The sequence below is a fragment of the Lepidochelys kempii genome, chromosome 18 (genome assembly GCF_965140285.1).
Source record: "Lepidochelys kempii isolate rLepKem1 chromosome 18, rLepKem1.hap1, whole genome shotgun sequence".
NCBI lineage: Eukaryota > Metazoa > Chordata > Testudines > Cheloniidae > Lepidochelys > Lepidochelys kempii.
The window spans coordinates 2,541,747-2,824,711 of NC_136397.1; the positions used below are offsets into that span (position 1 = coordinate 2,541,747).

Sequence of the window (282,965 nt, forward strand, 5' to 3'; positions counted from 1 at the left end):
GAAGGTGTATCCTCCAAACTCATATGGCACAATGCCCCACTGAGATCATGTGCATCCCCTACTCCACATTCTCTGGACTGTTCAGTCAGGATGTTTATAAGGCAGATCCCTGACCTCCTATTTTCAACCCTTTTCTAAGTATTTGAATGCTCACCTTGATTTCCAAACCATGTGTTTTAGTCGATTATTTAAAAATTGCATTTTCTATGTACCGAGAGTATTAACATGCATATTATTTTTGAATCAAGTTGCTGAGTTTTTCCTACTATTAAAACAAAATGAACCTTCATAAGAACATAAGAATGGCCAGACTGGGTCAGAACAAAGGTCCATCTAGCCCAGTATCCTGTCTTTTGATAGTGGCCAGTGCCTGGTGCCCCAGAGGGAATGAACAGAACAGGTAATCATCAAGTAATCGATCCCCTGTCGCCCATTCCCAGCTTCTGGCTAACAGAGGCTAGGGACACCATCCCTGCCCATCCTGGCTCATAGCCATTGATGGACCTATCTTCCATGAAACTATCTAGTTCTTTTTTGAACTCTGTGTGATGTTTCACTCCATATTCTTCATGAAAATATGCTTATGACATGAACATGATATAACTGAGATATACTTTATGCAAGATGGCTCATGTATCACTGGAAAGGTTATGATTTACTGAATGTGATTATCCTGTATCATTTGTATGCCTGCATCATTTCTGTATCTGAAGTTAGGAATAGGGTGACCAGATGTCCCGATTTTATAGGGACAGTCCCAAATTTTGGGATCTTTTTCTTATATAGGCTCCTATTACCACCCACCCCCTGTCCCGATTTTTCACATTTACAGTCTGGTCACCCTAGTTAGGAATATTGACTATGTATCTGTATTTCAACTATGCTACTTTGGGTGATGCCCACTGCTAACACTTCAGGTACAACAATGGAAAAGCCAGACAGGGCGGATGGCCCATCAGTGAGGACAATGGATTGTGAAATCTTGGCCTTCCTGCGGAATCTCCGTACTGCCACTGACTCATGGACGCTGTGATATTACAGAGTCAGAAGGTCTTCTCACCTGATACTAAACATTACCTGGGATTTCTTGTAACTTTCCACTGGAAGGGAAGGGGGATCAAGTTTGGGAAACAAAAGATTCCTGTCTTATGTAAATCCTATTTAAGGGTGGGGAGGAAGGCAAACGGGATTTCTCCTCTTTCTCTTTCTATAACACTTTCTCAGCTCTCGTCCCCTAGTGCCCCTCCTCTAGATGCGCTGCATTGATGACATCTTCATCATATGGACCCACAGGAAGGAGGTCCTTGAAAAATTCCACCTGGATTTCAACAATTTCCACCCCAACATCAACAGCAGCCTGGACCAGTCCACACAAGAGATCCACTTCCTGGACACTATAATGCAAATAAGCGATGGCCACATAAACACCACCCTGTACCGGAAACCTACTGACCGCTATGCCTACCTACATGTCTCCAGCTTTCATCCAGACCACACCACACAATCCATTGTCTACAGCCAAGCTCTGCGATACAACCGCATTTGCTCCAACCCCTCAGACAGAGACAAACACCTACAAGATCTCTATCAAGCATTCGTACAACTACAATATTCACCTGCTGAAGTGAAGAAACAGATTGACAGAGCCAGAAGAGGACCCAGAAGTCACCTACTACAGGACAGGCCCAACAAAGAAAATAACAGAATGCCACTAGCCATCACCTTCAGCCCGCAACTAAAACCTCTCCAACGCATCATCAAGGATCTACAACCTATCCTGAAGGACGACCCATCAGTCTCACAGATCTTGGGAGACAGGCCAGTCCTTGCCTACAGACAGCCCCCCAACCTGAAGCAAACACTCACCAGCAACCACACACCAGAACCACTAACCCAGGAAAATATCCTTGCAACAAAGTCCGTTGCCAACTATGTCCACATATCTATTCAGGGGACACCATCATAGGGCCTAATCACATCAGCCACACTATCAGAGGCTCGTTCACCTGCACATCTACCAATGTGATATATGCCATCGTGTGCCAGCAATGCCCCTCTGCCATGTACATTGGCCAAACTGGACAGTCTCTACGTAAAAGAATAAATGGACACAAATCAGACATCAAGAATTATAACATTCATAAACCAGTGGGAGAACACTTCAATCTCTTTGGTCACTTGATTACAGACCTAAAAGTGGCAATTCTTCAACAAAAAAACTTCAGAAAGAGACTCCAACGAGAGACCTGCTGAACTGGAATTAATTTGCAGACTGGATGCAATTAACTTAGGCTTGAATAAAGACTGGGAGTGGATGGGTCATTACACAAAGTAAAACTATTTCCCCATGTTTATTCTCCCCCACATTCCTCAGACGTTCTTGTCAACTGCTGGAAATGGCCCACCTTGATTATCACTACAAAAGGTTCCCCCTCCCCCCCTGCTGCTAATAGCTCACCCTAAGTGATTACTCTCCTAACAGTGTGTATGGTAACACCCATTGTTTCATGTTCTCTATGTATATAAATCTCCCCACTGTATTTTCCACTGAATGCATCCGATGAAGTGAGCTGTAGCTCACGAAAGCGTATGCTCAAATAAATTGGTTAGTCTCTAAGGAGCCACAAGTCCTCCTTTTCTTTTTGTGGATACAGACTAACACGGCTGCTACTCTGAAACTAATCATTTTTGTTGCCCTTTTCTGAAATATTCCAATTCCAATATATCCTTTTTTGAGATGGGGCGACCACATCTGCCTGCAGTATTCAAGGTGTGGGCGTACCATGGATTTATACAGAGGCAATATGATATATTCTATCTTCTTATCTATCCCTATCTTAATGAGTCCCAACATTCTGTTCACTTTCTTGGCTGCCGCTGCACATTGAGCAGATGTTTCCAGAGAACTATCCACAAAGACTCCAAGATCTCTTTCTTGAGTGGTAACAGCTAATTTAGACCCCATCATTTTATATGTATAGTTGGGATTATGTTTTCCAATGTGCATTACTTTGTATTTATCAACATTGAATTTCATCTGCCATTTTGTTGCCCAGTCACCCAGCTCTGTGAGATCCTTTTGTAGCTCTTCGCAGTCTGCCTGGGACTTAACTATCTTGAGTAGTTTTGTATCATCTGCAAATTTTTCCACCTCACTGTTTACCCCTTTTTCCAGATCATTTATGAATATGTTTAATAGTCTGTCCCAGTACAGACCCCAACTGGACACCACTATTTACCTCTCTCCATTCTGAAAACTGACCATTAATTCCTACCCTTTGTTTCCTGTCTTTGAACCAGTTACCAATCCATGAGAGGACCGTCCCTCTTATCCCATGACAGCTTACTTTTCTTAAGAGCCTTTGGTGAGGGACCTTGTCAAAAGCTTTCTGAAAATCTAGGTACTATATCCCCTTGTCCACATGCTTGTTGACCCCCTCAAGGAATTCTAGTAGATTGGTGAGGCATGATTTCCCTTTATAAAACCATGTTGACTCTTCCCCAACAAATTATGTTCATCTATGTATCTGACACATAGAGGATTATGTTCTCACCAACGTAGAAACATTCACATACTTGGGCAACACCATCAGCTAGGATGGTAGAACTAGCCAGGATATCCGGAACAAAATCAATAAAGCCAGGAACACCTTCAGGAGCTTAAATACAGTCTGGAAATCATCAAAATACAACACCAAAACCAAACTCAAGATATATACTTGAGGTACTTTCAATACTACTTTTTAGTGCAGAATGCTGGGGAATGAGAAAGTATGACATGTCCAAACTGTCTTCATTCCATACAACCTGCCTCAGAAAAATCCTCCATATCTTTTGACCCAGAAAAAATCTCAAACCAAGATCTGTTGATACAGTGCAGCCAAGAGAATATGAGCACCATCATTGCCAGGAGGCGTTAGAGATGGATTGGTCATGTGCTTTGGATGCATCACCAGAGTAGCAATAAGATGGACACCTGAAGGCAAGCGAAAATGACATGGCAAAGAGCTGTGGAAGCCAAGCTGAAAAATCTGAGGCACAGCTGGGGAACCATTGAAAGATTTGCCAGAAACAGACAGGAGTAGAGGAGCTTCGTCACTGCCCTAAAAGTCAGAGGTGTAATAGGAACATAATGATGATGATGTGTCTGACAATTTTGTTCTTACTATAGTTTCAACAAGTTTGCCCCGTACTGAAGTCAGGGTTACCGGCCTGTAATTGCCGGGATCACCTCTGGAGCCCTTTTAAAAAATTGGTGTCACATTAGCTCTCCTCCAGTCATCGGGTACAGAAGCTGATTTAAATGATAGGTTACAGACTACAGTTTGCAGTTCTGCAATTTCACATTTGAGTCCCTTCAGAACTCTTGGGTGAATACCATCTGGTCCTGGTGATTTACTATTGTTTAATTTATCATTTTGTTTCAAATCCTCCTCTAATGATACCTCAATCTGGGACAGTTCCTCCCAGATTAGATTTAGATTTGTCACCTAAAAAGAATGGCTCAGGTTTAAAATCTCCCTCACATCCTCAGCCGGGAAGACCAATGCAAAGAATTAATTTAGTTTCTCCGCAATGGCCTTATCATCCTCGAGTGCTCCGTTAGCATCTCGATCGTCCAATGACCCCACTGGTTGTTTAGCAGCTTCTTGCTTCTGATGTACTTAAAAAAAAAAATTTGCTATTACTTTTTGAGTCTTTGGCTAGTTGTTCTTCAAATTATTTTTTGGCCGTCCTAATGATATTTTTACACTTCATTTGTCAGAGTTTATGCTCCTTTCTATTTTCCTCACTAGGATTTAACTTCCATTTTTTAAAGGATGCTTTTTTGGTCCTCACTGCTTCTTTTACTTTGTTGTTTACCCACGATGGAACTGTTTTGGTTCTCTTACTATGCTTTTAATTTGGGGTGTACATTTAAGCTGAGCCTCTATTATGGTGTCTTTAAAAAGTTTCCATGCAGCTTGCAGGGATTTTACTTTTGGCACTGTACCTTTTAATTTCTCTATCACTAACTTCCTCATTTTTGTGTAGTCCCCCTTTCTGAAATTAATTGCTACAGTGTTGGGCTGCTGTGGTGTTTTCCCTGCCACAGAGATGTTAAATTTAGTTATGTTATGGTCACTGTTACCAAGGGGTCCAGCTGTATTCATCTCTTGGACCAGATCCTGTGATCCACTTAGAACTAAATCAAGAATTGCCTCTCCTCTTGTGGGTTCTAGCTGCTCCAAGAAGCAATCATTTAAGGTGTCAAGAAACTTTATCTCTATCCCATCCTGAGGTGACATGTACCCAGTCAGTATGGGGATAGTTGAAATTCCCCTTTATTATTGAGGTTTTTGTTTTTATAGCCTCTCTAATCTCCCTGAGCATTTCACAGTCATTCTTTTTCTGGACTGTTTGTGTTTGAAAAGTATTCTCACTTACACTAGCTGGTCACACATCTTAGGTGCACCATGGAAATCAAGTTGTGACAGTCTTGATTGGTTATCAAGTACAGGAATAAATGCAGTAAAGGGGGATAAACCTGAGAGTCTCTTCATTAAGTTTAGAAGTGGGAGCAACAAGGGTGATGTCATGGTGGGAGTCTGCTATAGACCACCAGACCAGGGGGATGAGGTGGACGAGGCTTTCTTCCAGCAACTCACAAAAGTTACTAGATCGCAGGCCCTGGTTCTCATGGGAGACTTCAATCACCCCAATATCTGCTGGGAGAGCAATACAGCGGTGCACAGACAATCCAGGAAGTTTTTGGAAAGTGTAGGGGACAATTTCCTGGTGCAAGTGCTGGAGGAACCAACTAGGGGCAGAGCTCTTCTTGACCTGCTGCTCACAAACCGGGAAGAATCAGTAGAGGAAGCAAAAGTGGATGGGAGGCAGTGACCATGATATGGTTGAGTTCAGGATCCTGACACAGGGAAGAAAGGAGAGCAGCAGAATACGGACCCTGGACTTCAGAAAAGCAGACTTTGACTCCCTCAGGGAACTGATGGGCAGGATCCCCTGGGAGAATAACATGAGGGGGAAAGGAGTCCAGGAGAGCAGGCTGTATTTTAAAGAATCCTTATTGAGGTTACAGGGACAAATCATCCCGATGTGTAGAAAGAATAGTAAATATGGCAGGCGACCAGCTTGGCTTAACAGTGAAATCCTTGCTGATCTTAAACACAAAAAAGAAGCTTACAAGAAGTGGAAGATTGGACAAATGACCAGGGAAGAGTACAAAAATATTGCTCAGACATGCAGGAGTGGAATCAGGAAGGCCAAATCACACCTGGAGTTGCAGCTAGCAAGAGATGTTAAGAGTAACAAGAAGGGTTTCTTCAGGTATGTTAGCAACAAGAAGAAAGTCAAGGAAAGTGTGGGCCCCTGACTGAATGAGGGAGGCAATCTAGTGACAGAGGATGTGGAAGAAGCTAATGTACTCAATGCTTTTTTTGCCTCTGTCTTCACGAACAAGGTCAGCTCCCAGATTGCTGCACTGGGCAGCACAGCGTGGGGAGGAGGTGACCAGCCCTCTGTGGAGAAAGAAGTGGTTCAGAACTATTTAGAAAAGCTGGACGTGCACAAGTCCATGGGGCCGGATGTGCTGCATCTGAGGGTGCTAAAGGAGTTGGCGGATGTGATTGCAGAGCCATTGGCCATTATCTTTGAAAACTCATGGTGATCGGGGGAAGTCCTGGATGACTGGAAAAAGGCTAATATAGTGCCCATCTTTAAAAAAGAAAAGGGATCCTGGGAACTACAGGCCAGTCAGCCTCACCTCAGTCCCTGGAAAAATCATGGAGCAGGTCCTCAAGGAATCAATTCTGAAGCACTTAGAGGAGAGGAAAGTGATCAGGAACAGTCAGCATGGATTCACCAAGGGCAAGTCATGCCTGACTAATCTAATTGCCTTCTATGACGAGATAACTGGCTTTGTGGAAGAGGGGAAAGCAGTGGACGTGTTGTTCCTTGACTTTAGCAAAGCTTTTGACACGGTCTCCCACAGTATTCTTGCCAGCAAGTTAAAGAAGTATGGGCTGGATGAATGGACTATAAGGTGGATAGAAAGTTGGCTAGATTGTCGGGCTCAACGGGTGGTGATCAATGGCTCCATGTCTAGTTGGCAGCCGGTATCAAGTGGAGTGCCCCAAGGGTCGGTCCTCGGGCTGGTTTTGTTCAATATCTTCATAAATGATCTGGAGGATGGTGTGGATTGCATCCTCAGCAAGTTTGCAGATGACCCTAAACTGGGAGGAGAGGTAGATACGCTGGAGGGTAGGGATAGGATACAGAGGGACCTAGACAAATTAGAGGATTGGGCCAAAAGGAATCTGATGAGGTTCAACAAGGACAAGTGCAGAGTCCTGCACTTTGGACGGAAGAATCCCATGCACCGCTACAGACTAGGGACCGAATGGCTCGGCAGCAGTTCTGCAAAAAAGGGCCTAGGGGTTACAGTGGACTAGAAGTTGGATATGAGTCAACAGTGTGCCCTTGTTGCCAAGAAGGCCAATGGCATTTTGGGATATATATGTAGGGGCATTGCCAGCAGATCGAGGGACGTGATCGTTCCCCTTTATTTGACATTGGTGAGGCCTCATCTGGAGTACTGTGTCCAGTTTTGGGCCCCACACTACAAGAAGGATGTAGAAAAATTGGAAAGCGTCCAGCAGAGGGCCACAAAAATGATTAGGGAACTGGAAACACATGACTTATGAGGAGAGGCTGAGGGAACTGGGATTGTTTAGTCTGCGGAAGAGAAGAATGAGGGGGGATTTGATAGCTGCTTTCAACTACCTGAAAGGGGGTTCCAAAGAGGATGGCTCTAGACTGTTCTCAGTGGTAGCTGACGACAGAACAAGGAGTAATGGTCTCAAGTTGCAGTGGGGGAGGTTTAGGTTGGATATTAGGAAAAACTTTTTCACTAGGAGGGTGGTGAAACACTGGAATGCGTTACCTAGGGAGGTGGTGGAATCTCCTTCCTTAGATATTTTTAAGGTCAGGCTTGACAAAGCCATGGCTGGGATGATTTAGTTGGGGCTTGGTCCTGCTTTGAGCAGGGGGTTGGACTAGATGACCTCCTGAGGTCCCTTCCAACCCTGAGATTCTATGATTCTATGATAAAGCGTTAAGTGATTATGACATTGGGAGTAGTTGTTGTTAGTTCTTCTTGGGCTAACCATGTTCTCTAATTTCTAGCAAATCACCATTTGGAGGAACTTGTGGCTTATAAATTCAGCCTTTACCAGATTGGGAAGCCCCCAGATTTTCCAGAATAATCCTAGTGGGTGTAGCGGGAGTGGGTGGAGTTCCTGCCCTAACGCTAGCACTGCAGAACCCGTGGCCTCTCATGGGAGAGCTAAAGCTTTATGCCGATGGTGCCACAATAAATCAAGAAAGGATTTTTACAAACACACCCACATACTCCACAGATGGGAATTTCAAAGCCATCAAGGGGATTTGGACACCCAGTTTCCATTAGCATTAAACCTCCTGCACCGCTCTGCAGATCTCAGCCTCCAGCAGTAGTTCTGTGAGTGCCATAAGCAAGTCCTATGGGCTGAGCAACCTGCACGGGGAGGGAGATGAAAGGCAAGGGGGAAGTGGGCCCAAGTAGTAGAATCGGGGAAATGGGACCAGGACAATAAAGTTTTGAAGGAAGAAAAAGAAGATGATTTTGTTTTGTCCAGTTGGGTCTTCTGAAAAACATTGGCGACCTGATACCCTTCCTTAATGGTTACCTTCTCCCACCTCCCTTGCAAGGTTAAAGCTGCCTGGGTCTGTACTATGATTTTCCTCTTTATGGCCTGGATTCAGCCAGGTGCTTCAGCATGTGCTTCCCTTGAACGGTCTGTGTAGCTCCATTGATTCGATGGGAGTGCTCAAACACCTCATGGAATCAGGGCCTCAGCAGTTTCCATCAGTTCTAAATCAGTCCCGAGCCCATCGTTTTCAGCCTGGATCTCCCAATACCTGTCTTGTTAATGCTCTGGCACATCCATGCCTCATCCTCACTGGCTAGATATTGTCCATGTCGGTTTGCTGTCACCACATAGATGCCTTTTAGTCTCGTAATGGATTGGAGGTTCCTGGAGCAGCATGTTTTATTGTTCCCCCTGGCTCTTCTACTGCTCCATCAAATTCCCATAGTTGCCATGGCTACCCAACCAACACAAATCCTGACCGTAAAAAGCGGAGTGAAGCAAGGACAAAAGTAAAGCTCTAGGAGTCATTGTGCCCAGAGAAGAAAGAGAAAAGTCCTCTGCCTTTTAATCAACAACCAGGGCTGCTGCCTTTCACTATGAGCAGATCAGCTGCTTCCCTTTGTTCCCATGTCACAGCAACCTCCAGCTTGATTTGCTCACTGAAAGCTAGAAGGTCACCACACTCCTCAGTCTACCAGCTGCTGCTGGCCTAGCCAGTACTTCCTCATGTCTCGCTGTAGCTTGGGATTTGGGGCTCCTGAAAAAGAAAACACAAAGATGAGGGGACACTTGCATATGCTATCAAAGTGGCTGATTCTGCTGAACTTCATGGCATTGGAGGTCTCATCCATAGAAACAGGTATGGTGGTTTTTCCGGACTGCTTCTTTTGCTCCCCAGCTGGGCTGATCCAGAACTCGAGCTCTCTGTTTGGTTTACTAGTAGAAACCCGACTTTACACTTGAATCTAAAGTGCATATCTGACGTGCACTGTAGCCACACTCCTTCCTATCTTTGCATAGGTGAGAGCTAAATGGTTTCACTAGGATGGGGAGAGATATGTTCATGGCCTATACAGAAGCTGCTATTTTTCCTGGTTTAAAAGGCAGCTGCATAATGCTGAATGATTCATATGGTCTAAGGGGAGACAGGCACCTGTGGCTAGCAGGTGACCATCAGTAGTTTCCCAAATCATGATTGGCTGTGCCCCTGTGTGTATTTGCCTGTGTGAACTCACTGCTAGTTGCGACCTTTCTAAGCATGGAAGACATTCAGCACACTTCCAGGGCCCTGATGTTGTGCTGAGTTGTGCAATGACACGTTGGCATTCACACACAGCAACTTGACAGACTGTTTGCAGTTAATATTTTTCCTAGGGTGTTGAGGCCAAACTCTCATTCACAGTGCAAGAAGAATCACTGTTATCATCATTCCTGTTTCACTTCTGCAGGTGCAAATCAGGAGTAACTGCTCTAATTAATGACAGGTTTCAGAGTAACAGCCGTGTTAGTCTGTATTCGCAAAAAGAAAAGGAGTACTTGTGGCACCTTAGAGACTAACCAATTTATTAGAGCATAAGCTTTCGTGAGCTACAGCTCTAATTAATGGAGTTCCACCAGTGTGAAAGTGGTGGAAATTACAGGAAAATCAGGCCCAATGAGTCCAGCCAGGCAGTATGAGTCCTACATGGCATCTTCTGTCCAGGGAAACATGACTGAGTAGGTAGAACCTCTTAACTTGCCTTGGAACAAAATTCTCCCCTCTGTTCTGTGGCATGGGTAAGAGATCCACAGTGTGGACCGGAGAGCAGCATTTTGACCTTCGTCCTGTGGCTGAATGCAGCCCTCTCTCACCCTTGTGCAGCCCCAGTAAGCTGTACAAGGAGCTTGTACGGGTGTGACCAAGTGCTGCATTTGGCTCTCTGTCACATCCAGGTCTGGTTAGCCAAGACAGTGCAGGTGCCTTAGCTGCACCCTACACAGAAAGCTATCTATTGTCCATTGTGTAGCTGCATTGCTAGAATTATCAATACCTGTCTTACCATAGAGAATGAGCACATTCATTGCATGTAATTCACCAGCCCAGTAATCTTACTGGCCTAAGCAAATGTTAGTTTGGAAGGGGTGGCTCCCCATCAGGAGGTGGAAACATTAAGAGGGAGTTTCTACCGTGGAGTCCAGGAGTCCAACCCTTTGGCATAGGAGCGGTAGGTGCTTTCTTGTGTTGGATTTAGTACTTTAATACCCATGAGGAAAAGTGGGGAAGTGTTTCGAGGTGATGGAGGAAATTCACTGAAACCCAGAGGAACTGGGTTGTGATGGAAGTTCACTTTGCAGGGTTGTCTCATGCCTTCCCTTCCTGTGGGAACTGGAATGAACCGGGGCCAACAGACAGAACGAGACATTTTCCTCGAGGAAGCGAGGAAGCGTCTGAGAGGGGCACAGGCTACACGGGGAGGAGAGGACGTAGAGGATGCATATATGCTGGAACAGCCACGCCCCCTGGCTTGAAGTAGTTTCCATGACATACAGGTTTTACCGTTTGGTTCAATGGCTCTCAGCACTCCCACTATACACGTTGTTCCCGCACGCCTGGGTGGGCGGACAAGGGCACATGGACCCCAGGAGAGTTTGGAGTGCCCTCGTCACCATGTCCTATCCTCTGGGTAACTCTGTGAGTGCTGGCTGCCCCACACCGGGCACCAGAGCACAGCACAGAATGTTTCACCCATTCCAGATTTTCTCTGCTGTAATGGACTTGCTGTAAAAAACAGAGGGGGAATCCTGGCCCCATAGGAATTTTTGCCATTGATGTCAGTGGAGCCAGGATTCACCCAGACATGGACCCGAACTGGCACCTCCAATCGAGTCCCCTCTGTGTTTCAGATGGGGTTGGATTCTTCTAGTTCAAATTCCCACCCAGCTGAAATTTTATGAGAACAGCTGGTCTTGTGTGAGCTGCCCCACTCAAGATGGCTCAAGTCTCATCAGGTCAGACAGTTTTACATGTTTTGGGCCAAAATATTATGAGATCAGTTTTTGAGATTTCACTGAGTCAAATCCAGACACAAGTCCTAATCCTGATTTGGCTTTGACCCTAAACCCTAGCCTAAAACAATGCCAGAGCTAAAAATCTAATCTGCTTCTCTGTACCCAATATAATCTGGACAATCTAAACAACACCCCCCTTCAGTGCTGGGGGATCACTGCTGAAGGTTTTGGAGGAGCCAAGCCCTCATCGCTCTGCAAACTAAGCTCCACTGTACAACTTCAAAGGGTATTTCAACAGCAAGCTGCAGGCTTGTTTCTCCAAAGGAGCTGTCTCAGCCAATGATTTGAGATGTAATTGGATTAAAATCACCTGCATAGGACACAAGACGTTTTGGCATCAAGGAGACACGGCCCTTTGGCATTGACAAGCAGGAGAGCTGGAATATGCTGGCACTATAAAGTGCTTCCCCGGCGCTTCCCAGACGTGTGGGCTCCCAGAGGCACAGAGCAGCATTGTTCAGGTCTGTGTGTGTGTAACTGCAATGCCATGGCAGGGAACGTGAGCAGATTCTGTGTGTGTTTAGCCACAGTGGGCTGCTCCCTTGCGATTTGAGGGCAACAGTCAGAAGGCCCATTAAACGAGCCCCTGGTAATTTGATAGGTTTCAGGGTAGCAGCCATGTTAGTCGAGTTTTGGAGTACACTACAGGAGCAAACCTTTTTCTTTCTGCTCATCAGGACCAGTGGTGCGGGTTCACGGCTGACCATCCCACGGTACAGCAGGGGGCTGTTAGGAGCTGGGAACTTTTCTGACTTTCTCCAGGGCCCAGTCTACCTCCCTGAGGTGGGAGAGACTTTGAAAACTGCAATTCTGCTCCCCACAATTTGCCTTGAGCTTCTCCTCCCCCAGGAGGGAGAGCTGCCCTCTGTGCCCCACAGGTGGAGCTGGGAAAACACCGGGACCAGCAACTGCATTGAGGAGTGGACGCCATCCATTGCACTTCTTTCTCTCCTTGTGAAGAACCCGAGACAGACAGAGCTGGACACGCCCACTCGGAAATTGATGTCCAGTTCATGGAGCCAGCTAAGTTTTTAAACTAAGGGCTGGGGGAAAGTCAACAGGTGTGGAGGAGCACATGGTTCAGACAGAGACATCCCTTAGGGGAAGATCTATTAATGTAGATTCTTTATGTCCTTGTAAGGAGGAGAGGATGGACGATGATAAAATAAAGGCAGGATCTGATAAGAAACAGTCAAATGAGAAAAGGTCCCATTCAATTACATCACATAATGGCAGACAGCTAAAAAGTGACAAATTTTTAAGTGCTTATATACCAATGCTAGGAGTATTTTCCACAGTATGCATCCGATGAAGTGAGCTGTAGCTCACGAAAGCTCATGCTCAAATAAATTGGTTAGTCTCTAAGGTGCCACAAGTCCTCCTTTTCTTTTTGTGCATACAGACTAAGACGGCTGTTACTCTGAAACCTGTCAAAATGCTAGGAGTCTAAATAATAAGATGGGTGAACTAGAGTGCCTTGTATTGAATTAAGATATAGATATAATAGGCATCACAGAAACTTGGTGGAATGAGGATAATCAATGGGACACAGGTTTCAGAGTGGTAGCCGTGTTAGTCTGTATCAGCAAAAAGAACGAGGAGTACATGTGGCACCTTAGAGACTAACCAATTTATTTGGGCATAAGCTTTCATGGGCTAAAACCCACTTCATTAGATGCATGCAGTGGAAATTACAGTAGGAAGATATATATATATATACAGAGAACATGAAAAAATGCCATACCAACTCTAACAAGACTAATCAATTAAGGTGGGCTATTATCAGCAGGAGAAAAAAAACTTTTGTAGTGCTAATCAGGATGGCCCATTTCAAATAGTTGACAAGAAGGTGTGAGTAAGGTTAGGGGGAAAATTAGCATGGGGAAATAGTTTTTAGTTTGTGTAATGGCTCATCCACTCCCAGTCTTTATTCAAGCCTAATTTAATGGTGTCCAGTTTGCAAATTAATTCCAGTTCTGCAGTTTCTCTTTGGAGTCTGTTTTTTTGTTGAAGAATTGTGACTTTTAGGTCTGTAGTTGAATGTCCAGAGAGGTTGAAGTGTTCTCCGACTGGTTTTTGAATGTTATAATTCTTGACATCTGATTTGTGTCCATTTATTCTTTTGCGTGTTGTGACAAAGTTCCTCCTCTACCTTGGTGGGTCTTGCGCTTATTGGCGGATTTGCTCACCTCAGAGATTCACAGCAGCCCTCAGTTTGGCAGTTTTTGTGAACCCACAGTCCAGGTCAACTCCTCCTGTGTTGGATCAGGAGTTGGGAGGTTTGGGGGAAACCCAGGCCCACCCTCTACTCTGGGTTCCAGCCCAGGGCCCTATGGAATGCAGCTGTCTAGAATGCCTCCTGGAACAGCTGTGCGACAGCTACAACTCCCTGGGCTACTTCCCCATGGCCTCCTCCCAAAACCTTCTTTATCCTCACCATAGGACCTTCCTCCTGGTGTCTGATAATGCTTGTACTCCTCAGTCCTCCAACAGTATGTTTTCTCACTCTCAGCTCCTAGTCCCTCTTGCTCCCAACTCCTCACACGCATACCACAAACTGAAGTGAGCTCCTTTTTAAACCCAGGTACCCTGATTAGCCTGCCTTAATTGATTCTAGCAGCTTTCTTGATTGGCTACAGGTGTTCTAATCAGCCTGTCTGCCTTAATTGTTTCCAGAAAGTTCCTGATTGTTCTGGAACCTTCCCTGTTACCTTACCCAGGGAAAAGGGACCTACTTAACCTGGGGCTAATATATCTGCCTTCTATCACTCTCCTATAGCCATCTCGCCTGACCCTGTCACAGTAGAGACTGTCCAGTTTGGCCAATGTACATGGCAGAGGGGCATTGCTGGCATGTTACTCACACCTTCTTGTCAACTGTTTGAAATGGGCCATCCTGATTATCACTACAAAAGTTTTTTTTCTCCTGCTGATAATAGCCCACCTTAATTGATTAGTCTCATTAGAGTTGGTATGGCAACACCCATTTTTTCATGTTCTCTGTATATATATATCTTTCTACTGTATTTTCCACTGCATGTATCTGATGAAGTGGAAAATACAGTCTCTAAGGTGCCACAAGTACTCCTCATTCTTTTCAATGGGACACAGTAATACCAGGGTACAAAATATATCAGAAGGACAGAACAGGTTGTGCTGGTGGGGGAGTGGCACTATATGTGAAAGAAAACGTAGAATTAAATGAAGTAAAAATCTTAAATGAACCAAACTGTACCATAGAATCTCTATTCCATGCTTGAATAATAAGAATATAGCAGTAGGGATATATCACTGACCACCTGACCAAGATGATGATAGTGACTGTGAAATGCTCAGAGAGATTAAAGAGGCTATTAAAAAAAACCCTCAATAATAATGGGGGATTTCAACTATCCCTGTATTGACTGGGTACCTGTCCCCTCAGGATGGGATACAGAGATAAAGTTTCTTGACATCTTAAATGACTGCTTCTTGGAGCAGCTAGTTCTGGAATCCACAAGGGGAGAGACAATTCTTGATTTAGTCCTAAGTGGAGCACAGGATCTGGTCCAAGAGGTGAATATAACTGAATCGCTTGCTAATAGTGACCAAAATTTAATAACATTTAACATTCCTGTGGTGGGAAGAACACCTCAGCAGCCAAACACTGTGGTATTTAATTTCAGAAAGGGGAACTATGCAAAAATGAGGCAGTTAGTTAAACAGAAATTTAAAGGTACAGTGACTGGAGTGAAATCCCTACAAGCTGCATGGACACTTTTCAAAGACACCATAATAGAGGCCCAACTTAAATGTATACCCCAAATTAAAAGCATAGTAAGAGAACCAAAACAGTTCCATCGTGGCTTAACAGCCATGTAAAAGAAGCAGTGAGGACCAAAAAAGCATCCTTTAAAAAATGGAAGTTAAATCCTAGTGAGGAAAATAGAAAGGAGCATAAACTCTGCCAAATGAAGTGTAAAAATATCATTAGGACAGCCAAAAAATAATTTGAAGAACAACTAGCCAAAGACTCAAAAAGTAATAGCAAATTTTTTTTTTAAGTACATCAGAAGCAAGAAGCTGCTAAACAACCAGTGAGGCCATTGGACAATCGAGATGCTAACGGAGCACTATGAGGATAAGGCCATTGCGGAGAAACTAAATTAATTCTTTGCATTGGTCTTCCCGGCTGAGGATGTGAGGGAGATTTTAAACCTGAGCCATTCTTTTTAGGTGACAAATCTGAGGAACTGTCCCAGATTGAGGTATCATTAGAGGAGGATTTGGAACAAAATGATAAATTAAACAATAGTAAGTCACCAGGACCAGATGGTCTCACCCAAGAGTTCTGAAGGGACTCAAATGTGAAATTGCAGAACTACTAACTGTAGTTTGTAACCTATCATTTAAATCAGCTTCTGTACCCGATGACTGGAGGAGAGCTAATGTGACACCAATTTTTTAAAAGGGCTCCAGAGGTGATCCCGGCAATTACAGGCCTGACTTCAGTACCGGGCAAACTGGTTGAAACTATAATAGAGAACAGAATTGTCAGACACAGATGAACATAATTTGTTAGGGAAGAGTCAACATAGCTTTTGTAAAGAGAAATTATGCCTCACCAATCTATTAGAATTCTTTGAAGGGGTCAACAAGCATGTGGACAAGGGGGATCCAGTGGATATAGTGTACTTAGATTTTCAGAAAGTCTTTGACAAGGTTCCTCACTAAAGGCTCTTAAGCAAGCTCTTAAGTAAGTAGTCATGGGATAAGAGGGCAGGTCTTCTCATGGATCAGTAACTGGTTAAAAGATAGGAAACAACGGATAGGAATAAATGTCTGTTTTCAGAATGGAGAGAGGTAAATAGTGGTGTCCTCCAGGGGTCTGTACTAGGATTCATAAATGATCTGGAAAAAGGGTAAACAGTGGGGTGGCAAAATTTGCAGATGATACGAAAGGCTTTGAGCCGGGGCAACTGCTTCAAGCTAGCAGCCCTATAAAAAAGCAGCCAGTTGCGAACCAAGTGAGCTGCGAACAGAGGAGAAGCAAACAGAGGGAGTTTACCTGGGAACCATCCATGAGGAGCTACAGTGAGTGCTGCATTAGGGGGCTGTGTTGTGAGCTGGTGGGGTGAATATCTGAGTGTCTATCTGCTGTGACTATTTGTTTGACTGGTGCTCGTTGCAGGGACTGTTTGACCGTGTGTTTGTTTGTTTGAAAAGTGTGAATTGGGAGTGCTTTGTTACAGGTGGGCCTTGAGTGGTTGATTGGAGGGAAGGCTTTGAGCCAGCAGCCTTGTAAAAAAGCAGCCGGTTGCGAACAGAGCGAACAGAGCGAGCTGCGAATAGAGGAGAAGGAAACAGAGGGATTTTGCCTGGGAGTTCGCCTGCGGGGGGCGCCCCCACAGATTTTTTGCCTTTCAGGCTTCTGTGAGCAGTAAATACAACATCTGAAGAGGCTCTTAGAAGGAAGACAATATGGATAGTGAGAGATCAGCTGTTGTGACATGCACAGGATGTGCCATTTTGTCTTTCTCCCAGAGGACAGAAGCGATTTCATCTGTACGAAGTGCAAGCTGGTCTCCATACTGGAAGAGAAGGTTAAAGGATTAGAGACCCAAGTATCAACCCTGCGTTGCATCAGAGAAAACAAAAACTTTCTGGATAGAAGTCAGCGTTTGGTACTGCAGGAACAGCATGCTGAAGAATCTGAGAGGGCAGTGCAGAACGGGGAAGAAAATTGGCAGCATGTGACCTCCAGAAGAAGAAAGAGGCGAACCCATGTACCCCCAATGCAGATAGAGGTAAGGAACCGTTTTCAGGCTCTCTGCACAGGTACTATGGTGGAGAATGGTTTGGAAGAGCCCTCTGAGGGAAGAGATCAGGAGACCCCATCGACCAGAAGGCATAGGATGCATTCTCCTAGGAATGGGGGTTCCACGATCACCACTCCCAAGAGGAGGAGACGGGTGGTGGTGGTCTGGGAATCCATCCTAAGGGAGATTGAGTCATCCATCTGCTATCCAGACCGGGAAACTCGAGACATGTGCTGCTTGCCTGGTGCTAGAATTCAGGATGTGATGGAGTGTCTGCCGAGTCTGATCAAGCCCTCGGACCGGTACCTCTTCCTGCTTCTCCATTTTGGCACCAATGATACTGCCAAGAATGAACTTCAGCGGGTCACTGCAGACTACGTGGCTCTGGGAAGAAGGATAAAGGAGTTTGAGGTGCAAGTAGTGTACTCATCTATCCTCCCTCTTGAAGGAAAAGGCCCAGATAGGGATCATCGAATTGTGGAAGTAAATGCGTGATTATGCAGATGGTGTCGGAGACAGGGCTTTGGATTCTTCAACCATGGGATGTGGTTCCAGGAAGAAGGATTACTTGGAAGAGATGGGATCCACCTAACGAAGACTGGGAAGAGTATCTTTGCAGGCAGGCTTGCTAACCTAGTGAGGAGGGCTTTAAATTAGGTTTGCCAGAGGATGGAGACCTAAGCCCTGAGGTAAGTGGGGTAGTGGGATACCAGGAGGAAACATAAGGACGAGGGTGCAACAGGGGAGGCCTCCTGATTCCTATTGAGAAAGTACCGCAATCGGCTAGTTATCTTAGGTGCCTGTACACAAATGCAAGAAGCCTGGGAAACAAGCAGGAAGAATTGGAAGTCCTGGCACAGTCAAGGAACTATGATGTGACTGGAATAACAGAGACTTGATGGGGTAACTCACATGACTGGAGCACTGTCATGGATGGGTATAAACTGTTCAGGAAGGACAGGCGGAGGAGAAAAGGTGGGGGAGTTGCCCTGTATGTAAGAGCAGTATGATTGCTCAGAGCTGAAACTGGAGAAAAACTGGAAACTGGAGAAAAGCCTGTTGAGAGTCTTTGGGTTAAGTTTAGAGGTGAGAACAACAAGGGTATTGTCGTGGTGGGCGTCTGCTATAGACCGCCAGACCAGAGGACGAGGTAGACGAGGCTTTCTTTGGACAACTAACAGAAGTTTCCAGATCACAGGCCCTGGTTCTCATGGGAGACTTCAATCACCCTGACATCTGCTGGAAGAGCAAAACAGTGGTGCACAGACAATCCAGGAAGTTTTTGTAGATAATAATACCTCTCAGATACCGTTTTTCATCCACAGATCTCTACGCACAATGTTGGGGACAACTTCCTGGTGCAAGTGCTGGAACAACCAACTAGGGGCCGTGATCCTCTTAACCTGCTGCTCACAAACCGGGAAGAATTGGTAGGGGAAGTAGAAGTGGGTGGGAACCTGGGCAGCAGTGACCACGAGATGGTCGAGTTCAGGATCCTGGCAAAAGGAAGAAAGGAGAGCAGCAGAATATGGACCATGGACTTCAGGAAAGCAGACTTTGACTCCCTCAGGGAACTGATGGGCAGGATCCCCTGGGAGGCTAATCTGAGGGGAAAGGAGTCCAGGAGAGCTGGCTGTATTTTAAAGAAGGCTTATTGAGAGAGCAGGAACAAACCATCCTGATGTGCAGAAAGAATAGCAAATATGGCAGGTGACCAACTTGACTTAACAGAAATCTTTGGTGAGCTTAAACACAAAAAGGAAGCTTACAAGAAGTGGAAACTTGGACAGATGACTAGGGAGGAGTATAAAAATATTGTTCAAGCATGCCAGGGAGTAATCAGGAAGGCCAAAGCACAATTGGAGTTGCAGCTGGCAAGGGATGTGAAGGGGAACAAGAAGGGTTTCTACACGTATGTTAGCAACAAGAAGTTCAGGGAAAGTGTGGAACCCTTACTCGATGGGGGAGGCTACCTAGTGACAGATGATGTGGAAAAAGCTGAAGTACTCAATGCTTTTTTTGCCTTGGTCTTCACAGACAAGGTCAGCTCCCAGACTGCTGCACTGGGCATCACAGTATGGGGAGGAGGCGAGCATCCCTCAGTGGTGAAAGAACAGGTTAAGGACTATTTAGAAAAGCTGGACATGCACAAGTCCATGGAGTCAGATGCGCTGCATCCGAGGGTGCTGAGGAGTTGGCTGATGTGATTGCAGAGCCCTTGGCCATTATATCTGAAAACTCATGGTGATTGAGGGAGTTCCAGCACAATTGGAAAAAGTCTAATATAGTGTACATCTTTTAACAAGGGAAGAAGGAGAACCCAGGGAACTACAGACTGGTCAGCCTCACCTCAGTCCCTGGAAAAATCATGGAGCAGGTCTTCAAGAAATCCATTTTGAAGCACTGGGAGGAGAGAAAGGTGATCAGGAACAGTCAACATGGATTCACGAAGGGCAAGTCATGCCTGACTAACCTGATTGCCTTCTATGATGAGATAACTGGCTCTGTGGGTATGGGGAAAGCGGTGGACGTGATATATCTTGACTTTAGCAAAGCTTTTGATACGGTCTCTCACAGTATTCTTGCCAGCAAGTTAAAGAAGTATGAACTGGATGAATGGACTATAAGGTGGATAGCAAGCTGGCTACATTGTCAGGCTCAATGGGTAGTGATCAACAGCTCAATTGTCTAATTGGCAATCGGTATCAAGCGGAGTGCCCCAACGGTCGGTTTTGTACAATATCTTCATTAACGATCTGGATGATGGGATGGACTGCAGCCTCAGCAACTTTGCAGAAGACACTAAACTGAGGGGAGAGATAGATATGCTGCAACTGGTTATAGTGGACAACATTGGTTCGAGTGATCATGAATTAATTCAGATTAAACTAAATAGGAGGGTAAATGAAAACATGTCTGCAACTAGGGTCCTTGATTTCAAAAGGGCAAAATTTTAAAAATGAAGGGAATTAGTTTGGAAATGGACTTGACTGAAAAAAAAATGGTTTCTGACCTTCCCTAACTGGTGTTTCATAGATTCATAGATATTAAGGTCAGAAGGGACCATTATAATCATCTAGTCTGACCTCCTGCACAATGCAGGCCACCGAATCTCACCCACCCACTCCTGCAATAAACCTCTCACCTATGTCTGAGCTATTGAAGTCCTCAAATCATGGTTTAAATACTTCAAGGTGCAGAGAATCCTCCAGCAAGTGACCCGTGCCCCATGCTGCAGAGGAAGGTGAAAAACCCCCAGGACCTCTTCCAATCTGCCCTGGAGGAAAATTCCTTCCCAACCCCAAATATGGCAATCAGCTGAACCCTGAGCATGTGGGCAAGATTCACCAGCCGGATACCCAAGAAAGAATTCTCTGTAGTAACTCAGATCCCACCCCATCTAACATCTCATCACAGGCCATTGGGCCTATTTACCATGAATAGTTAAAGATCAATTAATTGCCAAAATCATGTTATCCCATCATACCGTCTCCTCCATAAACTTATTGAGTTTAATCTTGAAGCCAGATAGGTCTTTTGCCCCCACTGCATCGCTTGGAAGGCTATTCCAGAACTTTACTCCTCTGATGGTTAGAAACCTTCATCTAATTTCAAGTCTAAACTTCCTGATGGCCAGTTTATATCCATTTGTTCTTGTGTCCACATTGGTACTGAGGTTAAATAATTCCTCTACTTCTCTGGTATTTATCCCTCTGATATATTTATAGAGAGCAATCATGTCTACCCTCAGCCTTCTTTGGGTTAGGCTAAACAAGCCAAGCTCCTTGAGTCTCCTTTCATAAGACAGGTTTTCCATTCCTCGGATCATCCGAGTAGCCCTTCTCTGTACCTGTTCCAGTTTGAATTCATCCTTCTTAAACATGGGAGACCAGAACTGCACACAGTATTCCAAGTGAGGTCTCACCAGTGCCTTGTATAACAGCACTAACACCTCCTTATCTCTACTGCAAATACCTTGCCTGACGCATCCCAAGACTGCATTAGCCTTTTTCACGGCCATATCACATTGACGGCTCATAGTCATCCTGTGGGCAACCAATACTCCAAGGTCCTTCTCCTCCTCCGTTACTTCTAATTGATGCGTCCCCAGCTTGTAACTAAAATTCTTGTTATTAATCCCTAAATGCATGACCTTACACTTCTCACTATTAAATTTCATCCTATTACTATTACTCCAGTTTACAAGGTCATCCAGATCCTCCTGTATGATATCCCGGTCCTTCTCTAAATTGGCAATACCTCCCAGCTTTGAATCATCCTCAAACTTTATTAGCGCACACCCACTTTTTGTGCCGAGGTCAGTAATAAAAAGATTAAATAAGATTGGTCCCAAAACCGATCCCTGAGGAACTCCACTGGTAACCTCCCTCCAGCCTGACAGTTCACCTTTCAGTAGGACCCGTTGTTGTCTCCCCTTTAACCCAATTCCTTATCCACCTTTCAATTTTCCTATTGATCCCAATCTTATCCAATTTAACTAATAATTCCCCATGTGGCACCGTATCAAACGCTTTACTGAAATCGAGGTAAATTAGATCCACTGCGTTTCCTTTGTCTAAAAAATCTGTTACTTTCTCAAAGAAGGAGATCAGGTTGGTTTGGCACAATCTACCTTTTGCAAAACCATGTTGTATTTTGTCCCATTTACCATTGACCTCAATGTCCTTAACTACTTTCTCCTTCAAAATTTTTTCCAAGACCTTGCATACTACAGATGTTAAACTAACAGGCCTGTAGTTAAACGGATCACCTTTTTTCCCTTTCTTAAAAATAGGAACTATGTTAGCAATTCTCCAGTCATATGGTACAACCCCTGAGTTTACAGATTCATTAAAAATTCTTGCGAATGGGCTTGCAATTTCATGTGCCAGTTCCTTTAATATTCTTGGATGAAGATTATCTGGGCCCCCCGATTTAGTCCCATTAAGCTGTTCGAGTTTCGCTTCTACCTCAGATAAGGTAATATCGACCTCCACTTCCTCATTCCCATTTGTCATGCTACCATTATCCCTAAGATTCTCATTAGCCTCATTAAAGACTGAGGCAAAGTATTTGTTTAGATATTGGGCCATGCCTAGATTATCCTTGACCTCTACTCCATCCTCAGTGTTTTGCGGTCCCACTTCTTCTTTCTTTGTTTTTTTCTTATTTATATGGCTATAGAACCTTTTACTATTGGTTTTAATTCCCTTTGCAAGGTCCAACTCTACTTGACTTTTAGCCTCTCTCACTTTATCCCTACATGTTCTGACCTCAATAAGGTAGCTTTTCTTACTGATCTCTCCCACCTTCCACTCCCTGTATGCTTTCTGCTTTTTCTTAATCACCTCTCTGAGATGCTTGCTCATCCAGCTTGGTCTACAACTCCTGACTATGAATTTTTTTCCCCTTTCTTGGGATGCAGGCTTCTGATCATTTGGATAGCTTCTGCAGCTTTGACTTGAAGTAATCTCAGGCCTCCTCTGCCTTTAGATCCATAAATTCTTCAGTCCAATCCGCTTCCCTAACTAATTTCCTTAATTTTTGAAAGTCAGCCTTTTTGAAATCAAAAACCCTAGTCGCAGATTTATTTTTGTTAATCCTTCCTTTCAGTTTGAACTGAATTAGCTCATGATCGCTCGAACCAGGGTTGTCCCCTACAGCCATTTCTTCTATGAGGTCCTCACTACTCACCAAAACCAAATCTAAAATGGCATCCCCTCTAGTCGGTTCAGTAACTACTTGGTGAAGGAATCCATCAGCTATCGCATCTAGGAACATCTGAGCCCTATTATTATTACTAGCACTCGTCCTCCAGTCTATATCTAGGAAGTTAAAGTCTCCCATGATCACGCAGTTTCCATTAGTATTTACTTTATTAAAAACACTAAAGAGGGCTCTATCCATATCCAGATCGGATCCCGGCGGTCTCTAGCACACCCCAAGCAGTATCACAGGGGAGGCTCTAGTAGTTTTCTTCCCCAATGTGATTTTTGCCCAGATGGACTCTGTCTTATCCAGTCCATCGCTTCTTATTTCTTTACATTCTACCTCATCATTGATATACAGTGCTACTCCACCACCTTTGCCTTTATTTCTGTCTTTCCTAAACAGCACAGACCCTTCAATACCCGTACTCCAGTCATGACGACTATTCCACCATGTTTCTGTTATCCCTACAGGTTTCACTTCCTGTACCAGTAACTGTAGTTCCTCCATTTTGTTACCTGGGCTACTCGCATTGGTGTACAAACATCTTAATTTTTGCTGTTTGGCCTCGCTCACATTCTGTACCCGATTAGGCACAGACATTCTACCGCCAGTATCACCTATTAGACAGGTACCCACACTGCCCTTCCTCCTCATGTCCATTCTCCTACCCACGGCTGTATCCTTTCTTACTTTGTTTTCTTCCCTCTCAATGTTAAAATTCGGCGTGGAGATTACCTGGACATCTCCCAACCATCTCCCCCAAATTCCTAGTTTAAAGCTCTCTTAATCAGTTGTGTCAGCCTCCATCCTAGACGTCTATATCCTTCCCTACTCAGATGAAGTCCATCCCGAGAGAACTGTCCTCTGTCCAGGAATGCCTCCCAGTGGCCATATATCCCAAAGCCCTCCTTCTAGCACCACTGCCTAAGCAGTGTTGTTCATCATAACCTTGTCACACTTTTGTTGCCCTTCTCTAGGAACAGGCAGAATCCCACTGAAGATCACCTGAGCCTCGATTTCCTAAAGCGTCTTTCCCAACCTGGCATAGTCTCCCTTGATATGTTCCAGCGAGAATCTACCGGTATCATTTGTTCCCACATGAAGGACGATCAGTGGATTCTTTCCTGCTCCCTTTAGGATCCTCTTCAACCTCAGGTCCACATCCCGTACCTTAGCACCTTGAAGACAGCACACCCTTCTATTCTCTGGATCAGCTCTGGTTACAGGCCTTTCCATTCTTCTCAGTAAGGAGTCCCCGATCACATAGACCTGCCTTTTCCTGGTGACGATGCGATTCTCCAGTCTATCCCCTGTTCCTTCTGGCTGCAAGTTCTTTCCATTCCTATTCTCCCTTGTAATGCTCTTCAAGCCATCCTGTATCCTCCTGGGACTCATATTTGGTATAGTCTCCATTGACTCTTCCCCTTTTTATATAGGACTAGCAGCTCTTCTCTTCTTCCTTGCCCTTCCACCTTCAGTGACCACCTGCTAAGCCCCTTCTTCATTTTCCAACTCTGCAAACCTGTTCTTGAGCTCTATTTCTTCTTCACTAGCCCGTCTTTTCCTCTGCCTGGTTCTCTTAGTCACATTCTTCCACTGTCCATTTTCTTCACCCAGCAGTCTCCCCTCAGAGTTCTTCGGTCCTGCTTCCATCTGCAAGTCTGAGCTTTTCCCTTCAACCGCCTCATGTCTTTGCTCCATAATCCGCTTGAACCCCGTTCTAAACTCAACCAGACTTTCCACCTGCACCTCCAATCCTTGGATCTTTTCTTCCATCAGCTCAATCAGACGGCATTTCATGCAGAAAAAACTCTTTCCAGGTCCCCCCTCCAGGATCATGGACATACCGCAGCTTCCACATCCAGTCATCTTCATAGTGTCTTCCACTACTTGGGTTACTTCCACTGCTGCCTCTGTGTCTGTCATCGCCTTCCCACCTAAATCCTGTTAATCTGGGAAACACAAACCACACACAAACCCCACCACCCGCAGCAAACAAACCCCCAACAAGCACCGCAACATGAACTCCCCTTTCAAACTCCCAGTCAAACTCCCCTGTTTACAGCTCTGTTTGCTGGCTCCTGGGCTGCTGGAGCTGTCTGCTTGCTCATGTCCATTCCAATGTGTTCTTCAAGATGTGTTGCTTTATGTCCATTCCAATGCAGCTGCGTGCTCGCCCCAAGCACCATCACCGGAAAGATTTCCCCTCAATGGTATCGGTCGGGTCGGTTCTGGTGGCCCCTGGAGTCGTGCCCTCATGCCGTGGTATATAGGGCCCTGCTGACCCACCGCCCCCTCAGTTCCTTCTTGCCAGCTAACTCCGACAGAGGAGCAGCAGAGGGGAGGGGGTTGGTATGGACATGAGCAACACATCTCGAAGAACAACAGTTACAGAAGGTCAGGAACTGTTTTTTCTTCGAGCGCTTGCTCAGGTCCATTCCAATGTAGCTGATGCCCAAGCAGTTCCACAGCGGGAGGGTTCGGAGTTCGCTGATTGTAGCACCACTCAGCCAAAGCCTGCATCATCTCTAGCTTGCTGGGTGATGGCATGTGACTTGAACGTGTGGATGGACAACCATGTCGCCACTCTACAGATGTCGTGAATTGGAACCCGCGCCATGAATGCCACCGCTGATGCTTGAGCCCTTGTAGAGGAGCTGGGACCTTCACCAGGTCATGTCAAGTACGGATACAGGATGTGATCCACGATTCTTGAAATTCTCTGGACTGAGACTGGGCAGCCTTTAAATCTGTCTGCAATGGCTACTAAAAGCTGAGCGGATTTCTGAAAGGGTTGAATTCTTTTTATGTAAATCTCCCCCACTGCAACTTGAGACCATTACTCCTTGTTCTGTCATCTGCTACCACTGAGAACAGCCTAGATCCATCCTCTTTGGAACCCCCTTGCAGGTAGTTGAAAGCAGCTATCAAATCCCCCCTCATTCTTCTCTTCTGCAGGCTAAACAATCCCAGCTCCCTCAGCCTCTCCTCATAAGTCATGTGTTCCAGTCCCCTAATCATTTTTGTTGCCCTCCGCTGGACTCTTTCCAATTTATCCACATCCTTCTTGTATTGTGGGGCCCAAAACTGGACACAGTACTCCAGATGAGGCCTCACCAATGTCGAATAGAGGGGAACGATCACGCTATGATGCAGTTGGATTCCCCACTGATCCAGTGGCAGACCACTCTGGCACTATTAGGGCCCTGGGTCAGGACCCGGTGGAGTTGGGTGGGCCTGGTCCCTCTACCCCGACACTACCTCCCCTTTGGTGGCAGCCCCTGGATTTGGCCACTAGGCCATGCTGCCCTGCACTCAAGGGCTGCTATATTGACTCTGGCCACTAGGACATGCAGCGCTACACTTGGGGGTCAATATATTGACTCTGGCCAGTAGGCCACACTGCCCTGTGCTTGTGGGCGGCCATATTGTCTTGGGCCATTAGGCCACATAGCCAAAACCCAAGAGCCGCCGCTTTGACTCTGGCCACTGGGCAACACTGTTGTGGGGCCCAGAACAGTCCAGTAGACTGTAACCATGGTGTCAGCACAACCATGACCCACCTCGAAGGGGAATGGGGTGTGCATACACCACCCCACTGGAGAATTGCAAATTTAGTATCTACATTTAAGAGAAGGAAAAAAAGTGAGCTGGGAAACTACAGGCCTGTTAGATTTGACCTCAGCTGTATGCAAAGTCTTGGAACAAATTTTGAAAGAAAGTTAAGGACATAGAGGTAAATGGTAACTGGGATAAACTACAACATGGTTTTACAATAGATAGATCATGTCAGACCAGCCTGGCCTCTTTCTTTAAGAAGATAACTGATTTTGTAGACAAAGGAAAACATTTGATGCAGTTCCACATGGGAAATCACTAGTGAAATTGAAGAAGATGGGGTGGTTTGTTATTGTAGGGTTGCTGAGGATGTGCACTGTGCTGTGTGCACTGGTTTGTTATTGTAGGGCTGCTGCTGCTGAGGCCCAGGCTGCGTATGCGCCTTTGTTATCACTGAGTTGGTCATGAGCACTGGAAGGTGCATGCTGATTTGTTATTGTAGGGTTGATCATATATGAACAAGTTAAAAATATTTTTAAATGGTGAAAAATAATCCCTCACCAGCATGTGGTGCAGAGCCTGCCTGCTCCTGGCGAGCAGCGTTTGGCTAACGCAGGGATGGAATTAGCTTGTTTTAATTGGCAAAGCTCGAGTGCGTTTACTCGGAAAGGAAAGTGATGCCACTGTTGTTTTTTTAATTTGCTTGCTGGGAAAACACGTCTGGAGGAGTGAGGCCCTCTGCAGAGTCTGGGAACGATGTAAATACACAAGTTGTGTGCGCACCCAGATTCCAGCCTTGTGGGCCTCCTAGGAACTCCTGTGTTAAACGTCTGTGAGCTTTCTAGGTCTCCATGGGAGGGGCAGTGCGGGAGGAGGGTCAAAGGCTTGCAGAGATGCACTGTAGGAGAGAGGTTGCTCAGAACCAGACACAGACTTAACCAGGGGTGAAAGTGAGCTGGTAGGGGCTGGTACCGCGTACCGGCAAGAACCCACCCGGCCCGGCCCCAGCCCCCAGTAAAGCGTTGCCGTGGCAGCACTTGGATGTGACTGTGCTCTCTGCACATCGGCGGGGCCACTGACGTGGGGGGTGGGGGGCAGCAACGTTAAAGAGCTGCTACAGCAAAGGACCCTGCAGCACTTTAACGTCCCTGCCCCTTTTGCCCCCCCGGCCGCCGAAGGGCTGGGTGGGGGGCAAAGGAGCTGCTGCCCTGGGGCCAGTGATTTAAAAGGGCCCGGGGCTCCAGACGCCACGGCTGCAGTAGCGGAAGCGGTGTCCGGAGCCCCGGGCCCTTTAAATCAACACGGGAGCCCCGGGTGGCGCGGGCCAGGCGGCCTGGAAGCGGGGCCGGAGCCGCCCCGGCCCTGTACCGGTAAGTGGCCTCAGTTACTTTCACCCCGGACTTAACTCATTGTGGGCAAGTGAAGCCAGATCTCCAGCAAAGGTAATGAGCGAGATGCAGAAGTCACTGGGTGAGGTTCTTTGAAAAATCCATGGCTCTGTGAAGTAGCAGGGGAGGGATCACTAAAGCTACTCTAATTCAAGCCATTGAGATATCCCTTGTCATGTTCTTCTGAACCAGACGTGAGCGGGGCACAGAGCATGCTTACACTCAGCTGTGTTCATCCTTAGATCCCTTAACGCTCCGCCAGGGAGGGCCAAGGTTAGCTCACCTAAAGTATGGCGCACACAGTGCCGCCTAGTGGCTGAAGAATGTGATACAGTTTAGCATCCCATCACATCTCCCCCTTTAAGTTCTACATTCCTACCAGTTACAGTATTTACACTGTCGCGCTGTCTTTGATGTTCAGTACGGATCAGTCTGTTCAGTGTCTCTGAATCGTACTGGTTTCTAATTACACAACCCGAATGCATAACGACTTGGTCATCTGGCTGTCCATTAGCTGCAGTGACTGGCTATGTTGGAATCCTTGAGTCCTCGTCTACTTGTTCTGCATCTGCCAGCTGCAGAGTTTGCTCTGTTGATTGTTCTTTGAGGAACAAACTGTAGATGTTGATGGTTTCTGTTGAACTCTACACTGTTAGCTCGATCACGTACGATCTGGGTGCTGAATTCTTTTTCTTCACAACAGCTATTCCGTGGTGGGCAGGAGGGGCTGGGAGTGAGGGGGAGGTGCTGATTGGTGTGGCCACTGGTCGGCAGGAGGCGCTGGAGGGAAGGGGGAGATGGCTGTCAGTGGGTGCTAAGCACCTACCATTTTCCCCCATAGGTACTCCAGCCCACACAGCTATCTATAAAATTAATCCAGTCCACACAGCTATCTCTAAAAATTCTCACATGCCCATATGCTTGCCAGGCACTCCTTGTTCATACAATTTTTCTGCTTCCGTAAGTGTGCAAGAGCAAAATGCACTAATTTCCACTCAGAGCCCTGTTGTTAAAACAACATACCACCGAGGCCACAGGTGCTTGCATCTGCACTGACCAGGGTGGGTTTGTTCACATCATAGTTCTTGAGAACTGGCGCTGTTGAAATAATTTCTTTTCCCTTTTTGAAGGCAATTTCTTGGTTTGGCCCCATAGCCAAGATGTCTTGAACTTGAACAGTTCGTTCAGTGATTTTGTCACTGAAGAAAGGTCTTATAGATATTGACCAAGGTAATGTACCATCCCCAATATACGTCTCAGTTTTGGTACATTGATTGGTACATTCAATTCTAGAATTGCTTGTACTTTCTCAGGACTAGGACTGATTCCATCTTTCTTTATTGTTTGTTCCAAAAACTCCTTTGGGTTCGGTGGAAGATGGATTTTTCCTTCTTAGCTTCAGTCCAGAGTGCCTGATAAGGCATAGGACTTTATTGAGGGTTTTGGTGTGTCTTCCATGGAAGTTCCACTTATCAGAGTGTTATGGATTCTCTCATTGCTTCAACAGGTGAGTGTTCAGTTAGTAGTGACCTAAGTTCTGGGTTTATTTGTTTTTATGGCATTTCACAAGAGAAGTGAGTCCAATCCTGGGTTTGCAAATGCAGTCTCATGTCTTGGAAGTGTAGTTGTTGTTGATGGGAAGTTTTGAGGTGTTAGCCTTATGAGGTGCTCTCTTCCCCTGCAAACACCTCACAAACCAAATGTGGACACAGCCTCATGGCACAGACCTCTACCTCTGGGTCTGTCCATTGCAACAAGTTTCCAGGTTTTAATGTCTATCTTGCATGCTTTGAGGTTGGCCTTCAAGGCGTCTTTGTATATGAGGATGGATTGATCCTTAGAGCAGTTCCTGTCTCAGCTGGCTGGAGAGCGCTGGTTTCGGTGTATGGGAAACCTCCATGCGCACCTTGTGTCCAACCCAGCGAAGCTGAGCCCTGATGAGCATTCTCTTGTGGGCAGGGATTTGGCACCTCTCGGTGACCTCTGTGCCGGGATCCTGTCCTGCCACTTGATGTTGCAGATGGATCTTAGGCAGCATAGGTGGAAGCTCTTCAGCTGTTTAATGTGGTGTTCGTAGAACGTCCATGTGTTGCCCCATGGAGGAGTGAGGTGAGTACAAGAGAGTGGTAGGTTTTTTATCTTGGTTCTGAGGCAGACTCCACGTTCCCTTTGGAGTTCATGGGTGAGCCTGGCAAATGTCAAGCTGGCCTTTGCCAGGTGCTGAGTGATCTCATCATCCAACATGGTACCCGGGCAGCAGAATTTCCTGATTGAGTTGAGGGGTGTGTTGTCGGTTGTGACAATGGGATCATGGTGCGGGTGGTCTGATGCTGGCTGGTGCATGACCTCTGTCTTTGTCAGGCTGAGTGTGAAACTGAAGCATTTTGAGGCATAGGAAGAATGGTCCACAATAAGCTGAATGTCCTCGAGTGTGTGTGTAGGGAGAGCACAGGTGTCAGCAAACAGGAGATCTCTTAGTAGCTGTTCAGTTACCTTGGTGCAGGCCCTGAGTTGCTGTAGATTGACTAGACCCCTCATCCAATATAAACCAGAAGTCTACGTCTCTGTCAAAGTCCTGGAATGTGACCAAGAGCATGGCTGAAAAGACAGTGGCAAAGAGGGCTGGAGCCATTACACATCCTTGTTTGGTGCCATTGGTCAGTGGTTCTCAATCAAGGGTACGCAGAGATCTTCCAGGGGGTACATCAAAATCTAGATATTTGCCTAGTTATACAACAGGCTACATAGAAAGCACTAGTGAAGTCATAGAATATCAGGGTTGGAAGGGACCTCAGGAGGTCATCTAGTCCAACCCCCTGCTCAAAGCAGGACCAATCCCCAATTTTTGGCCCAGATCCCTAAATGGCCCCCTCAAGGATTGAATTCACAACCCTGGGTTTAGCAGGCCAATGCTCAAACCACTAAGCTATCTCCCCCCACAGTACAAACTAAAATTTCATGCAGACAATGACTTGTTTATATTGCTCTATATACACTGAAATGTAAGTACAATATTTATATTCTAATTGATTTATTTTATAATTACTAGCAAGTAGTTTAAGTGAGGTGAAACTTGGGGGTACACAAGACACATCAGACCTCTGAAAGGGGTACAGTAGTCTGGGAAGGTTGAGAGCCATTGCCGTTGGTGACAGGGAAGGCTTCTGATGAGTCTCCATAACCCTGCCCATTATGCCATCATGAAGTGAGCAGATGACAGCAATCCTCTTCTCTGGGCAGCCAAAATTATGGAGGAGTTTCCACAGGCCCTTGTGATTCACTGTGCCGAAGGCCTTGGTCAGGCCAGCAAACACCATGTACAGGTCCTTGTTCTGTTCACCAGCCTTCTCTGCAAAACTCATGTCCATGGTGCCATGGCCAGGACAAAAGCCACACTGTGACTCTGGATACACCGAGTCCACTAAGTGAGAGATGAGCTTGCTGAGGACTACAAGGATCTTCCCCACTATAGACAGTTGTGCAATTCCACGATGGTTCTCACTGCAAGGTATGCTTCCCTTCCTCTTGTATAGATGGACTATGAAGGCATCTTTATACTCCTGGGGCACAGTGTCCTGTTCCTATATAGACTTGAAAAAGTTGGTGAGTTTTCTGACCAGGTGAACACCTCCACATTTGTACACATTAAGTGGAATGCAACCAGGAGTGGAGACTTGCCCCTGAACAGCTGCTTGATGGCCTTAGTAACTTTGTCTAAAGAAAGGTCCACAGCTAGCCCCTCCAGGACAGGACACTGCGGGCTTGAGTCAATGGCTCCATTGGACATAGTGGATTGACAGTTCAGGAGACTATCAGAGTGCTCTGCCCAGCTTTTGACTGTGAGGAGCCAGTTACCATCTGCTGTGAGGACAGGATATCAGAATATCATCCATGGAAACGACAACTCCATTTGCATTAGTTAGCAATTCTGCCATTGTTTTTTGGAAAATTTCAGGTGCACTGGCAATTCCAAAAGCAAAATCAAAGCAAAATCTCCCAAAGGGTCTGATAAATGTAGTCAGTTTAGCACTTTCTGTGGCTAACGGAATTTGCCAGAATCCACTCAAGGCATCCAGCTTGGAGAATACTGTAGCTCCTTTCATTTTGGGGAGGAAGTCAGCCAGTGGTGGAAGGGTAGATTTTTGTCTCACAGCTAATTCATTAAGACTGTTAAGATCCATACAGATTTGTATTTTTCTATTTTTCTTTATTTCTGGTACTATTGGGGCACACCATGCAGTTGGCTTGATTATGCCAAGCCGCTCCATTCTCTTTAACTCAGTTTCCACTTTATGAAGTAATGGGCTAGGAATCCTGCACGGTGTAGGTACACTGTATGGTTCAGCATTGGCTCTTAAGGTCATTGCACTGGATCTTCTTTCAGAAGTCCAATATCACCAAATATTCCATGGGGCCAGGCTCGTGGTCTCAGCCGCTGCCACAGCCAGGGGTGCTGGAACCGTTTTTATAGTGGGGGTGCTGAGAGACTTGAAACCAAACTGTTAATGATGGAAACCATTTCAAGCAAGGGGGTGCGGCAGCAAAGCATGAAAACCAAACTAACAGCAGTAGAGCCCAGCACCATGCCTCCTGTCCCACCAGCGGCCTGGCCATCGTCCTGCACCCGCTGGGCTTCCCTCTGGGAGCTGAGGGGTAGAGGCCTGATGCCCTCCCAGGGCTGGGGTCCTCTGAGCTGGGCTTCTCCCTGGTAAGCATCTCCTCCAAACCTGGCATCAGTCACAGGTGTGCAGGGCGGGGCTGCCCGATCCCATGGCTGCTCTTTAACCCCTTCCTACCTGCTGTGGGGTTTGTGCATCCTGGCCCTTGGGGTCAGAGGAGGAAGGCGGTATCTGTGTGTCCCCAGAGCAGGCCGCAGCCGTGCGAGCTGGTGCATGTTGTTAGCGCAGCTGGGCGCTAGGCGGGGACGAGCCGGCTCCCCCCCAGGGCCGTTTCCATGCTTTGCCGTCTCCCGAGGCAGGGACAGAGGCACTGGGATTCAGGGGCTGCACATCCTGCTGGGGCTCGGGTGGCAACTCTCTCTCTCTCCCCCGCCTCAGTGAACCTGGTGGATTTTTGTGGCCTGACCATCAGAGACGACGGGCTGATTATCAATTCGCACAGGGACTCCCGGCGCTACTACTTCGTGGCCACGGGGACAGACTGCTCCCTCACCATGCAGGCCGCGTCGCCCAAAGACAAAGTCCAGTTTCAGTTCCGATTCTTCTTGGTGTACAGCTTGCTGCGCCTGGCCCCCAGCGGCAGGCCCCCACCCACTGCCACCGGAGCGCCTCTGCCCCCAGAGACCAGCCGGCCCAGCCAAAGGGGGCCTGGACAGACCTCGTCTGGTGGAGACTGGGAGCTTCAGGATCCCTGCAATGCTGGATCGTATGTGCAGTTCTATGATGGCAGAGGTCGTGCTGCCGAGCCCCTGGGGGTCCCGCTGTGTGGGAAGAGCATCCCCAGGCCCATCCTGTCCACCGGGAACTACCTGACCCTCCGCTTGGTGACACGGGGGCAGCAGCCCCGGGTGGATTTCGTCGGCGATTTTACATCCTTCCGACTGGGTGAGGTGCAACACGTGCAGGGGCACGAGCCAAAGGACCTTGCCAGACAAGCACAGTGTCCAGCCCAAAGATCAGCTGCCCAGCCCCCGCCGCCTGCCTGGAGACCAATGCCAGCTGTGCCCTGGGGCCCGGTCACCAGCCGTCACGGGGCCAGGGCACATGTGGCAAAGGGCTTCAGTGGAGGAAATAAACTGAGTATTTGTGCCGCCTGCTGAATCCCCGCCAGGCTGTACAGGAGTCTTGTCCTGGGGTGGCTGGATCAGGTGCAGGCCGGGGAGCAGAGGCAGGGCTGGCCCATGAACGCCCAGGGGGTGCAGATTCCAAAGGCCACCTGGTTGGCGGGGTGGGGGGTGAATCAGGAGTGACATGGGCTTGGCCGCAAGCGCGTGTGATGGCGATGAACACCCATCAGGGCACGGGGAAAACGCACCTGTTTGCCAGGGACTCCACAGTTGCCTGGAACACAGAATGACGTGTGCCTAGGCCCCCCACGCACAGCTGCACATATATTCCTGGACACACGCTGTCTGCACACACCCCTATACACACACACACACACGGCTGCACACAGACACACGCATACCGCGTCTCACACAAGGCTGCACAAATGCTTCCACACACACAGGCCTGCGTGCACGCACCCAGAGTCTCACACAAGGCTGCACATGAACAGCTGCACACACGCTCCTGTACACACACCCTTGCGCACGTGGGCGTGTGCACACCCACCCCCATCTCACACAAGGTTGCACATGTCCTCTCACATGCAACCTCACGCTCTCTCGCTCTCTCTGTCACACCCACCCCCACCCCCACTGAGGCCAGTGTAGTTCAGGTCTTCAGGTTGTGCCGACTGTCTCGGGCTCTGAGACCCAGGGTTTCTAGCCCTGCAAAGAGCCCTTTAGTCAGGGTGAACTCATGGCCCTGCTGAGATGAGTGACGCCCCGCCCCTGATGCCAGTGAGCAGGGCGTTGGTGGCGCGATAGCCTGGCTCCGCTCTCAGTGGTCACTGCCAGGCCCCAGAGCCAGTGGTTCCAAGAGAAACCAAAGGCCATTCTCCCTGGTCAGACACCCCCGCTGCTCTGATGCCGCCCCCCTGACAGGAGAGGCCATCTCCCCTCCAGAGCAGTAGGTGCTGCCATGTCCTTTAGCCTCTTGGCATGTTCGCCCTGCTGTCTCACCTGTGGCTAGTGGGGTGTTAAGGTCCTGCTTGCAGTGCCCCAGGCAGGGCCCCAGCTTGCAGAGAGCCTGGGTCTGAAACTCTGCGGCATGGCTAAGGTTGCCAGTTTTTGACTGGAACACCCTGTTGGAAAGGGACCCTGGCAGCTCCGGTCAGCACCACTGACCAGGCTGCTAAAAGTCCAGTTGGTGGCGCAGTGGGGCTAAGGCAGGCTCCAGGCCTGACCTGGCTCTGCGCAGCTCTTGGAAGCAGTCCTCATGTCCAGCTCCTAGGCACAGGGGCAGCCAGGGGGCTCCACGCACTGCCCCTGCCCCGAGTGCCAACTCTGCAACTCCCATTGGCCAGTGGGAGCTGTGGGGGAGGTGCCGGCAGGCACAGACAGCGCACGGAGCGCCCTGGCCCCTCTGCCTAGGAGCCAGACATGCCGACTGCTTCCGAGAGCTGCCTGAGGTAAGTGTTGCCCAGCCAGATCCCCACTCCCAAACTTCCTCCCATGCCCCACCCCCCTCCCCCACCTCAGAATCCCCTCCTGCACTCAAACGCCTTCCCAGAGCCCACACCCCAAGCTCTTGCCCCAGCCCTGAGCCACCTCCTGCACCCTAAACACCTCATCCCCGGGAGCCTGGCAGCTTGGTCACGTTTCCCTCTCTGCCATTGAGTCACGTACCCATGCCAGTGCATGCTCCCAGCTGCTCCCAGCCACGCTGTCAGTGCTGGCCATCTCCATTTCAGGCTTCATGGAGTGCAGCGAGGAGCCGTACTTCCAGTGCCGGAACAGCAAGTGCATCCCCAGGAGCCTGGTGTGTGACCGGATGGGCATCGATAACTGCGGGGACGGCTCGGACCAGGCGGCCCACCCCCCTGCCAAGTGCAGAGGTCAGTGCGGGTGGGGAGAACCCAGGGCAAGGGCGGGGGAGAGGGAGTGCCCCCGAGAGCAGTAATGGACAAGAGGGCTGGAAAATATGGGCCCGATCCTGCCTGGTGCAGTTGGGAGCGCGGGGGAGCATTCTGGATGGGAGGACGGGGGAGCAAACGGACGGGGAGGTGGGGGGCTCTGAGGCCTTTAGTGAGGCAGCTGCCAGGGAAGGGCTGCTGGGGTGGGAGGGGGCAGCAGGAGCTCAGGGCTGCTCCCCTCCAAGGGTTTTCCTGGCCTGGGGGCTCTTTGCTGGGCTGACGCCTGCACTGGCAGATGGTGCAATTACACCCTCTTCCTCTCCCCCATGCAGGCCACCTCCCCACATCAGCATCTCTCCAGCTGGTGAGCAGCCCTGCAGCCAGCGTCACCCCCTGCATGGCGGCTTGTGCCGGGGCAGAGAAGAGCCACCCCTTGGCCCCAGACACTGCGCCCCTGGACAAGCCTGCAGCAGGTACCTAAGTCCAAGTGCAAAGTCCCGGGCCTGGCCCAGAAATGTGCTCAGCATCTGGCATTGTTAATGGATTTCTCCACGTGCCCTGGGGGCAGGGCTGGGCTGTTCCCCATGGTACAGACGGGGACTGGGGCAGGGCCAGGGTCTGGGACCCGCCCACTCGCAGGCGGTGGGTGCTCTGCTCTGTCCCCTCCTCCCTCCACCCCATGCGAGCAGGGGAAGAGGCTGAGCAGGGGCGGGACCTCGGGGTGGGGAGAGGCCAAGTGGGGGCAGGGCAGAGCACCCCCTATTTATTTTCAGTGGGTGCTTGAGCCCCTGCGACATGCCCCGGGGGGAGCCTGAACCGGCGGGCAGCCAGGGCCCTTTCTGCCCAATCTGAGCTTGCTCCTGGGAGGTCAAAGCCCAGGATGCCCCCAGCACTTTGCAGAAGGGTTGACTGATGTGTGCGCATGTGTGTGTGTGCAACGAGAGCTCTGTGTGTGTCATGCCAGACACGTGATGATGTGTGTGTAATGGCAGGTGTGTGTCCATATGCAATGACGTGTGTATATAATGACAGATATGGGCTCGTGTGCAACGACAGCTGGATGTATAATGACAAACTTATGATGGCACGTGTGGAATGAAAGGCCTGTGTGCAGGTTTGTGTAATGACGTGTATGTGCTATGTGCCATGACACGTGCATATGCGTGTAATGGCAGGTAGTTGCATGTTTACATGTGTGCATATGCCCTAGCAGCTGTGTATGTCCCTGTGCAATGACAGACGTGTGTGCATGGTGACAGGTGTATGCAATGACGGGTGTGTGTGCGTGTGTAATGACCGGTATGTCCATGTGTGCAATGGGTGTACTGACAGGTGTGTGCCATGACGTGCAAAGTGTGTAACGACAGGTGGGTGTATGATGTGTGCATGCATGGACACGTGCAATGGCAGGTGGCTGCGTGTGCGATGACAGGCATGTTTACGTGTGTGTTCCTCCTCCCCCCGCTCTGAGCTCAGGCTCGAGGAGTAGCGGCTCGGCAGGCGAGTGGGAGATCAGCTGCTGTCTCACACTGACCCTCGCCGAGGCTCTGGGCCCTGCAACAGGCACCTGTGTTGTTCCTCTCCCAACGTGCCCCCTACAGCGACCCTCCAAGGGCCAACGCCTGGCCGTGTGATGCAGCATTGCCAGCTGTCCCCTGCGGCCCGCATCCACCCTGTCCCTGGTGTCTCGTGCCCCCATGCACAGTGCAGCTGGCTTAGCACCACATGGCAGAAGGAGCAGGCTGGCAGCAACTCAGGCCCTGTGGCCCCATGGCTGGGGCACTGAGGGCACGGGAGCCCCCTGGGCTCTGCCCACCCTGTGGCAGGACAGGCTCGCCAGAGTTGTCTGCTTTTGGCTCCAGCACGTCGAGGGCGTTTGGGGGCAGAGACGGCCACAGAGCAGTGCTGGGGAGGAGAAGGGAGGCACCTGGCACTCACTGCCCCCAGCCCTTTTCCTTCCTCTCCAGGTGAGAGGAGCTCAGGCTCCCTGCTGCCCCTCTACATCCTCCTGGGGCTGGGCGTGGGCTCAGCCCTCCTGCTCTGGTGCTGCTGGTCCCCTGGCTGGTTTGTCTGGAGACTTGGGGCCTGCCGGTTCCTGCCTGGCTGCAACTCCGTGTGGGCCTCATGCCAGCTCTGCCCCCGCAGCTGTGCCCACAGGAACCAGGGCTGTTCCGGCAAAGTGACGCCGCAGCACAGCGACGACCTGCCCCTCTGATGCCAGCCGTGCCATCTTTGCCCGGGGGCGGGCACTGGGCCTCCCCCCGGCCGGAGGAGCAGGGATCTGACCTCTCCTGCCCGTGCCCTCTGCTGGCTTGGTGGGGTGGGTGGGGGGAGATGAGAGGGGATGGGGCAGCTCCCCCTACCCCCCCTGCCCACTCCCATAGGCACGAGCCAGGCCCCATGTGCCTTCCCCCAGAGGCGGCAGCCTCCAAAACACAAGGGCCCAGAAGCTGCCCCAGTGAGCGCTGCGGGTGGTGGAAGGAGCGACGGAGTCACTGGCCTGGGTGGGGCTTGGCCCCCGGCCTCTGAGCACGGCGCGGCTGGGGGCAGGCCGCGTGCCCCCCAGATCGGCCTGTGAGTGTTGTTGTGAAGCCTGCCGCACCAAACGCACTGTCCCACCCTGTGGGGTGCAGCTGGCGGAGGATGTGAGCCCAGCGCTAATAAAACAAGCCCACCCTTTGCTTGGGAGCTGTGTGCGCCCAGCCCTGAGCTGGCCCTGCAGGCGGGGAGGGCTGGGCGGCATCACTAGGACGGCCCGTGTTGCTGGGGTCATGCTATTGCAAGAGCTTTGGGGGTGACCAGGCCTGGCCATTTCCTGGGGTGCTGCACCCACCTTGTCACAACCAGGCGCTTTGGGGCACCTTGTTTTCCAGGTGCCCGGTCTGTGCTGGGGGCCAGATTTGGCAGCAGCTCCAAGCCTGCGAACTCCTCTGCAGCCCCAGGAGCTGCCGGCATTCGGCCCCACTGGAAACCAGGCCCAGGAGAGCCGACACCAATGGCCACTGCTGCCCCCTGCATGACCCGGCTGAGGCTGGGAAGCCAGGCACCGGGCTGGTTCAGCACGGCTTATTTAGGAACAGTGACCAACCCCCATCTTCTGCTAAAGGGGCCCTGGGGCTTTCCCCCAGCTCCTGCACAAACAGCACCGGCTCCATCCGGCTGCAGCTGGGCTCCCCAAAGGAGGCTCTGGGACGGGGGCAAGCAGGGCTGGCAGGTCCAGCAGGGGCCAGGGCCCTAGCCCAAACACCCCAAGGGAAACGCTGCTCCCCAGCCAGTGGAAGAGGAGCGTGGCCTTCGCCTGGCTCCCATCACACTCCCCCATGAAGCCCCACCAGGTGCTGGCTCGGCTTAATGGGCCCATAGGACTGGTGGGGCCCTGCCAGACTCTGCATCCAGCCCCCTGCCTGCCCCCTCACTGGCAGCTGTTTGGTGACTCGTTAACAAAGAGGGACCCATGGGACAACTGCTAACACCCCCTGTATTGAGTCCTGGCCCGGCTGGCAGGCGCCCGAAGCAGACACACGGGGCGAGGTGCAGCTCACCCTCCGACAGACAGCTCAGGCGTTACTTGTCGTTTAATAAGAATCCAGTGAAACAGCACGAGCCGGACGTGGTCTGGGGTTGGGTGCGTTAGGACGCCATCTGAATGGCAGGAACACAAGCAGCCCGGCTCCCTGCCGGTCTCTGGGGTGGCAGCCGCCCCGGAGAGAAGGGCAACGCAGGGCAGTGGCAGCGGGACCTGTGCCGTGTGCTGGCACCTTGCTCCAGGGCGGGACGTCACTCAAGGCAGAGAGGTGACATTGGCTGGGCTCTGTTAGAACCGGTGCCCTTGGAGCTCCCGGTTCTGCTCAGGGAGCTGGTGGTGGGCTGGGGCAAAGGGCTGTTTGCAGTGGGCTGATCTGCCCAGCCTGCCGCTGCCTAGGCCGAGTTGTCTCTGTCCCACTATGTGGTGCTGGGCAAGCTCCAGCCAGTGCAGTCGGGGGCGCGATTTGCAGGGCTCGGCGCTGGGTGAGTGCTCAGTTCTGGACCTGGCAGAGCCGGCAAGAGCAGTGAGCGAAGATTGTCCTGTGAGCAGACGGCTCCAGAGCAGGGAACGCCCCCTGCCAGGCACGGCAGGGCAGGGAATGGGTGGGCAGCTTTCAAGGGTCTGCCCAATGGTTGTTGGGTGAATAGGGGCAGCCCAGACCCCAGAGGGTCCTGCTGCTAGTAAGGCACTTGCGTCTGTCCGCCCGTCTGACTGGGGAGGAATGATCTTTGGGGGGGGTCCCAATCCAGCCCTGAGGGCTGGTCTGCGTTGCTGCCCATAGGGACACGTAACAGCCTCTGCTCCTGGGATGCTCCTGCTGCCACCACTGGTCTCTCTGTGGGGCCCTGGAGTGAGCCATGGGGCTGCCGTCATGCCTGGGCCCCCAGCTGTGCATGCGGGATGCTGGCCAGGGTACCCTGCAGCATGAGCTGTTGTCGCTCCCGGGGCCTGCCCCTCCAGGAGCCTGCCCCTGCCCTCCTGCTCTGCGGGCATGACCCTCCGGGTGAGGGTCTAGGGAGACAGCTCAGCTAGTGGCTTGGGGCAGCCGTGGTGCGGGTGCTGGAGTGTGGCTGAGGCAATGGGGACGGCCAGTGTAAACAGACCAGATCCTGGTGGGAACCCCTGCCCTGGCCTGCTGGCTCCTGTAGTGCTGGCCCATGGAATGGAGGGGGTGGGGGTGACCAGGCTGGGAGCCCCCTGCCTGCCCCCTCACTGCTCCCGGAGAGAGGGGGCAGGCTCTCCTGTCGATTCCCCCCGAGCGGGGTGAGGCATGCCACCTGCAAAGTGGGCTGTGACTTCGATCCCACTCTCCTAACTCTGGAAGGATGAATGTGGATCCCATCTCTCCCCAGAGGAGAAAAGATGCCCCGTCTCCCCAGACCCCCATCCCTCAGCGGGCATGGGGCACAGCAGAGCCAGCTGGCACCCTCCGTCCCGCCCAGCTCAGGGGCACATGCTCCGAGTGCTGAAGCTGGAAGGCAGAGGGGTGGGCTCCCCATCCCGTGGGGCCCTTGCTGGGCAGGACGTGGAGGGGCTGGCGCTGGGTTGGGCTCCCGGCTGTCTATGGCCACGGGCCCATGGCGGTTGGGTCAAATCCACCGTCTCCTCAGGTGCGAAGGGTCCGCGTTCCCGTGGGGCTGGCGGGAGGCGGGGCTGCCCCCTGCTGCCACACGCCAATCACACAAACAAACCCTTCCCCCACTCGCTTGGGGTAGCAGCGAAGCTCCATTTTCCTCTGGGTTTCTTTACAAAAATGAATCATCGTAATAATAAGCAGCCGAGGTCCCCCAATCGGCCTGCGGACGGGGCCGGCGGCGGACGGGGCCGGTGGCAGCCAGCCTATGAGGGGCACTCCTGCATGTTAACTCCCGCCTCCGAGTGATGCTGCAAGTCAATGGGCTGCCGCGGCGGCTGGCCCGGCTGCTCGTGGCTCAGCACCAGGTTTTTAATGCACCCTGTGATTCCGGAGCGGAACTTGCCGGCGGTCAGGGCTCGGATGGCAGGAGCGCCTCCTGGGGGCGAGAGGAGAAACAGTCAGCTCCCAAAGACACTGCCGGGGGCAGCCCCAGGCTGTCCCGAGCGCTCCAATGGCCACAGCCGGGACTGGATCACTCCACATGGCCCACTGCTCTTCATGGCCTGTCAGAGAGCAGGCTGGACGGACTGAGTCAGACCCAGCACGGCAGCTCTTACGTCCTGTTCACATGGAGCGGTGGGGAAACCGAGGCATGGAGCGAGCTAAGGACACACACAGGGCGAGGGGCAGAGCTGGGGATGGAACCCCCTCCCCTCCCCTGCTCTAATCACTAGACCCTTCCCTCCCTTCTTGGGAGGGGGGTTTATGGGAATTCCCCAAGTGACCACGATCCTCTCAGCGCATCCCAAACCCGTGAGTGTGCAGAATCGCACCATGTGACACACCTGGGCTCCGCTGGCCCCATCCCGCCATGGGAAGTGCCCGGCCTGGCAGCCCTCTCACTCCCTCTTCTGTTCCAGAAGCGGTGGTGCTGGCTCAGACAGGGCTCCTGGGCACTAGGTCCCTGGGCAGGAGGGCCCAGCTAGCGGGCAGGGGCAGGGGAGAGCCCCAGTTCCTCCCCTCCCCCTCCCCAAGTACACCCAGGTCTCCCAAGTCCCACACAGCCCGTCTGCTCGTGCCCTGCAGGTCCCCAGGGCGCCAGCCCAGCCTCACCTATGTACACACTGCCTTGGGTGTTCACCATGACGTTGCTGCCTGGTGACTCCCCGCTCACCAGCTCCTCGCCATCCACCTGAATGGAGCCCCGCCTGCCTTCCCTGCAGGACACAGAGACAGCTGTGAGCCAGGCTCGTCCAGGGCCAGCCCCCATCCCAGCCGGGAGTGAGGGGGCAGGATGATCGACCATGGGGGAGCTGCGCCCACTGACACCAGTGACTCCCCTGCCACCCCACTGGGCTCCCCGGCTCCAGGCTGCAGCCTGGCTCAGCCCCTCTGCAGGGGGAGCCCGGGACTAAGGACCCTTTCAGAATAGCTAGAGGGCTGCCTTGCAGTGGGATGGCTCCCTCCCCTTCCCTTCCCAGGGGGATGTCTGGCTGTAGGACGGTGCTGAGCGAAGCCCTGGGGCCCCTCACCGAACGGCCGTCACTCTGTGCCACTCTCCATCATTGACTGGGTCCTCAGAGACGATGTTGGCTTCGCCGCTGCCCAGCTGGTAACTGCAGGGAGAACAGCTGGTATTAGCACCCACTGCCAGGGGGCAGCGTCCGCATAAACCAGTGCTCGGGGGGACGAGGGGGGGGAGGCGGGGAAACAACAGCATCCACCCATTACCCAGCACTAGCCGGGGGGGGGGCAAGCAGTGTCTGCATCGCCCAGTGCTCTGGGGCAGTGGGGTCTGGGGGAGACCGGGGAAGGGTGGTTCTGGGACCCTGGGGGTGAGGCTCGGGAGGGGGGGTCTAGGGTCTCAGAGACGGGAGAGTGGATCTGACATGAAAGAAGTGGGGAGAGAAGGTGGGTCTGGGATCCTGGGCAGGGGGAATGTGGATCCAGGCTGCAGGTAGGTCCAGGGTCCCAGGTGTAGGGGGAAGGTGGGTCTGGGGTTCCAGGGAGAGGTGGATCTGGGGTCCTGGGTCAGGGGGAAGGTGGGTCGGGGTCCTGGGGGCAGGTGGGTCCGGGGTCCTAGGAACAGTGGGAAGGTGGATCTGGGATGCCGGGGGGAGGTGGACCTGGGGGCAGGGAGAAGGTGGGCCCAGGGCAGGTGGATCTGGGGTCCCAAGGCAGGAGCTCTGGGGTTTCTAGCTTGTGCTCTGGACATGCTCCCTGGCTGGCAGAAGGGGTGCGTCAAGGGACACATGGCCATTTGCTCCTCGGCTGGCACCAGGCCATGCTCACCTGAACACCAGGTGTCCATCTCTCAGGCCGAGGCTGATGAAGTCTTTGGCTTTGCCGTTCTGCCCTTGTTCCTGCCAGAGAGAGGCATTATGAGACTGCTGTCTCCTGTCTGACTGGGACCCTGCTCAGGAGCCAGCCCGGGAGCCATGGGCCCTGCCTGCCATCCAGGAACGGGTCCGGCTGGGCCCAGGGCATGAGCCAGCCAGCGCTGTGGGGCCCATGAAGCAGGCAACAAGCAGCGCACGCTCACCTGCAGAGCTTCTTGGCAACACTGGGCTGGATGCTCCGACTGACCCCGTATAATGGGGAACGCCTGCATGGGCAGCCAGCTGCACTGCCCGCGGGGCGTGGGAAATCCCACCCCTGCGCGGCTGCGGACAAGTGGGGGACATGGCTGTCGGGGGCCGAGTTGCAGGGAGTGATAGCTAATCGGGGCTCCCCGGGTGTCCCTGGCCGGGGTGCATGCTGGTGCTCGTGCAAACTTGCGCCCCTGCAGCAAGCACAGCCTGGTGATCCCGGAGGCCGTAAGCCACACTGCTGCTCCCCATCTGGTGTCAGGCCCAGCGCCTGAGGGCACTGCAGTAAATACCTCGTTAGTAGCATGTGGCTTGAGGGCAGGCTGCCCCGTCACCTGGAGGAGAAACGTGCCACAGGGCAGTGAAATGTCCATTGCCAGCAAAGCAGCATGCACCAGGGAGGTGATGGGGAGCCTGGCAGCCATGGCATGGCTCAGGGAGTAGTACCCTTGGGCGACGCCAGCCCGGCGTGGCATGGAATGAGCAGTTGAGCATGGCAGATTAGTACGGGCCTGGCTCTCTGGCCTGAGACAGGAGGCACAGGCCGGCTTCATGCATGTGCAGGCAGATCAGACAGTGTGGGTGGATAGGATGTGAGTCCAGAGTGGAGCCGGGTTCCAGCCCATGCCATAGCTGGGGAGGGAGCAGCCCAGCATGCTGGCTGGCGCACTATGCCCACGTCCTGATCACACTCAGCAGCCAATCCCCCAACTGACAGCAGGGGGCACTGCTGGTCAGACCCGCCTGGCACCCAACAGATTCCCTGTGCCCTGCTCCTCCTCTGCCCCAGGCCGAGCTGCGGAAACAAGGCCCCTCTCCCTCCTCTCCAGAGGGCAGCCAGGAAGCTGGCTACTCTGCATACTCTGCCCTTCCTGAGGGCCCATGCACCTGGCCCTGCCCTTCATCCTGGCTCCCCACAGCCCATAAGCCCCTGAGGGGCTCACTGTGCTCCCAAGTGCTGAGGGAGAAGCTGGTACCCTCCAGTGCCCTCTCAGCCATCTGGGATGCCCTGGCCCTCTCCCCAGTGGGGTGTGCCCAGCTCCGTCCTGCCTCACGCACTGGCCCCTCTTCCCCCCTTGCTGGCTGCTCTCAACCCACCGCTGCAGAACTCCAGGCCGGCAAGTGCTGTAGATGGAGTCGCCCCGGCCGGGGACATGGCTGCAGCCCGTCCCTGGTGCCGCCCTCAGCCCTGGAACCCAGTCCCGCAAGGCATGCTGGAACCATGCTCACCCCTGGGCTTTCATTGCCCGGGCTGCCCTTGTCTCCGACCTGCCCCTCCCACCTCTCCCTCTGGATCTGGCCTGTGTCACCCTCACCTGGCCCAGCCTCCGTTCCGGAGTGCCAGGGAGCCCAGACAGCCCTTCTCCGTCACCCACCCATCTCCTACCTGCCCCAGCCACCCATGCTGGCCTGGTTCCCACCTGCCCCAGCCCAGCTCCTCTCCGCCTTGTGCTCACTCCGAGCATCCCCCCACATAGCAAGGGCCGTGGAGCCCAGCCCCCAGCGCGACTCACCACACCCTGCCAAAGGAGGAGGCCGTTCGGGGAGCGGGTGCGCACTTCCAGCTCAATGGTCTCTGGAGACTTGGGGTGACTGCAAGGAGAAGGCAGCAGCTGTCAGCCCTGGGCCCCAGGGTATACGGGCAGGGAGCAGAGACCAGATCATGGCATGCCCCGGGAGCCCTGCCCCCCCAGCCTCCAGTCCCCCGACCAGGGCCCAGCTCTGTCATTCCTCTGCCCCCAGAGCCAGGCCACATGGCCTCTGGTGGGGCTTGGTGAGATGGCTGCTCCCGGATCAGCCTGCCCAGCTCACGCTCCAGGCTCCCTCCCCGGCTACGCGGAACACCGTGTGGCTGGCACTGGGAGCTGGAGCCAGTGCTTGCCCCAATGGCACATGCTGGGAGCTCCGGGCCTTCCTGAACACAGACGGCACGTGGGCAATGGGGCCATGCCCCTCCTCCCCCGCCCAGCATAGGGGCCCACTCACCTGTGGGGCAGCACGTGCCGGGGGAGCGCGAGGTAGCCACTGTCCTGGAAGTAGGCTCCGTACTGGCCTGGGGCATCTGCAGGGCAAAAGCTGGGATCAGACAGCAGCGGGCGCTGGGAGCCGCCCCGTCCCACACCTGGGCTTACCATTAACCCAGCTGCGCCCAGAACCCTCTGTAAGGAGCTGGACCTGCCCCTGCCGCAGATGCCCTGGGGCGAGGGGGTGAGCACAGGTCAGCCAGCGCTGCTTCCTGACGCTTCCCCCCCTGCAGCTCATTGAAGCCCACCACCTGGGGTGAGCTGCCCTCCCGCCCTTGGCCACCCCCCACAAGGAACCTGGGAGCCGCTGGGCCAGGATGCCCATGGGTGTTGCTAGTACAACGAGGGGGAAGGAGAGAGGCGGTGGGGGAGATGCCAAGTAAAGTAGGTACCGTACCGTTTCCCCCGCTGCCCTCCAGGGCCCACTCACGGTCCAGCGCCGCCAGGGCCAGGCCTGCATGCAGCAGAGACAGGCGTGGGTTACAGGGAACACAGCGCAGCGGAGCAGCCCAGGGCACGAGCGCTGCGCCATGCCAGGGAGCGGGCAGAGGGCTTGGCCCAGCCAGGGAGCCCCCGCAGCCCTGCCAGCTTGGGCCCTGGAGCTGGCTCCCCACTGGTCCCTTCACTGCACAGGGCTGGGGGTACCAAGTGCCACGCTCCAAACCAGACCAGCTGCCCCCAGCCCCAGTCCCGAGCACACGCTGCCCCCAGCCTCAGCCCCGAGCACACGCTGCCCCCAGCCCCAGCCCTGAGCACACGCTGCCCCCCAGATTCCCAAGCCATGGCACACTGCTTCCTTCAAGACCCCGAGGCCCCGATGTGCTGCCACCTGACCCCCCCAGCTCCAGATATGCTGATTCACCATCCTCCCAGCCCCGGCCATGCTGCTGCCCACCCCTGTCCCCTGTACACTCAGCTTTGGTTCCCTCCCTTGGTCTCTACAGGCCCCCGAGCCCCCCACTGACTCCTCCCCTCCCCCTGCACCCACGGCGCCCAGAGGCCTTCTGCTGCCCTGCTGTGGCACCTGCCTCTCTCTAAGGGCCTGGCTAGATCCCTGGCAGGCCCCCATGGGCTGTGCGGGGGGCAGGAGAGGCAGCCCCCTGCCCGCCAGCCCCAGTCTGCGTACCCTGCTCACAGTAGGTCCCCGAGAAGCCGGCCGGGCATAGGCACTGATCTGCCTTGCACATCCCGCCGTTCAGGCAGGGGTTCCTGACCAGGCACTGATCCTCGGAGAACTCGCAGCGATTGCCTGTGGGGAGACAGCCGGGGGGTTGTGGGCAGCCACAAGGGGGCACGCACACACGTGTGAGCACACACGCACGCACACACGCACATGCACTCCGGCCCCATGTCACGGATCCCCAGGGAGAGGGGACCCCAGCTGTGGGGGACCCGCCCTGGGCACATCCCCGAGCCGCATGCTATGAGTGGGGATGCCCAGTTCAGGGCCCCTCCTCACTCCGGTGGAGGGGCTGCAATCTGCTGCCAGCCGTCCCTGGGCCCTTGGCAGGGCAGGTGGCAGTGCCCCGGTGCGCAGAGGTGTTCCCAGCCCTGCCCATGCTGCGACTGCGGGGACAAGGCGTGCCCACCTCGGAAGCCATCTTGGCACAGGCAGTGGAACTCATACTCGCCGGTGGGCATGCAGGCGGCACCGTGCAGGCAGGGCCTGCGGTCGCAGGGCGAGCTGTCATAGCACTGGGTGATGCCCCGGCTCTGCAGGAAGCTGTAGGAGATGTCCACCTTCTTCCCATTGATCGACACCTGGGGGAAGGGAAAGGAGACGCCATGTCACCGGCACACAGGCTCCCTCAGACTCAGTGCCCGGGGCCTCTCTGGGTTTAGCCAGATGTGTAGAAGAATAGTAACTATGGCAGGCGACCAGCTTGGCTTCACAGTGAAATCCTTGCTGATCTTAAACACAAAAAAGAAGCTTTCAAGAAGTGGAATACTGGACAAATGACCAGGGAGGAGTATAACAATACTGCTCAGGCATGCAGCAGTGAAATCAGGAGGGCCAAATCGCACCTGGAGTTGCAGCGAGCAAGAGATGTTAAGAGTAACAAGAAGGGTTTCTTCAGGTATGTTAGCAACAAGAAGAAAGTCAAGGAAAGTGTGGACCCCTTACTGAATGAGGGAGGCAACCTAGTGACAGAGGATGTGGAAAAAGCTAATGTACTCAATGCTTTTTTTGCCTCTGTCTTCACGAACAAGGTCTGCTCCCAGACTACTGCACTGGGCAGCACAGCATGGGGAGGAGGTGACTAGCCCTCTGTGGAGAAAGAAGTGGTTCAGGACTATTTAGAAAAGCTGGATCTGAGAGTGCTAAAGGAGTTGGCGGATGTGATTGCAGAGTCATTGGCCATTATCTTTGAAAACTCCTGGCGATCGGGGGAGGTCCCAGACGACCGGAAAAAGACTAATGTAGTGCCCATCTTTAAAAAAGGGAAGAAGGAGGATCCTGGGAACTACAGGCCAGTCAGCCTCACCTCAGTCCCTGGAAAAATCATGGAGCAGGTCCTCAAGGAATCACTTCTGAAGCACTCAGAGGAGAGGAAAGTGATCAGGAATAGTCAGCATGGATTCACCAAGGGAAAGTCCTGCCTGACTAATCTAATTGCCTTCTGTGACGAGATAACTGGCTCTGTGGATGCGGGGAAAGCAGTGGACGTGTTTTTCCTTGACTTTAGCAAAACTTTTGACACGGTCTCCCACAGTATTCTTGCCAGCAAGTGAAAGAAGTATGGCTGGATGAATGAACTATAAGGTGGATAGAAAGTTGGCTAGATTATCGGACTCAACGGGTAGTGATCAATGGCTCCATGTCTAGTTGGCAGGCGGTATCAAGTGGAGTGCCCCAAGGGTCTGTCCTGGGGCCGGTTTTGTTCAATATCTTCCTAAATGATCTGGAGGATGGTGTGGATTGCACCCTCAGCAAGTTTGCAGATGACCCTAAACTGGGAGGAGAGGTAGATACGCTGGAGGGTAGGGATAGGATACAGAGGGACCTAGACAAATTGGAGGATTGGGCCAAAAGAAATCTGATGAGGTTCAACAAGGACAAGTGCAGAGTTCTGCACTTAGGATGGAAGAATCTCATGCACCGCTACAGACTAAGGACTGAATGGCTCGGCAGCAGTTCTGCAGAAAAGGACCTAGGGGTGACAGTGGACGAGAGGCTGGATATGAGTCAACAGTGTGCCCTTGTTGCCAAGAAGGCCAATGGCATTTTGGGCTGTATAAGTAGGAGCATTGCCAGCAGATCGAGGGACATGATCGTTCCCCTCTATTCGACATTGGTGAGGCCTCATCTGGAGTCCTGTGTCCAGTTTTGGGCCCCACATTACAAGAAGGATGTGGAAAAATTGGAAAGCGTCCAGCGGAGGGCAACAAAAATGATTAGGGGACTAGAACACATGACTTATGAGGAGAGGCTGAGGGAACTGGGATTGTTTAGTCTGTGGAAGAGAAGAATGAGGGGGGATTTGATAGCTGCTTTCAACTACCTGAGGGGGGTTCCAAAGAGGATGGAGCTCGGCTGTTCTCAGTGGTAGCAGATGACAGAACGAGGAGTAATGGTCTCAAGTTGCAGTGGGGGAGGTTTAGGTTGGATATTAGGAAAAACTTTTTCACTAGGAGGGTGGTGAAGCACTGGAATGCGTTACCTAGGGAGGTGGTGGAATCTCCTTCCTTTGAGGTTTTTAAGGTCAGGCTTGACAAAGCCCTGGCTGGGATGATTTAGTCGGGGATTGGTCCTGCTCTGGGCAGGGGGTGGGACTAGACGACCTCCCGAGGTCCCTTCCAGTCCTGATGTTCTACGGTTCTAGGGGCTCTGGGGCCTACACTGAGGAGTTTGGCATTGCCCCAAACTGGGCAGTCTGCACTGGCACAGAAGGGCCCTTTCAGAGCTGGGTAGAGAACACAGTATATGTGATCCAGGCTGCCCGGGAGCCACTCAGTGCGTGACCTGGTCCCAGGCTGCCCCAAGCTGAGCCGCCGGCCCCCCGCTGCTAAATAGGAAGGGGTTCACCTGCCCCCTATGGGGCGGTTGGGGTTGGTGTTTGTAAACCACTTCCAGAGTCAATGGCACCACTCGGAATAGAACCCAGGAGTCCTGACTCCCAGCCTGCCCCTGTTCACCCCACTAGGGCCCACTCCTTTTCCAGTGCCGGGGATCGAACCCAGGAGTCCTGGCTCCCAGCCCGCCACCTCCTCTGACTCCACTCCTAGTACGGCTCAGGAGTGACTCCAGAAGGGTGTGACTCACCTCCCCAATGCAGCCATGGAAGCTGGAGCTGATGCTGGCAGCTGCAGGCAGCGTGACAGATTTGTCCACCCCGCCCAGGTACATAGGCGTGCGGAGGTTGAGCCCTTGGCTCTTCCCCGGGGAGGACCTCTTCACCGGCTTGCTGCTGTCTACCTGCAGGGTGCCATCCTTGTTGATCCGTTCTGCCGAGACTTTGTGCCACTGGCCCAGGGCGAGTGGCTCTGTGCTCTGGAGCACAGCCATGCCTGCGAGAGAGAACGGTGAGACGGGCATGCCGCCTGGCGCCGAGCTCAGGGCACGCCCCGGACTCTCTCCTTCACCTGTAGTGGCAGGGTAGCTGCAATCTCCCCTGCCAGGGCATGTCAGGACCTCGCAGGATGGCGGGTGCTTTCAGAGCCCTATGCCCTGCCAAGGAGCATCACAGGGGCCAAGCACAGGAGCCAGTGACAAGGCAGATGGCTGCAAGGTCCTGGATCCCGGGCTACAAAGGTCTGTGTGCTGGGAGGGCACCGCAGAGCCCGTGTGCCCGTGACGAAAGGGAGCCAGTGCGGTGTGGGGCTTGGGGGGCTGAGGGAATTGGCCATGGCCCAAATGCAGCCCCGGGCAGCAGCAACGGACCGGCCTTCCTGGGGGTGAAATGAGCGTGGTGGGGCAGCGTCCCTTGCCCAGCAGGCACCTCCCAGAACAGCTCCCCGCGCAGCTGGCACCAGCCGCCTGCATGCAGACAGTCACAGCAGACAGGCCACAGAAACTGAACCCTCCCCGTCAAGAGCTGGCCCGGCCCCGCAGCCGGGGAGGTGGGGCGAGCGCCAGTGGGGGGGCTGAGGGACAGATGCCAACACCCAGCCCTGCTGGGGCCCCAGCAGGCATCTTCGCTTGGGGTGGGACTAGCGCCAGCCGTGCCCAAACGCCCGGCGCCCTTACCTGAGCCCAGCTCGTAGCGGAACTCCACGTGCCCGCTGGCCATGGCGAGTGACACGAAGTCCTCCACGGGGGCGCCCGATCCCCCGCTGAACAGGACGAGGCCGCTGGGGGACAGCGGCTTGAACTCCACCTCGAGGCGCAGCTCGTAGTGGATGTTGGTGAGGGGTGGGTAGGAGATGAACGAGTCGCTCCCACTGAAGGAAGGGGTGGTTGCCATGACGCCTGTGGAGTGGGGGTGTTACTGAGGACCGCCCCCGGCCCCAGCCGCCCTTTGACCCGCAGGTCCTTCCGACTGGGGCAGGACTGTCCCTGCCAGGCCCGCCCGCCCCACTCACCTTCCATGCACGTCTCCCCAGACTTGCCCAGGTGGCAGCGGCAATGGTAGCCCTGCCCGTCTGCGCGGTTAATGCAGGTGGCATCCGGTCCGCAGGCCTCTGGGGAGACGGGACAACGGGGCTCAGCGCTCGGGCAGCACAAGGCTGGGCAGGGAGGGCTGGGGCGAAAGGAGCGGGGGCATTCTGGCTGCAGCGGGGTGCCCTTGCTCCGCTCAGGGTGGGGGGCGCGGAGCAGCTCCTGCGGCGCAGTCAGGCCATGGCCAGCACCTGCTCCCAGCACGGCCCTGTGGCTCCTAGTGCAGGAACTCTGGGGAGCCCATTGGACGGGCCATGCCCTGCTCACATGGATGGGGCAGCTGGGAGGTCCTGGCAGCTGAGAGATACCTTGGCCCCTGGCAAAGCTCCTGCTGGGCCAAGGGTGGTGACAGCACCCCCCTACTGAGCTGCCGAGGGGCAGTGCTGTAACTATGGGGTGACCCCTTACTGAGCTGCCGAGGGGCAGTGCTGTAACTATGGGGTGACCCCTTACTGAGCTGCCGAGGGGCAGTGCTGTAACTATGGGGTGACCCCTTACTGAGCTGCCGTGGGGCAGTGCTGTAACTATGGGGTGACCCCCTATTGAGCTGCCGAGGGGCAGTGCTGCAACTATGGGGGGCCCCTTTGCTGAGCTGCCGTGGGGCAGTGCTGTAACTATGGGGTGACCCCCTACTGAGCTGCCGAGGGGCAGTGCTGCAACTATGGGGGGCCCCTTTGCTGAGCTGCCGAGGGGCAGTGCTGTAACTATGGGGTGACCCCCTACTGAGCTGCCGTGGGGCAGTGCTGTAACTATGGGGTGACCCCTTACTGAGCTGCCGTGGGGCAGTGCTATAGCTATGGGGGGCCCCTTTGCTGAGCTGCCGTGGGGCAGTGCTGTAACTATGGGGTGACCCCCTACTGAGCTGCCGTGGGGCAGTGCTGTAACTATGGGGTGACCCCTTACTGAGCTGCCGAGGGGCAGTGCTGTAACTATGGGGTGACCCCCTACTGAGCTGCCGAGGGGCAGTGCTGTAACTATGGGGTGACCCCTTACTGAGCTGCCGAGGGGCAGTGCTGTAACTATGGGGTGACCCCTTACTGAGCTGCCGTGGGGCAGTGCTGTAACTATGGGGTGACCCCCTATTGAGCTGCCGAGGGGCAGTGCTGCAACTATGGGGGGCCCCTTTGCTGAGCTGCCGTGGGGCAGTGCTGTAACTATGGGGTGACCCCTTACTGAGCTGCCGTGGGGCAGTGCTATAGCTATGGGGGGCCCCTTTGCTGAGCTGCCGTGGGGCAGTGCTGTAACTATGGGGTGACCCCTTACTGAGCTGCCGTGGGGCAGTGCTATAGCTATGGGGGGCCCCTTTGCTGAGCTGCCGTGGGGCAGTGCTGTAACTATGGGGTGACCCCCTACTGAGCTGCCGTGGGGCAGTGCTGTAACTATGGGGTGACCCCTTACTGAGCTGCCGAGGGGCAGTGCTGTAACTATGGGGTGACCCCCTACTGAGCTGCCGTGGGGCAGTGCTGTAACTATGGGGTGACCCCCTACTGAGCTGCCGTGGGGCAGTGCTGTAACTATGGGGTGACCCCTTACTGAGCTGCCGAGGGGCAGTGCTGTAACTATGGGGTGACCCCTTACTGAGCTGCCGTGGGGCAGTGCTGTAACTATGGGGTGACCCCTTACTGAGCTGCCGAGGGGCAGTGCTGTAACTATGGGGCAGCGGTGCCGTGGGGCAGTGCTGCAGCTATGGGGCAGTGGGGATGGGGCGGGCAGTGCTGTAGTTGTGGGGCAGCGGTGCTGGGGGGCAGTACCTGGGTGGCAATGCAGCGCCTGCGAGTGTTCACAGTTGCTCCCCGTGAATTCCTGTGGACAGTGGCACACGTAGCTGCTGCTCTCCGAGTCTCTGCAAGTGCCTCCATTCTGGGGAGGAGCAATCAGAGGGTTAGAACGGCAGAGGGGACAGAGCCCTGCCCCCAGCTGCTGCTGACATCCCACAACACAAGGAGCCCTGGGGCCAGCACATGCCATGGGGGAAAGCAGAGCCCCCTCGGGCCAAAGCCCCTCAATTACACTGGTGCAACCCCAGGGAAGGAGGGTCCCAGCATATGTCTGAACTGTGCATCAGCTCTGCCCCGAGGGGCCAGGGGTCAGGGAGCGAGTTACCTGACATGGCCGGTCCCGGCACGTGGGACAGTTTGAAACACCATGAGCTCTCAAGTCCAAATCCTTAAAGATCACCTCCTCGCCCTGGACCAGCAGTTGGCGCACACAGCCTGGGGGACAAAGGGAGCAGGGGCAGTCAGAGCACGCTGGGCAAAGGGCAACAGCAAACATCCGGCCGAGGTGGGGGTCTGGGCGGAGTGCCCGGGGAACAATGAAGGAAGGAACCCTGCTGGGCAAGGGGCTCAGAATCCCTCCATCACCATCTCACGGCGGTGTTCTCCACACACATGCAGGGCTCCCACACTGGGCGCCCCGGGGCGGGAGTCTCAGAGGGCTGCGCGAGGAGCGGGAGCCACTCACCCACAAAGCCGCTGCTGAGGCCGGATTTGGCGACGGCGGTGTAGTCGGGATAGCCGCCGAGGTACAGCTCCTCGTTCAGATCCAGCCCTTGGAATTTACCCTGGGGGGCACAGAATGATGGGCACAGCGGGTCAGGGCTATCCTTGGTGCCCTCCTCAGGTCCCAGGAGAACCCTGTGCATTGTGCAGGCACAGCCCTAGCCATCCAGCCTCCCCACGTCCTCCCCCGCTGGGCTGTCCCAGGCCTAGCGCCACTCCGGGGGGCTAGAGCCAGCAGGGCACGGCCGGGCCCACAGCCCTGCTGGCAGCATGGCCAGGCTGCAGCAGTCCAACTTGTTGGCCTCACCCCATGTGGCCCCATGAGCGTTCTCTTACCTGGGACGTGCCGTTGACAGGAGGGTGGCTGTCCAGCACCAGGGAGCCCTGGGTGAGGTTCCGGTATAACCGGACCGTGTGGAACTCCCCAAGTCGGATCGGTGCTGGGTGCCGGATCGTGGCCATGCCTGAGCCAGCGTCAAACCTGCAACATCAAGCATGTGGGAGACAGGGAAGGGAGCAGAGCCGCCTCCCCCCCGGTCCCTGGCACTTCTCAGTGCTCTGCTGCAACCTGGAGCCTGGCTTCTGCACTCAGCACCGGTTCAGGATGAGGTTGGTGTGAAGCAGCGCCTGGGCCGCCCATTTCCTGAGCCACAAGATGCGCTTTATGTGGCTCTCCCCACATTGTCAGTGTCTGCCATACTGCACATCCTGGGGTGGGAGATGGCATCGGGGCAGCCAGGATTTCAGAACCACCAAGTGGATCTGGGCAGCCAGTTCGCAACCATCTGAATCAGAATTAGGTACCGGCTCTATTCAACAACTCTGCCAATCGGAGCCGTAGGCAGGACCTGGGCCCTGTTTTATTTGCGACCTGGATTCAGGAAGGGCTCAGAGCTGGTCAGGTTGGTGCAGGCTGTGGCTGCTCCTGGCAGAAGGGCCTGGCATCGCCAGGTCTCACCTGAATTCCGGGCGGCCTCCCACTAGACCAAAGGACACGAAGTCTGCGCCGGTGCTCTTCTTCTGCCCATTGTATAGCAGCATCCCTGCCAAAAACAGAGGAGCTGAGCTGGGGGATGTAAGTGCCAAACCCAAGCCAACAAATGCCAGGAGTGGGGAGGGTCCAAATCACAGCCAGAAGCACTCACTACTCAGCCCCCATCCCCTGCTCCCCACGAGCTACAAGAGACACTTAGGCCGTGACCACAGCACTGCAGCAGGCTGGAGAAGGGGCAACACCAGAGCACAGCTGAGCAGAGGGGACCTGGCCGGAACAGCCCTGGCCTCACGCCCTTGAGTGGGAATGGAGACTGCTGGGCATTGTGTCTGCCCCTTGGCAGCCCCACCCTGACAGAGGTTCCCCTATCACAGAGCCCCAACACAGGGCATCCCCTATACATCAGCACAGCCGGGGCCCTACTGAGCCCCTGTGATCCGCAAAGGGCTCAGAGCAGCTATGCTGGGCGGGAACAGGGCGCTGGTGAGGGAGAGGTCCCTGCCCTCTGCTCATGGCTTAGCTGATGGCGAGCGTGCCTGGCGAGAAGTGCTGAGCCGCACTAGGCCTCGGGGTACCCCCAGAGCACTGGTGGGGCATATCTTGCTAACAGAGGGGCCAAAGTCTTGAGCCTCCAAGCCAGGAGAGGGGATGATGCCATGGGAGCCCTGATGCTTCATGGGCCCATGGGGTCAGTCGAGTGTGGGCAGCACTGGAAGGCCAGGGGCGGGTGTTGAACTCTAGTTCCTCCTAGTGGCAGGGCCTTTATTTCACAATGTTGGAGGAGGTGGCTCCCTGAGCCAGCAGAGGCAGGTGAAGGAGAGGGGGGTGCAGGGAAAGGGGGGAAGTCTCTGGGTTTTCACGCCCAGCCATAGTGGGGCTGCAAAGGGCAGGAAGGCCCAGCCCATGAACAAGGGAAAGTCCAGCCTCAGGACAGCCTGGGGCCCCATCAACATCAGTTAAACCCATCCTCTGCTGCTGTCAGCTCCTTTATCAGGGGCCCTTTGGAGGCCCTTTGCCATCCGCCGTGCATCATTGGTGGGGATGGAGCCAGCAACACAGGGCTCTACCCCTTATGCCAATGGGTTTCATTCACTGGCAGCAACAGTAGGCTTTTATCTGGTATCTGTGCAGGCCCCTGAGGGGAGACATGGCAATCCGTGGAAAGTGTTCCCATAAACAGACTCAGCCCATCAGTTCTGTCCACTCCCCAAAGGGCCCCCGCACCCGGTGCAGGCATGGAGCTGGCAGCATGGATTAGCACAGTAACACAATGCCAGCAGGAGTTACTTCAGTCAAGGTGACCTGGGCACCTAGTGTTTTGGGATGATGTCACTTCCTGGAGAGTGACATCTCTGGGATAGGCAGGAAGATGCGCTGGAGGTTAAGCAGCAGCTGTGGCTAGTAGGAGTTAGACACACGGGGGAGCACCAGGCCTGGCTGACCCCCAGCCTGCCCCAGTCACTCGGTTAGTCTGTGCAGAGTTTGCAGGTTTAAGGCACCCTGGGGGTGCATGGGTCCTGCACCCAGAGGGCCAGCGCTCCTGGCCCCAGGCTGCGGAGGGTTAAGAGCTAATCCCACGTGAGGCTGTGAAAGGTCATCAGGCAGCAGAAGACTTACCTGAGTAGAGAATGAGCGCTAGAGGGGGAGAGGAGAGATGGAAAAGGAAACACATGAGGCAAGAGAGGGACAAGGCAGAGAGAGAAGGGAGGAGAAAGAGAACAGGTAAGTGAAATGAGCCTGGCTCACTCAGACTGCCGGGGAGAGAAGAGGCAGGAGCAGGCGAAAGGAGAAAGTGCCCATGTGCTACAGGGGCCATTGGGCTACAATCAAAGGCAGGGGCTTGCCGATGCAGTTAGCAGTGGAGAAGCCCTCACCTCCCCCGCACCCCCCAGCCCTGTCCTGGCTCAGGGCCCCACCCCTTGCGCCTACGGGAAGGCGTTGTCCCCGGGTGGACAGGCGTGCCTGTTTCTCAGACGGACTTGGCTCACCATCAGCAGTGTCTGGCCGGAAGGTGATCTGGATTTCAAACTTCTTGTAGGCATCCTTGATGGTGGGCAAGGCAAGGAAGGTCTGAGGATTCTGGGTAAAATATGGCACCACCCGCTCTGGAATCGTGGAATGAGGGAGAGTGGGTCAGTGCGTGACGGAACAGATCCATGTGCAGGGCTGCCCCCGCGCCCCCCATGAAGAGGCGCCAAGGCCTGGAGCCTTCCCATCCCCAGCAGGGCCTTGGGCCTTGGCTGCTATAGACACAAGAGTTAGATCTACACACGAGGAGCTGGGCCAGCACTCGGGTCTGGGATCCTGTCCTGCCAGACCAGATGGAGCTGTGGCTAACGCCGGTCCCTGGGCAGGGCTGCTGTGTGTGTGCACGGGCGGTGGGATGAGCAGACACACTGCTGCCACCCCCACTCTGACGGAACATGGGGGCAGAGACGGAGAGATGCCAGAGAGCCTGTTCCCCCTGCCATCGAGAGCTGAGCCCCAGCTGGAGAAACCGAGACCTCCAAGGAGCAGCTGGACCGGACAGTGCAGCCTGGCTGGAGGCCTGGTGCTAAGCAGTGCTCGGCAGAGGCTCGGGTTCAGTAACCACGGCCTGGCGGGGCTTGGATCGCCATGGAGGCAGTATGGGTTCCTCCTCGGCCTGCTCAGCAGTGCCCCCGCTGGCTTTATGCACGGGGCCCAAGGGTAGATCTTCTCAGGGCTGCACGTCTAGGGTTCAGCCTGGTGTCTCCCTCCGATAGGAAATTCAGTCCCCCGTTGCTCTTGGGTCAGGGTGGGGACTGCGCTGTGCATGCCACAGCAGGACAGAGAGGTTACTAAGGTGCCAGCCAGTCCTGAAGGGGATCCCGTCCCCTTGCCCTCAGCTGGAAGGACACCCTCTGTCACATGCCGCCTCCAGGGGGGTAGAAAGGACAATGGCGGTAATGTGAAGACGCCAATGGGGGACACGAGGGACATGTCCCTCCCAGCTGCACGGGTCACATCCTGCGGGCACCAGCGCAGCATGAGCGCCCAGCCCAGAACGCTCACCTTGGACTTTGAGCATGGAGAAGGCCGTCACCTTCCCTTGCCTATTGGATGCCGTGCAGACATAGATCCCAGCATCTTCTGGCTTCACAGATGGAATGGTCAAGATGTTGTTCTCCAGACAAATGTCTTTGGGGAGGTCTCCTTCCAGCTGCAACCAGATGTCAGACCAGGGCATCACTCTCCGTCACCCAGCCCACCATCACCTATCCACCCATTCGTCCCTCATCCTCTGACCAACGCATCCCCCATACACCCATCTTCCACCCCCACATCTATCCACCCATTCGTCCCCCATCCACCAACCAACCCATCCCCCATATGCCCATCATCCACCCCCCGCATCCACCCATCCATCCAGCGGAGGGCAACAAAAATGATTAGGGGGCTGGTGCACATGACTTATGAGGAGAGGCTGAGGGAACTAGGATTATTTAGTCTGCAGAACATAAGAATGGGGCCACACTGGGTCAGACCAAAGGTCCATCCAGCTCAGTATCCTGTCTACTGACAGTGGCCAATGCCAGGTGCCCCAGAAGGAATGAACCTAAAAGGTAACGACCTAGTGATCTCTCTCCTGCCATCCATCTCCACCCTCTGACAAACAGAGGCTAGGGACACCATTCCTTACCTATCCTGGCTAATAGCCATTAATGGACTTAACCTCCATGAATTTATACAGTTCTCTTTTAAACCCTGTTATAGTCCTAGCCTTCACAACCTCCTCAGGCAAGGAGTTCCACAGGTTGAATGTGCGCTGAGTGAAGAACTTCCTTTTATTTGTTTTAAACCTGCTACCCATTAATTTCATTTGGTGGCCCCTAGTTCTTACATTATGGGAACAAGTAAATAACTTTTCCTTATTCACTTTCTCCACACCACTCATGATTTTATAGACCTCTTATCATATCCCCCCTTAGTCTCCTCTTTTCCAAGCTGAAAAGTCCTAGCCTCTTTAATCTCGCCTCATATGGGACCCGTTCCAAACCCCTACTCGTTTGAATTACCCTTTTCTGAACCTTTTCTAATGCCAGTATATCTTTTTTGAGATGAGGGAACCACATCTGTTCACAGTATTCAAGATGTGGGCATACCATGGATTTATATAAGGGCAATACGATATTCTCTGTCTTATTCTCTATCCCTTTTTTAATGATTCCTAACATCCTGTTTGCTTTTTTGACGACTGCTGCACACTGCGTGGATGTCTTCAGAGAACTATCCACGATGACTCCAAGACCTTTCTCCTGATTAGCTGTAGCTAAATTAGCCCCCATCATATTGTACGTATAGTTGGGGTTATTTTTTCCAATGTGCATTACTTTACATTTATCCACATTAAATTTCATTTGCCATTTTCTTGCCCAATCACTTAGTTTTGTGAGAACTTTCTGAAGTTCTTCACAGTCTGCTTTGGTCTTAACTATCTTGAGCAGTTTAGTATCATCTGCAAACTTTGCAACCTTACTGTTTACCCCTTTCTCCGGATCATTTATGAATAAGTTGAATTGGATTGGTCCTAGGAATGACCCTAGGAGAACACCACTAGTTACCCCTCTCCATTCTGAAAATATACCATTTATCCCTACTCTTTGTTCCCTGTCTTTTAACCAGTTCTCAATCCATGAAAGGATCTTCCCTCTTATCCCATGACAACTTAATTTATGTAAGAGCCTTTGGTGAGGGACCTTGTCTAAGGCTTTCTGGAAATCTAAGTACACTGTGTCCACTGGATCCCCCTTGTTCACATGTTTGTTGACCTCTTCAAAGAACTCTAATAGATCAGTAAGACATGATCTCCCTTTACAGAAACTACGTTGACTTTTTCCCAACAATTTATGTTCTTCTATGTGTCTGACACTTTTATTCTTTACTGTTGTTTCAACTGATTTGCCCGGAACTGACATTAGACTTACTGGTCTGTAATTGCCAGTATCACCTCTAGAGCCCTTCTTAAATATTGGCGCTACATTAGCTATCTTCCAGTCATTGCGTACAGTAGCTGGTTTAAAGGACAGATTACAAGCCATAGTTAATAGTTCCGCAATTTCACATCTGAGTTCTTTCAGAACTCTTGGGTGAATGCCATCTGGTCCCGGTGACTTCCTACTGTTAAGTTTCTCAGTTAATTCCAAAACCTCCTCTAGTGACACTTCAATCTGTGACAATTCCTCAGATTTGTCACCTACAAAAGACGGCTCAGGTTTGGGAATCTCCCTAACACCCTTGGCCGTGAAGACTGAAGCAAAGAATTCATTTAGTTTCTCCGCAATGACTTTATCGTCTTTAAGTGCTCCTTTTGTACCTTGATTGTCCTGGGGCCCACTGGTTGCAGGCTTCCTGCTTCTGATGTACTTAAAAAACATTTTGTTATTACCTTTTGAGTTTTTGGCTCGTTGTTCTTCAGACTCCTTTTTGACTTTTCTTATTACATTTTTACACTTAATTTGGCAGTGTTTATGCTCTTTTCTATTTACCTCACTAGGATGTGACTTCCACTTTTTACAAGATGCCTTTTTATCTCTCACTGCTTCTTTTACATGGTTGTTAAGCCACGGTGGCTCTTTTTTAGTTCTTTTACTGTGTTTTTTAATTTGATAGAGAAGAATGAGTGGGGATTTGACAGCTGCTTTCAACTATCTGAAAGGGGGTTCCAAAGAGGATCAGTCTAGGCTGTTCTCAGTGGTGGCAGATGACAGAAAGAGGAGTAATGGTCTCAAGTTGAAGTGGGGGAGGTTTAGGTTGGATATTAGGAAAAACTTTTTCACTAGGAGGGTGGTGAAGCACTGGAATAGGTTCCCTAGGGAGGTGGTGAAATCTCCTTCCTTAGAGGTTTTTAAGGTCAGGTTTGACAAAGCCCTGGCTGGGATGATTTAGTTGGGGATTGGTTCTGCTTTGAGCAGGGGGTTGGACTAGATGAGGTCCTAGGGTCCCTTCCAACCCTGATATTCTATGATTCTATGATCCCTTCCCCACCCATCATCCACCACCCCCACCTATCCAACTCATCCATCCCCCATCCGCCCATCATCCACCCCCCCACCTATCTATCCATCCATCCACCCATCCATCCCCTATCCGCCCATCATCCACCCCAAAAACTATCCATCCGTCCCCCATCCATCCATCATCCACCCCTTACCTATCCACCCATCCATCCCCCATTTGCCCATCACCCACCCCCGCACCTATCCATCCATCCATCAATCCCCCATACGCCCATCATCCACCCTCCCACCTATCCACCCATCTGTACCCCATCCATTCGTCCCTCATCCACTGACACACCCATCCCCCATCCGTTGAACATCCACCCCCACACCTATCCACCCATCCATCCCTCATCCATCTGTCCCTCATCCATGCCCCCACCTATCCATCCCTCATCCACCCATTATTACCCCCCCACCTATCTACCCATCTATCCTCCATCCATCTCTCATCCACCCCCCACTCATCCGTCTGTCCATCTGTCATCCACCCTTCCACTCATTACCTACTGTGCACCTACCTATCCATCCATGCATCCACACATCTACCCACGCCTCCATTCCGCCTCTGTTCATCATGCCCATTCCTCTGGGGTGAGCAGGGGCATCACTACCTCCAGTGGCCCCTGACACTCACACCCCACTGACACCAGAGAATTCCCACAATAGGGGCGCACTCTGCAGCCACCCCCACTGCAGATTCCCCCATCTTGCTGGTGAAGCCCAGAGTGGTTGTTGCTGGCAAGCCCCGGCTGCCCTCCTCTCTCCTTACTCATTGGGAGAGTGCCAGGGGAGTAAGTGCCCAGGGCTGGAGGGTGGGGGGCATTCCCTAGAGATCAGGGATTTACCTTGGTCCACTTGATCTCTGGGACAGGGAAGCCAGATGCCAGGCATGGGAGTACTGCCCTCGACCCCGTGGTGACCTCCTTGACCTCCGGCTGAGCTGCGATCTGGGGGACGGCTGCAGTGAAGGAACACATTCTTCAGGCCTCCGTCAGCGTGGGGCGCTGGCATTCCTGCCCAGGGCCCAGCTGCTGCCCCACCCACTCCCCATCCAATGTGTGGGGATGCATCGCCCTTTGCTCTGCAGGCCACTCACTTCGCCCAGCACGGGGCCCCGTGACCCCCAGTGAGGGGCACGGAGTCGTGCGTGTGCCGGTGTAACAGGGCAAGGGCCGCCGTGAGAGCCCCCCGCCCCTAGGTGCAAGGGGAGGTGCAGCGGGAGGGGGCACCCCCCGCAGGGCAGCAGACACTTACACTGCACGTGCAGGATGACGTTGGACTGCACGGTACCCATGTCGTTGGTGGCGGTGCAGCGGTACTGCCCGGCGTCCGATTGCTCTGCCCGCTCAATCTTCACCATCCCACCGCGGACGACCACCTCGGGGCGAAGGCGGCTGCCCACCTTGCTCCAGGTGATGCGTGCCTTGGGGTCCCCGACGACCAGGCACTCGAACTCCACCGCCGCGCCCACCAGCACCGACTGCACTGAGGTGCGCACGTTGATCATCACCTTGGGCAGAGCTGGGTGGGGCAGATGGCAGAGGTGAGTGAGGGGGCACCCTCCCAAGCGGCCACAGTGTGGGAGCAGCTTTACCCTCTAGGGCCAGCCCCACACACAGCAGCTGTGCCGAAGGGAGGACAAGGAGGAACACCCAGCCCGTCTTACAGAGCAGCGGTGGCTAGTGTGGAGACTGCATGGCCAGCTCAGTGCTGCTCAGCTGGCAGGGTCTGTGTTCTCCCCTGCCCTGTGCCAGGGCCCCTGCTTACCCTGGATCACCAGCCTTGCGCTGTCCTGGGCCTGCCCGGAGGGGCTGCTTACCCGGCAGGTGTAAACCCCCTGGCACCCACGATCCAAGTTCTGGATTCTGCAGTGAAACAGCAAAGAGATGGACTGGCTCCTGCATACCCTGAGGCCCCTTTGCCCCCCAGCAGTGCCACCCTGCCAGGCCTCCTAGCCACAGAGGGTTAGACCTCCCGTGCTGCCCTCCCCGGGTCTGGTACCCAGCCGTAAACACCGGCTTATCCCTGAGGCTCTGGGGGTGGATCTGCCCCGCATGGCAATTAGCTCATGCCCTGAAGGAGGCCTGGGAGAAGAGTCCTGAACTCTGCAGTTAGGGAGAGTGGGCAGGGGGTCAAGCCCCATGAACCCCATCCCCAAGAGCACTAGCTGCCCCCGTCTCAGCAGAGAGGCCCTGAGCTGAAGGGGGCAGCCCCTCTGGAGGGCATGGGGGTGAATCCCACTGGTTACATTCCCGGGCATGCCCCAGAGAGGGCGCAGGCCTGCTCCTCCTTACCGCAGCACCCCGTTCTGCACGCTGTGGCTGGCGGGCAGCTCCCCACCCTCCCTGAACCACTCGATCCGTGCCTGGGCGTCTCCGGTGACAGAGCAGGTGAACTCAGCCGTGCCACCCACGCCCTTCACAGCCGTCTGGGGTGTGACTCGCACGGTCGGGGAGGCGCTGGGGGCCAATCCTGTGGGGGCAGAGACACTGAGGTACCAGCTACAGCACTCAACCCCCGTCCCCGGGGAAGCTGCACGCGCTGGAGCCAACAGGGTGAGCTCGAGGGCACCCGCCGAACCGCTGCCTGACAGCCCACCCCCTCCAGCTTGCGCCCCTGGCACCTCAGGCAGCCCCCAAAACTCTTGGCTGCTGGGATCCACCGTGACTCCCCGACGCCTATGGAGATGGCAGCACCCCTCCCCCTGCCAGCAGGATCAGCATCACCCCTCCCCCGAACAGGGCCTGCGTCACCTCTCCCCAGCCTGACCCCCAGTGGGGCTGGCAGCATCCCTCGCGCACAACCCCCAATGGGGCTGGCGTCACCCCGACCCTCAATGGGGCCAGAGCAGCATTACCACAGCCTTCTTCCGCCTGCCCAGGGAAAACCCTCTCTGATTGCTCCCCGGGGACCCCGCCTGGGCATGGGCACGGGGAGGAAAGCCCCCAGCTGCAGGAGGGGCTGAGCTGACATGGGGCTGGGGAGAGTTCAGGAGACACTGGGCATGGGCAGAAGCTGGAGGCTCCATGGGTCCGGCAGCTGCAGAGCCTATGCAGTGGGGTCGGCTGGCCCTGATGCTGTCCCCGGGGACTGGCAACACTGTGCCTTCCCCGCACTGTGCCAACTGGAGCAAAGCCACAAAGTGCCCTTGTTCACCCACTCCTGAGTCTGTGGCCAACTTTGGGACTTGCCCCACCCCCACCCCCTCCCTGCTAGGGCTGCCCCGCCGCCCCCCCGCCCCCGCAGGACCACCCCTCCCACACCCTGCCACCCCCTCCCTGGGGCTGGCTCCCCCAGTGCTGGGCCCTGCCTGTGCCCTCTGCCCCAATACTCACCCTGGACGCTGACCTGGGCGAAGGTCTCCGCCGAGCCCACCCTGTTGCTGACAAGGCAGCGGTAGGTACCCGAGTCCTCGGGCGCGGTCGGGCTGATGTGCAGGGCACTCTCCCGCAGGACGGCGTGGCTGGACAGGCTGCCATTGGCCTTGGTCCACTGGTAGCGCAGGGGTGGCGTACCATGAGCCAGGCACTGCAGCTGCACCGCCTCGCCCGCTTGCACCGAGACCGCCTCGGGCAGGCTGGTGGCGTAGGGGGGCACTGGGGGGCAGAGAGGCGGCGGGCATTAGGGGATCAGCCCACTGCTGCCGGCAACAGGCCCTCCTGGCGGTGTTGGCTCTGCGCTTTGTGTCTGGGCCCTACTTGCTCCCACTGAGGCCCCCTGGTACCCCCCTTCCCCAGGGCCACTGCAGCCTTGAATCCTTCGTGCCCCACCCCGCAGAGGGACAGAAAGGCCTGAGCTGGAGCCCATGGGCCTGGCTGGCTGCGGCACCATCTCCCCCGGGGATGGGGACCCCAGGGCTTGGGCCATTGGACGCGGCCATGGAGCAGGCAAAGCCAGCAGGAAGGATGGGGGGCTGAGCAGTCTCTATCCCCAGCACCCCTGGTTCAGAGTCTCCCACTTCTGGGAACCGCTTTGCCCAACCAGGGCGGCTGCCCACAGCTCACACATGGGGCCCACAGCTATCAGCGCGCTGCCCCCTGCTGGCAGCCCTGTGTCACTCCATGAGGCCCTGCAGGGAAATGGGGAAAGAATGGCAGGGTGCATGGAGCCTGTCCCCCTGTCCCTGCATTTAGCAGGCCTGACTGAGTGATCAGTGCCAGCTCTGAGCGAGATCCTGGTTCCCACACACACACCCCGGTGCCCGGAGCAGAGAGTCCTAGGGCACAAGGGGCTGCAGTTTGCAGGCAGGGGCTTCACACATCTCAGCCACTAGAGCCCCATGACACCAGCTCCTCATCTTTCACCCTGCCCCTTCCCCCGTGGCATGCGCTGGCGAGCCAGCCCCCCCAGTCTCTCCCGCCAGCTGACATGGCACAGAAATATGGGGCCTGAGGTCAGAGGTGAAGTGCCAGCTGCCCAGGCACTGGGCTGACCCCGTGAGGTGGGAGCTCCTTACTTTCCACATCCAGTGTGACGAAGGCCTCGGTGAAGCTGGCGGCGTTGCTGGCATTGCAGATGTACTGGCCTGAGTCCTGCTGGGCCACGCGGGGGATGAGCAGAGTGTTATTCACCACCCGATGCTGCCAGGGCAGCGGGGCCCTCAGCTTGGACCACTGGATGGTGGGAGGGGGGTCACCTGCGGGGACAAAGAGACAATGAAGTGCTGGCTAGACAGGCCCAGGGCCAGGCCAGGTGAGCCGTCCACACTGCTCCTGAGGGATGCCGGTCTTCTCCAGATTGGAGGGTGGCTAGAGGGGTGTGAGGGGATCGCTAGCTAGCTAGGGCCTGAGCACTGGGCAGATGCCCCTAACTTAACTCCTACATACAGTGCTACTGGATGGCTCCCTTCTTCTGCCTCAGACTGCTACTGTGGGAGAGACCTCCTTTGCCCTCCACACATCACAGGGCTGCCAGAGGACTCTCCTCCCCTCGCTTATCTGGGGCCCACCCCATGGGTCTGGATGGCATTGCACAGCCATAGAGCTGCAGGAACTGTTACCAGCTAGGTTTAATGTTCCCAGCTTCCCTCCTGGCCAGTGCGAAACGTCTGGGAGTGAGAGGAGCGTAGGGCTGGGCAGAATGCAACGTTTTACAATTTCGATGGCTATCATCGACGGTTCATGTTAAGCATTGTTTTCAGTTTGTATCCATATACATTTTCACAGTTGTGGAAAAATATGGAGGGCGGGGTCAGACAATGGTGGGGAGGGGGGTCAGACAATGGGGGTTGGGGGGGGGGGGTCAGACAATGCGGCAGTTACCTGTTCCATAACTGGCGTTCTTCGAGATGTGTTGCTCATGTCTATTCCACAGGAGGTGATTGCAGGCTATGCTGTTGGAGGTGGGTAGGAGTTCACAGGCACTCGGGACGGAGCACTGCCCTGTTGAACCCAGCGTCCTCCCTGCCCTGGGAGACGATTGCATAGTGCGAGGTGAACATGTGGACCGACGGCCATGTAGCAGCCCTACAGATGTCCTGAATAGCGACGCAAGCCAGAAAGGTGGCCGACGAGGCTTGTGCCCTTGTTGGAGTGTGCCTTCACAATTGGCGGTGGGGGGACTCCCGCCAGGCCGTGACAGGTACGAATACACGCGGTGATCCAGTTGGAGAGCCGCTCAGTGAGATCGGCTGGCCTCTCATGTGTTCGGTCGTGGCAATGAACAGCTGTGAAGACTTCCTGAACGGTTTTGTGCGTTCCAGGTAAAAAGCCAGGGCCCATCTCACATCCAGTGTGTGGAGGCGGCGCTCCTCCCTAGACACGTGGGGCTTGGGACAGAGCACCGGCAGGAAAATGTCCTGGCTCATATGATAGGCGGAGCCCACCTTAGGGAGGAACGAAGGGTGTGGGTGGAGCTGGACCTTATCCTTATGGAACACCGTGTACGGGGGTTCGGAGGTCAGGGCCCGGAGCTCCGAGACCCGCCTAGCAGACGTGATCGCCAAAGAAAGGCTACATTCCATGGTCCATGTGGGACCAGGAGTATGTAGCAAGCAAGTCAAATGGAGGCCCTGTCAGCCTGGCCAGAATCAAGTTCAGGTCCCACTGAGGGACTGGGGGCCTAACATAAGCAAAGAGGCGCTCCAAGCCCTTAAGGAATCGACCAGTCATGGCATGAGAAAATACTGTGTGGCCCTGGACAGGCGGGTGGAAGGCCGATATGGCTGCCAGATGCCCTTTGACGTACGAGGGCGCTAGGCCTTGGGCTCTTAGATGAAGGAGGTAATCCAGTACAACCTGGAGCGGGGCAGCCACTGGTGAGACGCCGCGATCCGTGGCCCACTGAGAGAACCGAGACCATTTTGCCAGGTAGGCCTGTCACGTCCTCTCCTCTCCGAGCAGGTCCTCTCCTCGTGGCCTAGCCATTGAGCAACCACACTGTGAGGTGGAGGGCTGAAAGGTTGGGGTGGAGGAGGCGACCTTGGTCCTGAGAGAGAAGGTCTGGGCAGGTTGGCAGCAGCCACAGGGGGGTAATGGACAGGCTCATAAGAGTCCCACACCAGTGCTGCCTGGGCCATGCTGGGGCGATCATGAGGACGCGAGCCCTGTCTGTCTTGACTTTTTCTAGGACCTTGCCTATCAGTGGAAAAGCATATAGCAGCTGACCCGACCATGACAGAAGGAAGGCATCGGAAATCGTGCCCTTGCCCAGGCCCCTCCTGGAGCAGAACCGGGGGCAGCGGCGGTTCTGCCTGGTCGCTAACAGGTCCATCTGGGGAATACCCCACTTTTGGAAGATCATGTGCGCCACCTCCGTGTGCAGTGAGCATTCATGTTGGGAGGAGAAGTCCCGGCTCAGGCGATCCGCCAGAGAGTTCCGGATGCCTGGTAAGTGGTGGGCTTCCAGCCTGATATTATGGGCTATACAGAAGTCCCACAGCCGGAGGGCTTCCTGGCAGAGGGCTGAGGATCGAGCTCCGCCTTGCCAGTTGATGTAGAACATCGAGGCGGTGTTGACCGCCCTGAGTTCTTTGACGTTTATGTGCATGGCTAGATCCTGTGCAGACCACAGGCCTTGGGTCTGGAGGTTTCCCATGTGGGCTCCCCACCCCAAGTCCAATGCATCAGACACCAATTCTATAGTTGGGGGGCAGCTCCTGAACGGGACCCCTTGGAGCATGTTCTCCGGGGTGGACCACCAACAGAGGGAGGCTAGAACGTGCTCAGGCACGGTGAGGACCTTGTCCAACCTGTCTCTGGACTGGGAGAACGTTGAGGCTAGCTAGAGCTGAAGGGGCCGCGTCCTGAGTCTGGCATGACGTACCATGTATGTGCATGCTGACATGTGACCCAGGAGTTGGAGGCACGCCCTGGCCACTGTCACGGGAAACCTCGTGATCACCTGGATGAGCTCCCTCAAAGTTTCGAACCTGTCCGGCGGGAGGAAAGCTCTGGCCAATGTCGCATCGAGAATCGTGCCAATTAACTCTATATGTTGTATCCATACTAACGTGGATTTGGTGTTGTCTACCAGCAGCCCCAGTGTGGTGCATGTGGACAGGAGGAGTGTTTCGTGTTCCTGTACCTGTGATCTGGAGCTGCCTTTGACCAGCTAGTTGTTGAGGTAGGGGAGATTTCTGGACCCCCTGACGCCTGAGGTAGGCCGCCACCACAGACATACACTTTGTGAAGACTCTGGGTGCCATGGAGAGGCCAAATGGGAGGACGGTGAACTGGTAGTGTTCCTGTCCTACTGTGAAGCGGAGGAAACGCCTGTGGCCCTCGAATATGTGAACGTGAAAGTATGTGTCTTGGAGATCGAGGGCAGCGAACCAGTCTCCGGGATCCAGGGAGGGAATGATGGAGGCCAGGGAAACCATGCGGAACTTGAGTTTTACCATGTATTGGTTTAGGCCTCGCAGGTCCAGGATGGGCCTGAGGCCCTCTTTGGCCTTCGAGATAAGGAAATGGCGGGAGTAGAACCCTCTGTACCTGAACTTTGCAGACACCACCTCCACTGCTCCAAGGTGAAGGAGCCGCCTCACCTCCTGCTTGAGTATGCTTTCCTGAGAGGGGTCCCTGAAGAGGGATGGGAGGGCGGGTGGGTAGGTGGGGTAGAGAGAAACTAGAGGGTATAGCCCCTGGAGATGGTGTTGAGGACCCAATGGTCCGAGGTCAGTCGCGACCACTCCGGGAGGAAAAAAGACAGACTGTTGGAGAAGGTTAGGTTGGGTGGATCCCTGGTGCAGACTGGTAAGTCGTCCCCGAGCATCCCATCAAAATTGGTGCTTGCCCGTAGAGGGACCAAGCTGGGGTGCAGGCCGAGACTGCTGCTGTGGGCGTTTCTCATAGTCCCTAGATTTTTTTATAGGGAGGCTCGTGTCTTGAGTGGGTGGCCTGTCTGGGTGCCTGCTGAGGCTTGAACTTGGTCCTGGCTGGGACCGGGACATATAGACCAAGAGTCTTCAAGGTCGTGCAAGAGTCCTTGAGGCCGTGTAATTTCATGTCTGTTTGCTCCGAGAACAGGGCCTTGTCATCGAAGGGGAGGTCCTGCAGGGAGCTCTGTCCCCCGCTGGACAACCCGTACAAGAGGAGCCTCCTCATGGACACCACAGAGGCCATAGTTCTTGCAGCCATGTCCACTGCATCCGAGGCTGCCTGAAGGGCTGCTCTCATGGCAGCTGTGCCGTCCTCTACCAGGGCCTTATACTCCTTCCTATTATGCTCCTGGAGGGAGTCCGTAAACTTTGGCATTGAGTTAAAGTTATATCTGCCCAGCAGGGCTTGGTGGTTTGCCACCCTCAGCTGGAAGCTCGAGGAAGAATAAAGCTTTTGGCCGAACAAGTCCGGCCTCCTCGATTCTTATTCTTACGGGTGGGAGCAGGTTGGCCCTGATGCTCCTTGTGGTTGACCACCTTGACCACTAGGGAGTTGGGGTGGGAGTATAGATATTCGTGCCCCTTTGTGGGCACAAAATACTTCTGCTCTGCCCTTTTAGATATGGGAGGCAGGGAAGACAGGATCTGTCACAGGGCATTGGAGATCTTCGCCACCCTGTCGTGGAGAGGGAGCGCTGTGGCCGAGAGGACATCGAAGAGGGAGTCCGAAGGTCTGTAGACTGAAGCTCGAAGCCTCCCTTTTCAAGAGCTCTTGGTGGGCGTTTGTGTCCTCCTGGGACACAGGAGGAGGAGTTTCCCTTATCAGGGGAGGGTGAGGATGGAGCACGGTCCTCTGCGTCCCCACCGGTGCCACAGAACCCAACACTTGGTCCCCTTCTGAGCACGGGGCTGGGGAAGAGCGCTCCCCCCACCCCTTCCTGGGGGACTGAGAGAGGGAGGCCGACGGTCTTTCCGAGGCCCCGGCCACTGAGTGAACCACCACTGGGGGCTGCGTTGGGGCTCCTGGGGTCCATTGGTGCCAGGGCGCTGGCCAGGGAGCCTGGTGCCACCGTACTTGCTGTGGGCTGCCCCGCTGGACTCGCCCGGTCTGCCGACGGTCGGCTTCAAGGGGAGGCCATGCTGGCATACGAACGGCTGCTATCCTGGGATGGGGATGAGTAAAGGCATCGTGAACGGTGCCAGGCTCGAGACCTTGAGTTTGTTGTAGAGTACCGTCTGTAACAGCTGCTCTACGAGCGGCTCCATGATGGCCACTTGCCAGCGATCTATGCCTAGGGCTGTGGGAGCGGTGCCGGGTTGGGGACCTCAGCCAGATGGAGAGTAACATCGGTACTGCGAGGGACTATGGTGGCTTCTTGGAGTTGGTGACCTCTGGGACCGTCTGTCCCAGACCCGGTGGGGCACGCTCCTGATCTTGAGGCCTGCGCTCCCTCTATGCAGAGCAGTGCCTGGATTCCCTGCTGCTCATCACCCAGACAGACAGTCTGGTGGGGGTCAACATGGACCGGCAAGGGCTGCGAGCGGAGAAGTCACTCTGCGGAGAACGGTGTCGGGAACCTTCCCTTGACCGTGAGCGGTACCGCCCGCGTGGCGACTGTGGTGGGCCGAGCACTGGCTTGCCTCTGGACTGAGGAGCCACTGGGGTCGGTGCAGCCGCTACCGGGAGAGACATTACGTCTCAAGCCACCTGTAGGACCTCTGGCGTGGAGGGCACCCATATGTGGCCACTGACGTCCGGGGAAGCTGGCTCGGAGTGGGCTGGGCTACTCCACTTAACTTGAGTTGGAGGCTGCGAGGTCGAGGGGGATCGAGAGCTGCCCAACGTAGGTCTAGTCTCGCCCCCAGTCTTAGAATCATAGAATATCAGTGTTGGAAGGGACCCTAGGACCTCATCTAGTCCAACCCCCTGCTCAAAGCAGAACCAAGCCCCAACTAAATCATCCCAGCCAGGGCTTTGTCAAGCCTGACCTTAAAAACTTCTAAGGAAGGAGATTCCACCACCTCCCTAAGTAACCCGTTCCAGTACTTCATCACCCTCCTAGTGAAAAAGTTTTTCCTAATATCCAACCTAAACCTCCCCCACTGCAACTTGAGACCATTACTCCTCGTTCTGTCATCTGCCACCACTGAGAACAGCCTAGACTGATCCTCTTTGGAACCCCCTTTCAGGTAGTTGAAAGCAGCTATCAAATCTCCCCTCATTCTTCTCTTCCGCAGACTAAACATCCCCAGTTCCCCCAGCCTCTCCTCATAAATCATGTGTTCTAGTCCCCTAATCATTTTTGTTGCCCTCCGCTGGACGCTTTCCAATTTCTCCACATCCTTCTTGTAGTGTGGGGCCCAAAACTGGACACAGTACTCCAGATGAGGCCTCACCAATGTCGAATAGAGGGGAACGATCACGTCCCACGATCTGCTGGCAATGCCCCTACTTATACACGCCAAAATGCCATTGGCCTTCTTGGCAACAAGGGCACACTGTTGACTCATATCCAGCTTCTTGTCCACTGTAATCCCCAGGTCCTTTTCTGCAGAACTGCTGCCGAGCCACTTGGTCCCTAGTCTGTAGCGGTGCATGGGATTCTTCCGTCCTAAGTGCAGGACTCTGCACTTGTCCTTGTTGAACCTCATCAGATTTCTTTTGGCCCAATCCTCCAATTTGTCTAGGTCCCTCTGTATCCTATCCCTACCCTCCAGCGTATCTACCTCTCCTCCCAGTTTAGGGTCATCTGCAAACTTGCTGAGGGTGCAATCCACACCATCCTCCAGATCATTTAGGAAGATATTGAACAAAACCGGCCCCAGGACAGACCCTTGGGGCACTCCACTTGATACCGCCTGCCAACTAGACATGGAGCCATTGATCACTACCCGTTGAGTCCGATGATCTAGCCAACTTTCTATCCACCTTATAGTCCATTCATCCAGCCCATGCTTCTTTCACTTGCTGGCAAGAATACTGTGGGAGACCGTGTCAAAAGCTTTGATAAAGTCAAGGAACAACACGTCCACTGCTTTCCCCGCATCCACAGAGCCAGTTATCTCATCATAGAAGGCAATTAGATTAGTCAGGCAGGACTTTCCCTTGGTGAATCCATGCTGACTATTCCTAATCACTTTCCTCTCCTCTGAGTGCTTCAGAAGTGATTTCTTGAGGACCTGCTCCATGATTTTTCCAGGGACTGAGGTGAGGCTGACTGGCCTGTAGTTCCCAGGATCCTCCTTCTTCCCTTTTTTAAAGATGGGCACTACATTAGCCTTTTTCCCGTCATCTGGGACCTTCCCCGATCTCCATGAGTTTTCAAAGTTAATGGTCAATGGTTCTGCAATCACATCCGCCAACTCCTTTAGCACTCTCGGATGCAACGCGTCTGGCCCCATGGACTTGTGCTCGTCCAGCTTTTCTAAATAGTCCCGAACCACTTCTTTCTCCACAGAGGGCTGGTCACCTCCTCCCCATGCTGTGCTGCCCAGTGCAGCAGTCTGGGAGCTGACCTTGTTCGTGAAGACAGAGGCAAAAAAAACATTGAGTACATTAGCTTTTTCCACATCCTCTGTCACTAGGTTGCCTCCCTCATTCAGTCTGGGGCCCACACTTTCCTTGACTTTCTTCTTGTTGCTAACATACCTGAAGAAACCCTTCTTGTTACTCTTAACATCTCTCGCTAGCTGCAACTCCAGGTGTGATTTGGCCTTCCTGATTTCACTCCTGCATGCCCGAGCAATATTTTTGTACCCCTCCCTGGTCATTTGTCCAAACTTCCACTTCTTGAAAGCTTCTTTTTTGTGTTTAAGATCAGCAAGGATTTCACTGTTAAGCCAAGCTGGTCGCCTGCCATATTTACTATTCTTTTTACACATCGGGATGGCTTGTCCCTGTAACCTCAATAAGGATTCTTTAAAATACAGTCTTGCCCCGGTGCCTTGATCGAGATCGCTTCTTCATCTTCTTAGCGTGTCCTGTGGATGGGGAGCAGTGCCGGCTGGTGGAGGGCACCACTGGGTCGCCACACACGAATGCTGTGGTGCTCGGTGCCAACTCGGAGCGGCGTAGCAGTGTTGGGGTCAGAGCTGACTCCATCAATATGGCTTGGAGCCGAATGTCCTGCTCCTTCTTGGTCTGAGGCTTAAATGATCTGCAAATCTTGCAGCGGTCGCTGAGGTGGGTTTCCCCAAGACAGCGTAAACAGCTAGTGTGCAGATCACTTATGGGCATAGGCCGTTTACAAGTGTCGAACGACTTAAAGCCCGGGGCGCAGGGCATGCCCCAACCCCGGAGCACTTCTCTACTCTATCTATATGACTTCCTGTTCTTTTTTTTTTTTTACTACAGGTACTAACTATCTATGAACTAAACAACAGTCCAAACCGGGAAGCTACAGCAGAAAGCTGGAGCAGAGCAGTTCCGAAGCACCTTCACTGGCGGCAAGAAGGCACTGAGGGTGGGGGGAGCGCGCAACCCCCTTATACCGCACCATGGGCTCGCTGGGGTGCTCCCCTACAGGTACTGCTGGGAAAAACTTCCAGCACCGGTGCACGTGGTGAGCACACACACCTACCGTGGAATGCATATGAGCAACTCATCTCGAAGAAGAATAACTATTTAATGACAGGTTTCACAGTAGCAGCCGTGTTAGTCTGTATTCGCAAAAAGAAAAAGAGGACTTGTGGCACCTTAGAGACTAACCAATTTATTTGAGCATGAGTTTTCGTGAGCTACAGCTCACTTCATCGGATGCATCTGATGAAGTGAGCTGTAGCTCACGAAAGCTTATGCTCAAATAAATTAGTTAGTCTCTAAGGTGCCACAAGTCCTCTTTTTCTTGCTATTTAATGACAGTCAATGCTGAGACTCAAAGAGTTAATGCTTTATAACTGTTAAAACACAAATTGTCAACATCGTGTGTCAGACAAAGCGCAGAGCCTGAAACCAAACTCTAGTTCTTAAGCAGCATTTTTCTCACTTTGCCTAGCTGTGAATTTCAATTATTATTGATGGAAATATTTGTGTGTGTGTTTGTGTCTCTATGTCTGTGTTTGTGTGTACGTCTATGCCTCCATATGTGTGTATATGGTGAAACTGACATTTACGGATAAAAATCTACTCCTTCCAAGACTAAATATAACAAAATTACTAGCAGATAAAGTAACTGCTCATGAAGTGAATGTACGTAATCCTTCTGTAACCTGCAGCCGGCTTCTACTAAAATCACAAGTTATACTGTAGTAATAAAACCATAAAAAGGGATAAAGTAAAAAAAAATTGTTACAGAAAAAATACTGTTAATTTAATAGCAAAGAAATGTATCAGTGGAGACATACACCATCTTGTGGAAAGCGTGACGTTTAAAATGCACTCAGACGCACAGAACAAATGGAATGAACTGGTTAAGACTCTTGGTTAAACCCCAGATAAGTTCTTTTAAGTAGGTCAAAGGTGTTGTGATTCTTTGTAGAGGGGAACGTAAAGGAGGATAGAAATGTAACAGTCTAAACGATTGAACGTTCCATGGGAAGTGGACTAATCACAAATTGTCCTGTGAGATAAATAGGTAACATAAAAACCCTGCAGACTGTAAAGAAATTGGCCCTGTGCATGCAGACAGGCCCGGGATCTGACTTGGGCAGCTTTGCCTTTCCTTACCCACCCTGTCAGATCTGTAGTTCAGGGAACTTGATTGAACAGCCTGAGTGGAGCTGACTATTTCATCCTTCTCATTCAGTGGCATAACCCACCTTCCACAATGCAAGGAGAATTCAGCGCTCTCACCTGTCTGCTGGATGCCAGGGTCTGGCTTTCCCCCGGAAGCCCACCCATCTCAGCCAGCAGTGGTTCCAGCAGGTGTTCACTGGCTCTGGGCTCACATGGGTTTTGTGGTGGCTCCCAAGTGCCCTGGGACGTGTGATGGATGTGGAGGTGCCAACAGCAGGGTGCTGCCCACGGAGCATTGCCTCAAGGAGATAAGTGCCCCCCAACCCTGCCCTCTGGCTGCCCTTTGTGGTCTCCTACCTCCAGACGGAGTAGGCCTGGCCCCATTTAGCTGCCAGGTCTGAGACTCATACTAGGGAGGAGGAATGGGAAGGCCAAACAGGGGCTGGCAGAACAGGAGGCATGGATCTCTGCCCCAAGTCAAGTGGGAGCCTCCCCAGGGAGCCGCTCCCAAACTCCCATCCCTTCTCGGAGCTCTGGCTGCAGGCTACTCCCCAGCTCTGCCCTACAAGTGGACAGCGCCAGGGAAGCCAGTGGCCCTGCCTGGCACACAAGTACCTGTAGCAGAGCACTGGAGGGTCGCGGTTTCTCCAGCTACCACTGTCAGTGTCGGCTTCACTGTGATCTCAGGGGCGCCGGGCTTTCCGTGGGCAGCTTCCACGTTCACCTCCACTTGGACCTGTGCGGAGCCGATGGAGTTCTGGGCCACGCAGATGTAGGTGCCAGCGTCTTCAGACTTGGCTGCCGAGATCTGGGGGCAGAGACACAGCATTGGGAGGCCTGTGGGGTGTGATGAAGCCACATCCCCCTTCCAGTCCCCCCAAGGCTGAGCGACAGGAGTGATGTTAGGCGGCACTAGGTCCTGTTGTAGGGGGTGCAGCCTTGTCTGTTGCGGCTCTGCCCAGCGAGCTGGCTGGGGGTCCAGCGCTGTGCCCTGCAGACAGCAAGACAGGGAGCCCGGAGCGCAGAGGGCAGCAGCCCCTTTCATGTCCGCCAGGCCCAGGGCAGTATTTAGGGGCACTTGTGTGGGGATCCAGGCTGTGGGAGCCAGAGAGAAACCCAGGGTCTGTCTGTGCCCAGCAGCCTCGGGGAAGGACGGGCCAGGTCCCTGTCCCAGTGCGATCCAGGCAGACAGCTCAGTCACAATGGGGAGGCCACGTTGCCTGCCCCCCTACCTCAGAGTGGGCCCTGAACTGCCCCATGCCCCATCAGAGGCCGGCATGGGTGGTTTCTTTGCTCAGCTCCTGCTATGGTTGGCTGAGGAAGGGAGTTCTGCTCCCTGGCCGGGCAGGACTGGACTGTGGTGCAGCCATGGGCAGATCCCCTGGCGACCCCGATAGCCCCATGGTCCACATGGACAGGATAAAGGCCAAGTTGCCTGTGCCATGGTGCGGGGCCCCCTCCCCCTCCCCCTCCCCCCAGCCCCAGCTTACTTGTAGCACTGCTTGGCTCTCCAGGGGCAACAAGGTCTGGTGCTCGATTTTCTGCCTCATGCCCAAGCGGCTCCAGCGAACCAGCGGGCGAGGGTCGCCCATGCCAAGGCAATCCAGGCTGATGGACTTGCCTGTCTTCACCGTCACGGAGCCCTGGGGCATCACAGACACTGTAGGAGAGCCTGGAAGGGTGCAGAGGGGAGGGGTGGAGTCAGGGCACAACCTGCCAGCCAGAGCTGCTAGAAATCCTCATGGAGCAGCTGGGAGCTGGCCCCGGCAGACTGCAGGGGCAGCACCAAGATGGCCCCAAGAGCCTTCAAGGAGCTGCTGGGCAGGAGTGTGGAGCCAAAGTGGGGTGGCCAGCAGCCCAGCCCCCAGTGTGCTCAGCTAGTCAGTGGGCTTTCAGGCCAGCCCTACACAAGCGGATTCAAGCCCTGAGCACTGAGGGGCGTGTCTGGGGGTGGGCCCGACTGGGACATGCAATCCAGGCTGGGAGGCTGTTGGGGGTTAAACCTACCCCTCCCCAAAGGCCCCCCCATCCCTGCCCATGGGCTCCCTGGCTTGAGGAACATCCCCAGGCTCCACTGGCTCCCGGGCAAGAGACCAGGAACAGCCCGAGTGCACCTCCGCCAGCCCCATTGCCAGAGCACGGCAGCCGACACAGGGTTCCAGTCCTGGAGCAGCAGCTCAGGTTGGCCCCCACCACCGAGACCCTCAGCGCCCACCCGGGACAGGGGGAAGCTGAGGCGGACTGGTGTGATAGAACGACAATGCTGGGGTGCCAGCTAGAGGCTCTCAGGGGCCAGTCAGTGAGCTAGGGACCAGGCCAGGTATCCCAACTGCCTGTCCCCAGCGCTGCCCCCTCTCCTGTACTCACGGCCTCTCACCTTGCACCATTAAGTTAACCACGCTGTTGGCTACGCCGTAGCGGTTGGAGGCCACACAGCGATAGGCCCCCTGGTTGCTGGGGCGAGCCCTGTAGATGGTGATCACTGAGCCATTGGGGCTGATCTTCACATTGTCTGCAGGGGGAAAGACACAGGTGAACAAACAGCTGATCTCACCCCTGGGGCTGGGAGCTCTTGCAGAAAACCCAGATTCCTAACGCCTGAAACACTGACAGCGCCCCCTGCTGGGAGAGGCCAGGACTGGAGTAGCTGGGAACTTCCCCCGAGCACCCAGGCTCTTACTCTATCTTATCACGCCTCTTGCTGGCATATGCTGGGACTGGAGGAGCTGAGCTTCCCTGAAACCAACACTGCTGCCCTGCAGCCCCTCTGTGCCCCAGGTTGTTTGCTCTCACTCTAGTGCGAGCCCAGGGAGCCGGGGCCATGGCTAGAGCAGGGGCCCATGTGTCCCTGGCCCAGGGGAAGGGTGGGCTGTTTTTGCTCACACCCCAGATATGCAGAGCCCAACGGGCGTCCAGGCCCCATGGCCCCACATGGGAAGGGAGGACGACACAGGGTCTGCAGACGGCTGCTGCAGTGGAGAGGGACAATGCCCATGGCTGCCCAGCATCCTGGCCAGGGAATGGGAGTGCCCCCACAGGAGACTAGGCGCTGTGGGTCTGGGGGAGCAGGGCTAGCACTCATGGGGGGATCTTGGAGAGAAGTGGGGGCAGGGAGAGGACAACAAGGTGTGGGGGAAGGGACGCTGATGAAGAGGGGATGTCGGGTCCTGTATGGTGGGGGCCGTGGGTACTGGACCCAGGGCACTGGGGGGGACATCAGCAGCAGTGGGCTGGACCTGGCGTGAGAACTACCTTGCAGCTGCTGCTTTGGGGCCATCTTCCAAGTGATATTGATGGGCCGGGCACCATCATGGATGCGGCACTTGAAGGTGGCATCCTCGCCCTGGCGCACAGCAGTGCTGTGTGGCTCGATGGAGATGATGGGGCTCTGCAGACCTGCCAGGCGGGGAAGGGAAACGGGGTTAGAGCTGTGACACCCAGACCTCAGGCGTTCGGGAGCTAAATTAGCCAGCAGCACTACCCCAAAAGCCCCAGTCGCGTGAAGCCATTGGTTCACTTCCTGTAGTGCGAGAGATTCCGATTGAAACAGTCTGATGGGAATTATCTCGATATCGTTCTCGCAGCAAAATGACTGACCGAATAGCATTATTTTATCAGCTGCAGTCGGTCAATAACAGAGTAACAGCACCCTGCTTGGTTACTTATGAAATCACAGTGTTTTAGTATGTGCTGCGAAGAGCCGCAGGAGCCACCTGGAGCCACTTGCGGCTCATGAGCTGTCTGAGTGTCACTGGATAGACTATCCCCGGGGAGCCCCTGAGCCACGGCCTTAGGACCGCCCACCTATCAGCAGGCTAGACAGACTTACGGTAGGAGGAGCTGGTGCCAGAGGAGACGCTCACAGTGATGGAGGCCTCGCGGGGGCCGGCGCTGGTGCTGACGCGGCAGATGTACTCGCCTGAGTCGGCTGCAGAGACCCGGACCAGCCGCAGGTGGGAGCCGGAGACCTGGCGGGAGAGGAGTCCAGGAGTCGGAGAGAAAGGGCTGAAGCATCTGTCTACAGCCAATCCCTGGGAAAGTCTGATCCCACTTCCGACAGCTGCCATGGGACCAGAGCCACGGCAGCCCCCAGCCCACACGCTCCCCATGCTGCCGGGCTCCGCCATGGGGTGGCTCAGTCAGTGACTGCTCCCCCCTTCACTGGCGACTGTCTATCTGTCTATTGTACCTGGATTCCCCAACCCCAGCTGACTGCTAGGCCATCGACGGAGCCCTGCTGGGGAGTGAGCCAGTCCCATCCCCAGCCACAGCTCTGTGGAGACAGAAGCAGCAGATCCCTCTGTCCCCCAGGACAAATCAATCCTGGGAAGATCCCCCCCACACCCCAGGAAAAAGAAAGAAAGTGCCCCCAGGTGCTGGGCTACTTCCTACCTGGTGACTGGCCGGCAGGGCACCCCCCCTCTTGTACCACGTGACTGTGGATGGCGCCTGGCCCGCGACGAGGCAGTTCAGGTCCAGGGTCTGTCCCTCGGCAATGGAGGACGAGGAAGACTCGATCCGGACGTGGGGCACCACACCTGAGGCTGGAGGAGCCGGGGGAGATGGAAGTTAGAGCTGCAGGGGAGGTCCCCTCACACAGCGGAGGAATTGGAGATAGAAACTGCCTGACAAAGCAGCCAGTCCACCCCCAGCCCCCATGGCCAGAGCAGGAGCCCCTCATCCCAGACAGCCTGATGCAGGCAGCTTTGAAAAGACTCAAGCAAGGGGCTCCCAGCCCTTCCTCGGGAACTGTGCCACAGCCTTGATCCTGCTGGCAGGATCATCACCCCCTTCAGCAGATGGGGAAACTGAAGCAGAGAGAGGGGAAGGCTTGCACAAGGCCATGCAGCTAATCTATGGCAGAGGCAGGATTCGAACCCAGGACAGCCTCGCTCCTAGTGCTCCAAGAGTCAGACACTGCTGCTTGTGGGCAGGGGACTGTGCGGGAGTCGGCCTGGGAGCAGATCACTTATCTCCCACCTCAGGCACCAGCCCCGAGCTAGGGCATGTCCAGTCCTGGCTGCCGAAGCCCACCTGCCTGTAGAGCGGCTGGCAGGATTTGGTCCCAGAGAACTGACTACCTGCCAGAGAGGCCACGTCAGCGCAGGCCAGGCAGACTTACAGTGGGATGGGCCGGTGCTGTCCTCGATGGTGACAACAAGAGCTGCCTCCTGGGTGACGGCACCGGTGCTGACGCGGCAGACGTACTCGCCCGAGTCGGCTGCTGAGACCTGCGGGATGCGCAGGCGGGAGCCGGAGACCTGGTGGGGAGAGGGTCCGTGACAGACCAGGACAAACATAGATTCATAGATTCCAAGGCCATTGTGATCACTTAGCCCGTCCCCCTGGATAGCCCAGGCCACAGACCTGCCCACAATAAATCCTAGAGCAGAGCTTCTAGAAAAACATCCCATCTTGCTTTACAAATTGCCATGGCTGGAGAATCCATAAGACCCTGGTCGATTGTTTCAGTGGTTAATTGCTCTCGCTGTCCCCCTTATTTCCAGTCTGAATGGGCCTAGCTTCAAGTCCCATCCTGTCAGACCTTTCACTGCTAGAGCCCGTTATTAAACGTTTGTTTGTGTAAATGCCTACAGACTAGGATCAAGTCACCCCTCAACCTTCTCTTTGTTAAGCAAAATCAATTGAGCTTCTTGAATCTATCACTATAAATTGTGTTTTCTAACCCTTTAATCCTTCTTGTGGCTCTTTTCTGAACCCGCTCCAATGTATCAACATCCTTCTTGAATTGTGGGCACCAGAACTGGACCCAGGATGCCAACTGCGTCGCACCAGTGCCAAGTACAGAGGTAAAATCACCTCTCTGCTCCTACTCGAGATTCCCCTGTTTATGCATCCCGGGATTGCATTAGCTCTTTTGGCCACAGCATCGTATTGGGAGCTCATGTTCGGCTGATTATCCACCATGGTCCCCAAATCTTTTTCAAAGTCCCTGTTCCCCGGGGTAGAGTCCCCCATCCTGTAAGTGTGGCCAGCATTCATTGTTCCTAGATGGATATATTTACATTTAACCATATTAAAATGCATATTGTTTACTTGCGCCCAGTTTACCAAGTGATCCGACTGCTCTGTCAGTGACCTAACCTCTTTTTATTTACCACTCCGATATTTGTGTCAGCTGCAAACAAGAAGCAGCCTGCCCTGATTCCCAGAGTCCACAGCCCCAGTCAGTCCTGAGGCCCCCTGCTTCCGGGGTGGGGCACAGTGGTAAGAAGAGCTGCCATCTGCTGCCATTGCTCCTTCCCTAAGCATCCCACTGCTGCTTTCATTCCCTCGGCTGGAGCGACTCAATCACCTCTCTCCTCACTCTTGGCAAAGCCCAGAAGCCTGTCTCCCTGCCCAGGGAAGCTCCTCTGTCTGGGAGCCTCCAGACACAGCCGTTCCAGGAGCAGGGCCTGAGAAAACCAATCTGGAGCTCAGCCCAGCCCCCTGCTTGCTGACGTACCTGGTGACTGGCTGGCAGGGAGCCCCCCCGCTTGTACCATCTGACTCTGGGCTGTTCCTGGCCCGCAACGAGGCAGTTCAGGTCCAAGGTCTGTCCCTCTGCGATGGAGGATGAGGAAGACTCAATCCGGACAGGGGGGGCCACGCCCAAGGCTGGAAGAGCTGAGGGGGAGGGTGCAACATCGCATCACGGTGCCAAGGAGCAAAGGCAGTGTCGTCCATCTCCCCAGGCAGGGCCCAGCCATGGCAGGAAGGTTCCCAGTGCATTGCCCAGCTCCAAAGGACTCCACCCTAGGCCCCCTAGGTGATGGGATCCCCGCAATGCAGCCAGCGCATCCTATCACCCCCGGCTCCCCTCCTTGTGCAGTCCCAAGCGAGCCCTCCCCAGCACTCAGAGCCCTGGGAGCCTCCCTCATGGACCCTGCCCCACAGGGCTAACCCAGCACTGGGGCAGGGTCTGTGCCCTCCCACAATGCACTGGAGTTAGCCAAGGTGGATCCCAATACCTGCCCTAGGATTATAGCACCCACCTGGCCCCACCCCTTAGCCCACAGTGCCCACCTCACCACACCAGGGGTCTCCGATCCCCATGGACTCCTGGCTTGTGCACCCCGATGTGAAGCCCCTGCTATTCCTGAGCCAGGCCAGGGCCCTGAGCCAATCTCAACAGATGTCTCCATGGAGATGGGTACGAACCAATCTAGGAGAGGGTACTGGGCCCCCAGGGGTCTCTAGCACTGGGTCCATGCCCCTTGTCTGTGTGGGCCCCTGGCACTGAGTGCCATGCCCACTGGCCTCTCCACATGTGGGCCCCACCCTGCCCAGACGTACGGTACGAGGAGCCGGCACTGCGGGGGATGGTGACGATGACGGAGGCTTCCAGGGGGCCGGTGCTGTTGCTGACACGGCAGATGTACTCGCCCGAGTCGGCAGCTGAGACCTGGGGGATGCGCAGGCGGGAGCCGGAGACCTGGCGGGGAGAGAGGGCAGAGGCCATGGGGCATTGAGGAGAGCTGTGCTCGGTAGGCAGGGGCACACGAGGAGCTGGGCTCCTTGGGAAAGCCAGCCCTGCCTGTGTGACAAGCCCTTACAAGGCTGGCACGGACTGTGTCCGACTCCCACCATCTCCCAGCCCCCATGCAGCCCCTGTGGCTCCTCCTGAGGCAGGACTGGGACACCACGGACTTTTCCAGGCATTTGGTTTCCAAAGCATTTGCTGCCTCTTGTGGGTTTCATTGTCCAAGGACACCAACCTTCTCCCCGTCGCTGCCCCACCCAGGAAATCCCATGGGTCTGCTGCTCCCAGGAGCATGGGGGAATTTACGGGCTACGGCCATCAATTCCCAGCCGCCATGAGCCCCCATACCTGGCTACTGGCTGGCAGGGAGTTCCCCCGCCTGTACCACGTGACTCTGGGCTGCGCCTGGCCTGCGACCAGGCAGTTCAGGTCCAAGGTTTGTCCCTCAGCAATGGACGCGGAAGAGGTCTCGATCCTCACTGGGGGGGTGACGCCCAGAGCTGGAAGGGGAACAGAGGCTCAGCACAGAGAGCTCAGAGATGGTGAAGGACCCACTGTGCCCTGCCAAGCTACGATCAACCCACAGGGCGCACGAGACTACAGCCCAGGCTGGGACATCAGCCAGCTCCCTCCTGCTTCCCGGCCATTCCCCGTGCCCGCTGCCCAGCCCAGGCCATGACATCAGCCAGCTCCCTCCTGCTTCCCGGCCCATCCCACTGCCCGCAGCCCAGCCCAGGCCAGGACATCAGCCAGCTCCCTCCTGCTTCCCGGCCCATCCCACTGCCTGCTGCCCAGCCCAGGCCAGGACATCAACCAGCTCCCTCCTGCTTCCCGGCCATTCCCAGTGCCCGCTGCCCAGCCCAGGCCAGGACATCAGCCAGCTCCCTCCTGCTTCCCGGACATTCCCCGTGCCCGCAGCCCAGCCCAGGCCAGCACATCAGCCAGCTCCCTCCTGCTTCCCGGCCCATCCCACTGCCCGCAGCCCAGCCCAGGCCAGCTCCCTCCTGCTTCCCGGCCATTCCCCATGCCCGCAGCCCAGCCCAGGCCAGGACATCAGCCAGCTCCCTCCTGCTTCCCGGCCATTCCCCATGCTCGCAGCCCAGCCCAGGCCAGGACATCAGCCAGCTCCCTCCTGCTTCCCGGCCATTCCCCGTGCCCGCTGCCCAGCCCAGGCCAGGACATCAGCCAGCTCCCTCCTGCTTCCCGGCCATTCCCCGTGCCCGCAGCCCAGCCCAGGCCAGGACATCAGCCAGCTCCCTCCTGCTTCCCGGCCATTCCCCGTGCCCGCTGCCCAGCCCAGGCCAGGACATCAGCCAGCTCCCTCCTGCTTCCCGGCCATTCCCCGTGCCCGCAGCCCAGCCCAGGCCAGCACATCAGCCAGCTCCCTCCTGCTTCCCGGCCCATCCCACTGCCCGCAGCCCAGCCCAGGCCAGCTCCCTCCTGCTTCCCGGCCATTCCCCGTGCCCGCAGCCCAGCCCAGGCCAAACTCACAGTAAGAGGAGCCGGCGCCACCCTGGATGGTGACGATGAGCGAGGTCTCCTGGGTGATGGCACCAGTGCGGACGCGGCAGATGTACTCGCCTGAGTCAGCTGCTGAGACCTGGGGGATGCGCAAGCGCGAGCCGGAGACCTGGTGGGCAGCGAATCATGTGGAGAACGGGTCCATGAGAAGAGGGAGCGCACGGGAAGCTGGCGAGGTCAGTGATCCCTCCACTCCCTTACCCCGCCTTTGGCCCCAAGCGACCCCTCCCCAGGCTCTGCGCTGTGGGGTGGGGCTGGCTGTTCCCACTGGGTCTCCTGGCAGGACTGCTCAGCTCTGCTCCCTTGAGCTCTCCTGGCCCAGGGGGCCCCTCCTCCTCCTCTAACTATATCTCTGCTCCCGAGCCACTGGAGCCAAGCCCCGCTGCCTGGTCAGGAGGAGAAGGTATTCCAGGAAACCCCGGGACAAGACCCCCTCCTGGGAGGGCAAAGGGAATCCAAGGCCCAGGAAACACCCTCTGGAAATGCCCGCTAGGCCCCCCATGTCTCCTACCTGGTGGCCGGCCGGCAGGGAGCCCCCCCGCTTGTGCCATGTGACTCTGGGCTGCACCTGGCCCGCAACGATGCACTTCAGGTCCAAGGTCTGTCCCTCGGCGACGGAGGATGAGGAAGACTCGATCCTCACTGGTGGGGTGACGCCTGAGGCTGGAGGGGCCAAGGGCAGAGAGTTGGAGCTGCGGGCTCCAGCTCCCTCCCATGGAGAAGAGATGGAGCAGAGCTGTGGGGGCAGGTCTCCCAGGGCTGGGGCCAGATCAGCACCAGCAGGGAGCTCCTGAATGCCCTGCCTGGTCTAGTTCAGGGCTCCAGCCGCTTCCCCAGGGGCCTGTCCCGCAACCCACAGACCTCGCCCTTTGGGAGCTCAGAGCCACCCCATCAATTCTAGTCACCCTGTTGGGGGGCTCAGATCTCCCCTTGGATGGCAGCACCTGCGGGTGCTCAGGCTTGCCCACTAGAGGCACATCCCCAGAGGGCACCGAGCTTCCTCCGCCCTGCGGAAGAGGAGAGCACAGTGGCCACGCACAACTCACGGTAGGAGATGCTGCTGCTCTGCTGGATGGTGATGATGACAGAGGCCTCCTTGTTGCCGGCGCGGCAGACATACTCGCCCGAGTCAGCCGCTGAGACCTGGACCAGCCGCAGGCGCGAGCCAGAGAGCTGCGGGGCGGGTCACGGAGAGCCCAGAGTCAGAGAAGGAAGGCCAGGCTGCTGTCCTCTGACCCAGCTCTGCGGGGATGGAGCTGGAGCGTCTAACCTGCACCACACAGCGTGGGGCTGCCTGCCTGGCCTCCACCAGGCTCAGGCTTGCGCCTGCTGCTCCCAGGTCCCCTGCTGATCAGTTGGCAGAGCAGGACTCACCCCCCTATCCATGTACGCTCCCAGCCCCCGACTCCTCTGCCGCCAGGGATGAGAACGCCACTCCTGGCTCTGCCCTTTCGACTAGGGGTCCTGCCACTGCACCGGGACCCCCATAGAGCCAGCTCGCAGCAGGACAGAGCCCAGCTCATTCCCAGAGCTGCCATTTTCACCCAGTAGCCACATTCTTTGGACCCAGAGGAACCTGGACAGAACCTCCCCACTAGACCAGCCTCGCTTTCCTACCTGGTGATCCGCCGGCAGGGAGCCCCCCCGCTTGTACCATGTGACCGTGGCTGCCGCCTGGCCTGCAACAAGGCAGTTCAGGTCCAGGGTCTGTCCCTCGGTGACGGAGGACGATGATTGCTCTATCCGAATTGGGGGGCGGATGCCCAAGGCTGGAAGAGCCAAGAAGAGGTAGGCATGGCTGACAGCATGTTCTCAGAGCATTTCATACCCCCATGCAAAGTGGAGATGTAAATGACTCTGGGGTCCTATGGTCCCAGCCCACCCCAGCTGTCAACAGCCCGGTGATGGGGCTTCCCCCGGCAGGAAATTATCCCAGAGCTGAACCCCTCCTCTCTCCCTCTGAAATCTAAAGGGGACGGCCCCCAACCTGATCCCTGCAGGATGCTCCTGCACTGAAGGCAAGCAGGATGCTGCCCTCCCCTCACCCTAGATCCCAAGGCAGGGCAGGTGATTGGATTCCCCACATGTAGGGCTTCAGGCATGCGTCCTGGGGTACAAAGCTCAGCTGTGCATATACAGGGGAGGCTGCCTCTAAAGCCCACTTTCCCAAGGCCAGTGCCCATGGGACAGGCTAGGCTGGGGAAACCGAAGCAGAATCTGCAACGTACCCCCATCCCCACTTTAAATAGGGTCTCTGGTGGCACCCGATCCTGCCTCTGCCCTGAGCCAAGCACCTGCTCAACACTCCAGTATGCTCCCCACGAAGGAGTCTCAGCAGCCATCACCCCACAGCCCTTGAGCAGTGAGGGATGTGCTAATCATCGTTACCGTTTATAGCAGGAGCCACCCGAGGCCCCACTGAGATCAGGGCCCATTGTGCCGGGCACTGCCCAGACACAGAGTGAGAGCCAGGCCCTGCCCAATTTGAGATCAGGGCCACATTGTGTCAGGCGCTGCACAGACACAGAGACCCTGCCCTGAAGAGCTAAACAGAAAAAGGGAGGGGAAACTGAGGCACAGAGGAGTTTAGCAGGTCAGTGGCAGAGGGATCATAGAACCCAGATCCCCAGTCCAGTGCTCTGTCCACTAGGCCAGGCTGCCTGCCATGGATGTACAGAGCCACCCCTCGTGGGACACTGGAAGTCCAGCCGTCATGTCTGTTGCCTGAACTCACAGTAGGAGGACCCGGCGCTGCTGACGGTGACAATGATGGAGGCTTCTTGGACCACAGCACCGGTGCTGACGCGGCAGACGTACTCGCCCGAGTCAGCCGCTGAGACCTGGGGGATACGCAGGTGGGAGCCGGAGACCTGGTGGGGAAGGAACCGGGAGAGCAAGAGTCGAGGAGAGAAAGGGACAAACCCCACATCTGACATCCAGGCTCCGATAACGTCTCCTCAGGGCAGGAGGGGTGACCCTCCACCCTCAAGGTGACCCTCCACCGTCGGGGGCTGCCATGATCCCAGCCTGTTAGCCAGGCTCTGACGGTCGCCATTCCTAGGAGAGCAACCCGAGCCCCACTGCCCTGGGAGCAGCAGTGCATTGTGGATAGCGCAGGCAGGATGACAGGAGCCATGTATGTGAGAGCATGGGAGTTTTTCATAGTATTTTGTATAAGAACATAAGATCAGCCACACTGGGTCAGACCAAAGGTCCATCCAGCCCAGTATCCTGTCTACCGACAGTGGCCAATGCCAGGGGCCCCAGAGGGAATGAACAGGTAATTATCAAGTAATCCATTCCGTCTAGTGTGTGGGCCTCAGTGACCCTACAGGGGCTGATATGTTGAAGGGGGCCCTCCAGGGACTGTTCCTGAGTCGTGCGAGAGCCCCCGCCTGGGGACCCTGACAGGTTGTTCCCACACCACTACAGCACTGGGCTATGGCAGAGTTGGGCAGTTTCCCCATGGAGCTGCCAAGTACTAACCAGGGTACCAAGGTGAGAAACCAGATAACTCTGGAGGGAGATGGACATCCTCCAGAGATGGGCTCATCTGCAGCAAACAACCCTGCCAGACCCACTCTCCCTGGGCCCAAGGAACCCGCAATCATGTCTCGCGTGTGTATCTCCTACCTGGTGACTGGCCGGCAGGGAGCCCCTCCGCTTGTACCATGTGACCATGGCTGGTGCCTGGCCCGCGACAAGGCACTTAAGGTCCATGGTCTGTCCCTCAGCAATGGAGGACGAGGAAGACTCGATGCGGACAGGGGACTCGACGCCCGAGGCTGGAGGAGCCAGGGGGATGGGGTGTTAGAGCTGGGGGAGAGGTCCCCTCACATAGCAGAGGAATTGGAGATAGAAACAGCCTGCCAAAGTGGTTAGTCCACACCCAGCCCCTGCAGCAGGAGCTCTGTCAGCAGAGCCTGGAGAGCTGAGGGTCTGGCTTTCAGGAGAGGCCAAGGTGGCTGACAGGCTGCGCCTCCTGCTTGGCGTGTGGGAGCTCTGTGCTTGGAGGTTCTGGCCTCATGGCCAGCAGCCTCTGCTCCCAGGCACCGGGCCGTGATGTGGAGGGACAGGGAACAGTGCTGGTCAAGCAGGGGGAACCCAAGGCAAGTTCCACAGGGAGGGGAAGTAACTTGCCCCAGTTACGCAGCAAGCTAGGGCAGAGGTGGGGCTAGAACCCAGGTCTCCTGAGCCCCCTCCATGCCCAGGCCATGCAGCCTCTCCTGGAGCATTGCCTTCCCTCCAGCAGCACAAACAGGTCTCCCTTTCCCTCTGGGGCCCGAAGCCAGATCAGCACCACAGCTCACTTCCTTCTCAGCCTCTGCTGAGCCGGCCGCCCCAAGGGCAGGGGTGCCAATCAGGATGGCAGTTTCCATGATGTGGGCACCTCCCTACTAGATGCTGGCCCAGTGGTGGTTAGCCTGTTTTATGGCCATGGCCAGCCTGGAAGGAGATTCCTTCTGCTCCTCACTGCTTTGCTCGTCCCCTGGGAGACAAGAGATGCCTTGGCCTTCCCCTGCAGGGCTGCCCTAAAGGGCTCCCTGCAGGACCTCCTTGGACCCGCTCCCTCCCGCCCCGTGCATCCCAGCTGGCACTGCCGGGCCCAGCTGCCAGCAAGGCGGAGGAGCAGATGCCCTGAACCCTAAGGCCAGAGGTCACGCCCGAGTCAGGGTTTCCAGGCCAGCCCAGGGCTGCACCGTACCAGGCACTGCCTTCACTTACAGTACGGTGAATCGGTGGCCCGGTAGATGTTGACGATGATGGAGGCCTCTTGGATGCCAGCGCCGGAGCTGGTGCGGCAGACATACTCGCCCGAGTTGGCCGCTGAGACCCGGACCAGCCGCAGGTGGGAGCCGGAGACCTGGCGGGGAATGGGGCAGGAAAGCAATGGGGCTTTGTGAGAAGAGAGAATGGAACTAGCAAGCTGAATGGAGCCGCTGGGGGAGCTAACCCCAAGCCCGCGTCCCTCAGCCAAGGCAGCCTCCCCCAGCGTGTGGGGCAAAGGACTAGCTGGGGTGGGGGAGTGGACCCGCCTCTCAGTGGTTCTCCAACGTTCAGCTAAAAGAGTCAGTCCCTTGCTGTGAAGGTTGCACAGAAAATCGTGAAAGCATGACCTGAGTGCAACCAAGGCAGGGTCGGCCCGAGTCTGCAGGGAGCCTGAGATGCTCCATCATGCTGGGGGTGCCCCCACTCAGCGGCCAGGCTTAGCTCCATGACAGCAGGGCAATCTGGGCCAGCCTTTCCCAGGGCTTGTGGGTTGGGGGCTGGCGAAGGACCAGCGTGGAAGAGGCCTACACGAGAACGTGTCACCCTCCACCCACACATGGCCAGGGAGCAGGATTGGAGGTGCCGCTGGTTTGATTTTCCTGAGGGGACGCTAGGGAAGGGCTGCCCGGGGACATGGGTGTGACACTGCACCTCATATTCTTCATAGAGAAATTATGATATGATTATGGCATAATTATGATGTATTTTATGCAAGATAAGTCATGTGAGATATAATTGGAAAGGTTATGATTTACTGAATATGATTATCCTATTTGTATGCATGTATCATTTTTGTATCTGAAGTTAGGAATATTGACCATGTATCTGTATTACAAATGGGTTTACACCTGGGGAACGCCCACTAGACAAGATGTTTTCATTTTGAAAAGCTGGGTGGAAAAGGGCCATTAGAGAAAACAACAGGCCTTAGAAGAAGCTTATTTCTCCCCTGGGGAGCCTTCCTGAGGAGGCCGCAGACAGCCTCCGAGTAATGGTTGCTGTGATACTACAAGGGACATGTAACCAGGTCACCTAGTGCTGGACTCCATCTTCGGACATCAGTATCTTCCACTGACTGGCATGGGAACCCAGCTTTGAAACAAAAGGTTCCCGCCATATGGAAAAGCTATTTAAGGCAGGGCAGTGACATTATCCTGGTTCTTCACAGACTCCCCACCCAAAGAGACTCCTGGAAACACCTGAGGAAGAAAGACTGACCTGGGGGAAGTGCTGGACCCAGGCTAAAGGGATTTTTAGCCTGTGAATGGAACACCTGGGGATTCCAAGCTGTAAGTTAGTGCAGCTTGCCCTTAGGAATCTGCAGCCTGCTTGTATCATCACTTAAGGTGAGAATCTGCTATTCATATCCAATCTCGTTAGTATACTAAGCTTAGTTTTTGTTTATTTGCTAGGTAATCTGCTTTGATCTGTTTGCTATCCCTTATAATCACTTAAATCTATCTTATTGTAGTTAATAAACTTATTTTGCTTTATCTAAACCAGTGTGTGGGAATCATAACTCAGGGTCAAAAGGCAGTTGCATATTCCTCTTCACATTGTGGAAGGGGGTGAATTTTATGAGCTAACGCTGCACATCTCCCTGTGCAGCTCAAGACGGTATAATTTTGGGTTTATACTCCAAAGTGGGTGCATGCCTAAGGAGCTGGTAGTTGCCCTAGTTGTAGCCTTCCCATGCAGGGGCTGGTCAGAGAGTCTGCCTGCATGTAACCGCAGCTGGGTGTGTCCCTACCTGTGTGTATGCTGGTGAAAATGCAGGTTGGAGAGGGCTCTGCAGCTTGTCACAGCAGTACAGTGTAAAGGGAGTCTAGGCTGCTGTGTCAGGGGCTGGTCAGTTCCAGGTGGCACCCTGGGGGGGAACCCGGCACAGTGGCGCAGCGAGCAGGGTCATATGCACAGCTTGTTGCTCTGAGTGAGACTTCACACACTGGTGGTGTTTTTAAGAGAGTTTTAAGTGTGGTGGCTAGAAATCAGTCAAAGTGGTTACCAATTTGTTATTTTCTGTTTGCTGATTTGGGGCAAGGGAAGCAGGGACAGAAAAGTAGGGAAATGAGTGAAAGTGAAACTATTAAGAAGCTGGAGCTGTGTAGATTGCAGGCAGATGAGAAGGAGGAGAAGACATATGGAATTGCAGCCACTGCAGATTGAAGGAGAGAATGCCAGACAAGAAGCTGAACACTGAAGAGCCATGGAAGCAGAGGAGGCCAGGCAAAAAGCTACACACCAGAGAGCCATGGAATGGCAAGAAAAAGAAATTTAGGCCCGGAAGCTAGTCATGGAGGAGAGGGAGAGAGAGAGAAAGCATGAACTGGACTTGATAGAGAAGTGGAGCCCACAAAAAAAGGGGAGTCCCACCTCTTCAAAAATCCGCAAATAGGAATGGTTGTATCCTGCATACAGTGAGACAGGGGGCATTGCTGAATATTGCATCATCTTTGAGAGGCTGCGTGTACTACATGAGATTCCAGAAGACCAAAAGATGCCCATTTTGGTTGCCAAGTTGTCTGGTAGAACTCTGGATATATTCAATAAGATGCCAATTAGAGATGCTTCAGATTATGGTAAATTCAAGGAAATGGCTTTAAAACAGTTTCAGATTACACCTGAAACACACAGAGTAAAATTTAGAAGCCTTAAGAGGGGTGCTGGAATGAGTGCTGTGGCATATGTACACCAGATAAAAGATTTGATGGATAAGTGGGTGAGGGGAAAAGGTATTAGAAGCTTTGAAGAAATGTGTGATCGTGTTGCTCAGGTACATTTCCTGAATACATGTAGTGATGATGTAAAATAGTGTTTATGGGATAAAGAGGTGAAGACTGTTGATGAACTTGCTACTCTAGCGGATGAATTTGAACAAATCCAAGCATCTATTAGAAATAAATCACTGGCAGAGGGGTTTAAGTCTGGAAGAAAGCTGGGTTTCCATTTTATCCCTGGGAAAAAGGAGGGTGGAGGGGAGGCTGGGCGCTCACCTGTCTAAATCCATTCCTCTAGTCCTCGCCCCAAATCTCCTGTAAAAACAGAAGAGCCCAGAAGGCGCTATCACTGTAATTCCACTGAGCACCTGAGGAATAAATGCCCTGTGCTGAGTGGGAACAGGCAGCAAGCAACTCATGGGAATGCTGCTACCCAGAGCACAGAGGCACCTCAGGCAATTACCACTTATCATAAAGGGTTTGTAAAAATAGCCTCTGTCCAGCCAGGCAGAAAGCACATAAAGGCTGTCAAAATTAATGGCAAGGACCACCTTGGGTGGAGGGACACAAGTGCAGAAATTTCTGTGGTTAGGAGAAACCTTGTTCAGGAAAAAGACAGACTGTCAGGACGGATGGCAGAGCTTTTGTTAGTAGGAGGACACAAATTCTGTGTGCCTTTGGCTAAAGTGCACATAGAAACTCAAGATTTGGAAGCTGAACTGACTGTGGTGGCAGTTCCTAATAACCCATCACAATTGTTGCTGGGAAATGTTTTTTCAATGTGGCTTGGGCTGTCAAGGGTTCTGCCAGTAGCAAGGAGGAATATCATGCTGAAACCCCAGAGGAGAAAGATAAAGTCCCAGAAACTGCTGAAGGAATGGGAAAGCGTCTCTTTAATTCCTCTGCAGCAGTGGAAAACAGTCTGCTACCAGGGGTGGGTGTGGTTGAGACCAGCTCCTACTGCCAGTGGGCTAAAGGCAGTGTTTCCTCCAGGTGGAAGGGGAGCATATTGCCTGTCAGTGAGAAAACTGTCCAGGTTGCTGACTGTCAACAGGTTGTAGTTGAGCAAGAGTCAGACCTCACTCTAGGGTGCATAGGAAGATGTGTCCTAGCGGGAAGCCCAGAGGAAGGTGATGGAACACTAGAGATACTGAGGTGGGTAAGGGTTCCACGGGCTGTGTAGCTGCAGACAAACCCAATTCAAAGAGGGAGGAGGACGTGGTGCCTGCCAGTGAAAGAACCATTCTGGCTGTTAGCTGAGAGCCCTTCACAGCTGCACAGGGGATAGATCCCACTCTAGAAAGCACAGAGATGTGTGTCTTAGAGGGGAGCCCCAGAGGAGGAAGTTGAGAAGGAATTTGGGAGAGTACAGGAATGTCTCCTCACTGATTACAGGGGAGGGTTTGCCCAGGACAGATTTGCTTGGTCAGCATCTTTGCTCCCAGGCATCCAACCTGTGGCTCAGGTTTTAAGAGGAAACTGTGTAACTGACCTCCCGGAAGGGAGCAGGTACACAACTGACCCCTTGGGGACAGAGAGAGCTATGACAGAGGGTACCCCAATCCAGCTCCCAGTTTTGAAAAATGATGTTCCTGATGTACTTGTGGAAACTAACTCTGTCTCTTTAAGACAGGATGAGAATCCTACTAAAGACTTGAGTGTCAATGAAAATGCTAATGACCCACCTGAGAAAGGGGAGGAGGAATCAATTTCCCCAGATGGGTAGGATCCACCAAGCAGCTAAGGAAAAACTGCTAAACAACAAATTAAAAGAAGCAGTGAGAGGCAAAAAGGCATCCTTTAAAAAGTGGAAGTTAAATCCTAGTGAGAAAAATAGAAAGGAGCAAAATCTCTGGCAAATGAAGTGTAAAAATACAATGAGGAAGAGGCCAAAAAAGAATTTGAGGAACAGTTAGGAAAAACTCAAAAAGTAATAGCAATTTTTTTTTTAAGTACATTGGAAGCAGGAAGCTGCTAAACAACCAGTGAGGCCACTGGACGATCAAGGTGCTAAAGGAGCACTCACGGATGATAAGATCATTGTGGAGAAAATAAATGAATTCTTTGCATTGGTCTTTGTGGCTGAGGATGTGAGGGAAATTCCCAAATCTGAGCCATTCTTTTTAGGTGACAAATCAGAGGAACCCTCCCGGATTGGGGTATCATTAGAGGTGGTTTTGGAACAAATTGATAAATTAAACAGCAATAAGGTGGATAGAAAGCTGGTTAGATAGTCGGGCTCAATGGCTCAATGTCTAGTTGGCAGCTGATATTAAGCGGAGTGCCCCAGGGGTCAGTACTGGGGCCGGTTTTGTTCAACATCTTTATTAATGATCTGGATGATGGGATGAATTGCACCCTCAGCAAATTCGCAGATGACACTAAACTGGGGTGGGGGGAGGGGGGAGAAGTAGATATGCTGGAGGGTAGGGATAGGGTCCAGAGTGACCTCGACAAATTGGAGGATTGGGCCTAAAGTAATCTGATGAGGTTCAACAAGGACAAGTGCAGAGTCCTGCACCTAAGAAGGAAGAATCCCATGCACCGCTACAGACTAGGGACCGAATGGCTAAGCGGCAGTTCTGCAGAAAAAGACCTGGGGATTACAGTGGACAAGAAGCTGGATGTGAGTCCGCAGTGTGCCCTTGTTGCCAAGAAGGCCAACAACATATTGGGCTGTATAAGTAGGTGCATTGCCAGCAGATCAAGGGAAGTGATTATTCCCCTCTATTCAGCACTGGTGAGGCCACATCTGGAGTATTGTGTCCAGTTTTGGGCCCTCCACAACAGAAAGGATGTGAACAAATTGGAGAGAGTCTAGTGGAGGGCAATGAAAATGATCAGGGGTCTGGGGCACATGACTTATGAAGAGAGGCTGAGGGAACTGGGCTTGTTTAGTCTGCAGAAGAGAAGAGTGAGGGGGGATTTGATAGCAGGGTTCAACTACCTGAAGGGGGGCTTCAAAGAGGATGGAGCTAGGCTGTTCTCAGTGGTGGCAGACGACAGAACGAGGAGTAACGGTCTCAAGTTGCAGTGGGGGAGGTTTAGATTGGATATTAGGAAAAACTTTTTCACTAAGAGGGTGGTGAAACACTGGAATGGGTTATCTAGGGAGGTGGTGGAATCTCCATCCTTAGAGGTTTTAAAGGCCTGGCTTGACAAAGCCCTGGCTGGGATGTTTTAGTTGGCGTTGGTCCGGCTTTGAGCAGGGGATTGGACTAGATGACCTCCTGAGGTCTCTTCCAACCCTAATCTTCTATGATTCTCTGATTCTAAGTCACCAGGACCAGATGGTATTCACCCAAGAATTCTGAAGGAACTCGAATGTGAAATTGCAGAACTACTAATTGTAGTCTGTAATCATTTAATCAGATTCTGTACCAGATGACTGGAGGATAGCTAATGTGATGCCAATTTTTAAAAAGGGCTCCAGGGGTGATCCCAGCAATTACAGGCCTGTAAGCCTGACTTCAGGACCAGGCAAACTGGTTGAAACCATAATAAAGAAAAATATTGTCAGACATATAGATGAACATAATTTGTTGGAGAAGAGTCAACATGGTTTTTGTAAAGGGAAATAATGCCTCCCCAATCTACTAGAATTCTTTGAGGGGGTCAACAAGCATGTGGACCAGGAGATGCAGTGAATATAGTGTACTTAGATTTTCAGAAAGCCTTTGACAAGGTCCCTCACCAAAGGCTCTTACGCAAAGTAAGCTGCCATGGGATAAGAGGGAAGATCCTCTCGTGGATTGGTAACTGGTTAAAAGATAGGAAACAAAGGGTAGGTATAAATGGTCTGTTTTCAGAATGAAGAGTTAAAGAGTTAAATACAGGGATCTGTACTGGGCCCAGTCCTATTCAACATATTCATAAATGATATGGAAAAAGGGGTAAACAGTGAGGTGGCAAAATTTGGAAATGATACAAAATTACTCAAGATAGTTAAGACCCAAGCAGACTGTGACGAGCTACAAAAGGATCTCTCAGAACTGGGTGACTAGGCAACAAAATGACAGGTGAAATTTAATGTTGATAAATACAAAGTAATGCACACTGGAAGACATAATCCCAACTATACATATAAAATGATGGGGTCTAAATTAGCTGTTACCACTCAAGAAAGAGATCTTGGAGTCATTGGAGATAGTTCTCTGAAAACATCCACTCAGTGTGCAGCGGCAGTCAAAAAAGCGAACAGAATGTGAGGAATAATTAAGAAAGGGATAGATAATAGGACAGAAAATATCATGTTGCCTCCATATAAATCCATGGTATGCCCACACCTTGAATACTACGTGCAGATATGGTTGCCCCATCTCAAAAAAGATATATTGGAATTGGGAAACGTTCAGAAAATGGCAACAAAAATCATTAGGGGTCTGGAACGGCTTCCATATGAGGAGAGATTAATAAGACTGGGACTTTTCAGCTTGGAAAAGAGATAGCTAAGGGGAGATATGCTAGAGGTCTATAAAATCATGACTGGTGTAGAGAAAATAGATAAGGAAGTGTTGGTTACTACTTCTCATAACACAAGAACTAGGGGTCATCAAATGAAATTAATAGGCGGCAGGTTTAAAACAAATAAAACGACGTATTTCTTCACATAACGCACAGTCAACCTGTGGAACTCCTTGCCAGAGGATGTTGTGAAGGCCAAGACCATACCAGGGTTCAAAAAAGAACTAGATAAATTCATGGAGGATAGGTCCACTAATGGTTATTAGCCAGGATGGGCAGGGATGGTGTCCCTAGCCTCTCTTTGCCAGAAGCTGGGAATGAGCAACATGGAGTGGATCACTTGATGATTACCGATGGTTCTGTTCGTTTCCTCTGGGGCACCTGGCACTGGCCACTGTCAGAAGACAGGATACTGGACTAGATGGACCTTTTGGTCTGACCCAGTAGGGGCATTCTTATGTTCTTATGCTAAGAGACCACAGCCCTGTAGAAGAAGGGGGTGGGAAAAGTCCCAATTCTTGGAGTGAGAATTACAAGGAAACCCTAGAAGGGCAGGGTGGAGGATTTTTTGCATGGGTTTAGCCCTGGAGATGGAATGCATCTCCGTAAGGACCAGCCAGTAACATGCTAGGTCCTCTTACATCCTTACCTCTCCAAAACTCCAAAGACAGACATGAACAGAGAACCTTTACTGAAGGGACACTGGACAAAACACTAAAGGGGAAGAAAGAGCAGCTCCTGAATACATAGTATGGTTCAGGAAGAAATTGAAAAACACAATAAATATTCAACAAACCAGACCATCTAAACAGAAGGCATGGTATGATAAACATACTTGGCAACGTCTCCCTGTCATTAATTTTCTGGTACTGTTAAGTCTCATAATACAGTTTGTTGGTTATGACAAAGAATTTGGTACTGATGGTAAATCCTTTAAAAATGTGTAACATACATAATTTTTGCAGAAAATTTTTAAACATGGTAGGAGTGGCATCAAGGAAGTCTTATAAGAATACTGCTTCTCATCTGTGGAGGAAAAATCTAGTAGGCCTAAACTAATAGGCCTAGAACTTTGGTTAAGCTAACTGTATGTATAAAGCATAAGAAGCGGGTGAGGAAATTGCCATTGAGAGGCAAATAGCAACAGCTCAGCTTAAAAATGTAACCATAACCGCTAGAAGCTAGAAAAGACCATTAACCACAAAGGAAGCACCAGTCAGTAACAGGTAACGCTTGTTTTGCTATATTCCAAATAAGGAAAAGCTACCATTAAAGCTTGCACTATATGCCAAATAAGGAAAAATGCTGTTGAAGGAAGTGTGTTTAACAGATTATGGTTTTCAGCAATATAAGCTCCCGTATTTTCTGTTTATAGCAGAGCAGCTCTGGCTGACTCTCCCTGTATGCGCATGCTTGAATAAAGCTGGCTTTCAGGCTTGTTCTGAACCAAACAGAACCCGTGGTGATTTTTCCACGGCAATTCTTGGTGCCATGACTTGGATAGACAATGACCCCCGAGAGCTGGAGGACAGTGAGCTGTTTCCCACCAGACCCTGGGCCCATCAGAAAGGTAAGAGACCTTTTGAAATCTGTATATTGGTTTTCTGGTGGAGGACCGCCCGTAGGCTCTGGGCTTAGGTGAGTTGCACGCTCTATCCGGACTTTTGCTGCCAGACACACCTGATGCCCTTGGGTGGGTTAGAGTCCCATCCAGGTTTGGTTTTCGGGAAGAGCCACTGGGTGTGGCTGGGCAGGTCGTGGATAGACCTGGGTCCGTGTGCCAGTGTGAAAGTGAAGGTCGGTAGACCGGTGTGAGTGTGAGTCACAGGAAGACACCCAGAGCACCCTGCGAAGTCAGAGGTGCCTCTAAAGCAAGCCCTGTGATTCCATCTAGTGGGCATCACGATAAATGCCCTGACCTCGGCAGTTTCCCTCTGCATGGCATGACCGTTGAGGGGCCTGTCTGGGTCTAGGATTGTGTGATCCCATCCTTTCCATCCTCGGACGGTTTGTTGCCGTACCCTCTTTCCTCCCCTACCTCTAGTTATGAGCCACTGACTGGTCTGATCACCTCTCCTGAAGCGACAGAGTATGTGGCACCAGCCGACGCTCTTTGCTGAAGGGAGGCTGTAAGACAGTCGTGGAGACCCTAAACAAAACCTTCCCTGTGTGAGTGTGACGAGTGAAAGATCCGTAGGGATTCTGGGAGCCAGGGGATCCAAAAAGGGATTCCCGCACTTGCCAGCAAAAGATGGGGGCTGGTGAGTCAAAAAGGATCACCATCCCGCCAAAAGGCACACCGGCATACTACATGTACACAAATTATAGTCCTTTCACTTGCAAGTTTTTAGAGAAAGGGAATCGGTATACCAGGGATGATCCAAAATTACAGTTTCCCTTAGAGGGAAGCTTCGACCTTGACAAGATTGTGCACCTCAGAGGCGCACTTCAGGCCAAAGCAGTAGGGAAAGGTCAGTTTGATGCATATTTCGATTGGTATGGGGAAACAGAAAAACGGCGCTGTGAATCTCAAATGAGGAGTCTCAAGGACTCCCAGGAGAAACTTAAAACGCAATTAAAAGAGGCAAAGGAGAAATTAACTCTTCTCCAAACCCCGGCTGGCCAGCAAATACCCCTTTACCCTTCAAGGCCTCTTCAAAAAAACCCCTCGGCCCCATCCACAGATCTTATAGATCTATACTTAGAATGTAGACAGCTGGCTGCCCCTACTTTACCTCGACAGGTGAGTGCAGGTCCGTCCACTCAGGGAGGAACAAATAGAGAGGGCAGTGGACCCTGCCCGCCTCCACCAGACTACACACCTCCACCATTCTACAATCAGGAGGCTGACTCCACTATCCAGGGACCCTTGCCCCAAGCAGTAACACCAATGTCAGCATCTACTTCACCGCCTTCCCCTGAGTCGCCCTCAGATCCCACAGGAAGACCAATCACTACCCTAGCAGACTCGGTCTGATATCTATGTGACCAATTAGATGGACTGCCGGAAAATTCATCTGGACCATTGGCAAAGAATACTAGACAATAGAAGTTACGATCCCAGGGGCCCCTCATGCTCAGCCCTCAGCCCCTGTCTCCCCATCATGAAACAGCATTCCCTTTGCACCAACTCCCAGGCCCAGGTGCTGATCATTCGGGCCAGGCAACCCTGGTGACTGTACATACCCCTTGGTCTCCCACGGATTTGTATAATTTGATTGAAAAATTTCCTAAAATAAGGGAAGACCCAGTCAAATTTCAAGAAGATTTAAGAACAGTCATAAGCTGTTACAACCCTAACTGGGCAGATTTAAACCAACTCCTGAGAGGAGTCCTGCTCAGGGAAACATTAAATCGCCTCCTACAAGAGGCCCACTGGCCCAGCGACGACCAAGGCCATAATAGGAACTTAAACACAGACAGAAACAACCTGCTGGATGCAGTTCTTAAAAACTGCCCAAAAAAGGCAGATTGGACTAAAATTAGTGCTTGTAGACAAAATAAAGGAGAAAAGCGCCTTAAGCAGGTTTTTGAGGGATATTCTGGCATAGATAATGCAGAGCAAGATGCTAAACAAGCCATAGTGGCCGCCTTTGTCCGGGGACTCAATCCACGATTGGGGGACCAATTAGAAATTGGTACCATGGATTGGGAAGGAAAAAACCCAGATGAAATTCTGGCAGTCGCCCAGCATTACTACCGTCAGTTAGAAAAAAAAAAAGAACGACATCGAAACTAAATGAATGACCCTCCAGATCCAGAATATACAAAAACCCCACAACAACCGCCCATTAAGGGGAATAGGAGGGAGACCCAACAGAGGTCCCCACTGTCTCCCTGCTCAGAGGCAAAGTAATGACGCCTGTTACAATTGTGGACGGGTCGGCTATTGGAAAAACAATTGTCCCAATCGCCCTAACAGGTCAATCGACCCTGCCCTTTCATCGCAATATTCTTCCCCTGTTCCCTTATGCCCTCAAAGCCATTAGGATAGCCAGGAGACGGGTGACATCATCGCTTTGCTTGTTCCTTTGAACCAGACAGGACCATATGTAAACTGTATAATGGCACCCCTACCTCTTGCCTCCATGCGGGCGACCTCCCTTCCCTTCCAGTAACCTCAGAAATAGTAAATGCAGTAGGAGTGAGGAACACTCCTATTCCCCATCCCATTTCCTCACCTCTGACTATCTCTATCGGTCCTCTGTCTGAGCACCACGCTTTCCTCCTCAGCCCCTGCTCACCTGTTAACCTTCTGGGAAGAGACTTGCTGTGCAAATTAAATTGTACAATTTATTGCACCCCAGACGGGGTGTATTTGGATGTCCCTGATCCCAGTCAAAATGAGATCCTGGCAGTCTTGCAATTGGGCGCTCCAGAGGAGGAGACCGACCCCAGCCCTTCCTTGTTGCAACAGGAATTGCTGGCCAAGGTTCCTCCCTGTTTGTGGGCCGAGCACTCCAACCAGTGCATCAGGACTGCTAGACCGGTTCAAATTCGCCTAGATCCGGCAAAACCCCTTCCTAGAGTTCAGCAATACCCTCTCTCAACGAAGGCCGAAGAGGGAATCCACCCAGTGATTACCTCCCTAATTTGACAAGGAGTTATTATTCCTATAGTCAGTAAATGTAACACCCCCATTTTACCTGTAAGGAAACCTGGCAAGCAGATGTGGCGCTTTGTCCAGGATCTCCGCAGTCAATGCTGCTGTTCTCCCTATCTACCCCGTTGTCCCAAACCTTGCTATTATTCTCTCCTGTATTCCTCCCTCTGCTGTTCATTTCACGGTTGTTGACCTCTGCTCGGCTTTCTTCTCTATCCCTGTCCACAGAAATAGTCAATATCTGTTTGCTTTCACCTACCAAGGATGTCAATACACTTGGACCAGGTTACCCCAAGGTTACACCAAATCGCCCACCTTGTTCTCACATATCCTCAAAAGGGATCTGGATGACGTCGAGTTCAAAATGGGGTCCACTCTAGTCCAGTACGTAGACGACTTGCTATTGGCATCGTCATCTTTAGAGGCCTCTAAAACTGATTCCCTTACGCTATTGCAAGCTTTAGCCAAGAAGGGTCAAAAAGCCTCCAAGTCTAAACTGCAGCTCTGTCTGCCCAAGGTCCATTATTTGGGACATGATATTTCAGCTGGAGAGAGACACTTGTCCTCTGCGTGAATACAAGCCATCCTCCAGGTCCCTAAACCAACCACTAAGAAACAAATGCGCAGCTTCCTAGGTATGGCCAGGTATTGCTGACAGTGGATCTTTGGGTATACAGCTATTGTTAGGCCCCTGCAAGAATTAACCCTTGACAAGGTTCCTGAACCCCTTCCATGGACCTCAAAAGCCGAGGAAGCATTTACTAAGATTAAGGAGGCTCTTACCAGGTCTCCTGCCTTGGGCTTACCTGACTACCAGAAGCTCTTTACCCTCTACTGCCACTAGAAGGAGGAAATAGCCTTGGGGGTCTTTACTCAAACTCATGGCGACAAACGATGCCCCGTGGCATATTATAGCTCACCTCTGGACCCTATGGCAGCTGGACTCCCTCCTTGTCTTTGGGCGGTAGCGGCAGCTGCTTCCCTTGTGGAGACTTCTGCTACTCTTGTTTTGGGTTCCCCCTTATGTGTTGCCGTCCCACATGCCGTGACCACCCTGCTTCTACAAAGCAAAACCCAGCATCTCTCTAACTACAGATGAACCAAGTGTGAAATGCTGCTTTTAAATGCCTCAAATGTAACTGTTACTCGCTGCCCTGTCCTTAACCCCGCTTCCCTACTTCCCACGGCAGCTGAGGGGGAACCTCATGACTGTTTAGCTGAGACAGCAGAGCTCTTCACTCCTAGAATTGATTTGAAGGATATCCTGCTTCATAATCCTGATCTACTATTCTATGTAGCTGGGTCCTGCCTCAGAAATCCTGCGGGCCTACTCGTGGCCAGCTATGCTGTTTGTTCCCAATACGAGCCTGTGGAGGCTCGCTCCCTTCCGGGAGCACATTCAGCCCAAGTCGCAGAACTTGTCGCCCTTACCCTTGCTTGTACTTTAGCCAAGAACAAGTCTGTTACCATCTACACAGACTCTCGATATGCCTTCAGGGTGGTTCATGATTATGGGCAACTATGGAAACACCGAGGATTTCTCACTTTGGGGGGGAGGGGCAAAGATCAGTAATGGGCCCTTTGTTGGTGCTCTTCTCTCTGCCCTTCAACTCTCTTCTGCTATTGCCATTGTAAAATGTACTGCTCACCAGAAACCTTAGGATGATGTTACCAGAGGAAAAGCACTGGCAGATGCTACTGTCAGATAGGCGGCCATTTCCGGGTTTCTGGCTCCATTTGATTTTATTTTCTTCAGTTCACAGTTCCCCTCCATGCCTGCCTCTCTCCACGATTTAGCTTTTATGCAAGATTCGTCCCCAGAACCAGAGGAGGACAGATGGAAGTGGGATGGAGGTACTTTGCATCCAGATGCCTTGTGGCGCTCCCCAGATGGCTGCTTGGTGGCGCCCAAGGCTGTGCTCCCCTATCTCGCTTGTGCATCCCATGGATTGGCGAATGTGAGCAAAGGGGGGATGATTGCTTTAGTACTGCATCATTGGTATGCCCCAAATTTCTCCATTATGGCACAGCAGTACTGCAATTCTTGTCCGATCTGCCTAGCCCACAATAGCGGCAGACCAGTTCGGACAAAACCCGCTGCGCACCCCACTCCGTGGGGACCTTTTGTAAATATCCAAATCAATTTTATCAATATGCCAAAATGTTGTTCTTATGAATATGTTCTTGTTTGTGTCTGCATGTATTCTGGATGGATAGAGGCCTACCCTTGCGCCAAGGCCAATTCCCTCACCATAGCAAAAAAATTGTTAAGGGATTTTATTCCTCGGTTTGGTTTACCTCTCTCTATTAACAGTGAGTGAGGTACCCATTTTACAGGACAAATCATGCAACAGATTTGCAAGGCTCTTAACATCACCCAACACTTGCATTGTGCTCATCACCCCCAGAGTGAAGGGGTGGTTGAGCGCAAAAATGGGGAACTAAAGTACAAAGTCTCTAAGATCTGTGCTGAAACCAACCTTAAATGGCCTGATGCCTTACCCCTTGCTCTCATATATATGAGGAACACACCTACACGCAAACATGGCCTATCCCCATATAAAATCCTTATGGCTAGACCTATGCATATGCTGACTTCCCCTCCCCCACTCTCTTGCCAATTGGACCTGCAACTAAATGATGATACTGTTATGACATACTGTCAGACGCTAATTCATTGCATTAGGTCTATCCATTCACAGTTCCAAAGTGCCCTGGTGGAACCAGCTGACACACCATGCCATCCCCTTCAGCCTGGAGATTGGGTTTATATTAAGGTATATCAAAGAAAGACTTCTTTGGAACCTCGCTGGAAGGGCCCCTACGAGATCCTACTGACCACCCATACAGCAGTCAAGTGCAAGGGACTCGTTAGCTGGATCCACGCCTCCCACGGCAAGAAAATAACATCACCCTTGGACCCAGACGCTGGGGATTTTCAACCATGAGATCCAGTTCCAAAAAACAACCAGAGTGGTTGTGATGGCAACCCAGCTTCAGGCCCCAAAAGGGAACCTAGGTACAATCTCAGGAAGAGACAGAGACACTTCCCGTGATTCACCCTTATAGCTAGCTAAGGCTTCAGGCCTGCTGGTAAAGGGGACACCAGAGATCAAAGGCCAGAATAAAGCCTTTAGAAGCCCAGTGGAGAGCCTAGCGCCCGCTGGCACCCAACTGTCATGACCGACCCCGCGGTCAGAATAAAAGAATTAGCCATGGTGTGAAAATGACTGATGCCTTCTATTTGGTTTGTATGCGTAACTATGTTCTTGCTACTATTGCTGAACTTTGATGATACTGTTATGTTCTTTTAGATGCACAAAGCCACCAGCAATTTGTCAATAAATAACCCCTCTGAAGGACCAAGTAAAGTGCCAGTCACCTCTCCCTTATATGATGCTAAACCACGGATGTTCCAAAAGAAGAGGAACATCTGTTCTGCTAAAGCCAAGGCACAAGAATTCCTGACTACCAAAGACATTAAGAATTTACCATAGTACAGAAGACAGAACATTGTACATTGGCAGGGAGGAACTTGTGGGTCCCATTCTTGGGAATGTGGCATTGATTGGGTATTGGGGTTTATTTCACAGGCTGTGCCCTGTGTTTTTGGACAAGTGGCTTCACCATGCACTGCCCTCCCTAATTGGCTTCCAGACAGTGACTATCAAAAACGCCTTGCTACCACAACCATCACCCCCACCATCCCTTCCTCCATTAACCTCACCACTGCACCCGCAACCTACCCAAATGTAGATGATATCGTACATTCAAATGAAGCCCAGTGGCCAAAACCTTCACATTTAAGTGATTTATGGAAATTTTGCTCAGAAAAACTATTTAAGGTTCAGGACTGTTCATATGTAAAGAGGCTGTCGTGTGAGGTGTCTATAAAAAGGTTATGATTTGCTGGTTATGATTATGCTGTCTGTATGTGTGTACCATTTTTGTAGTTGAAGTTATGAATAGTGGCTACGTACTTGTATCTCAATGTGTTTTGATTCTAAGTAGCCTCAGTGAAGCATTTGGTCAGCGTCTTGAGAAAGGACTATTCTTAGTAAGTGCCCAATCAAGAATCCCTTAACTGACAATGGACTTTGGGAGACCTCAATCTACAGCTGAGCTTTCCTGGGAACTAACATGTAAACAATGACGTAGGCCTGTAAAGAACTGAGTCATGCATGGACATGTGGCTTGGCTATGTAACTCCATTTTGCAGCTGTGAATTCCACAGTAAGAACAAAGAGGTGTCCTTCCACGGGGCAGAGAATATAAAAGGCCCTGGAGACCCCTCCATTTTGTCTTCAATCCTGCTTCTTACTTTTGGAGGAACCTTGCTACAAACTGAAGCTCTGAACAAAGGACTGGATGACCCATCCCAGCTGTGGATGTACTCCAGAGACTTGATTTGAACCTGCAGTTTATTTCATCACTGCTACAAGCTTGAATCAAGAACTATGCCATTACTGTATGCAATTGATTCCATTTAATCAATTCTAGCTTTCATCTATATTTCTTTCCTTTTATTAATAAACCTTTAGAATTTAGATTCTAAAGGATTGGCAACAGTGTGATTTGTGAGTAAGATCTGATTTGTATATTGACCAGGGTCTGGAGCTTGGTCCTTTAGGATCAGGAGAACCCTTTTTCTTTTACTGGGTATTGGTTTTCATAACCATTCGTCCCCAGAATAAGAGAGGCACTGGTGATGATACTGCGAAACTGGAAGAACGAGGAGCACTTGTGGCACCTTAGAGACTAACATATTTATTTGAGCATAAGCTTTCGTGGGCTACAGCTCACTTCATCAGATGCATGCAGTGGAAAATACAGGAGAAACATATATATATATATATATATTACAAAGAACAAGAAAAAATGAGGGTTGCCATACCAACTCTTAACGAGACCAATCGATTAAGGTGGACTATTATCAGCAGGAGAAAAAAAACTTTTGTAGCGATAAGCAGGATGGCCCATTTCAAACAGTTGACAAGAAAGTGTGAGTAACAGTAGGGGGAAAATTAGCACAGGGAAATAGTTGTTAGTTAGTGTAATGACTCGTCCACTCCCAATCTTTACTCAAGCCTAACGCCACTAGCTGCCACCTTCAGCCCACAACTAAAACCTCTCCAGTGCATTATCAAGGATCTACAACCTATCCTGAAGAACGATCCTTCACTCTCACAGATCTTGGGAGACAGGCCAGTCCTCGCTTACAGACAGCCCCCCAACCTGAAGCAAATACTCACCAGCAACCACACACTAAAAACACTAACCGAGGAACCTATCCTTGCAACAAAGCCCGTTGCCAACTCTGTCCACGTATCTATTCAAGGGACACCATTACAGGGCCTAATCACATCAGCTACACTGTCAGAGGCTCATTCACCTGCACATCTACCAATGTGACATATGCCATCATGTGCCAGCAATGCCCCTCTGCCATGTACATTGGCCATACTGGACAGTCTCTACGCAAAAGAATAAATGGACACAAATTAGACGTCAAGAATTACAACATTCAAAAACCAGTTGGAGAACACTTCAACCTCCCTGGACACTCAATTACAGACCTAAAAGTCGCAATTATTCAACAAAAAAACTTCAAAACCAGACTTCAACGAGAAACAGCAGAACTGGAATTAATTTGCAAACTGGACAACATTAAATTAGGCTTGAATAAAGACTGGGAGTGGATGAGTCATTACACTAACTAAAAACTATTTCCTCATGCTAATTTTCCCCCTACTGTTACTCACACCTTCTTGTCAACTGTTTGAAATGGGCCATCCTGATTATCACTACAAAAGTTTTTTTTCTCCTGCTGATAATAGCCCACCTTAATCGATTGGTCTCGTTAAGAGTTGGTATGGCAACCCCCATTTTTTCATGTTCTTTATCTAATCTATCTTCCTACTGTATTTTCCACTGCATGCATCTGATGAAGTGGGCTTTAGCCCATGAAAGCTTATCCTCAAATAAATTTGTTAGTCTCTAAGGTGCCACAAGTGCTCCTCGTTCTTTCTGTTGATACAGACTAACATGGCCGCTACTCTGAAGCCTGGGAAACTGGAGTGTCTAAGGGAATTGCTTGTGTGACTGATGGTTAGCCAGTGGGGTGAGACCGAAGTCCTCTCTGTTTGGCTGGTTTGGTGTGCCTTAGAGGTGGACAACCACCAGCCTGGGGCTGTGACTGCCCTGCTCTAAGCAATTTGTCCTGAATTGCTACTCCCAGTTGTGTCCCACCAAAGCCAGCATCGTTACAATAGGCCATGTGAGATATCTTTGGAAAGGTTATGATTTACTGAATATGATTATCCTATTTGTATGCATGTATCATTTTTGTATCTGAAGTTAGGAATATTGACTATGTATCTGTATTACAAATGTGTTTACTCCTGGGGAACGCCCACTAGACAAGATGTTTTCATTTTGAAAAGCTGGGTGGAGAAGGGCCATTAGAGAAAACAACAGGCCTTAGAAGAAGCTTATTTCCCACCTGGGGAGCCTTCCTGAGGAGGCCGCAGACAGCCTCCGAGTAATGGCTGCTGTGACACGACAGGGACATGTAACCAGGTCACCTGGTGCTGGACTCTATCTTGGGACATCAGTATTTTTTCACTGACTGGCATGGGAATCAAGCTTTGAAACAAAGGGTTCCCGCCACATGCAAAAGCTATATAAGGCAGGGGAGTGACATCATCGTGGGTCTTCACAGACTCCCCACCCAAAGAGACTCCTGGAAACACCTGAGGAAGAAAGACTGACCTGGGGGAAGTGCTGGACCTAGGCTAAAGGGATTTTTAGCCTGTGAATGGAACACCTGGGGATTCCAAGCTGTAAGTTAGTGCAGCTTGCCCCTTAGGAATCTGCAGACTGCTTGTATCATCATTTAGGATAAGAATCCTCTATTCATATCCAAACTTGTTACTATATTAAGCTTAGTTTGCGGTTTTTGTTTATTTGCTAGGTAAACTGCTTTGATCTGTTTGCTGTCCCTTATAATCACTTAAAATCTAACTTTTTGTAGTTAATAAACTTGTTTTTGCTTTGTTTAAAACCAGTGTGTGGGATTCATAACTCGGCGCAGAAAACTATTGTATATTCCTCTCCACTTTGCGGGAGGGGGTAAATTTCATGAGCTTACGCTGTACAGTTCCCTGTGCAGCACAAGATAGTATAATTTGGGGTTTACACTCCAGAGGGTTTACACTCCAGAGGGGGCGTGCCTGAGTAGCTGGGAAGTTCCCTAGTTGGACCCTTCCCATGCAGGGCTGGTCACAGCTTCTGCATGTAACTGCAGCTAGGTGTATCCCTACCTGTATTGGGCTGGGCAGCTTGTCACAGCAGTGCAGTATGAAGGGAGCCCAGGCTGGTGGGTCAGGGGGCTCAATGGTACCCCAGTTTGAGGTGGCACCCCAGGGTGAACCCATCACAACGGTAACCTCCCCCTCCATGGTGCCACACCTCTTGAGGCAGGGCTCTGGAGAGACTCTCCCAGAAGCATGAGGAGGAGTAAGGTATTGTGGGTAAGCTGGACAGTGGTGCTACATTACTGGGAGGCAGCGCTGTGGAGTTACTGGTTCCCCAAGGAATTCCCAAGCAGCTATTGCTGAGGCCTGGGCATTTCAGCCCAGCTCCACACCAGAACTGGCACAGGCCAAAGCACCAGAGCCAGCCCACTGTGTTCCCACATGGTCCACTACCTGGTGGCTGTCCGGCAGGGAGCCCCCCCGCTTGTACCACATGACTGTGGCTGGCGACTGGCCTGTGACGAGGCAGTTCAAGTCCAAGGACTGTCCCTCAGTGACGGCAGAGGAGGAGGACTCGATCCGGATAGGGGGGGCTGGAAGAGCAGAGAGGGAGGGGTAGAGCCAAGAGCAGAGCATCACCAAAAGGCAGACTGGAGCAGCGCTGGCTCGGGGAGGGGTAAGAACCCTCAAGTGATTTGTAAAGCAATGGAAATGACCTGCCCGGCCCGCAGCCCCACAGGGTCAGAGCGCAGCTCTCCTAGGACTGGCAAGGCAGCTGCACGGACCTCAGGGCAACACCAAGGGGAAAGAGGGCAGCCCATGGCCCGCCCTTCACCCTCCAGTGCAGATCCACTGGGGGGGGTCTCTTGCCCCCAGAGATCAGCAGAAACTTCCAGATCTCCCCGCCCCCCCACAACAGCAACCGCTGTGCTGCCTGGTCATGCCACTGCGAGGCTGGTTCCCCTGGGGAAAGCACCAAGGGCAACTGTCTGTGAGAGCAGATCCCTGTGGCACACTCCCTGCAGCCTGCACCCGTCTGCACAGGCTCCTCCACTCACCTGTGGAAGGGGAATGGTGGCCCCGAAACCTGCCATGTGCAGCGGGCAGGGTGCGGAGGGCAGCATCTGAAGGGGCAAGGCAGGGTCTGGAAAGCACATCACCTGGGGCCACAGCGGGTCAGAGCCATCCCTCACCCAGTGGATGCCAGAGCATCGCTCACAGGGACCCCTGGTACCAGGGCAACAAGAGCAGGGAACTCCTGCCCCCAAGCCAGCCAGCACACACAGCTCAGCCTTACCATGTGGGAAGCCGGCGCTGTGCTGGACAGTAACTGGGATGGAGGCCTCATGGGGGCTGGCACCAATGCTCACGCGGCAGACGTACTCACCCGAGTCGGCCGCCGAGACCTGAGAGATGCGCAGGTGGGAGCCAGAGACCTGGCAGGGAGATGGGTGGGAGAGAGGGAATTCAAGGGGGAAGAGAAGAAAACAGACCTGAGCTTAACCCTCAGCCCCACTGTGTCCCCTGCCCAGCCCCCTTGAAAATCCCAGGGACTCGCTGGGCCTCAGCCTGAGAATGACTGGCCTCTCATTTCTGCATCCTCCCATCTCCGTGTTCTCAGAGAATGACACAGCTGCCCGCCTGCCCTGGGATAAGGAAAAGCCTCCTTGGGATCCATGAACATCTGTGCCAGGACCTGAGGGAGTCCACACAGGGGCTCTGCAGTGCCACAGGCCACATCCCCAGCGGGGATGAACTGGTGCAGGTCCGCAGCTGTCCGTGGAGTCACACTGATTTCCTACAGCTGTACCTGGTGTCTGGCTGGCAGGGAGCCCCCCCGCTTGTACCACGTGACCGTGGCTGGTGCCTGGCCCGCGACGAGGCAGTTCAGATCCAGGGTCTGTCCCTCGGTGATGGAAGATGACGAGGCCTCGATCCGGATGGGGGGCGCCACGCCCGAGGCTGGAAGAGCCAGGACAGGGTGGAGAATCCCTGGGTTAATCAGCTTAGCATGGATCAATAGCTAAGAGTTCATTTAAAGCCCAGCAGCTCGTCTACCAGGGCCCACAATGCAGCCCACACGTCCTCATGCCTAGCTACTGCAGCCTAGCATGGAATTATTCATCGTTCGCGTTATCTGCAGGTGCCCTGTCAAGGACAGGCCTCTGCGTGCCAGGTGTTGCACAGCCACAGAGCAGAAAGGTGGGGGCCCGGCAGTCAAAATGCATTAGCAATGGCTCATTTTCTTGCAGCCCCCCGGAGGGGGCTGGCTGTGCTGGGCTCTCGCAGGCCAAAAGCTGGAGATGCTTGGCCTTTTCCGGCTGATCTCCCAGTTGGTCACTTATTTCAAGTGACAGTGCCTGGTGGCAGCACCAAGAACCTCCCCGCAGAAGAGGCAGGATCATGGCAGCCTGAGCTGGGAGCCACTCTCTGTGATCAGTGCTCGGTCAGGTGCCAGTGACCCTTCCCCTGGCATGCTGCCAGCTCCTTGTGGGCCTCAGGGCTGTTTGTACCCAGGCCCCTTTTGCACAAGCATCTGTGCCATGGGGTTTTACTAGCATGAGCTCAAACGCCCCCCCAGCCACTCACAGGGGGAGACTGAGCTATGTTCCTTCAAGCATTCGCCCCCAGAGACGAGTCACGCAGCCTCAGTTCCACCAATCGGGAGCAGAGGGGTGACACCACGTGACCGATCAGGCCCAGCACAACTACGCAAGGCAGCTCCGAGTTCTTGCCAGTGTCACTTCTTACCCTACCAGGGGCATTCTGTACTTAGCAGCCCCAGAGTGACTCCGGGCTCCGCCAGTGCCAACAGTTAATACCCCAGCAGCCACCGCACAGCAGGGGTCCACAGCCAAGCTGGGCTACTGTGACAACGCCCCTGAATGGGTCCCCGCAGGGACTGAACCGGAGTCTTGGGATATCACAACAGGACAGTCAACGGCTTGAGCTAACAACCCAGCTCCAGCAGCTTGGGGCAGGGAACAGTGCACTTGGGAAGCTCTTCACGGGCCTGGTCACTAGAGGGAGGCAGGGCTGCGAGCCTGGGGTCCGCTCTCCATACACTGAACACAGGCTGGTTTGCAGGATCAGTGCAGAGCCCTTTCATGGGGGCAGACCCCCCAAGATGCTTCCCCCTCCTCTTAGCCCAGGCTAAGGGAGCAGATTTTCTGTGGGAGCCTCTTGTTAAAGTCCTGGAAGCACCAACAGCTGGAGAGAAGCTGCTGGAGCTGAAAGGCAAGGGCCTTGCCCCCTCCTGGGCCCTGCCCTGGGGAGCTACACACCCTCCAGCTGGATGGCATGTGGTTGATGCCCAATGCTGCGCTGCCCAGCATGTGCCAGGGCAGCCCTGCAAGTGGCCCAGTCGGCCGGCACATCCCTAGTGGTTAGCAGTGAAAGCCCATCCCTGGGCCCCTACCTCGTAGCACCACCACCTCGATCCTGGCGCTGCCGACACCGGCTGGGCTGGTCCCGATGCACAGGTAGACCCCGCTGTCAGCAGCCGTGATGGAGGGGATCACCAGAGTGGCGATGTCGGTGCGCTCCGAGCGGGACTGCAAACACAGCAAGGGAGCAGTCAGGGCTGGGGTCCCGGGGGCACACACCAGGCACATGCTCCAGGTGTGCAGGGAGAGGGGAGGGCACCTGGGACCCCATCCCCATTGTGCGGGGTCACAGCAGGGCCCACTGACGAGACCATTAATCAGTGCCCAGAAGACAGCACAGCAATTTAGCAGGAAAGGGGCTACTGGGTGGCCATCTTGGTTACTGGCGGTTTGTCTGGGTGGTACAGGGCCTGTGGGAGGTGGCTCTCTGTCCCTCAAAGTAGCACCCTGGAACCCCCATATTCACATGTCAAATAATTATGATCTATTTCCCACAAGCATGCTGTGACGTTTGACTCCATATTCTTTAGGAAAATATGCTTATGATATGAATATTATATAACTGAGACATACTTTAAGCAAGATGGATCATGTGAGATATCATTGGAAAGGGTATGATTTATTGGATGTGATTATCCAATTTGTATGCCTGTATCAGTTCTGTATCTGAAGTTAGGAATATTGACTATGTATCTGTACTTCAACTCTGCTACTTTGGGTGATGCCCACTGCTAACACTTCAGGTACAACAATGGAAAAGCCAGACAGGGCGGATGGCCCATCAGTGAGGACAATGGATTGTGAAATCTTGGCCTTCCTGCAGAATCTCCGTACTGCCACTGACTCATGGACGCTGTGATATTACAGAGTCAGAAGGTCTTCTCACCTGATACTAAACATTACCTGGGACTTCTGGTAACTTTCCCCTGGAAGGGAAGGGGGATCAAGTTTGGGAAACGAAGGATTCCCGCCTTATGTAAATCCTATTTAAGGATGGGGAGGAAGGCAAACGGGACCCCTCCTCTCCATGGCCTGTCTGCCCAAGAAGAAAGACTGCTTTAAAGCCACCTGAAGGGAAGGCGGGTGGGAGTCCAGACTGAGACAGGGATCCAGTCTGAAAAGAAATATAACTGGAACTCTGAACTACAGAAACTTTGCAATCTGCCTAAAATAACATTTAGGGTAAGAAATTACATTGTGTAACCTGTTTCTTAAGTATACTGAGCTTAGCTTGTGTACTTTGGTTTATTTGCTCAGTAATCTGCTTTGTTTTGTCAGTTACCTCTTATATTCATTTAAAATTCACCTTTTGTAGTTAATAAACTTATTTCTTGTTTATAATATAACCCAGTTTATGTAATTTCTAACTGCGGGGGGGGGGGGGCAAGAAGTTGTGCATATCTCCTTCCATGGTGAGGGAGGGGGCGAATTTCATAAAACCTTTGGGTTTGTACCCCTTAAACGGAATGGGCACTAGAGTGCTGAGGCGAGCCCCGAAGGCTGAATCTTCCCAGAGCAGATCTCTGTCTCTATGTGCAGTTGGGCGTGGCCCTGCCTCTGTGCTTGGCTGGAACAGGCTTGTGGGCCTACCCCAGCCAGGCCAGGTAAAGGGGACCCAGACTGGCAGAATAGGCTGATTCAGTGGCATCCCAGCACATAAGGTGACACCCCAAAAGGCCCAAACCTGTCACACATGCCATGTAAAATATCATATGAAAGCTCATGATCTGCTGAAATCCACTGTTCTGTCCAAACCTGTATATCGTTAATGTGTATGAAGTTATGAGATTTTGCTGTATGGTTGTTACTGAAATATGGTGTAAGTCTGAGACTCTCTACTGCTAGGTGGTGACCCACTCCCTGGGGAGTGTTATGCGACCATTAATCAGCAGGGGAATTATAAACAAGGAATTTACAATACTTGTAAGAGGGCTGCACAAGCATCACACAGTGGGGGATTGCTCAACTCTGTGACACAGCAAAGCCCGCCAGGACATGTCTGGGCTAGTGTTTTCCAGGCACATGAACTGAGGATATAAAATAGGGGACAGTGGCATCATTCTTTCACCTTTCTCCTCCCACACCTACACTGGAAGCAACAAGAATGCTGGGAAGACAAAGACTTCAACTGAGGAGATTGGTCCCAGGCTCAAGGGAGAAGCCTGTGTATTAAGAATTGTATCATCCAGTGTGGTGACAAAACTGCTTGATCCAAATATTGCCGAGTGTAATAAGGTTTCAGATATAGACTGAGTGCTTACCTTTTATTTTCTTTTGTAACTAGCTCTGACCTTTTGTGCCTACCACTTGTAATCACTTAAAATCTATCTTTCTGTAGTTAATAAATCTGTTTTATATTTTACCTAGAACAGTGTGTTTTGCTTCAAGTGCTTGGGAAATCTCAGCTCAGTTTACAAAGGCTAGTGTGTGTCCTCTCCACATTGAAGGAGGGGTGGACTGGGTATTAAACATACACTGGTCAGGTACAGTTCTGGGGTGCAAGGCTGGAGAGCTGGAGGGAATTGGCTGGTGGCTTTCTCTGTGTGATCCATGAGTGGCTCAGGGAGCATTCATGCGATCTAGCTGGGTGTGGGACTCCACATGCTGATGGCTGAGTGATAACAGTGCCCAGAAGGGTTTGTTGCTTGTCACTAGCAAAGCATTGTGAGCGACAACCCAGGCTGGAGAGTTAAGGGGGCACAGCGGTATCCAAGTTCCAGGTTGTACCCTAGTGATCCCGTAGGGTTGCCAGGCATCCAGTTTTCGACCAGAATGCACAGTCGAAAAGGGACCCAGGAGGCTCCAGTCAGCACCAGTGACTGGGCCTCTAAAAGTCCAGTCCGTGGTGCAGTGGGGCTAAGGCAGGCTCCCTGCCTGCCCTGGCTCCACGCAGCTCCCCTAAGCAGCCAGCATATCCGGCTCCTAGGCACAGGAGCAGCCAGGGGGCTCTGCGTGCTGCCCCCGCCCTGAGCGCCAGCTCCACAGTTCCCATTGACCAGGAACCACTGCCAATGGGAGCTGTCGGGGTGCCACCTGCAGCTGTGGGCAGCACATGAAGCCCCCTTGCCGCCTCTCCACCTAGAACTGGACATGCCGGCGGCTCCAGGAGCCGCCTGAGGTAAGCGCCGCACCCCAAACCCCCTCCTGCACCCCAACCCCCTTCCTCAGGTCTGAACCCCCCCCCCCCCACACACTCTAACTCCCTCCCAGAGCCCACATCCCACACCCCTTCCTGCACCACAAACCCTTCATCCCCGGCCCCACCTCAGAGCCTGCACCTCCAGTCGGAGCCCGCACCCCCTCCTGTACCCCAACCCCCTGCCCCAGACCTGAGCCCCCTCCTGAACCCCAAACCCCTCATCCCCGGCCCCACCTCAGATCCCACACCCCCAGCCGGAGCCCTCTCCCCTCCCACACCCCAACCCCCTGCCCGAGCCCAGTGAAAGTGAGGGAAAACGAGCCACCGAGGGAGGGGGAATGTAGTGAGCAGGGGGTGGGGCCTCAGAAAAGGGGAGGGGCATTAGGGCAGGGGGCGGGGCAAGGGTGTTCAGTTTTGTGCAATTAGAAAGCAGGCAACCCTACGATCCTATCACAGGGGGACCCGGTGTGGCTCCCTTCAGAGGGGCCGGGGGGTGGGGGAACCTGGGCATGGTGAGCTGCATCCTGTTTGTGCTGGGGCCCGGGCCTCTGGTGGGGATGTCAGCGGGCTCTCCTGGGCTAGCCCACTGCACAGCAAGGATCTCCTGCCAGCCTGGGCTGGATGGTACCAAATCACCCCCCTCCTCAGGAAGCAGTGGCGCCCGTGAACGCGTGGCCAGGGCACTCTGCTGGAGCTAACGGAGCGGCTCCCGGGGCCTGGGCTGCTGACGTGCTGTGATCCCTAGCGCCCTGAGCCAGTGAGGGAGGAACAGCCATCAGGCAGAGCTGGCAGAGGAAAGCAGGAAGCCAGTGCCCAGCCCAGCCAGCCATGCCAAGCACAAGAGCAAGCGAGCTACCTGCCAGAGCTCCTGGACCCGCTGCTGTATCTCCTCCAGGCTGGTGCCTTGGAAGTGAAGGAAACCGTAGGCAGAGAGAGTCTGGCAGAGAGAGGGTGGCAGAGTGACAGAGCGACAGCAGCCGGTGGGGGGGGGTGCCCGCGTGCGTGACCGTGGCCATGCGTGAGAGTCTGCAAGGCCCGTCCTGCGACCGGCCTGTCCGGTGGGAAGTGGCTCCCTCATGGGAACAGGGCTGGGAGCTGGCACCAGCAACAAAGCCCTGAGACCCCTGGGGCCCTAGGTCCCGGCCAAGGAGCCAGACTGGCCTGGCTCAGCCCAAAGATGCTGAGACACAGCCTGAGCCCCTGCCCATGGGGCCAGTCCCTGCTGCCTGCGCTCCTGCCCCTATGACATGGGGTGCACACCTCAGGGGCTGCACTGGGCTCTGGCCCTGACCAAGTGGGGGAGGCCCCTGCCCATGGAGGTCCCTACTCAGGGACTGGGAGAACCAATGGACTGCCTGCATCTGGCCTTGCTGGGGCGTAGAGCTTCCGCACCAACGTCACAGGCTGGATCCACCGCAGCCCCCAACCTGCCGGGCCCCACGCCCCAACCCCCAGCACCACCCCCAACCTGCCAGGCCCCACGCCCCAATCAATGGTATCCACTCCCAATCTGCTGGGCCCCACGCCCCAACCCACAGCACCCATCGCCAACCTTCCGGGCCCCACGCCCCAATCCACGGCACCACCCCCAGCCTGCGGGGCCCCACGCCTCAACCCACGGCACCACCCCCAACCTGCCGGGCCCCATGCCCCAATCAATGGTATCCACTCCCAATCTGCTGGGCCCCACGCCCCAACCCACGGCACCCATTGCCAACCTGCCAGCCCCATGCCCCGACCAATTTCACCCATCCCCAACCTGCTGGACCCAACACCCCAATCCACGGCACCACCTCCAATCTGCGGGGCCCCGATCCCCAACCAATGGCACTCATCCCCAGCCTGCTGGGCCCCACATCCCAACCCACGGCACCACCTGAAACCTGCTGGGCCCCGCACATCGACCAACGGCACCCATCCCCAACCTACAGCAACCATCCCCAACCTGCCGGCCCAACGGCCCAACCCACAGCACCCACCCCCAACATGCTGGGCCCCACGCCCCAACCAATTTCACCCCCCCCCAACATGCTGGGCCCAACACCCCAATGCATGGCACCACCCCCTATCTGTGGGGCCCCACGCCCCAACCAGTGGCACTCATCCCCTGCCTGCTGGGCCCCAGGTCCAAACCCCCGGCACCACCCAAAACCTGCCAGGCCCCACACCTCGACCAACGGCACCCACCCCCAATCTGCTACACGAAACACCCCCAACCCACAGCACCCCTAACCTGTGGTACCCCCAAACCACAGCACTCCCAATCTGCTCGGTCCCCATGGCCCACCTCTGAGCATTTCGAACCCTGGCACTCCCATATCGCAGGGCCCCACAGTACAATCACTGGCTCCCTGTACCCCTTCCCCCCCAGAATGGCTATGCCCCCAGCATACACCCCCAACACAGCCCGTCCCACACCCCTGCCCCGTCCCCAGAAGGTCTGTAGGCCTGGGCATGTTACCTGGGGCGGGAGGCTGCCCCCTTGCTTCTCCCAGGTGATGGTGGCAGTGGGGGAGCCAGCAGCCCTGCAGTACAGTCTCACTGTGCTGCCCTCCTGCACCTCTGTCCTCTCCGGGCTCACCTGTACCTGCAGCACGCTGGAACCTGCAAACAGCCAGCGGGTTAGAGCTGCAGGGGGTTCGGGGAGAGCCCTGGCTGGGTCACAGCAGGGCCAGCCTGGCAAGTGTGACGTCACCCATCTCCCACCCCACTCTTCCCCACGGCACCTCTCCACCCTTCGCAGCACAAGCGAATGGGGGACACTGCGTCCCACCCTGCAATCCTTCCACCACTCAGCCCGCCCCTGAGCCTCACCGTACTCTGTCCACGGCACACGCTGACCGCCCGTCCCTGCCCCCACCGTACTCTGTCCACGGCACACGCTGACCACCCGTCCCTGCCCCCACCGGACTCTGTCCAGGGCACATGCTGACCGCCCATCCCTGCCCCCACCGGACTCTGTCCACGGCACACGCTGACCGCCCGTCCCTGCCCCCACCGGACTCTGTCCATGGCACACGCTGACCGCCCGTCCCTGCCCCCACCAGACTCTGTCCATGGCACACGCTGACTACCCCCTACCAGAAAGGTCCAACGTCCCTGCTTGAACCACTAGCCCATCCTGCATCCCTGCTCCCACTGCTGCTGCTCTAGTCCATGACAAGAGGCCAAAGTGTGTAGAACTTGGTGTGTAGAGTCAGCACCTGGTGCAGTCCCCGGACAGCGAGAGCAAGGGTTGCTTCTGGGGTCCTGCTGCTGCTCCTTTGGTCTGGAGACGCAGAGCTCCATGGAAGGGCTGGTCTCCCTGTACGACCCCTGGCTGGGGCAGGCTGGGTGAGATCTCTGGGTCAGGGCAGGCAGCACCCGCCACAGTGTACGTACCGTGCACTTGCAGGAAGGCCCGGGCCACGTGCTGCCCAGCACTGCTGCGCACACGGCAGAGATACTCCGCCTCGTCCGAGGGCTCCACAGCGGGGAAGCGCAGGGTCCCTCCCTGGATCACGGCTTTGCGGGACATGATGCCAGCTCGTCCTCCTGCAGTGAGCCAGACCAGGAGAGAGACAGCAGTTAATGCCCCCTCTCTCAGCACCCCAGCCTTGCACAACCTGCCTCACCCCCACCCAGGGCCAGGGGCCCGGAGAGCAGCCGGGCTCACAGTCCGTGGCCGGCCTGGCACAGCACGGCCTGGTCACGCATGCCCCGGGGTTAGGGGCCTGGAGAACAGCCCCTGGCAGCCCATGCTGGGTAGCTGGAGCCTGGCATTGCAACGCAATGGGGTACATGTGAGCATGTCGCCCTCTCGTGGCCAGCCCCAGGCACTACAGCAGCCTGCTGTCTACCCAAAGCTGATGAAGGGACTCCTCCGGCTCAGGTGCGAGGGGCTAGGACTCCCCGTCCCCTGTTCAAACCCCTGTCTCCTGCTGACGCAGCCTCAGGCCTGGGCAGCAGGTGAACCCCTGCTCAGGGCGGCTAGCCCACAGCCCTACCCCTTCCGCTTAAGGTCCCGCCTCAGCCCTGAGCCCCCCTCCCAGGCTCCCTGTGGCCGGAGGATCCCCGACTGGCTTCTGGGAGAGGGGGACTGAGGGTGGGGCCTCGGGGCGGAGCCACGGCCTGGCTTAGCATCCCCTGATACCTGCTGCCCATGGCCACAGGCCACAGTCAATGGGATCTAGTCTAGTGGTTTGCAGAGCATCTCAGCTGCCTTGTCCCAGTCCTGGGCCTCCGAGTGGCCAGGCGAACATGGAAGCCTGGCAGGCAGGAGGTATGGCCGGCACGGGGAAGTGCTGACAGCCCCATCGCCACAGCTCCCACGGTGTTCCACGCCTGGCCAGAAGCGGGTCTGCTGCACCTACCGATCCACTCTACGGTGGGCGGGGGGCTCCCGGTGGCAATGCAGCGGAACTCAGCCGGCTGGCCTGGCTGGACCGTCAGCTGTGCTGGCTCGATGGTGGCCATGGGCAGGACAGCGGTGGCAGCTGCGGCAAGAAGTACAGCGGGTTAATCACTTTGTACTAGCAGGAAACTTGGAGAGCCCTGTGGCAGGGGCTGCAGGGTGCTCCAGTCTCCTAGACCTGCTGCCTACTCAGGGCACCCCAGGGCTGTATGGACCCCAGGCCTGGCCTACCTGGGACATCCCAGCTCTCATCTACAGTAACACTGGCCCCAGAAGACTGAGCAGAGGCCATGTCCCGGCCGGGCGGCCCCTGTTCTGCCCTGGAGAACAGTATATGGTCCATAATGGACCACAGCCAAGTGGGCAGTTTCGAGCAGGCCCCAGGTTTCTCTAACCAGCACCCAGGGCCAGGACTGAGAATTAGGGACCCAGAGCTGACTCCCTGAGAGTCTCCCTCAAGTGCTGAGTACAGCCGAGAGCCTGGGTCTTGGCACCTGCAGTGACTTGGCTGGGATCCCCCAGTTTGTGACCAAATTGCTGCCCCTGGGGCCAGTGTGGGGAGCAGCTCGTAGGATGTTAAGGAAACAATCCTGAAGCCCCCCATGCATAGAATCATAGAATATCAGGGTTGGAAGGGACCTCAGGAGGTCATCTAGTCCAATCCCCTGCTCAAAGAAGGACCAATCCCCAATTTTTTCCCCAGATCCCTAAATGGCCCCCTCAAGGATTGAACTCACAACCCTGGGTTTAGCAGGCCAATGCTCAAACCACTGAGCTATCCCTCCCCCTCAAAGGACAAAGCAGGAGGGGGTCTCTTCCTGGAGCCCAATGCAGGTGGGCCCAGGACAACTAACCCTGTCTGGCGTATCACCCACCTGTGCCTTGCGGTGCTGTACCACGGGCCAGTTTTCAGAGAAATGGGTCAGGATGCCACAGAAAGAAGGTGTTACTCTGAACACCAGGCAGGTCCCAGAGCCCCAAACACCCAACCTGCTCCGACACCTGCCCCTGCTGGCATTTGTTCCATCTCCAGCCCAGCGTCAGTCACAGGAGAAGAGGCCACTCAGGGACCTGCCCACCGTGACACATAGGAACCCAGTACACATCACTGACCTCTGGTGTCTAACCCCCTCTCCAGCCCTGATTACTGTGGCCAGAGGAACTGGGCTGTCCCAGGCATGGTGTCCTCAGGGCTGGATTAACCTTTTGAGGGCCCCGGCCCCATGCTCCACCCCGAGACCCCAACCCCTGCTCTGATCCGAGGTCCTGCTCCCACTCAGCCTCTTCCCTGAGTCCCCGCCCACCACTCGCACGGTGGGGGGGCAGGGGTGCAGAGAGGCGCAAACAGCAGCTGCGCCGCCCTTCCGTGCTGCGGGGGACAGCGAGCCGCATAGGCACCACCCTGAGCGGGAAGCCTTGGCACAGTGCTGGGCGTGCACAGCCAGGCCAACTTACAGGGTCGGTGGCCTTCCATGACTTCGATGGGTCCATAAAACATCTGAGTCTTAGAAGGGGCTGCAAAGAAATCAGGTTTCAGTTTCAACCCACAGGAACACTGAGCGCTGCGTGCGCGGCTCCATGCGGGGACCTGCCGGAGGGAGCATGGCAGCACCCAGCTCTGGGCCTGTTCCCCGACAACGCAGCGGTTGCTGTCTCAGCTCACAAACCACTACAGGGCAGCCTGAGGGCACCAGCCAGCAAGTCAGGTTTCTGTGTCCCGGTGTCTTGAATGGCTGCGCCAGGGAAGAGCCCTGGGACAGCTGACAGAAGAGGCTGCTCTGTGGTGGGTGGAGGCAGCTGGACCCTGAGCCCATGTGCCGCTGAGAGAGAAGCTGGAGGACTTGACACCAGCCACGTGGCCACAAGAAAGGAAAATGGCCCAGCACCATCTTCCCTTTCTTGGGAAGTGGCTTGGAAAGCAAAGAGCCATGTCCCCGTGCCTGTGAGGGCAGCGGGAATGAGGTCACTTCCTCCAGAGATTCCGCAGAAGGAAAGCCCCAGGGACAGCAAGAAAGAGAGGTGCAAAAAAAAATTCATTCCACCTCTGCCCCCAACACACTCTACGAAACAGGCTGCTTCTTCTTCCACAGGGCCCTGGATAGAGAAAAAACGAGGCGGTGTTTCTCTACCCCCACCCTTGCCGTGCTCAAGCACCTCCTGAATGTGAATGAATTTACCTCCTCTCGGATGTAGGGAAGGATCATTTTCCTGATTTTCCCAAAAAGGGAAACCAAGGCACAAAGCTTCCATGACTTCCACAGGGTCACACACACCCTGTGGCGGAGTCAGAAAAAGAATGCAGATCTGCTGAGTCCCAGCCAGGTGCCCTAGCTACAAATCATCTTTCCTCGCTGTTCAGCCCTCCTGCAGTGACACTAAAGGAGCAGGGTCCAAAATCAGATTGACCCCATAGAGAAGCCCACGCTTCCGACCCTGTGTTGCTTGGCCTGGACAGGACACGGCAGGAATTTTACACCTAGCTTCTCTTGCCCCCTATTTCTCTCATCTTGACAAAGAAACTGGCTTTCTTGATTTCTGTTTTCCATGCCGCAGCGGCAAGGGCGCTTAAACCCAAACTGGAGCAGCTTCCCTTTGAGCCCCCGACCTCGTTTGATTAGGGTTCCACTTTGCTTTCACAACACCTAAGCTGGCCATAAACCCTGACCCTGCTCCTGTCAGAGATTCTGCGGGGTCGGCGGTTCCTGCTGAATGGCACCGCTCTGAATTAATCCACTAGCACGAGAGTTTGAGGAGGAAATCAGGGGGGAGGGGCATTAGCCCAAGTCAGGTGCAACTTTTCAATGGTCATGTCCCCCCATGCAGCTCTCCCCTCCGCCCAGAAGGAAGCTGCCTTTGTAAAGGCCAATGGTGGGCACCGGCCGGTGGGGAACGTCCCCATTAAAAACCCACCCAGTGAGGTCAGCGCCAGCAGATCCCACCGACCCCGGAACCAGAGAAGGACGGAATGGGGACTGACCGTGGGCACCACTCCTGCCAGGGAAAGTGCCACAGGGTGGGGGGGGGGCACAGAGCAATGCTAGCACCCCCAGGGCAGAGTGGGGAGCCTGGCTAGCAGAAGGTTACATTTGGTGGCACTGTCCTGGGCAGAAGGTGGCCTCAGGACTCCGGATTGCAGGGGTGGCTCCTGGTAACTGGTGAGCACTGGGCGCCAGCAGCCAGGCTCTCCCTAACTGCCTCCATCTGACTAACCCAGGCCAGGCTCTCCCTGAGGGCGCAATGGGGCGTGCACACCTTGCACGTGCAGCGTGGCTGTGCCCTCGGCCATGTCCAACATGTTGGAGCCGGTACAGACGTAGATGCCGGCGTCCTCGGGCTGCACGTTGCGGATGGTGAGGATGCCGTTGAAGTCCATGGCGCGGCGCGGCAGTTTGCCATGGTTCTGGCGCGTCCAGACCAGCGTGTAGGCTGGAGACTGCGGGAGCAGAGGGTACATGGCCATGAGGAGGGCATGAGCCCACCCTCCCCCACCCCAGGGAGCTGGCGCTAGGTGGGCTCCTCGGGAGGCAACGTGGGGCCAATCCTCACCTAGGCAATAAACCTGCTCCCCTCCCTACACCCCTGCCAGGGCTAGGGCCACTGCAGGGGATGGCAGAGCACAGGAGTGGCACCCAGATACCATGGTGATGGACACGTCACTGAAGAAGGCAGAGGCAGGGAAGGCTGCGTCCCCTAGGCTGCGCTCGGCAGCTTCGGGAGGGTGGCTCCCTGCCTGGCTACTCAGGGACTGTCAGACCCCAGGCCCTGGTTAGCAAGTCACTCTGCTCCCTACTCTGCTCACCAAAGCGTGGGGAGAGCAGGTGTCAGTCCTCCCGCTGCGGGGAGCCCGGGCTCTGCCCTGCTGGCACCACCTGAGAGTTGCGCCCGGTCAGACTCTCAGCTGGGGTGACTGGACCTTGTTTCACAGACTTCCCTGGCAACGTCCATTTACGCCGGCTGGGTGTAAGGGCTCCAGCGGGTGTGCCATGCCGGCTGCCCGTTATCCCAAATGTGGGCACAGGGCTTTGGCTGCGTTACCACCTGGCAGCTGGCAGCCGGCTGGGCACTCTGCTCTAAACTGCATGACTGTCTGCACTGCCCTCAGAGCCCACGTATGCACCGTGCTCACCCTCAGCTTCACCCCGCGTTAAACAATGACAAGCGCCGTGAGGACCCCGCAGTCACAGGACCGCTAGCCGCTCGCCCGGCTCCCATTGACTTTCCAGCACAAGCTCTCTGGGGCGCCGGCTCTTTGCTAGATGGGCGTGCAGTGCCTGGCACAACCGGCCTGATCCCTGGCCAGGGCCTCGCGGCGCCACTCCAGAAAAAACAGGTGTGTGGCCATTGTGGCCTTGTGTCTGTGCAGGGTCTGGGTGTCCAGGCGGCTGCAGGAGGCGCATGGGTTCCTTGCCCGGGCCTGTGCTGTTTCTGGAGTAGCAGCCGTGCGAGTGAACAGCGCAGAGTTCGGTTTTCATTTCCCCACCCACGCTCAGCCCATCTCGCTGCCTCCCCCAGCCCCAGGCAGCTGCCCTGCCCTCACCTTGCTCTTGGCCGTACAGATGAAGGTGACGTCAGCTCCCGGCTTCACACTCTGGACCCTCTTCTCCTCCACGGTCACTGTGATGGGTTTGCTGGGGGCCTCTGCACCGACGGGGAGACATAAGACTCGTGCCCAGCACACCCTGCAGGCCATGGACAGCAGGACGGCAGCTCCAGGGCCCAGCCACCAGGGCCTAATGGTGCCCCAGGGCCAGGGCCAGGCAGGGCAAGGAGGCCAACAGGGAGCAGCGCTTGGGGTGGGAGGGTTGAGTTCAGCTTTTCTTGTCAGCTCTTCCTCTCTGAGGCTGCCTCATCCCAACCTAGGCCCTTCCCTCCTCCTGGGTCCCAGGCAAATCCTGCCCCCTCTCCGGGCCCCATGCCCTGCCCTCCTCTTTGGCCCTGCCTGCCCCCGGGCCCCGTCGGCCATGCCTGCCCCCAGGCCCTGCCCATCCCCTGGTCCCTGCCCTCCTCCTGGGCCCTGCCCATCCCCTGGGCCCTGCCCGCCCCCTGATCCTCATGCAGATCCTGCCCAGCCTCGGGGCCTGAAGCCCTGCCTGCCTCCTGGGTCCTGTCTGCTCCCAGACCCCAGGCCCTGCCCATCCCATGGGCCCTGCCCCCCCGGCCCCCACACAGATCCTGCCCAGCCTCGGGAAGGCCCTATCCATTCCCCTGAGCCCAGGCAGACCCTGCTCCCCGCTGGACCCCAGGCCCTGGACCCCAGGCCCTGCCCACCCCTGGGCCTTGCCCATAGGAGCTCATCTTGTTGCCCAGGCGTGAGGGGCTGGTGGTGGATGGGGTCAGAGGCTCGGACCTCGACCCTGCCCTGGCTGCCTGCGTGGAGCAGTGCCATTTGCTCTGCCTCTATCCCACCGCCACTGAGGGCAGGGCCACCATGACAACGGCTCTGCCAGGGAAGGAGGGTGTCAGCTCCCAACCGTGGCCCCGCAGAGTGCACAGCCCGGGTGCCAGGCCCACCTGGTCTCAGCAGCGCCCTCCCGCTCCCCCACCCGCAGGCCAAGCCCGCAGCCGCTCACCCGTGACAATGATCTCCGCCCGACTGGCATTGCTGTGCTCCAGGCTGCGGCAGGTGCAGACGTACACACCGGCCTCCGAGGGACGGATGCTGGGGAAGTGGAGCTCTTCACCTAGGGCCAGGCAAAGGACGCGTGAGACCCACACATGGCCCACCACGGGCAGAGCGTGTGCACAGAGGGGCCCTCTGGCAGGCAGGGAGAACATCCCCAGGCCTGGGGAGCTTGCAGGGAGACCCTGTCTCTGCCACCCCGCTGCTTATAGCCACTGGTCACAGCTCCCCAGCCATGGCCCAGCACCCCAGCTAGGGAGGGCTGGCCTGGGCCACATCTGGACGGAGAGCTCTGAGGAACACCTGAGATGCTCAGACTGGTGATTCGGGAGGTGGCACATGCGCCCGAGCCAGCGTGGGCCCCCGTGTGGTGCTAGGACATTCCGTGGGGGGTGCTCTCCCCTGCAGATTGCAGTTGGAGGAGCATCGATCCAAGCTCCTGACCTGCTCTGGCCTCGGGGGGCTGCATTTGCACCAGATTGGGGTGTCCTGATCCAGCCCCTCCTGAACTCCCTGTTGTCTCCTCGCCTTTGAGCAGGCTGAATGACAGAATGGCTGGCCCCAGCCAGGTGTGTCCCTGAGTCTGTGGGACCCAGGGCTGGACCCCCATCCTGCCCTCGGTTCCCTACTGATTCAAACCTTCCACCATTGGCCTGGGCGTCTGCCAGCACCAGTACTAATCACAATAAACCTGCCATCAAACCCACTCCCCACAGCCACCAGGATGACCCTGCAGTGGCATGTGGATACCAGATTCTCCTTCCCCTCCTGTCCTACAGTTTTATAGCATTGCGGTGTGACTGTATAAAGAGCTACCCTGTCGCACCCCAGAGACAGCTGGATCCCAGTGCTAGGTGAGGGATCTCTGTATAAATGGATATATTGCCACACCCCAGAAGCAGCTGCATTTCAGGGCTGGTCTACACTTATAACTTAGGTCGACATAGCTGCAGTGCTCGGGGGTGTGAAAATCCACACCTCTGAGCACTGTAGCTATGCTACCAACCCTGGTAGATGCAGCTAGGTTGACAGATGAACGCCTCCATCAGCCGTCGCTCAGGGAGCTCCCAAAGCAATGGTCAGACCCTTCCAGCTACATGACGGAGCTACGCTGTGCCACCATAGCTCCCACAGTGCAGACACAGCCTCAGCGGAGGGGATGTGCCTGGTTCCTAACGTTCATTGTTCTCTCCACACCTGGCCACACCGTTACCTTGCCGTCGGCTCTGAGCAGTGCTGGGCACAGGGCGTCCATCCTCCCGCGACCAGGAGTAGTAGTAGGGCGGGCTGCCACTGGCCTGGCAGCGCAGAGTCACCTCACCACCCTGCGACACCGTGGTCTTTGACGGGTGGACTCGTACCACGAAAGGGGCTCGGTCTGTGGGGAGAGGAGAGCGGGAGCCGGTCATTCTGGGGATGCTGGGGCGATGCATCAGACCCACAGGGGTGGGTCAGCAATGGTGCTGTGGCCAGCTGCCCCCCCACATGGGAACTGCCTTGATGTGAGAGCAAAGGGCCCACCCAGGGCTGTGGGGCGAGGGGCCATATCCATCCAAGCCCAGCTCTGCACCCACCAACAGGACCCCCCCAGGACTATGGGGCAAGGGGCCGTATCCACCCATGCCCTGCTGTACACCCACCAAGGGGGACCCCCCGGGGCTCTGGTGCAAGGGGCCGTATCCACCCGTTCCCTGCTCTGCACCCACCAACGGGGGCCCTCCAGGGCTCTGGGGTGAGGGGCCGTATCCACCTGTGCCCTGAGGGGCTCATCCCTCTACCAGCTCCTGGCCAGATCCCATCTCTCTGCTGACCGTTGCTGGCGGGGCAGAGGCAGGGATGAGGGGCTGGATGCTAGGAAGTCTGGCCCGTGGTCTGGGAGCTGTACCAGCATCAAGCAGTCACCTGCTCCCCTTGCAGCCACCTGAGCCCGGAGTCACAGCCCTCCAGGAGGGGGTGCTCCAAGCACCCTGTATTCACACTCCCCACATCACTGCGATGCGCCTTGGGAGGAATCATTAAAGTCCCCCTCCAGGCTAATGTCCTTGGGGAGCGTATGCACGAAGCGCACAGGAAGAGTTCACCCAACAACCGGGTGGGGTAACCCTGCTTCTCAGACACAGGACAGGCTGGCACCTCTGGCCTGTCCCGGGGCTGCTCCTTGGCAGCAATGGGGGTAGGAACAAATCAATCTGCAAACAGCAGCTTGGAGCCTCTTTCCGTATGGGACTCCCCATCCCGACCTCACCGCTGGAGTAAACTTTCTCCGTGGTGACCCTCAGCAGAGAGCATTTCAAAAGGGGCTGGACTGTGACAGTGAGCAGCAAAACCACCCCAGCCACCTCTCTCTCACCTGCAGGGCACTGTGACTGCAGGGGAGAGCTGGACCTGAGGTCTGCATCAGCCATACTGACGGGAGAGTGGTGCAGGTTTGACCTCCAGCCAAGCCTAGCTTGTTCAGTGGTAGCTGCTAGAAAGGGGTTTATATTTGTGTTTCTTGGACCCATTTCTAACTTTGATGCCTTACACTAGTACTCACCTGAAATCCGCCAGGCTGTAGTTAAATAAACTGGCTTGATTTTTAATCTAACCCAGTGCAGCACTGTGTTTAAACTGAGCTGTTGGTAACTCCAGTGAACATAGAAAATTGCTGGCTACTGACCCTGGACAGTGTCAAGGGACCTTCAACATCTCAGCTTGCAGGCTGCTAGCCTTTGTCCTTCTGCTGGCCCAAAAGCCAGGGCAGTGGGGACCCACTGGGACCCAGCCCTGCCGCCAGCGCCTGGACCAGCACTTACCCACAGGCACACACTTCTGCCCCCGCACGCTGGGGTTCCCCACATAGCCTGGTGCACATCTGTGGGGAGCAGGAGAGACAGGTGAAGGGGGCACTGGCTCCCAGGGGAAAACAATTATGGGGGGGAGGGGGAGTTGCACACAAAGCCTAGGGCTGCCAACTTTCTATTGGCACAAAACCGAACACCCTAGCCTCGCCCCTTCCTGAGGCCCACCCCCTGCTCACTACATTCCCCCTCCCTCAGTGTCTCGCTCTCCCCCACCCTCACTCACTTTCACTGGGGCTGGGGCAGCAAGTTGGGGTACGGGAGGGGGTTGGGGCTCGGGGTTGGGGCGTGGGCTTACCTTGGGTGGCTCCCGGTCAGCGGCGCAGCAGGGCTAAGGCAGGCTGCCCGCCCCTCCTGGCTCCGTGTTGCGCCCCAGAAGTGGCCAGCGGGTCTGGCTCCTACGTGGGGGCGCGGGCAGGAGGCTCTGCGGCATGTGCTGCTCTCAGCTGCAGGCACTGACAACCCCCCAGCCCCACTGTGGAGCCAGTGCTCGGGGCGGGGGCAGCGCGGAGCACTGTGGCCCACCCCGCCTAGGAGCTGGACCTGCTGGTCGCTTCTGGAAGCAGTGCAGTGCCCCACGACAGATAGGGCTAGCCAGCCTTAGAGCCGCACCGCCGACCAGACTTTTATCGGTCCGGTTGGCGGTGCTGACTGGAGCCGCCAGGGTCCCTTCTCGACTGGGCGTTCCGGTCGAAAAACGGACACCTTTGGGAACTCCCTAACAAAGCCTTCTGTCCGCTGTGCCTTGGAGCTGCAGGCTGGGCCTGAGGAGCGTGGGGAAGCAGTTATTGCCCCAGTGTACACAGCCCCCGGGGTCCAGGTGCAATGAGGCCAGACTCCATGGGGCAAGCCCCGACCCATGGAAGCTGCAAGTCCAGGGGACAATAGAGTTGTCACCTTTCTAAGGGCTGGAAAGAAGACCCGGAGGCCCTGTCCTGCCTCTTCCTTTGAGGTCCTGCCCGCCTACTCTGCTTCCTCCCCAAAGCCCCACCCCTTCTCCATGTCCTCCCCCAAGTACCCTTCTGCTCCACCTCTTCCCCCAAGGCCCCGCCCCTGCTCTGCCTCTTCCCCACTCATCCCAGACTTTAAAACATGGACAATGTAGGGGGGCTTGTCAAATGACACCAGGACACACAAGCCAAAACCCAGACTGTCTGGGGGAAAGCTGGCCGGGTGGCAGCCCTAGGGGAAAGACTTACTGCTCGCAGTACTGGCCGGTGTAGCCGGGATCGCAGGCAGAGCAGCGATAGCCGCCCGCCCCCAGGCTCTCACATGTCCGCGAGAACCTGCAGGGAGAGAGCGAACTGAGCAAACCGGTCAGGAACAGCGCCCCCACCCACCCAGTGAACAGCGCCCCCCTGCCTCCGCCACCCCGGAACCACGGCAGGAACAACACCTCACCCCGGCTCAGCCATCCCGGGAACAGCGCCCCCCTGCCTCCGCCACCCCGGAACCACTCCAGGAACAGAACCCCACCCCGGCTCAGCCATCCCGGGAACAGCGCCCCCTGCCTCCGCCACCCCGGAACCATGGCAGGAACAGAACCCCACCCCGGCTCAGCCATCCCGGGAACAGCGCCCCCCTGCCTCCGCCACCCCGGAACCATGGCAGGAACAGAACCCCACCCCGGCTCAGCCATCCTGGGAACAGCGCCCCCCTGCCTCCGCCACCCTGGAACCACTCCAGGAACAGAACCCCACCCCGGCTCAGCCATCCCGGGAACAGCGCCCCCTGCCTCCGCCACCCCGGAACCATGGCAGGAACAGAACCCCACCCCGGCTCAGCCATCCCGGGAACAGCGCCCCCTGCCTCCGCCACCCCGGAACCACTCCAGGAATAGAACCCCACCCCGGCTCAGCCATCCCGGGAACAGCGCCCCCCTGCCTCCGCCACCCCGGAACCACTCCAGGAACAGAACCCCACCCCAGCTCAGCCATCCCGGGAACAGCGCCCCCTGCCTCCGCCACCCCGGAACCACTCCAGGAACAGAACCCCACCCCGGCTCAGCCATCCCGGGAACAGCGCCCCCCTGCTTCCGCCACCCCGGAACCACTCCAGGAACAGAACCCCACCCCGGCTCAGCCATCCCGGGAACAGCGCCCCCCTGCCTCCGCCACCCCGGAACCACTCCAGGAACAGAACCCCACCCCGGCTCAGCCATCCCAGGAACAGCGCCCCCCTGCCTCCGCCACCCCAGGAACAGAACCCCACCCCGGCTCAGCCATCCCGGGAACAGCGCCCCCTGCCTCCGCCACCCCGGAACCATGGCAGGAACAGAACCCCACCCCGGCTCAGCCATCCTGGGAACAGCGCCCCCCTGCCTCCGCCACCCCGGAACCACTCCAGGAACAGAACCCCACCCCGGCTCAGCCATCCCGGGAACAGCGCCCCGCTGCCTCCGCCACCCCGGAACCACTCCAGGAACAGAACCCCACCCCGGCTCAGCCATCCCGGGAACAGCGCCCCCTGCCTCCGCCACCCCGGAACCACTCCAGGAACAGAACCCCACCCCGGCTCAGCCATCCCGGGAACAGCGCCCCCCTGCTTCCGCCACCCCGGAACCACTCCAGGAACAGAACCCCACCCCGGCTCAGCCATCCCGGGAACAGCGCCCCCCTGCCTCCGCCACCCCGGAACCACGGCAGGAACAGAACCCCAACCCAGCTCAGCCATCCCGGGAACAGCGCCCCCCTGCCTCCGCCACCCCGGAACCACTCCAGGAACAGAACCCCACCCCGGCTCAGCCATCCCGGGAACAGCGCCCCCTGCCTCCGCCACCCCGGAACCACTCCAGGAACAGAACCCCACCCCGGCTCAGCCATCCCGGGAACAGCGCCCCCCTGCCTCCGCCACCCCGGAACCACTCCAGGAACAGAACCCCACCCCGGCTCAGCCATCCCGGGAACAGCGCCCCCCTGCCTCCGCCACCCCGGAACCACTCCAGGAACAGAACCCCACCCCGGCTCAGCCATCCCGGGAACAGCGCCCCCCTGCCTCCGCCACCCCGGAACCACTCCAGGAACAGAACCCCACCCCGGCTCAGCCATCCCGGGAACAGCGCCCCCCTGCCTCCGCCACCCCGGAACCACTCCAGGAACAGAACCCCACCCCGGCTCAGCCATCCCGGGAACAGCGCCCCCCTGCCTCCGCCACCCCGGAACCACTCCAGGAACAGAACCCCACCCCGGCTCAGCCATCCCAGGAACAGCGCCCCCCTGCCTCCGCCACCCCAGGAACAGAACCCCACCCCGGCTCAGCCATCCCGGGAACAGCGCCCCCTGCCTCCGCCACCCCGGAACCATGGCAGGAACAGAACCCCACCCCGGCTCAGCCATCCCGGGAACAGCGCCCCCCTGCCTCCGCCACCCCGGAACCACGGCAGGAACAGAACCCCACCCCGGCTCAGCCATCCCGGGAACAGCGCCCCCCTGCCTCCGCCACCCCGGAACCACGACAGGAACAGAACCCCACCCCAGCTCAGCCATCCCGGGAACAGCGCCCCCCTGCCTCCGCCACCCCGGAACCACTCCAGGAACAGAACCCCACCCCGGCTCAGCCATCCCGGGAACAGCGCCCCCCTGCCTCCGCCACCCCGGAACCACTCCAGGAACAGAACCCCACCCCGGCTCAGCCATCCCAGGAACAGCGCCCCCTGCCTCCGCCACCCCGGAACCACTCCAGGAACAGAACCCCACCCCGGCTCAGCCATCCCGGGAACAGCGCCCCCCTGCCTCCGCCACCCCGGAACCACTCCAGGAACAGAACCCCACCCCGGCTCAGCCATCCCGGGAACAGCGCCCCCCTGCCTCCGCCACCCCGGAACCACTCCAGGAACAGAACCCCACCCCGGCTCAGCCATCCCGGGAACAGCGCCCCCTGCCTCCGCCACCCTGGAACCATGGCAGGAACAGAACCCCACCCCGGCTCAGCTATCCCGGGAACAGCGCCCCCCTGCCTCCACCACCCCGGAACCGCTCCAGGAACAGAACCCCACCCCGGCTCAGCCATCCCGGGAACAGCGCCCCCCTGCCTCCGCCACCCCGGAACCATGGCAGGAACAGAACCCCACCCCGGCTCAGCCATCCCGGGAACAACGCCCCCCTGCCTCCGCCACCCCGGAACCACTCCAGGAACAGAACCCCACCCCGGCTCAGCCATCCCAGGAACAGCGCCCCCCTGCCTCCGCCACCCCGGAACCACGGCAGGAACAGAACCCCACCCCGGCTCAGCCATCCTGGGAACAACGCCCCCCTGCCTCCGCCACCCCGGAACCACTCCAGGAACAGAACCCCACCCCGGCTCAGCCATCCCAGGAACAGCGCCCCCCTGCCTCCGCCACCCCGGAACCACGGCAGGAACAGAACCCCACCCCGGCTCAGCCATCCTGGGAACAACGCCCCCTGCCTCCGCCACCCCGGAACCACTCCAGGAACAGAACCCCACCCCGGCTCAGCCATCCCGGGAACAGCGCCCCCTGCCTCCGCCACCCCGGAACCACGGCAGGAACAGAACCCCACCCCGGCTCAGCCATCCCGGGAACAACGCCCCCCTGCCTCCGCCACCCCGGAACCACTCCAGGAACAGAACCCCACCCCGGCTCAGCCATCCCAGGAACAGCGCCCCCCTGCCTCCGCCACCCCGGAACCACGACAGGAACAGAACCCCACCCCGGCTCAGCCATCCCGGGAACAGCGCCCCCCTGCCTCCGCCACCCCGGAACCACGGCAGGAACAGAACCCCACCCCGGCTCAGCCATCCTGGGAACAACGCCCCCCTGCCTCCGCCACCCCGGAACCACTCCAGGAACAGAACCCCACCCCGGCTCAGCCATCCCAGGAACAGCGCCCCCCTGCCTCCGCCACCCCGGAACCACGGCAGGAACAGAACCCCACCCCGGCTCAGCCATCCTGGGAACAACGCCCCCTGCCTCCGCCACCCCGGAACCACGACAGGAACAGAACCCCACCCCGGCTCAGCCATCCCGGGAACAGCGCCCCCCTGCCTCCGCCACCCCGGAACCACTCCAGGAACAGAACCCCACCCCGGCTCAGCCATCCCGGGAACAGCGCCCCCCTGCCTCCGCCACCCCGGAACCACGGCAGGAACAACACCTCACCCCCACTCAGCTGCCCCGGAAACAGCATCTGCTGCCCCCACTCAGCTGCCCCAGGAACGGAGCCCTCTGCCCCCACTCAGCCGCTCCGGGAACAGTGCCTCCTGCCCCCTGCCCTGCCGCCCCAGGAAGAGCGGTCCTGTCCCCGATGTATACCCCCCGAGTTATTAGACACACAAGGTTGAGCAAACCACAGAGCCCTCAGGATCACCCCCAAGGCAGGTTCTCGGGGGACCTGCCAGGAAACTCTGGCTGGCAGCAGCGGTGGGGCTGGTGCTGAGATGCCGACAGACCTTGGCTGGCAATAGGGTGGCCAGAACTTGGGGCCTCCTCCATAAATCCTCACTCCACCTCCACCCCGAGGTTAACACTCAGAGATGGAGATGCCACGTGGGAGGTGATGAGCTCAGTCATGTTAACCCCATGTGTGCCATGGGTTGCTACACTCTAACCCCCAACCCCACCCGCTGGTGTCAGCTACTCACTGGTTCTCAGGTTCGGAAAGTGGGCAGGCGCAAGGCTGGCAGTCCTCGGGGGTCCCGGCGGTGGCGTCACCGTAGTAGCCAGGGGCACACTGCTCGCAGAACTCCCCGGCCGCGTTGTGTAAGCAGTTCTGGGGAGAGGAACAGAGCTCACACACCCAGCCGATGGGAGAGGAGCGACTGCAGCGAGGGGCTTGCCCTGGGGCAGAGTTCTCCTCCAGGGTGGGGCAGGAGGCAGGGTATAGATGGGGTCCCTTGCCGAGTCACAGAGTGTGGGCCCAGGAAGCCAGGGGCTCTGGCCCAGCGCAAGCAGGTTCAGGGGGACCAGAGGGAGTCTCAGCCCTTCTCTCAGCCCACGTTGGGGCATCCACCTGGCCTGGGGCATCGGCGAGGGGGACTCCAGAAGACATAGGAGTGTCTGGTTCAGCGAGGCAGGGTGGAAAGGCTGCTCCAGCCGGTGGGGAGGTACAGTGTACAGCACACTGGTCACTCACCGAGCAGGCCCCCGTCTCCGGGTGACAGGAGTCCGAGTGGCCATTGCACTCACACAGCTCGCAGTGCCCCAGATACAGGCCACCCCCGGTGCGAGTGTAGCCAGCAGCACAGTCCTGCAGGGAAGAGACACAGCGTCACCCTGCAGTACAACCGGCCGGGGCCTCGCCCCCAGAGCGGGCACAGCTGCCAGGCCCCAAGCCAAGGGATGTGGGTCAGCAAGGGGCCACCTCACCTGGCAGGAGAGGCCCCGGTACCCAGGCGGGCAGCGGCACTCCTCCACCTCCAGCGCCCGCGGCAGGCTGCTGTAGGTGGGCACAGCGGTCTCCATGCTGACGCCAGCAATGCTGGCCGACACCATGTCGGTGGAATAGGTGGCACGGATGAGGATCTCGTCCAGGTCGGCCAGCGCCATCATCAAGTGCTCCCGGGTGGCATGCTGCCCGTCGGGACGCTTCCAGTATTGCTGTGGGGGAGAGGGGCAGAGTCACGCCTGGCTGGAAGCCCACCGAGCTCTGAGGCAAGGACAGCGGGGCTGCCCTGCAGGGAAGCCCATGTGCTCGCACCCTGGACCTTGGCTCAGCCAGGCTGCCCTGGATTCATGCAGCAGGGGCTGGAGGGGGCTCTGGGGCGGCGACTCCGCCATGGCACGAATGGGGACTAAACCCAGCTCAGACGAGAGCTCAACCCCGTGGAGCCAGAGGGCAGCCCAGCCCCTTGGGACATGCCCCCTCCTGGCACAGGTGGGTGAGTTGGCTTGACATGGGGGCTCCAGTGGCTTCAGTTCAGGGGAGGCCAGGAGCCCCACTGCACCTTCCCCACGCCCTTGCGGGGAGCTCAGACTGGAGAGGAGGGGGCAGGGGGACCATGTCGGGAGGCGGGGGTGTAAGATGGTGGGCGAGGCAGGGCCGGGGAGGGGGCCGGGGCGGTACCGCGTGGGTGAGGCGGGGCCGGGGAGGGGGCCGGGGCGGTACCGCGTGGGCGAGGCGGGGCCGGGGAGGGGGCCGGGGCGGTACCGCGTGGGCGAGGTGGGGCCGGGGAGGGGGCCGGGGCGGTACCGTGGGTGAGGCGGGGCCGGGGAGGGGGCCGGGGCGGTACCGTGGGTGAGGCGGGGCCGGGGAGGGGGCCGGGGCGGTACCGTGGGTGAGGCGGGGCCGGGGAGGGGGCCGGGGCGGTACCGCGTGGGCGAGGCGGGGCCGGGGAGGGGGCCAGAGCGGTACTGCGTGGGCGAGGTGGGGCCGGGGAGGGGGCCGGGGCGGTACCGTGCCGGCGAGGCGGGGCCGGGGAGGGGGCCGGGGCGGTACCGTGCTGGCGAGGCGGGGCCGGGGAGGGGGCTGGGGCGGTACCGCGTGGGCGAAGCGGGGCCGGGGAGGGGGCCGGGGCGGTACCGTGGGTGAGGCGGGGCCGGGGAGGGGGCCGGGGCGGTACCGCGTGGGCGAGGCGGGGCCGGGGAGGGGGCCGGGGCGGTACCGCGTGGGTGAGGCGGGGCCGGGGAGGGGGCCGGGGCGGTACCACGTGGGCGAGGCGGGGCCGGGGAGGGGGCCGGGGCGGTACCGCGTGGGCGAGGCGGGGCCGGGGAGGGGGCCGGGGCGGTACCGCGTGGGTGAGGCGGGGCCGGGGAGGGGGCCGGGGCGGTACCGCGTGGGTGAGGTGGGGCCGGGGAGGGGGCCGGGGCGGTACCGCGTGGGCGAGGCGGGGCCGGGGAGGGGGCCGGGGCGGTACCGCGTGGGCGAGGCGGGGCCGGGGAGGGGGCCGGGGCGGTACCGCGTGGGTGAGGCGGGGCCGGGGAGGGGGCCGGGGCGGTACCGCGTGGGTGAGGTGGGGCCGGGGAGGGGGCCGGGGCGGTACCCTGTGAGCCGCGCACTCACCTCCCGGAGGACGATCTCGAAGCTCTGTCGGTCACGTGGCAGCAGCTCAGGCTGGTAGGCCACCAGCGTGATGTCGTTGCCCTGCACAGACAGCAAGGGGAAGCGGCTGGTCAGACCCCGGGCTCGGCTCCGCACACCCTCATCCAGGTTGGCAGGGCCCCCCCTGCACACGCCATGCCAGCCCGTCCTGGACCTGTTCTGACCCTCTCCCTCCACCAGACGCCACCTGCCTTCCACTCACCTACAGGGCCCTTGTGCTGTGAGCACGCCCCCCAGTCCGCTGGCAGGTGCTGGCCTCTTCTCGCCCAGCCTGCTTGGACACCCCCTCATGTAGCGCCCTCCCTGCGGGGGGAGATTTCAAGGGCCCGTCTCTGTGGCTGCCCCTCTCTAAAGCACCCCCCTAAGAGTAGTTTCATCTAGCCCACCTTTCCCTTGTTTGCTTATGAGCCTGTCATGTGGGACTGTGCCAGATCCCTTTGTGAAACAGAGACATGCCACACCTACAGCTTCTCCCATCCCCTAGGCCAGTGCCCATCAGAGAAGGAAATTAGACGCTTTGCCATGATTTGTTCTTGACAGGTCCATGCTGGCTGCTCCTTATCGCCTTGCTGTCCTCGAGGTGCTTACAGATTGACTTTGAATCGTTTGTTTCAGTATCTCTCCGGGTATTGAAGTTAGGCTTTCTGGGCTGCAATTGCCCAGGTCCTTTCTGTTCCCCTTTTCAAAGGTGGGTACGAGGCTACGCATCTCCAGTCCTCTGAGACCTCACCCGTCCTTGGGGAGTTCTCCAAGATGGTCACTAACGGGTTCCCAGCTGGCTTCAGCTAGTTCCCTATGTGCCCGAGAGTGCACTTCACCAGGCCCTGCTCACTTCAATACACCGAACCCATCAAACTCCTTACCCTGACCTTTCCCTGTTCTGGCATGTATTCCCTGCCCTCCCTCCCAGCCTCCCTTCTCCCAGCTCTCTGCATGCCCCTCAATCCCAGCCCCCTGCTATTCCAGCCCTGGCCCCAGACACCCTGTCACCCAGACAACCCCCTTCCCATCCCGGAGAGCCCTGGTGCCCCACAGGCCCCCCACTGTCCTGTCCCAGCCAGGCCCCCATCCCATCCTGGACAGCTCCCTTACCCCCAACCCCATCCCAGGCAGCCCCCTTCCCATTCCAGAGAGCCCTGGTGCCCCACAGGCCCCCCACTGTCCTGTTCCAGGCACCCCTCCATCCCAGGCAGCCCCCTTACCGTGATCTGCACGTCGGCGTCAGGCAGCGGGGCACTCCTCCCCCCCGAGTTGTAGGAGAGGGTGTAGCGCAGCCGCCCACCATAGGAGCCGACCTGAGAAAGCAAGGAACAGCGTAGGCTGAGCACCTCAGCTCTGGCTCTGTGGCGCCCTGGCCTGGCCAAGGGTCCCTCAAGTGAGTCTGCCTGGGGCTGGTTTGGTCAGTCCATGAGGGGGGCACTAGGGGCGGGGACAGGGCAGGGGGAAGGATCAAAAACCTGCCCGATAGCGATCGACCCAGGGAGCTCCATCTCCTTAGCCTGACAGAGATGGCTCAGAGGGCCTTGACCCCAGTCTGTAAAGACCTGTGTGGGGAACAAAGATTTACTAACGGGCCCATCAGTCCAGCAGCGACGGGTTGAATCACGGGCACAGGGAGTGCATGTGTGAGGGTAATTAACCCTCAGAACCATTTCCCAGTGGATTCTCCAGCTCTGACCATCTGAAATCCAGCCTGGCTGTTTCTCTAACAGACCTGCTCTAGGAATTCCTGTGGGGCAGGTCTTTGGCCTGTGCTATCCAGGGGGTCAGGCGAGATCATGGGTTCCCAAACTGTGGGATGCACCCAAAGGTGGGCCAGGACACAGTCCCGGGTGCTCCACTGACGCATCATGGGCAGAGCTTGGGGGGCACTGCCCCCCCAAAATGTATATGTTGATAGTGGGAGGCACAATTTAAAGGTTCAGCTGCCCCCCGAACAGCTCGAGTCACACCCTCCCCAGCAGGTCCTCTCTCACACACAGGGCACCCAGTGCCACCATGTCTGACTGGGAAGTGGACAGCAACGAGGAGTCGTGTGCCTGGAGCTGGCTGTTAGCCCCCCACCACTGGCAGAGTGGTGCCCAGCAATGGCCCTGCCCAGGGCCAGAGGGGCACAGTGCCTCTGGCAGGTGGCAGAGAGAGAAGTGGAGCTGCTAAGTAGAGGGTGAGGAGAAGGGCTGGCCCTGAGAGGTGGCAGCTCCCAGAGGCTGGAGGGTTCCCAGCCATTCCCGCCCCAAGCCACTGCACCCCGCAATCCAAGGCAGCCGGGCCCCCTGGAGTCTCGGCCCTGCAGCGACTGGGGCTTGGCCGTGCTGCTCCGTTTCCACCTTGACGAGACATGATTGGGACCATCACAGTAGCAGGCACATGGTTTATATACAGGGTTGGAGTTCATAAGTCTAAAATCATCCAGGTGACTATTTTTCCTCCCAAAGTGCTAACGGTGGCTGCATGGGGGGCCTGAGGGCAGAGTTTGGAACTCCCTGGGCTAGATGATCACAATGGTCCCTCCTGGCCTCCGAGTCGATGAAATGAAGGGGACTTCTTGGAGATCTACAGCTCTGGAGAGTGCGACGCTCGTCCTTGGAGCCCTCAAGGCAAAGCCCAGTGCCCCCAAAGCCCCTCGCTCTCCAGAGGAGGCCAGGCCCTTCCCTGGGACTACAGGCTCCGGCAGGCAGGGCCTGTGCAGAACAGACCCAGCGAAGGCACAGAACCCGGGTAGGGAACAGCACCGGGTAACAAGGCAGGGGGCTCCCCAGGGCCATTTTGCCATGGGCATCGGAGCAGGCTGCAACAGGAACTCTGCTCAGCCACACAACCCAGCGCTCGAGGACAAGGGATTAGCCGAACCCCAGATCCCAGCACCCCCATTCTGGACCTAGATCAAAGTGGCAGCTGCCAGCAGTGCTTCCCCTCCCCAGAAGTTACCTTGTCCCCTAGGAAGGCGCCGGGAAGCTGCCAGTAGAAAACACTTTCAGGAAGCAGAGAGAAACCCTTGTAGATGAGAGAATACTGGGAGAGGAGAGAGATGGGCACATGGCACCGCGTCACAGAGGGGGCACAGCTGAGTGTCCCCACCTGGCTGGCTGCAGGAGAGTAGACGGGGAGCCACACAAAGCACGGGCATGGCACTGAAACTCCTGTGCCACAGGGAAATGGCACCACAAGCCATGCCCCCGCGGGAAGGGCCACGGGTGAGACAGGAGCGTTGTGCCAGTTCCCAGGCGTCCTGGGGGTGACAGCCCTCACTCCCGCTCTGCATCACTCATTCTAATCCATGCCCAGGCTGCGAGGCAGTGGTGCCCATGGGCAGGGGCACAACCCTTGCATTGCAGCCCTGCTGATGCCCTTCCATCCCACCTGCAGTGCCCACTGCTGGCTTCCCGACTGCCCACTAACAATGGGGGAGAAGGGGCCACTAGGACCTAGGACGAGACCCACTGGAGTTATCACACTTGTGAGCCAAGCTAAGATTGTACCCAAGGCTCCAGCTGTGCCAGGCTGGAGCACAACCATGCCCCTGCTTCCTGCACCTGTCATGAAGTGGTACCTTGAGGCACGGCAGGAGAGCTGGAGCCAGCAGTGGCCTCTTGCAAGGGGGCTGTTTTCCCAGATGGGTGGAATTTCCTGTTCATCAGGAAAGAATGCGGCCTGGTTGGGCTGCAGGCCGGAGCGATGCTCAGCTGCGGGCACAGGCAGCCTCACAGCAGGAGACATGCTGGCAGTCTGCGCGGGAGAGCTCCTGTTGGTCACTGTGGGGGCAAGGTGACCCTGGAGGAAATGCTGGGGGGCTGGAGAGAGGCTGAAGTCCCCCCAGGGGGAGGGCCAGGGGAACGGGCCCATCCCCTCCTAGAGCAGGATAACTAGGGGAACACAGACGGGAAACCCTGTCCCCCACTGTCTGTCTGCAGTCGGCCAGTGGGGAGCAGCACGGAGACTCGTTAGGGACGGTTGCAGCCACCCACACGCGCACAGACAAATGCAGGCAGAGTTAAAGGACTTCAACAGCAAACCACACAATTCCCGATGGCACCTCCACCTCCCCGAGCCAGGCAGGCTCCGTCGTCCCCGAGCGGGACAGATTCCCAGGGCACAACAATGGGCAGGAAGGCGCATGCACAGGGTGGGTCAACGGGGTGCAAGTGCTGGGCTTTCACCATCTACATCAGCTCTGAATCCAGACCTCAGGCTCCACAGCCGTGGTGCTCCAGCCCAGGCCTGGGCATGCTAGTATGCAAGGTCTCTGCTTAGCTGGAAAGGGCTGGCCAGGGGATACCAGGGGAGCTGCCATGTCGTAGTACCCAGGCAAACGAAGCCAGAATCTGCTCTCGTTCCCAAGTGCTTTCACCCCAGCATAGCCTCACTGGGGCAAATGAGATCAGCATCTGGCCCGCGGTACCCTGCGAACAGGGCCCAGGGAGCGCTACTGCAGGAACCAGATGCAATTCCCCGGGACATGCAGTGCCACCCCCGGCATTGTGCATCCCATGGGGACAGCGGGGCCATTTTACTCCCTCCCAGAGAGCCAAATCCCTCAGCCATGTAGAGCCCCACCCAGGCCATGCAGGTGGGCAAACCCTGGCCTCCGGTACCTTCTCAGCCACAGCAGCAAGCCTGTGGCCCTGGGAGAGGAGGTTGCTGGACTCCTGGGAGCGAGGTCCGAGCAATGCTTCCCGCTGGGGCTTTAGCAACACAAGAGACCAAGGGAGGGCTCAGTCCACGGAGGCAGTGTCTGGGGGCAAAGCCATAGACCCAGGACAGCATTGCATAGACTGACTGGGGGGGGGAAGGAGACCACAGACCCCGCAGATGGGTGAGGCAGGGTCCAGACCACTGGTTTGCTGGAGCGGCCTCAGACAGGGGCAGCAGAGAGGAGCAGAGCCAACGACTGAGTCCATTTGCAGACACTGTTTAAACAGCTTCATGGCCCGACCCGGGACCACTCCATACACGTGGCATCCCCTTGGGCACCAGCGCTGCCTCGCCCGGCCCAGGGCTATCCTGGGCAGGGTTTGGACAAGCCCAACGGCTCTGCCATGGCTTCTTGGCAGGGTGGCGAAGGTGGGGAGAGGGCAGCAAGAGGGCGTGGGGAAGGTAGTGAGCACAGGGGGAGGGCAGCAAAGGCGGATGGCGGACGGCGAAGGCAATGAAGGTAGGGAGAGGGTTGGGGGAATCACAGATTCATAGAATCTCAGGTTTCGAAGGGACCTCAGACGGTTCTAGTCCAACCCCCTGCTCAAACCAGGACCAACCCCAACTAAATCATCCCAGCCAGGGCTTTGTCAAGCCTGACCTTAACAACCTCAAAGGAAGGAGATTCCACCACCTCCCTAGGTAATGCATTCCAGTGTTTCACCACCCTCCTAGTGAAAAGGTTTTTCCTAATATCCAACCTAAACCTCCCACACTGCAACTTGAGACCATTACTCCTTGTTCTGTCATCTGGTACCACTGAGAACAGTCTAGATCCATCCTCTTTGGAACACCCTTCAGGTAGTTGAAAGCAGCTATCAAATCCCCCCTCATTCTTCTCTTCCGCAGACTAAACAATCCCAGTTCCCTCAGCCTCTCCTCGTAAGTCATGTGTTCTAGTCCCCTAATCATTTTTGTTGCCCTCCGCTGGACGCTTTCCAATTTTTCCACATCCTTCTTGTAGTGTGGGGCCCAAAACTGGACACATTACTCCAGATGAGGCCTCACCAATGCCGAATAGACGCGAACGATCACGTCCCTCGATCTGCTGGAAATGCTCCTACTTATACAGCCCAAAATGCCATTGGCCTTCTTGGCAACAAGGGCACACTGTTGACTCATATCCAGCTTCTGGTCCACCGTAACCCCTAGCTCCTTTTCTGAAGAACTGCTGCCGAGCCATTCGGTCCCTAGTCTGTAGCGGTACATGGGATTCTCCCGTCCTAAGTGCAGGACTCTGCACTTGTCCTTGTTGAACCTCATCAGATTTCTTTTGGCCCAATCCTCTAATTTGTCTGGGTCCCTCTGTATCCTATCCCTACCCTCCAGTGTATCTACCTCTCCTCCCAGTTTAGTGTCATCTGCAAACTTGCTGAAGGTACAATCCACACCATCCTCCAGATCATTAATAAAGATATTGAACAAAACCAGCCCCAAGACTGACCCTTGGGGCACTCCGCTTGATATGAGAGCCCGGTGATCTAGCCAGCTCTCTATCCACCTTATAGTCCATTCATCCAGCCCATACTTCTTTCACTTGCTGGCGAGAATACTGTGGGAGACCATGTCAAACGCTTTGCTAAAGTCAAGGAACAGCACGTCCACTGCTGTCCCCTCATCCACAGAGCCAATTATCTCATCATAGAAGGCAATTAGGTTAGTCAGGCATGACTTCCCCTTGGTGAATCCATGCTGACTATTCCTGATCACTTTCCTCTCTTTGAAGGAGGATTCCTAACAAAATTGATTCCTTGAGGACCTACTCCATGATTTTTCCAGGGACTGAGGTGAGGCTGACTGTCCTGTAGTTCCCAGGATCCTCCTTCTTCCCTTTTTTAAAGATGGGCACTACATTAGTCTTTTTCTGGTCGTCTGGGACCTCCCCCGATCGCCAGGAGTTTTCAAAGATAATGGCCCATGGCTCTTTGCAATCACATCCGCCAACTCCTTTAGCACTCTCGGATGCAACTCGTCCGGCCCCATGGACTTGTGCTCATCCAGCTTTTCTAAATAGTCCTGAACTACTTCTTTCTCCACAGAGGGCTGGTCACCTCCTCCCCATGCTGTGCTGCCCAGTGCAGCAGTCTGGGAGCTGACCTTGTTCGTGAAGACAGAGGCAAAAAAAGCATTGAGTACATTAGCTTTTTCCACATCCTCTGTCACTAGGTTGCTCCCCTCATTCAGTCAGGGGCCCACACTTTCCTTGACTCTCTTTTTGTCGCTAACGTACCTGAAGAAACCCTTCTGGTTACTCTTAACATCCCTTGCTAGCTGCAACTCTCAACTGTGATTTGGCCTTCCTGATTCTACTCCTGCATGGCTGAGCAATATTGTTATACTCCTCCCTGGTCATTTATCCAGTCTTCCACTTCTTGTAAGCTTCTTTTTTGTGTTTAAGATAAGCAAGGATTTCGCTGTTAAGCCAAGCTGGTCGCCTGCCATATTTACTATTCTTTCTACACATCGGGATGGTTTGTTCCTACAACCTCAATAAGGATTCTTTAAAATACAGCCAGCTCTCCTGGACTCCTTTCCCCTCCTCCTGAAGATCGAAACAACAGACTGGACTTCTACATAGAGTGCTTCCGCCGATGTGCACGGGCTGAAATTGTGGAAAAGCAGCATCACTTGCCCCATAACCTCAGCCGTGCAGAACACAATGCCATCCACAGCCTCAGAAACAACTCTGACATCATAATCAAAAAGGCTGATAAAGGAGGTGCCGTCGTCATCATGAATAGGTCGGAATATGAACAAGAGGCTGCTCGGCAGCTCTCCAACACCACTTTCTACAAGCCATTACCTCTGATACCACTGAGGGTTACCAAAAGAAACTACAGCATTTGCTCAAGAAACTCCCTGAAAAAGCTCAAGAACAAATCCGCACAGACACACCCCTGGAACCCCGACCTGGGGTATTCTATCTTCTACTCAAGATCCACAAACCTGGAAATCCTGGACGCCCCATCATCTCAGGCATTGGCACCCTGACAGCAGGATTGTCTGGCTATGTGGACTCCCTCCTGAAGCCCTACGCTATCAGCACTCCCAGCTACCTTCGAGACACCACTGACTTCCTGAGGAAACTACATTCCATCGGTGATCTTCCTGATAACACCATCCTGGCCACTATGGATGTAGAAGCCCTCAACACCAACATTCCACGCAAAGATGGACTACAAGCCGTCAGGAACAGTATCCCCAATAACGTCACGGCAAACCTGGTGGCTGAACTTTGTGACTTTGTCCTCACCCATAACTATTTCACATTTGGGGACAATGTATACCTTCAGATCAGCGGCACTGCTATGGGTACCCGCATGGCCCCACAGTATGCCAACATTTTTATGGCTGACTTAGAACAACGCTTCCTCAGCTCTCGTCCCCTACTCTACTTGCGCTATATTGATGACATCTTCATCATCTGGACCCCTGGAAAAGAAGCCCTTGAGGAATTCCACCATGACTTCAACAATTTCCATCTCACCATCAACCTCAGCCTGGACCAGTCCCCACAAGAGATCCACTTCCTGGACACTACAGTGCTAATAAACAACGGTCACATAAACACCACCCTATACCGGAAACCTACTGACCGCTATACTTACCTATATGCCTCCAGCTTTCATCCAGACCATACCACACAATCCATTGTCTACACCCAAGCTCTACAATACAACCGCATTTGCTCCAACCCCTCAGACAGAGACAAACACCTACAAGATCTCTATCAAGCGTTCTTACAACTACAATACTCACCTGCTGAAGTAAAGAAACAGATTGATAGAGCCAGAAGAGGACCCAGAAGTCACCTACTACAGAACAGGACCAACAAAGATAACAACAGAACGCCACTAGCCGTCACCTTCAGCCCCCAACTAAAACCTCTCCAACGCATCATCAAGGATCTACAACCTATCCTGAAGGACGATCCCTCACTCTCCCAGATCTTGTGAGACAGGCCAGTCCTCGCTTACAGACAGCCCCGCAACCTGAAGAAAATAGTCACCAGCAACCACACACCACACCACAGAACCACTAACCCAGGAACCTATCCTTGCAACAAAGCCCGTTGCCAACTGTGCCCACATATCTATTCAGAGGACACCATCATAGAGCCTAATCACATCAGCCACACTGTCAGAGGCTCGTTCACCTGCACATCTACCAATGTGATATACGCCATCATGTGCCAGCAATGCCCCTTTGCCATGTACATTGGTCAAACTGGACAGTCTCTATGTAAAAGAATAAATGGACACAAAGCAGATGTCAAGAATTATAACATTCATAAACCAGTCGGAGAACACTTCAATCTCTCTGGTCACTTGATCTCTGATCTAAAAGTCGCAATATTACAACAAAAAGACTTTAAAAACAGACTCCAACAAGAGACTGCTGAATTGGAATTAATTTGCAAACTGGATACAATTAACTCAGGCTTGAATAGAGACTGGGAGTGGATGGCTTATTACACAAAGTAAAACTATTTCCCCATGTTTATTCCCCCCCCTTCTTCAGACGTTCTTGTTAACTGCTGGAAATGGCCCACCTTGATTATCACTACAAAAGGTTTTCTTTTCCGTCCCCCCCCCACCCCCGCTGGTAATAGCTCATCTTAAGTGATCACTCTCCTTACAGTGTGTATGGTAACACCCATTTTTTCATATTCTGTGTGTATATAAATCGCCTCACTGTATTTTCCACTGAATGCATTTGATGAAGTGAGCTGTAGCTCACGAAAGCTTATGCTCAAATAAATTGGTTAGTCGCTAAGGTGCCACAAGTACTCCTTTTCTTTTTGCGAATACAGACTAACACGGCTGCTACTCTGAAACCTTTCCCCCTCATGTTATTCTCCCAGGGGATCCTGCCCCTCAGTTCCCTGAGGTTGTCAAAGACTGCTTTTCTGAAGTCCAGGGTCCGTATTCTGCTGCTCTCCTTTCTTCCCTGTGTCACGATCCTGAACTCGACCATCTCATGGTCACTGCCTCCCATCCACTTTTGCTTCCCCTACTAATTCTTCCCGGTTTGTGAGCAGCAGGTCAAGAAGAGCTCTGCCCCTAGTTGGTTCCTCCAGCAGTTGCACCAGGAAATTGTCCCCTACCCTTTCCAAAAACTTCCTGGATTGTCTGTGCACCGCTGTATTGCTCTCCCAGCAGATATCGGGGTGACTGAAGTCTCCCATGAGAACCAGGGCCTGCGATCAACTTCCGTGAGTTGCCGGAAGAAAGCCTCGTCCACCTCATCCCCCTGATCCAGTGGTCTCTAGCAGACTCCCACCACGACATCACCCTTATTGCTCATGCTTCTAAACTTAGTCCAGAGACTCTCAGGTTTTTCTGCAGTTTCATACCGGAGCTTTGAGCAGTGGACGGGAGGGCAAGGGAAGGACAGTGAAGGAGGAGGGAGGGTGGCGGGAGGGTGGAAAGGAGGGGGGTATCTGGGGAGCTCTCTGAGTCCCCACGTCAGGGAGAGTGGCTGAGGCACACACTGCAGGATGGGGGGGAGGGTGTGAAGCATTGGCGGGTGAAGGGGAAGCCAGGGCTTGGGAAGAGCGAAATCCCAGAGTCAAGGGAGGGGCATCCAGCCAGGGCGGAGTGCTATGTGGAGAGGCCGTCTGCCCCACGGCGAAGCCAAAAAGCAGCTCCCAGATCACAGCATCCAGCCTCCACTGGGCTTCATCGGTCTGATGAAGGGAGGGGACGGACAGAGAGAGCCAGTGAGTGACCTGAGAGCAGGGAGTGGCCACGCCAGGCAGTGCCATCATCATACACCATGCTGGGCATGGTGCCAACCCACACACCACACTGGGCATGGTGCCAACCCCACAAATCACGCCAGGCACAGCACCAACCCCACAACCACACTGGGCACTGTGCCAACCCCACACACCATGCTGGGCACGGTGCCAACCCCACACACCATGCTGGGCACAGTGCCAACCCCACACACCACACTGGGCATGATGCCAACCCCACACACCATCATGGCACAGTGCCAACCCCACACACCATGCCAAGCACAGCACCAACCCCATACCAGGCACGGTGCCAACCCCACAAACCATGATGGGCACAGAACCAACCCCACACCAGACTAGGCAGGGGTTGTGCCAACCCCCTCCCCCACACACCAGGATGGGGAAGTGCTAACCCCCACCCACTATGCCCCAGCCCCTGGAAGAGTGGTACTGAACCCACATGCCACACAGGGACGGGATGGAGCCAAGGATGCTGGGCCTTCTCCAAACAGCGCCTCCTGGAGGCAGCCAGCAGCGGAAGCCTCAGGGGCAGGGCCCCGCTCAGGTGCCCTGCAGCAGCCGCTGGCAGGACATCTCCTCAGAGCGACCTCCATGCACACGGCAATAGCCAGCTGGGTGCAGGCTGGCATGGGGAGGGGGAGCGGTGCAGAGCTGGGTGCTGTCTGGCATGGGGCGGGGAGTGGCGCAGGGCCAGGTGTTGGCCAGCATGGGGGAGGTTGGGTGAGGCCGCGTGCTGGCTGGCATGGGGCAGAAAGGGGCATGAGGCACTGGCTAACATAGGGAGGGGAGTGGGGTGGGGCTGGGCACAGGCTGGCATGTGGTGGGGGAGCGGTGCAGAGTTGGGTGTTGGCTGGCATGAGGGGAGGTGGGGCAGGGCTGGGCACTGGCTGGCACAGGGCAGGGAGGCAAGTAGGGCTAGGTGCTTGCTTGCAAGGGGCGGGGAGCAGGGAAGGCTGGGCATTGGTTGGCATGGGGGGCAGCCAGGCACCAGCTGGCTGACATGGGTCAGGGAGCCAGGCAGGGCTGGGCCCTTGCCTGCAAGGGGCAGGGAGCAGGGCAGGCTGGGCATTGACTGGCACAGGGGGTGGGGCAGGGCACTGGCTGGCATGGGGCATGGCACAGGGTGGGGCTGGGCACTGGCAGGCACAGGGAGGAGGTGGTGTGGGGCCAGGTGCTGGCTGGCACAGGGCAGGGAGTGGGGCAGGGCTGGCTACACAGAGCAGGGAGCCAGGTAGGCTGGGTGCTGGTTGGCACAGGGCAGGGAGCCGAGCAGGGCTGGGCACTTGCTTGCAATGGGCAGGGAATGGTGTGGGGCTGAGCACTGGCTGACATGGGGCGGGGAGCAGGGCAGGTTGGACATTGGCTGGCATGGGGGATGGGGCAGGGCACTGGCTGGCTGGCCTAGGTCAGGGAGTGGTGCAGGGTTGGCAGATTGGTGAGCACAGGCAGAAAAATGCTGCCCAAGAGCATAGTGGGAAGCCTCCTAGATCCTCCTGTAGTCCCTGCTCCTCTGAGTTCTAGCCCCACAGAGTCCAAGCAGGGGTTCTGACCTGTCAATCACTGTAGAGCATGCCCAAGCCAATGCCCCCCCATTACCTTAGCAGCTCGTCTGACCCTCCGGCTGCCCCCTCCAGAGCCCAGGATCATACCCGCGGCCACAGCATTCCGCAGCTGCTCCTCCGTAAGGGACGTGCTGTTCTGATGGGAGGCACAAGGGTGCCATGAATCCACGGGCCCTCCCACCCAGGGGGTACGAGCAGCCCTCACACCTTTCACCCACCTGCCCCTGGCTGTGCCTAGTGCCACAGGCCAGGGTCGCCACACGCTGCATGCTCCAGCTCCATGAGCAGCTACGTGGGCGAGTCCCCGTGGCACTGCCCCTGCACACTGGCCTGGGGAGGGGAGGGGAGTCTCCACTCAGAGCCACACTGGCACCGAGGTGTCCGCTGCTGTAGTCACCACAAGCTACCATGCTCTCAGAGATGCCACCCAGACCCTGTCACCCTGGGCATGTCCCCCCCACGAACACTAGGGTCCCCATGCCAGGCTCAGCCCGGCCCAAGCCAGGAGGGAGCCAGTCAGAGGGGAAAGGGACACGTTGACTCCCCTGCCCCATGGTGGTGAGCAGGGCACAATGCCACTACGATCGCTCGTGGGGCTCCCTTGACTGCGAGCCATCTCCGTGGGAGCGAGGACACGGTGGGTGCAGGGCAGATGGCTCTGAAGCTCAGAGTATTCATGGGGTGTTAGAGACCCCGGGTGCTACTCTGCGAAGCACTGGGCACAAGCATGGGGACAGCCCACCCCAGCCTGGCTATCCTGGCCACAATAGAACCAGCCACGCCCCGGCCCCTCCCACTGGCAAGGCCCCCTGACAAGACACCCCAGACAATCCAGCACTGGGGCTGGCCAAATGCCCGCAGGTGCTTAGTAACATGCAAATTCCATGTAATTAGCTCTGTCCCAAAGATGAGGGGAGGGGCTAAGATAAGACACACCCCTTCCCAAGCAGGCAGGAAAGCCACACCCCTTCCCCCTGCAAGCGGGTAAGCCACACACCCCGCAGGCAAGCCCCTCCTGTGGCAGGTGGGGTAAGCCACACCCCTTCCTTGGCAGGTGGGTAAGCCACGCCCCTTCTCTGACCACCATTTGCCAGATTATCCAGGAGGGCCACATGACCCAGGCCAACGGACTCCAGGACCCTTGGGAGCCAAGCGCTTGACTGCCCCAGGCCCGCACCTGCGGGTTAGCTCGGCAGCCCCACGGAGCACTCCATGCTCACGCCCCCGCCATGCGGTGCCCGTGCCTAGTACCTTGTGCGCACGGCGCATCCGGGCAAAATAGGTTTCTCTCTGTTTAAGGGAGGAGACAGGCAGGAAGGAGAGGAGAGAGCAGGGTTACTGAGGACAAGTGAGCAGTGCCAGGAGCCCACCTGCACCCAGCGCGGGCCAGCCAAACCGCCCACGTGCAGGAAATCCCTTCCAGATGGCTGAAAAGCCGAGCTGCCCCCGCCACTCCCGCCTGCCCAGCAGCTGTCGGCCTGGTGCTGACCGCGAGCCGGGCTGGGACTGAGGCAGCAGACCCCGAGGCGTGGTTTGCCACGGACACTCCATGGCAGGGCTGAGCAAACCCCCAGGCAATGCAGCCTGCCCCAGCATGGGGCCAACCGACGGGAGGGATCAGGACAGAGCACTCCCCACTCCAGGGGCCCAGGAACCGGTCACAGATGGTTGGCACGCTATCTGCCCCCCTCCCTGTCTGGCTCAGTTGGACAGCTGCTCCTCAGGGCCAGCTGCAGAGTGCGAACCTGGCTCCTCCCATCCCATGGCTCTCCCACAGCCCTCTCCAGCTTCTCCTCTCATTGCCAAGCCCCCAGCTTTCTTGCCATTCCTTCTCACCTCCCGCTCTCATCTGCACCCCGCAACTCGCAAACCAGACACCCTCCTCCCAGCAATCCCCTGGGTGCCCTGTGTGCAGGTGGCAAAGTCTGTGCTGAATGTGCCTGTGAGCCCGGGGCAGGGCTGGGTCCCCATGTAGGACTATGCTCCCAGCACACGGCGGGCGCTCCCGGCACACGGCGGGTGCTCCCGGCACACGGCGGGTGCTCCTGGCACACGGTGGGCACTCCCAAAATGGCTGGTGCTCCCGACAAATGGCTGTGCTCCCAGCACATGGCTGGTGCTCCTGGCACACAACGGCGTTCCCAGCACACAGCTAGCTCTCCCAGCAAATGACTGGTGCTCCCAGCACATGGCGGCCGCTGCCAGAGCATGGCTGGCCCCCAGGGAAGGAACAAATCCCCCCGGTTACAGACAGTGAATTGGGCCCCTTTCCCCCTGTAAGGGCAGAGTCATCCTCTCCTTACACCTGCTGGGGCTCAAGGGAAGGGGGGCAGAGCTGATCTAGAACAAACGCCCAGCCAGGGGGAGCAGTGAGTGTGGAATGCAGCCCCCAGCTCTGCCCCCTGCGGGGAAGGGGTGTCTGGAGTAAACACAGTCCATTCCAGACACAACGCTGCCCTGTGATCCCGGGACATCACCGCACGGCGAGCGCATCTACTGCGCGCCGGGTGCCAATTTGCCTGCTTGGCGTCTACATGGAAACCCACGACTGGAACTTGTGCTTGTGTACTCATTGGGAAACTGGGCTTACGATGGCTGGCCCCATGTGAACACGTCCACGCTGCACTGCACAGCCCTGCCTTGGGGCTGTGGCTCGAGTTGTGTCCACACTTGGAGCCGAGTCGCAGCTGGACCCGAGCTCTGACCGAATGCCCATCGGGATCCTAGGAGCCAGAGCCTGCAGGTTTGCACACCTGAATCTGCCTGATTGCTGTGTGGATGGAAGAGGGGCTTGGGCTCAAACCTGAGTCACAGCCTGGGGTTAGTGCGCAGCGTGGACCTACCCACGGAGGCCACCAGAGAGCCATGACCTTGCTCGTATCAAAGCCCCTAGAATGGGCTCCTGCTGGGAGTAGGGGGCACAGCCCTCAGGCTGCAGAGAGCAAAGCCATGGAGCTGTTAAGTGACTTCCCCAAGGTCACACAAGGGGCCAGAGAAACCAAGCCCCAGTCTCCTGAGTCCCACCTCAGTGCCTTATCCACTAGGCAATCCTGCCTTCATGGGGCAAATTCCCTTCCCAGTGACACGTAGCCACAGCCCCCCAGGCTCCTGGCAGAGCTCATGCCCCCTTCAGCTGCAATCCCTGCGGGGAGGGGCTCTAGTGCTCAGCCCCATGGGTCACATTCCCTGGGCTGTCGGCCCAGCTGGGTCTGTGCCACCGGGATCCGGCTGCGGGGATCAGTGTGAGGTGGGGGTCTGGGGTTTCTCCAAGGGGCGATGGCGCTGCTCACCTCAGGGCTGCCTGAGGAATAGGGCCCGTTAGAGCCCGTGCTATCCTCTGCCCGGGCTTGGCCCTGCTGTGCCTGGCAAGATGGGGCTCTGGCCTCAGCACAGGGCTGTGGGGAAAGCTCATAGGTTCAGGGCTCACATGCTGATAACAGGGGCCCAGGAGACACAGCAGTGCAGGCCTGTGCCTCGGTTTCCCCATCTGTAACATGGAGCTAACAGTATTGCCCTCTGTAAAGCACTATGAGACCCGCTGCTTGGCAGGGCCGGAGACGAGCCAGGGGCATCACTAGTGCAGTGCAGGAGCCCAGGGCCTCAGAATCTGCCGGGCACGCTGGAGTTCAGGGTGTCAGCCCGGGCATGCAGAGCTCTCGCACAGACACGCGCCGTGTGGCCTGGCCCCAGGGGGCCCCTCAGCCATGCTCCAGCCACAGTGGGGCAGGTGGACGGGCAGGGCCTTGGGCTTCTTGCCATACCTTGTCTCCTTGGTAGGGCTCTGGCAGCTGCCAGTAGTAGGACTCCTGGCCCAGCTGGCCGAAGTGCCCGAAGGAGAGCTGCGGCCCCTCGGCCCACGGCTCCACGGCGAAGCCGGTCACGATGCGGGTGCTGTGCTGGCGGTTCACCAGGGCGAAGCTCTGGAAGTCGCCCGGAAGGAAGGGGCTAGTGACCTGCCGGGAACAGACACCGAGGGATGTGAATCCAACCAGAGGCCCCCGCGAGCCAGGCATCCCGCGGGACTGGACTGGGAGGTTGGGGGAGACGGGCTCTTACCAGGCCCCGGTAGTAGGAGGAGCTGGTGCACTGCTGGGTCACGCCCATGCAGAAGCAGGGCAGACAGCCGTCACGGTTCTCGGCACTCAGGTGGAAATGGTTGGCACGGCAGCTGCTGCAGGAGGGACCCTCCACGTGGGGCTACAAGTGAATGGGACAGATGAGGGGCTGAGGAGACGGCCCAACAGCTGGGGAGACAGTTGAGTGACCCCAACTGGCAGGGGCTCCAACCAGCCCCATCCCGTCACCAGGGCTGGAATTCCCCAAGCATCTTCCACGCCCCAGCAATGAACTGGGCCAGGAGCACGGGAACGAAGGGGTAAGTGCAGCAGAATCCTGGGGAAGCTACAGAGGGATCCTCTACCCCGGGGACCGTGCTCCTCTCCCCCGAGTCCCTGTGTTCAGGCACACAGACTGGTGGAGATCTCAGCCACCACTGGTGGGGGCCAGGCAGAGGGTGCAGACTCAATGCACGTGGGCATAGGCCAGCTACCCACCAGCTGGGGCAGCACAGTAAGAGCTGTCAGCAGCACGGGGCGGGCAAGGGCCAGAGCTTGGGGTGAGGCGCAAAGAACAACCCAGCCCGGGAATTTTGTTCTCAGTGTGGCTCTGGGGAACTGAGGGTAGCTCAGCGTCAGACACAGGAGAGCCAGTTACGCTTAGCATACGATGTTAACAAGAATAGGGAGTAGGTGTGACAAAGTGAGACTTTTCTGTAAGATTTGTATGTCTTCTGTGTGTGCCTCAGTTTCCCCTATATTTCGCATGGCTACACAGAGGGGAGGAAGGGCTCTCAGGGCAGGCTGCAACACACATAGGAGTGTTGCCAGGCTGAACGAGCTGGGATGGGTCATTAAAAAAGATTGGCCAAGGCCAATTCCACATCAGTGGAGTATGCGAGAAGCCAATGGCCAACCCAATCCCAGAACATTGACACCTAGGAACCAATGGTGCAGGGGAGATGGATTTCCCCACCTCTCTGCAGAGGAGCTAAGCAACAGCTGGAGAACAAAGGACTGGAGAGGTGTGAGGTGGTGACTGGAGGTGCCCGCTGGAAGGAGTCGGGGCTCTCATGGAGATCTGACCAAGGAGGTCAGGCAGAGAGAGACAGACGGAGCCTGAACAGTGGGTTCACTGTTCCCCTGGCCGAGCTCTGGGCTGACCAGGATGGGCTGTGCTTTCACTTTCAGTTCTCTGGGCTAACCTGGGAACTTCCTTGCTGGGCTCCAGCTGCCGCATAAACCGACTGTTGTGACAGTGCTGGGTGAATGTCGCGTTAATCCCTGCACAGCGCAGGTCTCCACCGGGAGTCTGGCTCAGTGGGCCTCGCTGCACAGAGCTCACAGTGTGAAGCAGGGGGGCTGGAGCCCCAGAAGTCCAGTCTAGGAGGTGGCCAGGCAGCAGGCCCTACCCTGGAGGAAGAGTGAGGCCCCTGGGGGTCCAGTCCACTGAACAGTCCTAGAGACTGTTCCAAAGCTGGGTCTGTAGCACTGAGCCTGTGGATCTGTGACAGTGGGGTCTAGTGGTTAGAACAGTGAGGACTCCTGGGTCTAGGAGGGGAGTGGGGAAGAGATTAGGGCGGGGGGCTTGGGCCCAGGACTCCTGGGTTCTTATCCCAGCTCCACCAGTATTGCATCTGTCTGGCTCAGTTCACCTTGCATTAGAGCAGTGGCTGGGAGCATCAGCCTGTGGCCTCCTGAGAGCCCCCCCTCGGACAAGCGCCAGGTCTGGCAATTGGGGAGGAATAGAGCTAGGTCCCCAGATGGGTCCCTGACAGGGCTGTGGGTGAGTCCCCACACATGGCAGAGGAACTTCCCTGTCATGAACGTGCAAGCATGGAGCTATTCCCCTCACCTTACACTGGCACTGTCTGCTGGCATCACACTGCCTGCTCACGCTGCCTTGTGGGTCACAGCTGCAGTTTCCGTTGGGCTTGTGGGACTCTACAGCAATGAGGCAGAAGAGAAGAGCTGTTACTCCTGAGCCCGGGCACCTGGGGGGGGGGCAAGCGATGAAGGGGCTCCGAGCCCAGTACCCTCAAGAATCACAGAATCATAGAATATCAGGGTTGGAAGGGACCTCAGGAGGTCATCTAGTCCAACCCCTTGCTCAAAGCAGGACCAATCCCCAACTAAATCATCCCAGCCAGGGCTTTGTCAAGCCTGACCTTAAAAACTTCTAGGGAAGGAGATTCCACCACCTCCCTAGGTAACTCATTCCAGTGTTTCACCACCCTCCTGGTGAAAAAGTTTTTCCTAATATCCAACCTAAACCTCCCCCACTGCAACTTGAGACCATTACTCCTTGTTCTGTCATCAGCTACCACTGAGAACAGTCTAGATCCATCCTCTTTGGAACCCCCTTCAGGTAGTTGAAAGCAGCTATCAAATCCCCCCTCATTCTTCTCTTCCGCAGACTAAACAATCCCAGTTCCCTCAGCCTCTCCTCATAACTCATGTGTTCCAGTCCCCTAATCATTTTTGTTGCCCTCCGCTGGACTCTTTCCAATTTTTCCACATCCTTCTTGTAGTGTGGGGCCCAAAACTGGACACAGGACTGCAGATGAGGCCTCACCAATGTCGAATAGAGAGGAACGATGGGTAACTGCCAATGGGTAACGAGCTCCATGGGTAACCACCAGGTCTGCCCTGCCCACAGGCATGGGGCATCAGAATGCGGGATGGGCTCCCCCAGGCTGGGGCTCCTTCAATCTCCCCCACAATTGGACCCCCAGGGGAGCCCCTCTCCCGGCACCGGGCCCCGTCACCCCGAGGGCACTGCATGGGTTTGGCTGCTGGACGCTGGGGATTTTGCATGACTCAGTGGGGCCCCTTCCTTCCTGGCAGCCCTGGCACCAGGCCCTGAACCCCAGTCTCACCCCACGGCTCCCCCCAGAATCAGCTGCCACTCACTTCCATGGCACTCACCTCTGCAGGGCTGTCCCAGGCTGGGATTCCCCAGGTAGCCAGGAGCACACCTGGGGGAAAAGGGAAGTGACCTCCTGGTCACAAGGGGAGCAGTCTTCGGCCCACCAAACCTCAGCTGCTCCTTCCCCTTACAGCCCCCCATTCCCCGACCCCTCACCCACAGCCCTGCACCTCCACCTTCCACCAGCCGCACCCCCGACACCCATACCCCACAGCCCCCTCACTCACAGCCCCACCCCCTCACACAGCCCCCTCACCTACAGCCCCACCCCTTTCCCCACACAGCTGCACCCCCCACCCACATACCGCCTCCTCAATCACTGCCCCACCCCCTCACACAGACGCACCTCCCACACCTATACCCCACATAGCCCCCACAGCCCCACCCCCATCCTCCCACACAGCTGCAGACCCCACCCCACATACTGCCCCCTCACCCACAGCCCTACCCCCCATCCCCTAACACAGCCACCCATGCCCCCACAGTCCCACCTCTCACCCCTCATCCACAGTCCTGTATCTGCACCTCCCACACAGCCACACACCTCCACACCCATACCTCACAGCCCCTCATCCTCCCGGCCCCCCAACTCTGGTTTGGCTCTTTGTATCTCTGCTGCCCTCCTGCTGCTCCCAGCCTGGAGTCGGGTGCCCTGAGCTCTGCATCTGGCCCTATTCCCCCACAACACGAGTGGCTCTTGCTGGCCTGACGGGGGTTACTCGTCCCCCAGGGGAAGAATCAGGCCCCCAGAGCGTTCAGTGGCCGGTAACTGGGCAGGAGCACAGGGAGCCCTGGCCTCAGTACTAGGCTGGAGGAGCTTCCTTCCCAGCTGAGCCCCCAGCCCCACAGTCCTTAACTAACCCCAGAGCCCTGGCACCCCACACCTGGGCAGCAGCCACAGACAGCCCCACGGCTAGGCTCCAAGACCCATTCGACTCTGCAGGAGACAGGCTGTGCTAGGCTAGCTGGGCTTAGAGCGGTTCCCTTCTCCAAGTGTCCGAGCCAGGGAGCCTTGCTGGGGCTCCCAGAGCAGTGACCTACACTGGCATTCGGGGTCACCCCTGGCACCATGCAGTCAGTGCTGCTTCCACAGCCCCAGACCCCCAGGGCAGGCACAGACTGGCACTCGGGTGAACCAAACAGGGCACATGGGACAGTCCCTGCGCGGCGTCTGGGCAGGGACAGACTGGCACCCCCCTACCTCTGGCACTGGCGTCCCACGTAGCCCGTGGTGCAGGCATTACAAGTGGGCTGTCCGTCCGTGTCCAGGAAGCAAGTTTTCGTAGCCCTGAGAGGAGGATGAAGAAGAGTCATGCCCAGCCCAGCCCAGCCCTGCCCCAGCCTTGTCCACCCCGCAGCCCACCCCAAGGACTGACAGACAGACAAGACGACACAAGACATGGAGTGAGCAGAAACCCTGTGAGGTGGGACTGCCCCAGGCTGTCAGGGGACGTACTGGCTGGTGGCATATGGCCTGTGGCATGGGCAAGGCTGGCAGTCTGCTGGGGTCCCTCGTCGGGCATCGCCATAGTAGCCTGACTGGCAGCGTTCGCACCTGGTGCCCTCGGTGTTGTCCTGGCAGTTCTGAGAAGGAAAGAGAAGGAATCTATACATATAAAATGATGGGGTGTAAATTAGCTGTTACCACTCAAGAAAGAGATCTTGGAGTCAGTGTGGAAGTTCTCTGAAAACATCCACTCAATGTGCAGCGGCAGCCAAAAAAGCGAACAGAATGCTGGGAATCATTAAAAAAGGGATAGATAATAAGACAGAAAATATCATGTTGCCTCTGTATAAATCCCTGTTACTGCGGGCAGATGTGGTCGCCCCATCTCAAAAAAGATACATTGGGATTGGAAAAGGTTCAGAAAAGGGCAACAAAAATTATTAGTGGTATGGAACAGCTTCCATATGAGGAGAGATTGGGACTTTTTAGCTTGGAAAAGAGATGACTAATGGGGGATATGATAGAGGTCTATAAAATCATGACTGGTGTGGAGAAAGTGAATAAGGAAGTGTTATTTACTCCTTCTCATAACACAAGAACTAGCGGTCATCAAATGAAATTAATAGGCAGCAGGTTTAAAACAAATAAAAGGAAGTATTTCTTCACACAACGCACAGTCAACCTGTGGAACTCCTTGCCAGAGGATGTTGTGAAGGCCAAGACTATAACAGGGTTCAAAAAAGAACTAGATAAATTCATGGAGGATAGGTCCATCAATGGCTATGAGTCAGGATGGGCAGGGAAGGTGTCCCTAGCCTCTGTTAGCCAGAAACTGGGAATGGGCGACAGGGGATGGATCACTTGATGATGACCTGTTCTGTTCACTCCCTCTGGGGCACCTGGCACTGGCCACTGTCGGAAGACAGGATACTGGGCTGGATGGACCAGCAGTAGGGCCGTTCTTAAGTTCTCATCCCTTATAGCCAGGTCCTGCCAGCACCACCCTGACACCCCCTCACTCTCACCTCAGCCTGGCACCTGCCCAGGAACCTGAAGCCCCAGATACCCGACAAGATGCTGCACAGGTCACTGACATCCACTGCCTGTCCCACGCCAGCCTCATCCCCAGAGCCAGGGAGCTCACGAGGGTCCCTGAGGGGAACTGGCTGGCATAGCTCTGGGCACAGGCCCTCTGCAACAAGCCCACCAGAAACCCCTGGGAGCAGCCAGGCCAGGACAGAGCGCAGGATGCTGCCCACTGGAGGAACCTGTAAGAGCTGGCTTGGCTAGGGGCCAGGCAGGGCCGGGTGCGGGGTGACGTTGGCAGAGCCTGCTATTTCCTGCCCATCCCCCAAGGTCCCACGAGGCAGGGGTAGATCTCTGCTGTGTCGGGCACTCAGGGCTTGAACCCCTGGCACCTGGCCCTAGCCACCCGCAGCAGCAGGAGGTGCTGAGATTTCTGTGCCCAGAATCACATGGCAGGGGACATCCCTGCTGAGTCATGGACCCTCCCCACACAGGGCAGCAGTGTCAGCCATGGGCGGCTCACGGGGCAGGGCTCACCTGGCAGTCTCCTGTCTCGGCATCACACTCGGCCGAGTGCCCGCTGCAGTCGCAGCGCTCGCAGGTACCCAGGTAGAGGCCGCTGGTGGTCCGAGCGTAGCCCACGTCGCAGTCCTTGTGGGAGAGAACAGGGCCAGTGGGTTCCTAAATCCACCCTCCCCCGGCGCCACGCAGGGCTGGGACCCTCCCCCGGCGCCACGCAGGGCTGGGACCCTCCCCCGGCGCCACAAGGGCTGGGACCCTCCCCCGGCGCCACGCAGGGCTGGGACCCTCCCCCGGCGCCACGCAGGGCTGGGACCCTCCCCCGGCGCCACAAGGGCTGGGACCCTCCCTCGGCGCCACAAGGGCTGGGACCCTCCCCCGGCGCCACGCAGGGCTGGGACCCTCCCTCGGCGCCACGCAGGGCTGGGACCCTCCCCCGGCGCCACGCAGGGCTGGGACCCTCCCCCGGCGCCACGCAGGGCTGGGACCCTCCCCCGGCGCCACGCAGGGCTGGGACCTCCCCCGGTGCCACGCAGGGCTGGGACCCTCCCTCGGCGCCACGCAGGGCTGGGACCCTCCCCCGGCGCCACAAGGGCTGGGACCTTCCCCCGGCGCCACGCAGGGCTGGGACCCTCCCCTGGCGCCAAGCAGGGCTGGGACCCTCCCCCGGCGCCACGCAGGGCTGGGACCCTCCCTCGGCGCCACGCAGGGCTGGGACCTTCCCTTGGCGCCACAAGGGCTGGGACCCTCCCCCGGCGCCACGAGGGCTGGGACCCTCCCTCGGCGCCACGCAGGGCTGGGACCTTCCCTCGGTGCCATGCAGGGCTGGGACCTTCCCTCGGCGCCACGCAGGGCTGGGACCCTCCCCCGGCGCCACGAGGGCTGGGACCTTCCCCCGGCGCCACGAGGGCTAGGACCCTCCCCCGGCGCCACGCAGGGCTGGGACCTTCCCTCGGCGCCACGCAGGGCTGGGACCTCCCCTGGCGCCACGCAGGGCTGGGACCTTCCCTCGGCGCCACGCAGGGCTGGGACCCTCCCTCGGCACCACGCAGGGCTGGGACCCTCCCCCGGCGCCACACAGGGCTGGGACCCTCCCCCGGCGCCACGAGGGCTGGGACCTTCCCTCGGCGCCACGCAGGGCTGGGACCCTCCCCCGGCGCCATGCAGGGCTGGGACCCTCCCCCGGCGCCACGAGGGCTGGGACCTTCCCCCGGTGCCAGACAGGGTATGCTGCCCCCAGACCCCTCCTCCAGCTCAGGCCACGGCCACCCTCCGGGTCTCCCAGGGAGTTTTGTCCTTTGGACTCTGTGCTCAGAATGGCCGGGAGGCTGCAGCTGTTCTTGCTGCAACACCGTCCTCCACCTGACCCGCCCCCGGAGTCAACGCCGCACACAGCAGCGGTGAAGTCAGCCTGGCACAGGGCTCAGACTGATTTAGCCTGAGCCTATTGACCCCCTGGCTTTCTGGGTCCAAATGGGCCACGAAGCTCTCATGCTGGCACGGGGCACGCTGCCCGGTTCCCAGGATATGGCTCAGACTCTACCCTAAGGTGACATAGAGCCTCCCCAACGCTGGGACCGCTCCCTGCCTCCCTGTACGCCGGTGCGGGCCCCGTTGCTGCCCAGCCCTGGCAGCGGCAGGACACCAGCCCCCCCAGCTGGGCTGCCCAGCAGCTGGAGGGAGGAGCAGTGGGCTTGCGCTCCACAGCTGCCATCTAGCACCAGGCAGTGTCGTCTCTGGCCCCTGCTGCATGGCCCCCAGTGCTGCGGAGAAGGCTGCCCCCCAGCCAGAGCTGCTGCCCTGTGCGCTGGGTGGGGCTCCTGCCTACTCCAGGGGCAGACTCACCTGGCAGGAAGGGCCACGATAGCCAGGGGGACAGGTGCACTCCTCCACCTCGACCGCCTGCTCCAGGCCCGTGGCATGGGGCACAGCCACGTCCATGTGGATGTTGGAGAGCCTGGGAGACAAGAGGCCAGGAGGGAGCTCAGCGTCTGCAGAGAGACAGGCTTGGGCCAGGCTGCCTGGGCACAGCCAGGTCCCGGCCCCGGCCGAGGTCTCCCAAGGGTCACAGCCAGACTCCACAGGATCCCGGGTGAGGCAGCGAGATCAGTGAGGGTCACCCTCCATCCTGGAGCCTCTGTGCATGGGCAGTTGTGTCCCAGGCCCATCTGAGGGAGCCGAGGAGGGAGTCTCCCAAGCCTACCTGTCCCGGCAGAGGGGACGCACCTCTGCCTTTCAGAGGGGTACAGAGCAGCTTTAGAAGGCAGGTCCCTGGAGCAACCCATGCTGCAGGCGGAGGTAGCTACCATGGCTGAATTCAAAGCAGCCTCTTTCCTGCTGTCCCGTCGCACTGCCCTCTGGCACGCTGGGTCCAGGAACAGCCTCCAACCCCCACATCAGCTGGGCTCCACGCCACTGCCAAGAAGGGCCTCCCCCGAGGCTCTGCCAGGGTCAAGGGCAGGATGGCGTCAGGGAGCAAGAAGGGGGGGAGCCCAAAACTTGCAGCCTCTGGCTCCCCAGCAGGGAGCTACACAGGCACTGAGAGAGGCGGGCGAGTTTGCGCTCTGGTGCGGCGGGCGTGTCTGTGAGGCTGGGGTGGGGGTGCGTGTGTGTGGTGTGTGCACACTTGAGTTTGTGGCACGCCCATGTGCACGGGTGTGGTGCATGGGTGGTGTGTGTGGTGCGTGTATGCAGTGTGTGTGATGCAGAGGTGTGGGCTGGGGCGCAGTCGCAGCTGGCCCCGTCTCTCAGCCCTGCAGACTGGCCCCTTCCCCAAAGAACAGGCACAGCTGGGACACCAGCAAAGACAGCTTCTCCTCTGCTCCGAGCCGCCTGCTGCCCCTTGCCAGGCTGGAGCCCGAAGCCAGGGCCGGGCCCCGGCGCCCACGTTACCTGCTCTCTGCTGGCCTGTCCATGTACGATGCCCGGATCATGAAGAGGTCGATATCGGCCAGCGCCATCAACAGGTGCTCCCTCGTGGCATCCTGCCCGTCAGCCCGGCGCCAGGCTCGCTAGGGAGGGCAGAGCAAGCGCCGGAGTGACCGACCGTCTTGCCACCCAAAGTGCCACCCGTGCGAGCCCCGCTCCCCGCACACAGGCCACCGCAGGCTGGAGCTCGGGGCGCTCTAGCCGTCGCTGCCAGCAGCGGAGCAGGGGATTCTGGGTACTTCACCGCGTGGCATGTCCCCAAGCAGCAGCCACACGCGCCCCCACCCGCAGGGGCCATGGGCCAGTCAGTGGGCAGAGGTCACTGGGGAGTGAGGGCAGGGCGCCCCGGCAGGCACCGTGGGTTAGCCCCGGGCTCCTGGACACTGGGAGACTCAGGAGCTGGTGGGCAAGGGGGTCCCATCCCACTCCCTGCGGGGCCGGCTGCGCTCTCACCTCTCGGAAGGGGACAGTGAGGCGGGTGGGGGTCCCCAGCTGGGGGCCAGCCTCGGTGAAGTGCTCCAGGAAGATGCCGTTGCCACGCAGAAGCACGTCGGGCTGGCCGGGCAGGGGGTGGGCGCCGGGCGGCGCGCTGTGCGTGACCGTGTAGTGCAGCTCCCCGCCGTACGAGGTCACCTGGGCGGGGACAGCGCCACTCAGCCAGACTGACGGACGTGGCCTGGCCCCGCCCACTGCCTCCCTTCTCCCGTAGCCTAGCCCCACCCACAGCCTCTGTCGCCCCGCCCACAGCCACCCCCACCCACCACCCAGCCCCCAGCCAGAGCCTCCCCTGCCCTGCCCAACGCCCACAGCCTCCCCGACCCACCGCCCTGCCATGCCCGGAGCCACCCCCACCCCACAGCCTGGCCCCGCCCACAGCCGCCCCCGCCCAAACAGCCTCCCCCACCCCCAGCCCCCTCAGCCTCCCCGTCCCACCATCCGGCCCTGCCCCCACCCTCCTCCATCCCACTGCCCTACCCTGCCCAAAGCCTCCCCAGTCCCGCCATCTGGCCCCACGCATAGCCTCCCCCACTCCATCCCTTTGCTCACCCCACGAAGCACCCGCCCTCCCCCGTCTCCACCCTTCCCCAGCACCACGGGGCACCGGGGCCTGGCAATGCTGCCAGCCCAGCCTGCCATGAGGGTGGCCGCGTCAGCTATGGGCACTGTGGAATGAAGGGGGGCACCTTGTCTCCCTTGAAGCGCTCGGGCAGCACCCAGTAGTAGACATCGCGAGGCAGGGAGTGGAAGGCGGAAAAGGCCAACTCGGTATGGCTCGGGAACCGGATGCCCTCGCTGACCGTGTGGGTAGTGGCCAGGTTGGCCAGGCTGAAGTGCTCCTGTTCACCGTCCGTGGCCCGCACCTACAACACAAACACTGTTAGCTGGCGGCCCGACGCCGGGAGCAGGACACCTGGGTTCTCCTGCGCCTCACTGCCCTTTTGGGGGTTCCATCTCTGCCATGGGGTGAGCACACTGATCTGCATCAAGGACGCGGGGGGCAGGCCAGTGAACGGCTCTGCCCACTGGCAGCGCATGACACGGGCGAACCTATGGGCCCCGGTGAAGGTTAGCTGATGGGGCCGTGCCCCTGCCCGGTGGGGCTCTCTGCCTGGGGAGACAGGTATGGCTCTCTGGGTGGGGAGGCACTGCCCGCAGCGGGTACCTGCCCGGTGGAGCTCTCTGGGTCAGGAGGTGCTTACTGACAGCGGTACCTGCCCGCTGGGGCTCTCTGGGTGGGGAGGTGCTCTGTGTTCCTGTCGACTAATAAACCTTCTGTTTTCCCGGCTGGCTGAGAGTCACGGCTGGACCCTCTGGCTTCCCCAGGACCCCACCTGGGCGGACTCACTGTGGGAAGTGCACGATGGGGTAGAGGAGGCTGAATGCTCCGAAGTCAGACCCAGGAAGGTGGAAGCTGTGGAAGCTTCTTGCCCTGCAGACAGGCTGCTCCCAGAGAGGAGGCTCCCCCAGAGTCCTGACTGGCTTCGTATGGAGTAGTTCCAGAGCATCGCCCGGGGACTCCGGGACAGGGGGTCTCTGGGGGGAGGCGCTGCCTGCGGGCGGTCCCTGCCCTGAGGGGGTCTCTGGGGGGAGGCCTGGCTGCGGGCGGTCCCTGCCCTGAGGGGGTCTCTGGGGGGAGGCCCGGCTGCGGGCGGTCCCTGCCCTGAGGGGGTCTCTGGGGGGAGGCCCGGCTGCGGGCGGTACCTGCCCTGAGGGGGTCTCTGGGGGGGGGAGGCCCGGCTGCGGGCGGTCCCTGCCCTGAGGGGGTCTCTGGGGGAGGCCCGGCTGCGGGCGGTCCCTGCCCTGAGGGGGTCTCTGGGGGGAGGCCCGGCTGCGGGCGGTCCCTGCCCTGAGGGGGTCTCTGGGGGGAGGCCCTGCCTGCGGGCGGTCCCTGCCCTGAGGGGGTCTCTGGGGGGAGGCCCAGCTGCGGGCGGTACCTGCCCTGAGGGGGTCTCTGGGGGGGGGAGGCCCGGCTGCGGGCGGTCCCTGCCCTGAGGGGGTCTCTGGGGGGAGGCCCGGCTGCGGGCGGTCCCTGCCCTGAGGGGGTCTCTGGGGGGGGGGCGCTGCCTGCGGGCGGTACCTGCCCTGAGGGGGTCTCTGGGGGGAGGCCCGGCTGCGGGCGGTCCCTGCCCTGAGGGGGTCTCTTGGGGGAGGCCCTGCTGCGGGTGGTACCTGCCCTGAGGGGGTCTCTGGGGGGAGGCCCGGCTGCAGGCGGTCCCTGCCCTGAGGGGGTCTCTGGGGGGAGGCCCGGCTGCGGGCGGTACCTGCCCTGAGGGGGTCTCTGGGGGGGGGAGGCCCTGCCTGCGGGCGGTACCTGCCCTGAGGGGGTTTCTGGGGGGAGGCCCGGCTGCGGGCGGTCCCTGCCCTGAGGGGGTCTCTGGGGGGGGGAGGCCCGGCTGCGGGCGGTCCCTGCCTTGAGGGGGTCTCTGGGGGGAGGCCCGGCTGCGGGCGGTACCTGCCCTGAGGGGGTCTCTGGGGGGAGGCCCGGCGGCGGGCGGTCCCTGCCCTGGGGGGTCTCTGGGGGGGGGAGGCCCGGCTGCGGGCGGTCCCTGCCCTGAGGGGGTCTCTGGGGGGAGGCCCGGCGGCGGGCGGTCCCTGCCCTGGGGGGTCTCTGGGGGGGGGAGGCCCGGCTGCGGGCGGTCCCTGCCCTGAGGGGGTCTCTGGGGGGGGGAGGCCCGGCTGCGGGCGGTCCCTGCCCTGAGGGGGTCTCTGGGGGGAGGCCCGGCTGCGGGCGGTACCTGCCCTGAGGGGGTTTCTGGGGGGAGGCCCGGCTGCGGGCGGTACCTGCCCTGAGGGGGTTTCTGGGGGGAGGCCCGGCTGCGGGCGGTCCCTGCCCTGAGGGGGTCTCTGGGGGGAGGCCCGGCTGCGGGCGGTCCCTGCCCTGAGGGGGGGTCTGGGGGGAGGCCCGGCTGCAGGCGGTCCCTGCCCTGAGGGGGTCTCTGGGGAGAGGCCCGGCTGCAGGCGGTCCCTGCCCTGAGGGGGTCTCTGGGGGGGGGGGGCCCGGCTGCGGGCGGTCCCTGCCCTGAGGGGGTGTCTGGGGGGAGGCCCGGCTGCGGGCGGTCCCTGCCCTGAGGGGGTCTCTGGGGGAGGCCCGGCTGCGGGCGGTACCTGCCCTGAGGGGGTCTCTGGGGGGAGGCCCGGCTGCGGGCGGTCCCTGCCCTGAGGGGGTCTCTGGGGGGGGGGGGCCGGCTGCGGGCGGTCCCTGCCCTGAGGGGGTCTCTGGGGGGAGGCCCGGCTGCGGGCGGTCCCTGCCCTGAGGGGGTCTCTGGGGGGAGGCCCGGCTGCGGGCGGTACCTGCCCTGAGGGGGTCTCTGGGGGGAGGCCCGGCTGCGGGCGGTACCTGCCCTGAGGGGGTCTCTGGGGGGAGGCCCTGCCTGCGGGCGGTACCTGCCCTGGGGGGTCTCTGGGGGGAGGCCCGGCTGCGGGCGGTCCCTGCCCTGAGGGGGTCTCTGGGGGGGGGGGGGCCGGCTGCGGGCGGTCCCTGCCCTGAGGGGGTCTCTGGGGGGAGGCCCGGCTGCGGGCGGTCCCTGCCCTGAGGGGGTGTCTGGGGGGAGGCCCAGCTGCGGGCGGTCCCTGCCCTGAGGGGGTCTCTGGGGGGGGGGGGGCCGGCTGCGGGCGGTCCCTGCCCTGAGGGGGTCTCTGGGGGGAGGCCCGGCTGCGGGCGGTCCCTGCCCTGAGGGGGTCTCTGGGGGAGGCCCGGCTGCGGGCGGTCCCTGCCCTGAGGGGGTCTCTGGGGGGGGAGGCCCGGCTGCGGGCGGTCCCTGCCCTGAGGGGGTCTCTGGGGGGAGGCCCGGCTGCGGGCGGTCCCTGCCCTGAGGGGGTGTCTGGGGGGAGGCCCGGCTGCGGGCGGTCCCTGCCCTGAGGGGGTCTCTGGGGAGAGGCCCGGCTGCGGGCGGTCCCTGCCCTGAGGGGGTCTCTGGGGGAGGCCCGGCTGCGGGCGGTACCTGCCCTGAGGGGGTCTCTGGGGAGAGGCCCGGCTGCGGGCGGTCCCTGCCCTGAGGGGGTGTCTGGGGGGAGGCCCGGCTGCGGGCGGTACCTGCCCTGAGGGGGTCTCTGGGGAGAGGCCCGGCTGCGGGCGGTCCCTGCCCTGAGGGGGTCTCTGGGGGAGGCCCGGCTGCGGGCGGTACCTGCCCTGAGGGGGTCTCTGGGGGGAGGCCCGGCTGCGGGCGGTACCTGCTCTCTATTCCAGGAGGAGCTGGCGCACTGCCGGGACACCCCCATGCAGAAGCACTTCAGGCAGCCGTCGGGGTTCTGGTCGCTCAGGTAGAAGGCTCCAGGCGTGCACTCGTTGCAGAGACGTCCCACCACATTGGGCTGCAGAAGAGACGGAGGTTTGGCACCGAGAGATGCGGGCAGGCTGGGCACGTAGCAGGGCTGCTCCCACTGCACCCCCACCCACGCTGCCCCAGCCTGGCAGGGCCCAGGGGCTCCTGCGTGCTCCGGGGCACTGGCCTGGCTCCAATACAGCCCATCCTCCAGGGATCCGACCGATCTCGTGTTGGCCTGGGCCTCTGGCAAGGGGCCCCCACTGCTCTCAGGTGGGCACAGCACCCACAAGTCCTGGCGCCGAGTGCCAAGGGCCCTAGGGAGCGCTGTGTCTGTCTGGGAACCCTGGATCATGGAGGAGGGGGCATGCTAGTGGGACTAGCCTGTGCCGCTCCAGGCCGCAGGCTGCAGGGCGCAGATGGCGTGGTTGAAGGCGAGCTGCGGAGATGGCAGAGCTGGCCACCGTCTGCCAGGCAGCTGTCCAGCACAATAGCTGAGGAGGGTCATTGTACTCGGGCTGGGCCACAGCCTCCGAGCGGGCACTGGGGGTCCCCTCCTCTCCCTCCCTGACTCCAGGGAACAGATACGCCCCTGCAGCACCCCCAGAATGGATGAAGCCCCTGGCATGGAGCCAGCAGAGGGCACACAGGAGTGGCCAGGGCCAGGCCCTGAGCCCTACGGGAGGGCGTGGTGCAGGAGTCCTGGGGGCTCCAAATGCAGCTGTCTGCCCCAAACCTCTCAGCGCGTCCCCCAGCCCCGAGGCAGGCCCTGCCCGACAGCCCAGAAGGCAGGACCCAAGTACTCGTTTCTGCTTCTCGCTTCTGCTGTTCAAATCCCTGTCGCCACCTTGTGCTCCCCAGGCCAGCGGGGTCGCATTGCACTGCAAAGCACAGCACCGCACCACACAGTGCTGGGCCACACTGCACCGCACCGCGCAGCACCGCGCTGTGCCACACTGAACCACGCAGTGCTGGGCCACACTGCATTGCACCGCACAGCACTGCACTGTGCCACACTGCACCACACTGTGCAAGGCCACACCGCACCATGCAGCGCTGGGCCACACTGCACCGCACAGCACCGCGCTGTGCCACACCTAACCATGCAGCGCTGGGTCACACTGCACCGCACCGCGCAGCACCACGCTGTACCACACCGAACCACACCGCGCAGCACCGCGCTGTGCCACACCGAACCACGCAGCGCTGGGCCACGCTGCACCGCACCGCACAGCACCGCGCTGTGCCACAACGAACCACGCAGCGCTGGGCCACACTGCACCGCACCGCGCAGCACCGCGCTGTGCCACAACGAACCACGCAGCGCTGGGCCACACTACACTGCACCGCGCAGCACCACGCTGTGCCACACCGAACCACGCAGCGCTGGGCCACACTGCACCGCACCGCACAGTACCGTGCTGTGCCACACTGCACCGCACCGCGCAGCACCGCGCTGTGCCACAACGAACCACGCAGCGCTGTCCACACTGAATTGCACTGCACAGCACTGCACTGTGCCACACTGCACCACACCGCGCAAGGCCACACCGCACCACGCAGCGCTGGGCCACACTGCACTGCACTGCACAGCACCACGCTGTGCCACACCGAACCACGCAGCGCTGGGCCACACTGCACTGCACTACACTGCACCACACAGCGCTGGGCCGCACTGCACCGCACTGCGCTGGGCCACACTGCACTGCACCGGACAGCACCGCGCTGTGCCACACCTAACCACGCAGCACTGGGTCACACTGCACCGCACTGCACAGCACCGCGCTGTGCCACACCGCACCACGCAGTGCTGGGCCACACTGCACCGCACAGCACAGCATCATGCTGTGCCACACCGCACCACGCAGCGCTGGGGCACGCTGCACCGCACCGCACCGCACCGCGCTGGGCCACACTGCACCATGCAGTGCTGGGCCACACCGCACCACGCAGCGCTGGGCCACGCTGCACCGCACTGCACAGCACCGCGCTAGGCCACACTGCACCACACAGCGCTGGGCCACACTGCACTGCACCGCACTGTGCCACACTGCACCATGCAGTGCTGGGCCAGACTGCTCCGCACCGCACAGCACCGTGCTGTGCCACACCGCACCACGCAGCGCTGGGCCACACTGCACTGCACTGCGCTGGGCCACACTGCACCACACAGCGCTGCGCCACACTGCACCGCAACACACCGCACAACACCAAACCACACAGCCCCATATTGCACTGTACCACACCGCACCATATTAAATTGTACCATGCAACGCCACACCTCACCACACCGTACTTCACTGCACCAGACCATAGAGTATCACACTGTACTGCACCGTATCGCACCACACAGCGCGGCATCACACTACACTGCAACACACCACACACCATCAAACTGCATAGCCCTGTACTGCACTGTACCACACTGCACTGTACTGTACCATACTAAACCATATTGCACCGCGCCACACCACCCGTACTGCACTGCACCAGACCATCGAGTATCACACTGTACCATGCCGTACTGCACCGCAAGGCACCGTGCAGCACCACACCACACAGCACCGCACCGCACAGCACCGTACCTACCTTACAGCGGCAGGAGCCTCCTGTGGAGTCACTGCTCCCCCGCTTGTCACACTTCATGAACTCCTGGGCTGGGGAAGCAGAGGGGTTTGCAGCCAGTCAGACACTCACCCAACCACCAACCCACTCGTCTCCTGCTACCACGCCGTGGGGCAGCCCTGGCTGCTTGGCACTGGCTGGTCTCTGTGCAGCCAGGGGCACCGGAGCGGGATGGGGCCACAGCACTGTTCAGCAGCTGCAGTGCCCATCGCACCCTGGGGTGTTCTGGGTCCAGATAAGATCATGAGGGGATGGAGTGAGGGGGCTGGGCGTCACCAGCAGGGGCTCCCTCAGGGGTCACAGTGATTCTGTCCTGCCCCACTGATGGCTCCCAAACACAAGGCTCAAGGCTATGGCGTAGGGGTCTCGGTACGCATGGCTCAGGAGCCAGGCACGGAAGGGCCCAGTTTGGGGGCTCCCCCAAGGGCAACGTGATGTTTGCAGAGGCCCTGCTCAGAGAAAAGATCCAGACTGTCGATCTCCTCATTGAGGGGCTGGGCACGACCCTAGGGATGGCTGTGGGTCTCCAGCAGAGCCCACAGCACCCCCAGGAAGGCTCCAGGCACAGCCCCTGCCTGAGGCGAGGGACGAGGCTGAGGCCTCTCTGCTGGGATGCCAATGAGCAGAGCGGGGAAGAAACCCGCGCAGTGCCAAGGTCCGGGGGCACTTACTGGCAGAGGGCACATGGGGGTACTCACCCGTTGTCACACACCTCCCGCCTGGCTGCATGGGGTTCCCTTCGTAGCCACGGGCACAGCTACAGGGGAATTGAGAGAGATGCCGGGTCAGACAGGCCCGCCTGGAGCAAGGCCATGGATGTCCCCTCTATAGGGCAGGTTCCCTGACCCCCGACTTCCCAGAGGGCACCCATCCATCTCCCAGTGCGGGAGAGCTCTCAGAGTGTCCTGTTCCCCATGGGCTCCCCCGGTCCATGCCAACCCCTGCCCTTCTCCCTCCTCGCCAGTGCCATCCCTGCTGCCCATCCCCCCGCACACCAGGCCCAGCAGGCCCCCTCAGCTTACCCCTCCCTGCAGCCTTCCCCATCTAGGAGAATGCCCCAGTGCCCTGGGCTAACATCCCCCCTGCTCCCCCAGTGCCTCAGGGACCCACCTCTCACAGCGCCGCCCCGTGTACCCCGGGGCACAGTCGTCGCATGTGGCCTGGCCGTCTGTGTCCAGGAAGCACGTGTTGGAGAACCTGCAGGCAGCAAAGCGGAGACAGTTAGCGCCCTGCGTGCCCCCCGGAGAGCATGGAGCCAGGCATAGAGCAGCCCAGCAATGGGGCACCCATGCCCTGCAAGCCACGGGGTGGTGCGCTCCCAGCACTCACCTGCGCGCGGAGTCAGTGTAGGGGCAGGGGCAGGCCCGGCAGGCCGTGGCGTTGCCTCTGGTGGCATCTCCGAAGAAGCCAGGTTTGCACTTGTTACACTGAGGCCCCTCTGTGTTGTGCTGGCAGTTCTGGGGGAGGGAGGAGGTGGGTCGCTGAGGCTCCAGGAAGCTGCAAGGGGCATGGTGCCCGTGGCAGGCAATGCCACCCGCACTGTGCAGCACCACACCCTGAACAAGGGGGCACAGGCCCGCTCCCCACAGTGACTCCCCTCTGCGCTCAGATGCCCCAGCATGCACTGGACTGGGCATGTCATGGGTGGCACTGACCATCCACGGTCTACCTGGCATTGCCCCGGGAATAGGTCCGGCCAGCACATGCCCTAGAGGAGAGAGCCCAGGAGTGGGCGATGCACAGAGTCCCGCTCCATCCCGCTTGGCATCTGCCCCTCCCCTCCCGTCACTAGGGGAGGCCAGGTTGTAGCCAGGCAGTAGCCAGGCCCTGTTCCTTACCAGACAGTAGCCGAAGACCCGGTCACAGGAGCTGGAGTGCCCGTGGCAGTTGCAGCCGGAGCAGGTGCCGAGGTAGGGGCCCTCGGGTACCCGCTCAAAGCGGGCATCGCACCTCTCGCAGGACAGGCCCAGGTAGCCGATGGGGCACCTGGAAGGAAGCAGGAGGAGCTGGCCGCAGGGAGTGGGACAGTCCCAGGCTACGGAAAACCCAGGGCTCAGCTGACGTTCCCCTTGGAGATCCGGCAGGCCCAGGGTGCTGCATCCCACCCTGGTTCCATCAGGGATGGAGCCTGAGCCAGGACAGAGCACAGTGGGCGATGGCGGCAACAGATGGGTCTCCACATTGGGGGGGGGGCAGCCAGAGTGGTCCTCTCCCCACTCACTAGGGGCTGGGGAGAGCGGGCTGGTCCTTGGCGTGAACAGAGGGCTCCCCTGCTAGAAAGACAGCTGTAGCCTGCTCCCTGCAGCTCCAGCGGGGCCCAAGGATCATGCCCTGGGGCAGTTGCCCTTCCTTAGTTCGGGACTGGGATGCTCCAGAGCTGAGGGTCCAGCACAGTCCCCAGTGCTTCCCCACAGCACCCTCCAGCTTCCCCGCAGCGCCCTCCTGCTTCCCCACAGCGTCCTCCTGCTTCCCCGCAGCGCCCTCCTGCTTTTTCGCAGCACTCTTCCCGATTTAGTTGGGGTTGGTCTTGCTTCGAGCAGGGGGTTGGACTAGATGACCTCCTGAGGTCCCTTCCAACCCTGATATTCTATGATTCTGTGATTCCCTGCAGGGCCCTCCTGCTTACTCGTTGAGCCATGGCACACAAGGGGGACCCATGACACATAGGGGGGACCCGCAGCAGATGCTAGGGAACTGCATCAGGCCCTGGGGGACCCACAGCACGTACTGGGAAACCCCTGGCACACAGTGGGGACCCATGGCACGCAGGGCAGACCCAGATCAGGCACTGGGGGACCCGCATCAGGTACTGGGGGGACCTGCAGCATGCAGGGGGGACCCGCGTCAGTCACTGGGGGACCCATGGCACGCGGGGGGACCCATGGCAGGCACTGGGGGATCCACAGCACGCGGGGGGGCCCGCAGCACAGCAGCAGGGGCCCAGCCCTGTCACAAGGAAGCACGCCGAGTTTGGGCCCCAGCCTTGTTGCAGCAACGGTACGTCCCGGCTACACAGTGCATGGAGGGAAGAGAGACACCAGCCAGCCCACGGCTCCTTGAGCCCAGAATGTTGGGGCCCTGAGCTTCCTAGGAAGCAGGAGACTCCCCCCACCCAAGCCGGGCAGTTTCCTGATGGCACCTGCACTCCTCGACGCCCTGCGCCATGCCCTGGCTCGTGAGCTCCGTGGTGGTGGTGTCCATGGCGATGTCGCTCAGCCCTACGCTCGCCATCTTGTTGTCGTAGACCGTCTGCACCAGGATGCTCTCCAGGTTCTGCAGGGCCAGGAGCAGCGTCTCTCGGCTCACCGGGGCACCCGACTCGTGCTGCCAGTTTTCCTGGGAAAGGCCCAGGGGAGGGACAATGTCGCATTCGCCCCCCGAGTGCACGCCGGGAACACAGGGCAATATGGACCGGGGGAGGGGCATCTCAGCACTGCACTCAGAGGACCAGGCACACAGCAGCTCCAGATGCCCCTTCATGGCTCTGACAACCACACTGGATGTGACCTACCATGTCCGAATACCTCTTCCCCAGTGACTGGAGAGCAAGGGAATCCCCTAGCATGTGTTCCTGGCAATAAGGGACCAGGAAGGAGCTGGTGGAGAAAGCCAAGGGAAACTTTGTTTCTCCTGAGGGCATCATGCCCAGTGCGGGACAGCCTAGCTAAGGAGCTCAGGACAAGTGGCGGGTCTCAGCATCCCGTCTCCTTCACCCCAGCTTCCCGCTGCCTTTGCCTGCCCTGGAGCTGCCAACAGGTGTCCAAGGGGCAGTTGGTGAGCCACAGAACGAGCCTCGGTCGCCAAGCCAGGCCTGCCTCCCGCTGCTGCAAGGGGCCCGCCGGGCATGGCAGGGTCAGCCGGCGTGAGCAGCAGAACAGCACCCACCGCACGGTGCGAGAGCCCTACTGGAAGCCAAGTGAGTGGGCTGAACGTCACCCCAACACATGGTCATCGGCTCGGGCAGCTGAGAGAGCATGCTGCCAGGGACGGAGGCCCCCAGCCCTCCCTGGGCACGTGGGGCCAGCTGCCTCTCCAGCAGACCCACCTCTGTGAAATGAATCTGGAGCTGGTTGATGACCGATGGCTGGGTGGGCACCTGCACCCGGTAGATGAGCTTCTGCCCATTCCCCACAATCACCACACTGGACTTCTGCACAGGCTCCGACTGGCCGCGCGCTAATGCATAGCGCACCTGGAAGCTGAGGTACCCGCCGTAGGAGTCCACCTGCAACCAGCAACAGAGCTCAGGTCAGCATGCAGTCGGGAGCTGGCAGCCCCAGGGGAGTCCTGCAAGCCCTGCAAAGAACCCAGAGATGGTCCCTCCACCTGCCAGCCCCTCCCTCGCCCTCCACAGGGCCTCAGGCCGTCATGGCGCCCCTCGTGTGTAGCCAGCCAGCAGGGGGTGCTCCTGGGGCGTGGGCAGGGTAGAGCCAGAGCCCTCGCCCCTGTTCTAAGCCCACGTGAGGCTGTTGCTGGCTGCGTGTCTGGAAGGGCCCCTCTCTTCTCCAGCACCAGCCAGGCCGCAAAGCCACCAGGCCCCTGGGGACGCGGCACTGGGCTGCCCCGCACAGTGGCACCGTTCCTGCCCCAGAGTCCCCCAGCAGAGCAGGCACTTCCCTGTGCCCTAGACGGTGCCAGCGGAGGGATGGGCTACTCCACTTGCCACCTCCCCTCCCAGGCTGCTGTCCCCTCCCCACCCAAGGGTCTGCCCAGTCCCGGCCCTTCACCTTGTTGCCCAGGAACTGGCTAGGCAATGTCCAGAAGGAGTTCTGTGCCAGAAACCTCCTGGACAGGTCCACGAGCTGGAACTCCTGCAGGGCGGGGTCGATCTGGAGCTGCGTGGAGGAGAGGGGCAGCGTCCCCAGCTGCGCTGGTGTCGTCACATTCACCCCTGGCCAGGAGGGGAAAGGCTTAGCACCCCCTGCTCCCAGCACAGCGCTCACCCACACAGAAAGGGGCAGGGCTGCATGGGGAGACGGCGGCTGCGAGGGGCCCCGCAACGAGACCTGCTGCCCTCCCTCAAGCCCCCCTGTGCCCCCAGAGCTGAGCTGTGGCTGATGAGACCCCTCTGGTCTGGCTGCCAGAGTGAGTCTGTGGACCAGCTCTGCATTTGTCCTTGGCCCTTCACAAGGGCACCTGCTGCACAAGCCAGGAACCAGAGTGGGGCCTGATTGGCCAGGAGTCAGCTTAGAGGAAACTCTCCAGCCACAAGGGCCCTACCAACCCCTCCACCCCAGCCCTGTCTGCAGCCAGCCACTCTGGAGGCCATTCCACTAACTGCTAGTTAACCTGCTTTCCAAGCTGGGCAGCCAACCTAAGCCGCCCTTCCAAGGCCCACGCCAGCCCTCCCAGGCCAGTCTGTGCAGGAGCAGGGGGCCGCAGCCCTCAGCACCACGCCTGAGGCGAGGCCAACTCGGTGGGCTCACACCCCAGCAGGGGGCATTCCTCCCAGGGAGACGTGCTTCCCAGCTGGGAAACCACAGCCAGACTCTCACCCTGGCAAAGCCACAGGGCAGTAACCATGGCCCAGAGAGCAAGGGGGCATGTTGCATGGCAGGGCCCGGCTAGTATTGGCAGCTGTATCAGCAGTTACCCTTCCCGGCCCCTCACCCTTGAAGTCCTCAGGCGTGTCAAAGCGCAGGCGGATCTGGTCCCGGTAGCGGCTGGTGCCTTGGCAAGCTGTGGTGATGCCAAAGCAGAAGCAGGCCAGGCATTTGGAGGTACTTTCAACATGGAAGTGTCCTTCGGGGCAGGGACCTGCCGGGAAACGAGGGAGACCACGATAGGCCCTGGCGCCCTGGGGGCACAGAGCGGACCTGGCTGCACATCCCTGCTGGTGCCACAGCGCCCCACGCAGGAATAGGGCGGGGCAGGCAGGTGCCATGGAAGCCATGGCGGGGGTGACGGAACCGTCACTGACCAGGAACGTCCGGCCCCACCTGGGAAATTTCTCACGCAGGTGAGCCCCATACGCCAGTCGGCTCCCCATTCCCGCCCGTCCTGCTTCCCCATCCAGGCTCAACTCCCCCTTCCCCAGGAACTGCGAGGCCACAGCTGGGGAGGTCACAGACCAGCGAACCAAGCCCCCAGGCCCTGCGCTCACTGGCCAGGTCTCAGGCTGGCAGAGCTGGCAGGGAGGGCGGGTGTTGGGCCCCAGACTCACCACGCTGGGGCTTGAGGCTCAGCACACCGTCGGGGATCCCGAACACCATGCCCCGGGCATTGATGGCTTCACAGGTGTAGGCCCCCTGGTCGGCCTCCTTCACGTCCCGGATGGTCAGCATCCCGTGGCCGTTCTCGCTGCTTATGGACACTCTGGGGAGGGGAGGAAGGGCAGTGCCCACAAGTCCCAATGGAGGGAGCCCTGGCAAAAGGGTCCCATATGCTGCAGAGCCCCTCACACCAACCTCCCACTGCATTTCCACTGCAATGCCCCTCTCCCACTGCAGAGCCCCCCACATGCTGCAGAGCCCCTCATGCCAACCCACCACTGCACCACCACTGCAGAGCCCCTCACACCAATCCCCGCTGTGACTCCACTGCAGTGCAAGACTCCACTGTGACTCCCCCACTGCAGAGCTCCTACTCGACTGCAGAACCCCACCATGAGCTGCAGAGCCCCTGCACCACTGCAGAGCTCCCGCACGCACTGCAGAGCCCCTCACGCCAAATACCACTGCACCTTCACTGCAACACCCCCTCCCACTGCAGAGCCCCTCATGCCAACCCTCACTGCACAGCCCCTCGCCCCAGAAGAGCCCCCCACATGCTGCAGAGCCCCTCATGCCAACCCCCACTGCACTTCCACTGCAGAGCCCCTCCCCCACTGCAGAGACCCTCACATTAATCCCCACTGTGACTCCACTGCAACACCCCTCCCCCACTGCAGAGCCCCCTTCTGAAACCACATTCCCCGCTCCCTGGGGTGTCCTGGGCCATCCCCAGCCTACCTCCTGTTGGCAGGGATGTGTCCCCAGTTGAGTCTCCAGGTGATGATGGGGGTGGGCACACCGACGGCCACACAGCGGAAGCGCACTGTCTGCCCAGGGATGGCCTGCACGGACTCCTCGGGGGGCGTGATGACTTGTGGCGGTGCTAGGGGGAGGAACCAGTGAGGCAGGCGGGCGTCCCCCACCCCGGGCCTAGGCTGCCCCACAGCAGCTCCAAGGGGAGGGCTCCCCCACCCCTCCTCGGAGGGCAGAGACCCCTCTGCCAAGGCAGCTGGCTGAGCCCACCCCTCACCCCCTGGGGGAAAGGCCCCACAGCCCACCCCATGCCCGCACTCACTGCAGCCGACCTCGTCGGAGCGGTCGGGGCAGTCGGCCTCCTCGTCACACTGGTAGCTGGCCGGGATGCAGGTGCGGCTGGACACACAGATGAACTGGTCGGGGCTGCAGGTGTCGCCGGGGCCCTTGGTGGCTGGGGGGCATGCGACGAGGGGGTTAGTGGGCATAAACCTGCGAATGCTTGGCCACACTCCCCCGCCTGGCCAGCATCGCCCCTGCCCAGCTGGCATGACCCCCCCGCCTGGCCAGCATCGCCCCCTGCCCAGCTGGCATGACCCCCCCCGCCTACCAGCATCCCCCTCATCCCCCCAGCTCAGCCAGGGCCAGGCACATGCACACCGCTGGCCAGCCCCCGCCGAGGACTATCCCAGTGCCAGCTGGGAGAGGCGAGTCCAGTCGGCACTGGGCCTGGGCCAGCACAGAGCTGAACCCGTGCCCAGCCCACAGGAAGCTGTTACGAGTCTCTGCCAGCCTGTGGCACCCATGGGCACCCTGCTCTCCTCTGCCATCCCACCGGCAGGGCAGCAGCTCGGGCTGACCCGGCTTCCGCTGGCAGCTCCTCTGGCCCACTGCGGCTCCCTGGCCCCGGGACACAGCGCGCCAGCTGCGTGAGGGGCACCAAGGGACACGCCGTGCTCCTCTCCCACGCAGCACCCTCGCCTCGGCCCCAAGCCCCACCACACTGCCGCCAGCCAGAGCCCCCAGCCCCAAGGGTCTCCGTGGAGTCACCAAACGGCTCCACTGCTCCGCCCTGGCAGGCCTCCTTCGCACCCTGGAGTCAGAGCCACAGCCTGGGCCATTTGCAGGCACCAGGGAGCAGCCCGGAGCTGTCCTGGGTGCCCTGGGGCTTCACGCAGCCAGGCTGGGGAGCTGGGCAGGGCCCGGGGAAGGCAGGGTGGCTCTCGCCGGCACACTTACGGCAGTCGGCCTCATCGGAGCCGTCCACGCAGTCGTTGTCCCCGTCACAACGCCACAGCTTGAGCGCACAGTGCCCGTTCCGGCACCTGAACTCGTTGGGCTCGCACGGGGTAGCGGTGCCTGTCGGGCGGGAGAATCCATCAGGGCACGGCCTGGGCCCTGCCTGCATCAGCGCTGCCCGCCCCCCCGCGCTGCCCATCTCCCCAGTGCTGCCCATCTCCCCAGCGCTGCCCGCCCCCAGCGCTGCCCGCCCGCCCGCGCTGCCCATCTCCCCAGCACTGCCCGTCCCCCCGCGTTGCCCGTCCCCCCGCCCCGTGTCATGGAGAGACCCTCCCCCGTGCTGCCCGCCCCCCCGCGCTGCCCATCTCCCCCGCGCTGCCCGCCCCCCCGCGCTGCCCGTCCCCCTGCGCTGCCCGTCCCCCTGCGCTGCCCGTCCCCCCGCGCTGCCCGTCTCCCCCGCGCTGCCCGCCCCCCGCGCTGCCCATCTCCCCAGCACTGCCCGTCCCCCCCAGCACTGCCCGTCCCCCCCGCGCTGCCCGTCCCCCCCGCGCTGCCCGTCCCCCCGCGTTGCCCGTCCCCCCGCCCCGTGTCACGGAGAGACCCTCCCCCGCGCTGCCCATCTCCCCCGCGCTACCCGTCCCCCCCGCGCTGCCCGTCCCCCCGCGTTGCCCGTCCCCCCGCCCCGTGTCACGGAGAGACCCTCCCCCGTGCTGCCCGTCCCCCCGCGCTGCCCGTCCCCCCGCGCTGCCCATCTCCTCCGTGCTGCTCATCTCCCCCGCGCTGCCCGTCCCCCCGCGCTGCCCGCCCCCCGCGCTGCCCATCTCCCCAGCGCTGCCCGTCCCCCCGCGCTGCCCATCTCCCCAGCGCTGCCCGTCCCCCCGCGCTGCCCGTCTCCCCCGCGCTGCCCGCCCCCCGCGCTGCCCATCTCCCCCGCGCTGCCCATCTCCCCAGCGCTGCCCGCCCCCCCCGCGCTGCCCATCTCCCCAGCACTGCCCGTCCCCCCCAGCACTGCCCGTCCCCCCCGCGCTGCCCGTCCCCCCGCGTTGCCCGTCCCCCCGCCCCGTGTCACGGAGAGAACCTCCCCCGTGCTGCCCGCCCCCCCGCGCTGCCCATCTCCCCAGCACTGCCCGTCCCCCCCAGCACTGCCCGTCCCCCCCGCGCTGCCCGTCCCCCCGCGTTGCCCGTCCCCCCGCCCCGTGTCACGGAGAGAACCTCCCCCGTGCTGCCCGCCCCCCCGCGCTGCCCATCTCCCCCGCGCTGCCCGCCCCCCCGCGCTGCCCGTCCCCCTGCGCTGCCCGTCCCCCTGCGCTGCCCATCTCCCCCGTGCTGCCCGTCCCCCTGCGCTGCCCGTCCCCCCGCGCTGCCCATCTCCCCCGTGCTGCTCATCTCCCCCGCGCTGCCCGTCCCCCCGCGCTGCCCATCTCCCCAGCGCTGCCCGTCCCCCCGCGCTGCCCATCTCCCCAGCGCTGCCCGTCCCCCCGCGCTGCCCGTCTCCCCCGCGCTGCCCGCCCCCCGCGCTGCCCATCTCCCCCGCGCTGCCCATCTCCCCAGCACTGCCCATCTCCCCAGCACTGCCCGTCCCCCCCAGCACTGCCCGTCCCCCCCGCGCTGCCCGTCCCCCCCGCGTTGCCCGTCCCCCCGCCCCGTGTCACGGAGAGACCCTCCCCCGCGCTGCCCATCTCCCCCGCGCTACCCGCCCCCCCGCGCTGCCCATCTCCCCCGCGCTACCCGCCCCCGCGCTGCCCATCTCCCCCGCGCTGCCCATCTCCCCAGCGCTGCCCGCCCCCCCCGTGCTGCCCATCTCCCCAGCACTGCCCGTCCCCCCCGCGCTGCCCGTCCCCCCGCCCCGTGTCACGGAGAGACCCTCCCCCGCGCTGCCCATCTCCCCCGCGCTACCCGCCCCCCCCGCGCTGCCCATCTCCCCCGCGCTACCCCGCCCCCCCGCGCTGCCCATCTCCCCAGCGCTGCCCGTCCCCCCGCGCTGCCCGTTTCCCCCGCGCTGCCCGCCCCCCGCGCTGCCCATCTCCCCAGCGCTGCCCACCCCCCAGCGCTGCCCGCCCCCCCGCGCTGCCCATCTCCCCCGCCCCGTGTCACGGGAGAGACCCTCCCCAGCGCTGCCCGCCCCCCCCACCCCGTGTCACGGGAGAGACCCTCCCCAGCGCTGCCCGTCCCCCCGCGCTGCCCGCCCCCCCGCCCCGTGTCACGGGAGAGACCCTCCCCGCGCTGCCCGTCCCCCCGCGTTGCCCGTCTCCCCAGCACTGCCCGTCTCCCCGCCCCGTGTCACGGGAGAGACCCTCCCCAGCGCTGCCCGTCCCCCCGCGCTGCCCGTCCCCCCGCACCGTGTCACGGGAGAGACCCTCCCCGCGCTGCCCGTCCCCCCGCGTTGCCCGTCCCCCCGCGCTGCCCGTCCCCCCGCACCGTGTCACGGGAGAGACCCTCCCCAGCGCTGCCCGTCGCCCCGCACCGTGTCACGGGAGAGACCCTCCCCAGCGCTGCCCGTCGCCCCGCACCGTGTCACGGGAGAGACCCTCCCCAGCGCTGCCCGTCCCCCCGCACCGTGTCACGGGAGAGACCCTCCCCAGCGCTGCCCGTCCCCCCAGCACCGTGTCACGGGAGAGACCCCCCCCAGCGCTGCCCGTCGCCCCGCACCGTGTCACGGGAGAGACCCTCCCCAGCGCTGCCCGTCCCCCCGCACCGTGTCACGGGAGAGACCCTCCCCAGCGCTGCCCGTCCCCCCCGCCCCGTGTCACGGGAGAGACCCTCCCCAGCGCTGCCCGTCCCCCCGCCCCGTGTCACGGGAGAGACCCTCCCCAGCGCTGCCCGTCCCCCCCGCACCGTGTCACGGGAGAGACCCTCCCCAGCGCTGCACAGGGACCCGATTCCCCAGTAATGATCCGTCAGCCAATTGCGGGAGCCATCCGAGCCGAGGGCCATGTCCTGGGCTAGCGCTGCAGCCGCTAGCCTGGCTGTTCTTTTGCTGCCCCTCCTGGCCCAGTCCACCCCCTCACGCCCCCTACCGCAGCTGAGCTCGTCGCTCCCATCCAGGCAGTCCCGCTCGCCGTCGCACAGGTAGTCCCGGGGGATGCACTGCTTGTTGGAGCAGACGGCTTCATCCCGGCGGCAGGGGCGCTGCTCCAGGGGGTGCCGAATCGGTGGGTGCTTGGGGGTGACGAGCCGGGGGGGCGTGGTGGCTGGCACCCTCCTGGTAGTGATCATGGGTGTCGAAGGGGAGGTTGTGGGTGTCCGGGTGGTGGCTGGCTGAGCAGTGGTGATGGGCAGGGGTGGGAAGGTCACCACTTCCTGCCGATCTGGGACCAGACAGAGAGAGCATTAGAGACCAGAGAGAAACGGGCTGAGAGCCAAGGTCAGGTGGTAGGGGATCCAGCTCTGGGACCTGAGATCCTGGGCCCAGCTGGGCTAGGCAGGGGATCCAGCCCTTGGATCTGAGATCCTGGGCCAGGCCAGGCAGGGGAACTAGGGATCCAGCCCTGGGATCTGAGATCATGGGCCAGGCCAGGCAGGGAAGCTGGGGGCAGGGAATCCAGCCCTGAGATCTGAGTTCCTGGGCCAGGCCAGGCCAGGCCAGGCAGAGGCGCTGGTGGCAGGGGATCCTATATCCAAGGCCAGGGACACTAAGGAAGGTATCTGTGATCAGGAGAGCCAGGCTGGCTACCCAGGGTTCAGCTGGAAGGAGGGGCAGCGACCAGGTAGGCAGCCAGGGCATGCAGCGCCGGCAGGAGTGGGATCCAGCCTTAGGGAACGGGGATTCCATGGCCGGGGGGCACGAGACATTACTAGTTCACTCCCATCCAAGCTCAGCTGCCTGGCCTGGGGTCATGGCAGCATGGAGGTCCCATGGCAAGGACTGGCACTGCTGGGCCCTGGGCCCTTTGCTAGCATTGGGATGCCCCCGGCAGTCTGAGGGTGTCCCTGGCACATACAGGATGGGAGGGCTTGTGAGCAGAGCATGCCCATGGGAAGAGCCTTCACAATACACATGCCCCCTCCCCAGCCCAGTGGCATTCCAACTAGTGCCCAGGCAAGGGGCAGCGCCTGGCTGTGCCCAAGGCTGTCCTGGCAGTTGGCCCTTTGGAAGCCTAGGCAAGGGGTGCCCAGTCTCTCCCGCAACGGCAGCGGGTGGCGAGGGAAAGTCCTGGGGCCCCCAGGCTCCCTACCACAGCCGTGCTCATCGGAGCCGTCCCTGCAGTCAGGGCTGCGGTCGCAGCGGTAGGCCAAGGGCAGGCACTCCCCAGTGCCGCACCGGAACTCCTCGCTGGGGCACTCTGCAGGGGACAGGAAGCGGGGGGGGATCAGCTAGTTCCCGAGGCAGCCCCCACTCTAGGACCACAGGCGCCCGCGAGCTCCTGGCCCCTGCAGCCTGAGGCCTCCAGTTCCCAGGGGTCGAGGTAGGTCCTAGCTCACGAGGCCTCCAGGGCAAGTGCCCCCTCTCAGCTGGGCCAGCCCCATGCACCCCAGGCCTTGGGGCAGAGGGTCTCGCTCACAGTTACAGGGGTTGTTCTGGATCTGCCATGGCGGCACAGCACGGGCTGAGCCAGGGGTAGACCAGCGCTGGGGGAGCTCAGTCAGGCTGCGCAATCCACTCCCAGGGGCATCGCCTGGGACCAGCTGAGCCCGGGAGACCAGCCTGCTGTGAGCAGTCCCTCCCCCTGCCACCCCCAGGGGTCTGCTCCACTCCAGCTCTGGCCTAGAGCAGGGCAGGCAGAGGGCATGGCCTGGGCAGCAGCGCTCTCTTAGGGTCACTGAGGACGGGCAGGGGCTCTACCCAGCACGGGGCGGGCTGGAGCTTCAGGTTCTAACCCCAGCTCTCAACTTGGCTGCTCGGTGCCTCGAGTTCCCCATCTGCAAAGCACCTTCGGGAGCATGCGGCATAATCCCTCCCACCTCCCAGGTGGGAGAGCCCCTCAACTGGAGGTGCCGGGGGTTTCTTGGGTCTCTATTGCCCATGGCTCCGTGGTCGCAGGGAGGGAGGGAGCTGAGGCCTGGAAGCTGCTGGGAGGTATTTGACCCCACCAGAGCTCCTGAGGGGGGCTCGTGCCAGGATTCCTGGCCCTCTCTGGGCTGGGGGGGCTGGATCTGTGCTGCGAGTGGTTCAGAGGGGAGGAGCTGGTTAGAGGAAGGACATACGCAAGGGGACCACTGCAGGGGAGGGGCTGGACTGGGAGGATCCAGCGAGGTCCAGGCCTCCCAATCAATGGCTCCGCCCCCTTCAATAGCCCTGCCCCCATCAGTAGCCCCGCCCCTGCCCGTTCCCGGCACCTACCGCAGTCCAGTTCATCCGACATGTCGCGGCAGTCAGGGCGGCGGTCGCAGCGGAACTCCTTCTCAATGCACTCCCCGCTGCGGCAGGCAAACTCCTCCCCAGTGCAGGCACGCACATCCAGGGGCACTGCAATGGGCAGGAGTCAGAGCCACGGGACCCCCAGGCCAGCCGGGGTCAGCGCCTTGGGGGCGAGGGGAGGTGCCACTAGGGCTCCAACCCCTGGGGAAAGCTCCCAGCCCATGGGCCAGGGCTCGAGGTCCAGCCCAGGTCTCTGCTGACCTTGGCCCAGCTAGCTCCTGGGATGGCAAATCCCAGCCGGATGGCTGGAGTTTGCCTGGAGCCCCTTCTCCTCTGCAGGCTCACAGGGGGCTCCCCAGAGCTCCACTCACTGCCACCCCACCCCCAGGGACGCCCTACGCTGCCTCCTCCCACCTCCCCAGACTCACCCAGCTGCACTGAAATCCCCTCGCTGCCCCCTGCCCACATGGGCCAGGCATGGGGTGGGATCCAGCACCAGAAACCCCGTGAGCTGCGTGTTCAGGAAGCAAAACAAGCACTGCACACGGTTAGAGGCAGGCAGCAGGTACCCACACCACGGGCCATATGCCATGTGACACACGCGACACATGGCAGATGCCATGTGGAACACGCCATGTGCACACGCCACGCGGCATATGCCTTGGGGCACACGTACTATGCGGCAGACATGCCATCGCACAGGGCCCACCTGCCCCCAGCACCTGGTGGATTTGGACTCCTGCCTGGTGGGTCCCTGCACGAACCACCCGCTCTGACCTTGATGAGTCTGCTGGGCTCAGGTGAGGGTGGGTTTGCTCGGGCCTGGGTCTGCGGGGGTCTGGGAGCAGCGCAAAATGCAGCCAGCCGGGGGCAGTGCCGTGGAGGCTGCCGGCTCCCCCATTGGAGGTAAGTACCAGTGCTCCGCAATGCCCCCCTGGTCAATCTCAGGAGCAGCACAGACAGGCTCCAGAGCTCACCTGGTACACGAGCGAGGGGAAGAGGGCACTTGTTATTCTCCCCAGAGCCCACAAGCCTCACAGGCCATGTCCATGGTTCCCAGCCCGACAGTGAGGGCCCTGGCATGGCCCTGTGTCTCCTGGTGTGGCGGCACTGGGAAAGCAGCCATTTCCAAGTGCCTGCACAAAGGCGTCGAGCCGCAGGACAGGGTCTGTGCCAGCTGCGGGGGGTGTCACCTGCCAGGGCCCCAGCTGCAGGGCCAACAGCCAGGCATCAGCCAGTGGCACCAGAGCCACGCAAATGGCAGGCCGCCCAAAAACACACCTGGCACAGCACAGCACGGCACGGCACGGCACAGCGTGGGGGAACCTGGAGCCTGTTGCAGGAGCCGATGGGGCCTGGCCCAATCCGGGGGGCCCAGCATTGGTCTGCGCTCCGAACACCAGCCGAAGGCAGGCAGGCAGCACCCCACCACGCTGGGTCACAGAGACCCTCCCGGGGGCTGGCAGCTGCCGTGGGAGGGGAAAGGAGATGTCTGCGCCCTCTCGCACAGTCCAGACCAGCTCACCCACAGGCTGGGCTTCTGGGATCTTTAATCTCTTTACTGCCAATCACTGGGGCAGGAACTGGGAACCCTGGGTGCTCGGTGGAAGGGCCTGGCACTGGGTGCAGCAGCCAACACCCAGCTCTGGAAATCTCTTCAGGCCGAAGGTGCCCAATGACAAAACCCTGCATCCAACCAGCTTGTGCCAATCAGCGGGAGCCCTCTAGGGTGCAAGGGGCTACAGGAAGAGCAGAGGCTGCCCCTGGGGCGCTCCCCCCGCCCCTCCCCTGGCTGCCAGTTGCACTGCAAAGCCTCCAGGTTCTCCCTGCACCTGCTGCCTCACCCTACTCACCTGGCGACTCCCTGGCAATGGGGGGAGGTGGGGTCTGGGCTGCAAGTGAATAGAAGGTTAGAGCCAGGGAGGAAGGGCCCCCCAGGCCTAAGCGCAGGCCGCCTAAGGAGTGGAGGTCTCTGGCTCGGGGCCACCTGGCTCAGCCCTGGCCAGACAGCAGCTCAGTGGACCAGCCAACGCTGCCCTCCCTCCCGCCTGCCCTCCATCTGGCCCCACAGGCAGCAGGGCCGCAGCCGCAGCCCCACACAGGGAGCACTGCCCCTAACCTGTCATCTGGGCTGCCAGCTGACCCTCCCAGCAGAGCGGCCCCCGCTGTGCCAGGCGCCAGGTTCCAGCCGGGTTTGCTGGGCCTGGGCAGGGGAGCAGACAGGCTAGGGAGTCCAGAGTGAGACCACGGCACCCGGGCAACACAGTGACTGCAGATAGACCGATGGACACAGCCCATGGATGCCCAGGGAGCAGTCTGGTTCTATCGGACAGCGACCAGAACCAGCCCTGTTCTGTCCACGCAGGCCAGGCCAATCTGTCCCAGCCCCTCTGAGCCACTGTGGGGTGAACCACACAGACAGACCGGCCTTGGGCCCATACCATGCCCATCGCGGGCACAGGCCCCACCCCGCACTTAGTCTGCCAGTCGCCAGGGCTCAACTGCTGGGGAGGGGCCTCCTGCATGCCCAGGATCTGTTCTAAACACACTGGCAAGCTGCTGCCCCCCCCGACCCCGGCCCCCTTGGCACACTCCAACAGCGCCCAGGGCAGTGACCCCAGTTGGGGGTCCAGGCAGGGCCTCGCTCACCTTCCCCAAGGCGCCGGAACTGGAAGCCCTGCGTGGAGGTGACGTAGGAGGCAATGGAGCCGCCCTGGATGATGGAGTAGAGCACCTCACGGATCTCCCGCTCGTCCAGGTTCCCCTCTGAGCCCACATCCAGCTCCACAAAGACACAGTCGTCGATTTCCCTGGGGAGAGCGGGGCCCGGGCTGAATCGGGGGAGGTGTGCATGCGTGCTCCGGCCACTGCTCCGTACTGGATGGAAGTAGATTCCCTTGTGTGCGTGGGTCTCCCAATTGGGATCCACCAGGCTCGTGTGTTCCCAGTTACCTCCCCCTCTGCAGATAATAAAAATCCTGCTACGGCTGCGCTAACGGGGCTGCTCCTTTCGCTCCCATGCTCAGGCCTGTTTGAAACAGCTGCAGTCCGCGGGAGGAGCAGAGCCGTGACCCCCGCAATGTCTCCGGCTGCAGAAGGCGGCGCGGGGTGGGGTGTCCTCTCTTTGGGCATGGTGTGCGACTCCCCATGCACACTTTGGACCCTGGCGCAGGGTGCTTGGGGCACAGCCGGGCAGGGCGTGATGCTGACAGCTGGGAAAGTTCCAGCTCCCAGAGATAAATGCCCCAGGCCCAGGGGAACAGGGGACAGAAGGGCCTCCATTGCCCTCCCCACCCCGCGGCACTGCCAGGGGCACCTCACTCACTTGATGAACACCACGCTGACCACCTGCTCCCCGCCAATCTTGTAGTACTCGGACTCCAGCTGGAGAGAGAGGCAGAGAGAGCATCAGCAAGAGATACCCCATGGCCGAGGGAGGCAGGGGGCAAATCCCGCAGGCAGCATGGCCTAGTAGTGAGCGCAGGGCACCATGAGCCAAGCTGCTGAGGTTCGTCACCTGACCTAGCCATCGGCTCCAGGCTCTTCCCCCACCCCAGTTTGCCCATCTATCCTAGGGACAGTGACCCTGCCTGGAAAGGGCCTTGGGGCCCGGTGGGCTACGCCCACTAGAGACTGAAGCCCCTTGCACCCAGGCTGGGCAGCCGGGGCCGACAGACCTCTGTAGTGCCGAGCAGGGGGCAGGGTTACTGCTGAATCTGGGAGCAGCAGGGGCCAGCTGCCAGGGAGCTCTCTGGGCAGGGCCAGGTGGCAGGGCCAGGGCTCACCGTATCCACCACGGCCTCCGAAACCTCCCGGAACTCCTCCGAATTGGCATCGTCTAGGCGAGGGCTGTAGTCGATGGACTGGGTGAAATTCACCAGAGCGCGGAAGTAGACTGGGCATGTGGAGAGGAGAAACAGCCAGCATGAGAGCAGGGCGCAGCTGAGCAGGGAGGACCAGCTCTAGGGCCTCTGCACTGACCAGCTTTACTGGCTACCTCCAGGGATCACCTTGCCCAGCCCTGTAATGCAGCCACCTCTGGGGTGGGTTGCTGCAGCCACATGACAACACAGTGCAACTGTTAGGACAGGAAGTGAGGAAGACTAGGGTGTCCAGCTGAAACCTGCAGGACCCTGGGACACCAGAAGGCCCCCCGCTGGGTTAGGACCTGGCCAGGCCAATGGAGCCAACACCCTTATTCTGCCAAAAAGAGCCAAGGGATCATTAATGACCAGAGGGGGACACGACCTGGCTGTGCACCTTGTGCAGCGCAGCGCCCCCTGGTGCTGTGCTGAGGCACTGGCTCTAGCACTGACTGTGGTGGGAGAGCGCCCCCTACTGAGCCCCCAACACTGCCCCCAGCAGCACAGCGCCTCCCTCCCAGTGTGACGTTTGCCCAACCGAGGCGGTTCCCACCTCGACCAGCCGGGACCCCCTGGGACGACGGCAGGGCAGGGGGCGGCACTGGGGAGCCCTCCCTCAGGAGTTGGCCTCCCATGTGGGCAGAGGGAGCAGAGCCCTGATCATCTCCCCAGGGGCAGGCTCCACTGACGGTGGGGTGGGGTGGAGGGGGCAGGCTCAGCCTGGCTCCCGGCTGGGAAAATCCTCAGCCCCCTTTGCAAGGCCATCTGCAGCCAGCCCCGAAGGGTCCGTGCCACAGGGGCTGCGCCCAGGTGGGAGCTCTGGGCCGGGGGGAGGGGTCTGTGGAGTCCTGCTAACTGCACCCCCGAGCTTCACACGCCTGCCGTGCCAGGAGCAGCCCCTGGCTCCCTGCATCAGGCTGCGGCTGCCAGAGCTCATCCCCCGCTCGCAGCTGCCCTGCGTCCAGCCCCGCAGGGACCCCTCCCCAGCACCAGCTGCTCAGCTCCTTGCAGTGAGTAAACAGCAGCCCCACTCACCACCTCCCCCAGCTCCTGCAGACAGGCCAGACACCACACAGCTCCCCCACAGGACAGCTGCTCCCAGGCCAAGGAGTCCCTGCAGCCTGACCCCCAGCACCGGAGACCCAGGGGCAGGGGGGAGCTCCTCCACCATGTGGTTGCACTCTGACTGGGCCTCTGGGCTCTGCCCACAGGGATCACCCAGCCGAGGGCAGCACTGGCTTGGCCTCCCTGAGCTGGCTCTCTGGGGCAAACACCCTAGGTGTGGGGCCGAGGGGGCACACAGCCCGGCCTTGTCAGAGAGGAGAGGCAGGCTGTGCCAGGGAAGTTACTATGCCCTGCCCTGCCCACACGCTCCACAGTGCCTTGTCAGGTATCGGTAACACGGTCCCAGCCCCACCACACGCAGTGGTGACGTCACCAGGGAGAAACTGCGCCCTGCCTGCTTCAGATGCCCCAGCTTGGGGTCTGACACTGGCAAACTACCCCCCAGGTACATGGCAGAGCTGGACAATCTACCCCGCTCTTCTCCAAGGAGAAAAAGGCCTGGCATGGGAGACTGGACTCCTGGGTTCCATTTCCTGTTCGGGAAGGGAGTAGGGACTAGTGGGTTAGAACTGGGGGGCTGGGAGCCAGAGCTCCTGAGTTCTTTATCCTGCTTTGGGAGGACTGTGCTCCCGCTGGAATTCTGTGCCATTGCGCAATGCAGAATTAATGTTCCCCACAGAATTTGTTTTTCATGCAGAATTTGTGATTTCAACCAAAATGCTTCCTTTTTCCTCCTGTCTGACCCTAGCTGTGCTGCCCTCCCTCCTACATTTGGGGGTCTACCGAGTTTGCAGCCATGAAAATTGCAACACAGACCGTGAAATCTGGTCTCCCCAGCGAAATCTGGTCTCCAGCCTCCCAGCTCTGAAGGCAGCACTGCTGCTAGCAACAGCAGAAAACGAAGGGTGGCGAGCAGCCACCGCTCTGCCTCCTCCTGTCTTGTCGCTGTCTTGTTACAGACACACGCGCTGACTGGTATTTTGAAATAAATGACCAAAATAATTGAAACCGGCCTGATTATTTTGTTTTATTTTGATAAATAAAATATGCAGCATTTTGAAATATTGTGCATATAATTTTTAATTTTTTGGCACAGAATTCCCCTTGGAGTAGAGAGTGGAGTCGAGTGGGGGTGGGTTAGGGGGTCAGTGCTCCTGGGTTCTGCTTGGGGAGGGAAGTAGGATCGAGTGGATTAGAGCCGGGGAGGGTTGAAGTCAGATTCCTGGGTTTTATTCACAGTCCTGCAACTGGGTGAATTCCTTCCCCCGAGGTGCCTTACTTTGCCCTCTATAAAGCGGGGAGAAGGATCCTGACCTGCTGGGGAGGTTGTGCAGAGCTCTGAGATCCTGGCAGGGATGGGACAGGGTTGTCGCTGTGCCCACTGGCGCTGCCTGCCCCTAGCTTGGTTCACCCCATGGAAGTGGGCGGCCTGTCTGCAAGGAGAGTCTGTTTCCTGCCCGCTAGCATGGGGGCTGGGGTGCCAGCAGGACAGCTGCAGGGTACTGGAACCAGCCGGGGGCAGGGCAGGGGGGCCAGATGAGGCTTCTCACTATCCCAGGGGCTGGGAAGGATGGAGATGGGCACTATGCATGGGGCAGGGGCCCCTTTCAGAACGCAGCAGCTCCCCTGCAGCTGGCCAGTCAGCCCCCAACCCTTCCCAGGTGCCCCCCAGCAGCCTGGGAGAGCCAGAGTCTCCTGCAGGCTGGATGGAGCTGCTCAAGGGCTGCTCCCTGGGGTGATGCCTTGTAATGTTGGCTCACAGGCCCGCACACAGAGCCAGCAGTCTCCCCACGTTCCAGGGCTGCTTCTGCTCCCAGCCAGGCCCTTCCCAGGCACGGGAGAGGCCGTGCCACCAGCACCAGAGAGGGCAGTGCCAGAGAGCACTTGGGGCTAGGGGTGGTGGCCCTGCCTGAAGACAGGGGCTTCCCCCATTTGCAGCGAGGTGCTGCCATTCCCTGCCCAGGTGCCCCTCCCAGAGCCCAGGGAACACAAGGGCACTTGTCAGGCACACAAAGAGCCCATTGAAAGTGCCCTGTGACAGCGGGGATGGCGGGCAGCCAGGGGGTGGGGTCGCCCCTCACACCCTGCCCTCCAGCACAGCTCACCCCAAAGAGCGCAGCCAGGCGGCCACCAGGAAACAGCCCTTCCTCAGCTCAGGGGGAGGGAGCATGCGGCTCACACTACAAAGCCCCTTTTCTTGCAGCGTCGGGGATGGGGGTTCAGCCTGGAGCCGGCAACGCGCATCACTGGGCCTCGCTAACTACCAGCAGCCCAGAGCCCAGCTCTCTGCTTGGCCACTGCTCTGCTTCTGCCAGCCCCTCAGCCTGGCCTCAGACAGGGTGATGCTCCAGCCCTCCTGCCAAGGAGCTGGGACCTCGTCACATGGGACATTTAATTCCTGCAGACGCCCTGGGGCTGGCACTGGGTGGTCGCTCTCCAAGGTGGGTCCCAGCCCCCATAGGCTCAGGAGGGCAGCCTCAGCCCTGCCCCAGCTGGGTATGTGCCCTTGTCAGCCCCACTGGCTACCCATGGGCATCTGGGCACAAGAGCGAGAGTTCAGGGGCTTTCACGTCAGACTGTGCAGCTCTCTGGCTGTACAAAAGCAGGATTGAGCACATGGGGGGTGCACACAGGGTTAAAATGAGTGGGCAAGCAGAGGGTGCCCATGGGAAGCCTTGCACCAGCAACACTGCCCTACAAACATGCCCAATGGCCCCAGGCAAAAGCCCAAAGAATTGTGCCCACAACCCCCAGTGCCCAGCATCGGGAGGTGCAGCCACATGCACATGGCTGGGGCTGCGTTTGTAGCCAGGCACTGGGAGTGGCGCGTTGGGGGGCCCTGGCTCTGGCTCAGCCCTGGGCTGGAGAGCAGCCTGCTGCAGGAAGCCCAGCCTGCTCCCTGGCTGCCCCAGCAGCCACTCGTCCTCCTTTTAAGGAGCCCTCGGTTCTCGGCTGCACTTTGTTTGCACTTGGCTGGGGAGGGAGATGGAAAAAATGCCTCCGGCTGCGGAGCCCTCAGCTTCCTGCTGCTGCGTCCGGCGCCGGCTGAGCCACCCCTCCCGGGCACCCGCTCCGGGCTGCACGGGGCTGGGGGCTCCTGGGACAGACCTGGCTCACCATGACCTGGGGGAAGGCAGAGTCTGCCTTGGAAATCACTCCCTCCCCTGCCAGGGCACTGCGCGGATGGCCCACTGCCTCGCCACACGGTGCCTGGGACCTCTGGAGCTGACAGCAGAAGCCAGCCCAGCCCTGGGCAGGCTCCTCTCGTGAGGCAGGGCACGTGGGGGGTGACACACCCAGCCCGGCGCTCGCGCTCAGCACAGACCCTGGGGCTCTCCAGCGCTCCAAGCTCGCTGCCCTGGGGAGACCTCTGAACTCATGAGCCCAGCGAATGACCTTGGCAGGGGGCAGGGTAGCCGTGGTATTACCCAGCTCACACACAGGGGCTGTGTCCCAGAATCAGGATCAGGGCCAGGAGGCAGGTGGTGCCCCAGCATGCCCACGCCACCAGGGGAGATGGTCCGGCCCTGTGACGTGGCCACAACAGTGCAACATGCGCTTTGCCTGTGAAGGCCCAGAAAGCCCCTCTACACGGCAAGGGGAATCCAGCCTCAGCGCCAGGACGAGGGCAGCAAATTGCAGTGAGCTTGGGGTGAGCAATAAGAGTGACGGGGGGTCGCCTGATAGGGAGAGGCGGAAGGAGCTGGAGCTGGCCAACCTGGCAAGAGAATGGGCTGGCGAGGCCAATGGTGTCCTGGGTGGGAGCTGGGGGCACAGTGCCCTGATCCCCTGCAGCACTGAGCTGTGCAGGGATGGTTTCTACTCTCCCCTCTCCTGGCTGCCGTCTGAGCACCTGGTAGCTCTGACTGCTCACCACGTTCTCTGCCCTAGCAGCCAGACGAGCACCAGGCCTCTCTCCTTTTACACAGCAGCCAATGGCGCCATCCTACAAGGGCACTTGGGGGGGAAGGAGAGCTCAGTGGTTTGAGCATTGGCCTGCTAACCCCAGGGTTGTGAGTTCAATCCTTGAGGGGGCCATTTGCGATCTGGGGCAAAAATTGAGGATTGGTCCTGCTTTGAGCAGGGGGTTGGACTAGATGACCTCCTGAGGTCCCTTCCAACCCTGATATTCTATGATTCAGGCAGAGCTGGGACTAGATCTTAACGTCACGTCCATGCTCCCCTCCAGAGCCACTGACCGAACCCAGGAGTCCTGATCACGACCATTCCACATGCAGCCCCCTGGCTAGCAGCTGAGCCACAGAGGGGCAGCTACTCCTGGAGCTCAAGGACTGGGGCTAGGAAGGCCCAGGGTTCCAGCGTGCCAGCGACCCACAATGGAGAGATCTGCCAACTGGGGTAGAAAATAAACAACCCAGCCTTGCAGCGAGGGAACCGGCTCTGCTGCTAACAGCCAGACAGCCTGTCCCTGATGGGGTGGCCCTGATACCCCACACTGCGACCCTGCTCCTGCAGGCGGGATGCTGCTGCCCCAAGATGCAATGGAACCACAAGGCTGGGGTGGGCAGGTTCCATCTCAGCTGTTTTTCAACAGAAAACTCTGGTTTCGACTAAATGAAATTTTTCACAAATAGCGTCAGCTGCCTGCAGAACAGGATTTTTTGTCCAAAATCCCGAAAACCACAACAGTTCAATTTGGAGAGGCTGACACGGTGCTGCCTGAGAATTGTAGTTCGCATGCCTCGTTGTCCCCATTCTCCTCTATGGGCCAGTTCCCTAGCTGGACTACAGCTCCCATGATGCACCATGGCTAGGGACTCTCATGTTGCACAGCCTCTCTGCACTAAGGGGGCAGAGCACAGTGCATCATGGGAGCTATAATCCGACCAGGGGACCTGGCCTATAGAGGAGAACTGGAGCTTGAGAGAGCTGAACCATAACTCCCATGAGGCATTGTGGCAGCAATTCTGAATCCAAATATTTTGGCATTCACATTTTTATCAACATGCTGAAGTTTTCTATTGACCTCCCCACCCCAGCTAGCCCAGTCTGCGCCCCCTCCCCACACGCAGCCTGGGCCCCCAAGCCCTTCACTTACTGAGGGGGGCCTCATCGTCCGGGTCAGCCACAGTCATACCTGCCAGATGGGGCTGCCCTGCTGCACCCGGTTGGGCTGCACCCCAGGAGCAGGAGGAGGAAGAAGATGGAGGATGGAGAGGGACAGGACAGGAGAGAAAAAAAGAGAGAAAGATGGGCAGTTACTGAGAGAGAAGAAAGAGCTACAGCCGAGGTCATGCAGGGCCAGAGCCAGCAACCCAAGAGAAAGGCCCAACGCTACCGCTAAGCAGAAGAGGAGAGCCCCAGCCCTGACCTGAAAGCCAGGCCATCACTGCCGCACATGCTGCCTCCAACCGTCATCGCCACACAGTGCCACGCTGCCTCCTGCCACCACTGCCGCACAGTGCCACGCTGCCTCCAACCGTCATCGCCACACAGTGCCACGCTACCTCCTGCCACCACTGCCACACAGTGCCACGCTGCCTCCAACCATCATCGCCACACAGGGCCACGCTGCCTCCTGCCACCACTGCCACACAGTGCCACGCTGCCTCCAACCATCATCGCCACACAGTGCCACGCTGCCTCCAACCATCATCGCCACACAGTGCCACGCTGCCTCCAACCGTCATCGCCACACAGGGCCACGCTGCCTCCTGCCACCACTGCCACACAGTGCCACGCTGCCTCCAACCATCATTGCCACACAGTGCCACGCTGCCTCCTGCCACCACTCCACACAGTGCCATGCTGCCTCCAACCGTCATCGCCACACAGTGCCACACTGCCTCCAACCATCATCGCCTCACAGTGCCATGCTGCTTCCTGCCACCACTGCCACACAGTGCCACGCTGCCCCCTGCCACCACTGCCACACAGTGCCACGCTGCCTCCAACCGTCATCGCCACACAGGGCCACGCTGCCTCCAACCATCATTGCCACACAGGGCCACGCTGCCTTCTGCCACCACTGCCGCACAGTGCCACGCTGCCTCCAACCATCATCGCCACAGTGCCACGCTGCCTTCTGCCACCACCGCCACACAGTGCCACGCTGCCTCCTATCACCACCGCCACACAATGCCACGCTGCCTCCTACCACCACCAAGCCATGGCCCTCATGGCCCCAGCAGCCAACCCTGCCTCTCTGTTATACTTGCACCCCAGCCCCACCCCCGCTGCCTCCCCCTGCCCCCTCCCTTGCTTGTGCCACCCATGAATGGAGGCCATGCCCCAGGCAAGGGACAGGGATATGCCCACTCACACCCATCCTGGGTAACTCCCCTGGGGTCAGAATGGATCCAGGCCTCATGATACCCCCACCTCCCTCCACGCTCGGCTTAGACTCTCCCACAGGCCCCAGGCAAACAGGCAGCGTCGTCGGGCCTGTTACAAGCTGCCCAGCCCAGCCCAGCCGGGGCGAGTGAGCGCTATTTGTGATGCACTGCATACTGGGGAAGGCAGAGCTGCCATCCAGACTTCCCAGCCCTGAGCACACCCATGACTTGCCAGCCCATTGGTGCCCACCACCAGGAAGCTGGGCCGTGTTGCTGCTCTTTGGTTGCAGTTTCGGCCCCGCCCACCAGCGCCCACCAGCTCCACCCCTTACCCATTGGCAAGAGCGTGACGCTCGGCGTCCGGCTGGTGGACAGCGGCATGTCGGGCAGCGCAATCCCACTGCCGTTCTCCCCGCTGCCGTTGCCATCTGGAATGGAAGCAGACAGAACATGGCCGTGAGCTGCAGCCGCGGTGTGGGGCTCCTGGCAGCACCAGCTCCCCAGGGTCGGCTAGGGTCAGGGCCAGTCACGCCATGCAGGGTTCCAGGCCCATCTCCCTGGCACGGAATACCCACCCCTCTTGTGAGGGAAGGCCTGGGGACCCACGGGCCACGGCCAGGCTGCTGTGGAGCTGGCCTGGTAAAAGTGGCACCTTCTTACTCAGCTCCCTGCCTGGAGGAGTAAGACCCAGAGTAGGGATACTGGGCAACAGTTACGCTCGGAGCTGGTAACACCCAGGGACAGTGCTGTGCAAACGGAGCAGGTGCCCGTCTTGTTCTCTCCCAGAACACTCCCTCCGGCTCACAGGCCACGGCCCAGCTCCCCCTCAGGACTGCCCGTTATTGCCATGGGCATGGCGCCAGTTCACGAGCGCATGCCCACAGCGAGCTCAGCCACCCACTGCGGGGGCCTGCACAGAGTATCTGGGACTATTCTGGCTACGGCCGGAGGGGATTTCCCTGCTGGCTCATGAAGCCCTGGGGCCACATGGGCGGGGGCTGGGAGGACGAGAGTCCTGTGCAGCCCCAGAACTGTTACACGGCACCTTTAGGACTTGGCGGGGCGCCCGGCACTTCCCCCCAGCACATGTCAGGGCTGCAAAGCCCCTGCCTGGGTGGGAGTGTTGGCCCCATGTCCCCAGCTGGGGCACAGGGGACAGGAGAGCAGCCGTGCATTTTGGGAGCCACAGGAGCCGGCCCTGTCCCTCTCCCAGCAGGAGCAGGGGCTGTCAGTGGGGCGGGAAGCACAGATCTCAGAGCCCAGGCCAGGGAGGGCATGCTGGAGCCTCGCAGCCCCTACCTCCTGAGGCCTCATCTGCCAGCATGTCCTCGTCATCAGAGAGGTCGACATCACTCCACCAGGGTGTGCCCGCTGGGTCAGACTCTGTATCCTCGGGAAAGGAGGCTTCGGTCAGCCCCTGGGCAGCGTGGGAGACCTGCCAGAGAGAAGCCCAGATAGCATCAGTCAGTGGCCGGCCCTTCCTCTTGGCAAACCAGAACCAGGGCTGGATCAGCTCCCACAGCACCCCTTGCACATGAGACCCAAGAGGCAGGGTTTGAGGGTGTACCCGGCACACTGCCCCAGCATCCCCAGTGCTCCCTTGAGCAGGGGAAACTTCAGGGCTTGTCTAGCTGAGGGAGAGTCACCCTCTCTCACTGCAACAATGCCCCAGGTGCCAAGCGGCGCTGGCAGGAATGCAGTCACTTCCCTGGCACTCAGTTCAGTCACACAGGCTGGGGCAGCTCTGTGCAGCTGCCTGGATGCAAGCACAGCCGAGGCCCGACAAGGCTGCTCCAGCCACTTGGCTTTGCTCCACCCGGCGTCGAGCGCAGGAGGCGAGACCGGATAGTGCCCAGGCCCCTTTGTCGGGCTGCTCTACGATTTAGGATTGCACTGCATTCTGCCCTGTGTCTGACCCACACTCTGCTTTGGCCACGTGCAGTAGGGGATTAACAGCCTGTGATGGAGGCAGGGCACTCCCCAAGGAGCTCAAGGGACCAGGTGAAAGAGACCAGCACGCTTCTGAGCCATTCAAATGCAGGCAACCCCCTGGGACCAGCTCAGCGATCGGCAGGTTAAAAATTCCTGGTGGGAGCCACCAAGCCAGCGTCTGCAGGGAAAGCTCCAGGCCAGCAGCAGAGCCCAGCGAGTGAAGGCTGCCCGAGGGGCAAAGGGGGCAGTAACAAGCCAGGTGCAACGGGACATGAGTAATCGAGTGGAGGAACAGACGCCCCACAGATGCCAAACCAGACATCAAATTTGCTTTAAAACAATTGTACAAAGGAAAAATAGGTCAGACGATTACAATGCCATGCGTAGAAACCTGTTTCAAGAACATAAGAATGGCGATACTAGGTGAGATCAATGGTCCCTCTAGCCTAGTCTTCTGCCCTCCAACAGTGGCCAATGTCAGCTGCCTCAAAGGGCAATTATCAAGTGATCCATCTCCTGTTGACCACTCCCAGCTTCTGGCAAACAGAGATTTAAGGACACCCAGAGCGGCAGGTGGCATCCCTGCTCACCCTGCCTAATCGCCATTGATGGCCCTATCCTCCATGAACTTTATATCATTCTTTTGTAAACCCAGTTTTACTTTTGGCCTTTCTCAATATTCCCCAGCAAGGAGTCCCACAGGTTGACTCTGCATTGTGTGAAGAAATACTTCCTTTTGTTTGTTTTAAACCTGCTGCCGATTAATTTCATAGCATGACCTCCAGTTCTAGTGTTATTATAAGGAATTAATAACATTGCCTTATTTGCTTTCTCCACACTACTCATGATTTCATAGGTTTCAGAGTAGCAGCCGTGTTAGTCTGTATTCGCAAAAAGAAAAGGAGGACTTGTGGCACCTTAGAGACTAACCAATTTATTAGAGCATGAGCTTTCGTGAGCTACAGCTCACTTCCTCAGATGCATATCGTGGAAACTGCAGCAGGCTTTATATATACACAGAGAATATGAAACAAAACCTCCTCCCACCCCACTGTCCTGCTGGTAATAGCTTATCTAAAGTGATCATCAGGTGGGCCATTTCCAGCACAAATCCAGGTTTTCTCACCCTCCACCCCCCCACACAAATTCACTCTCCTGCTGGTGATAGCCCATCCAAAGTGACAACTCTTTACACAATGTGCATGACAATCAAGTTGGGCTATTTCCTGCACAAATCCAGGTTTTCTCACATCCCCCCCACCCCCATACACACACAAACTCACTCTCCTGCTGGTAATAGCTCATCCAAACTGACCACTCTTCAAGTTTAAATCCAAGTTAAACCAGAACATCTGGGGGGGGGGGGGTAGGAAAAAACAAGAGGAAACAGGCTACCTTGCATAATGACTTAGCCCTCTATCTATCTTAGCCTTTCATAGACCTCTATCACATCCCCCTTGGTCATCTCTTTTCCAAGTTGAAAAGTCCAAGTCTTATTAATCTCTCCTCATATGGAAGCTGTTCCATGCCCCTCATCATTTTTGTTGCCCTTTTCTGAACCTTTTCCAGTTTTAACATATCTTTTTTTGAGATGGGGCGACCAGATCTGCCCACAGTATTCAAGATGGGGGTGTGCCAGGGATGTCTACAGAAGCAACATGATATTTTCTGTTACTCTCTCTCCCCTTCTTCGTGATTCCCCCACAACAGTCTGTTTGCTATTTTGACGGCCGCTGTACGTTGAGTGGATGTTTTCAGAGAACTCTCCACACTGACTCCAAGATCTCTTTCTTGAGCAACAACAGCTAATTTACAACCCATCATTAAATATGTGTAATTGGGATTATATTTTCCAATGTGCATTACTTTGCATTTATCAACCTTAAATTTCATCTGCCATTTTGTTGTTCGGTCACCTAGTTTTGAGAGATCCTTTTGTAAGTCTTCACAGTCAGCTTTTGACTTAACTTTCTTGAGTAATTTTGTATCATTTGCAAATTTTGCCACCTCACTGTTTACCCCTTTTTCCATATCATTTATGAATATGTTGAATAGGACTGGCCCCAGTACAGATCCCCGGGGGGACACCACTATTTACCTCTCTCCGTTCTGAGAACTGACCATTTATACCTACCCTTTGTTTCCTGTCTTTTAACCAGTTACCAACCCATGAGAGGACCTTCCCTCTTATCCCATGACAGCTTCCTTTGCCTGAGAGCCTTTGCATGGGCTGGTGTTCACTGCAGGCTCCTGGCATGGCCTCGCCAACATTGCTGAGCAGTAAAGTCATGCTGGCCTTTGGGGGAGGGACAGGGGCAGTGAGCTCATCTCCAGCCACCCACAAGCATTCCTGGGCCATGTGCTCGCAGCGGCCATGATCTCAGCCCATGGAATTCCGGGGGTTGGCGTGGGGGGGGCTAGGGGGGAGGGAATCCCCAGACAGCTCCACAGCTGGAGAAGATGCCCCGGGGGGCACCCGTTCCCCTCAGCAGGGCTCAGCATGCGCCTCCCCTCCCCGTGGTGTCGGAGCACCCCGCAGCACTGGCTGCGCCTAGGGGGGCTGTTCTCATCTTGGGCTTTGCTCCCTCTGTGTGGCCAGCCCCCCAGGAGTGACCTCGGGGAGCGGGCACAGCCCCACAGGTGGCCATGCAACCGCACAGATGGCACGGGCTGAACAGAGCTCAGAAAGGGAGGCCACTGGGCCCCAGGCCTGAGTGCTTGCTCGAGAGACGTGCCCACAGTGTGGGTCCCAGCTCACCCCGCCGGAGCCGCCTCCCCCCAGGCGCGGGGCCCAGCTCACCCCGCCGGAGCCGCCTCCCCCCGGGCGCGGGGCCCAGCTCACCCCGCCGGAGCCGCCTCCCCCCAGGTGCGGGGCCCAGCTCACCCCGCCGGAGCCGCCTCCCCCCCGGGCCCGGGACCCAGCTCACCCCGCCGGAGCCGCCTCCCCCCCGGGCCCGGGGCCCAGCTCACCCCGCCGGAGCCGCCTCCCCCCCGGGCCCGGGGCCCAGCTCACCCCGCCGGAGCCGCCTCCCCCCCGGGCCCGGGGCCCAGCTCACCCCGCCGGAGCCGCCTCCCCCCGCCGGAGCCGCCTCCCCCCCGGGCCCGGGGCCCAGCTCACCCCGCCGGAGCCGCCTCCCCCCCGGGCCCGGGGCCCAGCTCACCCCGCCGGAGCCGCCTCCCCCCCGGGCCCGGGGCCCAGCTCACCCCGCCGGAGCCGCCTCCCCCCGGGCGCGGGGCCCAGCTCACCCCGCCGGAGCCGCCTCCCCCCCGGGCCCGGGGCCCAGCTCACCCCGCCGGAGCCGCCTCCCCCCGGGCCCGGGGCCCAGCTCACCCCGCCGGAGCCGCCTCCCCCCGGGCCCGGGGCCCAGCTCACCCCGCCGGAGCCGCCTCCCCCCAGGTGCGGGGCCCAGCTCACCCCGCCGGAGCCGCCTCCCCCCCGGGCCCGGGGCCCAGCTCACCCCGCCGGAGCCGCCTCCCCCCCGGGCCCGGGACCCAGCTCACCCCGCCGGAGCCGCCTCCCCCCCGGGCGCGGGGCCCAGCTCACCCCGCCGGAGCCGCCTCCCCCCCGGGCCCGGGGCCCAGCTCACCCCGCCGGAGCCGCCTCCCCCCCGGGCGCGGGGCCCAGCTCACCCCGCCGGAGCCGCCTCCCCCCGGGCGCGGGGCCCACCTCACCCCGCCGGAGCCGCCTCCCCCCCGGGCCCGGGGCCCAGCTCACCCCGCCGGAGCCGCCTCCCCCCGGGCCCGGGGCCCACCTCACCCCGCCGGAGCCGCCTCCCCCCCGGGCCCGGGGCCCAGCTCACCCCGCCGGAGCCACCTCCCCCCAGGTGCGGGGCCCAGCTCACCCCGCCGGAGCCGCCTCCCCCCGGGCCCGGGGCCCAGCTCACCCCGCCGGAGCCGCCTCCCCCCGGGCCCGGGGCCCACCTCACCCCGCCGGAGCCGCCTCCCCCCGGGCCCGGGGCCCAGCTCACCCCGCCGGAGCCGCCTCCCCCCGGGCCCGGGGCCCAGCTCACCCCGCCGGAGCCGCCTCCCCCCGGGCCCGGGGCCCAGCTCACCCCGCCGGAGCCGCATTCCCTTCCAACTGGCCCCACCTCATCATGGGGGCTTCCATTGCTAGCTGCAGTCACCCCCAGCCCCGCTGCCAACCCTGCCCATAGGGGAGACACGACTTTGGCACTGAGGTGCCCACGCAGGCCGGAGAAGGCCTGAAAGTGTTTGTCCACGGGGTTGTCATCCTGCCGGGTTTTTCCTTACAGATCTCAGGTGGCGGGGAGCCAGGACTGGGTGCTCTCACCCTGAGTCTTCCCCGGACACGTCCTCCCAACCTCTGCTCCTTCGGTGCCAACGTGAAACTGGCACCACTGGCTGAGAATCCTCTCCCCTCCCACACCACACGGTGGCCGCAGCTCCCAGATGTCCACAGAGACTCCTGCGGCAGACAAGACCTGGCCCAAAGAAGCTTCTTTTCTTTTTGCAGGTCACCTTGAACCTCCCGCTGTCAGGGGGCCCCGTGCACCAATGCATCAGGACTATCATCTCTGGGCACCGCGCTGGGACCCTGCCTGTTGCACCCTTCCCTCCGCCCACACTCCAGCAGAGCTCCACAGTCCCGCGGCCACCCAGGCTTCCCTGGCACTGCTCCCTGGAGTGGCCATGGCCGCTTCCTGCAGCATCCTGGCAAATGCCAGCTTGGGCTGCCAATATTCTGGGTAACCCCTATGGCAGTCTTCTTCACGCCCGCTCCCCCATGGGCGTACAGCGCTGTGCACTGTTCAACAGCCTCACCCCAGAGGCAGATGCATTTCCATGGCAGGGGGGACTGATCCTCGGCACATGAACCTGGAGTGACTCCCCTGATGCCACAGATTTACACCAGGGAAACTATGAGCAGAGTTTGGCCCATGCACTATCCAGCCCTTTGGGATCCTTCAGGCAGGAAGGCGCAAGGGGATGGCCCCCAGCAGCAAACTCAGTTCCAGTGGGAACTAGTTCAGTGCAGCTCAAAGCAGCACTTTGCATGTCATGCAAGAGGCCCAGGGCCGATGGCCTTGTGCCCCCCGCTCCCAGGGGCAGCAGGGAGTGGGCATGCTGGCAGCAACACCCCTGCAGCCTCCTTCTGCAGCACGGATGGGTGCTGGCATGCCACTACCTAGGGGTAAACTGTGGCTCATGCTCCTTCCCCCAAGCTGAGGGCTGACAGAAATCCAGGAGCCCACCCCAGACTGGAGGAAACAAGATCTGGCTTCTGGCGTTGGCCCTGGGGCAGCAGGGCCAGCCAGGTGGGGTGCATTGTCTGCTCCATGGCTTTCACCCTGGGGTGGGGCTGAAGGGGATCCCCATGCAGAGGCCATGTGCTCCCTGGCCAGAGCTGATCCTCCAAGCCAGCTCCCAGCACTGCCTCATTGCTCTGACATGGAAGCAGGATGAGTCCACAGGGACTCATCTTACGCTGATTAAAGCAAAGCAAACATCCCCAAGCTGGTGGGGGTCAGGGGGCTGCACTCCTCTGTTTAGCCCTGGGCCTGTGGTGGGAAGAACAGGGGCTCTCACCCCACTAGAGCCTCCTGCCCCACAAGCTACTCAGAAACTGCTTTAGCTCATAGAAATGCAGCCAGCTCTGGGGTGGGAACAGTGCACAGCAATGCTGCATGCTGCTTTGGGATGCGAAGTGGAGAAGAATATGGATGAAAGTGCAGGGAGATTCGGGGGGCAGGATTCACTTTCCTCCTGTGTCCAAAGCAGGGCACAAGCCCCTATGGGCAAATGGGCACAGGCCCCTTTTCACATGGTATCTGAAAGACACCCCCTGCGGCAGCAAAACCCCCTCCTGAGAGACACCCACGCTGCTCCCTGCAGCACAGTGTCACCTGGCACTGGGGCACCAGCTCAAAGGGGAGAGTGCCCCCTGCTGGGTCACCTGCCCTGCTCCCTGCAGCACCATGCCCCTAGTGCCATGCTGGGCATTAGCCCAGCACGGACTGCAAGGGAAGAGCCACCCACCCTGCTCCCTGCAGCAGCGTCCCTCCACTTCCTACTCTGGGCAGGTGCAAAGGGAAGGACGCCCCTGCTGGATCCCTCACAGGCCTGCAGCCCCCACGAAATAACCTAGAAGTGGGAGCTCTTGGGAGGGGCTTGGGTGGGGCAAGGAGTGACATGAGCCTGGCAGAGCACCTAACACCACTCTGAGCCCACACGCCCACCCTGAGCACATCCAGCCCCAGCCCACCACGTACCCCGCATGGAACAGCTGCAATAGCCCACGTACAGGGAGAACCAGCCATGACCCAGCTCATCATGGGGGTTCACCCACCCCAGCAGGCAAAGGAAGGGGGAGGGTCCCCACAAGGCAGCTCTCTGCCCAGGAACAGGGAGAGAGCATGCATTGGGGTGGCAGGGCGGGCAGAATGGCCTGAGTGCCGGCCCCCCCATCCCTTCTGTCCTTCTCCCCAGAGATCAGCAACCCCCTCCCCTGCTGCACTCCCAGGGCCAGCACCCCCAATCTCCTCCCCTGAGCCCCACTCATTCAGCCCATCACATTATAGGAGGCACATCCCAGTACAGCGATCGCACCCGCAGCCAGCCCCTACTGCCAGCCGGTGGCCCTGGCGGGGCCCCTTCCTGGGGCAGCTTGGGCGCCGGCTTCCCTGCCCTTCCCCCACCCCACCCCGCTGGCAGCGAGTGGCCTGGGGCATCAGACCGCGACAAGGCAGGAATTCGTCACAGCAGCACTTTCCTGTGCAAACACACCGGGTTATTATTCCCGGGTGATCGGCACGGGGACAAAGGCCTGATGGAAACAGAAAAGGTATTTAATCAGCCCCGGCTGTCTGAATGGGCATGAAAAGGCCAAGGGGAAACAGGAGCTGGCGATCCATGCAGTCTGCAAATGCCAGCATGGCACCATGCCAGGCTCCACGCACACAGCCCCCAAGAACCCAGCACTGCTGCCCTCCCAACCTGGATGGCACCAGGTGTCCCTATTTACCCCCATGCCACTCTCTGCCCTCTGCCAGCTTGGCATCTCTCCTGGCACTCGCTGGGAACAAAGAGATCTCCTACAGCCAGGTGCCAACAGGGTGCAGGTAGAGGGGACTCCAGGGCACTGATACCACATGCACTGATGGATACAAGGGCATGATCTCCCAGCCTGGCAGGGGGGCCTGTGGGAAGTGGAATGAAGACATGATGCCCAGCAGGGGTTCAGCTCCAGCCTGGCATGGCCACATGTCCCAGCTGCCCACGGATCTGCCCAGACCCTGGGCACGCAAGCCTCAGTGTGTGGCAGTCACTGACCCAGCGAGCGGGCCCCTGCTAGCACAGCAAGGAAGAGAGCAGAGATCACTTCAAAGGGACCAGCTGCTATGCCCAGGCCTGTGCCAGGCTCAGGGCACACCAGCCACAGCGCTGTGGCTTGGAGTTTGCAGGCAGGTCACTGCAGTGTTTGCCAGCCAGCACCCATGCACCCAATCAGCGGGCACATGGCACATCACTGCAGCTGAGGGTCCCCCTGCGACCCAGGGGGCAGCCAGCCGGGGGCCACAGCCGGAACCACCTGAACAGGTATGTGCCCCAGCCGTAATCCACCAGGGGTGGGCATGCTGAGGGGCTCTCCCCATGCCCCTGGCCTGGTGGCTGGCAGAGCCTCTGTGTCTCTTCTGGAGTGCCCCTGAGACTTGCCCCAGCAGCCCCTTTGGAGGGCTCTGATCTGCTGCAGCCAGAGCGTGCTGGGCCCGGGACACATGGATGCGTCTAAGGCTCACAGATGTCTCCCAAAAAAGCAGGCCACCAGCCGCACCGCCAAGGCACCGGTGACTCTGGGCTGGAGAAGACCCTAAGCCCAGGGCTGGGCTGCTGAGGGGTGGGACTGGCACACACTCACCCCTGCTCTGCTCAGGGCAGGAAGGAAGCTGAGGGCAGATCCCATCACCGGCTCTAATCTTAGCCTTGGGGCTTGGCCCGGCCCCTTGGGGGAGGCTGCCCCAGCCCTGACGTGAGGTCTGGCCCGGCCCGTTCTCAGCAGGATCCTCCCGGCTCCTGGGGGCTCCCCCCCACAAAAGCGCCCTTGCCCCGACCCACGTATCCCAGCCGAGGAGCACTGGAGGAGCTGCCCTGAGCCCCGTGCCTGGCAGGGCCAGCAGGCAGTGATGGGAGGGCACACAGCACAGGTGTGCAGACCCAGACGTGGCACAAAGGAGCAGAGCAGGCAAACTGGCGCTGTCTGCGCCCATGATCCAGGCATGAGGCAATGCCACCCATAGTGTGGTCAGCCTGTGGAACTCACTGCCACAAGGTGTATCTGAGGCCAAGAGCCCAGCAGGATTTCACACAGGCCTGAGCACCTATAAGGAGCTTTGCAATTAGACAAGAGATGGCACAAGCAGTCTAAACCCTCCCATCTCCAGCCATGGGCCAGGCAAGTAAGTCCACCGTCACCTAGGGCTCTCGGCCCTCCCACTGCAGCAGCTGCTGGGCTGTCAGGCCAGGAGTCAGGGCTCATCCCCACGGCAGTGCCAGAGCAGCAGGGCACACAGGGTCACGGGCCCCACAGGCTTCCCCAGGGCAACGGACCCTGCTCAGCATCAGTCACGGCATGGCTGGGCCTGTCATTGCAGACAGCAGAAATTGTCACGAGCGCCGCTCGCTTGTGCCCGGCCCCCGTTCCAGCCAGGACCCCACACCCGCCCCATCACTGCCAGAGTCCCACACTGAGCCCCTGCAGCCCCCGCCATGGGCCCACACACGCCCTTGTCACTGCCAGGCAGCTGGGGGCCGAGGGCCATCAGCGAAGCAGGGTGGCTCACCCAGGCCAGGGGGGTGGGGCTCCAACCCCCAGACAAATGCACTGGCCTCCAGCCCCCTCTCCGTCCCCCCCAGCCCCAGGCTACCCTGTAGCAGCCCCTCCCCCAGTTGTGACAGCACCTTCCCTCCTCCCCTCCCCACATCTGGGAGCGCTCTGGAGAAGGCGCAGCTGGCTCCCCCTCCCCCACACTTCGTAGGGCCCCCTTTCAACTGAGCCGGGGATGGGGTGCAGGGCACCAGCCTGGGAAGAGAGACCAGGGCTCCAGACAGCTGGGCTCCAGACCTGCCTTGCCCTGAGAACCCAGCAGCAGGGAGCCAAGGGCTCTGCCCAGCTGCCGGGGGCTGCGGGATAGAGCCGTGACCGGCTGTGCCAGGGGTCACAGCCCTGCCCGGCCACCCGAGGCTGGGGGGATAGAGCCGTGCCTGGCTGTGCCAGGGGTCACAGCCCTGCCCAGCCGCCCGAGGCTGGGGGATAGAGCCGTGACCGGCTGTGCCAGGGGTAACAAACCTGCCCGGCCACCCGAGGCTGGGGGGATAGAGCCGTGACCGACTGAGCCAGGGGTCACAGCCCTGCCCAGCCACCCGAGGCTGGGGGAATAGAGCCGTGCCCGGCTGTGCCAGGGGTCACAGCCCTGCCCAGCCACCCGAGGCTGGGGGGATAGAGCCGTGCCCGGCTGTGCCAGGGGTCACAGCCCTGCCCAGCCACCCGAGGCTGGGGGGATAGAGCCGTGCCCGGCTGTGCCAGGGGTCACAGCCCTGCCCGGCCACCCGAGGCTGGGGGGATAGAGCCGTGCCCGGCTGTGCCAGGGGTAACAAACCTGCCCGGCCACCCGAGGCTGGGGGGATAGAGCCGTGACCGACTGAGCCAGGGGTCACAGCCCTGCCCAGCCACCCGAGGCTGGGGGAATAGAGCCGTGCCCGGCTGTGCCAGGGGTCACAGCCCTGCCCAGCCACCCGAGGCTGGGGGGATAGAGCCGTGCCCGGCTGTGCCAGGGGTCACAGCCCTGCCCAGCCACCCGAGGCTGGGGGGATAGAGCCGTGCCCGGCTGTGCCAGGGGTCACAGCCCTGCCCGGCCACCCGAGGCTGGGGAATAGAGCCGTGCCCGGCTGTGCCAGGGGTCACAGCCCTGCCCGGCCACCCGAGGCTGGGGGGATAGAGCCGTGCCCGGCTGTGCCAGGGGTCACAGCCCTGCCCGGCCACCCGAGGCTGGGGGGATAGAGCCGTGCCCGGCTGTGCCAGGGGTCACAGCCCTGCCCGGCCACCCGAGGCTGGGGGGATAGAGCCGTGCCCAGCTGTGCCAGGGGTCACAGCCCTGCCCGGCCACCCGAGGCTGGGGGGATAGAGCCGTGCCCAGCTGTGCCAGGGGTCACAGCCCTGCCCGGCCACCCGAGGCTGGGGGATAGAGCAGGTGCTGGTGGCCACCAAGGATGGGATCATGCAGCAGCCGGGGCAAATCACCCCGGCTCTGGCTGCCCGCAGGCACCACCCACTGGGGCGGGAACATCCTGGTGGGACATGCAGACTCCTTCCCCGTGGGGCAGGCTCCAAGCTGCGCAGCCCCTGGGGCTAGCATGCAGTCAGCCACACAGTGGTCATGTGGGCCTGCCCCTTGGGCCTCAGCCGAACCACCAGGCTGGGAGCCCCCAGCAGGGCCACTCTGTGGGTCTCAGGCGGATGGGGGCTCTGCTGGGGTCCGTGTTGGGGTCTCTTCTTTACATCAATTAATTATGGGCAAATTTAGATAGAGTCAAACATTCAGAGGCCAGGCATGGTGCAGTTCACTCCAGCTCTGCCGATGGCCCCCACTCCTGACCCACAGCCCGCCCGGCCCTGAGCTCCCCACACCCCGCTCTGCCATTGCCCCCCACTCCTGACCCACAGCCCGCCCGGCCCTGAGCTCCCCACACCCAGCTCTGCCAGAGCCCCCCACGCCTGACCCACAGCCCGCCCGGCCCTGAGCTCCCCACACCCCGCTCTGCCACTGCCCCCCACGCCTGACCCACAGCCCGCCCGGCCCTGAGCTCCCCACACCCCGCTCTGCCATTGCCCCCCACTCCTGACCCACAGCCCGCCCGGCCCTGAGCTCCCCACACCCAGCTCTGCCACTGCCCCCCACTCCTGACCCACAGCCCGCCCGGCCCTGAGCTCCCCACACCCAGCTCTGCCACTGCCCCCCACTCCTGACCCACAGCCCGCCCGGCCCTGAGCTCCCCACACCCAGCTCTGCCACTGCCCCCCACTCCTCCCCCACAGCCCGCCCGGCCCTGAGCTCCCCACACCCCGCTCTGCCATTGCCCCCCACTCCTGACCCACAGCCCGCCCGGCCCTGAGCTCCCCACACCCAGCTCTGCCACTGCCCCCCACGCCTCCCCCACAGCCCGCCCGGCCCTGAGCTCCCCACACCCCGCTCTGCCATTGCCCCCCACTCCTGACCCACAGCCCGCCCGGCCCTGAGCTCCCCACACCCCGCTCTGCCACTGCCCCCCACTCCTGACCCACAGCCCGCCCGGCCCTGAGCTCCCCACACCCCGCTCTGCCGGTGAGCCTCAATCCCGACTGGCAGCCCCCCGCTATTCCAGACCTGGCGCTCACAAATCTCCCGGTGCTCCACCAGCCCAAACCAGCCCCCTCTTTCAGCACAATCCCCTTCCAACTCTGCGGGGGAGAGCAGCCTCCAGCCCCGCCATGCCCAGTCTCCCAGGGGAAGCAATGTGTGTCCTTTGGGCAGGACTGCCGGCCTGGACACCAGCCGCGCACCCCGTCCCCCACCGGCCTCTCTTAAAAGGGCCAGGGAGTGAGACCCCCGCGCAGATCACCGGGGCGAGAGGAGAGCAGCAGGTGGGAGCCATGCCGCGCCCTGCAGCCGCCAGGGACCCTTGGGGCTCGTCTGCACCCAGGGACATGGAGGGGAATCAGCTCAGGTGCCGTGTTGTGAGCGTAAAGTGCATTAGACCCATGAGGATGCTTTCCCTCAGGAGTCAAGTGGTTTTGTGGCCCCATGCAGGGGAACTCTCAGCGCCTCCCAGAGTGGACCTGCTGAGAGCTGGGGGCACTAAACTGGGAGGAGAGGTAGATACGCTGGAGGGTAGGGATAGGATACAGAGGGACCTAGACAAATTGGAGGATTGGGCCAAAAGAAATCTGATGAGGTTCAACAAGGACAAGTGCAGAGTCCTGCACTTAGGATGGAAGAATCCCATGCACCGCTACAGACTAGGGACCGAATGGCTCAGCAACAGTTCTGCAGAAAAGGTCCTAGGGGTGACAGTGGACGAGAAGCTGGATATGAGTCAACAGTGTGCCCTTGTTGCCAAGAAGGCCAATGGCATTTTGGGCTGTATAAGTAGGGGCATTGCCAGCAGATCGAGGGACGTGATCGTTCCCCTCTGTTCGACATTGGTGAGGCCTCATCTGCAGTCCTGTGTCCAGTTTTGGGCCTCACACTACAAGAAGGATGTGGAAAAATTGGAAAGAGTCCAGCGGAGGGCAACAAAAATGATTAGGGGACTGGAACACATGAGTTATGAGGAGAGGCTGAGGGAGCTGGGATTGTTTAGCCTGCAGAAGAGAAGAATGAGGGGGGATTTGATAGCTGCTTTCAACTACCTGAAGGGGGGTTCCAAAGAGGATGGATCTAGACTGTTCTCAGTGGTAGCAGATGACAGAACAAGGAGTAATGGTCTCAGGTTGCAGTGGGGGAGGTTTAGGTTGGAAAAACTTTCTCACTAGGAGGGTGGTGAAACACTGGAATGCGTTACCTAGGGAGGTGGTGGAATCTTCTTCCTTTGAAGTTTTTAAGATCAGGCTTGACAAGCCCTGGCTGGGATGATTTAGTTGGGGATTGGTCCTGCTTTGAGCAGGGGGTTGGACTAGATGACCTCCTAAGTCCCTTCCAAGCCTGATATTCTATGATTCTATGAATCAAGCCCTGCGACCCACACTGTCCCACCAGCCAGGCGGGATTTAGGGTGGCTCTAGGATCGCAGGCAGCAGGCGAGGGGCACAGATTCACTCCCTGGGCCTGGCAGATGGATGGACTCTAGCCCCATATCCTCCTCTAGTGGCCAGGTACCAGCTCCCAGGGAAGCACCATCTCCCTGCAGGTTCGGCCTCCCACACAGACCAAAGAAAGGCCCTGGCTCTTACAGTCCCATGCTGAGCGCACAGTCTCAGCTCTCACTTACAGATCTATTTGTTCCTACCCCCCGGGGCAAAGAAAAGCTTGAAGCCAAGGCCTGAGTACAAGCATTGCCTGCCTGAGTCTGCAGGCAGCCTGAACCAGTAGCTCCAAGAGCTACTGAAACTTGCTGCCATTCCAGTGAGGGACAGGCCCATGCCAGGGGGAGTCTCATGTGGGGTGTGCCTATGGCCCTGGGCAGCTTTAATTTGGCCCTGTCCCCAGAGGAGACCTGGCAGTTCAGCTGAGCAAGGGGCAGCATTTCTGCAGTGAGGTAATGCTGCAGGGCCACTGGGTTGGAATCCTGGGGTACTGGAGATGGTTGGTGATTCAGTGTCCCGTTCAGATCCTGCCATGGCATCGCTGCTCTGTGCCCAATACACACCGCCCCGTAGTAGGGGGGAACTCCACTGTCTAGGGGCTGCCAGTTTGGAAACTGCCCCCTCCCCAAAATTAACTAGGATACAGAAAGAAAGAAAAGAAAAGAAAAGAAAAGAAAAGAAAAGAAAAGAAAAGAAAAGAAAAGAAAAGAAAGTGAGCCTCAGTTTCCCTTCCCAGACTGTTTCTGTCTTGTCTGTTGAGACTGTCAGCTCTGGGGGCCTGGGACTGGCCTACTCTGTGTCTGTGCAGCGTCAGCACAATGGGCCCTGAGCTCACCCCCACAAGGGCTCCAGCTGTACAGCTAATAGAGAAGAAAAAGTAATGAACCCGGGAAGCTGCTGGAAATGCCTCCGGAGTGCTAGGCTGCAAATCCCTGCGCTGGGGCTGTGACAAAAATAAAGAGATACTGCAGCCCAGACACCAGCCGGCGGCTAGCACCAGCTACGAAGGAGCTTTAATGGCAGCGCCTGGGCGCGGGGAGGGGCCGCAGCTGCATGCAAAGGCAGTGGCGGGCAGAAGTGCACAGATGCAGCATGCCCACAGACGGGCGGGCACTCACGTAGCCGGCAGCACGCACATACACACCACTGTCTCGCTCGCTCCTGCCCCGCAGCCAGGAAATACTTACATCACGGCTGACTTCTGGGCTATGTTTAACGTCTGGGGGGTCATCGCCCAGAGCAGGCGTGGAGCAAACCCCGGGCCTGAATACAGCGCTCTGGAATCCCACCAGGCACCGTGTTACACCAGTTCAGAAGGGGAAAATATTCTCCCCCCAGCTGCCCCCTCCAGCCTGGTCACGATCCAGGGCTGGGCCTGACAGCCGAGCTGATGTACACGGAGGTGCCAAGGAGTGTAACTGACATGCCAGAGAGGCAGAAGGGTGTTAAACCCCCAGGAGGATGGATAGGAAGCCAGGACCTGCTGTCCACACGCCCCCCCCCTCAGCCCTGGAGTGTGAGTCACACCCCTGTACCCCAATGCACCATGTGCCATGCACAGCACCCCCACAGCCCTGCCGGATCCCACTCGCCGGCCTGCAGGAAAGTCACCCCAAGAAAAGGATGGGGGTGAGGTTTCCCCCGGGAGAGATCAGCCCCCGACAACGTGGCCCCATGCGGGAGCTAGGGTCCCTCTGCCACCAGAACAATGGCAGCTATTCCCAAGCCTCTGAGGCAGCCCAGGGGTTATTTAAAGCTCCAGGCAGCACCAGGCCGCTTCCCGCGCCCCCGCCCCAGGCTCCTGCAGGAATGAGACACTTCCTGAAATTGTGCTCGGGAACAGATGCACCAGCCAGCAGGCGGCTCAGCAGGGACTAGCCAAGGGCCCCCACCCCAAACACAGGCATTCAACCCCCCCGCATGTCCCTGCTCGCCACTCATCTCCAACCACTGCCCCGTGCTCCACCAGCACCCCTGGCAGAGGGGGGGGAGGGAGGGCCCAGGCCGGGGCTTGGAGGATTCTCCTTTGCTTTCCCCAAGGCAGCCTGAAGCTTGACCTAAGAGGGGCAGAGGAAGACGTGGGGCGGCTCCAGCTGCTGCCACGGAGCCCTGCTCAGCCGAGAGCATCCATGGCAGAGGATGGTCGTGGTGCTCAGTACAGAACAGGGGCATCCCCAGCTTGTGCCAAGCCCAGGCCCATTCTCCAGGGATCCTGGAACTGCCGGGGGGGTCAGCCAGGGGCCCAGCCAGGCCAGTATGCCCCAACAGCAGCCGCACCAGCATTGCTGAGGTAGGGCCAGGAACCCGCCCAGAGGGCGACTGGATTAACCCTCCTGCATCCTCCCATCAGCCAGCGCCACAACCCTGGGCAAAGCCGTGGAGCAGCCACCCTTCCCCTGCTAAAAGCACGTGGCAGCTGCCCTCCTCTCCATTAGCGCCCCGCCTGGGGCAGCCCGTGCCATGCCCTGGCCTGCCCTCCCAGCAGCCGCGTCAGTTTCACTCTCAGCTCATGGCCCTCACGGCGTCTGAGCAGATCCCAGCCAGTGCGTCCAGTATGCCCGCGCATCCCAGTGAGCTGCAATCCCCAGGCTCGCTGCCCACTCCCTGCCCTCCAGCCCCCTGCTACAGGAGCGGGCGTTAGGCCCACGTGGGTTGGGTAGCAGCTTAGCAACTTCGCTGCCACATCCCCTGATCTCAGCAACAGCCGTTCAGAACACTTGGCCAGCATCACCCAACACCCATGGCAGCAGCTGCTGGCGATCTGCTGCTCTCTAACTCACCACATTGCGCCAACTCCTCTCTTTGGTCACTGAACCCCTGATGGGGGGGTCCGGGGCCCAGTCATCTCCCGCCCCCGCTGTGCTGAAGGCTGGCACAGGGAAATCAGGGAGCTTCCCTGCAGCGTCCTCACCCTCCTTAACTGTTCCTTTGCCCTCTTTCATGCAGTCCTCCCTCCCCCGATTCCAGCCCAGCTGGGAGAGGCTCCTGCCATTTGACTCTACTCCAGAAATCAAACTGGAAAACCAACCCCCACTGCCAAGTGCCAGCCCTGTGCCTCGTCCCGATCACGGACAGCCCCAGCCGAGCACCAGGAAACGAAGCACTTGGGACCTCGGAAATCTGGCGCTGACCACTGAACACCTGGCTCTTAGCAGGGAGGCAAACTCCTGTTTCAGCCCACCAGGACCAGGACTGCTGGAGAGCAGGCCCCTGCGGTAACATGAACTAGGATCAGATGCCCCCGCCAAAATAAACTCGCCCCTGGTGCCAAGAACCCAGGCCCCACGGCTCCCAACACGGGGCCCAATCACTGGAGCTACAGAAAACCTCTGCTCCGCTGCCGCCTCTGGAAGAGCCCGTGAGCTTCCTAAGCTGCAGCCAGCCAAGGACGACGGTCCCCACGCATAGCACAGTGCTCAAGCCTGCCCCACTGAAATCAATGGCAAAATGCCCCATCAACACCCAGACGAGCCCGACCATCCCCCTCATCCACCCCCCCCCCCCCCCCCCCGCATCCAGAGACCTGGATCAGGCCCCACCTTCCCACCAACCTGCCCTCCTGCCAGGGGCTGGATCAGGGCCCAATAACCGCTTAATTACAACCAATTTTCCAAGTGCATGGAGCTGAGCTGCTGGGTGCAGCTGGCTCTGGGGACCAGCAGGACCTAAACCATTACAGCTGCTCACAGGGTCATTGTAACAGCCTGTCACTCATCCCACAATCTGCCAGAGTGTGCAGCCTTCCCAGAAACTCCCCTTTGTTCGCCACCAGAGAAACCTGCTCGTTCTCCGGTGCAGCATTTTCCAACCCATGTTATGGGGCTGCTCGCCCCACCACCCCTGCTACCACAGTCCTGCTCTACCCACGAACAGCTCCGACAGGGCCCCTCAATCCCTACCCGTAGCCCCCTGCTATTCATAGAATCCTAGAATCTCAGGGTTGGAAGGGACCTCAGGAAGTTCTAGTCCAACCCCCTGCTCAAAGCAGGACCAAGCCCCATTTTTGGCCCAGATCCCTAAATCGCCCCCTCAAGGATTGAACTCCCAACCCGTGGTTTAGGGGGCTAATGCTCAAACCACTGAGCTATCCCTCTGCCCTGACCTTCCCCACCCCCTGGCTCTGCCAGTGCCCCTCATTCCTAACCTGCAGCCCCTGCTGTCATGGGGTCTCCAGCTCTGCTAACACACTGCAGGCCTGTGGCCGTCTCCATAGCATCTGTGGTTATTTCCCCTTCACTTCCCTCACTGCCATAGCTTCCGTTCCCTTCTCTGGCTTCCTCAGGGCCAAAGGGTCTCAGTTTGGCTCAAATACCACCCCCCACACAGCCTGGAGTGGGAGCATGGCCCGGCCCATGCACCAAGCTTAGTGCCAGGTGAGAACCCTCCGGAGAGCTGCCCCTTCAGGAGCTGGCCAGGCCAGCCAATCAGGCTGGCAGAGGAGCAGATTGGGGGTGGGCAGGGCTGGTCCAGGTCCATCATTGGTGTGTGGACAGTGGTTCTAGTCCTAGATCGCAGGGGGGGCCTCCTGATGAAGCGAATGTGGCTGGGGGGGCTCAGGGATTTGGCAAACTCAGGAGAGGTTTGTGAATCTGCAGCAAACCCAGCCCAGTCGGCCCTGCCTTTACCCTGCTGCTTCTCGCAGGCTTGGCCCCACCCTGTGCCTGTGGCTGGGGATTTGCCAGGTGCAGGATTGAGAGCCAGTTATTTATTTCAGCTCCTGCCCTGCCCTGCAAGCCCAGCACTGCCTGCCCAGCTCTGGCGGTGCCCCTCAGCACCCCCCAATCTGCCAATGCCCCTCAGTGCCAACCATCAGCCCCCCAGCTAGCCCATCCTGGGCTCCCCCTGGGCCCTGGCAGTGCCCCCCAACACCTCTGCTGGTCCACGCCTGGCACTGCACCTGGCAGGGATTCTGCAAAGCCTCTCCTGTTACTGGCACGGGAGAGCAGCTCACCAGCCACCATCCCAGGGCCGCTCTCCCCTGCCCATTTCCCAGAGTCCAACCAGGTTCCACTCCTCAGACACAGGCGGAAATTGGGGGATGAAACCCATATTTTTCCAGGATGAGGATTTCACCTCCCTGACCCTCAGCACCCGCCCTGCCCCATTCCTCCCAGCCCTACGGCCCTGCAGCCGGCTCAGGGTGAAAGGACCCACCCAGGAGATGAAACTGTGCCCAGCAGGGCTAACCTTCCAGACCTGGCTCCGCTGGCATGGTGACCATGGGCCACCAAGCACATGGGGCAATGCCTCCCATCTGTCCCTGCCGGGCGGGAAGGAGGTATCGATCACTAGGGGGAATCAGAACACGCTGCCACAAGGGGGCGCATCCGAGCTGGCTGTCCCCCTCTTGGACTCCCCAGCTCTGCCCATATGGGGAGAAGGGAGGGGCCCGAGGGCCCCCCCCCGAGTCACTGCTCTCACGTGTGCGGTGGGGGGAGGGGCAGAGCTCAGTGCTACCGAAAATGGATCAGCCCAAAGCATCCCCAAAATAACCTGCTGGCCTGCCCAGCCCAAAATACCCTGCAAGCCGGCGGCAGGCCTCCTGCCGCCCCACCCGGCCAGTCTGAGCCAGCCAGGCAACCCATGGAGCGGGGAGGGTGTTGAGTCAAGGAAGGGTCCTGCCCGGGGAGGGGGTGGACATGGGGGACAGTTTGAGGGGAGTGACTGCAGGAGGCTCCCCCTCTCCTGCTGCTCCCCTACTTGCTGGAATAGCCCCCCCTCGGGCTGGGTGCTAAGGAGGATGGACAGTGCCCTGCCACCTGCTCCCACTGCGCTCTGGTGGGGGGCTGAGGAGGGTCTAAATCCCAGGCCTGGGCCCATTCCAGCCCCAGTGAGAGCCCACGCTCAGAGGACCCCACCCAGGGAGGCCCCAAGGGCCTTGAGGCCTGAGGGGTCCAGTGCACTGAGCAGCCAGTGGGGGCTGGGCTGCCCCAGCTCTAGGGTCGCTGGCCAGGGGAGGGCTGGAAACTAGGCCAGGCCTGTGTCCTAGGCCTGCTGCCCACCCAGCGCCCCGAGGGGCAGGGCCTGGCGGACAAACCATCCACCCCAAGGGCCAGGCAGAGAACGCTGCTGCAGAGAGGGATGGGGTGAGAATCCGGAGCCAGGCTCCTGCCCCCAAGCTGAGGCCACGGGGGTCACTGACCCACAGCCCTACCACTGTGCTCTGTTGCCTGTGCCCGCGCCCCTCTCAGGGGGGCAGACCCTTGCTGGAAAGGGGAGGGCAGCCTGGCCGGACTGAAGCTGCACTGCAGCTCGCAGGGATGCATGGGGGCATTGCCCTTTAAAGGGGCAGACCAACCCCCACCAGCTGTCGAGCCGCTGCCGGTTTAGCCTGGCAAGACCCTGCTTCAGTTTTACCCCTCAGACAGCCGCTCCAGCAGCACAGCGCCCCCTAGCGCGGCACCGGGGAAGCATCCCCTATGGTGCCCCTCCACCATTGCCTGCCGCACAACAGCCCCTATCACTGCAGGGCACTGCGGTCAGCACTGGCCGCAGGGGAGAGCGTCCCCTGCAGAGCCCCCCACCCTGCTCCCTGCATCACAGTGCCCCCCAGTGCTGCATAGGGCTACTGGGGTCAGCACTGGCGGCAGGGGAGAGCGCCCCCTGCAGAGCCCCCCACCCTGCTCCCTGCATCACAGTGCCCCCAGTGCTGCATAGGGCTACTGGGGTCAGCACTGGCGGCAGGGGAGAGCGCCCCCTGCAGAGCCCCCCACCCTGCTCCCTGCATCACAGTGCCCCCCAGTGCTGCATAGGGCTACTGGGGTCAGCACTGGCGGCAGGGGAGAGCGCCCCCTGCAGAGCCCCCCACCCTGCTCCCTGCATCACAGTGCCCCCCAGTGCTGCATAGGGCTACTGGGGTCAGCACTGGCGGCAGGGGAGAGCGCCCCCTGCAGAGCCCCCCACCCTGCTCCCTGCATCACAGTGCCCCCCAGTGCTGCATAGGGCTACTGGGGTCAGCACGGGTGGCCGGGCCCCTGACTGAGTAAATTCCAGCAGCACCAAGGGTTACATTAGAACAGTGGTCTCCAAAGTGGGGTGTGCACGCCTCAGGGGGTGCGCAAGATGATCGATTGGGGGGCACGGCAGGAGGAGCACCGCCGGAGGAAGAAAAGGGCGGCGGGGGCAGCCCTGAGTCCTCCGGCCCGTGCTCGCAGGGCCGCATCCGAATGGGGCTTCGGAGCTGCAGGCCAGCTGCCCCAGGTAAGTGCTCTGCACCTCCTGCCTGCCCCAGCCCTGAGCCTCCTCCCGCACCCCCATCCTGAGTGCCCTCCCGCACCCTAACTCCCTCCCAGACCCCGCACCCCACCCTGAGCACCCGCTGTATCACAAAGTGTTAAACCAAGAGTTTCAAAAATAATAAAAAGAACAGGAGGACTTGTGGCACCTTAGAGACTAACCAATTTATTTGAGCATGAGCTTTCGTGAGCTACAGCTCACTTCCTCGGATGCATTCAGTGGAAATGCATCCGATGAAGTGAGCTGTAGCTCACGAAAGCTCATGCTCAAATAAATTGGTTAGTCTCTAAGGTGCCACAAGTCCTCCTGTTCTTTTTGCGAATACAGACTAACACGGCTGTTACTCTGAAACCAGTCAAAAATAATAAAGCGTGTTCAATCACATTGCTCTCACTAAAAATATTACTATTAATAATAATGTTTTTAGTGAGAGCACAAAGGTTTTTTGTACCGTTAATAAAATAAAAAATTATTGTAAAAATATTGTTTATTTCATCTTTATCTCATCATTTTTTAATTTCTGTTTTTGTGTGTGTTTTATAATTTACACAATATATTAGTACAGTAGTACATGTCTATAATTTATACATAAATAAATATACATATATTGGGGGTGCGTGCTCAAAAAATGTTTACTGATGGGGTGCACAATCAAAAAAGTTTGGAGACCACTGCATTAGAAGTCTCTCCTCTAAGCTGGGAGGCAGTCGACCCCTCTCAGCCCGTTGCCTCTGCTCGGATCCCAGCCCACAGCAGGGCCAGATTATAAATAGCCCCGGGGTCAGTTAACCTCCCTCATCAGGAGAAGTGAGGGGCTGAAATCACAGCAGGGGAAACTGCTCCTGGCCACTGGGAATGGGGGAGATACAGGTGGGGGGTGGGGGTAAGCCTGGGGCAGCTTAGAGAGAATTAACTCCATCTTGTCCAGCTGCAGGGAGAGGCCCTTGCAGAGCCAAGAGCCCAGCTCTCAGGAGCCCATCACCCCAAAACTGGCTTGCCCATTTCCCTGGCCAGGGGTGCTGTGAGCAGGGGCAGGGCCAAGGCTGATAAGGGCCCAAAGACAGACCCCAAAACTGACTCTGAGAAAGCACCAAGCAGCTGCCTCATTGGAGCAGGCCCCTGGGCCTCTGCTCCAGTCCCCCAAGGCAAGAGGAGCCAGCCTCAGACACACACGGCCCTTTATGGATCCAGCGCTCTCGGCAGAGGGGAGGGGGGATCCAGGGTACGGGAGCCCACCCTGAGGAAGGAATTACCCACCCCTCCCCCGGGTGCCACGCTGCAGATGTCCTGCCTGAGCCGAACCCAGAGACGGCAGAGGCCTGGGTCCCACCCACCCTGTGCAGGGCTAGCCACAGCCGGGCCTCCCAGCCAGGCCTGAAGCCAGGGAGCGGGTGGAGGGAGCTGGCCAGGAACCACCGAAATCCTGGCTCAAGAGGGAGAGCCGGTGACTGAGACAGCAAAGGGCGAACTATCAGGAGCCCAAAGGTCCCTTGCACAGCAGCAGCACCCCTCATGGCCCCCTCCAACCCAGCAGCGCCCCCTCACCATTCCCCCCCACAGCAGCAGGGGCCCCTCACAGCCGCCCACCACTCAGCAGCACCCCTCACTGCCCCCCCACCCAATAGCACCCCTCATGGCCCCCACCGCCCAGCAGCAGCATCATGGCTGAGGTCTGCGGGATCGCACTCAGCAGCACTGACCCCGAGGATCAGCACCTCTGCCTGGCCCCAAACGCTGTTTGCTCCTAAGTAAAGAGCAGGGTGGGCGCGGTCGCACCCTCATCACCCTGCCCCTCATGCTGAGCTGTGGGCTCACTCTCCCCAAGAGGCTGCTGGCTGTTAACCCCCTAGTGCTGCGCAGACCTGAGCTGTAGGGCAAACACCACCTCCCGCGCCTGCCCCACACGCTGGGCTGGCTGACCTGGCAAGTGGCAGAGAGAAGGGGAACAGGCAGCAGGATCCTGCCGGCTACAGTCAGGCCTGACCCTGCACGGGGCTCAGCACCTGCTGCTGAAGTTACCAGGTCTGGGCCTGCTTCCACTCAAGCCAATGGGAGTTTGTGGGTGCTCGGCTCCCCCAGGGTCAGTCCCCGGCTGGAGCATTAGCAAGCAGGGTGCTGCAGGGAATCAGCCAGCCCGCCCTCCGCCAGGACTTGGCAGCACGGACCCTGGGCAGGGAATCGGAGCTGCCTGCTCCAGCGATCACTCTCGCACCTGTCATGGGGCCGGCAGGGGGGCTGCCAGGGCAGAGCTGGGAGTGCAGAGAGGAGGGGCCTCAAGGGGAAAGCTGCCTCATTCCGACTCAGGTTACCGGAAACAGCACGTTTCTTTAGTTCCCCCAGTTCCACCTTGGAATCTCGCGTCCTCGCCCAGGGAACATCCTGTCCGCACCTGGCCTGGCGCTGCCCTCGCAGCACTGCAGGAGCCTCAACCAGGCCAGCTTTCTGCCTCAAAGCCGCCCAGGAGAGCCTGACTGCCCCACCAGTGACACAGCTGTGGCCTAGGGACCTGACCCAGCTGCTGCTGAGATCAATGAGAAGCTCCTGACGGCATGGGACAGGGCTCGCTGCCCAGTGTGGCCTAGGAGACATGGCACCAGACTGGGAGGGGGACACCTGAATTCTTCTCCAGCTTGGCCATTCATCTTGGGAAAGTCACTTCCCCTCTCAGACCCCTACTCCCAGCAGCATTTGCCCATATTTCTCTTCCACACCTCAGCCTTGCCTCTCTATTGAGACTTGGAGCTCTCTGCGGACAGGGACTATCTCCCATCATGTATCTCTGCAGCACCTGGCCCCTGACTCCTCCAAGTCCTACTGAAATGACATCATGCCCCTTAATCCCCCCAAAAGTCTGGGAATCACCATCTAAGCCAAGGCCCGTCCCCTGTGTTACACAAGCAGGAACCCACGGCCTGTTTTAAAAGGAGCCTTTCTTTTTAGTGACTGAAAAGTGGGTTAGTTCATTAAACACGCTCCAGATTTCACCCTGGAGAAATGTGCTGCTAAAAATGAAAATAAAGCTGCCAGCAATTGAAAATACAAATGAAAAAGTACCCACGTGCAGCATTCCAGTTTGGGCTCTTTTTTCATTTGCCAGCCCAGTCCCTTCCACCCTATCAAAGCCTCACCTCCTTGCAGAGGCCTGATCCTCTAACATGCACATGCACTTGTGTGACTGGTAATTGACTGGGTGGATTTGCTCCAAACTTTCTGAAGCAGTTCACCTTTGGATGGGGCCAGCTTGGGCAAAATTTCACCCCAGAAAGGACAATATCTGAGGTAGTTATGAGGGAATGAAGACAGCTCTAATGTTCCCTTCCCACTCACATTTTACTGGCAGGTCACACCACGGGAGGGATCTTCCCACCCAGCAAGGGGATGTTATTTGATGTGGAATCGCACTAAGATTTACAGCCAGCTCTTTCACCCTGTCAGCCTTCACTGGCCAATGATTCTTCAATAGCTGTTAACAAAATGGAGTAAACAGCCTAGGTTGCCATGAGAGCACAGCTCCCATTTAAGCACCAGAACCCGTGGCTAGATTTTCAGCACAGGGTGGGTGCCCGTCCATTTACAAACACCTCTCAGCTCCCTGGGTCTGGAATCCCACCGACCTAGCGAACGTGAAGGGTGGTGCACAGAGGCTGGGCAGGATTCAGCAGTGGAAACAGCCTTTTCTTCAATACATCTCTTTATTATAGGCTTGGCTGAGCGATGAGTCACTGCTGGAACGGAGGACCCTGTGACTAGACTGGGATCAGGACAGCAGGGTTCAGTTCCTGGCTCTGATTTCTCTGAGTCTCAGTTCCCCATCTCTATAATGGGCAATGCTCCTTCCTTTGGCTGCTTTGTGTATTTCGGCACCTCGCTCCCATGGATTTCAATGCGATTTAGTACCTCTGAGGTCCTGGGGGCTACAGCACCTCTCTGGCTCACGCACTAGTCTACACTGACGTTCCAAACACATTCAGTAGACAAGAACTAAATGAGTGGCCTTGCAGCCTGGCTCAACCAGAAATAGACCCGTGCCTTTATTAATAGCCATTCCACTCCCAAGCAAACCAACGAACTCCAAGCCCTAGCAACCTCTCGCTCATTGTTCTCCAAGGCCAGCGGATTTCAGCAACGTTACAGGTGTTTCCTTCCCTGTTTCCTACAGTAGCTTGGCAGCACTGGTGGGAATGGCCATCGACACACAACGAGACCAGCTAAGTCCTGTCAGCCTGGCCTACTGCTGCTGTGAAAGCCAGCAGTTCAGGGTGCTGAGCACCCAGAGGAAGGCACTCAGCACTTGCCAGGATCAGGCCTCAAGTGCTCAGCAGAGGCGCACGGCAAAGATGAGATATCATCTCTTCTGCTATCAGAGGATGCCAGACGTGGCCTGTTCTCCTGGGCCCAGGGCCAAGGCCCAGGGCTTAGCTAAGTGCAGACAGCAAATACTTGGCACCTAGATACCAGTGCTCAGGGAATGGGCAAAGTGCCCACTGACCCCAGTCACAACAAACCCTAATCTCCCTTTCAGGGGCAAACGAGGGAAGAGAGAAGAGGGGTGGGACTGGTGCTGGGCAGAGACACCCGGACAGGACTAGCAGAGACACAGCGGGGACCTTCTCTTCCACGAGGGCCTTGGGCACAGGGTGGGGCTGCCAGCGCCCAGGTATACCCACCCCAGACGACGGGTGCTGCTCGGAGAAGTGGCTGAATCAGGGGAACACGTAACTTATGCTGGGGCAGGAGGAGGGTGAAACTTAAACTCAGGAGTGCAGTGGAGTCCTTCCCCCCGCACCCCCAAATACCCCTGCCCCACACAGCTGCTGCCACATGCATGCATCTTGCTCAGGCCAGATGGTGTCTATATTAGAGAGCAGAGCCGGCCACATCTCACCCAGCAGATCTGCTCCTCAGGGCCTTCCCCGGGGTCTCGGCACCGGGCCGGAGGGTTCCAATGCAACATTCACTGAGCCAGCCCAGCCCGGGGACAGCCCGTGGAAGTCGGACTCACTCTGGCATCAGACTTTAAGGCCAAAAGGGACCATCATGATCACCTAGTCTGACTCCCTGCACATCACAGGCCACAGAACCTCACCCATCCACTCCTGAAATGGGCCCCTAAGCTTTGGCTGAGCAAGACAGAGGATCCACCATTTACTCTATTCAAACCAGCAAGTGGCCCAGCCCCCTGCTGCAGAGGAAGGTGAAACACCCCAGGGTCTCTGCCGATCTGACCTAGGGACAATTCCTTCCCAACCCCAATATAGTGACCACAATGGCCAGCCCAGCTTAGAGCCCAGAATCTTTATCTGTGGTGATGAATGAGCTGGAAAGATTTCTGCTGGATAGCCCCTTTCCAGGCCAACTTTGCAGGGCCGGGAGTTAGGGGAGGAAAGAACACCTGCACATGAAAGCACATCCAGGAAAACACTCCAGAATCTTCCTGGCTGCATATTTTCTGTGGCTTTTGTTTTTCATTTATATTTATTAATTTATTTACTTTTCTTCTTAATGACTGTCTACCCCAAGGAAAGCCCAGGGCCTTGCTTTATCAGCCAGTGTTTTGCCCAAGTCTTCTATGTGCTCCTCAAATGTTCATAAAATTCCAGCTGCAAACCATTATTCTACTGATCACAGCCAAACAGACCATGTGACAAGGCTATTAAGGCTGCAAAGTCAAGCTTCCTCTGCCCTTTGCCCTCCTGGGGCGCAAGGCCCATAACTCGATCACATACTAGTTTTCCCCAGCACCACTGCCTCAGTTAGTGCTCAGAGACCTGCCCTGGGGATGAACCACAGCTGTGCACTACAGCTGGTCTGTAGCACCCCTGCTTTTGACCTTGATCTCTCTGTGCCTCCATTCCCCGTCTGCAAAACAGGGATCGCAACACCCCCCCACCCCTCACGGTGCTGGAAAATAATGTCATTGACATCCATTCCTTACTGCTTGGGAAGCACTCAGAGAATAAATACTGCGATGAGAGCCACAGAAAAGCCCAGGAGGAAATAAATTTGCAGTAAATGAGGCCTGGGGCCACACGCGGAACAATGAGGATAAAATGAAGTATTGCCTAGCTGCTCGTTCAGGGAGCGCTGTGTGTCCTGTGCACGGGGCCAGGGGCGCTGTGGAGAACACAGCACGGTCACGGCATTACAGACAGACTACATACGTACAAGGGGACCAAATTAGGGTTGCATAGACAAGCTTAGTCCTGGCGTTTTTAACTCTGGAGTGCTCGACTCTGCAGCCTTCCTGTGCCTTTCGCGTCGCTGTGTGTGGGGATTGATATGGCTGCTGTATTGTTTCTGATCAGCGCAGCCCACTCGGCAACAGTAGGTCCTAGCTCGGACTTAGCAATGGCATCAAGCAGGAGTCTCCAAAAGAGTTCTGAACCTCTGCCCATCTCTGGCTGCCTCCTAACACTGCCGTCGCTCATCCCACAAGCTCCCCACGGACCCGCTGCAGCTGAAGGTCTGTTCTGCCAGGTCCAGAGCAGCAGCGGGCCTCTCTTCTGACCAGCCCCGACGGTTCGCTTTAGGGGACGCGTGTGCTTCGGCACTCGGCTGAAGAGGGATGGCCAGATGCACGCACTTCGCTGCTTTGCTGAAAGGAGGCTTTGCAGTGTTTGTTCAGCCCTGGCAATATGAGAGCAGCATTTCACAGCAGCAGGGTGGGGGCCATGGGCCTCCTCTCCGTACAGTACCGAGAGGTCAGGCCAATAGCGAGAGATCCAGCAGTATCACATGTCCGGCTCTTCCCACCCCAGCCCCAACTGCCACATTTGCACGGCATGAAGCTTTATAACTGTCCAATATCCCAATGGCTCCCTTGACTCTGCTCCATGGATTTTGCTCAGTCCCCACAGGGCACCAGGGAGCAGGGCCCCGCCCAGCCACTCCTCTCAGCCGATCTGCGCTGGAGCAGAGAGACTTCACTGCCCAGGAGCCTGGCCCAGCCCCTTCTCCTTTATTCAGGGCTAGTCTCCGGGTCCAGCTGGCATCAGCGGGGAGAGAAGGGCTTTTCAGCATGAGGTCATGGTTAAGGCACAACCATGGGAATCAGGACTCCTGAGTCCTCGTCCCAGGATCTGTGTCGAACCTGCTGTGCAACCCTGGGCCTCAGCTTCCCCAGGTGTGAAATGGGGGGTGACAGTTCCCCATCACCCCCTCTGGGGGGAGCGAGTCACTCTTGTCTGTGTAGTGCTTGGAGACCCCTGGACAGCAGGCGCCAGCAAAGGGGCAGGATTGTGTTATCAAATCTCCTTAGTGACAGTGAAACAATAGGGGGAAAAGGCAAAAACTCTGGGAGCTGGAAAGCGCTGTCCAGCTGGACTGGCCAGTTCCCTAGAGGCATGAGTCAGAGGCTTTTGACGCCAGCCCAGGGCTGGGTCCAAGGCAGGAGCAACGTGGGACTCACCCACAGAGTGGAACTAACTCGGGCTGGAATCTGCACACCAGGCTGTCCGTGTGATGCACCAACCCACGTGACACAGGCATGGAAGGGCAACATGGGCAACCTGGGGGGAGGGGGAGCCTTCTTCTGACCTGGCCCCCAGCATGGACAGGGATCATCATGTGGCTTCAGAGACAGGATGGGATGGAGCAAAGGGAAACCAGCCTAGAGGGAGAGGGCCCCTTGCCCCAAGTCATACACCAGCCTGGCCCCACTGACAGCTCAGCAGACAGTCTGACAGACAGGCTGACAGACCACGGTGCCTATTTAGCTCCCCTGCCCCTCTCCACCAGGGTCAGGCCAGGCCCCCTCTGGCTTCAGGGAACCTCACGGCATCCCGCCTTGGGCCATACAGAGTCTGTGGGTAACACAGGGCGCATGGTGCCCTCACATCCCAGGCACACCCCGAGCCAGTCTCTGCCCTGCAAAGTCTCTTTGGCAGCAGGGGGGCCAGCAGGAGTCCTCCATCATCCAGCACAAATGCTACGAAAAGCTACCCAGACAAGTCCCCTGGCACTGGGCCTCAGCCAGCTGGGGGGGGGTGCCATGGAGCACCCACCCACCCCCACCCCTATCCCCATCGGCCCTAAGTGACTAGCTCTCCCAGCTGCTGGGCCTCAACCCAGACCTCCACAGGGCAGCACTGAGAACCAGCCCCAACAGCCCTGCATGAGCAGAACTCAACCCCCGCCCTGGACCCACGGCAGCTCAGAGCACTCAGCCCAGGACCCCCAGGACAGCCGTCAGGCTCAGAGAGCAGGCCAAGCCCTCCCCAAGGCCAGAGCGATCAGCCCTAGCTCCCTGCTAGCTCCCCCCGCTCCGGTGTGCTCCTTCCGCCCTGCCACGGCATGGCTCCCTCTCAGCTGCCCAGGAGGCTATTCTCTGCCTCAGGCTTTGGCCCAATGCTTAGCACATTCCTCCCAGGTCAACATTACCTAATTTATCCACAGCTCCTTCTCTGCCCTCACTCGGAATAGCAGCCGCTGCAGAGAAAGAAGGGGGAAGCCCCTAACATTACCAAAAGAAACAGTCCAGCACCTGGGCATCCGTCAGAGGAGGGGCTCGCACTGCATGCTGCAGCGGCCTGAGGGGGACACTCCACAGCAGTCTGCGGGGAACCTGCTCCTACTCACCCTGCAGTCAGTGACAAAAGCCCCATCGAATTCAGCCGGAGCAGGATTAGACCCTTTGAATTTAAACATTCCAGGGTGGGAAGAGAACCCAAGTCCTGACTCCCGGACCACCCTGCTTTACCCCGCAATCACACTCACCCCCCGGAGCCGGGACAAGAACCCAGGTGTCCTGACTCCCAGAACACCCTGATCTACCCCGCAATCACACTCACCCCCCGAAGCCGGGACAAGAACCCAGGAGTCCTGACTCCCGGACCACCCTGCTCTACCCCGCAATCACACTCACCCCCCGGAGCCGGGACAAGAACCCAGGTGTCCTGACTCCCAGAACACCCTGATCTACCCCGCAATCACACTCACCCCCCGGAGCCAGGACAAGAACCCAGGTGTCCTGACTCCCAGACCACCCTGCTCTACCCCGCAATCACACTCACCCCCAGAGCCAGGACAAGAACCCAGGTGTCCTGACTCCCAGAACACCCTGATCTACCCGCAGTCACACTCACCCCCAGAGCCGGGACAAGAACCCAGGTGTCCTGACTCCCAGAACACCCTGATCTACCCGCAATCACACTCACCCCCGGAGCCGGGACAAGAATCCAGGTGTCCTGACTCCCAGAACACCCTGATCTACCCGCAATCACACTCACCCCCGGAGCCGGGACAAGAACCCAGGAGTCCTGACTTCTGGGCCCCACTCTAGCTGCTCTTGGAGATGGGGAAGCTAAAAAGAACCCTGGAGTCCTAGAAGACCAGGCCAGGCTCCCCGTGGAAACGGGGCCCAGTAAGGGCGGATCTGGCCAAGGACCAGGGGGGAGCCCTGTGCAGGGAAGGAGGCTCTGGCACGACTCCGCTTGCCGGCTCTGAAGGCGAGGTGGGGGCAGGGGCTGGTGCTGCTCTGCAGCGACTCCTTTGGACGAGTTAGGCACATTGCTCGGGTGACTCGCAGCCCCGGGACTCCCGCTGGCTGCCAAGCTACCCCCACCCCTCTATCGGCCTCACAAGTTTGCATCACAAACAGCTTCAGACTCCCCCAGCCCTGCTCAGTCTGCCCGGGGGCCTGAAGCTGGCAGAGGTCTCCAACCACTCTCTGGGGAGCTGGGCAGTGCCATCCCTCCCTCCCCACTAACACACCTGCTCCGACACTTGCAACCGCATCCCACCAGCCAATGGGCGCCCTGCCCCAGAGAGGCCTTCGGAGAGGCACAAAGGATGCTGGGAGGGGAGGGAGGATAAGCCGCCCATGTATGCAGGGGTGAGGAAGGCTGGAAGGAGGGCACACAGGCTGCCCGGTGACCATGGCTCTGTGGGCTTAAACCCACCGTGTGGCCCAGAGAGGTGCTGGGAAGAGCCACCCAGGGGCAAGGGTCATGGGTGCAGGGATCAAGCAGAGCCAGGTGCTGGCTGAAGAGTTGGCAGAGTCCATGTGCCGAAGAGAGAAGAGGAACCCAGATCAGACCATGGCCACGGGGCTGCATGGGAGAGGTCCTCCCTGGAAATCTGTGTGACCTGGAAGGAAATGCCCATAGAGACAGCAGCAGCGGGAGTTGATTTTATCGTTAACTCTGTGACCAGGAACACGGCCTAGCAAGGTTGGAGGATCCTGCATGGACTCCAACAGCTGCACAAAACACCCATCGCACGGGCCCATCCCCCACCCCGAAGGGCAGCTAGAGCAGAGAGCTGTGAGGCAAGACTCCTGGGTTCTCTTCCCAGCTCTGGGAAAGCAGTGGCATCTAGTGGTCAGAGCAGGGGACTGGGTGCCAGGACTCCAGGGTTCTCTTCCCAGCAAGTGGCTGTCAGCAGGGCAATGAGGGCTCCTTCACAAAGCTCTGCAAGAGGCCACAGAAATACCCGGTATGTGCATTATCCCAGGAGAAGGGCAGGCTCAGACCCCTGGCTGATTGAGGGGGTCCTGGGGCAGGCAGGTATGAGCCCTAAGTCCATCCAGGTTTGCTCTGAAGCAGGTGCTAGATAGCTTCCAGGCCTTGGTGGTTCTGAGCCAGGAAGCAGCGTGTGTGCAGAGCTCAGCCCAGGCTTGACAAACTCACCACACCCCCGAGGCCACAGCTGCTATCGCTTCTCTCACAAACCAGCTCTAGATTCACCAGCCTTTGCCAAGGACCTCTCATGGGTGTCACCATGACTCAGGGTGGGGGAGATGGGAGTGCAGCCGGCTGAGAAAGCCACCACTGCCTCCCAGGGCCAGAGGTAGCTGCCTGCCTGCCTTGGCATCAGGAGCAACATCAAAGCAGCGGCAGGAGGGGAGGAAAGATGAGGAGGGGAGGGCAAAGCAGACAGCTCTGGGGCTGGGGAGCGCCATACAGCACCAGGCATTTTGGGATGTATAAGTAGGGGCATTGCCAGCAGATCGAGGGACGTGATCATTCCCCTCTATTCAACATTGGTGAGGCCTCATCTGGAGTACTGTGTCCACTTTTGGGCCCCACACTACAAGAAGGATGTGGATAAATTGGAAAGAGTCCAGCGGAGGGCAACAAAAATGATGAGGGGACTGGAACACATGACTTATGAGGAGAGGCTGAGGGAGCTGGGATTGTTTAGTCTGCGGAAGAGAAGAATGAGGGGGGATTTGATAGCTGCTTTCAACTACCTGAAAAGGGGTTCCAAAGAGGATGGCTCTAGACTGTTCTCAGTAGTAGCTGATGACAGAACAAGGAGTAATAGTCTCAAGTTGCAGTGGGGGAGGTTTAGGTTGGATATTAGGAAAAACTTTTTCACTAGGAGGGTGGTGAAACACTGGAATGCGTTACCTAAGGAGATGGTGGAATCTCCTTCCTTTGAGGTTTTTAAGGTCAGGCTTGACAAAGCCCTGGCTGGGATGATTTAGTTGGGGATTGGTCCTGCTTTGAGCAGGGGGTTGGACTAGACGACTTCCTGAGGTCTCTTCCAGCCCTGATATTCTATGATTATGATTCAGGCCCCACCAAGCCCTGAGCTCCCAGTTCAGCTAGAGATGCCTAGACACACGCATCCCTCAGCCCACCCCAGGCACACCCAGCCAGCCCACATGGCCTGTCCCGCGCGTGCAGTCTGGGAAGGATTAGATTATCATTGGTGAGTGTTGGTAAATGTCGGTTTCACCCAGCGTGGCTAGATAGCAAGCGTGAGAAATCGGGACAGGGAGCGGGGGGTAATAGGCGTCTATATTAGACAAAGCCCTGAATATCGGGACATCTGGTCACCCGAGTTTCACCACACATACAAGGGGAATGTTCCCATTGATCTTACGCAAATGTCTCAGAGAGGCAAAGGAAGAAGAGTGCAGCCAGGGAGCTAGAGTTTGATCTAAGGCTATTTACTTTATCTGTTTCCACAGGCAATACTGATGTGTTTTAGCAGTTTTAACTTCATGCATCTCAAGGCCCGTCAGCAAGTAACTGCCTGATGCCCCGTAACTTGCCTGATGCCCCATAACTTGCCTGCGCCTGCGGAAGTTAGAAAACCTGTTTGGCAGCAAACATGGATATTATCTGTCAAAACTACTAAAGCCAAGTCAGTTCTGCCAAGCCCCCTCCAGCCTGCACAATGAGCCCCCTCTGCATAGCTCCTGGCTCATTCCATAGCCAGGAACACAACACCTCCAGGACCACCCATTTCCCCTGGCCAAAGCAGGCTGCAGCAGCTTGCAGCGCCTCTCCTGAGCTGGCCAGTAGGAGGCGCTACTGAAGGGGCATGAATCTCTCACACAGTCAGGAATACAGACATGCCACAGGGTTAATTGGTTCAAGGAACCTTTTATCATAGCCCCGGGGGACTGAGGCCTGTGCTCTCCCCATGAGAGTCTCACTTCCATTGCACTCCAGGTCCTTACATGCGGTTTGCTCACAAGCACTGGGTCTCTTGCCTTTGGTATACAAAGCAAAAGCCAGACAGAATCCTGGTTGCCTCACAAACAAGCCTTTGCACAGAGCCTGCACCAGGGCAGAGGTGCAGCGCTCGGCTGGGTACAGCAGTGGGGCCTCCAAAGGTGTTTCCCTTCTGCCCTGCCCTTCGCCCTAGAGGACAAATGTTCTATCCCAAGTCACCAAAAATCACGGTGCCCAGCTCTCGTGGCCATGCCCCAAGGAAGGCAGCAGGTGTGCTGGATGGATTCTCACGAACAGAGATGGAATCAGGTCCCCAACCCCCTCCTCCGCAGCAGCAGCCACCCCCAGCTCCCAGTCTGAGCACTGCAGGGCTGGGGGTTAATGAGGAAAGCAGGAGCACTGAGCATTCTCTTAGCAAGGGCGGAGCTGAGTCTCCAAACCATGCTCCAAGATCCAGCTCCCAGGCTGCGTCCTAGGCCACATGGCACTGGTGGGAGCTACCACTGGGCCCTGTGCTTCCAGCCTGACCCAAGCACGGGACCCCTGGAGCCTCGTATTCCCCGGGCATCCCTGTTCTAGCTGTACGTTGGAACAATCAGACGGTAAACGCAGCGACTGCACTGGGCTCAGACAGCTCCATGTGCCACTGAGAAGAAGAATCCACAGCAAGACACGGCCCCCTCTGGGGCAGCCCACGAGCTCCCCCACAACTGTACAGATTCCCTCTCTGCCTGCACGGCCATGCTACTGCCCTTGGGCTGGCCCAGCGTGGCAGCTGCTGGTGCAGGATAGCCGTGGTGGCACACAAATGCCTTTCTGCATGTGGTGCTCATTCCCCCAGCCCAGCCGCAGGCTCCACACCATGGATTCCTCAGCCCAGAGAGCCCCGCATGCAGGCTGCCACAGCCCCAGCAAAAGCCCCTGAAACCCTGCCGCCTGCTCCGATTTCTGACACCCCCCCACCCCGTGTTCACACCCCGCTCAGCAAGGTGAATGGCAAGCTTTGACACAGCTCGCCTGCCCACCAAACATTCCTCCCCTGACTTTTCCCTGGCCCCCCAGCCAGGAAGGAGCCGTGACCCCTTCCCGCACGGGGGCCTCGGGATGGAGGGGCGAAAGGTGGGGACCGGGGGCGGACATGAAACGCTCTTCACACATGCTTGCAGCCCACAGGAGGCGCCAGCCAGCAAGGCTGGAGGGGTGGCAACTAAGCAGCTCCACACACCTGGGAGCCCCAGCTTAACCTCCGAGCCCACAGCTCACCCCCCCACATCTTCCACAGGCACCAGTCCTCCTACACGCCCCCCCCCCCAGCTCCTTTAGGAGTCTGGCCCCTCTCTGGTTTCCACAGCAAACAGGACTCTCTCCTCAGCCCCCCGAGCAGGGATCCCGTCTCCATCGCTGGCCCTTCCCTCTCAGGAGGGAGGAGGCCCCCACTGTCAGTCAAGGGACAGCCGTGGGGCACAGAGGTGATGGCGCTCTGTGGGCTCAGAGCTTGCCACAGGCATAGGGAAGCAGGGCCTCTCTCGGGATGGGAATGGGGGGCCCCAGAGGGACCCAGCTAAGCCAGCTGGCAAGCACTGGCCCCCCGGGTGCCCCCTTCCCCACAGGCACTGCTTCCGGGCACTGTGATGACATCTCCTTCATTGCAACAACCTAGAAAAGCTTGAGACCTGAGCTGGGAAAAGAACTAAACACTGGCTGTCCTGGGGTCTGCCTGGGGTGAGCGGGGGTCTCCCGGCAGGGAGGGGTCACTACAGAAGGGGGACTGGGAGCATCAGGGCCGTAGCGAACGGTCAGGGTCAGAGCCGGCCCCTCCCCCAATCCCACTGCGGCAGTCCTGCCACCCACAGCCCATGGGGTACGTGTCCCTCTGCACACAGGCAGGCTGGCCACAAGGACACACCCACAGCCACAAGACATCAGACCTTCCCTCTTCCCTGTGCAGCCAGGGCCAGACTCTGCTCGGCCTGGCATAGGGTCAGACTGGAGCCACTCCACTGTAGCTGAGGAATTTACACCAGGCGGGGGTAACTGAGCCCAGAACCTGGCCTGGTCCAGGAGGGGCATCCAGCAGCTAGTCACAGGGTCACATTAATTCAATAACTGTGCTGTCTGCTCCCACCTGGACAGCTGGATAGCAGGGGCATCAGACTCCTGGCGGTGCCGGACGAAGGGTCCAATCCTGATCTTACTTACACCCGTTGGTGCTCAGATGCTAGGGGTCCTTTGCCCTCAATTCCCCCTTGGCCAAAGTTCCCTCTTCGCTTCTCCACACCTCTGCAGCTTGAGCCATCAGGCCAGAAGGGACCAGCGTGATGGAGTCTGACCTCCTGCCTAGCAAAGCTTGAGAAGCCTCCCCACGTAATCCCGCCCTGACCTCCTGGCGGAGCCAGCGCAGAGCTCGAAGAAAGACTGGCCACATGCTGGAGAATCCCCCACAACCCAGGCCAGTAGGCCCCTCACTCTTAAACATTTGCTCTAATTTCTAGTCTGAAGGTGTCTGGCTTCAGCGTGCAGCAATGAGTAGGATTACACCCACCCTCATTTCTCCAGGGGACGAGAGTGCAGGGAGAACTCACAGGGGCACGGTTCTCCTCTCACATCATGGAAATTCTGAGTTACTCTCCATTTACTTCCAACACAAGTGAGAGGGGAATCCAGCATCTAGCATCACCAGCTGTGGCAAAGTGGGAATGTTTTTAATGTTTTCTCTGAATACTGGGTGGGTGCCTCAGTTTCCCCTAGGAATTTCTTAAGTATCTAGGTGGTGGGATAAGGGTGAGCGATTGTTGCAGAGCCCTAGAGGGCCAGCGTGAGGCTGTCCGGACAGAGAATGGCCGACCTGTCTCCTGGCAACTGATGACCTGGGCCCTCCCCTACAAAGGTGCCAACTGAAGGTGTTGGAGAACAAAGAGATCAGGTGGCCTCCTGGCCCAGGAAAGAGACAAAGGCTAGAGGAGGGGCTGGAGAGTTTCAGTTTGGAGCTGGCTGGGAAAATGGTGGGAGGCCCAGATGGGGTTCTGGCCTCCCTGCCCCCCAAGACAGACCTGACTGAGGGATCCTGTTCTCTGTACCTACAAGCTCTGTTTTAGACCATGTTCCTGTCGTCTAATAAACCTGCTGTTTTACTGACTCGCTGAAAGTCACGGCTGACTGTGGAATTGGGGTGCAGGGCCCTCAGGCTTCCCCACGAGCCCCGCCTGTGCAGACTCGCTGCGGGAAGCGCACGGTCTGAGAAGGGGAGGCTGAATGCTCCAAGGTCAGACTCAAGAAGGTGGAAGCTGTGGAAGCTTCTTGCCCTGGAGGGCAGTCTGCTCTCAGAGAGGAGGCTCCCCCAGAGTCCTGACTGACTTCGTATGGAGTAGTTCCAGAGCATCGCCCAGGGACTCCAGAACACCAGCTCTCACCATTTAAGCGGGAGCCTCACAGCACTGGAAGTAACTCTTAAAGCCCCAGCTCCTGGAGTCATGTGAATATCTGAGAATCTCTGCTTTCATTTTAAAAAAAAGAGTTTCTAGCCCGAACGTTGGTGGAGAAAACGTGACCAGTCAGATGGGAAGCTCAGAAGGCAAAGAGAGAGAAGCCCTACATTTACCTAAATAAAAAAAGTCTCATGATTTTTAAGCTAGTCACCGGACTTATGAGTTTGAATGCTTGGGCCTGGTGACACCCAGTACCCCCAACCCGCCCAGCTTCCACGAGAGAGCACGCCACATGCCAGTGATCGCCTGGTGGCACTTGGCCATGCCACGGGTGTGACAGGTTGATTTTCCTGCTGTGTGTGGCATTCCTGTTGCTGGGCTGTGGCTCACAGGGCCTGGAGGGAAGCATGCTGATACATGGAGGCTTTGACAGATGGGCACAGCGGGGATCAGGCGTACCAAAAGGGCAGATGGTGGCCTGTGCTGCGTGCCCATGAAGGGGAGCCAGTGGGTGTCCAGTGACCACGGATTCCCTTCAATGGCCTCCCCAACACAGAGGCCGAGGGAGCTGTCTGCTTTGCGATTAGTCCGTCGGCTCCCCGCACAACCGGGCCCAGGCCTCTGCATGGGGTTCCTAGGCGCTACCCGTAACAGAAATACTAACGTGGAAGGGGACAAGTGCAGGAGGGAGCTGGGGGGGGGGGAGGGGCGGGGCTGGAGTGCAGCCGGGCATTTGAGGGGGGGAGGGGGGGCAAGGACAACATTGCTGTTAGGAGCCTGCCTTGGCCTGCACCTCGATACGCACAGCCAGGGCTTTCTACATCGCTCGGCCAGAACAACAGGGCAGCCCCACTTTACCCTCCCATTGTGACATCAGCAACATGACATCACCGTCCACAGCCATGACATCACCGTCTGCAGCTCCCCACCTGTCTCTCCCAGTGATCTGCATGGGGAAGTCCCTGCAGTGCAGTGGGACAGCGCAGCTGACCATTCATCCCCAGCAGGCTGGGAGCCCAGAGCCAGGGTGCAGGCACTCACAAAGCCCCAGGATTTACTGCTGGCTTTTCCATTGCATTTCTGAGCCACTCGCAGCCCCGGCCCCGCCTCACCCCAGCTCCTCAAAGCAGCAATTGACAAGAAGGGAGAAGGCAAGCGGGAGAGCTCCAACAACCTGCCTCATTTGGAAAACATCTCGGCTCCTACAGCCCAAGTTCCAGGCATATTTCTCAGCCACTGTCAGCTTTAATTTGGTCCAAGAATTCTGGGTCTGTGGTGCAAAGGAGAATGCAAACGAGACAGAGGAAGAGAGGAGAGCAGGCAGAGAGGGGGAGGCCCGGAGGCCAGTCAAAGAGAGGTGTGTTTGTGCACCTCCCGGACACACAGCTGCCTCTGCCACTTAGCAAACAACTGAGACACACAGTGGGCACCTCCTCCCGCACTCCACCCCCACCTGATGGGCACCTTCGCTCCCAACCCCTTTCCCCCAACGGGGCGGCTCCGTCTGCCGGTGACTCCGGACTGGCCACCCTTCGCACGGGCGAGCCGCCATTCAGAACCCTTCAGCACCTAGCACAGCGGCTCCAGTTACTAAGCTGGATCCAGGGCTCCGCAAGCCCAGGCTGTGGGTTCTTGTTGAGACTCCTCTGGGGGGCCTATGGGATGACACCCACAGTGGCTGCTTGCAGGGCATTTCCACCTCCTGGTTAAAAATCAAGTGAGCCAGAGCCAGTCCCCCCACGCTAGCAGACGGCATGTGCTCGGGGCAGCACCATGCACTGCTCTATAGCTCCCCCTCTGGTCACTTTGGGAACTGCATTAAGCCACCCCTGGCAGGATAGCATCTCAATGTCTGGCAGGGCGCTGGGGGGCAGTAAACGCCTCTGGGGAGGGAGCTGTCCTTGGGAGACACCTGATGGGAATAAGATCCTGGCTCCCCCAGCCTCCCTCTCCCCAGGGAGACTATACCCCAGCTAAAGCTGTTGGAGCTGGGTAGGGGGGGGCCAGCTGGAAGCCTGACCTCAGCACACCTCTTAGCCCAGGCTCTCCCCCCGCAGGGCTCCGGCACTGTAACTCAGGGCATGTCTACACCCTTGACTTACAGCCACCGCAGCAATTACTGCAGTGAATCATGTCCACACTACCCTCCTTCTGTCCGTAGTCCACACCAGGAGCACTTCCACCGACTGAAGAGGGGCAGTGTCGGGGAGCCCAGACTCTTGGTTCCCTGCCAGGAGCCTGGCTACCCCCACAGGAACCCAGCTGCCCCCTGGGCTCTCAGCTCCCTGCTTCCCACCAGGAGCACATCAGCCGCCCAAGCTCCAGGCACAGAGCTCCCTGCTGAGAGCAGCCTCGGTTTTCCGAGGCTGCTCTGCTCTCAGAGTAGAGAGGGGAGCCCCGGTTTCTTGTCAATTTCATGGCTCTGTGTGGAGCTGTGAAATTGACAAGAATGACAGGCCCTAATTACACCCACATGAGCCCTGCTCCTCTCATGGAGATGGAGTTATGATGTCAGTGTAGCGGGGCACTGACATCGGTGGGAGCAAGGCTGCAGTGTGGACACTGACATAATTAGTGTATAATAACTGTAGCCTAGGCCAGGCCTCAGAGTCTTTCGGCTGCCCCCGGCGGCCATGTCCACCTCTGCAAGGCTCCGCGCCCTGACAGCTTTCCTGGCTCTGCAGTCCCGCCCAACAGGATGGATGCCCCCTGCGCTGCGACCCTGGGTATGGGAGCCAGGGTTTCCAGAGAACAGGCATGTGGGGCTATCCTGGTCTTCAGAGGGGTCTGCGGTGGCAGGACCAACCCCACATTCTCTAACCCCAGCTAGGGAGAGATCCCCGAGGGAAGGGATGGCACGGGGGGGCAAGAAAACATGGGGTGGTTTGCACCTGGGCACAGGACTGGAACCTCCAGTCAGGGATCCTCCAGGCAGCTCAGAGCCCTTCTTCTGTGGGGAAGCTCCCCACTGCAATGGCCTAGGCTGGAGGTTAGAGGAGATTCCAGGGACTGGGCTTTAGCTTCATGAAGAAGCCAGCACACTTCCCAGGGATTGTCCCACCGAGCCTGCTGCCTGGTCCCATCCGAGGGCAGGGTGGGAGGTCTGCACACTCCCCTCTGGCTGCTAAGCTATGGCTGGATCGGGGTCCCAAGAGCCGTCCCACAGCCTGGGCTCCCTGCAAGAGAGGGCTGGGGAGAGATTCCTGGATTGTATAAATACTACAGAGGAGTCACTCAATCCATGTTCTATTTAGAGCCATGTTTACAATCCTGCCTCCCCCTCCTCGCACTTCCTCTCACCCAGCCACCCCATCCCCTTCCCAGGGAGGGAGGAGCAGATCCCACCCCCGTAGACCCTCTACTTTGAGAACAAGCCTGGGCAGGTGGGGGGGGGGGGGGAGATATCTGCCTGTCACATGATCCTCTCCCATTCAGCTGCTCAGGGAATGGTGGCCTTGTGCACTATTCGCACAACCGCCCTGCAAGCCCCCTCATCATTCCCCTTCCAGACCCAGCACACACAGCCTGCCCAAGTCCCTGGGGATCCCTCCACCCTGCCACCCAGAGTCCCAGCACACTTACACACTCGCTGCCCAGCAGAGCCCCCAACCAGCCCAGCTCCTGCTTCCAGCACCCCAGGAAAGTGCACCCCCACCCCCGCAGTCCTGCCTGTGGCCCACAGACAGAGAAGTGGGCTGCTGCTTAAGGACAGGGCCAGCCAAACAGGGCCTGGGATGCAGGACACCTGGGTTCTATTTCCAGCTATGCCACTGACTAGCAAGTCCCCTCCCCACTCTGTGCCTCACTTTCCCCATCTGTGCAATGGGGTGGGAGAGACCCGGTCTCATGCAGGGAGGTTGGGAGCCTGCAATGGAGCATGCTAGACGGGGCAAGTCATCAGTCGCTCCTGAATCTGGGGCCGGGTGGGAGCAGCTCCCCACATGGGAGAAGGCAGGCTGCAGCCAGGCTCTACTTCCCTAGGCAAGGGGAGGTCACAGGTGAGTGAAATTTCAGACAGCCAGGCCCAGGGCAGGGGGCGTGAACAGAATGCAGCTACCCGCTTCATGCTACCCAGCATGCACGGCTCCACCTGGTCCAAGCAGCCTCTGCCCACCATCACCTGCCTCCAGCTCCATTTTCTGTGCCCTTGAGCCCCTGCCAGCACCCCCAGGACCATTCAGAGAGCCAGGCCACCCCGGGTATCGTGTCCAACGCATGGCCAGGGCTGCAGCACCAAGCTCGACAGCCTTTCACCCATCCTATAAGCTGCCCCCAGCTGCAGCAGGCGGGCCCCCAGGATGGGGGTGCCCCATGCCCCTGAGATGGGCAAGCTTGAGCAATCACCTTCCAGGAACAGGCTCCCAGCAAAGGCTGAGGAGTCTCTCTAGCCGCCTGCATGTTCTCAGAGCCTGCGGACTCTCAGACACAAAGCTGTCCATTGTTACCCACGCAGCCCTGAGCCCAGGCCATGTGGGTGGAGAGCAGGCAGGGCAGACTATGTAACAACCTCCAGAGCCCCCAGAGGTCTCCTGTACTGAAGATCTTCTGGTGGAGCCAGGGCTGGGATAGCTGAGGGGCACCAGCAGGGCTGGGGGGGCCCTGGGCTGGGACAGTTGAAAGGCAGCAGGTCAGGATTGAACAGCATCAGTGGCGCTGAGTGGGTGCAGTGTCTACCCAGCGCAAGGCCCAGTGGGAGTAGTAGGGGGCACCAAGGGGAGCTGGCTCTTGCCAAGAGCCCAAAAATACTCCTGGCAACTTTCACCCAACTTGACTTTCCTGCCCCTCAAACATGCAGGGCACCCCAGTGCTCCATGTGCAAGGAACAACGGCCCGGCACCCTGATCACCGGGGTCCCCTTGCCTCTGCCAGCTCAGAGACGCAGCGTGGGGTGCCCGGCAGCGTTTTCCCCAGCACACACCCAGCCCAGGCTCCCTGGTCTGATCGCGGGAGGGAGCCAAGCCCAGCAGGAGCCTCCGCACGCCCTGCAGGGGCTGCTACAGGTGGGAGCAGCTGGCAGTAAGGTACCCCACCTAGCCCGGGCTAAATCACCGCGGCCAGCGCTTGTCCAGGGCCAGCCAGGCTGCCCTGGGGGAGGCTGGCTGGGCAGAGGAAGGCGGGAGGGGCCGAGCAGACTCCTGGAAAGGGGCTGCTCCCTGCCGCTGGTACGGGACATTTGATCGTTGCCCAGCTGTGAGCAGGAGGGGGAGCCCCGTCCCCTCACAGCCGGTGGGGAGCCCCACTACACGCTGCTGCGATGCCGTCCCGGCAGTGGCCTTCGCCTTCCCCTTGGCACCCAGGGATCGGGGAAAGGCTCCAGCAGCCAGCTCCCCCGCCCTGGCGCCCCAAACCATGTGCACCCAGGAGCTGCCCAAAGCCCCGTGCCCTGCAGAGCCGGCCTGGCAGAGCCCAGCCCCTCCGCGCCAGGCGGGTCCCTGCCGGGCTCCGGGCTCCCGCGAGCCCGCCGGGCTCGGAGCCCCCCGCGGCGGGGAGACGGGGAGACAGAACCTGGGCTCACCCCAGCTCCCCCGCGGGCCGGGACCCCGGCCGGCCCCCAGGGCCTCTCGGGGGAGCCGCTCCCGCCCCGCTCCGCGCCGGCCGGGCGGTGCCTTTATTTTAAGGCGGCTATTTTTACCGCGCCCGCTCCGAGCACCCGGGCTGGCTGCTGCGCGGGGCCCGCCGGCTCCCGCCCGGAGCTGGCGCCCAAGGAGGGTCCGAGCGCCCGGGAGCCCTCCTGGGGTCGGCGCCCGCCGAGCAGGGGCCGCAGCCCAGCCCAGCCCCGCCGCTGAGCCCCGCGCGGTCCGCACCCGCGGCACAGCGCGCCCGGGACAGAGCCAGCCGAGCACGGGCCGCCCCCGCGGCCCCCAGGCTCCAGCGCCAGGGGCCCCAGGCCGGGGCCAAGCTCCGCCCGCCCGCCGGGCTCGGGGCCGAGTCCCGGGCAGAGGCTCCGCGCAGACGGGAGCGGGGGTCCCCCTCGCCCCGGGACTTACCCGCAGGAGCGCAGCCAGCAGCAGCAGCGAGCAGCGCGCCCCGGGGAGCCGCTGCCGGGGACCCATGTTCCGGCTCGGGGCGCAGCGTCCTGATCCCGGCCCGGCACCGGCCCGCGCACAGGGTCCGTCCCTTTGTCTGGCTGGGCCGCCGGGCGCCCGCTCCGGCCACGAGCAACTTTCCCTGCGCTCTGCCCTGTCCCGGCGGCGCCGCTCCGAATCTCGGCTCCTCACTCCCGGCCGGCTGGCGGCCAAACGCGGCCTGGAGTCCGGACTCCGGAAGGGAGCTGGGCGCGGGGAGGGGGCGGAGGAAGGAGCCGCGGCCGGGGCAAATCAGGGGTGAAGTCACAATCAGGTCCCTAGGAACGGGGGCACATCCCGAGCAGGGCCTGATCCTGCAAACAGTGACTTCACCCTGCACAGCCCCACTGAGCACAGCCAGGTTCCCAGCTTCTGGGTGCCAGCTGACCCTTCTCGCAGAATCGGGCCCCTTTAAGTGTCTTGAGGTGGGCACCCGGAACCGCTAGTCACTTTGGAAGATCCAGGCCCATATCCAGTGTTTCCGTCTCTTGCCATTGTACCACTGTATTTGGTGCTTGTTCTTAAATACCTAGCTCTTGGAGTCCTGGGATTTGGTGAGGATCTCACCTTCCGGTTTTTAAGAGTCGGTTTCTAGCCCTCTGTCCTGTGACCAGAGAAAAGAGTGAAAACTTGACCTGCAAAGGCTCAAACTCCACGGCAAAGAACAACTTTAACGTAACAACTGGACATACTTCCTGCCAGCTCTGGTGCTCACTCCCTTTCTGCACGGGCAGCTTGATAAAACTGCCCAGGGTCCCCTTTGTGTCACTTGAGGGCTCTCAAGCCCCAGCACATGCTGCACTGTTTTCAGACACAAACGCTGCAGGGGCCACTCAAGACAAAACAAGCTGCTTTGGCTGGAATGTCCGGGTTCCAGCAACGCAGACACAGGTGACTAACCGCTTTCATGTTCTCTCCACAGGTACCATTGCGGAGAGTGGACCAGATGATATGTCTGGGACGAGAAAGCAGAAGGAGACTCCGCTGGTTGGAAGGCATGAGATGCGATGTCCTGAGGTTGGGGGTTCCACGACCACCACTCCCAAGAGGAGAAGGCGGGTGGTGGTGGTCGGGGACTGTCTCCTCCAGGGGACTTAGTCATCTATCTGCCGCCCTGACCGGGAAAACCGAGAAGTCTGCTGCTTGCCGGGGGCTAAGATTTGCGATGTGACGGAGAGACTGCCGAGACTCATCAAGCCCTCGGATCGCTACCCCTTCCTGCTTCTCCACGTGGGCACCCATGATACTGCCAAGAATGACCTTGAGCGGATCACTGCAGACGACGTGGCTTTGGGAAGAAGGATAAAGGAGTTTGAGGCGCAAGTGATGTTCTCGTCCATCCTCCTCGTGGAAGGAAAAGGCCTGGGCAGGGACCGTTGAATCGTAGAAGTCAACGAATGGCTATGCAGGTGGTGTTGGAGAGAAGGCTTTGGATTCTTTGACCATGGGATGGTGTTCCAAGAAGAAGAATTGCTAGGCAGAGAGGGGGAAGAGCACCTTCGCAAGCAGGCTGGCTAACCTAGTGAGGAGGGCTTTAAACTAGGTTCACCGGGGGAAGGAGACCAAAGCCCTGAGGTAAGTGGGAAAGCGGGATACCGGGAGGAAGCACAGGAAGGAATGTCTGTGAGGGGAAGGCTCCTGCCTCATACTGGGAATGAGGGGCGATCAGCAGGTTATCTCAAGTGCTTATATACAAATGAACAAAGCCTTGCAAACAAGCAGGGAGAACTGGAGGTCCTGTTGATGTCAAGGAATTGTGATGTGATTGGAGTAACAGAGACTTGGTGGGATAACTCACATGACTGGAGTACTATCATGGATGGTTATAAACTGTTCAGGAAGGACAGGCAGGGCAGAAAAGGTGGGGGAGTAGCACTGTATGTAAGGGAGCAGTATGACTGCTCAGAGCTCCGGTACGAAACTGTAGAAAAACCTGAGTGTCTCTGGATTAAGTTTAGAAGTGTGAGCAACAAGAGTGATGTAGTGGTGGGAGTCTGCTATAGACCACCAGACCAGGGGGATGAGGTGGATGAGGCTTTCTTCCGGCAGCTCGCAGAAGCTACTAGATCACACACCCTGGTTCTCATGGGCGACTTTAATTTTCCTGATATCTGCTGGGAGAGCAATACAGCGGTGCACAGACAATCCAGGAAGTTTTTGGAAAGCGTAGAGGACAATTTCCTGGTGCAAGTGCTAGAGGAGCCAACTGGGGGGGAGCTTTTCTTGACCTGCTGCTCACAAACCGGGAAGAATTAGTGGGGGAAGCAAAAGTGGATGGGAATCTGGGAGGCAGTGACCATGAGTTGGTCGAGTTCAGGATCCTGACCCAGGGAAGAAAGGTAAGCAGCAGGATACGGACCCTGGACTTCAGGAAAGCAGACTTCGTCTCCCTCAGGAAACGGATGGGTAGGATCCCCTGGGGGACTAACGTGAAGGGGAAAGGAGTCCAGCAGAGCTGGCTGTATTTCAAGGAATCCCTGTTGAGGTTACAGGGACAAACCATCCCGATGTGTCGAAAGAATAGTAAATATGGCAGGCGACCAGCTTGGCTTAACGGTGAAATCCTAGCGGATCTTAAACATAAAAAAGAAGCTTACAAGAAGTGGAAGGTTGGACATATGACCAGGGAAGATTATACAAATATTGCTCGGGCATGTAGGAATGAAATCAGGAGGGCCAAATCGCACCTGGAGCTGCAGCTAGCGAGAGATGTCAAGAGTAACAAGAAGGGTTTCTTCAGGTATGTTGGCAACAAGAAGAAAGCCAAGGCAAGTGTGGGCCCCTGACAGAATGAGGGAGGCAACCTAGTGACAGAGGATGTGGAAAAGCTGATGTACTCAATGCTTTTTTTGCCTCTGTCTTTATTAACAAGGTCAGCTCCCAGACTGCTGCGCTGGGCATCACAAAATGGGGAAGAGATGGCCAGCCCTCTGTGGAGATAGAGGTGGTTAGGGACTATTTAGAAAAGCTGGACGTGCACAAGTCCATGGGGCCGGACGAGTTGCATCCGAGAGTGCTAAAGGAATTGGCGGCTGTGATTGCAGAGCCATTGGCCATTATCTTTGAAAACTCGTGGCGAACGGGGGAAGTCCCGGATGACTGGAAAAAGGCTAATGTAGTGCCAATCTTTAAAAAAGGGAAGAAGGAAGATCCTGGGAACTACAGGCCAGTCAGCCTCACCTCAGTCCCCGGAAAAATCATGGAGCAGGTCCTCAAAGAATCAATCCTGAAGCACTTGCATGAGAGGAAAGTGATCAGGAACAGTCAGCATGGATTTACCAATGGAAGGTCATGCCTGACTAATCTAATCGCCTTCTATGATGAGATTACTGGTTCTGTGGATGAAGGGAAAGCAGTGGATGTATTGTTTCTTGACTTTAGCAAAGCTTTTGACACGGTCTCCCACAGTATTCTTGTCAGCAAGTTAAGGAAGTATGGGCTGGATGAATGCACCATAAGGTGGGTAGAAAGTTGGCTAGATTGTCGGGCTCAACGGGTAGTGATCAATGGCTCCATGTCTAGTTGGCAGCCGGTATCAAGTGGAGTGCCCCAAGGGTCGGTCCTGGGGCCGGTTTTGTTCAATATCTTCATAAATGATCTGGAGGATGGTGTGGATTGCACTTTCAGAAAATTTCCAGATGATACTAAACTGGGAGGAGTGGTAGATACGCTGGAGGGCAGGGATAGGATACAGAGGGACCTAGACAAATTGGAGGATTGGGCCAAAAGAAATCTGATGAGGTTCAATAAGGATAAGTGCAGGGTCCTGCACTTAGGATGGAAGAATCCAATGCACCGCTACAGACTAGGGACCGAATGGCTCAGCAGCAGTTCTGCGGAAAAGGACCTAGGGGTGACAGTGGACGAGAAGCTGGATATGAGTCAGCAGTGTGCCCTTGTTGCCAAGAAGGCCAATGGCATTTTGGGATGTATAAGTAGGGGCATAGCGAGCAGATCGAGGGACGTGATCGTCCCCCTCTATTCAACATTGGTGAGGCCTCATCTGGAGTACTGTGTCCAGTTTTGGGCCCCACACTACAAAAAGGATGTGGATAAATTGGAGAGAGTCCAGCGAAGGGCAACAAAAATGATTAGGGGTCTGGAACACATGACTTACGAGGAGAGGCTGAGGGAACTGGGATTGTTTAGTTTGCAGAAGAGAAGAATGAGGGGGGATTTGATAGCTGCTTTCAACTACCTGAAAGGGGGTTCCAGAGAGAATGGTTCTAGACTATTCTCAGTGGTAGAAGAGGACAGGACAAGGAATAATGGTCTCAAGTTGCAGTGGGGGAGGTTTAGGTTGGATATGAGGAATAACTTTTTCACTAGGAGGGTGGTGAAACACTGGAATGCGTTACCTAGGGAGGTGGTAGAATCTTCTTCCTTAGAAGTTTTTAAGGTCAGGCTTGACAAAGCCCTGGCTTGGATGATTTAATTGGGGATTGGTCCTGCTTTAAGCAGGGGCTTGGACTAGATGACCTCCTGAGGTCCCTTCCAACCCTGATATTCTATGATTCTGTGATTCTATGAAATGTGGGAAATGTTCGGAGTCCCTTTAAAACAGTGCAAGACTGATGTCCTGACTGACCCGGGTGCTGATCTTGCCATCGCTGGCAGGACTATGGCACAGATCTCATTACAGAATTGGTCCCTGGATCTGATGGCGGGATCAGGGTGCAGGTCTGACTGCAAGATCCATTTCATGACCCTGCTTTGCTGAGCTTGGTGGAGGTGCCTGGAGCCAGGGAGAGCATGCCAGGCTTGTGCAGGGTGGAGCAGGCAAAGGAAACAGCATGTAGAGATTACCACAGTGTGCAGTTTTAATTTCCTGGGGGCAGCCAGTGACTGGCTGTTTTCCCATGGTTTCTTCCACCAGCCTTTTAATCACACCCTGATAGGCCTCTGAGTAGAGGCAGCTGCTGGGTAAGCGAGCAGAGCAGGGCAGGGAGTATCTCCTGGGGGGGATGATGTGAGTGTGATATCTTCGCCAATAGGGCACAAGAACCACCTGTGTGTCAGGCTGTGGGATGGGGCACGTCCACAGCAAGGTTGCTCCTGTCCACTTATGCTCAAATAAATGGGTTAGTCTCTAAGGTGCCACAAGTCCTCCTTTTCTTTTTGCGAATACAGACTAACACGGCTGCTACTCTGAAACCTGTCCTTTTCTTCCTGTGCACTGCTGCACCAGGAGACCCTGGGAACACTGCAGAGCCCCCCATGAGCCACGGCTGGGGCCTGAACCCAGAACTTTCTGCAGTAAAAGCATAGGCTGTTTCAGCTTGTGCTAAAGGAGCCAGCTCTATTAGTTGGTACCAGTAGTAGGCTCTTATCTTATGTGAGCAGTCTTTGGGGGGAAACAAAGGCCGACACTCTGCCATTGTGTGTTACCATCAGGAAATGTGTAGGTCCTCAAGCCACAGTGGCTCCCCATAAAAGGACACCCATCCCCACCTTTGGTAAGAATGGTTACCTCATTGCAGGCTCTGGGGGAGGGGGATGAGAAGCCCTCAGGTGGCCTCAGTCCACAGCACAAACCACACGTAGCAGAGCTGGCCCCTGGGAGAATGGAGCTGGGGAAATAAGCCCATGTCACAGCCACATCCCCAGGAACCAGCGCATGGGGTGCCCAGGTAGGCCCAGCCAGACACAGTGCTCCCCTGAGAGCTGGAACTCAGCTCCCAGCCAAGGGAATGATGAAGGGACCGATCCCCATCACTCGGCACCAGGCATGTGCAGCTCTGTACAAATCCTAATGGCAATTGGTCCGCTGGCTCTGCACCGGCCAGTGAGAGGCTCAGGCCGTGCAGCATATCAGTGGCAGAGGCCGAGAGTCTGGCATCCCCACTCTCAGCCCTGTGTTCAGTCCACTGAGCCAGGTTACCTCTGATCCCAGCCCCAGAACACCCTGCAGCTGTGTGCGCCGCCAGGGGCCGACCCCGGAACACCAGCAGACACAACCAAAGCCTTTTGCACCGAGATGGGGGCCTGCTGAAAGCCCCTGAAACCAGCAGGGTCCCCAGTGTCCAGGAGCACAACTGGGCCCTGGCACTGGGCATGTGCTCTGCACAGCGGCCTGTGCCTCAAGGAGTGGGAGCAGCCAAGGAGACAGCCTCTCGCACACACACTGCCCTCTGTGCGCCGGCCAGCCGTGCCGGGAGTACAGCATGGACCCTTTGCTCCAACAGAGACCTCCTTCGCCAAAGGAGAGGCTACAAGAGCAGGGAGCTGCGGTAAGGGTTACCACCTCTCCCCAGCCGGCTGATGCACATCTGAGCGCCTGCAAGCCCCCCCCGCCTTGGCCCCATCTCCTCAGCTGGAGCCCTGCTCAGTGCCCAGTACTAGCTGCGGCTGCTTTAGCTAAGGACATTCCACCTGTGCAGCCGGGATCCTTTCTCCTACAGGCCACATCGGGAGGCAGAGGCAGCATGAAGGGAGGCGTGCACCACTGGGGAGCCGCGCTCATCCCCCATGCCATGGGGCAGAGCAGAGAGCAGGCACTGGTTAGTGCTCTGCTCACTGGGCTGCACCCAGGAGCCCCTGTTCAAAGCACTGTTCTCCCATCTGGGGAGAGGATCCCCAGGGACTTTCCCCTTCCTCTTTCAGTCTCCAGGGAGTCGGGGAGAGAAGGGGCTGAGACCCAGTCCCTTCCCTGCCAGGAGACAGCAGGAAGAGTTGTACATGGCCCAGGGCTGTGCTTCGACATTGTAGAACTGATCAATGAAATTGTTTTTAATTGTTCACTTTATTAATATAACTTAATAAGTAAAGTTTTATGAATGAAATTACATTCATTCATAAAACCAGGTATCCCAATAACTGGCTATTTGAGTTTCACTTTCAATCCAATTGCTGCTTAAATCACTGAATCTTGTACTGCTTCAACATTAAAAAGAAAAGGAGGACTTGTGGCACCTTAGGGACTAACCAATTTATTTGAGCATAAGGTTTTGTGAGCTACAGCTTACTGCATCGGATGCATTGTAACTTCAACATTGTAACTTCTGTTCACTGTTTGCCGTTCCTTACACGTGCCCATGGTGTAACCCAAACTCCATTTTAACTTGTCCCAAACTCCATTTTTAAATGCTCACTCCATTTTGTAAAAGCTTGCTGCAACCTTCATTTTTGCAAAACCCTGCTGTAATCTGACTCGTGTAGTTTTGATGTGGGAATGAGGGATGGATGGATGATGGAATCAACCTCCAGCCCCAGCCTGTCCTGATGAAATAAAGTGTAAACACCGATGGCTGAAGATGCAGACAACAGCCCTGACAAAGCAGGAAGAGTCCACCCTCAAAAGAAAAGAACAAAGGTACAATTGAAGAAACATCAAAGCCAGGTCCCAGGCTGAAAGTCATGTCTGCAATTGACGGGTGATCAATCACACCAAACCCAGAGGCAACCTGACACACCAAGACCGATAGACTCTGGATTCAAACTAAAGCCTACAAAAACGATGGGTGAGATGGAAGACTTTAGAGGGTCACATTCTGCTGCCAACATGGAAGGGCATTGGTGCACGTTCCACAGAGACCCAGCCCTTCCTTGTGCCCGGCTTTCCTGGCCAGTGAGCTGCCATAAGCTATGAACCCAAGCCACAAACTCAAGCTACATTCAGGACTGGGAACCATCTAGCAGCTGCAGAACATTTGTGTGTGTGTGTGTGTACATAGGTATTAGATATTAGTTATTATAATAAACGTGACATCTTGTCTTGTCCCCTGAAATGATTCTGTGTAGTTTTGTCAGCATAACAACAAGGGAAGGATGCAGGATGTTTCTTGGCTGGGGGAACACTGGATTTGCCACTGCAGATCAAACCACTGCTCCTTCCAGGCTGGCATGCGGCCTCCAGCCATGGCTGATCCCCAGCTCATTGGGAAAGCGACTCCCCCACCCCTGGCCAGTTGTGCAATGCTTAGGATCGGCCTGCAGCTAGGCTGGGGCCTGTCACCACTCAGGAGATAAGCAAGGAGGCTGGCATATTTAAGGTGCTGCAGGGAGCAGCATGGGTGATTCTCTGTCACTGCTGAGCAATCCACAGTCTGGTGCTAGGGGGCGCTCTCACACCTGGGGCTATGAGAGATCCCATGGTGTTGAGGCCATGTGTCCTGGCCCATTTTTACCCCTGGTGAGGGCATTGTGTCTACTCCATCATTCTGAAAGAATACAGTATCCTTCTTCACTTCCTGCCCCAAAGTGGCATGCAGCATTGTTGTGTGCTGTTAAGCATCCCCCCAGAGGAGGCTGCATTTCAGTGATGGGCCAAGCTATCACTGACCTATGTCAGGTATTTAATCAAAGCCCAGTATTATAATAATGAGCAAATAATTCACAACCAATAATCTGCTGGTTGAATCTTGGCTCCTTTTCCTACTTCGGGGACATCTCTGGGCAGATCACAACCAATGCGACTTCATCCCATAATCTCATATTCTGCAAAACTCCTATCTGATTTTCATCCTCAGGATCCATGGCCAATAGCCAATTTCAGCTGTGATTGACTGAACAGATCACATGGCCACTTTTCCCTCTCTCTGACCAGGTGAGCATGAGCAAATTAAAAATTTACTGGCCACACAGACAAGTCTCTGGAGAAGTTTGTGCTGCTGAAACTCAGCTCCTGGGACTTGCATGGACAGTGAGTGCAAAGAGGGCCTGGGCAAAGAGAGTTCACTTGGACAGGCAAGTATTTGCTTCAGTTGTTTTCTACTGTACCCTGCCATCTGCCAGTGACCATGGTTCCTGCCCCCCACCCCCCACCCCCCAATACAGGTGATGAGAAGCTCCTCACAAAGTCTGCCACCCGGCATATTACAGGGAGCACCAGGGGCTCTGTAGGGGTTGTGGCCAGTTGAAGCCTCACCGGTTTTCTGCAAAAAGCAGAGGCAGCTTTTCCATTCCCTCCACACTGCTCGGGGGGGGAGAATGAATGGTCCTGGAGCTGTCTCTGACCTGTCTTGTCTCCTGTGAACCCTGGCCTCCCCCCCAGTGCAAACTGCAGAGCAGGGGAGGACAACCAGGGCACCCCACTGGTTACTCAGGCTCTGGGACGCAGCAAGGAGGTGCCCTGAGCACCGCCATCTGCAGGGGCATCCACACTGCTCAGAGCCCGCTGCACTGCCTAATGCTCACACGGGGCGGGGGTGTGTGTGTGTAATGAACCTCTAAGGTGCCATAAGTACTCCTGCTCTTTTCTTGGGGATTTTTCGTTTCCTTTGGCTTTGTCTATCTCTGAAACGGACCAATGACTCAGCTTCTGCCTCTGCAGCTCTCCCCACATCTCAAAGGCTCCTGTTCTGCTTCACCTCCCCAGCACCCCCCAGCTCTCTGCACACACACCCCCCCCGGGTGGGGGAGGGGCCTCCACCTCCTGCGTAACACCCTTGAACTGCAGGGATCCAGGTGCCATTAATGATTAACTCTGGATTTCCTGCATGAGGGACTGAGCAGCCCCCTTTTGTACCAGCCCTGGGGGAGCAGCAGGCAGAGGAGGGAGTGACCAGAGGGAAACCGCAGGAGCAGCCCTAGGAAGCCAAACCCCTCTTCTGGGCAAGGTCCCCGCCTCCACCTCCCCGGCTCTTGGCATCCTGAGCTAATTTAGAATAGCTGCTTGGCTCCTTGGCAAATCTCCTGGTCAGTTACAAGGGGCTGGAGGCCTGCGTGTGGGTGGGTGGGTGCAGGTGCACTCCCTCTCCCGGCAGGGATTGCGGGGTCCTCAGCCAGGGATCAGGGAGACCCGTAGCCGGGTGGAGCAGTCTGCGAAGTGGGGGAGGGGAGCTGTCCTGCCTGGTCCCAGCAGGCCGGGCCGGAGGTGACCTTGCCTGGATTTCTGTGACTCCCCCGCGCCTTGAGCTTCCCCCCATTGTTCTGCAGGTTCCTTTGCCCTGGACAGGGAAGCTCAGGCTGCAGTTCCACTGATCAGCGACAAGGCCAGGCCTGGGCAGTCGCCCTCCCCAGCACAGCAGAGGCTGCTCCTCCCCGAGCAATGCTGCCCCGTCGTGTGGGGAGCCGAACCCGCCACAGCTGGGTGACACACAGGAGCACTGATCTCTGCCAAGTCACCCCTAAGCGCGGCGATCCACTGCCTCATAGCCCCTCTCCTCTGCCTCCCCAGCAGCTTCCCCCACAGCGCCAGCTCTGAGCCCCCTGGCTCCAGCACCTGCCCTGCCCAGAGAGAAGACCCACCCCTCCAAGGCGCTCCCGGCCTGGGTTTCTCTGGAGAAACGTGAACGTCGCCCCGGGCAGGACAGGCAGCGTTCAGCTCCCACAACTGGCCTTGCCCAGCCGAGCGTCGCGGCAGCAGGGCCGAGGCTCCTGCACAAGCTGCCCCGTGCGATCCCTCCCGCCACTCCCCAGCTCGCTGCTGGCAGGCTGCCGCCTGTAGGCACGCCGATGCCAGGCGGTCATGCTGCCTGCTCCGCCCTGTAGAGAAGGCCCTGCCCAGAGCCTGGCTCAGGAGAGCGCCAGGCATGCCAGGCACGAGAGGTAGCAGCGCAGTGATAGAGCTGGAAGGAGGGTGGGCTGCCCGAGCTCTTAAGAGAGAGTTGGCACCGGAGCTCCAGGTGTCTCAGAGGCGGAAGACGGAGATGCCAGCATGCAGCCTGGGTGCTGAAGGAGGACAAGAGGGTGAGAGGTTAAAGGGCATGAGGATGACCGGACATCCGGGACATCCCCGACAAAGGGTCTCGCAGAGAGAGCGCTGTGTATCGGCCCCTGATGCGCCCAGCGCTTCCCTTCCAGCCTCAGCAGCGCAGCTGGGGAAGCCCCATCGTACCTGTTCAATGATTCTGAGAGCAGCGGTGTGTCCGGGCCCAGTCAGAGACCCCAGGGCCCAGTCTCCGACGTGCTGTGTTGGAAGGAGGCTCAGAGACAACAAGCTGCGCTGCCATGCCATGCTATTTGGTGTTCCCCGTAAAGCCCCAGTTCCTGGAGGCTGGGGAATAGGTGAGAACTCAGCTTTCATTTTTTAAAAGATCAGTTTCGAGCCATCCTGCTGGCAGAGGAAACCCTGCAAAGGTGACCAGTGTGCACTCTGAAGGCGCAGAAGGCAAAGAAAAGCATCCCAGGTTTACTATATTTTAATGACTTGCTGGACCTGAAGTGATTTCTGAGCCCGGGATTGGTGACACTGAAACAGGGTGGACTCCCAGATGCCTGAACTGTCTGCTTCTGGGTCTCCAGTAGGGTGACCATCTTTTCAAAATGCAAAAACAGGACACATGCAGGAGCCGCACCCCCCATGGCCCTGCTCCTCTTCCCCGCAAGGCCCCATCTCCTGGCCAAGCCAGAGCCAGATCATGGTAAGAGCTGCCCAGGCAGCCTGGGCCACTGTGGGGAGCCCCAACCACTCCATCTGCCCTGGGCGGGGGACCAGGGTGCACAAAAGCAGCTCCCAGCCAGTGTCCCCGCCCCCTGGGTTGTGCAGCCCAGGACAGGTGAGGCTCCCTTCAGCGACTTGTGCTTCAGACTCCGTGGGCGGCTCTTACCATGGTCATGGTCCGGCTTTGGCTTCCGGCCTGGCCAGGGGTGGGGCCTCAGGGGAAGAGGTGGAGCAGGGGCAGGGCCTCGTGGCAAGGAGGGGGCTAAGGCTCACCTCAGTCCCCTCCATTGGGAAGAGGCTGGCGCTGCTCCTGAGCCCCAAGCTGGTGTGGAGTGACACCGCAGGGAATCTGGGACAAATGCTGTCCCAGAGTCATTCAGCTGGGACCGGGACTTGGAAATGTACATTTTGGGACTGTCCTACCCAATTAGAGATGGGTTTGTTCACCCTGTTCTCTAGCCCAGTGCTACTCAAAGTGCAAAACCCTGCTGTAATCTGACTCGTGTAGTTTTGATGTGGGAATGAGGGATGGATGGATGATGGAATCCAGTGGTGGTCCGCAGACCAGTGCCGCCGGTCCATGAGCCAGCGGCTGCCGGTCTGTGCGCACATTGGAAAATAAAATTGCCGGTCCCCCACATCAGATAGCTTGAGAAGCACTGCGCTAGCCTACTTTCTGCCAGATACCTGCAGGGCCCACTGGATGGTGCTGTGCCACGGCTCCCACTGACTTCAGCTGGACACAGCGGTGCTCAGCTCCCCTGAAAATCAGGGGTCTCAAGTTGGGCCACCAAAAGCAGAGTCAGTGGCCCCTTTTCCACATGCTGGCCCAGAGGTTCGAGGGCAGGTTGCCTCTTGTGAACTCTGTGCTGGGTCCCTGGCCCTGGATTCCTTTGTCCATGGAGCCAGAGCCACACAAGCAGCATAAGTGAGCCTCCCCGACCCTGGAGAATCAAGGGCTCACTCTCCATCTCCATGGGTGGCGAGGGGCCTACTCAGGTCCATCCAGGGAGACAGGCAGCTCTTGGGGCACCAATGGCCTCTTTGCTGGGTGTGGACTGAGAGCACGTGTCTCATTCCAGGCAGGCTACTGCTTGGACTTCTGACCCAGGCCTGGCTTGAACAGGTCACCTTTCGGTGAAAGGCCCTGCAGGCGGCTGCCCACCCCTGGAGACACTCAACCCCCTCCCCTGGTGAGGCTCCCAGTGTCTGAAGCACAAGCCAAATAAGATAAGCAATGCCTGCGGGCCTAGGGTCCTGCTGAGGGCACAGTCCTACAGCCTGGACGCTCTCCCCTAGATCCCTGGCTGGGTGGGACCGGGCCTGGGGCTTTTTCCAAAGGAAATTGTCCCACTTTGTTCTGCCTCTGTGTCTTTTATTGTTGAAAAACACTGAGGTCGGGTCAATCATTTTCTGCTAAACTGCTTTGCCATTGAGGGCTCCTTTGCCATTCCCAGGGAGATTAAAGCAGGGGGCAGAGGCAACAAGGGAATGGGCCTAAAGTTCAGGGCTGTTTAGAAAACCGAGCTGTTGAGCAGGGAGCATCTGAAAAGATACTGCTAGAGCAAGGAGTGACTGCTAATGAGATGGGAGCCCAGAGTCAGCCCTGGGGGGTGGGCTGGATCCAGAATGGGGTGTATGGTAGGCAGGGCCGGCTCCAGGCACCAGCGAACCAAGCAGGTGCCTGGGGTTGCCAGTGTAAAGGGGCGGCAGGATGGCGGGCTCTGGGGCAGGAATCCGCCCTCACAGCGCGTTTCGCGCTCGGCGGCAATTTGGCGGCGGGGACGCGACTCTCCTACGGTCGCCAGCAGCAATTCAGCGGCTGCACCGTCACTCCACCTCCGTGTTCAGTGGCAAGGTTTTTTGTTTTTTTATTTTTTTGCCACTTGGGGTGGTAAAAACGCTGGAGCTGGCCCTGATGGTAGGAGAGACCTGTGGGACCTTTCTGCTCTGGCTCCCTGGAGAGTAGTGACAGGAGCTGTTGGAGCTCAGCCCAATGCTGAGAAGACAGGTCTCCAAGGGCCCCATCCCTGCCTCTCTGCAGGCTTCTGGCCCCAGACTCAGGTTCTGGATGGGGATCTCTGCAGTCCAGGGTGCTAAATCCATAGAATCATAGAATCTCAGGGGTGGAAGGGACCTCAGGAGGTCATCTAGTCCAACCCCCTGCTCAAAGCAGGACCAATCTCCAACTAAATCATCCCAGCCAGGGCTTTGTCAAGCCTGACCTTAAAAACTTCTAAGGACGGAGATCCCACCACCTCCCTAGGTAACGCATTCCAGTGCTTCACCACCCTCCTAGTGAAATAATGTTTCCTAATATCCAACCTAGACCGTCCCCACTGCAACTTGAGACCATTGCTCCTCGTTCTGTCATCTGCCACCACTGAGAACAGCCGAGCTCCATCCTCTTTGGAACCCCCTTTCAGGTAGTTGAAGGCAGCTATCAAATCCCCCCTCATTCTTCTCTTCTGCAGACTAAATAACCACAGTTCCCTCAGCCTCTCCTCGTAAATCATGTGCCCCAACCACTCTTCCCTCTAAGCTGTGCGTGTGTGTGTGAGCACACAGATCCTAAACCCCGCGCACACAGCGAAACACCGCGCACACAAAAATTTGCACAGAAGAAATTTTTTGCACACACGGCCTGTCAAAAATTAGAGGGAACATTGGCCCCAACCCCGTAATCATTTTCGTTGCCCTCCGCTGGACTCTCTCCAATTTGTCCACATCCCTTCTGTAGTGGGGGGACCAAAACTGGACGCAATACTCCAGGTGTGGCCTCACCAGTGCCGAATAGAGGGGAATAATCACTTCCCTCAATCTGCCGGCAATGCTCCTACTAATGCAGCCCAATATGCCATTGGCCTTCTTGGCAACAAGGGCACACTGCCGACTCGTATCCAGCTTCTCGTCTGCTGTAATCCCCAGGTCCGTTTCTGCAGAACTGCTGCCGAGCCAGTCGGTCCCCGGGACCAGACAGGAGGGAGAGCAGAGAGATGGGCTGTGAGCAGGAAGCCCAGGACCAGTAGTGGGGAAGAATTCTGGGCAGGCTTTCTTCCACGCAGCAGAGAGGCACCCGAGTGGGCTGGGGAACCCCAGGCATGCGGGGGGCTTGTGCTGTTCCTTTGCAGGCAGGGGTGCAAGGCTCAGCAGAGAGCCCTTCCCCGCACTGGTCTGGTTTGAGCACTGCGGGAGAAGCTAGTGTGGCTGCTGCCCATTCTGCAGCTGGTCTGCGGATAAGCTCTCCTGGGCTCTGATCCCCCCCTCCCAACAGAGCTCGATGTGCTGCCATCACAGGACCAGGACCTTCCGAGGCCCAAATCCAGGCCACGGGAGCCAAGAGCTGTGGCTTGGGCCCTGGTTGTTCCATCGCCCAGGGACGCTTTTCTCCCTGCTTGTGCGAGGAGCCGGCCCGTGCTCCCAGCCAGGCTGGGACTGGCCTGTGTTCTCCATGGAGTGTCCCACGTGCTGAGGAGCAGCCTGTGCACCTGGGACTCAGCTCAGAGGGGGCCCCTCTTGCCACGGCTGCCTGTCAGCTGGGCTGCGCTGGGCTGCAGGGGCTGCAGGCAGCAAAGAAACCCTTGGCCCATGGCGGGACGGAGAGGAGTTGCTTTTCTCTGGTGGGTTGAAGCAGCAACCGAGAGGTTATTACCTATATCCCAGGAGTACCCAGACACCCCTGCTGCGAGCGGGGCCCTGCTGCGGTGGGTGCTGCCCAGGTACAGAGGCACGGAGAGCTGGGAGGGGACATGTCGAACGTCACCCGGCAGGGCAAGGGTGAGCTGGGCACAGACCCCAGAGCGCAGCAGTCTCAGACCACAGCTGTGTCCACTAGGCCACACTGTCGCTCCTCTGCCTCTTCTCCAGCCCCCGGCCTCACAGCCAGTAGCCTTGGCAGCATTCACTGGTCGCTGTTATTGTTTCGATGGATAACACTGATGGTTATTTTTAAGCAATATTTTTCTGATTTTAATTCATTTAAATGTTCACAGTTGCAGGAAATGGTGGGAGGGGTCAGACAATGGGAGTTCGGACAGTAGCTATTTAATGATGGTAGGCCTAGAAATGTGAACACTTCGTAACTGTTCAGACAAATTGTCAACATCAGCTGTCAAAGTAACTATCCTTACATCAAACTCGAAGGAGTTCTCAAGCCCCATTTTTCTTCCTTTGCCAATCTGTAAATGTCAGTTGTGGCCAATGGAACATTTTTCTGTGGGTTTGTGTGCGTGTGTACAGCCAAATCAAGGTTTACTGATAAAAATCGAATCCTTCCAAGCTTACGTATAAACCACAGAAGGTGCCATTCCCCAAGTACTCCTGGGCTCCTAGTTTATGAGTGGGGCTTCTGACTTTAGGATGCAACCAATAAAACACCCTAGATACCAAAAAAACCCAACCACCCAAAAGCAAGAGTTCGGCATTCATCCACTAAAAGCTGGAAATCCACTGGCAATGGTTATTCGGTTCATGGTAGCTTCACCCCTTACCCGGCACAGTTTGTTTCTGCAGGTGATGTCCCTCTCCTGAGCTCAGATCTAAGGGCATGTCTCCCTGGAGCAGTAACGCGGGCCTGCGGACTACAGGCTTCTGCCTTCTACAGTGCACTACTGTGCTGGACACCAACGGGTCTGTGTACACCCCGCTGGTGTATGCTAACCGGGCCCTTGTGTGCTTTAAAGGGATACTGTTTCCAGCAGTACTGCGGCCGCATACAAAGAGAAAGCTCTGAGGCCCCCTCCCGACTTCTGAACACACAACTCAAAAAGTGCTAAAAGTCAACCCTGAAAAATGAAATTAATAAAACCCTAAGAAAAGTGAGGCTGTTAGGGCCATGAGTGGCTGCTAGCTAAGATGGTCAAGGACACACCTTCATGCCGCGTATCCCTCCCCCTCTGGCTGCCAGAAGCTAGGACTGGACAACAGGGATTGGGTCACTTGAAATTGCCCTGTTCTGTTCATTCCCTGTGAAACATCTGGCTTTGTCCACTGTAGGAAGACAGGCCACTGGGCTATACGGACCCTTGCTCTGACCCAGTCTAGCCATTCTTATGGTCCTAGAAGCCTGGCTAAAGTCCGCACACTGACCAGCAGAGGTGGGAGACTTTTGTCAGATTTGCATGTTTTGAATTTAAAAATTAAAAAAGAAAAATTGTGAAAAAAATTGACCAAATGTTGATGCATCCCGCCCCCCACCCCTCAGTTTCCTAACCAGGTCTGCTGGGGGGCCCTTGGCACAAGGCCAGCCCTGCAGAGCTGGGGAGGGGGTTTGCTCTGGCTCATTGTACCCACCCCCGCTGGTGAGATCCTCCTGCTTGGAAGAGGCATGGCTGTTCTTGGGGGCTCCCGTCACACAGACACTGCTGTGATTGCTCCCCGTCCCACTCTGGGGTGAATTTGCTTTGCCCTGTTTGCAGACAATGGCCTGGTGCATGTTTTCCGTTTGGAGCAGCCCTCCGTCCAGCCAACCAGCTTCCTCCATCCACCACCTCCCATTGTCTTTTGTGCTCCCAATTGATGGGAACTGAACAGAGGCTGCTGTGGGTCCAGAAGGAGGCTGTCCTGCCTCACCAGGGCCCACAAATAAAGGCTCTTTGAACCACACAGGCCTTTGATATGGTGCAGCCAGTGCAATTCACCCCGTGGCATGCACCACTGCCTGCCTCCACCCTGGAGAAGCCGGGCTCCCAACTGGGACGTTGCACTCCATATGTTTATGGAAATATGCTTATGAGTGTGAATATGAGGTGGAACATGCTTTATGCAAAAGGTCTCTTGTAAGGTATCATTACAAAGCTTATGATCTACTGAGTGTGTTCAACCTATTTTTATGAGTGTATCATTCTTGTCTCTGAAGCTAGAAATATGAAGTATTACTCTGAAGTCCTACTGTAACTATGCAAAGTGTGGGCCATTAATGGTGCCTGGGAATCTTGATGGCTTGCTGTCATAACTGTACAGCTAAGGGTAGCCTAGAATACCTCCTTATCCGTAAGGGGTTAAGAAGCTCAAATAACCTGGTTGGCACCTGACCAAAAGGACCAATGGGGAAAGAAGATACTTTCAAATCTGGGGGGCGGGGGAGACTTTTTGTGCTCTGTGTTGTGTGTTCTCTGGGGAAGCAGAGAAGCATCAGGTCAGAAAACTCCTTCTCCTAAAATCATCCTAAAATGAGTCTCAATATTGCAAAAAAGATAAGTAAATAAGGCAAGGCACGATAGATTATCTTTTGTTTTTAGCTTGTGAATTTTCCCTGTGCTAAGAGGGAGGTTTATCCCTGCTTTTTTGTAACTTTAAAGTTTTACCTAGAGGGGAATCCTCTGTGTTTTGAATCTGATTACCCTGTAAAGTTACCTTCCATCCTGATTTTACAGAGGTGCTTCTTTTACTTTTTTTTTCTTTATAATAAAGTTGAATCCCAACAGATTACAGTTCATTGCACTGGGGTCACACCAAAGGTCCTCAGGCCCAGATGCCTCCCAGATACCCTCAGAGGGAAGGGAAACTGTGAGTGTGGGCGAGAAGAAGGTTTACAGCTTGGAGGGACACTGGGGCACAGGTGTCAGCTATCCACCAATCCTTAGTGGACCCCAAACTCATCAACCCAGAGTCCCAAGTGACAATTCAACCCTTCAAGTCCAACTCTTTTGATTTGCCTACAGCCAAGTTGCCTGTCCAGTATAAGAGATGGTCAGGAATGTGAACTTTTGCAGTCTATGATGATTATCCCATTCCCATGCTGCTGGGGGAAGATTTGGCCAACCATGTGAAGCAGGCCAAGAGGGTGGGAATGGTCACCTGCATCCAGGCTAAGCGAGCCGTCACACCTAGCTCTGTTCCTGAGCCTTCCACCAGGGGCCCATCTGTGTTACCAGAGACCCAGACAGAGGTGGTGGAACCGGATCCCCTGCCAACGACTGCAACAGCCATAGCGGATCCAGCCTCAGAGACCCAGCCAGGGCCAGTCCCAGAACCGGAATTGGTGGAGCAACCAGCACCAGAACCATTGCCAGCCCTGAGTCCAGCGCTTGCAACCTCGCCTGCAACCCCAACACCAGAGGGCCCCACCGAGCCCGCCCTGGCAGCAGCAGCTAAACCTGGGCAAGAGGCTCTGCCAGCACCTGAAATAACCCATAGTGCACCAGCGGAGAGCGGTTCACAGTCAACGGAAACAGCCTCATCCCCTACATCGCTTCCCGAGGGACCAAGCCCAAGTCTACAATCCAGTGAGGAACTGATGTCTCCAGCATCAAGGGAACAGTTCCAGGCTGAGCAGGAAGCAGTTGAAAGCCTCCAGGGAGCTTGGACAGAGCAACCCACCACCCCTCAGCTCTTCTAGTCGATCCCGGTTTGTTGTAGAAAGAGGACTTCTATACAAGGACACTCTTTCTGGTGGGCACCAGGAAGACTGGCTTCCTCAGAGACAGTTGGTAGTCCCAACTAAGTACCGGGTAAAGCTCTTGAGCTTATTCCACGATCATCCCAGCGGCCATGCTGGAGTGAACAGGACCAAAGACCGTTTGGGGAAGTCCTTCCACTGGGAGGGAATGGGCAAGGACATTTCTACCTATGTCCAGTCTTCTGAGGTGTGCCAAAGAGTGGGAAAACCCCAAGACCAGGTCAAAAAAAAGACAGTGAAATCCTTGCTGATCTTAAATACAAAAAAGAAACTTACAAGAAGTGGAAGATTGGACAAATGACCAGGGATGAGTATAAAAATATTGCTCGGGCATGCAGGAGTGAAATCAGGAAGGCCAAATCACACCTGGAGTTGCAGCTGGCAAGAGATGTTAGAAGTAACAAGAAGGGTTTCTTCAGGTATGTTAGCAACAAGAAGAAAGTCAAGGAAAGTGTGGGCCCCTTACTGAATGAGGGAGGCAACCTAGTGACAGAGGATGTGGAAAAAGCTAATGTACTCAATGCTTTTTTGCCTCTGTCTTCACGAACAAGGTCAGCTCCCAGACTGCTGCGCCGGGCAGCACAGCATGGGGAGGAGGTGACCAGCCCTCTGTGGAGAAAGAAGTGGTTCGGGACTATTTAGAAAAGCTGGACGAGCACAAGTCCATGGGGCCGGATGCGCTGCATCCCAGAGTGCTAAAGGAGTTGGCGGATGTGATTGTAAAGAGCCATTGGCCATTATCTTTGAAAACTCATGGCGATCAGGGGAAGTCCTGGACGACTGGAAAAAGGTTAATATAGTGCCCATCTTTAAAAAAGGGAAGAAGGAGGATCCTGGGAACTACAGGCCAGTCAGCCTCACCTCAGTCCCTGGAAAAATCATGGAGCAGGTCCTCAAGGAATCACTTCTGAAGCACTTAGAGGAGAGGAAAGTGATGAGGAACAGTCAGCATGGATTCACCAAGGGCAAGTCATGCCTGACTAATCGAATTGCCTTCTATGACTAGATAACTGGTTCTGTGGATCAAGGGAAAGCAGAGGACGTGTTATTCCTTGACTTTAGCAAAGCTTTTGACACTGTCTCCCACAGTATTCTTGCCAGTAAGTTAAAGAAGTATGGGCTGGATGAATGGACTATAAGGTGGATAGAAAGCTGGCTAGATTGTCGGGCTCAACAGGTAGTGATCAATGGCTCCATGTCTAGTTGGCAGCCGGTATCAAGTGGAGTGCCCCAAGGGTCGGTCCTGGGGCCGGTTTTGTTCAATATCTTCATAAATGATCTGAAGGATGGTGTGGATTGCACCCTCAGCAAGTTTGCAGATGACACTAAACTGGGAGGAGAGGTAAATATGCTGGAGGGTAGGGATAGGATACAGAGGGACCTAGACAAATTGGAGGATTGGGCCAAAAGAAATCTGATGAGGTTCAACAAGGACAAGTGCAGAGTCCTGCACTTCGGACGGAAGAATCCCATGCACCGCTACAGACTAAGGACCGAATGGCTCGGTAGCAGTTCTGCGGAAAAGGACCTAGGGGTGACAGTGGATGAGAAGCTGGATATGAGCCAGCAGTGTGCCCTTGTTGCCAAGAAGGCCAATGGCATTTTGGGATGTATAAGTAGGGGCATTGCCAGCAGATCGAGGGACGTGATCTTTCCCCTCTATTCGACATTGGTGAGGCCTCATCTGGAGTACTGTGTCCAGTTTTGGGCCCCACAGTGCATGAAGGATGTGGAAAAGTTGGAAAGAGTCCAGTGGAGGGCAACAAAAAGGATGAGGGGACTGGAGCACATGACTTATGCGGAGAGGCTGAGGAAACTGGGATTGTTTAGTGTACGGAAGAGAAGAATGAGGGGGGATTTGATAGCTGCTTTCAACTACCTGAAAGGGGGTTCCAAAGAGGATGGATCTAGACTGTTCTCAGTGGCAGCGGATGACAGAACAAGGAGTAATGGTCTCAAGTTGCAGTGGGGGAGCTTTAGGTTGGATATTAGGAAAAACTTTTTCACTAGGAGGGTGGTGAAACACTGGAATGCGTTACCTAGGGAGGTGGTGGAATCTCCTTCCCTAGAAGTTTTTAAGGTCAGGCTTGACAAAGCTCTGGCTGGGATGATTTAGTCGGGGATTGGTCCTGCTTTGAGCAGGGGGTTGGACTAGATGACCTCCTGAGGTCCCTTCCAATCCTGATATTCTATGATTCTATGAAAGCCCCTTTCCAGCCACTCCCGATAATTGAGATTCCATTTCAGCGAGTAGCTGTGGATATTCTGGGTCCTTTCTCAAATAAGACACCCAGAGGAAAGCAGTACATACTGACTTTCCTGGATTTTGCCACCTGATGGCTGGAAGCAGTAGCTCTAAGCAACACCAGGGCTAAAAGTGTGTGCCAGGCATTAACAGATATTTTTGCCAGGGTAGGTTGGCCCTTCAACATCCTTATGGATTCGGGAACTAATTTCCTGGCAGGGACCATGAAAAGCGTGTGGGAAGCTCATGGGGTAAATCACTTGGTCGCCACTCCTTACCACCATCAAACAAATGGCCTAGTGGAGAAGTTTAATGGAAGGTTGGGGACCATGATATGTAAATTCATAAATGAGCACTCCAATGATTGGGACCTAGTGTTGCAGCAGTTGCTCTTTGCCTACAGAGCTGTACCCCATCCCAGTTTATGGTTTTCACCATTTGAACTTGTGTTTGGTCATGAGGTTAAAGGGCCATTACAGATGGTGAAGCAACAATGGGAGGGATTTACACCTTCTCCAGGAACTAACATTCTGGACTTTGTAAACAACCTACAAAACACCCTCTGAACCTCTTTAGCCCTTGCTAGAGAAAACCTAAAAGAAGAGCAAAAGGCCTGGTATGATAAACATGCCAGAGAGCGTTCCTTCAAAGTAGGGGACCAGGTCATGGCCTTGAAGGTGCTCCAGGCCCATAAGATGGAAGTGTCATGGGAAAGGCCATTTATGGTCCAAGAGTGTCTCGGAGCTGTTAACTATCTCATAGCATCCCCCACCTCAAACCTAAGGCCTAAGGCGTACTATGTTAATTCTCTAAAACCCTTTTATTCCAGAGAATTAAAGCTTTGTCATTTTACAGCCTAGGGAGGAGATGACGCTGAGTGGCCTCAAGGTGTCTACTACGAAGGAAAAAGTGACGGTGGCGTGGAAGAGGTGAACTTCTCAATGACCCTCGGATATATGCAATGCTAGCAGATCCAGGAGCTGTGCACTAGCTACGCGCCAACGTTTTCAGCCACCCCAGGACAGACCGAACGGGCATACCACTCCATTGACATAGGTAATGCTCACCCAATTAGAGCCCAACCTTACCAGGTGTCTCCTCAAGCTAAAACTGCTGTAGAACGGGAGATCCAGGATATGCTACAGATGGGTGTAATCCGCCCCTCTAACAGTTCCCAAACCAGATGGGGAAATACACTTTTGCGTGGACTACCGTAAGCTAAATGCTGTAACTCGCCCAGACAACTATCCAATGCCACGCACAGATGAGCTATTGGAGAAACTGGGACAGTCCCAGTTCATCTCTACCTTGGACTTAACCAAGGGGTACTGGCTGGATGAATCCGCCAAGGAAAGGTCAGTCTTCATAGAATCATAGAATATCAGGGTTGGAAGGGACCTCAGGAGGTCATCTAGTCCAACCCCCTGCTTAAAGCAGGATCAATCCCCAACTAAATCATCCAAGCCAGGGCTTTGTCAAGCCTGACCTTAAAAACTTCAAGGGAAGGAGATTCCACCACCGCCCTCGGTAACCCATTCCAGTGCTTCACCACCCTCCTAGTGAAATAGTGTTTGCTAATATCCAACCAAGACCTCCCCACTGCAACTTGAGACCATTACTCCTCGTTCTGTCATCTGCTACCACTGAGAACAGTCTAGATCCATCTCTTTGGAACCCCCTTTCAGGTAGTTGAAAGCATCTACCAAATCCCCCCTCATTCTTCTCTTCTGCAGACTAAACAATCCCAGGTCCCTCAGCTTTTCCTTATAAGTCATGTGTTCCAGCCCCCTAATCATTTTTGTTGCCCTCTGCTGGATGCTTTCCAATTTTTTCACATCCTTCTTGTAGCGTGGGGCCCAAAAGTGGACACAGTACTCCAGATGAGGCCTCACCAATGTTGAATAGAGGGGAACGATCAAGTCCCTCGATCTGCTGGCAATGTCCCTACTTATACATCCCAAAATGCCATTGGCCTTCTTGGCAACAAGGGCACACTGTTGACTCATATCCAGCTTCTCGTCCACTGTAACCCCTAGGTCCTTTTCTGCAGAACTGCTGCCGAGCCATTTGGTCCCTAGTCTGTAGCGGTGCATGGGATTCTTCCGTCCTAAGTGCAGGTCCTTGTTGAACCTCATCAGATTTCTTTTGGCCCAATCTTCCAATTTGTCTAGGTCCCTCTGTATCCTGTCCCTACCCTCCAGCGTATCTACCATTCCTCCCAGTTTAGTGTCATCTGCAAACTTCCTGAGGGCGCAGTACATGCCATTCTCCAGATCATTAATGAAGATATTGAGCAAAACCGGCCCCAGGACCGACCCTTGGGGCACTCCGCTTGATACCGGCTGCCACCTAGACATGGAGCCATTGATCACTACCCGTTGAGCCTGACAATCTAGCCAGCTTTCTATCCACCTTATAGTCCATTCATCCAGCCCATACTTCTTTAACTTGCTGGCAAGAATACTGTGGAAGTCAAGGAACAACACGTCCACTGTTTTCCCCTCATCCACAGAGCCAGTTATCTAGTTATAGAAGGCAATTAGATTAGTCAGGCATGACTTGCCCTTGGTGAATCCATTCTGACTGTTCCTGATCGCTTTCCTCTTCTCTAAGTGCTTCAGAAGTGATTCCTTGAGGACCTGCTCCATGATTTTTCCAGGGACTGAGGTGAGGCTGACTGGCCTGTAGTTCCCCAGGACTGTAGTTCATCACCCATGTAGGACTGTGTGAATTTAATGTGCTCCCTTTTGGGCTGCGAAATGCACCCGCCACCTTCCAGAATCTTGTAGATAGTCTCCTAGCTTGATGATGAGATGGATGAGAATCTGCAGTCACCTACCTTGATCATGTGGCCATCTTTTCTGATTCATGGGCAGAACACCTGGAGCATCTCCAGAAGGTCTTCGAGCGCATAAGGGAGGCAGGACTAACTGTTAAGGCTAAAAAGTGTCAAATAGGCCTAAACAGAGTGATTTACCTTGGACACCAGCTGGGTCAAGGAACTATCAACCCCCTACAAGCCAAAGTGAATGCTATCCAAAAGTGGCCTGTCCCAAAGTCAAAGAAACAGGTCCAATCCTTCTTAGGCTTGTCTGGATAATACAGGCGATTTGTACCACACTACAGCCAAATTGCCGCCCCACTAACAGACCTGACCAAAAAGAACTAGCCAAATGCCATTCAGTGGACTGAAGAGTGTCAGAAGGCCTTTAACCAGCTTAAAGCGACACTCATGTCTGACCCTGTACTAAGGGCCCCAGACTTTGACAAACTGTTCCTAGTAACCACGGATGCGTCCGAGCATGGTGTGAGAGCAGTTTTAATGCAGGAAGGACCGGATCAAGAATTGCATCCTGTCATGTTTCTCAGCAAAAAACTGTCTGAGAGGGAAAGTCACTGGTCAATCACCGAAAAGGAATTGTGTACGCTCTGGAAAAACTACGCACATATGTTTGGAGACGGCGTTTCCACCTGCAAACTGACCATCCTGCACTGAAGTGGCTTCACACCGTCAAAGAAATAACAGAAAACTTCTTCGGTGGAGTTTAGCTCTCCAAGATTTTGATTTTGAAATACAATACATTCCAGGAACATAGAACAAAATGGCTGATGCACTCTCCCATGAAGGTTTCCCAGAATCAACTGGTTAAAATCATCCTTGAAATGTGGGAGATATTGTTAGTTTTTATATAATCAGTAGTATATCTAGAGATGCATGTGTCATATTAACTCTGTTTGGTCCTAGAGCTCCAGGAAGAAATCACAACCAGTGTGGTACAGGTTGTCTAGCACCGACTGGGATTTGGGAGGCATGTCATAACCATACAGCTAAGGGTAGCCTAAAATTCCTCCTTACCCGTAAGGGGTTAAGAAGCTCAAATAACCTGGTTGGCACCTGACCAAAAGGACCAATGGGGAAAGAAGATACTTTCAAATCTGGGGGGTGGGGGAGACTTTTTGTGCTCTGTGTTGTGTGTTCTCTGGGGAAGCAGAGAAGCATCAGGTCAGAAAACTCCTTCTCCTAAAATCATCCTAAAATGAGTCTCAATATTGCAAAAAAGATAAGTAAATAAGGCAAGATAAGATATCTTGGTAACTTATCTTTTGTTTTTAGCTTGTGAATTTTCCCTGTGCTAAGAGGGAGATTTATCCCTGCTTTTTTGTAACTTTAAAGTTTTACCTAGAGGGGAATCCTCTGTGTTTTGAATCTGATTACCCTGTAAAGTTACCTTCCATCCTGATTTTACAGAGGTGTTTCTTTTACTTTTTTTTTTCTTTATAATTGTAACATTGCTGGTTCTGGCGGGACCCAACGGAGAGTGCCAATTCAGGACAAATTGCTTCAAGCAGGGTAGTTACAGCCCAAAGCTGGGGTTTCTATGCCCACCAAGGCAAACCAAACCAAACCAGACAGACAGAGAAGACTTTGGTTTTACCCCACTGGGTAACCACAAGTCACACGAGCAATTTCCTTAGACACTCCAGTTTCCCAGTATCACCACCAGTGCCACTCGTTATGGGGACAAATGGTTATGAAAACCAATATCCCAGTAAAAGAAAAAAGGTTCTCTCGATCCCACAGGACCAAGCCCCTGACCCAGGTCAATCTACAAATCAGATCTTATCCACAAATCACACTGTTGCAATCCTTTAGAATCTAAAATCTAAAGGTTTATTCATAAAAGGAAAAGGATAGAGACGAGAGCTAGAATGGGTTAAATGGACTCAATGACATACAGTGATGGCAAAGTTCTTGGTTCAGACTTGCAGCAGTGATAGAACAAACTACAGGTTCAAATCAAATCTCTGGAGAACATCCCCAGCTGGGATGGGTCGTTCAGTCCTTGGTTCAAAGCTTCAGTGTAGCAAAGTCCCTCCAGAGGTAGGAAGCAGGACTGAAGACCAGATGGAGGAGCTGCAGCAGCTTTTTACATTCCCTTGCCATGTGGTCTCTGTCTTTCTTTGTCCCAAAGACACGCTGTCCATCCCATGGCCTGGAAACACCTCAGAGTTCTGTCCCTCAGCAGGTCCCTGCACACCTTGCTGAGTCCCCAGGCGTGTCTGCCTTCTCTCAATGGGTCACTTGTATCGCTGATGGTCCTTAATGGGCCATCAAGCAGGCTAGGCAGAGCTGACCCCAACTTGTCTGGGGTGTCACCCAGAAGCATAGCACAGGTTTGAAATACAAACAGTATAGAGCCAATACCCATAACTTTAACTACAAAAGTGATACACACAGATAGACAGCATAATCATAACCAGCAAACCATAACCTTGTCTTTAGACACCTCATTTGACCCCCTTTATACAGGATTTGGTGCCACTGTAGGACCTTGGCTGCAACAATGTTTTATACGGTCCCAGTTCAAGTCAATAACGTCACAATAATAAAGTTCTGTTTTTTAAGAATCTGGTTTACCTATTTGGTCGGTAGATTATTCTCAAGCCTCCCCAGGAAAGGGGGTGAAGGGGCTTGGGGGGATATTTTAGGAAAACAGGAACTCCAAGTGGTCCTTTTCCTGAAGTTTTGTCTAACGCACTTGGTGGTGGCAGCAATACCGTCCAAGGACAAGGAAGGATTTGTGCCTTGGGGAAGTTTTTAACCTAAGCTGGTAGAAATAAGCATAGGGGGGTCTTTCATGCGGGTCCCCACACCTGTACCCTAGAGTTCAGAGTTGGGAGGGAACCTTGACACTTCCATTGACTAGGACAATTGGTTGTGAATGGGTCTATTTACCTGCAAGCCTTCCTGTGTACCTGGTGTGGGTAATGAAGAATGAGGTCTTACAGTGACATGTGACCATGTCACATGATACTGGAATCCATCTTAAACCTGGTGCTTTTCCATTTAGAAGGAGTGGTGGGGACCCAGAGAGACAAAGATTCCCGCTTTCGGCGAAAGCTATAAAAGGGGTGGAACAGAACAAAGGGGGCTGCCAGTCATGAGAAATCCCTGAGTTACCACCTGAGCTGGAGCTAACAAGAACTGTACTGGGGAAAAGATTGGGCCCAGACTAGGAAGGAGTCTAGTCTGTGAAAGAAGCTTATTGGAACATCTTTAAGAGTGAGATTTTCTGAATCTGATTATCTGAAACTGTATCAGTTTCTTAATGTATTAGGCTTAAATTTGTGTGTTTTGTTTTATTTTGCTTGGTAACTTACTTTGTTCTGTCTCAGAGTAGCAGCCGTGTCAGTCTGTATCCGCAAAAAGAACAGGAGTATTTGTTTCAGAGTAACAGCCGTGTTAGTCTGTATTCGCAAAAAGAAAAGGAGTACTTGTGGCACCTTAGAGACTAACCAATTTATTTGAGCATAAGCAAAATTACCAGCAGGAGAGTGAGTCTGTGTGTGTGTGGGGGGGGGGGTGAGAAAACCTGGATTTGTGCTGGAAATGGCCCGCCTTGATTATCATGCACATTGTAGGGAGAGTGGTCACTTTGGATAAGCTATTACCAGCAGGAGAGTGAGTTTGTGTGTGTGTGTGTGTGTGTTTTGGGGGGGGGGGTAAGAAAACCTGGATTTGTGCTGGAAATGGCCCACCTTGATTTTCATACACATTGTAAGGAGAGTGGTCACTTTGGATAAGCTATTACCAGCAGGAAAGTGAGTTTGTGTCTGTGGTTTTTGGAAAAGGGGTGTGTGTGTGAGAAAACCTGGATTTGTGCTGGAAATGGCCCAACTTGATTATCATACACATTGTAAGGAGAGTGACCACTTTAGATAAGCTATTACCAGCAGGAGAGTGGGGTGGGAGGAGGTATTGTTTCATGGTCTCTGTGTATATAATGTCTTCTGCAGTTTCCACAGTATGCATCCGATGAAGTGAGCTGTAGCTCACGAAAGCTTATGCTCAAATAAATTGGTTAGTCTCTAAGGTGCCACAAGTACTCCTTTTCTTTTTAGGAGTATTTGTGGCACCTTTAGAGACTAACACATTTATTTAAGCATAAGCTTTTGTGGGCTACAGCCCACTTCATCGGATGCATGCAGTGGAAAATACAGTAGGATGATTTTATATACACAGAGAACATGAAACAATGGGTGTTACCATGCACACTATAACGAAAGAGGTCAGTTAAGGTGAGCTATTACCAGCAGGAGAGGAAAAAAACACCTTTTGTAGTGATCATCAAGATGGGCCAGTTCCAGCAGTTGACAAGAATGTGTGAAGAACAGTAGGGGGAAAAAAATAAACATGGGGAAATAGTTTTACTTTGTGTATTGACACATCCACTCCCAGTCTTTATTCAAGTCTAATTTAATGGTTTCCAGTTTGCAAATTAATTCCAGTTCAGCAGTCTCTCGTTGGAGTCTGTTTTTGAAGTTTTGTTGTTGTAATATTGCGACTTTTAGGTCTGTAATCAAGTGACCAGAGAGATTGAAGTGTTCTCCGACTGGTTCACCAACATTCCACACAAAGATGGACTACAAGCCGTCAGGAACAGCATCCCCGATAATGTCACGGCAAACCTGGTGGCTGAACTTTGTGACTTTGTCCTCACCCATAACTATTTCACATTTGGGGACAATGTATATCTTCAAATCAGCAGCACTGCTATGGGTACCCGCATGGCCCACAGTATGCCAACATTTTTATGGCTGACTTAGAACAACGCTTCCTCAGCTCTCGTCCCCTAATGCCCCTACTCTACTTGTGCTACATTGATGACATCTTCATCATCTGGACCCATGGAAAAGAAGCCCTTGAGGAATTCCACCATGATTTCAACAATTTCCATCCCACCATCAACCACAGCCTGGACCAGGCCACACAACAGATCCACTTCCTGGACGCTACAGTGCTAATAAGCAATGGTCACATAAACACCACCCTATACTGTCGCAATATGGCAACAACAAAACTTCAAAAACAGACTCCAATGAGAGACTGCAGAATTGGAATTAATTTGCAAACTGGACACCATTAAATTAGGCTTGAATAAAGACTGGGAGTGGATGAGTCATTACACAAAGTAAAACTATTTCCCCATGTTTATTTTTCCCCCCTACTGTTCCTCACACGTTTTTGTCAACTGTTGGAAATGGCCCACCTTGATGATCACTACAAAAGGTTTTTTTTCTCTCCTGCTGGTAATAGCTCACCTTAACTGACCACTCTCATTATACTGTGTAAGGTAACACCCATTGTTTCATGTTCTCTGTGTATATAAAATCGTCCTACTGTATTTTCCACAGCATGCATCCGATGAAGTGGGCTGTAGCCCACAAAAGCTTATGCTTAAATAAATGTGTTAGTCGCTAAGGTGCCACAAGTACTCCTGTTCTTTTTATTCTGTCTGTTATTACTTGAAACCACTTAAATCCTACTTTTTATACTGAATAAAATCACCTTTGTTTATTAGTAAACCCAGAGTAAGTGATGAATACCTGGGGGAGCAAACAGCTGTGCATCTCTCTCTCTCAGTGTTGTCGAGGGTGGACAGTTTATGAGTTTACCCTGTATAAACTTTATACAGAGTAAAACGGATTTATGTGGGGTTTGGATCCCATTGGGAACTGGGTGCTGGAGATAGGCGACTTGCAGAGCTGTTTTTGGTTAAAGTCTGCAGCTTTGGGGACGTGGACCAGACCTGGGTCTGTGTTGCAGCAGGCTAGTGTGTCTGGCTCAACAAGGCAGGTTCTGGAGTCCCGAGCTGGCCGGGAAAACGGGCTCAGAGGTAATTCCAGCACGTCAGGTGGCAGTCCCAAGGGGATCTCTGTGACCGAACCAGTCACAACTGCCACGCCTAAAGTGGGCATCTGCCACCTCCATCTATGTGGGAGGGCTGTTTCCCCAGGGCACACAGCTTGCACACGGGCTAAAGGCTGTAAGGACAGTCGCTCCTCTACGCCTCTGAGCCTGCTTGTGGGGGGATGTGCCCCAATTTCAGCTGCTTGTGGGGGGATGTGCCCCCAGTGCAGACAAGCAGGGCTGGGCTCAAGCAGAGCGAGGCAACACCAGTGCCAGGCCCAGCTTGCTGCAGCTCATCCTGTTGACACAAGGGGCTGACATTGGTGCAGCATGCGGGTGCAGACAAGGCCTCAGCCAGGCTTCTAGGAGAGGGTTCTGCCCTCCCCCGCCACCGCCCACGACCATGTAAGAGGTGGGCTGCCTCCTGAGTGCCCCCTTGTGTCCAGGGGAGTCTCTGCAGCACCTTGCCTCAGTTTCCCCTCTTGAACCCCTCAGGAACTCACATAAAGCTTTCTTCAGTCCCACAACAACAGCCTCCTTGGGCTCTGGTTCATTAACAGAAAATGTTCAGAATAATTCAAGCAGCTACGCCTCTCCTGCTGGGGCCCTCCACAGGCCTCGGTCAGCTCTCTCTGGGGCCGAGAGGCCAGCTGCAACCCCCTCTGCTGCTCCCCTGGGTGCTCAGGGGCCCTGCCGGAGCCTGGCCACGTTCTGCTGCATCTTCTCCCCCACACCAGCACTGGGGGATGCACCCTGCCTGGCCCAGGGTCTATGTGGTCAGGTCACTGTCAGCCCAGGCCTGCACTGGGAGAGGCGCCCGCAGGGACTGGTGTGGGCCAGGCGCTCAGCTGCCTGGAGGATGGATCTGTGTGGAGGCCGTGGCCTGGAAGCTGCTGTACAGGCATTGCCCCCTCTCTCGGGTGCCTCGCCCCTGGCCTCCCCGGACCCACCATGGGCGTGGCCACGCAGGGGCCTGACTCCAGCTGAAGGGCTTAGGTTGGACTCAGGAACAGCCAGATCCTTGCTGGTGGCTTTGGCCAACACCTTTGCTTTGGCCAACACCTTATGCTAGCTGGGGCCCAGTCCCCGGCTGCCCTGCACCGGATTGCGTCATTTGCCATTGGAGCAAAGTGTGGGGGGCAATATCCGATTGCAGGGGACGGCAGCAGCTACCGGGCCAGTCACAACCCCGGCAGAGCGCCGTGAGGGGAACCAACCTGCTAGTGGGGTTCATGTGGCCCCATGGGAATAGGGTTGGGACCCCCCTTTGCCCCAGGCTGAATGAGGTCAGGTGATCCAGCCCTACTTCCCCGTGGCGGCCTGGTTCCCCAGTGCGAGCCTGTGGGTGTAGCTGGAGTGACTCCTGGGCCATGAGAGAAGAATCCATCCCAGGGACTCCTGCCCTTTAGCCGCTCTCTGCTCAAGCCCAACCAGGGAGCAAGGAGAAGGCAGCAGCCCCCTGGCTGGCTGGGAGCAGGTCAGGACTCAGTGGGATGCTTTCCCAACCGTAAACACTGGAAACCTTGGACTCAGGCCAGTTCAGACAATGTGCTCCCTGCACTCACGGCCGCTCACTGCAGCCAGGTGCTGGCGGTGCCCAGTGCAGGGGGAGGGAGAGATCATCCTCCAGATGCCAGAGCTGTCAGGGTGAGGGATGGGGCAGCAGGCCTTGCTGCCGTGTAAAACCCCTTGCTCTCCACCTGCCTGATAGGACAGATCCACCCCTTCGCCTGCAGCTGCGGCCCAGCCTGCTCCCAGCTGCAATGCCAGGTGGGAATGACCTCTGTGCCCCTGGCCCGGGCGCTAAGGCTGATCACAAAGCTCCTACCAGGAGTGGGGGAAGGGGGTGCGTGTGCACAGCAGGCTGCTTCCTGGGACCCCGGGCGCAGCCGCCAGCCCACCGCGGGTGTTACTCGCTTTGCACCCAATGGGAACCAGATGCAGATTCCAGGCCTCCGGTGCTCCATCCCCGCCCCGCCGCCCAGGGCGCCGCGGCCTGGTGTGTCAGGGCTGCTTTACACTGGCCCAGCTGCGCATGGAGACACAGATCCAGCCCCTAGCCTGCTGCAGGCAGAGAGGGCATGGCCAGGGGCAAAGGGGTGCAGCTGGGGTTACCCCTGGGAGCTGTTTAGAGCAGACTTCAGACCAACCAACCCATGCACAGCAAAATGGGGACTCTTGATTTTAATGTCATAGTTTTGAAGACAGTTTCCTGGTGGTGGTGGTCTGACGCCTGGTGGTTGAACGCTGCGGTTGGCAATGCTGTGTCATGTGGTGCCCAGAAACTCACCTGGACATGGCATCCCAGGTGGCACCAGTATTTCTGATCTGCATTGTGGCATCCCCCAGGCTGGACAAACACAGCACGGAGATGGCCCCTGTGTGGGTGAGACCCAGGCCATGTCCCAGAGAGACCCTCACCTCAATAGGCAAGGCAGAGAGGGAGCATTACCATCTCCATGCTGCAGAGAGAACTGGAGCACAGGGAATCAGTGACAGGGCCGGAAATTAGCTGCTGTGTCCCAGCTCAGCATCCTGAGCTGAAGCCACCCGCCCTGCTGATTGGCATGGGTCGACCTCTGGCGGATGGAATCCCATCCTGCCAAACCACTGGCCAGGCCCTGAGCTTACTCCAACATGCCCCCACTGGTACCCTGGCGCTGCAGGACTGTCCCTCGCTGCTCACCTGGCCAGGGCTCTCCTAGTATCAGAGGCGAGCGGGTGCTTGTCACCAGCTGGCAAGCGCGAGTGCTCCATGCCGGCTCCATGCACATGGCCACGATTTTGCCTGACCACGCCTGGCCTGAATCCTGTCCCTTCCTGCCTGTGGCTAGCGAAATCCCTGCCTTGAAATAATCACCACCACCAGCAGCCTGTGGGGCCAGGCGCTGGGCCTGGAATGGAGCCAGCGGCGGGATGGCAGCTCGGACAGCAAACTGTAGCTCACCGTTTTAAATAGATGGGGGCTGATTGCACTGGGAGATGCCAAGTGGGTGAGTCACTTCTTCCCGCACAGCCTGCCAGATGGGCTCCGTGCCCAGTGCGGCAGGGAGGGGCTAACACCCGCCTGCGATTGACCATGTGGCGGTGGTGAGCTGGGAACCGCGCCGGTGGAGTAGTTAGCTGCTATCAGGCCTGTCTCTGCGCGTGTGGAGTGCCCGGCAAGAGAACTGGCTGCTTTTTAATGAGCTGATCTAGCGCTGTGATCCCAGCGCAGGCCAAGTTCCTCCCGGACTGGCGCGCAGGGCGTAAACATAAACCCAGGCAGCGTGATTTAGGGTTATATTGGGACTGCGGCGTCTCCCAGCCGGTGAAGAGCGGCACCAGCTCTGCATGGCACCAATCTGCAGGAGGTGGCATCTCAGCTAACTGCCGTAACCAGGGACGCTGTCTCCCTGGCTGAGTGACACATGTCTGAGCAGAGCAGGCACAGGCTGCAAGGAGAGCCTGGGAGGCTACTGAGCTTGGAGGGGGGCTCATCGTCAGAGTGAAATCTGGGAGGCATGCGGGGCAGCTGCACCCTGGAGAGTCAGAGGAGATACTGAGCAATGGCACTGCAGGGACCAAATGCTGGGAAAATGAGCTAGACAATAATAACCAACGTGTCTCATCCTTCCTCTCTCATTTATGCATGCACACCCCGACCCACACCCTCGGACATGCACACGCTGCCTCTCACCCCCCAGTTCATGGTGACTAGTGATCTTTGTGACGGGTTGGATCACAGAACCCCCTGGGAGCTGCCAACTGATGTGTCATGACTACTTCTGCCCCTGCTTTCCCTGCCAGTGTAGGACTCCAGCGCCCTGTCTCGCTGAGCCAGACACGCCCGTCTGCTCCAACACAGACCCAGAGCCTGAACCACTTGCCCCAAAGCTGCAGGCTTAATTGAAAGCAACTTAAGAAGTGTTCCTGTCTTTAACACTCAGAAGCCCAACTCCCAATGGAGTCCAAACCCTAAATAAATCTGTTTTACCCTGTATAAAGCTTATACAGGGTAAACTCATAAATTGTTGGCACTCTATGACACTGATAGAGAGATATGCACAGCTGTTTGCCCACCCCAGGTATTAATACACTAAACTGGAAGGAGAGGTAGATATGCTGGAGGGTAGGGATAGGTACAGAGGGACCTAGACAAATTAGAGGATTGGGCCAAAAGAAATCTGATGAGGTTCAACAAGGACAAGTGCAGAGTCCTGCACTTAGAGAGGAAGAATCCCATGCACCGCTACAGACTAGGGACCGAATGGCTTGGCAGCAGTTCTGCAGAAAAGGACCTAGGGGTTACAGTGGATGAGAAGCTGGATATGAGTCAACAGTGTGCCCTTGTTGCCAAGAAGGCCAATGGCATTTTGGGATGTATATGTAGGGGCATTGCCAGCAGATTGAGGGACGTGATCGTTTCCCTCTATTCGACATTGGTGAGGCCTCATCTGGAGTACTGTGTCCAGTTTTGGGCCCCACGCTACAAGAAGGATGTGAAAAAATTGGAAAGAGTCCAGCAGAGGGCGACAAAAATTATTAGGGGACTGGAACACATGACTTATGAGGAGAGGCTGAGGGAACTGGGATTGTTTAGTCTGCGGAAGAGAAGAATGAGGGGGATTTGATAGCTGCTTTCAACTACCTGAAAGGGGGTTCCAAAGAGGATGGATCTAGACTGTTCTCAGTGGTAGCTGATGGCAGAACAAGGAGTAATGGTCTCAAGTTGCAGTGGGGGAGGTTTAGGTTGGATATTAGGAAAAACTTTTTCACTAGGAGGGTGGTGAAACACTGGAATGCGTTACTTAGGGAGGTGGTGGAATCTCCTTCCTTAGATATTTTTAAGGTCAGGCTTGACAAAGCCGTGGCTGGGATGATTTAGTTGGGGATTGGTCCTGCTTAGAGTAGGGGGTTGGACTAGATGACCTCCTGAGGTCCCTTCCAACCCTGATATTCTATGATTCTAATACATACCCTGGGTTAATTAATAAGTAAAAAGTGATTTTATTAAATACAGAAAGTAGGATTTAAGGTATTTCAAGTAGTAACAGACAGAACAAAGTGAATTACCAAGCAAACTAAAATAAAACACGCAAGTCTAAGTCTAGTACAGTAATAAAACTGAATACAGATAAAATCCTCACCCAGTAAGCTTCCTTTTACAGACTAGTTTCCTTCTAGTGTGGGTCCAGCAATCACTCACACCCCCTGTAGTTACTGTCCTTTGTTTCAGTTTCTTTCAGGTATCCTTGGGGATAGAGTCTCTCTCTTTAGCCAGCTGAAGACCAAAATGGAGGGCTCTCCCAGGGGTTTAAATAGACTTTCTCTTGTGGGTGGAGACTCCCTCCTCTCTCCTATGCAAAGTTCAGCTACAAAATGGAGTTTTGGAGTCACCTGGGCAAGTCACATGTCCTTGCATGACTGAGTTCCTTTCCAACCAGGCCACATTCCTGGGAAAGCCCAGATGTGGATTGGCATCTCCAAGTTCATTGTTGGCTTAAGGGCTTCTTGATGGGCACTTACTGAGAATGGTCTTTTCTCAGGAAGCTGATCAACTGCTTCACTAAAACCTACTTAGAATCAAACAAGTGGGCAGCCAATATTCATAATTTTGAATACAAAAATGACACATGCATACAAATAGGATTAATAGATTCAATAGATCATAACCTTTGCAGAGATATGTTACATGGCATATGTAGCATAAAACATATTCTAGTTATGTCATTAATACATTCATAAGTATATTTCCATAAAGTCTTATGGGGGGGCACCATCACATTCTTCATTCCTGAAAAATCTAAGACTGGAGGCGCCATTGGTCAGGACTGAGCAGAAGCAGCAGTGCCTTGCTTTGGGATCCCAGGACTGGACTAGCAGCGGGGCTGTGGGTGAGCCCAGGCCTGGACTAGCAGCTGGGCTGTGGGTGGCATGGAGGGGCAGCAGCGGCGCTGTGTGTGAGCCCAGGGCTGCAATGGCCAAGGTGCAGCAGGCCAGGATTGAGGTTATTCTTCGTTTGTGCTGTGGTAGCAGGTAGAGACAAAGTGCATTAACGCGCTGTATGGAGGCCCAGGCTGGAACAGCAGAGGGGCTGTGAGTCAGGTTTATGGGGCATTGGCAGAACTGGGGCACCAGTCCCCAAGACTGACAAAGCAGGTCTGCCAAGTTCTCTGTTGCCTGTGGCCATTCTTGTTCTGCACACCGAGAGACGGCCTGCAAAACACACAGGCCAGACTTCCGAATAGGTCATCACCCAGCCACTCCCTTGTTCTTAATGGGAGGGTAGGGGATTCTCTATTGTACTCCGTGGCAGCTGATAAGAGATGAGCTCATTTGCAAATCTGGCTGTCTAGGTAGTCACATCTCTGCACCAGGTGTGGGCTGGGCAGAGAGCATGCTTATACCCCATCTGTGTTCATTGTTAGATCCTTTCATGCTCCGCCAGGTACGGCTAAGATTAGCTTAAATAAGCTATATCACCTAGTGGCTGAATTGTGTGATACAGTTTAGGGTTCCATCACATCTCCCCCTTTAAGTTCTATATTCCTACCAGTTACAGTATTTACACTGTCGCGCTGTCTTTGATGTTCAGTACGGATCAGTCTGTTCAGCGTCTCTGAATTGTACTAGTTTTCTAATTACACATAACAACATGCTCATCTGGCTGTCCATTAGCTGCAGTGACTGGCTATGTTGGAATCCTTGAGTCCTCGTCTTCTTGTTCTGCATCTGCCAGCTGCAGAGTCTGCTCTGTTGATTGTTCTCTCTGATGAACAAATGTAGATGTTGACGGCTTCTGTTGAACTCTCTGCGGTCAGCTCGATCCCATATGATCTGGGCATGGAATTCTTTTTCTTTACAACAGTTGGAATTGTCCACCCTTTTCCTCCATCCAATTTGATATGAACACAGGACATTCTAGACCTGGCAGTTCTCTATCTGAGCGATGTCTGTTGCAAAAGTGTTCATAAGCTCTTCTAGCCCTTTTTATCTGATTTGGCTACTCGCTTCATGTTCTGAGTTGTCTTCCCATCAGGAGTCATGCTGGACTATATCCAGTAGCCGCTCTTGGCGTTGATCTGTAACTCAGAGAAGCAAGGAATGGATCTCACTGCTGTCTGTACAGCTCTTTTAGCCTCTCCATTCGCTTGTGGGTAATGTGGGCTGCTAGCAATATGATCAAAATCATATTTCATTTGGAATGACTTAAATTCTGCTGTCGTGAATTGTGGCCCGTTGTCCATCCTTAGGAATTGTGGAATTCCAAAGTGAGCAAAAGTGCACTTCAGGTTCTCGAAGACATTGTGACACATTATGTATTTCAAGTACATTATTTCTTGGAAAAATACATTATTCTGGAAAAATAATCCAGAATGACCAGGTAATGATGTCCTCTGAATGTGCATAAATCTGCAGCTATTCTCTTCTCAGGTCTGTCTGCTCGGGGTGTTTGTACTCTCTATGGCTCACCAGTGTCTCTTTAGGTTGATTTGCATTGGATCGCCTTTCAAAAGTCCAGTATCATAAAATATTCCATAGAGTTCATCCATGTTTCTCACTAGGCCCATCATGGCTGCCCTGCTGCGGCTGGGAAGGCTGTTGATCTGTGTCCTTGGATCACATACACTCTGAACACAAAGCTCTTGTCTTTGTAAGTTGTTCTGTGGTGAGCTGCCCAGGCAGCTCAGAATCCCTCCAGGGCTAGTCAGAGCTGCCCCTTCTGAGATGACTGTGATGTCAGCTCTGAGTCAATTTTAAAGTCAATAGTCTCTGCATGAATAGTCCATTTCACTCTCCATGCACGTTCTGAGTCATCACAAGTGATAGATCCCAGAACAACGGCTCGTTTTGATTGTCTGTAATATGAGTCAACTCCCTGACTGCTTTGGTGCAGCAAACAGTCACAAAATGTCCATATTTCATGCACATATTACACCATGCGCCTCTGGCTGGACATGAATCATCTCTTGGGATACGACTTTTTCCACACCTTGGGCACTAGGCTGGAATTTATCCCTCTTAGCCTGGGAGTTCTTTCTCCTGGCCTCAGCATTTTATGATAACATGCAAGTGTCTGTCTGCAGCTTCTAATCTAGTTTCAGGTTTTTCAAGTTGCTCCTGCCATTTGGTCTGTTGTTTGGCTAATTCTGACTGCTTCACTCTCTGCATAGCTGTGGCTGGGGTTAAATCTCTTCAGCTGTAGCTGCTGTGAAAGGCTTTTATCTGTTAACCCAATAACCAGCCTGTCTCTGTTGTTTTCATTCCCAAAATCAGTTTTCAGCCAGCAGTGTATGCGACCTCTGAGAAACAGTCAATGTTTTCCTCTAGTTTTTTAATTCTCCGGTGAAAACATGGTCTTTCGTAAACCACATTTCTCTAAGGTATAAAATATGCATCAAACATAGTCAGAACCCTTTCATAGTCATCTTTACGACTATCTTCAGTAAAGCCAAAGGCTTTAAAGATATCCTTTCCCTAGCTCATAAATTAGAGACAATAGGTGAATATCTCCAGTTTCTTTGCGGAGTTGGTTTGCAATCCAAAATCTTGCAAAATATTGTTTCCAGTCTGTCCATTGGGAAGGTTTGTCAAAGCTGAAGTTAAGAACATAAGAATGGCTGTATCTATCCACTGTGACCCAAAGATCTCTTTCTTGCATAGTAATAGCTAATTTAGACCCCATCATTTTGTATGTATAATTGGGATGGTGTTTTCCAATGTGCATCACTTTGAATTTATCAACCTTGAATTTCATTTGCTATTTTGTTGCCCAATCATTCAGTTTTGTGAAATTCCTTTGCAACTCTTTGCAGTCTGCTTTGGACTTAACTATCTTGAATAATATTGTATCATTTGCTAATTTTGCCACCTCACTGTTTACCCCTTTTTCCATATCATTTATGAATATGTTGAACAGCACTGATCCCAGTACAGACCCCAACTGGACACCACTATTTATCTCTCTCCATTCTGAAAACTGACCATTTATTCCTACCCTTTGTTTCCTGTTTTTTAATTCATTACTGATCCATTAGAGGACCTACCCTCTTATGCCATGACAGCTTACTTTGCCTAAGAGCCTTTGGTGAGGGACCTTGTCAAAGGATTTCTGAAAGTCCAAGTACACTATATCCACTGGATCCCCCTTGTCCACATGTTTGTTCACCCCCACTCAAAGAAATCTAGTAGATCAGTGAGACATGATTTCCCTTTACAAAACCCATGTTGACTCTTCCTCAACAAATTATGTTCATCCATGTCTCTGAAAATTCTGTTCTTTACTGTAATTTAAACCAGTTTGCCTGGTACTGAAGCCTGTAATTGCCAGGGTCACCTCTGGAGCCCTTTTAAAAAATTGGTGTCACATTAGCTACCCTCCAGTCATCTGGTACAGAAGCTGATTGAAAAGACAGGTTACAGACTACAGATAGTAGTTCTGCAATTTCATATCTGAGTTCCTTCAGAACTCTTGGGTGAATACCATCTGGGCCTGGTGACTTGTTACTGTTTAATTTATCAGTTTGCTCCAAAACCTCCTCTAATGACACCTCAGTGTGGGATATTTTCTCAGATTTGTCACCTAAAAGTAATGACTCAGATGTGGGGATCTTCCTCACCTCCTCAGCCATGAAGACTGATGCAAAGAATTCATTTAGTTTCTCCACAATGGCCTTATCTTCCTTGACTGCTCCTTTAGCATCTCAATCGTCCAGTGACCCCACTGGTTGTTTGGCAGGCTTCCTGCTTCTAATGTACTTTAAAAAAAGTCTGTTACTTTTTGAGTCTTTGCCTAGTTGCTCTTCAGATACTTTTTTGGTCGTCCTAGTTATACTTTTACACTTGACTTCCAGAGTTTATGTTCTTTTTTATTTTCCTCAATAGGATTCAACTCCACTTTTAAAGGATGCCTTTTTGCCTCTCACTGCTTCTTTTACTTTGTTGTTTAGCCACGGTGGCACTTTTGGTTCTCTTAATTTGGGGTATACATTTAAGTTAAGCCTCTATTATGGTGTCTTTAAAGAGTTTCCATGCAGCTTGCAGGGATTTCACTTTTGGGACTGTACCATTTAATTTCTGTTTAAGTTCTCTGGGGCACTGAAGAGTGGCATATTGACGAGATCCTGCAACCTTTGTTGCTGTTCCTTCTGTTTCTGTTCTTAGATTACTGCTGACACCATGTCATGTACTTCTGCGTTAGATACAGGCTGGGCGCAGAGCGTGCTTATAACCCAGCTGTGTTCATCACTCGCTCCTTTAATGCTCTGCCAGGTATGGTTGAGGTTGGATGAAATAAGGTATTGTATGCATAACACAGTTAGTGGCTGAACAGCATAACGCAGTTCAGCGTTCGATCGCACAGGGCCCCTGCGTGAAGTGAAGCAGGCTGCAGACCTGTGTCCCTGCAGGCCCCACCCGTGCTGTCAGAGGAGGGCAGGTGCAATCGTTTCCGTTTTCATGCATATCAGCGGGCAGCCATGTGCTCCTGGCAAGTTGCCATTGCTCCTCTCGGTTGGTTGGCAAAGGCTGGGCTGCCGCTGCAGGGAGAGGAGGGAGCCTAGCGTAGCATATGAGCCGTGATCTCTGGATTTGCCCAGCTTGGGGTCCACAGTAATGAACTACTGAGCAGTGAGGGGCGCCAGCCCCCAGACCCTGGGGTATCTGCAAGTTCTGCCATGCCGGCTGGGGAGCTTTGCCCCATCATCTCCAGCAGGGACTGAGCCGGCTGGGTCCCATGCTCATGAGAAGATAACATATGTTCCCACATCATGTTCACCAACGTGCATCCTGCCAGAGCTGGCTGGGAATGATTTGACAAACTTTTCTTGCTGTGGGAAAATGGTGCTTTGTGGAGAAGGTCTCTCAGCTCCCGGATGGAGAGCGAGATGTCCTGGCCAGGGCACTGAGCTGGGGTGGATGAGACCCAGGCTTGAGTGCCAATGAACTAGGCAGAGCAGGCCTTGAACCTGGCTCTCCCATAGCCCACATGAGCCCCAACCCACTGGTTGGCTAGTGTGGGGCTGCTCTCACCATGGAAAGGTCTCGGATTCGTCCTGATGCAGCTTGGAAATCTTGAAAATGTTCAAGGGTCAGGAAAGCCATTTCCTGCCCGACACTGGTTCTCACCAGCTTCCACCTGTGAGCTGACATGAAGAGACTACCTGGCACGAGAACTGGGAAGCCAAGGCAGCTGGGAGCTTTCACAGGGCAAGATGAGCCCCAGTCTCCTCCACGGGTTTGACCTGGTCCTGCTCCTACCCGTGAAAGCCACATGCTGCTGTGGTGTCACTTGGATTTTCCCTCTGATTAGTTAACTTGTTTTAGGAACACACCCTTGTTCCTAGTGAAGACAAGGTCCTGGACAGGAGGGACCAAAACCCTGCTTCCTGGGAGAGTCGAGATCCAGATCTGAAGTGGGCAGTTTGGGCCCATTTCTAGTATCCCCTCCGCACAAGTGGTACCGTTCTGTGGCCCACCCCCCCAGTGCATGAGGTGCTAGGCGACAGCCCCCAGGAGCTCACCAAGTGCAAGGGGCAGTGACAGGTGGGGGCAGACTGACCAGCGGGGGAGCCCAAGAACAGGAGGACAGTCCTGAGCAGCACGACAGCCGTGCTGTCAGCACACCCACAGCTGTCCCGTGCCTGCCGGCGTCCCAGCAATGGGCAGCGCTAGGGAGCGATTTGAGGACAAAGCAGTAGCTCTGTGGGTGTTTGTGGGAGCTCCACCCAAGCATGGGGTCACCGGGAGAAAGCAAAAGGGCCTTGTTTGAAAAAGTAACCAGCGGGCAGCAGAGCCCAGCTTGAGGGGCTATTGGAGGTGCATGGCCAGCTCGGCAGCGGGTGAGAGATGAGAGCTGGGTGGGGACTGACTGCAAAGAGCCTGGAAAGTGAAGCCAACCGCGAGTTACCAGGCTCGGCCGCATCACGTACGTGCGGGGGAGGAGTCACCCCAGGGCTGGGCTCCCTGCTGGTGACTCACGGGCCAGCAGCATTCCCATCAGCCCCAGGGAGACGCGGGAGGGTGAGGGCTGGGCGCCCTGGGTGCAGGTGCTCAGCTCCAGTCCAGCTCAGGCTGGCTAAGGGAAAGGTGCTGCCCCGCTCTGCACCTTCCACCTTGGGAAGGTCACCCTCTGTCCCGGAGTCCCTGGGCGATGCTCTGGAACTGCTCCCTACGAAGCCAGTCAGGACTCTGGGGGAGCCTCCTCTCTGGGAGCAGCCTGTCTGCAGGGCAAGAAGCTTCCACAGCTTCCACCTTCCTGGGTCTGACCTCAGAGCATTCAGCCTCCTCTGCCCCTCCGTGCGCTTCCCCCAGCGAGTCCGCCCAGGCGGGGTCCTGGGAAAGCCAGAGGGTCCTGCCCCCCAACTCTGCAGTCAGACGTGACTCTCAGCCAGCCAGTAAAACAGAAGGTTTATTAGATGACAGGCACATGGTCTAAAACAGAGCTTGTAGGTACAGAGAACAGGACCCCTCAGTCAGGTCCATCTTGGGGGGCAGGGAGGCCAGAGCCCCATCTGGGCCTCTCTCCATTTCCCCAGCCAGCTCCAAACTGAAACTCTCCAGCCCCTCCCCTGGCCTTTGTCCCTTTCCTGGGCCAGGAGGCCACCTGATCTCTTCGTTCTCCAACACCTTCAGTTGGTCCCTTTGCAGGGGAGGGCCCAGGCCATCAGTCGCCAGGAGACAGGTCGGCCATTCTCTGTGCAGACACCATCACACTGGCCCTCTAGGGCTCTGCAGCAATCACACGCCCTTATCCCGCCACCCCTAGATACTTAAGAAATGCCTAGGGGAAACTGAGGCACCGCACAGTATTTAGAGAGAACATTAAGAACAGTCCCACTTCATCACAGCGTCCCACCTGGTCAGTGCCAGCTGCCGGGACAGAAGGTTGGCAGCAGATGGACCAGACAGCACCAGTCACTATCTCAGCTACCTGACACCCTGAGAGACACATCCAGCAGCATCCTGCTTCTTCCAGCTCCTTGCCTGCCTTTGCAGCCAGAAGCCCTGGCTGGGCTCAAGCTGGGGATAGAGGGGCAGCCACGTCCTGCCCCGCCAGCCTCCCTTCTCATGGCTGGGGATGGGGAGGCTGCAGCTGGCTCATTACAGGAGCTGAGAGGCTCCGGAGCCATCCAGGCCAGCCTGTGAGGGCTGGGGAGGTTAACAGGAGAAAGGAATGTTTTGCTGAGACTAGGAGGGTGTTTCCTGGGGTTAGAACAGCCCCTTGTTTTCTCTCCGCCTTATCTTCTCTTTCCTGTCTAAGCAGGATTTTCCAGGGCTGGCCTGGAGCAGAGGAGAGGGCAGGGCAGCGAGGTGAATGAACACACACGGACAGCCCGACACAAACACGCTCACCAGTGCCAGTGTTCGCAGGGGTGGGGCAGACTTCTGGGCCTCATTGTTCAGCTGGAAGCTGCATGCCCCGCTGCTCGCCTGCCAGGTGTGTAAACCAGGGCTCTGCCAGGCGGGCGCCTGTCTAGTAACATGTGTGTGCAGATCAGATTCCGCTTACACGTGCAGTCGTGTGCATGCCACGCGTGCACAGAGGTGTGCATGCCATTTGAGGCTGTTCGATTGATTTCGCTGGAACATAAGCCCCCTGGCTTGGCATCTACAATAGAGAGGCGAATGCTTATCTGATTCTTCTGTTTGAAGGCTGCATTCTTCTGAGGATCTCAGAGCTCAGTACAAACCTGCCCTGGCCCTGGCTGTGCCAGGTGCTAGTGAAGGGCCAGGAACCCCATAAAATCCAGGTTACTCCCAGGCTCCTGACTTTCCACCATCTTCAATTTTTGCACTTGCTGGAAATTAAAACAAAACCAAGCCCACAGAATAAACAAACACACACACCCCTGCAGCCCCGTGGAGCGAAGGCTGCTGGAGTCCAGGTGGCCCTGGGCCTCTCGGCTCTGCACAGCCCTTCCAAAACAGGTGCTTAACTGCTCGAACTCAAAAGCTGGGCACCCAGAAATGCTGAGTTCAGACCCCCGTAGCAGGAGCCCCTCACCATCAGTTGCTGTCTGTAGATGTAGAGATGCAGAAACAACCCCCGATGCCTGAGCCTCACCTTTATTGTCATTCCTTTCTTACGAACTGATCAGCCAGGTGCCAGGTGCCAGTTTAGCCTATGCTAGCTCGTGTGGCTCCTTGTCCCCATCTAGTGGCTGCAACATGCATAGACATCTACGAGTCTGCTGCTGACTTCCGAGCTGCTCCTTTAGCTCCAGCAGCCACGGTTTGTGACTTGAAATCCAGAGGTCTGGTGTTCGGTCCCCACAGGTGACCAGGGCACCATCCCATCTGGGAGGGTGAGTGTCACACACTCAGCATCCCAGAGCGCCTCCTGATGGCAAGACCTGCCCTCAGCCTCACCCTCCTGCTGTGTGGTGACTTGGCTCTCCTGCCTGGTGACACTGACCGGCCCAGCTGGTAATGGCCCAGTGCCAAGGACCAAAACACTTCCCCCCTTCCCAAGTTCAATCCCCTCTCCTGGGCTCCGCTGCGTTCCTCCTCCATTGGTCACAGAGCTTTCTTCCAGGGGGCCTGGCTCCTCTCAAGCTGCTGATACTCAGGGCACCTTCCCTGGAGGCTCTCTTCTCCTAGGTTTGCTTTAGGGGCCTCCTTCTCCCCAGCTGCCCTCTCCCTTCGGGGACAGTCCCAAAGGACAAGCTCCTTCCTGCAGGCCCCTCTCATTCCTTCTCAGAGAGAGGAAGCTTCCAAGTAGGCCTTCCTCCCATTGCCCCGCAGTCCTTCCTCCATAGGAACTTCTCAGCTGGGGCTGATCCTCCATTACCTGGTTCCCTGAAGAGGCCCCAGAATGGGCTAACTGGGCTGTCCAGCTCCCCTGAATCCTGGCATTGCCAGTGTGGGGCTTACATTCCCCCTTGCAGCGACACGCTGGCATTTCCATGGCCTCTGCCACAAATGTCTGTGGTTGGGCTTAAGTGGAACGTGGAAACTGATGATTCTTGACATTAACCGACCAATCCTGAATCCTTCCAAGGACATGTGATGCTCCAATTAAGCTTGGTGTGTCCCTTGCCCTAGTGGTTAGGCCTGGCAGTGGATAAAAGCCCACTACATCTACCAGCTAACAGAGTTCGTCCTTTAGCACAAGAAGTAGACACCTGTGCTTTAGCACCAAGGGTCTCAGAGTCTATCCCAGGATGGGATTCATTAATCAGTCTGTTGTAAGTAGACCTATTGAGACATCTAAATAAATGGGATGTAGGGAGATGGGCTAAGCTTACCCCAAGAGGCCACAGGACTGGTGTGTGAAAGGAGCCCCTGGGACCCCACGCACTCAGGACTGGGGTCCCTGCAGTCAGGGCCATGTCAGAGGAAGTGTCTGTGCGAGCAACAGGAATAGCCTGGCTTGTTTGTTCCTCCGCTGCTCAGCACGCTCCCCGAGGCCTCTCTTTCCGGGAGGGATTCAGAGGTTAGAAGGTGCTTGGGCTGGCCTTCCGCTGCCCACTGTATCATCAGCACTGATGAGAGCTCCCAGGGCTTGTGGAGATAAGGGGGAACAAACAGGGAAACAAACCCACCAGCTGGCTGAGCAGGGGGCCCCTTCCAGGGCTGATCAGCCCCCAGTCGCGGGTTGGGGAGGCAGGGACTGGCCGTTTCCCTGTGCTGGGCACAGCCTCTGTGCCTTTGAGCCTCTAGTGCAGCAGTGGGGGTCTCGGCCATCCTGGGGGGAGAGAACAGGGTGGATCCATGCTCTATGGAAATGTACCTAGCATGGGGCCTGGTCGGCATCCCACTGCATGGCCGGAGAGCAAGGCAACTCTCGGGGAAAGGGACCCCTGCCTCCAGCGGGACAGAGTACTGGCTCTGCACTGCTTGCTGTAGCTGCTGGGTGCAGGAGCCTCTGGCATCCTTTTCTGGAGGGTGTTTTTGCTGCCCTCCAAAGGGGGTGAGGCGGGGTCACGGCCCTGCTCTAGTGGAGCCGGCTGGATGCAGAGGGGGAGCAGCCTCCCCGCAAGGAATGGTGCATGGGGCTTCCTTCCCCCACAGTTTCCTGAGGATGACTGGTGCCTCGAGGTTTATTCCCATGGGATGCCAACCCCCAGCACAGGCCTGTACCTCTGCAGCCCCCTGAGACAGGGCAGGACAATCTCCCAGCACCCCCAGCTCCCCTTGGCCAGGAAACAGGGGGCAGATCTCCCTACTCAGGCTCCCTGAGATGGGCCTTGTGCAGATTGGGGGCCTCTCCAGGGGCCCAGAGCAGAGCTGGGAATGGGTACCGTACACACAGCCCTGCCAGTGCCCCCTGATCCTGACCCACGGCCCCCCGTACCTCAGTGCTGAGCTCCTCACACATAGCTCCGCTGGCGCCCCTCAGTCCTGACCCACAGCCCCTGGGATTCTCCTGAGGCCTCTCAAAGCCGTGGGAATAGTTTGGCTGGAGAAATGGGAACGAGGTTGAGACAAACTCATGTCTGCTTCTGGGACCTTCCCCAGGATTCGCACTCAGCTCTCCAGGGGCAGGTGCTGAGCCTGCCCGACGCCCGCACCTCTGTGCCCTGCGTGGGTCCTCCCCTCGCACATGCCTCACCCAGCACCCCCGTTAACCCTCGCATTGCTGGAGCACTGCTGAACCCCTCCCGCTTTTCCTGGCGCTGTGAGGAAACCGTTGACCCTGCTCCAATTAGGGGACCTGAGCTCAGGGCTCAAAGGGGTTAAAGGTGCAGCCCCCCCCCCAGCCCTTTCCGCTCCCCCCCTTAGTGACTCACTCCCTGATCAGTCTACTATAGACCACCAGACCAGGGGGAGGAGGTGGACGAGGCTTTCTTCCGGCAACTCACAGAAGTTACTAGATCGCAGGCCCTGGTTCTCATGGGAGACTTCAATCACCCTGATATCTGCTGGGAGAGCAATACAGCAGTGCACAGACAATCCAGGAAGTTTTTGGAAAGTGTAGGGGACAATTTCCTGGTGCAAGTGCTGGAGGAACCAACTGGGGGCAGAGCTCTTCTTGACCTGCTGCTCACAAACCGGGAAGAATTAGATGGGGAAGCAAAAGTGGATGGGAACCTGGGAGGCAGTGACCATGAGATGGTCGAATTCAGGATCCTGACACAAGGAAGAAAGGAGAGCAGCAGAATACGGACCCTGGACTTCAGAAAAGAAGACTTTGACAACCTCAGGGAACTGAGGGGCAGGATCCCCTGGGAGAATAACATGAGGGGGAAAGGTTTCAGAGTAACAGCCGTGTTAGTCTGTATTCGCAAAAAGAAAAGGAGGACTTGTGGCACCTTAGAGACTAACCAATTTATTAGAGCATAAGCTTTCGTGAGCTACAGCTCACTTCCTCAGATGCATATCGTGGAAACTGCAGCAGGCTTTATATATACACAGAGAATATGAAACAATACCTCCTCCCACCCCACTGTCCTGCTGGTAATAGCTTATCTAAAGTGATCATCAGGTGGGCCATTTCCAGCACAAATCCAGGTTTTCTCACCCTCCACCCCCCCACACAAATTCACTCTCCTGCTGGTGATAGCCCATCCAAAGTGACAACTCTTTACACAATGTGCATGACAATCAAGTTGGGCTATTTCCTGCACAAATCCAGGTTTTCTC

General features: G+C 57.2%; 2 protein-coding genes across 8 annotated transcripts; one reads left to right on the top strand and one right to left on the bottom strand.

The window, feature by feature from the left end:
- Positions 1-32,992: 32,992 nt before the first annotated feature.
- On the top strand, positions 32,993-38,274 carry LDLRAD2 (low density lipoprotein receptor class A domain containing 2). The gene is made up of 4 exons (XM_073316738.2): positions 32,993-33,758; positions 35,671-35,814; positions 36,165-36,305; positions 37,800-38,274. The coding sequence occupies exons 1-4, from the start codon at positions 33,149-33,151 to the stop codon at positions 38,045-38,047; spliced, it is 1,143 nt and encodes a 380-aa protein (XP_073172839.1). The 5' UTR covers positions 32,993-33,148; the 3' UTR covers positions 38,048-38,274.
- Positions 38,275-39,389: 1,115 nt separating this feature from the next.
- HSPG2 (heparan sulfate proteoglycan 2) lies at positions 39,390-235,897 on the bottom strand. Of its 7 annotated transcripts, XM_078849388.1 has the most exons (98): positions 235,661-235,897; positions 193,177-193,312; positions 192,210-192,305; positions 190,641-190,715; positions 184,439-184,548; positions 183,979-184,037; positions 183,303-183,463; positions 182,507-182,545; positions 180,636-180,761; positions 179,530-179,637; positions 178,372-178,662; positions 175,355-175,474; positions 174,438-174,569; positions 174,101-174,245; positions 173,314-173,465; positions 172,761-172,907; positions 171,878-172,041; positions 171,196-171,375; positions 170,290-170,486; positions 168,989-169,136; positions 168,480-168,607; positions 168,261-168,347; positions 167,849-167,907; positions 167,115-167,182; positions 164,434-164,574; positions 160,947-161,123; positions 160,216-160,395; positions 159,727-159,845; positions 158,680-158,791; positions 156,853-156,966; positions 155,299-155,426; positions 155,044-155,130; positions 153,842-153,891; positions 152,769-152,857; positions 150,915-151,055; positions 150,620-150,811; positions 136,043-136,135; positions 134,802-134,882; positions 133,169-133,399; positions 132,936-133,049; positions 132,445-132,572; positions 128,046-128,132; positions 126,802-126,860; positions 125,220-125,384; positions 123,957-124,067; positions 122,924-123,024; positions 121,639-121,819; positions 119,842-119,901; positions 118,346-118,468; positions 117,375-117,527; positions 116,455-116,597; positions 110,887-111,022; positions 109,279-109,430; positions 108,766-108,904; positions 107,922-108,061; positions 88,384-88,522; positions 87,292-87,443; positions 86,393-86,528; positions 85,276-85,427; positions 84,705-84,831; positions 84,170-84,321; positions 83,629-83,767; positions 82,486-82,637; positions 81,951-82,089; positions 81,121-81,281; positions 79,777-79,915; positions 79,047-79,198; positions 78,484-78,622; positions 77,907-78,050; positions 77,032-77,166; positions 76,145-76,326; positions 75,270-75,462; positions 65,120-65,299; positions 63,999-64,259; positions 62,958-63,135; positions 62,431-62,528; positions 61,918-62,184; positions 61,509-61,621; positions 57,674-57,821; positions 56,629-56,745; positions 54,605-54,689; positions 53,983-54,127; positions 53,609-53,708; positions 53,249-53,358; positions 52,897-53,005; positions 51,070-51,168; positions 50,735-50,956; positions 49,811-50,055; positions 47,136-47,307; positions 46,673-46,795; positions 45,944-46,000; positions 45,509-45,584; positions 45,037-45,115; positions 43,477-43,857; positions 43,227-43,297; positions 42,467-42,550; positions 42,048-42,151; positions 39,390-41,370 (listed from the first exon to the last, which is right to left on the bottom strand). In XM_078849388.1, exons 1-98 carry the CDS (start codon positions 235,724-235,726, stop codon positions 41,198-41,200), a joined length of 13,251 nt encoding a protein of 4,416 aa, XP_078705514.1. In that variant the 5' UTR covers positions 235,727-235,897; the 3' UTR covers positions 39,390-41,197. The 7 variants fall into 7 exon arrangements, with proteins under 7 accessions (XP_078705514.1, XP_078705516.1, XP_078705515.1 ...); XM_078849390.1 differs by lacking the exon at positions 190,641-190,715; XM_078849389.1 differs by lacking the exon at positions 182,507-182,545.
- Positions 235,898-282,965: the final 47,068 nt, after the last annotated feature.

Excerpts from the sequence above, each read along its gene's own strand:
- LDLRAD2 (XM_073316738.2), top strand. The coding sequence starts at position 33,149 with ATGCTTTGCCGTCTCCCGAGGCAGGGACAGAGGCACTGGGATTCAGGG. Across the intron at positions 33,759-35,670 it reads TTTTACATCCTTCCGACTGG|GCTTCATGGAGTGCAGCGAG; the intron begins GTGAGGTGCAAC and ends TCTCCATTTCAG. Across the intron at positions 35,815-36,164 it reads CCCCCCTGCCAAGTGCAGAG|GCCACCTCCCCACATCAGCA; the intron begins GTCAGTGCGGGT and ends TCCCCCATGCAG.
- HSPG2 (XM_078849388.1), bottom strand. The coding sequence starts at position 235,726 with ATGGGTCCCCGGCAGCGGCTCCCCGGGGCGCGCTGCTCGCTGCTGCTG. Across the intron at positions 125,385-126,801 it reads GCAGAAGTGTGTGCCTGTGG|ACCGAGCCCCTTTCGTGGTA; the intron begins GTAAGTGCTGGT and ends CTCTCCCCACAG. Across the intron at positions 123,025-123,956 it reads GGCGGAGATCATTGTCACGG|AGGCCCCCAGCAAACCCATC; the intron begins GTGAGCGGCTGC and ends CCGTCGGTGCAG.